This window comes from Rhinatrema bivittatum, chromosome 14 (genome assembly GCF_901001135.1).
Source record: "Rhinatrema bivittatum chromosome 14, aRhiBiv1.1, whole genome shotgun sequence".
Taxonomy (NCBI): domain Eukaryota; kingdom Metazoa; phylum Chordata; class Amphibia; order Gymnophiona; family Rhinatrematidae; genus Rhinatrema; species Rhinatrema bivittatum.
The window spans coordinates 16445511-16649591 of NC_042628.1; the positions used below are offsets into that span (position 1 = coordinate 16445511).

General features: G+C 43.0%; 4 protein-coding genes across 8 annotated transcripts; 1 reads left to right on the forward strand and 3 right to left on the reverse strand.

Moving 5' to 3' along the window:
• Positions 1-3637: 3637 nt before the first annotated feature.
• Positions 3638-23023, reverse strand: BRI3 (brain protein I3). Of its 3 annotated transcripts, none has more exons than XM_029576982.1 (3): positions 22654-23015; positions 18863-18986; positions 3638-4292 (listed from the first exon to the last, which is right to left on the reverse strand). In XM_029576982.1, exons 1-3 carry the CDS (start codon positions 22808-22810, stop codon positions 4160-4162), a joined length of 414 nt encoding a protein of 137 aa, XP_029432842.1. In that variant the 5' UTR covers positions 22811-23015; the 3' UTR covers positions 3638-4159. The 3 variants fall into 3 exon arrangements, with proteins under 3 accessions (XP_029432842.1, XP_029432843.1, XP_029432844.1); XM_029576983.1 differs by lacking the exons at positions 3638-4292; positions 22654-23015 and adding exons at positions 12994-13385; positions 21902-22634; XM_029576984.1 differs by lacking the exon at positions 3638-4292 and adding an exon at positions 13276-13385 and having other exon boundaries at positions 22654-23023.
• A 10253-nt stretch (positions 23024-33276) lies between these two features.
• On the forward strand, positions 33277-90587 carry TECPR1 (tectonin beta-propeller repeat containing 1). 3 transcript variants are annotated; one of them, XM_029577233.1, is made up of 25 exons: positions 33279-33599; positions 37027-37293; positions 39707-39889; positions 42507-42629; positions 43860-43985; positions 46737-46911; positions 47027-47127; positions 51482-51583; positions 52674-52819; positions 53509-54032; positions 54682-54827; positions 56233-56388; positions 56836-56985; positions 58183-58340; positions 68445-68572; positions 71636-71738; positions 72929-73025; positions 74917-74996; positions 75845-75901; positions 77667-77841; positions 80367-80502; positions 81358-81450; positions 82734-82840; positions 83901-84020; positions 84823-90587. In XM_029577233.1, exons 2-25 carry the CDS (start codon positions 37063-37065, stop codon positions 85018-85020), a joined length of 3615 nt encoding a protein of 1204 aa, XP_029433093.1. In that variant the 5' UTR covers positions 33279-33599; positions 37027-37062; the 3' UTR covers positions 85021-90587. The 3 variants fall into 3 exon arrangements, with proteins under 3 accessions (XP_029433094.1, XP_029433093.1, XP_029433095.1); XM_029577234.1 differs by lacking the exon at positions 83901-84020 and having other exon boundaries at positions 33277-33599; XM_029577235.1 differs by lacking the exon at positions 33279-33599 and having other exon boundaries at positions 37032-37259.
• Positions 90588-97032: 6445 nt separating this feature from the next.
• On the reverse strand, positions 97033-103237 carry BHLHA15 (basic helix-loop-helix family member a15). The gene is made up of 2 exons (XM_029577236.1): positions 102879-103237; positions 97033-99698 (listed from the first exon to the last, which is right to left on the reverse strand). Exon 2 carries the CDS (start codon positions 99621-99623, stop codon positions 99087-99089), a length of 537 nt encoding a protein of 178 aa, XP_029433096.1. The 5' UTR covers positions 99624-99698; positions 102879-103237; the 3' UTR covers positions 97033-99086.
• Positions 103238-107522: 4285 nt separating this feature from the next.
• LMTK2 (lemur tyrosine kinase 2) lies at positions 107523-202674 on the reverse strand. The gene is made up of 14 exons (XM_029576435.1): positions 202426-202674; positions 184145-184269; positions 181621-181765; positions 177366-177439; positions 172862-172980; positions 172037-172124; positions 142575-142708; positions 135216-135300; positions 133977-134098; positions 128045-128194; positions 123239-126311; positions 116934-117078; positions 115811-116056; positions 107523-110002 (listed from the first exon to the last, which is right to left on the reverse strand). The coding sequence occupies exons 1-14, from the start codon at positions 202535-202537 to the stop codon at positions 109974-109976; spliced, it is 4647 nt and encodes a 1548-aa protein (XP_029432295.1). The 5' UTR covers positions 202538-202674; the 3' UTR covers positions 107523-109973.
• Between the last annotated feature and the right edge of the window lie 1407 nt (positions 202675-204081).

Below are 204081 nucleotides of genomic sequence, written 5' to 3' on the forward strand. Positions count from 1 at the left end.
CAATTTTACAGGTTTATTTAATTGATTTATGTTAACTGATTGATTTGACTTTTTAGCTTAGAAATCAAACCAAGACATGGATAGCTAAGTAGTAATATAGGCAATGCATACAGTTAACAGAAAATGTCTTGTTTGAGCAGTTTTCTGTCCTAGCTGCATTGAACAATGAGATGAAGCTACTCATCAAATGACAGACTGTACAGTAGTCACCACTGCGAAGTACACTACTTACGGCAGTTTATAGATGTGGCACATTGAACAGTCTGCTCTTCATAGTAACTAAATATTAATGCTTTGAATCAGTTACATTTTGGAGTTTAAGAGTAGTATTAGTTGTGTTTACTTTAATTACATTTTTGGTTGGCTGCCCCAGAAGCTTAGTACCATTGCCATTTGCAGCCATGCAGCTGGAGATCTGGGTTTCATTCCTGAGAGCCTCCTGCAGGTTTAGGGAGCCCCAGACATGCGACTGTGGCGATCCCTAGTGATCAGACATAGAATGCACCCAGGCTAGATGCCAGAGGACACCAGTTTTTGGCCATTAGATGAGGACTGGGGCTGGATGGTAGAAGCAAGTATGACAAAAACGGGGTTAAAATACAGGCGGTTGCAAATAAAGCACATGACTGTTCTCAAATAGGTCCTACTGCTCTCGTAGCCCATAGTATTTTCAGAATATCCGTCAAACCAATTTTTAGGAACTATTACTGACAGGAGGCTGAATTGATGTGGTGATATATATCGTTTTCCTGTGTATGGTAGTTTCTCCCAAAGAAATAATGCCAAACTGGACATTGTCCCTATTTGTAACAGACACTCATTGACAAGAGGCACTGCAATTTTATGTGATAGTTTAATGGGAGGCAGGGGTGTAGCCACAACCACTAATTTGTAGGACCGCTTCTTCTAGAGGAGTATTCTAAAATAACACAAGCTGTAAAGAGCATGCAGCATCAAACATGTGAGACTGTATTAACAGTTCTTGTCAATTTACTCATGGATCATTGAAGAGGACACCAATGTTAAGCCTGTTCTGTAAAAAAACAAAACAAAACCTAGCTCAGGGGGGGTGAGGCCTACATCTCACCATCTCATCCTCCTTGGAAGGAGAGAGTTGGTGCATATGGTGGCATGAGGGGCAAGGACCACTTCATGTCTTAGTCACTAACTGGCTAGGGAGGCGCTAGGGACACTAGCGCCTCCCTAGCGCCTCCTTTTTGACAGGGGCGGCGGCTGTCAGCGAGTTTGACAGCCAGCGCTCAATTTTACCGGCATCGGTTCTCGAACCCGCTGACAGCCACTGGTTGGGGAAAATGGACACCGGCAAAATTGAGCGTCCGTCTTCCAACCCGTGGGCTGCTGGCAGATTTTTAATTTTCTTTTATTTTTGGGGCCTCCGACTTAATATCGCTATGATATTAAGTCGGAGGGTGTACAGAAAAGCAGTTTTTTCTGTACCCTTTCCCAGTGCCAGCACATTTTGCTTTCTGTATCGGGCGGGAATGACTAATAGGCCATTAGCATGCATTTGCATGTTGTGGGTGCTATTACCCCTTACTGTATAAGGGGTAAAAATAGCGCAAACGTGGGTTAACAGTTTGCTCCGCTGGAGCGCACTTTACTGTATCGGCCCGATATGTAGGAAGCTGGCAGACAATAGGCAAAAATCAAGAAAAACACACTGAGCAGCTGGCAGGGAGTATCAGCCCGAGATGCTCCTGCTTGCCTGCAGGATACATTTTTAAACTGATCATCAGCTGCAAGACAGCTTCCTGTGCTATCTCACACTCCCCTCAGTGTAAAAGGGTATGTTTCAGCCTTGCTGCATGCATCCCCCCCTACAGGTAATGCTGAGGTGCAAAAAAAAAAAAATGGTGAAGTCCTTAAAATCAACCAGCACAGCACCTATTTTAAAAATTAAGTAAGTCTGGAAAGAACATTGCAGTGGCTATAGGCCCTAACTATCAGGTTTGACACTTCCCTTTTCACATGAGCGAGGGAGAAGACGAGACATTTTAGAAATACAGTCTTGACCAAAAGCTGTTTTGCAGTACATTTTATACTGTTCTTTTCAAGCATTTTTCTTGACTACAGAACTTGGGGCATAAATTTACCTGCTGTATTTACACTAAACTTAGAAGCATGTTTATTCCCTGAGATGTTGACAGTTAAGGGGCAATACTTATTTTAATGAAGAACTTAGGTGAATTACAGTAATCTAATTTGTAGTTTATTTTAACTTTTATAAAAAAAAAAAAAAAAAAGGATCCATAGAAAGTTTAAAGTTGCTGTGCTGATGAAATATATATGAACTCCTCCTTCTTAATAGCTGATGGTGAAATTAAATATTTTGCAAACTCTTAGGGGGTGCATTAATCCCATCTGAACCGAGAGGAAAGTTTCCTTAGAAGTGCATCTGCCAGATTTTCATGTTGATAGACTTTCCAAATCAGAACAAGGGTGGCCAGATTAGATAAATAGCAAAATACATATTTCTATATATTCAATATTCTGGCAACTGGAGCCAAAAGCAAAGTTCTGACACTACACGGTCAGTTCTTTTAGATGTAGGACTAGATCTTTGCTTTTGGCTTCAGTTGCCTGAATATTGAAGTTGAGAGACAATAAGTTAGTTTAAAATAGATACATTTCCTTGATTAAGTGTCCAACAGTAAGGTTTAAAAATGAAGGTAGAGCCTTTAAATAATTTTAAATTCCTTCAAGTCCTCAGTGTTCCTCCCTATTTTAGCTGTATAAAAGAACTTGAACCAAATTTTCTATAGGTGAAAAAAAAACCTGAATAGTCACTGCAGTAGGAGCTCCTTTCACCTTCTAATTTTTATTGACAAGTAAAAACTGTGGCTGAGGGTTAAATTGCATTGCTGTTGTACATAATTGTGATGTAAAGCAAAGACTGGGGGCTACTAGTTCGAGTCCAGCCCCATTAGTGTTTAGCTAGAGAATGTTAAAATCTCATTTTTCAATGTTGCTCTACAGTTCTGAAGAGGAAGTTGAGTTGAGATCCAAATCAGATTCTAAAAAACTGAAAAAGCAGCTACCATCTTGAACTAATCACTCTAGGTTTTAGAAGTAGTTTATTTAAAATAATAAATGCTTCTGTTTTCCAAATTTATAATATGAAGGTAGCTACATGGATGCAGAGAAAAGCAGAACAAGTCACAAGTGTAACTGTACCTTTTTTTAGAAGGCTGTATAGAGAGGTGGGGAAACTGCCTTCCTCTAAACAGTGATTTTGCTTCCAAGTTACTCCTCTACAAACACTGCACCTATTTTCATAAATTAGGTCATGAGCTTGTAAAGTGATCCATCCACATTCTTGCCTTTAGGAACCAAGGTCATGAAACTTCAAGTTTAACATCCCATTTCAGTACCAGCACAACCTCTAACCCCCCACCCTTTTTTTTTTTTTTTTTAAACTGATTGCTGAGGAACTGGTCACAGTGCTTGGTAGCCAGTGTATGAATACTACAGTGTTTCACCCTGCATAAGGTATGCACGCAACCAGGCAATTGCTTGCTTTTTGCAGTTTGTTACAGGTCCAAGGTCAGGGCACATAACACTGCTAGTGTACACAGTGCGCACACACAAGCACAGGCCATTGACCATACAGAGCTAGTCTTATAAATAAATGCCATTTTTATTTGTGCAGGTGAGTAAAATATCATGAAGTCTGTACACATGTATGAACTGAGTAATCAAGTTTTAATAATACAATCACTTAATGCACCTTTGCACTTAAAAAAAAATATTCAGGTTCATAAAAGTTGAAGTGGTAGAATAAACGCTACAGTAGTAATAAATCAGAACAATTGTTTAAATGCATCCTTTTAAAAACATGATTGCTTACAATTCTCAAACTGTAAAGATTTGGGGAGGGGGGGGGAAGCAGTTTTATTCCTCAATTCCAAAAGGCACGATTAGCCACAGAAGCCAGTCTGCTGCTCGGGTGGTTTCGGAAATTGTATGTCCAACATCAAATGCTCTCATGCAAAAATCAATCATTCATCACACTTTCCAACAGCAATCTGACATTTAATCAGATTTTTTTTTTTAAAGTTATAGACCAGACATGCCATTTACATTAGAAGTGAGTACTAGTGTGTTTATGGCCATAGCCAGCCTGGTCTTATTGATCCCTTTAACCAAATGTTGCTCCACAGTTAGGGCACAGACGTTGTTTTAGTGCACAGCACAAGAGGATTCCAATAGGAAAGAACACAATGGCACAGCAGACTCCAAGGCAGGTGAAGGAATCCTCCAACACACCAACTCTGAAACAGAGACAAAAAAAACCATGAATAGGTTAGGCTCCTTACAGCTTCCCCAACAGCAGCTGAGAACTTAAACATTCTTCACACTAGAGTTAAAGTGAAGTTGTGGCACTGCAGATGCAGTTGCCATTAAATTTTACAAGAAATAAGACTTAAACGATGCTGCATCAAAAACTTCAAAATTAACAGAGATAAGAGTATTCTTACATGTCCATTACAAAGCTATAATCCCAGCTAGGATGGCCATTGTTCCCACTCACTCTGCTGCCAATAAAAGCATTTACCCCTTAAACAGACTACTGCATGTGTCCTGTACCCCCTTCCAATCGAAGGGTAAAGTAGATGTTTTTCCGAGCATGCCTGCTTTTACCTGCACAAAAAAAAAGGGGGAGGGAAAGTATAGGTAGAGATTGCATGTTTAAATCTCCATGCAAACTTTGTATTCATGTTGCATGTGCCAGTGGAATTTTTAAAAGGGAAAGTCTGAGGAGTTTCCCTTTGAAAATAAAGATGGGAGCCTCAATATTTCCCTTTGACTTATGCAAGTCATTTCAAGAGCTTAAAAATTGAAATGACAGGTTATAGTACTACATATTAGAGATGTGAATCGTGTCCTCTATCGTCTTAACGATCGATTTCGGCTGGGAGGGGGAGGGAATCGTATTGTTGCCTTAAATTACCTGGGGGTCCAGCGGCGGTCCGGAACGGGCTCCTGCAATTGAATTGTGTTGTCTTCAGCCGGCGCCATTTTGCAAAATGGTGGCTGCAAAATGGCGGCGGCCATAAACCAACACGATTCGACTGCAGGAGGTCGTTCCGGACCCCCGCTGGACTTTTGGCAAGTCTTGTGGGGGTCAGGAGGCCCCCCCCAAGCTGCCATTGGTTTAGGGCAAGTAAGTAAGTTCCTGCCCTCCCCCTTCCCCCGATTTACGATTTTTTAACGATAAATCGGGGGAATTGGTATTGTATCGTGGCCCTAACGATTTTTGACGATTTAAAATATATCGGACGATATTTTAAATCGTCAAAAAACGATTCACATCCCTACTACATATGTACAGATTAAGATCAGGATTATTTAATCTTCTCTCAATCTGAAACCAGTCTGATCTGTGCCTGACCTCCAGCATATGCTATGGGAGAATGAGAAACTTTGTACTATTCATTCACTACTTCGGCAGAAAAACCTTGGGGCAGGGGGTGGGAAAAGCCTGCAAGGGCTTTGCACAGCTTCTGTGGGCTGCAAGGTTTAGACAAGGATTGAGTTTTCCATAGCATCAGGAACAATCTCAAAAAGTACAATGGGAACTATGCCAGATAAGTTTATTTCAAGTGAAAGTGAGAGGGGTGCTTTTTGCAAAAGTGTTAAGCTTGCTCAGTTTTGGTGCATTAGAGTCCCCTCCTTAAAGCTGCAAATCATTGGGCAAAAAAATGCATCGGTTTTGAATTGTACAAGTCAACTGCCTTTTAGGCTTTTGTAGAGTGTTGCTCTACCTTAAAACTAAGGGCTAGGTTAAGGTGAGGGTGGTTTTGGTAATCCCTTCACGTTCTTAGGTGCTAGGGTCACTTTTCTTAAGCTACTCGATTTATGTTTCAGAAATTGTTTTTTTCTGCTGCATTTAGCTTGATTACATAAGTGCTGGGATGCTGGCTCTTGAGCCTTCACTTACAATGAACTAGACCCCACTCCCATTCTGCTTATTGCAGCTGGGCTCTAACGCTAGCCAGATAGCACCTCACCCTTGTTGATAACTATGGTCCTATGCATGGTGGCATCACAGCTTCCCCGTCTCGTGGAAGCCCTAATCTGGCCCATCCCAGGAGAGGGCACTGGGCTGGTTTAAGATACAAATCATTAAATGAAGGGCAAGTTTTTGTCCTTGCCTCAAGAAACAAGCAAGCATACATTTTCCTCTTTTTAAAAAAATCCTAAGTGTAAGCACAGGTACAAGCAAAGAAGAGAACCATCAACACCCTAGAAGAGATTTTGGCATAAAGAAAAGGTTTGTATGAGTGAAATGCTCCAGGGGGAACAACCATGTGTTGTATTTTTATTTTCCTTTAATTTTTTCTGAACTCTCAAAAGTTGGACTAAGCAATTCAAAGCTATTGCTACTTTAACAGGCTTACAAAGCACCAAGGTACTTAATGAGAATATAAGGATAGACAAATATAGATAAAATCACACAGATGCTTTAAAATCCTGGAACTGAAGAATAGTGCCCCTTAGAGTTTTCTACCTCCACCACCATCCTGGCTTTTGGTATCCTTGTAATGAACAGGACTAGTCCCCACCGTCAGCCAAACATAAGGAAAGAAACTTCTGTAAGACAGTGAGAAGACACAGAAGAGGGAAGTGTACTTGTGAAACGTCTGCCTGCCATCGCTGTCACAACCAAAGTGAACAGTCACATGATCATACTAGGCATATGACTTTCATTTTCCAAAACAGGCTGAAATCATCATCTAAACTGCAAGCTGCTCATGTGATCTTCCACCCTTCCCATGCAGGGAGAACAGTACTATACATACACTCACACTGCAGTTGGGTTGCTTTCTATCATACTAAATCAGATTTAATTCTGAAGTGAATGATAATCATGGCACCTGTTTGATTTATGGAAGCATAACTATTTACTAAATTCAAACAGTAGCCCAAATCCTGAAAATGTAAGATGCATAGCATTTGTAGAGACTTTCGGTCCGGGGTAGCAAGAAGTAGGTCTCAGGCTAGTTATAGGTTGGACTTAATTTTGAGGGAAAATGTCTACACTGTATTTCCCCCTCCCACACAATGGTTCTTCTAAAGCCTCCAACTCAAATCAAGATTAAGAACATTAAAGGAAATAAGTCATGCAAGGAACAGAATCAGCTTTTGAAAGAGACCTTGCTGCAGAAGGCTTGCACACAAGTTACTGGTGTCACTAGTGATCATAAGATACTTTTAAAAAGAAAGGGAAACATCTGTCAGATTTTGACAGTATTGCCCATGTCTCCAGCCATTTACAAACATCAAGGCCTCCACTAAATCTTCACTCTTGGGGGTATGGTCACACGTGCTTTCCTTTCATATAAAAACAAATCTCTCAGCTTCATGCCTCCCACCTTTAAAGAGAACCGAATCATTCTTACACATATACAGAGGTTCTCAGACACCCCCCCCCCCCCTTTAGCATAGTAACGATTTAGGGTTGAAGAGTAGCTAATGACAGGCTGTACCTTAGCATATCAGGCTACAACCAAGATAGTCCTCCTTTCAGAGGCAGAAACCAACAGAATTACAAGAAGGCCAGCAAATACGAGGCCAGAGCAGGGGCTAATGAGTGGCCAGATGGACAATGTGTACATAACGAAGCATTGCAGGCCTATCCTCCAAGCCCCCTTTCCTTATGCACGAGCCCCATACTCCCCCCCTTCTGTGACAGATAGCCTTGCTTGGGTGCTGTCGGACCCCGCAGGGTCCCCCTCAGGCCATTCCTGGCGTACGCCCCTGGACAGTCTGGTGTTCAGAATATCCACAATGAATGCAGGATACACAAAAAAGTCAGACTGGCTTGAGAAAGAAGCGTAGGAAAAGGCAGGGAGAGAGAGAGTACAGCGTATGCACAGGCCATGCTGTCCCACATGGCCGAAGGGCAAGAAGCTAAAAATGTCTACTCACACTTAGTCGTCACCACCTCATTTTCATATTTTCTGAAATTTATTTACAAATTCTTAAGTGCTGCATAAGATTATGTGCTTAATGGTTCAGCTGATTTAAAAAAAAAAAAAAAAAAATCCATACTATCACTTCCACAAACAAAACAAGCAGCAATGGCTTTCCCACAGGAGCCAGTCCATTTAGCAACTTAGCTTAGTACTTAATAAAAGTGTGACCCACCGAGCCTCGCTCACCAGCTAGACAGAGAGGCTGTACAGACTCATAATGCTGGATCAGGGGGCGAAGTTGGAAGTTACCCAAAGGCTTTGCTCACATGGATGCTTTTAGTTTTGGTTTTTTTTTTTAATGTCTTCGAGCTGCCTTCCTTTCTGAAGGATTCTGGTGCAGCATTCCCTATCATCAGGCCATCCACTGCAAATATTCTTGCCCAGTTTGGCTGTAATTTTAGCACCTGAACGGAGGGAACGTTGCGTCGACGTTATCCAGCCTACCATAGGTCTCCCTGTTTTAGGGATTTTCAATCAAGAACTGATGCATAGCGGCGTATCATTACTCGGAGCCTTGAACACAGAGGTCAAAAAGTGTGTTTTATACCCCCTTGTACTGGCAGTCACATGCTCAGCGTTCTGATAATTAAACGAGCTGCAGCATTCTGAATCATTGGCAGAGAGATTTTCCATGTATGAAGCAGATAATCCCAGACATATGAACAATCTGCCTCTACTCCATAAGGATGAATGGGGAAACCCACGGTACTCTAGCTTGTTAAAAAAAAAATCTGTATATAACCACAGCATTGTTTCCCCTCTATCCATTTTTTTATTCTACATCCTTTGCTCACAGCTATCCTCTCTATGAAGGGACAGCATTCACGGGACACGAGCCACACATCATGCAATCCTCACCCCCTGCACTGCTCTCATGACCTCTTTCTGCACTGGCCAGCAAGGCCCTAGATAGAAGGTGTGGACTATTAATGCTGTGTGCGTTAAAAACGGTTAAAATGCCCCCACAAAAATCCAACATAAAATTCTGAACATTATCAGTCTGCAGTGGTGGGGGGGAGGACTGGATTTGCTCCAAATTTTACATGAGGCCACAGGATTTTTCTCCACAAGCGAAAGCAGAAAAAAAAAAATTCACTGTAGGCGATGGAGTTTTGGTCAGAAATGAGAAAACAAAGAGGCTCCACAGTGAACAAATGGAATCAATGTTTACGCATCTATCTATATATGTGCACACACTGCTCAAAAGCCCCTGTCAAGCTCCCCCGGAACCCACTGCCATCCTGAAAAATCTGGTGTGGACAACACCCAACACAAGCTAGTGGGGGGAGGAGATGCACCCAGGCAGTCCCATAAGAGAATGCACCCTCCCCCTCCTTCAGTATGGCTTGCCCCAGGTTGTTCTGTGCGCATGCTGCCTCACAAGATGAGGTGAAAGCTATCACCTGCAGCAAGCCAAAAATGGGGGGGTGCTTCATTTTACTATTTCCCAGTGGATGTGTTAAACGAGGTATACCACCTAGCTAAAAAAAAAAAAAAAACAAACAAAAACAGATGGATCCTGAACGCGGAGGAACATTTGTGTTACCAGGATCTGCTCTTTTTGTACAAACCAGCATCTCACATGATATGGAGCGATTCAATAGTCTCACGCACGTCAGGAAATCAGACTCCAGCCTCAATAAATCTATTCATAGTCTCTCTGGGCAGGAATTCCAACTGTAGTCTGGGATGAGGCAGCCAAAACAGGCAGTGACCACACCTCTGGCTTCCAGGCAGACCATCTGTCCTCACACACATGCTGTTGAGCTACCAACTACTAGGCAGGTAAACTGCTACACAATCCCGTTTTCTATACTAAAAACAGAGGGCGCCTACTAGCTGGTAGTCAGCTGACCCTACCAATTTAGAATGGGATAAGCTGGCAGGACTCTTAAATCAGCAATTTATTCATAATATACTGCTACACAGAAACCTCTTGCACAGTATGCTTTCAACACAAGAGTGACAACTTACAAAATGGACAGTCACCACCAACTGCAGTAACCAGTTACCATCCCATAAATCATGAAATAATGGCAGATATGAATTCTAATAACATTTTTCTTTGCTTGAGCATCTATATATATATATATATATATATATATATATATATATATAGGGAAAAATAGATACACATCCACACACACTATACCGATTGTCCACTGAAAAAGTTGTCACTCATATTAAGGGTCAGCAGTACTAAGGGATTTCTACTACACTATGCAGATGTCTAATCTCTGCCCTGGAGTAACCTGGAGTGTTAGTAGGATGTGATATCTTCTAAAGCAGTGGAGGTAGTGCATGCAAATAACACTCATGCATATTCATGTGCCACAGCCTGAAAACCAAGCTAGTCCCAAAGACCAGGTTGAGAGCCACTAATAAGTGATGTGCATAAGAGCTGAGACCATACAAAACTCCATCTCCAGATGAAAAATGTCTCATCTCTTCTGTTGTGACACTGGGAGAATACACATCTGTCCTAAAAAAGTTATTCTTACAGAATAAACATTCCTTCCAAATTCCATGTGACAAAGGCTGCGTAATGACCAAGTCACCTCCGATTTTAAAATTAGACACTAGCATTGTGAAGACAGCAGCTCCCTCTCTCCCCTTCAGTGCTACAAGATGATTGGTCCTGTGACCCAGATTCTCACCAGCAGCAAAGGCAGCCAATCAGCATGACCGGGGGAAGGAATTTGAAAGTGAGGAAGCATCAAATCCAGTCGAAATGAAGGGGCTCTAGGTACAGCGCCCATCTTGCTGCTGACAGCTAGTGGCCAGAAGGGAGAACTGCAGCCTTTCATGGATGCCGAAGCAGGTTCACCCAGGCCAAATAGGTATGTGGGGGGCTGTCCGGGCCCCCACCCAAGACTGGAGGATACCTCTCACAGAGGTTGAAGCACAGAGCCCAAGGCAGTCAGCCCAATCCAAGGGTTGTTACACCAATTCGCCGTTGGTATGTTACTTTTGCTGCATATTGTTTTTCCAATGATATTATAGATTTCTAATATTTATAGAAGATAAACAATACACTTAGAACAAAGCATAACCTAAAAAGAAATTGTATATACACACCTTATTTTATAAAAGAATATTTTTGCATAGGCAAAATGCAAATCATATTTCCCCCAATAACTAGACCAAAAGAAGTGCTATACCCCCATGGTTCAGAGTATAAAAAAAAACAAAAAACCTAAAAATGCAATGCAATACATTTTGCAGAACCATTCACAAAATACGTATTCTGATGAAACATTCTCTGCCTCTGAACAGAGATCCATCTTATGGGACTCTTATAAAGCTTAAGTTGCTCTGTATTAATAAAACTTACAATTTTATACAACCCTCTGCATTTAGCGGAGTGAATAAATGAGATGGAAGCTCCCAGCCTCAATACTTTATCATTTGTGTATAAATCCTGCTTCCTGTGTGTCTACAGAGTAGCACAGGCCAGATTTCAGAAAAGTTTTGCCCCAAGAGATTTAAAAAAAAGTTACTTTTCTGCTGAATATAAGATGTGAAAATAAACTCATCTTTTTAAAAAGTCATAACCAAAGTATAGCCTTATAACTAGCATAAAAAAAAAGGCTATCAAGCAAAACAGATTCCTTAGGAGCAGGAAGTACAGTTTCCCTTGGCAGTTAAGTAGAGAAGAAAGTTATTCACCCCATAATCTTCCCTACCTTGCCAGGAAGAGGGAAGGGATAGAGTGAGCGGGAGAGACAGGACTGGGATGCAGTAATACAATACAGGATAAATCCAAAGATTAAAAAAAAAAAAAATGAACGAGATGTACAAGAATAAGCTGAGACACGCTAATAATACTTGGGAGAAAGACAGGAAGAACAGAAAAACAGCTGCAGGTGGGAGAGAGAGAGACTTGGAAGAATAAAGTCAGAATGGGAAGAAGGGACGGAAAGCAAGAAGATGAAAGAAAGAGGCAAAAGTTACATTTTTATTTTCAATTTAATTATCTGATAATGGGACTTTGCACATCAGATGTGTGCATTTTTCTAAATTCCAGCAGTTTGAAGGTGCATCAACATCACCCTCTGCTGCCCCTGCCCCGGATCAGGCTGTGGCCCATTTCCAGAGGGCAAGGAAGAGGTGGTGCCATTGTACGTTTGAGAAGCAGATGTTAGCTGTGACGGAAGAGGAAAGGGACGCGAGAAAAAAAAAAAAAAAAATCAATAATGGAGTTGGTTAGGGCACAACATTTTGAAGTTGCCCAGGACAGCCAAAAACCTTATTCTACTCCTGGCTGACTGGTTATGCCAAAATGTCATGTGCAAACAGACGGGATTACTCACTAACCATCTACCATAAAGAGAGCAAAAGCTCCCCCTCAGATCAAACCAACTCTAAGCAAAGTCTTCCCCATCTGTTTGCACTCTGCCAGCATTTGAGGTTTAAGAAAACGTACTATGCTGTGTAAAAAAAATAAAATAAAATCTGCACGAACACAGTTCCTATTCAACGCACACCAAAGCACACAGGAGCCCTCAGATTTGACAAGACTTGAGAAAACAAAGGTCGGGTGACTCAACATCTATATAACTCATGAAAATTACTGTGGTGGGAATGTCAGCTTGCATCCAGGCCTGCTCTTATTCTCATGTTATATTTCCTAGTTAAAATAACTCTCTCCACTATGGTTTGCCATCATCCACCTTTGCCCGACTTGCTCACTATAAATCCTCAGGACAGTCACCGGCCTAAGAGGCGCCTTAGACAGGCCATGGGGTACTGAAGGCTTCGACGACAGCCACATGGAGCTTGCTTCTGCTGCTCTAGCGACAGCGATAAGTGCTGTGTGCTGGCACGCCTCTCGCTCACCTCTTCCAAGGGCCCTGCCCACATATTATCTGCTGGCTGCTGTCCGATGAAAAAAAGAAAAAAAAAGACAGAACCCAGCAGGAACAAACATGGTTTATTTGCTGGAGCAGTCACTAAAGACTGCAAGATGATGTTTAATTAGCAACCTAGCCCTATACGGCCTAGATGCCAGACAACAGGTGAGCACACGCCGTTCCCAGGTTCTGCACAGCTGCTGAAGTCCTACCTCCCACATTCATCCCGAAAAGAAAGGTGGGCCCAGGAAAACTTTTAAGGTGTTTGAAATTCATTAAAATGGCCAAAATTACTAAGATCCAACAAGTGGTCCCCATGCTCGCGTCAGTGGCTCTGATTTTGTTTCGCTAGCTATGGCGACAGCTGCAGCCGAATCAGCTCTGAGGGGCACACGGGGCGGTGTTGTAAGGGAGTCGCTCCTTAACCACGCCCGGACATCACCATCTGACAGACGTAAACAGCTCCACACCTGGGGAGGAGTGGGGGGCGCACACAGGTCCCGTCCCAGCGAAGCCGCTAGTATCGCAGGATCTAGAAGAGCAGAAGGGATCAGGGGAGGAGGGGGTAAGTCTGAGGCATAAAACTCCGCCCAAACCACCCCTGCAGGGTAAGGGGCCAGGGAGTCCACCGCCCTGATCTGCAGACGGCAGCAGCACCGTCGCAAAGAAAACAAAAACCCCAAAAAATCATCAATACGGTGCCTGTAAGCCCGCACACAAATATTGATTTTATTTATGAAATTGTAACCGAACTTTATTGGCACCTGTTATAATGTGCGATAGACTAAGGTATGTAATGTAGCTTTATGTGCCTATTTGTAAACCGTTGCGATGGTATATAAAAGTGTTTAAATAAAAAACAAACAAACACTCTCACAGGGCTTTCTGCGGCAGCAGGAAACCCGTGCGAGAAAGGGGGCGGGGCCCACGAGCTCACCATACCCATCTGTGCCGACATTACAGCTGCTGCTGCTGCTTTACAGCTCCTCCCATAGCTTCCTCCACGGCGGCAGGGCGAGGAGCCCGGGAATAGGTTTTAAGAGATCCCCCACGCAGCCATGGGCCGTGGTGTAAGTTCTGCCCAGTTGCCGCTGTATCCTCGAGAGAATGGGACTTTCCTGTTCCCCCCCCCCCCCAACCTCCGCACTCATTCTGCGCCAGAGGCCTGGAATTTGAACTCGTGCCACTGGGCAAGCAGTTCTTCTACAAAGATTTGGCTCCATTAAAAGCCTGGTGGGTCCCTTTCTCCTCCCTCGTGTTACAGGATTTGAAGGAGGGAGCTACTGGGGGATGAAACCTTCAGGTTATCTCCACGCGCCTCTCTCCACTGGAGCTGGTTTCTGCTGCTTTGGGCTCCAAACAGAGCCCGCCTCAGGTCGGGTCTGCAGCACAGGAGCCTCCAATTCAAAGCTACGCCGGACCTTTTGCCCGTTATTCCCTCTGCCAACTCTCAGCCCAGCTAGAGCAGCAGCAGCAGCCGCCCATGGCTCTCTATGGCTGGGGTTCACAATCTTTCAGCCGTCAGGACACACCGACTACACGACTGTCAGGGGGCTAAATGTAAACCTATGCTCTGCGTCCACAGGAACCCCGCCTTGTCCACTCCTAAGGAGAGTGCAGGGCAGAACCAGGACATTTCCCCGTACGACTCGCCCTACCAAAAACGATATTCGGATTCTGGCGTCATCTCTGTAAACAGCAACACAAACTCCCTCTACTACCAAGCACATTGTAAAATAATGCAAAGCCTGAGAGAAAAAACAAACACAAAAAACAACTCCGCATAGGAGTAGCAAACCTGCCATACCGTAGCAGCACTAACTGCAAGAATTCAAAACAGCAACAGCCTTACCTATGAAAAGGCAGCAGTGCACCAATGCACGACCTACTGAAGAAATATAAATGAGACTGCCTGCTAGTAAAATACCCTCACCTCGGTCAACACACCCACACCCCACAGACATGCACCAAAATCAGAATAAGAGACCACAAATTATGAATGTGAAGTCAAAAACGGGAATGAAAACCTCAGGAAGCCAATCTGCATGCAGTGCAAAATTGGAGAACTAAAAAAAAAAAAACAGAAGAACATTTCCTTTTACACTAAGCAAAGTACAAAGATAAAGAAATGCACATTCCCAAAACTGACCTATTATAGCTTTTGCACCCTATTACTCTCCCTCTTCTTCCAACTACTCCCTTTCAATGCTCCTCTCTCATCCCTGCCCAGCAGTCCCAGACCCCTGCAGCTGGTTTCCCATGCTCCCTGCCCTCTTCCTATCCAGTAGCTCTCATAACTCCTCCTGTCCCCCATGCCCAGTAGCATCCAGACTCAGTCTGCCTCCCCCCACCCATACTTCCCTGCCCAGCAGGCTGCTCACACCCTCTTCCCCACTCCTCCCTGTCTAGTAAAACCCACATTCCCCCCCCCCACCCAGCAAGCAGAAAATCTTCCAGTCTAGCCCAGAATCTCCCTCCTTCCTTCCTTACTTATGAGGGCAAATAGCAGAAGTCAGCAGTGGCTCGATGCACGCAGAGCCCACACCTCTCTCTCCCCCTTGTGCTCCTGCTGCCTCGGTCCCTTTTAGGTCCAACAGGGTGAAAACAGCATCAGCAGCATCACTTCCAGGCCCGATGGAGGACGATAAAGTTGGTGTCCCAGCAGGCCCAGAAGAGTGAGAGTTGGTAGTGACTTGCTCTGATCTGGATGAAGGATGAGGGAATGACCTCCCACTGGGCCAGGAGGAGAAGGACGTGAGACCAGCCTCCTCTTAGGCCTGATAAAAGGAGAAGTCTGTGCACTGCCACCCAGGCTGATGAAGAGAGCACAGCCTCCTGGGACCTCATAACATAGCTGCTCTATGGAACCTGACATGTACGTTGAGTCGGCCAGTAGGTGTCACTCAAGTGATGGCCAAGACTCTCTCCAAAGGGCTGCAGACACAGTACTCCAGATTATCTCCAGCCTCTGCTAGTCCAAGGAGCATAAGCCATATCATAGGAATAAAACTGGATTTCCAACATAGAATCAAGTAGCACTGCCATTGAACCATCAAACCAGCTCTATAGTTGCTCAATTTAAGAGTCACTACAGCTTGGCCAACAAAATGAAGTTTCCCAAAGTCTCCTCATCAAATTATCTTACAGTTCCTCCTCCCCTCCCCCGAAGAGCAGGCCAGAAGTGGTATAGTGAAGTTGAAAGGTGACAGAGTAATGTGTGGAGAGAGATGAAGAAATGGCATAAATATTAAATACTTCAGTTCGGTGTTCACTAAAGACAATCTGGAGAAGGACCTTCATTAGTTGACAAGACTCTGGATGGGGGTGGAGTAGCTGAAACTCCAGTTACAGAAGAGAATGGATGGGAAAGGCTAAGAAAAATGAAAATGAACAAGGCCATGGGGCCCGATGAGATACATCCTAGGATGCTTAGAGAGCTCAGAGATGTGCTGGCGGGTCCGCTGCATGACCTGTTCAACAGATCCCTGGGAATGGTTGAGTGATTGGAGAAGAGCAGTGGTGATCCTTCTTCACAAGAGTGGGAGGGGAGAGGAGGCTAGAAACTCCAGGCCGGTTAGCCTCACCTCTGTGGTGGGAAAAATTAATGGAGACTCTGCTGAAGGAAAGGATAGTGAACTAGCTACAGAGGTGGAGGATTGCTGGACCAGAGGCCACGTCGATTCGCCAGGGAAAGGTCCTGCAGACAAATCTGATTAGGTTTTTTTGATTGGGAGACTAGAGAATTGGGTCGAGGAAGAGCACTCAATGTGATCTACTTGGATTTCAGCCAAGCTTTTGATACAGTCCCGCATAGGAGGCTGGTGAATAAAATGAGAAGCTTGGGAGTGAGCACCAAGGTGGTGGCATGGATTACAAACCAGTTGATTAATAGGAGACAGCATGTAATGGTAAATGGAACCTACTCTGAAGACAGAACGGTCTTAAGTAGAGGGCCATAATAATCAGTTTTGGGACTGATTCTGTTCAATATCTTTGTGAGCAACATTGAGGAAGTAATAGAAGGTAAAGTATGTCTATTTGCGGGTGATATTAAGATGTGAACAGAGTGGACATGCCTGAAGGAGTAAAGAGAATGAAAAGTGATTTAAGGAAGCTTGAACAGTGATCGCAGATATGACAGATGGGATTCATTGCCAAGAAGTGCAGAGTCATGCATCTGAGGCATGGCAATCCAAAAAAGAGCTGTATGTGATTTTGGGAGGGGGGGGGGGGGGTGAAGGGCTGTTGTGCACAGAGCAAGAGAGGGACCTTGAGGCGAGAGTGTCTGAAGATGGTGAAGCAATGTGACAAGGCGTTAGCTAACGCCAGAAGAATGCTGGGCTGCATAGAGAGAGGAATAACCAGTAAGAAAGGAGGCGATAATCCCCTTGTACAGGTCCTTGGTGAGGCCTCACCTGGAGTATTGGGTTCAATTCTGGAAACTGTATCTCAAAGGAGACAGAGACAGGATGGAGGCGGTCCAGAGAAGAGTGACCAAAATGGTGTGGGGTCAGTATCAGAAAAGCTATGAGGAGAGACTGAAGGATCTGAATACGTATACCCTGGAAGAGAGGAGATGCAGGGGTGATATGATACAAACCTTCAGATATCTTCGAGAATTTAATGGTTGCATGAACTTCGAACCTTTTCCATTGGAAAGAGAATAATAAAACTAAGAGTCACAAAGTGAAACTACAGGGAAGATGACTCAGAACCAATGTCAGGAAATATTTCTTCACAGAAAGGGTGGTGGATGCCTGGAATGCCCTTCCAGAGGAGGAGGAGATGAAGACAAAAAACAGTGAAAGAATTCAAAGGGGCATGAGATAAACACCATGGATTTCTAAAGGCTAGGACGGAAGCAAAAGAAAAGCATGCGGGAGGGGCAACTTGCTGATGCGGCAATTACTACCCTTAAACCAATAAGCCTTGATGCTTTTAATGCAAGTGCAACATTGCTCCCCACTTCAACAGCAGGGGAAAAGGGGAATTGGATTCAGGCAACATCCAAGAGGGCCCAGACTTGTTTGATCTGGGACACAGAGTAAAACTGGATTTCCAACATAGAATCAAGTGGCACCGCCACTGGGTCATCAAACCAGCCCTACAATTGCTCAATTTAAGAGTCACTACGGCCAGGTCTATAAGCAAAGCCCGTCAAGCAGCACTGGCTGAATTTTCAAGGAAGCTCGGCACCCAGTAAAAAAAAAAAAAAAAAAAAAAAGGTTGCCAGCTGAGGGCCTGACACAGACACAGAATGGGAGAAATGCTTTTGTGAATCTCGCCCTGAAACTTTTATGGGTTTTCATAGAGCTTGGGATAACTGCATGGAGCGGCCGTTACTACCCTTACAAGAAACAGAGGTGAAGTTTCTACCTAGGGAAGCTTGCTGGGCAGACTGGACGGACCATTCTGGTCTTTTGCTGCTGTCATTACTACGAAAACTGTGCATTTATTTATTTAAAACGTTTATATACCGACATTCATATACATATCGCATCGGTTTACAATTAACAAGGGGAGTAATAAATACCTTTAAATGAGAAAGGGAAAACTAAAAAGTTACATTTAACAGGGATACCAAAGGAACAAGGGGAGAGTGAGAAAAAAAAAAAAGAATACATACCGCATGCTGCTATGTTCTCCTATTCCACCCTAAAATGGCTTTTAAATCTTCCATGCTTCTAATTTCCTCCAGAAACAGGAGGCAGAATTTGATTGTGGAAGCAGGAAGGTTACTTCAATCTGCTGCAGATTTTTTTTTTTTTTTGCTGGGGGGGGGGGGAGGAAACCACCCTTTAACCCACAGCTTCCCACTGATGGGAGTCACAGAGAATCTGCTTACTGGCTTTGCTAATATCTTTTTGAGACCTGTCTACACTTAACCTACCTACACAAAATATCACTCACTTCTGAATTAAGGTCAGACTTTGTACAAAACCTCACACACAGACGACACGGTCTCCCCCCTTTTGTAGAGAAAAGCTTCAGAGGAAGGATCTAACGTACCTGCAGGCGGGACAACCTCCGACCACCACCACAGACGTGGTGGTGGTGACGGGCTGCTGGATGATGGTGTACGTGCTGGGGAAGCTCGGCTGCAGTGGGCCCTGTGGAGGAGGGGCAGGGTATCCTGCAACAAGAAAACAAACAAACAGAGGTGAGTCCCTGGCAACCTTTCAGCTTCCCAGGAGATTAATCCATGGGTGACAACCATTGGTCTTCCAGTTATTTCATGCACTGAGGTTCCTCTGCTTTGCCGAGGGCTCCTAGGCACATCTCCATTTTTAGTTTTCCCGGATTTGACCCTTTAGCTCACGATGCAGCTTTTCGTTTTGCTTTGGCGTTTTCCATTCATTTCTGGCATCAGAAATCAAGGTTAACAAATAAAACATTATCTACATATATGTAGCAGGTGATAGCTTTTCACTGGACTAATTTAATGCCTTGCTTGACTAGCTTCGGAGAGCTAAAAATCTCTTTGACTTATTAACCTTTATTTTACTGGCAGCTAGAGCTTTTAGAGGAAAAAGTCTATACATGACATTATATGTGCAGTTTATTTTTAAAATAAAAAGTCAACGCAATTGTTCCAACAGCGACATGGATAAAATGGAGTTTTCCCAGAAGCTTCCTGGCAGTCGGATCATTCTGAACCATTCTATTTCTCTAGTAATAATGAATGCTCCAGTATTAGTGCTAAGAACAAATTAAAAACTTTTTTTTTTTTTAACGATGGGTTGCTTTGTTTGCTATAGAGAGGGTTTGTCATAGCAGAATTTAAGTCCTGTGACAAACTCTGCACGAGCTTTACATCCTCTGCATTCCCGCTTTACAGCTGAAGCTTAGTTTTTCTTTGTGGTTCAGAGGCAAGGAGTTGCAAAAAACAAAAAAAAAACAAACATGCTCTTAGGGATGGATCTGGTGCTGGGCTGAAGTGTGGGTCCATCTTTCTGATAAAGCAGTGCAGCTGCCATGTGAGTCCGAATGAATGCTCATGTGGGTATTACTCGAGCAGCTAATGTGAAAGAAACTAAGCTGCCTTGGTGAGGCACCCATTTTAGGTGAGGAAGCTTTCCAATGCAACAAATATTCTGGAAACATTTTAATGTAATGTTTGCATTTTCCACTCTCGTAGAGCTAAACTGAAACCCAAATGTCCTTCCCATATGGCTCTGAAACCTTAATGAGGGTTGCCCAGCTATAATACTGTCAATAGGAGAACGTGCGTTCAATCTGCAGTTACAACTACACTGAAGCATACGCCAGGCCAGAGGCAGACTGCTCTGCAACTTCTCTGGGTGCGTACAGTGCACGGACAGTACTATTGGGCATGTTGCCAGGAATATAAAAGGATACCACATGAGTTAAGTAAACCGGACAGCTGCATAGCAGTAAGACAAACCAGAGGAAAACTGGACAGAGGTAAGTGAAGGAGTGGCAGATCTTTAACCAAGCTGGAAAAGTGAGAAGACCGTCAATCCTGAACATCCAGGCACGTTTATTTTACAGGAAGAGAGCTACCGAGGAGGGAGTGCGACAGAGGCCGAGGAGTCTCCTGCTGCAGTTAGCAAATGCATGAAAACATTTAAAAAAAAAAAAAGGCAAATATCAAAAGCTAGAGTTTTTATTTCAGGTGCTACATGTTCAGCTGCTCCACTCTGGCTGTCACTCAAAATGAATTAAAGTTATATCTCTAAATTAAAAGGCTTATCAATTACATTCATCCCATCTCAAAGTACATGTGGTGAGCCCAGCGGAACAGGCCCCATGGTAAAACTGTAGCAGAACTAATGAATAGCAGAAGCATGACCAGGCCTGTGGGTAGCCAGGGGGTGACCTGCGTGACGTGGCAGGTACAACCCTAAAAGCGGTGCTTTGACTGCACTGGGCTACCAAAAGGTACCAGGGTGACCCCATGGAGCAGCAGCTAAGACCCTAACAGCCCTGCTTCTGCAAAGACATTGGGGTAACCTTAAACTTAAAGCAACAGCAGTTGGAACCCAAACAGCAAAAGCCAGACTGCACTAGGCTTCCAAAGAGACAGAGTGATCCTGGGGGAGCCACATTCTTCAATAAACATAGAAAGGCCAAACATTCTGGACAACAGTTTTGCTAGTATTGGTAATTATGTGGATTAAAAATAAATAAAAAAAAAAAGAGAGGCTGGTCCTGTAAGAATCAGAAGACAAGACCTGAATTCAGTGGAAGTGTTAAAAGCAAGTACTTTAAAACCTTCTGAGCAAACGTGGGATGGATATGGAGGGCAGCGGTAGGAAAGGCATAGAGGGCTGGGCAGCTAATGTTACCATTATACCATTAAATCCAAACAGAAGTTTTACCATGCTTCCTGAACTAACTAGAAACCAGCAAGCAAATCCCATAAGCTTCAAATCTAAAAACTCAGTTAAGTGGTTTTTTTTTCAAGACTGAGATCAATGGGGCTATTGCATGCTCTGAACAGGGAGCCCTGCCACACTGCAAGCCGAGAAAGACACGGGTGAAGGGAAGGCTTTGAATATAGCCCACATACTAGGCCTTCATCAACTCAAAGATACTGTTACAAAAAAAAAAAAAAAATGTCTACTAGCCACGGTTAAAAAGATCCTTCGCTGCCACAGGTGCATCCCAAGCCTTAGGCCGACCTATTCTGCTCTAGAGCTCTGGAGAGCCCTCCTAGCACCGCAGCCCGTAGGCCACGATCCAGTAATGCAACAATCATTGCGCAGAGCAGCAGCAGCAGCCGCCAGTAAAACGTTCCCCCTCCCCACGTCTTGGGTTGTAATTGAGTTGCTGATTTTCTCTCCGTGGCAGACACATTCCTCTCCGTGCCTACCGAGAAGGCTGTGAGCCACACGGGCACTGCAGGCTCAGGTGAGCATTGCTGCTGCTGCCTAATACGGGTTTGTTGAACCAATTGGAAAGCAGCGGTGCCACCGAAAAGAGATTTTCAGAAAATGCATTTGGATCAAAGCTGAAGATGAACTCCTAACCTTGCTATTTCTCTCCGGAATAAGTGAGCAGCGGCTTAGAGTTTAGAAGCCTCACCTTACACGACCTCTGGCCTGCGTCGAAGCACATCTGGGCTGCTGTGCTAATGGCAGAGCCCTCTCTGCACCTCGCCTGCGACCAGGAGTGGGAAGTCGCGAGCCAAGCAAATGACCCCCCCCCCCCCCCAGCAAGGGCCCAGAGAAAGAGGCCGGAGATGTGCTAGTAAAATCGAGGCAAACTATCCGAAAGGACAGGATGCCCCGGCGAGGCCCGGTCCAGGCCACATGACACTGGATTTAACCCCAGCCTGCACCCGAAGTCTAATTATTCCCCTACTTGGCGACCAAAACGTGATTTTCCCGCTCACGAAATAAAGTTTCGGGGGCAGGCGGAGCTCCTGCAGTCCGGGGGCCAGGCCTCCTCCGTCCCCGACCTGTTGCCAGGAGCGGCGGCGGCGGCTCGGAGTCACAAGTCCAGCGGCTCCCACGTTGTTCCCTCGGGGGGGGGGGGGGGGGGGGGGTCGACGCCGAGACGTAGCCTCGGGCTACTGAAACGACTCCGATCGTCCAACTGGCAAGTGGCCACCGCAGCAGCAGGGCTGCGAGGGGGTGGGGGGGACGACGACACCCGAAAAAGCCCAGTTTCGTTTTAGGGTTTCGTACCCCCGCCCGCAAGGCTTCCGGCGCACTTTGCACCGCGGCTCGTGCCCGAGTTTCGTTTTCAAATGCAGGCAGGCGCCGGAGGGGGGAGGAGGAGAGCCCCGCACCCGCCACCCCCACCACTTCAAAGCTCCCCGAGGCGATACCCACCTGAGGCACCGGGGTAGGCGTAGGGAGGAGGGGGCTGGAAGCCCGGCTGGGGGGGAGCAATAGCCCCGTAGCTCCCCGGCTGCCCGTACTCGTAGCCCCCCGGCAGCACGGGGCTGTAAGCCGGGGGCCTTTCCTGCAGCAGGGGCTTCCCGTCCATGCTGGAGAAGGACTGCCGAGCCCAGGGCGGGGGAATGGAGAGGAAGAGGAAGGAGACTCAGAAAGCCAAAAAGAGCAACGTGCAGGAAGCAGCTCCCGGGATCAGCAGCCGCACAAGTTCCAGCGAGCGCCTCATTCAGCGGCGGCGATCGGGGAGCCCCGGATTCCCCCCCACAACAACGCAATTGGGAAGAAGGAAAAAAAAAAAAAAAAAGGAAATGTGCCTCCCTGCTGTGGGGCCCGTCACGAGACTCGAGTCACGTGACGGGGCTGGGCCACTCGGCCAAAGGAAGCCCTTCTTAAAGGCACAGCACAGCCAAGCGCCCCCGGGGGGGCGGGGGGCTGAGGAACTGCCGAGCCGGCGCCCCCGGGGGGCGGGGGGCTGAGGAACTGCCGAGCCGGCGCCCACCCTTCCAAAGGCCCCTGCTGGGATCCGGAGCCCCCATCCATCCTGGCCGCCCCTGCGCCTCTCCCTCGGGAGATTCCCCGCGCCTCTCGCCACCTTCCGGGGGACGCCATCCTTTCTGTGCAGCAATATTGCCTTAGATCACCCCGGGGTCCGCTCCCTCTGGCCCTTACCGCACGGCTCCCTGTGCATTTAGACCTTGCAGCTATTTAAATGCTTCTATCGTGTAATCCCTTTTCCTCCACAGGAACATACGTTTGAATCTTTAACTCTGTCCCCCCCCCCCCCTGTGCTTTATGTTGAAAGACGGCTGACAATTTTAGTACCTGCCCTCTTTTTCAGTTTATATCCTTTTCAGGGCTGGATTTAAGGCACAGGACAGGGGGGGGATCACCACCAGAAATCCAGGGAGTCCCAGCTTTTGGGCACCTGCAGAGTTTTGGCGCCCTAGGCATTTCTGCACCAATCCGGGCCTTTTGAAGGTGCAGCTTTCAGAATTGTACTCAATACTCCATTGTCTCACCAGATACAATGGTGCCGTCCTTTTTACTGCCCATTCCTCTCCCTGTGCATAGAGGTCAGTTTTCCCAACCTCTTTACACTCAAGGTACGCTTATATTAACAAAAAAAGTGCTGCACACCCAACCTCCAAAAAGCAGGCAGAGGGGTCAGCGAGGACTCGTGGCCAAAAGAAGAGCTAGGAAAGCCTCGCCAAGCTATCTTCCAAATTTTAAAATAAATGGTGAGAGGCTGTCAGGCTGGACCAGCTCCCTCCGTATACAGGTGCAATGAGAAGGAGGAAGGCTGTGTGCTGCAGGCAGCCAAGCTCAGTCAGTTACCTTGAGTGTTGCCAGAAGTCCTTCCTTGTTGCTGCTCCCAGCACTGAAAATGAGTCACATCCAGTGCTCAGTCCATGCCCTCTTTCCCCCCCCCTCCCTCCATCTCATTCAGCCTGGGGATAAGAGAGGATGGAAGGGCTCAATGAGGGCAAAGACGAGGAGGTGCCGAGTGCCACGTGTGTGATGCACAAAGTGGGTCCCAGCTATCAGTGCCCTGCATGCTGCCCATTAATTACCACGCTCGGGGGCTCATGCTATAGCTAAGAAGAAGCAGCATACTTGATTGCAGATGATCTCAGAAAGCGGTTCCCACAAGCTTTAGAGCCACTGCTGGTGTCTCTTCTTGCTGCAAGGTGGTGATGGTGAGAGCAGAGCCCTGAGCCTTTTCCATGGCGCACGCCTGATCGGGTCTGAAGGACCACAGTATAACATGGCACACTGGTTGGGGAACTCTGATCCAAGCATCCTTTATTTATTTAATGCAATTTATGAACTGCCTTACAGATTCAGAAGAATCACCCAAAACAATGTGCAAAGCTTGACATATAAAAATCATACAATTAAAAACAATACAAACAAAACTAAAACTAATAAATATCCACTTTCTGCCTTGTAATTTCTGCCATCTCTTGCAATTTAGGAACAATAACTTTTCCTCCCTTACTTTTATAAGGCACTTCTTTAGAAAACTAGTGGTCTCTTTTTCCTCTAATCTTTATCTACTTTCCTAACAAAAATGTTTGTGGCCCTTACAATATTTCCTTTCAGTTTTGGCCACTGCTTTTCTACTTCCCCTAGCTTATCCCATCCAGTTAATGACTCCTTAAGGTATTCCGCCATCTTACAAAAGTTAGTTTTCCTGCGGTCCAGGACTCTCATCTTTGAATGAACCACAACTGCCTATTTTCTAATACCGAACCACACCATCTGGGGATCACCGCAGGCCTGGTGATCCCTTTCTCTGACATCAGAAACATTCTTCCCATCTGTAAGCACCATGTCCAGTATCGCCCCCTCTTGGGTCAGCCCCATTACCAGTTGCCAGAACAGTTATTCCTGCAAACAATCCAGGATCTTCCTGCTTGCATTTGATAACATAAACATGCATGACACTTACATCAGACTAGATCTATACTGAATGCTAAGGGGCCAAAGCAATAAAGTGTGCACAGATTAACGTGCAGCTGGATGTGTGTTTTGGATGCGCTAGACTAGCACCTGATGCAATAAGGTGATTAGCACACCCAAACAACTCCTTAGCCGATAGTGCTCATCACATGTAAATTCCATGTAGATGAGGCTATTAATCCCCCCGGTGCAGAAAATCCCTGGCGCCCACCGCACACTTGTTAACATGGCAAACTTAACTCCAGCCCCAGAGCCGGCGTTAAATCATTCCGTGAGTCAAGGGCCATGGCAACAGGCAGCCAAACTTCACCAAGGTTATTGCAAAAGTGAAAGGAAAACAAGAAAGTCCAGAGCAAGTTTATGGATGGGAGCTCCAAAAGTCGGAAAAAAAAAATGAAACCACGCGTCGATTCAGTTTTATTGGGAGCAGCATGGCGAGCTAACTGGCTCACAAGGCAGGTGGCCGAGGAAGCAGAAGACATGGCTTTGGTGAAGCACAGCAGTCCACTGCCAGGATAACCTACTGACCCTGAAGAGATAGACAGACAATCCACACACCACACTGATGCAGCTGTGGCCACACCACTACTTCTTCTGGATGCCCGATGCATTTGAGTAGTAGGGACACACAATTTTCTCTAGCGCGTCTTTTTTAACACAGCAGCTCATTTTAATTCAGCTTCGGGTGATCAGGTAATGTGCATGTGATAGGTAAATGGCACTCAATACAAGCATCCATTTTAACACGCATCTTATTACATCAGCCCCTAAGAGTGAATGGCAAAATTTATATGATATTTTCAAAGAGGGGCAGGTGGGAATTGGTTATTTACTCTTTCAGATAATAGAAGGTCTAGGGAGCACTCCATGATGTTACCAAGTAGCACATTTAAAACAAATTGGAGAAAATACTTTTTCATTCAATGCATAATTAAGATCTGGAATTCATTGCCAGAGGTTGTGGTTAAGGCAGTTGGCTTAGCAGGGATTAAAAAAGGTTTGGTCAAGTTTCTGGAGAAGTCTATAAATTGCTATTAGTCAAGTTGAATTAAGGAATGGCCACTGCTTATTACTGGCATTAGGAGCATGGGATCTATTTAATGTATTAGACTAAGGAATTTTACTTCCTGCTCATTCTGTTTCATTGTAAACCGGTTTGATATGCATTTTATGCAGGAAAATCGGTATAAAAAAACTTTAAATAAATAAATAAATAAATAAATAAATAATGTTTGGGCCAATCCAGATACTTGTATCCTGGATTGGCCATGGTTGGAAACAGGATGCCAGTCTTGATGGACCCTCGGTCTGACCTTATGAGGGGCAAATCCTCAGATAGTTGAGAATGAAGGATCATGGTGCAGGATCCCAGTCCTGGTTCTGATTGAGCTCATAAGAGGAGGAAGAAATTGCTAAGCAAAACAAAAAATAGTTTGGAGAACACAGAGGCCACTGTATTCCTCTCATTTTATGTTAAACTAGCCGTTGAGCCCGTAACAACTGGTTACATTTAAAAAAAATTTAGGTCCATTTCCTTCCCACTCATTCTCCTTCCCACTCCCTCCCCCTCATTCTCCTTCCCCCTCATTCTCCCTTCCACCTCCCCTCCCCATTCTCCCTCCCACTCCCTCTCACCTCCCTCCTCTAGTCTCCCTCCCTCCCCCCTCCCCTCAGTCACTCCCCTGCCCTCACTCTCTCCTCCCCCCCCCAGTCACTCCCCCTCTCTCAATCCCCTCCCCTTTCAGCTCATCCACAACCCCTTCCCTCGGACGGCGCAGACGGAAGATCTCCGGGGGGGGGGTCCCTCCCTCGTGCACGCCGCCGCTACTGCTCCTCCCAGCGCCATTTTTTTTCAGGCACACTCCGCTGACCGACGTGCTCGCCCGCCCATGCGCGGTAGAGCTGCTCTCTACTGCGCATTTGCGGCACGTCGGTCTGGGCTCCTTCATCTAGTAGATGCATCTCATAATCATTCTAATAGTTACGCAACATATTTCAACTGCAGTTAATGCTTGGGTTGACTATGCTGAAGTGCACCAAAGGTTCGCATAGCTCAGTATCTTGTTGCATTCATTCACTCAGGCAAAAGGAAATAATATGTACTAAACGGTGTCAGTCTGTTATAGGATATAATAGACATATCCCAGAAATGTGACAGCCTGAAAAGCTACAGTACAGTGGCTGGAGTTCCTTTGTTACTGAAAGATCGATGCTAGCCTTTTCAGTTTGCTTGATCCTCCTCTCCCTGCTGAGAAAGTTTAATGCTTGCAGCATCTCCAGATAATTTTCATGATAACTGAGCAGAAATAAAGATCAAACAAACAAGTTGTAGGTGCCACCTTTTTATTGGACTACAAATGCAGCTATTAATATCTTTCAAGAGCTAAGCTTTTCATCAGGTCAGTGCACAATAAGAGCTTTATTTCTGTGTACCCAAGTGCAAACAACCTCCTATCACATCAGCTGCCACAGTTCTATTTATTTAAGTGACATCACTATCACGGACATGGTCTGGAAGTCCAACGGTCTCTCAAGCACAACTAGCACCCGTTCCTGCATGATTCCCAAGATAACCACATTGTACACAAGACTGTGAGGACCATCTAGTCTTCCTGACTAGAAAAAGGGGAATCGATTTTGACGACAGACAATACTGGGCCCTGATTTTTATGGTCCACGGTACTGGTACGCAGACATTAGGGGAAAAAACGTAGGACTGCCTCTACAGCCAAGTCCAAAAGCAAAGCACGTTCAAGTAGCACTGTCTGAGTTATCATGAAGCTGCTCACCCTGTAAAAACATTCCTAACAATAATTTTGTAATGGGTTTGACAGTTGCTTGGTATGGATTGTAAATGTTGCTACTCTTAACATAAGTCTTGGGGGTAGCCTGCACGGACCAAATGTTACCACCCTAAGAAGCTTGCTGGGCAAACTGGATGGACCATTTGGTCTTTTTCTGCTATTGTTACTATGTTACCTATACACTCCTAGAAAATAATTTTATTTCAGAGAAAAAAAAATGTTTGCCTCTGTTTTTAAAGACATTTTTTAAGATGTGGGCAAGAGCATATTTTACTGGTATTTGACATTCTGCTTGGTTTCCAAGAGACTAATTTTCCACAAGTGTATAATTTTACCTGAGAAGTGTTTTGTTCCTTGATCAAACCTGAATTTCTGCTGATTTACCCTTTTTGAACACTGAGGCAAAAAAATGTCCATCCCATGCACTAAAACAGCAATTATTCTTTATATTATTATTTGTCTAAACCCCTAAGGAGATTTATATTGATGTTGGGTTTGCCCTGTCGTGGTGGGTAGCTATTAAGAACATAAGAACGTAAGAAATTGCCATGCTGGGTCAGACCAAGGGTCCATCAAGCCCAGCATCCTATTTCCAACAGAGGCCAAACCAGGCCACAAGAACCTGGCAATTACCCAAACAGTAAGAAGATTCCATGCTAATGATGCAATTAATAGCAGTGGCTATTCCCTAAGTAAACTTGATTAATAGCAGTTAATGGACTTCTCCTCCAAGAACTTATCCAAACCTTTTTTGAACCAAGCTACACTAACTGCACTAACCACATCCTTTGGCAACAAATTCCAGAGCTTAATTGTGCGTTGAGTGAAAAAGAACTTTTTTCCCCTATATGCAATACCTTACACGTCCACATTAAATTTCATCTGCCATTTGGATGCCCAATCTTCCAGTCTTGCAAGGTCCTCCTGTAATGTATCTGAATCTGCTTGTGATTCAGAGTAGTTAAATCACAAGCAGATTGTGATACATTTCAGGAGGACCTTGCAAGACTGGAGGAAGGGCATCCAAATGGCAGATGAAATTTAATGTGGACAAGTGCAAGGTGTTGCACATAGGGAAAAATAACCCTTGCTGTAGTTACATGATGTTAGGTTCCATATTAGGAACTACCACCCAGGAAAAAGATCTAGGCATCATAGTGGATAATACATTAAAATCGTCGGCTAAGTGTGCTGTAGCAGTCAAAAAAGCAAACAGAATGTTAGGAATTATTAGGAAGGGAATGGTTAATAAAACGGAAAATGTCATAATGCCTCTGTATCGCTCCATGGTGAGACCACACCTTGAATATTGTGTACAATTCTGGTTGCCGCATCTCAAAAAAGATATAGTTGCGATGGGGAAGGTACAGAGAAGGGCAACCAAAATGATAAAGGGGATGGAACAGCTCCCCTATGAGGAAAGGCTGAAGAGGTTAGGGCTGTTCAGCTTGGAGAAGAGACGGCTGAGGGGGGATATGATAGAGGTCTTTAAGATCATGAGAGGTCTCAAACAAGTAGATGTGAATTGGTTATTTACATTTTCGGATAATAGAAGGACTAGGGGGCATTCCATGAAGTTAGCAAGTAGCACATTTAAGACTAATCAGAGAAAGTTATTTTTCACTCAATGCACAATTAAGTTCTGGAATTTGTTGCCAGAGAATGTGGTTAGTGCAGTTAGTGTAGCTGGGTTCAAAAAAAAGTATAGTCCGCAAATTTAATAACCTCACTCTCTGTATTCCCTTCCAGATCCTTTAAGTGGCCAATATACCTCTACCTAAGAAGTACTGCCACTAGTGCTATTAAACATGTATATAGCGCTACAAAGTGTACACAATGCCGAAGAGATGGTCCCTTCTCCTTGGAGCTTACAGTCTACTCGACGGACACTGAGGAGCAAGAATGTTAGGCCAGCTTTTTCCCTCGTTTTCTCTTCTTCTGCCCTTTCACCCCTGAACACATGGCTAGGTTGCAGTGGAATCTGTACACAGAAAGGGGAAGGGGCCCAACCACAGGATCCTAGCCCCTCAACTCTTGCTTCCTGGCTGTTAGGGCGATACAGAATGGTGCGCTCAGCAGAGCGCACCATTTAGCCCCCGTTTGGCCGCGCATTTTAGACACACTATTATTACCCCTTATACTGTAAGGGGAAATAGCGTGTGGAAAACGCGCAGCCAACCCTCCCCCCCGAAACTAATAGCGCTTATCTCATGCAAATGCATGTTGATGAGCCTATTAGTTATTACCCTGGAATACTGAAAGTAAAATGTGCGGCCAAGCGACCCTGAAAAGTGTACAGAAAAATAGAAAATTCAGCTTTTCTGTACACCCTCTGACTTAATATCCCAGCGATATTAAGTCGGAGGAACCAAAAATTTAAAAAATAAAAAATAAATCTGCCCACCAGTCAGCAGGTTCGAAAATGGACGCTCAATTTTGCCGGCATCCGTTTTCCGAACCCGTGGCTGTCAGCGTGTTCGAAAACCAATGCCGGTAAAATTAAGGGTCTGTTGTCGGACCCGATGACAGCCACCTCTTCCACTACTAAGGAGGTGCTAGGGACGCACTATTGTTCCTAGCGCCTTATTAGCGCTGGGCCTCATTTAAATACAGAATCGTGCGACCAGGAGAGGTGCCTGGGCACGCAAGGGGAGAGCAGGCACTCAACTCGGAGCGTCGGCTCTCCCATATCTTTTACTGAATTGGCCTGTGTGTATTTAATAATGACATTTGTCTGTTTACCTTTGTTAACAAGAGCATGATCCAATATGGCAGTAGAAAGTGTTCTTTGTTTAAAATGTTTCCTATAATTCTTACAGATATAAGCCGTATTTGGGAATTCTCCATTGAACCAGATATAACCTGGTACATGCCGAGACCATATTGTTAGGTTGAACAGCATGCACTGAAGTATGAGTTCCCGCAACAATTCCGAGACCATGAAGCACTTAGCTGATCTGTTGTTTACTACTTCCACAACTCCCAGATTGTCACACCAACAGACTACTCTCTTGTTTCTTAGATGCTTCCCCCAAACATAAACTTTCGAATAATAGAAGGACTAGGGGGCATTCCATGAAGTTAGCAAGTAGCACATTTAAAACTAATCGGAGAAAATTCTTTTTCACTCAATGCACAATAAAGCTCTGGAATTTGTTGCCAGAGGTGGTTAGTGCAGTTAGTGTAGCTGGGTTCAAAAAAGGTTTGGATAAGTTCTTGGAGGAGAAGTCCATTAATGGCTATTAATCAATTTTACTTAGGGAATAGCCACTGCTATTAATTGCATCAGTAGACTGGGATCTTCTTAGTGTTTGGGTAATTGCCAGGTTCTTGTGGCCTGGTTTTGGCCTCTGTTGGAAACAGAATGCTGGGCTTGTTGGACTCTTGGTCTGACCCAGCATGGCAATTTCTTATGTTCTTATGTAAAGAGCCACCACAATAGGAAACAACTCCAAGAAGGTAACTTTCCTTGTGGTCCCTTACGATACCCAGTCCTCTGGCCACCACTCCGTACACCAAGACCCTTGAAATAAGCCCCGAAACCTATAGAACCTGCAGCATCCGTGAACAACTCCAGCTCATGGTTTGATAACACGTCCTCCTACCAAAATGACGTACCATTGAAACTGGATAAAAATTTTTTCCAGATCCTCAAATAAACCTGAATCTTTGCAGTGTCTCGAATACGGTGATTCCGTTTGACCACTCCAGACATGGCATTCGATAATCTGCGCAAGAACACCCGCCCCATAGGAATCACCCTACACGCAAAGTTGAGGCTACCAACCAGGGACTGAAACTGCTGAAGAGACAGCTTCTTTTGACACAACCCCTCATCAAACAGACCCCTCATACGCTCAGCTTTATCAACCGGTAAACGAGACATCATACTAACAGAATCTACCTCAATACCCAAAAACACTAACCTTGTACAAGGACCTTCCGTTTTCCCAGGAGACAATGGAATACCAAACTCAGCCGTTGCTCCCTGAAAATCCCACAACAACCTGCCACACTCGCCAGTCTGTGCTTTACCCACCAACAAAAAGTCATCAAGGTAATGAACTATATTGCCAGAAGCACATAACTGCTCCATCACCCAGTGGATCCCGGAGTCCTATAACACTTGCAAGACGCAGGAAGGCCCGAATCCAATTGTGGGTATTTCTCGTGATTGGTTCTGCCTTTCTTCTTCTCCTTCCTTTTGCCTCGGCGTCCTTCCAGTAATTTAAAGATGTCAATAAATTTGCGACGCCGTATCTTCTCTCTCAAATATCTCGGCACTTCTTCCCAAAGTTCTGTCAAATTCACCAGAGCCGGAGGACCTCTCGAAGAGCCCCCCTCCTTTGACCTACTCGCCGACGGAGTCACTGATGAGGTCGAAGAAGAGGAAGAGGACGTATCGGTCGAGCTTGACCCACTGCGTTTCCTTGAACGCTTAGCTTTTCCTTTTTTCTTGGATCCGATAGTCTCCCGGCTGCACGATTCCGACTGAGAAGGCTCTTTTGCACCAGGTCCCGTCCCCCCACTCATAGCTACCGCCACCCCATCTGATACCCCACTACTGGGTCTGTGATCCCCCTCAGTAAACTCACCCGGAGTATTAGGCACCCCCATTGCCGGACCCGCTGTCCCATCCCGGGCTGCAGAAGTCTGCTGCTCAGCTAAAGCTGTGGCACTCCGCTATTCTTCATGCCGTGAAGTGCCGGGGCCCATCAGAAAACCCGGATCTGGAACCTCCTGGGAAGGAATAAAAGAAACCACAGCAGAAGGCACCGCACCATCAGCCAATCCTGCCTCTCGGCCCCTCCCTTGGGACGTCCCCGCACCCCCGATCCATTCCCTCCTGTGCCATACGGCCCACCTTGCACTAAAACCCGCAGAGAAAAATCCATCTCCTCCCATTCCCTGAAACCATCCTGCTGGAGGTCACCCCACACTGCCTCCCCTACTGCCGCTGTACCCAGACCCTCTGGGAAGGGCGGACACTGAGGTCGTGTCCAAGCCATACCCCCACACGCCCCCCGCACCGGACCCCACTCAAATGCATCCCTGAAATCACCGAACGGTGCAAACCGATTGTCACCCGCCCAGAAGGAGGGGGTGAGGCTGGGCCCTCCCTCCCAGTCCATTCCCCTGGCCGAGCCCTGCTCCCCTTCCTTGCTCAGCCAGGAGCACAGATGCAGCAGCTCCTGCACTTAAGCCCTGAGGCAGGCAGCACGGAGCTTCCCTCCCCGCAGAAGCCCCTCCCCATCCGAGTCACTCCAGAGGACCACGCCCCCTCCCCGAGCCCGCCCCGCCCCCTTCCTAGCGCTAGAACGGCCGCGTGGGCCTCGGGCCGCCCCTCCCCTCCCCGCAGACCGAGCCGACGGGATAAACTCAGCGACGGCAGCCGCGGGGCGAGGCGCAGGCACGGAAATATCAAAGGAGGGGGGGCGGGCGAAACGGCGCCCCCCCCCCCCCCCCCCACGTCCCCAGGAGGACGCAGGGGAGTCCCAGCACTCACCGAGGCCACAGGAAGGACGACGCGGCCGGGAGACAGCGCGGCTCCTCCCTCCTCCCTGACACAATCCCCAGCCATGGCCGCTTCCTCGGACTCCAGAGCAAGAACGGGTAAGAGAGAAGGGGGGGAGCAATCAGGCAGAGGAGGAAAGAAAGCAGACATTACAGGAGGAGAAAGAGAGATGAGAAGGCAAATTAAACTCTGCACAAGAGCTGCCAGCATCTCCCAGCTCCGCTCCTTAGGTGGCAAACCATGGGGCCAGTAGCCCCCAGCCAGCACCTTGACTTACTGCATCCTCCCCCTCCCTTCTCCTTAGCCCTTGCCTAACCAATTATCTATTTCGCTCACCGTCCTCCTTCTCCACCAACCCCCCCCCCCCCTTTACTACCAAAAGGGTCCTGCTCCCGTTGTGAGCCTGGCACCTTATTATCTTGGCCGACCTCCCAGTGGCTGCATTGGTGCTGGGGTCCTTGTAGATGTCGCTAACCTTCAAAGCACCAACAGACAATGTAGGTAGGGCTTGACACTTTGAGATGACAAAGGCGTTCGCTATACCCCGTCAGTACCCGAAGTAAAGGGAGTGCAAGGTGCTTAGTTGTAGGATGGCCTCAGATTGGGACTCGAGCTTCCATGCCTGTTCCCAGCCCTGTGAATAATACGCTCTCTTATGCTGTGCTGGTAACCCCTCTGAAAGCCCACATAACAAAATGAGCAAACTAAACTTGGTAGATAGAATATGAAGATCAAATCCAATACAGAAATCTGGAGTAAGGGTCGATCTTCACCAGGAACTTTAAGAAGATAAATCTGCATCCTGCACTGTCTTTTACATGGTTTATGACCCGGCTGTTGGTGACAAAGTAGGTGATCTGTCACTGTATTCAAGGACCAGCCCTTGCTTTCTTTAAGAATGGAAAGAAATGTGGGGATTATTCTTCCATGAAACGGGTTTTCGGTAGAGGTGGCTTCTGGGACCCATGCTCCGTTATTTTCTGAAAACAAACAATCTTGCAGTTTGGAACAGAGTTGGCGAGAGTCCTTGGATAAAGACTGACAACGTGTCACTGCCTTTTAGTCCCATGTATGCTCAGTTGTTGTACCAAGGGCAGCAAAAGTAAGCTTTCTCGTAAACTATTGACTTGAGCTTCCTGGGCTCACGGATAAGATGTGAAACGAAACTAAATTGGCGTTTTTCATGTTTTCTCGGTAGTGCCGATAGAACCTTGTAGCCTCTGTGAGATGGGTGGGTGGCTGTATCTCTCTTAACTGAACACCAGAGGGCAGCTTTGATGTTTGTTTTTATTTTTCTAACCCTTTTAAACTCCAGTCAGAAAAGCACTTGGGCAGTAATTGAATCTGTCCCCCCTGTCTGTCTGTCTGTCTGAAGCACAATAACTTTCCTCAGAGCAGACGGATCAGGAGGACATTTGGGGGCCAGGGCCAAACAGGCCTGAAATCCACCTTATTGAAAATGGCCTCGGCCTGTTGAGGATGAGGTCACGTTCTCAAGCATTGGGCCTTTGGAAAGTTCTTCCTGGGCATCAGGGCTGGCAGCACCAGCGCATGGCTCTTCCTTCCTGGACTCCTGTCCCGGACCTGTTGGGCAGTGCCCCAGATCTCCTGCTCCCTACTCCGGCCCTGCCCTCTTGTCTCCACGGCAACCAGACAGCACCACAAAAGGCTGGAGAGGAGAGACGGAAGCAGGAAGCCCGCACGGCAGCGGTGAACAACAGAGAAGTGCCCAGGGCTCCGTTCCATCCCCTCCTCTCTCCTAACTCCCACCTGCTTCCTGGATTACAGGGCTCTTGTCTGGAGAGTGTGTGGTGCAGGGGCTCAGGATGCAGCTAACAGCAGAGGAGAAGGGGGAGGGCACTGCTCAGAGCCCCGGTCAGGCAAGAATGATTTGTGGAGAAAGGTTGGGGGGGGGTGTGAATGTTGGGAGAGGTGAGGCGTGTGAATGCTTGTGGAAGGATGGGCACAGGACACTGACATGACTTCTCTTGCCGGTCAAGGCTGTCCTTATTGCAGCTAGAACACGTGCCACGTATCGTGGGGGAGATGTGGGAGGAGAAGGCCAAACCTAGGATAGGGGACAGGGAGAAAGAGAGAGAGAGGAGGGGGTGGGGAGAAGCAGAACTGGGGTCTGAGGGAGAAAGGGCCCTGGGTAAGGGTGATGGAGAGGACCCGGTATTGGGAAGAGGAAGTTGGAGAATTGCCCCGCACGTAGAAAGTACATGTTGAGAAGAGTTGAATTTTGTTGGCTGATTTGCCTTTTTCTGGTGTATAATTAATTCTCTTGTATACAGGACATACCCACTTGCATGGAGGTTGATCTATTGGGCCCAAAAATATCTTATCCTAACAAAAGTTTAAATAATGAGCTTTTAGGTATGTTTTGAGAATAGATTACTACAATTTTCCATGGGTTCCACCAAACTTCCCCTGCCGCCCTCCCCCACATACATTGCAGGGAACAAGTGGCCTAGATTCGCCCGCCAGAGCCTGTATTTATTTATTGCATGGCACACGTTCAAGTTTTGCTCGATCCTTGTGGCGCACCACATTTTGCATGGAAGAAGTGTAGCCCTTTTTGCCCGGGTCTGCTTATTCTGCCAGCTTCCGTCTGAAGGTGCGAGACTGCAGGGCCCCGCACATTCAGACGTCGGATTGAAGCTGGGTGAGAAGTGCTGCTGCTGCTGCTGCTGCTCCCACCAGTGGGGGGTGGGTGAGGCGGCAGGGTAAGGTCAACCAGATTTGAGAAGCGCAAGCCCGATTTTCTTGGGGATAGACTGCAGGTTCTGTGAAAGCAGGCAAACCAATGCTTTGGCTCCTGTGCAGAAACCAGGATTTGTGTGCACAGAAGTTGTGCTCAGGTTAGGAGCATACTTTTTATGCTCTAAAATTGTACGCACAGAACACAAGTTATGCTCCTAAAAGTTTTGTGCATAAAACAGAGCATACGATTTGTGCTTATACGTTGTGTGTGGGGAAAACCCGTATATACCATATTTTGTGCACATAAATGCAGAGTTTGCAGGAAACCTGCAGCACCACGAACATCAGGTTCAACTCCAGAAACTTTTCTCCACCTCTGAGCAGGATTTACATTTCCAGCATTAAGAAAACAGCTGTATATAAATGTACATTTCCATATTGTACAATAAACGCTGCTGAATTCTATTACCAAAATTACTCAAGACGTGGGCACAGAAGCTCCTTGCTATATCAGGAGTAAAGTTCTGTGCACAGAACTGGTGTTGACAGGTGCACACAGCCTAGTGCATCCTATTTTATCAGGGTCTCATTATCTGCTGTCATTTACTGTGTTAAAGACCAAAACAGCTCCTTCGGTGACTTGCCCAAGACTGCCCATGAGGTCCTCCTAAGAGACCACGCACTTTCCCAGGCTATCCTGTGCGGGAGATCTGCTAGCTGCTGCTAGCCATTGGGAGAACATGTAGAAATCCTGCGCAGTGCTGCCCTTTCCTCGCTCCTCAGACGCTGAACTTGTTTTGTTTTTTTTGGTTTTGTTTTCAGGAGCTGCCATGTCTCATTCTCTGCTGTGGGCTGTTGATGTTTTGGGGAGAGTGTACACTCTCTCCACAGCGGGCCCACACTGGGAGCTATGCAGAGATCCTCAGCTGGAGTTCAAACGCGTGGCCGCCGTCAAGCAGTGCTGTTGGGGGCTGGCCTGTGACCACCACATATACCTTTACGTGCACGCCAGCGATCTGCCGATCAGATACCAGGAAGAAACCTATGAGAACCAGGTATGCGGAACCCTGCAGAACTCGGCGTAAGTCGGTAGGTGCAGATGGCAGCTTTCTCAGGAAATTAGGTTGAATATGTAGCACGATGGATACGAAAAGCACTACGGGCAGCTCAGAGACATGAAAATTAGTTTACGATATGAAACCCACTGGCGGTACCTTATAACTAAGTAAGGCATACTTAAAGGGAACCTAAACTTTTTGTGATGAAGTTAAGAGATTTAAAAAGTGTTGAGAGCCGATGTAATAAGCTGCACTGACCCTAGCGTGCTTTTTAACTTTTTTATTTTTTCTTTTCGTGTGGATTTTGTGGCATGAACACAACTCCCTGATACTTAATAAGGGTTTTGGTGCCGAAAAAATCACGCGGTAAAATAGGAGTTAAAACCCGAGCTAGGATTAGTGCAGGTACATGCTAATCCCATGCAAACGACTCTATTACCAGGCATTGCAGGGAGGCGCATTAGAGAGGAGACAGCGCAACGTTTTCTACCAGGGGAAATCTAACTCCTGGATCAGAGGAGTAAAACTTAATTCCTGTTTCTTGTGGCCATTGGAGTCTTGTTTGTGCTTCTCTTTGTGCCAGCATGGTATACCTGCAAATTTTCCCTTCGCTTTGCAGGTCAGCACGAGAATTAGCATGGCAGAACTTGAGGATGAGAGAGAGAGAAGAAGCCTTTTTTTATTGATGTAAAAGGAGCAAGCTGCCATGGCTTGATCCATTAGCAGAAGGGCACACAGGCAGCGTATTATTTCCCTTCAGGACAACGGTGGTGCGGTTACCAGAGACAGAGGTGATCCAAAGTTAGACTTGAGATCCAGGGCAGTTCTTTCTCTCTACGAAAAAATGTTAGAAATAATATTGATCCTCTAACTGATCATGGACATGCCGTATCAGGCTTGATCAAGCTTCTCTGTGCCACTGGCTCATTCCAAAAATTCAGTGGCTGTAATGGGTGGAAGGGACCCAGTCATCGTTTTAAGGCATTTTAGTCTGGTACTGTGGGCCGTGATGAAATGGGTAGAGGCCTACATGAAGTATCCACAGCGGTGTACTGAGTGGCAGGAGAAGAATCGTGATGAACAGTTTGGGTGTAATCCATCGTTCTCCAGTTGCTCTCGTATCCTTTCTTCCCTTTCCAAATTGGAGAGAAATGAGATACAGTAACGGGAAGCATTTCCACTCCATAAATGTTCAAGTTGTGTGCATGCTTCGGCAGATCCACAGTTCTGGTGGCCTCTGCCAGGATACTTCTGTCCCAGAGCTTCCTCTTGTTCCACGATGATGGCTTGGACTCATAGGGTGCACCATGGTAGAGTGGCAAACCCATCGCCCAAGAAAGTCCTTCTCCTCGGAGAAACATCCACAGCATGGGGGCCATTTCTCTTCCTGCTGTTAGCTGCTGGTCAAGGACTCCTGGATGGCTGGTGTAGGTCCCTAACTTATTTGAGCACTACTCCCACTCCCATCCACCTTCCTTCTGCCGTCTTTTCCTCCCCTCCCTCCTTCAACTGTCCCCTTAAGCCTTCTCCCCTCCACTCTGGCCCTCGCTTCCTGCCTGCTGCTCACAGGTGCCCTCATTTTCCCAGCTACGGCCCATAGCCTCGCGCATCACATGCCTCCTATATCCTCTGTCACCTCACTCGCCTGCCTTACACCTTCACTCACATCCCCTCTGTGGCGGGAGGAGAAGTGGGCGCCTATGCTGCGTATGTTTCTCCGTGGCGCACCCTACGGGTCCAAGACAACTTCGCATAACGAGGGAGATCCGGGTCAGCATTACCGAGGATGTCAGTAGGCCGGCAGTGGCAACCAGAACTGTGGATTGGCCGAAGCATTGCTGGTGGGACACTGATGCCCTGATGCCATGAAGTTGACAATACAAAGGATTTTCACAATTTTTTTTACCACTTAATTTTGTTTATAATCTCATATTCTGCTGCATCCAGCTACCGTTGTTCAGAGCAGATTACGCATTTACGTACATAGTTTACATATATTGACATACTATACAACCAAATGCAACACAATGACAACAAAAACACTTGAAATACTTAGTTGATTACTGGTAATTAAATCAAAGTTTGCTAACATTGGTCACACAAATCTGTTTGGATTATTAGGACAAGGAGTTGTGAATCCATCTAAAATCTGTGATTGGAAAAATGAGCAGTGGCAGTGTAGGGCAGAGCGGCTAGAATCCGTGCGATGGGTTGGAAATTCCCACATTAGTTTTAAGCTATCAGCTGAGAGTTCTCTTAGGAGCGAATCAGGCGTCATCCAAAGAGAATGTGTGACAGTAGCTCTCATCTCTGATCCACATCTCTCATGCAGCCTGTGGCAAGCGTACCTGTAGCCAAAGATTTCTCCGGGATCTCGTAATGTCACGTGGTAGAAAGGTACGGTGTTAGGACTGTGGTTTTTTTTTTGTTTGTTTTTTTGGCAGCGTTGGAATCCTGTCGATGGTTTCTGTGACAGACTGTTACCCAGCGATCGCTGGCAATGGAGTGATGTCAGTGGCTTAAAACAGCAGCAACTGGACAGTTTCCAGCTGCCGTCGTCCTGCTGGGAATGGGAGTCTGACTGGTACGTGGATGAAAATATTGGAGGACAGCCAACAGAGAAAGGTGTAAGTGATGCAAACATAAGTAAAATACAGCCGCTTATGTCGAAAGTACAGCTTGGACTGTTTGCTCTCCAGTGGGTGCATAATGTTAAAGTATAAAAAATGCCTTTTATAGCTTAACTTCCCGAAGTGAAGAAGGCCTGTGAGATCACTATGTACGCATGTCTTCCCCTAATAACTCTTTGAGGTATTTATCTGGATAACTTTTTGAGGTATTCAGATAAATGTTGAGTTTTGAATATCGTTGGCACATCCGGGTGAATTCTATCCAGATAAGTCATTATCTAGAAAAAAAATTACGAGGATAAGCGAGAGATGTTTTGAAGGCGTTCTGGGATGAAGCGGTGTTATCTGAATAACTTATTTGGCTAACTCCGATCTTTGGGATTTGCCAAATAAATTGACTGACTCAGGACATGACAAGCAGCAGGGTTAAAGCTTACCTAGAAAAGCGTTTCCAGAGAACTTTTTTAACCTTAATTGGCTATGTTTGGAGAATACGTAGCCAGCTAAGTAGCCCTCCCGACAGAGCCTCCCAAAAGTAGTTAAAAAAAAAAAAAAAAAATTCATCGCAGGCCTGTAGGCCCAAATAGCCTTCCAAGCTTTCTCCTCCTCCTCATCCTCCCCAACCTGTGCTCTCCCACCTTTCCTGGAACCACCAAACTGCATCCGGGAGCTGGGAGGTATCGTCCAGGTTCTGGCAGCAGTGTCGGTTCCGCATCCCTGGACATGGGAGAAGGTTTAGGAGGGTCTGGGTGGTGCAGGAAGGTTCGGGATTCGGTTAACGGCCGGGGGGGGAGGGGGGGTTTGGAGAGGAAAGAGGGATTGGTCTTCTGGCAGGGGCCCTTTCCAGTCACTGTCATTTCAGGAAGGGGGAGGAAGGCTCTTCTGGCCTATAGGCCTGCAACGATGTCTAACTGTTTTGGGGGGATTGGCCGACCTTTATTTCACTGTGGTGGGAATCGCTTCTTAACCAGCTGTGTTTTTTGAATGTGGCCAGGTAGGGCTACCCGGATAACTTTGAAGCAAAACTGGCGATATTCAAACACAGCTGATTAGGTTTCAGAGTTTATTCAAAGATATCCGCTGAATATTCCTGATGATTTATCAGTTCTACAGCTTTTTGGTAATTTACCTCTTTTTTTTGTGTTCAGGCCTTGCTCTTGTGTTTTTTCTTGTGGGGGAAATCTATAGGATTGAAACACTAGGAGCGCACCACCCTCTAGGCCAGTGGTTCCCAACCCTGTCCCGGGGACCCCCCCCCCCCCCCCCCAGCCAGTCGGGTTTTCAGGATATCCACAATGAATAGGCACGTTATAGAGGCAGTGCATGCAAAATTCTCTCATGCTTATTCATTGTGGATATCCTGAAAACCCAACTGACTGGGGGGGGGGGGAGGGGGTGTCTCCAGGACAGGGTTGGGAACCACTGCCCTAGCCTTTGTTCCCATAGGTCAGGGGTGGCCAACTCCAGCCCTCAAGAGCCACAGAGGGCTGGCTTTCAGGATATCCCTAACAAGTATGCGTGAGAGATCCTGAAAACCAGGCCTGTTTGTGGCTCTTGGCCACCCACTGCCTTAGATAAAGCAGAGTTAAAAATAAGCCTTAGGAAATCGGCAGTTCGGCACACGAGTTTCAAGCTTCCCTTTCCGTGTGCTGATTCCCAAATTTCAAACTTAATGACACTTAAGGTGGTTAAGCTTCACAAAGCCTCTGTTTAAAAATAAATAAATAATAATAATAATTTTCACGTGTAGTGGTGGTTCCCTCATCTGAAATGCCTTCTAATGGTGGTGAGATCACTTTTTATGAAGACTTAAAATGAAGAATATTCTGAAGTCGACTAGATATCAGCAACTAATTTTTCATGGGCTGAGCAGGAGGTGTCGAAATGTTCTCGTGAAAACTTAAAACGCTCGGGCACAATGTTTTCTCGTCCCTTCAGCGGCTCCTGATGAAGCAACGTTTGTTGCGAAACACCGGCCGCTGTCGAGCCATCTATGGGAACAGACACACTTTTTTGCCTTAAAATATTGGCTACATAACTTTATAAATATTGGAAGCACTGTTGTAATCCACTGAAGCGCAGATGATTGATTAGACCGAACGGCTTTGGTTTCCACAAAGCACGTTGTCAGGCTTGCTGATGCGGTTTGAAAAATTAAACATTTTAATAAAGAAATCAAAGAAACGCACAACAATATTTTTCACCGAGTGGTGGTGGTTGAACTATTGGATTTGATCCCTTTTGTATGTTTTTTGGCTATATTTCAGTCATGGGACTCTTAACCACCTTTTTATAACAGCAGCAGTATCTAATTTTGCCTCTGCCATTAGGGCTTGTAGGTCTAGGATTTTATTACCTATTGCTACTTCAGTAATACTAAGAATGCACTTTGTCTCCTGGCTGGATAAGTATCCCAGTATGGAATTGACCATCTTGTCTCCCTCCAGTCATGTCCCCAAATCTATTCCTGTTAAGACAGATTCTCCAAGTAGCCAGAAATACAAAGAAGCCCTGAATCGCAGTCAGGGAAAATCCCCCCTCTCAGTTTCTAGGTAAAAGCAGTAAAATCTGAGTTTCTACCCAAGTTCATATATGACAATGCACCGATTTCCAGGGCTGGACCTACGCGGTCGATTTCCCGGCCACCTATCTGAAGGACAAGAAGTGGAACTCGTGCGTCCGTCGTAGGAGGTGGATCAGATACCGACGATACAGAGCCCGGGATACGTGGGCAGAGGTATTTTATTTATTTAAAAAAAAAATCTTTATTTAAAATATTTTCTGTACCATCACAATGGTTTACAACAAGGCACAAATATTAATGTTGGTAGATGTCTTGGTTTTTATCCACTCAACGGGTGCCATCAGGTTACGATAACGTAGTTTCATCATAAATACTAAGTGGCGGGTGTGATACATTATGTCCAATTCTTATCTGTGACTGCTTTAAAATAGATTAATCATAATATCTTATCCTTTGGGGAACGAAAGTAAAAAATAAATAAATACACACACGTGTATAGATTAGGGTAATGTGCGTGGGTGTTCTGCAGACCGCATCCTATACTCTTCAGATTTTATTCTCCATTCTCTCTGTGATACGCTGGTTTAAATAGCCATGTTTTTAAATTTTTTTCTGAATGTTTTGATGTCCCTTTGTAAGCGGATTTCTACCGGCATGGTGTTCCATAGTATAGGTCCTGCTAAGGACAGCGCCCTTTCCCTCACCTGGGTTAGTCTTGCTGTTTTTACCGAGAGAATAGTTAGTAATGCTTTATTTGCTGATCTCTGGTTTCTGTGAGGGACGTGTACGCGAAGGGCTGTGTTCAGCCATTCAGCTTTTTCGTTATGTATTCATTTATGTATGGTATATAACAGTTTTGTACTGTATTCTTTGCTCAATGGGTAACCAGTGTAGTTCAGCTAGGGTTTCAGTGATATGGTCTCTGTGTTCTGTAGTACAGTGTCTGTAGTACTTGGAGTGGTCTTATGGAGTGGTATTATATCTGCGTGCAGGGCCATGGCGCAGGGCGCGCCTGAGCTGGCCGGGATGGTACGCCGCGGAAGTCCTACTATTGCCGTTCGCCTGCTGGAAGAATAGTGAGCCGTGGGGGGGGCCCGTCATGCAGCTCGGCCCGTGTCTGTAGCGACTACGAAAGAATTACTTTGCTCAGTATTCCAGCGGTATCGCGCTTACGTTTAATAACATTATTTCATGACTCGCCACCAAAGGCGACTCTGAATCGCCATGCGGACGACTCGGCGGCAGCTTTGGGCACAACCCTGTGGAGGGACGGGGTTTTATTCCCAGGATCCTGGATCCTGTTTCTCGGGCCGACAGCGCGGAGACTGTCCAGCTGCGACCCGGCAAAGAGAATAACATGTAGGATTTGATATACTGCCCTGCAGCAGCTTGAGGAAAGGTCACGCCCTCTGAATGTGGTTTTGTTTTTTTTCCCTTCCGCAGATTGCATCACGTGAAGACGGTAAGCAGTCGCTGGATCCCTTTAACGATATCGCAGTGGGTGGCTGGGAGATCACCGATGAGCCCGTGGGTCATTTGTCTGTGTGGGCCGTTTCTCTGCAAGGAAAGGTACAAACCGCCCTGCCACGCTGTCAGACGAGACAGACGATGCATGCTGACAAGGAACAGAAGAATTCACTGGGGTGAATTCTGGGAACCTTTATTTTTTCTCCAATAGTAATATTTTATAAAAACAAGAGATTCTGCCCGAGTGGAGCAGAGCCAGTAAGAGCTCCTTGATGATAAGTGTGCTGGTTTATTTTGATTTTTAATATGTTGCCTTACAAATAGCAAGGCACGGAAAAAGTTACTCTCTGCCATTTTGTTACTCTGTGTAATGTGAGCTGCTACAGTTCGCAAGCCAGAGCAGAGAAATTGTATGCATCAGGACAACGCAGGCTTAAAGAAGTGTTTGGCCAAGACGAGAAAGAGGGTAAGAGCGGGGGCAGAGAAGGTAGTTTATTCCAATGATCGGGAGAGAGGGCGAAAGTGAGAAGGGTGCACGGAGAGTGGGAGCGAAGCAGAATAGTGAGAGAGAGGAAGGAGGCAAGCCTATGACCAGATCGGAAAGCAAAAACCAGGAGCGCAATATTCGATGCTGCTCAGCTGGGTGCGTTAGTACATTAGACTGAATATCCAGCCCCGCTGAGCAGCCGCCACTGAGCCGTATAAGTAGCTAGGACGCGGGCAGGACGAGGGCGTTCCAGGGAGGAGATGATGACTTAAGCTGGGTTAAAGTTATCTGGCTCAGTCTGGTTGGCTTAGTTATTTATTTATTTAAAATCTTTTCTATACCGGTATTTGGTGGGGACCATCATATCGATTTTACATTAATTAACATTAGCTAAAATTGTATAACATAACATTAAAACAAAAAAAACATATACCGAATAATATACATCAAATGAATGTATACTAATTAGTACACCATTAACAGTATAACAGATAAGCTCTCGAACAGACATCCGAACATTATTATTTATTTATTTCTATACAGACGTTCGTGTAATATCACATCGGTTTACATAGAATTCGGGTTACTTAACACAGAAGCAGAAAGTACAGTCACAATAAAAGTAGGGGGTAGAAGGAAGAAGAGAGAGGTAGAGATAAGAGGGGTACCAGAAAGGGGTAGAGGGTGAAAGGGTCAGGTGGTTTCTTAGTACATCTGTTTCATAATACAGAAGCATTTATACAGTTTATAGTACATAGGTTTCTCCCCTGCTTCAACGGCAGGGGAGAAAGTCTGATAATTCACTTTCAATGCACATCCAGCATAACTCTCTGCTTCAACGGCAGGAGGGAATGAAGAAAAGTGGATCTATATACAGACAACAACCAACAAGGACTGAATTACATAGTCTGGGTAAACAAATAAGCATGGGTGTAGCTTGCATATTGCGGCGGTTACTACCCCTAACTAATTAAGCTAGATATTTCACTTAGATGCAGTTCCAACACTGCTCTCTACATTAATCGCGGGGGTGGAAGGGAAATAGAATAAAAAAGATTACTAAGAGCCAAGAGTAACAGATAAGTATGAGAGGGAAAAAAAAGTGCGAAAGTTTGCTGGGCAGACTGGATGGGCCGTTTGGTCTTCTTCTGCCGTCATTTCTATGTTTCTATAAAGTTGAAACACCAGGCTAATATGCCAAGGGTTATTTACCAGGGAAACATTATATATGTAACCAGAGGTTGTGTAGCAGAGGGTGCTAACAAACAGCGTCATCTGCATTATTAACCACATAATTACAATTTATCTTATACAGCTGTCGTAAAGTTGGCCGGATGAACTTGTCCAGCAAACATTAAGACAGATGTATTCAGTGGCCTGGTAAGTTAAGCCTGATATATTTATCCGGTTAACTAGCTGAGCCTCACAGCGGCTGAATGTGGATCTCCAGCTTAAAGCGAGCACAGTCCCTGACAGAGTTGGTGGAGGGGTGCGTGAGCAGTAAAGTAACCTGACAGGGAGACCAGCGAGGAGACCTGGTTCCAGTCGTGAAGGGAGATGCCAGGCATCAAAGCTCAGACGGGACGGGCCTGGCTGCATGTCGCTGCGTGTTGGAGCTCAGCTGCAGCGGCATGAAATAGTTTGGCTTTTCACCCCTCTTGGTTCCTGATCTTATCTATTATTATGCCTTTTGTTAAATAAAATAAATGTTTGTATACGCCATAATCTAGAACGAAGAGTACAGTGCAGTGTAATACTGGAAAAGTGAAAAATTAGATCAAAGTCGTTTCATGCAGCACAAAGAGGAATCCGACCGTAGTAGAGACATCCAGAGGTGAAAACGGCTTTCCGACAAAAAAAAAAAATTAGTGAGAGATTTGCACAGATTGGGCTTGAGTGAAGCAGTGGAGGGCAGGAAAGTGACTGAACAAAAGGTGGCCCCCGTTTGTGAGTGTGGGACTTACGTTTTACCCCATTGCCTCAGGTACAAAAACTTAGATTGTAAGCCCTCTGGGGATAGGGAAATACCTTCAGTACCAGAATGTAAACCAGTGTGATATCTCGATTGAATGTCGGTATATAAATAAATGAGGCCCTAGGTTTGTATCCTAAATAACCCCACAGAGTCCCTCCAGATTCTTTGCTTTCCCCCTTAATAGATAGCCCCCCCTTAACCCTTTTTGTATAATAATAATGTAATATAAAAAAACCAAAATGTGATGCTTGGTGCCTTGCCCAGGGCGGCTTACAGCCAACCCAGAATATCCTGGCAGGAGAGTAACTGGGGCAGTGAAGGGCTGATTAATGTTACTGGTTTTACGGGTTATAACTGTACTTGGACAAACAGCCTTGTGTGTTTACCATAGGTGTGGTACAGGGAAGAGGTTTGTCACGATAATCCCGAGGGCGTCTCGTGGTCGGAGCTTGCCACCCCCGGCGAGGCGGTGCAGATCAGCTGCGGCCCTAATGACCTCTTGTGGGCGACTCTGTGGGAAGGGCAGGCCGTGGTGCGGGAGGGAATCCACAGAAATAACCCGAAAGGTAAACAAGTGCTGTGCAAAGCTTTTTTTTTTTTTTTTTTTTTTTGCTGGCAAACTGCAGCGTGCTTAACCGGCTTACGTTTTGCTCTCTTTTTTTTTTTTTTTTTATTTGCTAGGAAGTTCCTGGACAATCGTGGAGCCCCCCACGCCTGAGAATGGAATAATGCACGTCTCTGTCGGCACAAACGTGTCGTGGGCAGTTACAAAAGACAGAAAGGTAAGCGGTTTTGGCCTTCCCCCTCAATGCACCGCTTTATCGATTTTTGTTAAATGATGCTTTTATGTTAATTTGTCTGCATGGCACAGAGCTGAGTGCCCTGCACCGAGTGTTTTCCTTTCCCAGAATGAAAATAAATGTGGAAACACGATGGCAGAGAAGCCCACGTGGCACATCCCTCAGAGATCCCCCCCTCTATTTACCCTATGCTTTCTGGAATTCAGATACCGTTTTTGCCTCCATCAAAATATTTCCTAAGATTACTCCTGAATCTACCCCCTTTTGCTCTCATCCCATGATCCCTAGAGACTGTGCGTAGAAACCTTTGAGAGATTTGAATGTTTCTATCATATCTCCCCTCTCTCTGCTTTCCTCCATGTTTAGATCTGTCCCCATATGATTTAGAACGGAGACCACTGACCCTTTTAGTGCCACCCTCTGGACAGACTCCATTTTGTTTATATCCTTCTGAAGGTGCGGTCTCCAGAACTGTACACAGTATTCCAAGTGAGGTCTCACCAGGGACCTATGCAAGGGCAACATCATCTCCCATTTTCTGCTGACCATTCCGCTCCCTATGCAGCCAAGCATCTTTCTGGCTTTTACCATTGTTTCATCCCCCTGTTTGGCCACTCTGCAGAAGATCTTCAAGTATTTGGCTGGTTCCTTTGCAGAGTTGATACTTTTAGACTTTGCAGAGGTGCCCTGTTCTCTTACGTACAAATAAACTGCGTGGGTTCCGATGCCTAATCCTGATTATTAAAATCAAGCCCTCTGCTGTACTTCTATTAGGAAATGCTGTTTTGTTAGCTTTTGTTTTTTGTTCTTGTTTGCTAACTTTTGACAGTGTTTGTCTTGGTCTGTAATTTTTCAATAAACTTTACATTCTAAAAAAAAGAAAATGCTGTTGCATTGCATTTTCTTTTTTTTTGTTAAAGTATAAAATAAACAAAAACCTGCATCTGTGTTATTTTGTAGGTGACTCTTAGATGCTTAAATATTGAATTGAAATAAATGCATTGAGTTTAGGAGACACATGAAGTATTGAAGGGCTTGTAATAGTTGCATCAGTACCGTTGATGCAGAGAGTAATGTTTGGGTTGCATCAGTACATTCTCATGATAGAATACAAAATACTCTCCATAGTACACAAAATAATATACGAAAAACAAACAAACTGGCTAAGTACATCCATAAAACTGCACTCTCCAAACAGAAACCTATGCTCAGCGAACAAAGGTCTATTAAAGACCCCGCCTGCTCAAGAGCCATATCCCTAGGAAGTCCCAAACTCCAGAACTCCTCCCAATTGAACTTAGAACACAAGATTTAAAAACATTCAGAAAAGAACTAAAAACCTGGATGTTTACCAAAGCCTACCAAAATACCCAATGACTCTTAGCTATTACTTCACTCTACTAGCCCTATGCAAACACATAATACAACACACAACTGAATCCATTTAGTTTAACAGCCAAACCACATTTATAAAGCCTACTATATCTGTTAACAATCACAGGATTCTTTTGGAAACTGTTAAACATCGAAACTTTATAAACCGTTGTGATGGCGAAACCGAACGACGGTATATAAAACTCGATAAATTAATAATAGTTGTAAATGATAAATTTTGATTTCCTTCGTCTTTGCATCCTAAATGTCTGAATATTTGAAGCTACGTCATCGCATGCTCGCAATTTTACATTGGTTTCATGCAACAAAAGAAGCGATGATGTCGTCAGCATGCATCACTTTGTTCTTTCTTGTAGGGGACTCTGATTTGGTGGTATTGTTTCATTTTATTTATTACTAGAGGAGAGGGACTGGCATTGCTCAGGTAGTAGGTGTGTGATGGGCTGGTGCCTGTGGATGCCTGGGTGCTGTGTTTGTGTGTATGTATGTGTCTGCCTGTGTGTGTGTGTTTGCGTATGCAAGCCAGTGTATCTGCATGTGGGAGCTTGTGTGCGCTTGCATGGCTTCTGTGAGCTTGTGCGTACTTTTGTGCATTCACTTGTGTGTGTGCCTATGCCTGCCTGTCCCTGTGTGTGGGAGTGTGAGAAGGAGGACTTTGCAGACAGCATATTGGCGAACGTTATCCGATGTTACTCAGGTTATCTGGTCAGTAACAGCCTGTGTGTGGGGGGGAGTCTGGGTGGGCCTGTGTGAGTGCATGTGTTTGTGTGCCTTTGTTTGCGACCATGCTTTGTAGAAAGAGCATATTGTCTTTGTATATTGCACCTTCCATTGTTCCAGGTGCCACCTGGTGGCCACAGACAGATATGACAGTGTGACCAACATGATTGACTGATACCTGCCTTTTATATATATTTTTTCCCAGATAAAAATACAGATTCTAGTAGCCATATGGTAGATTGAAAATTTACCTAAAACATTTTTCAAGACAAGCAGTAATAGAAATCTTTTAACTCATATTAAAAGCAGGGAGGATAACTTTCAAACTAATGTGCATGGCGGTATATTCGTGTATATGGCTACAAGCAGATCTCTGCAAGTGTTTTATAACCCAAGCATATGATATTCATCCTTTCTGTCTCTAGAGCTAAATTTTCAAAGGCTTGTGCATTAATCAGAGATGCAGACATCCAGATGGAATAGGTGGTTACCTAAGGAATTTCCAAAGACACAAGTGTCTAAATAGCCAATCAGCAGCCCTTTGATTCCTCAAGGGCTGCTGATTGGTTGGGTTTTCGAATATCCTTAATGAATATGCATATTCATCTGTATGCAAATCTCTCATGCATATTTCTTAGGGATATCCTGGAAACACACTGAGTCTGTGGCCTTTCAAGAGCAGAGGGTCCCCATGCCTGGTTTAATTAGTCTTGCAAATGGACACCCTCTGTTCAGTTTTCCATATTAGACTATAAATCAACAATAAGTTACTGTAGGGGAGCCCCTCAGACAGTAAGATTGGGGATATTCTGAAAACCGGGGTGGCCTGAGGACTGGCATGAGCACCCCTGCATTACTGCATCGGATATTTGGGGGCCTCCCATCAGGCACCCCATTTGGGTGTCCGATCCAGGCTTTGAGCCTTAAGGAGGTAATTTTGTACGTTAGCTGGCAAATGCGCACACAAGTTACTCATTAAGACGGTAACTTTCAAACCAGCACGCCAAGCGCATGTTTGCACGCATACGTCGTCCCACGGCCATTTTATAACGTGTGCATGTTAGAAAATAACCTGGCCGCCTGCAAATTTTAAATGGGAATTTAAAAGGGGCACACGCCCACGTCATTCCCAGTTTACCAGTTCACCCAGTTAACAAATAGATCCTTCAACCCTCCCTAATTTGATAACCTGCACTCCCCCCCCCAGTTACCCCAGATCCTGTAAACCCCTCAGAAATGGCCCAATCCTTTTTTATTTTTTAACTTACACTTCATCCATAGCAGAAGTAAAGTTACACAGCAGGGGATGTCTCTTTGCACGCTGGGGCGCATAAAAGTACACAAGGATTTTCACGTCCTCGTGCATGTATACACGTGAAGAAAAGGGGTGCTCTGGAGAGGGGCCGACCGTTACGTGCATGAATTGCTCTTTTAAAAGGCAGTCACGCATGTAGATTTGCCAGCTTGCTTGCGTGTTTTTGCACCTGCAAATTATCTGGCGTAAATGATCAGAAATGTTTGAGGTCTGGGTGAACGGGGGAGGGAATTCACGCTGAAGAGCCAGGAGGGTCTTGATGACCTGGAAAAACTTCCTCAACGTGTGCACGACGCTGATTTACGCAAGTCCTATTTTACTTTTCATGTGCAAAATATGGGGCAGGTTTTATAAAACTACGCGCACGCGTACTTTTGTTCGCGTACCAGGCGCAAACAAAAGTACGCCAGATTTCAATAGATACGTGCGTAGCAGCGCGTATCTGTTAAAATCCGGGGTCGGCGCGCGCAAGGCTGCCCAAAATTGGAGCGGCTTCGGAGGGAACTTTCCTTACACCCCCCACACCTCCCCCCCCCCCCCCAGCCCTATCTAAACCCCCCCTACTCTTCTGCAATTGGAGATCCTCTCACCTGTGCTGGCTGCTCCTTGTCAAGATAACACGTGTAGCCAGTTTTTTGGCGGATGACCCAGACTTGCATGGCGGCTAGGATGCTATCTAGTTGGGCTTTTCAGTGAAATAAACTGGCTCATGACACTTGTGGACCCCAGTGACTGTCCCATGGGAAACGCTGTACACTATTTCCAGCTCGCTAAACAGACTGTGATACATTAATAGTCTGGAGTGGAGTTTACCCTTAAGCGAATGAAGGTGGTTCTCCTCTGAGATGTTTAGTGTTTTGTTGGGGAAGAGTATGGATTTGCTTTCTTTCTGTCCTTTTCTGACAGGTGTGGTTTAGAAGAGGGGTGAATTCACACAACCCTTGCGGTACCAGCTGGATTGAGATGGTAGGAGAAATGATGATGATTAATGTTGGCTTAAACGACCAGGTAAGATAATGCAACAAATTTTTTTTTTTTTAACGGAGCAAAGATTCCTGCTGCTTTGCTCAGCGGAGCCCAATTTTAGAATCTAGCACTTAGGGCTGAGGTCCACGCGGACTGTAGCCATGGTTTTTCACAGCAGACTTTACGTTTGAAAAATTGGCGGGCAGATGTGCACCTTCATGCCTGCAAGGGAGCGGGTGTCTATTTTGCTTGTACATTTCCCTTGCATTCTGTTTGAAAGTGCACACGCGCCCCCCTGGGAACACCCCTTTCAAATATGTGTAACAATAGACGCAGTGCATGCAAATATATGTAACGATGGAGGCAGTGCATGCAAATTTTCTCTCATGCATATTCATTGTGGATATCTTGAAAACCTGACTGGCTGGTGGGACCACTGCTTTAATGGAAGAAAGTTTATTGGAGCTAATGGTCCATCCCCAGTAGCTTCCTTCCACTGCTCTCAAGGCCATTATAATTGAAACATGCACAGTCTTACAGTGGCCCTTTTAAGAGAGGCTAAAACAGAGCCTTGGCAGTTTTAGGACCAAAAGCAAACCAGTTTTGGCTCCTGGCCACACTCGGCACAGTCCAGTTCCAAACTGTATGCAAGCAGCAGGTCTGCGTCATCCTTTCCTCGCAGAAACGTTCCGAAAATTGGCCCTGAAAGTCAGCAGTAAGCCAACCTCTGCTTCTGGCCTTTCCAGCAGTCTTTCCCTCTGAGACGGGATCCGCAGCGGAGTTGCCTGTTCACTCCTGACCCTCCCTGCTCGCCGTGTGATTTTTATGACGCCGGCGCCACCAACGGCTTGACACCGTGCGCCCACTCGCTTCCCAGAGCTCCAGCCCAGGTTTCTAGTCCTGCAAATTTAACATGCGCCTCCCTGGGGATTGGTTGTATCGTGCTCCCCATGGCATCACCAGGCTTGACCGTTTTTAAAGACACGCGCGCCCTTCTGATTTTCTTCAGTTTTCCTGATATCAGGAGCAGTTGCGATTTAAAGCGCAGCGAGGCTCTTAAAACGCAGCAGATGTGTGTTCCAGGTTTCATGCACCACGGAAGATCTCCTCCTCTGCTTTGCCTCCTTTTCAGGTCTGGGGAATTGGCTGTGGCGATCGAGCCGTGTACTTCCGGCAAGGCGTAACACCGAGCGAACTCAGCGGGAAGACCTGGAAGGCGATAGCTGTAAGCCGAGAGAACGACAGGTCCCACACAGGGAGTTCCTGCAGCCTCCTCAGGTAACAGGGGACAGGGGGAGAGCGCACCTTCCGTTTGGATGGAGAGCTTGTTGATTGACAACAGCAAAAGGGGCCGCCGGCAGGTAGCAAATGTCATTAAAAGGGCAAATTTATCAAGGCTCGAGCTCTGTGTTTTCCATAGGAGAGGGGAGCGGTGCTTTCGTGCCTTCATTTATTTGCTCACCAATCCTGCTGGAGAGCACCTCGGTTTCTTTCTTTTTTCCTGAGGATCACGTCCGGTCCAATACCTTTTTTTTTTTCCCCCACAGCTCTTTAGCGCCCGTCCTGCTCTCTCTTTGTCTTGGGCAGGCAAGCAGGCTGTCTGTTTAAGGATCCTCATCCTCTTGCATTCTCGGTGGGCCTCGGGGATTGAGTAATAAACCTTGCTGAGGTTGACTAAGGAGTTTCTTGGATAAGCAAGCGTCGCCTTACTTATTGTGAGGCTGGGAGATTGCGCTGTTGGCTTCCCTTATAGGGTTGACAGACTTGTAAGCTGTTTTCTGTCTTTGAGTGTAATGTGCCCTGTACTATTTTAGTTCTCTGAACCAGCAAACCTACCAGCCACGGAAGTCGGGTAAACAAAGTTTTTAAATACGCTTTGGCAGCTGGACCACCCGATACTGAGGATATGAGTTGCCTATGTTAGGATGATGCTGTGATGAGATGTGTAAATGTGCATCTGTTTGTAGTGCTGGCTGCTTCTTTGGTGACGAAGTCATGGAGCAACAGGACTCGTCCATCCTGACTGACACAGACAGCTTGCCCGATGCCGGAAGACCGCACACACCCCAGAGAGCGCAATCTGCCCGTCCGCCAGAAGACGATGGCCTCTGTAACAGCGAAAGCGCGATGGGCAGTCAAATCGCGGCGTCGGGTCCAGGTTGGAGTCAAAATTCTTTTCCAGAAGGAACCGATCCAGCTCCAGACCGCGATGGAGAGGCCTCTGCTGAAAGGTCAGGGGGCTCTCGAGGCCCGGGGTCTGCTTCTGCTGTACTCCAGTGGACGAGCGTGGACTTGGCGGAAGCCCGTCCCGGCGCGGCTGCCTCGTCCCATCCTTTCGACGAGACGTCCAGCCTGTCTTCCCTGGGGATGTATTCGGCCGGTGCCGACGAGCCGTGCGGAGCTGACGGAGGGCCGCTGTGGGTCTGGGTAGCTGGAGGAGGCTGCCATGTGGAGCCTTACAGCCCATTGAAGTGGTTCACTGTGAATTCAGGTATTCAAAAAAAAAAAATAAAAAAAACTCTGTTAAAAGACACGAAAGAAAGCAGAAAAAAAATGACTATATTGAAAGTAGTAAGAGGTTGACCGTTTAAAAAAAACCCCTGTTTTCAGCTGAACGCAGGAACCTAAGATTTTCAGCTGAAAATTCAGCTAAGGTTAGACCCTGCTATTCATTTAAATGTAAATAAACCTGGATGAAGACCTAAAGGCCCATCCGGTCTGCCCAGCAGCGATGACAAAAAGCAGAATATAAGTCAAATAAAAAGTGTTCCCAAAGAACATCAAATTCCCACAAGGAACCCAAGCCCCCACTGTGCTAGATTTAAGATAAGCGCAGCGATCCGGGCCGAGCACCGAACGGCAGCCGCGTTTAGGCTCTCACGTGACCCAGGCATTAGTTGTAGTCTCCTCACTGTTTGATTTCGTGTACAGGAATTGCAGACAAAATGAAGATTTTTTTTTTTTTTTTTTTTAACCTTGCTGCTGCCTTCACTCCCCTCCACCTTCCCTCTCCCGCCGTCATTGCTTCCAGCCTCTGTGTTTATAGATTGTCACAGGCTCCCTTGAAAGCCGGTGCCCGTCGCATGAGATCCCGCCTAGCGCCTGATCTAATTGCCTTACCCGTTTTGTTCCCCCCGCAGGCCTCGTCTCCTCCGTGCAAGCGCTGTCTCTTTCCATCACGCCGGCTCAGACGGCAGCCTGGCGCAAACAGATTTTCCAGCAACTCTGTGAACGCTCCAGGAGAGAGCTGGAGAGCTTTAAGCACTATGAGCAAGCTGTCGAGCAGGTACTGTAAGCAAGGGGGGGGCGGTCTGGGCACCACTCCCAGCCCCGGGGAAACTGCTCAGGAAGCAGTAAACCTGTCCCTTTAAAAAGACCTCTGGGAGAGAGGACGTGGCAGCGCTTCCATCGTGGGCAAGGCAAATCCACGAAGAGGTGCACCCACCCCCCCCGGGACTATTCCCGTACCCTCGGAGGGATCCACGTCGTTCCTCCTGCCACCCCCCTCCCGCCCAGGCCACTGTTATCGTACGGCCTACCCCGTGTCAGTTTTAATCTTAAATTATCCAGCGTTTTTTACATTTTCAGCTAGGTGGTGATCGTGTAGGTATAGCGGTCTTCAAAACTGCAATCTGATGGCTCTGCCTGTGTCTGCAGAGCATTTATCAGTGAGAAGGCTCACTGTTTCTTTTAGACCCACGTTTGTATCCCAAAAGTGAAGTCCTAATTGGCCTGCAGGATCCAACACTTTTTTTTTTTTTGCTTTGCTTTCTCCAATCTGCAAAAAAAATGCAGAAACCGTCATTGCTAAGCCACTTCCTCTGGCCCGTGGTAGAACTGCAACAACCACGGCAGATTTACCCCTGGGCTGTTCCTGGAATCGGTTGTCTAAGCTCAGAGAAAGGCACACAGAAACAAGGCATCGGGGGGAAACCCCTGTGGCCTATCTCGTCTGCCCATCCACACCAAGTGCTCAGCTCTGCAATCCCTCTTAAGTTCTTTGTAGCTTTTCGCCGATATTTTGTCTTTTGAAGATGGACTTGGTTTCATTTAATGATATTTCACTTTTTTTTTTTTTAATATTATTGTTTCTGGCTTTTTCCACTCACATCAATATTTTTCCTCATTTATGTTTGTTTTGTGTTTTTTTTGTTTTTTTTAATGGAAATGTAACAGACATGTTTGGAATGGTTAAAAGCACAGTGGGGGGGAGGGGCAGTGCTGTGCATTGGCAGGCGGAAGAGAAGATCCTGTTCTTTGATTTCTCCCCCCGGTCGGCTGGGGATGCTGCGGGGGGGGGGGGGGGGGGGGTCAGCATTCATGGCCTCGGGGGAGGGGGGGGAGGAAGGCTTCCTGGCTCCGCTGGACCTGAAGCCACTGATAAGAGGATTCTGGAGGGAACAGCGAGAGGCTGAGGATCCCTGGGTAGTTGGGAACCAGGGTTAATGGCAGCGCTCTTGGTTCTGTTTTTGAAGGAGAAAAGAGGACATAACGGGCCGATACTCCCCCCCCCCCCCCTCCCCCAGCATGCAGCTCCTCTCTACCCTCATGGTGTTGCCTCCGCATAAAAGCGCGTACCTGCACTCGTTTCTCTGGATGTGTCTGTGGGCAGGCGGAGCTTGTACTGATGGGGGCTGTATGTTTTGTTTTTTGTTTGTTTTTTTTTTCTTTTTTTCCCTGCCGTCTTGCAGTCTGTCTGGGTAAAGACGGGGACCTTGCAGTGGTGGCGACACTGGAAACCCTGCAAATGGGTCGACGTGCGGGTGACGCTGGAGCAGTTTACGGGCAGCGACGGCACGCGGGACAGCATTCTCTTCATTTATTACACCTACTACGAAGAAAAGAAGGTAACTTCCTAGTGACGGGGGGGGTGGCAGCCCAGGCGTTCTCGGGATTGCTCGCCTGACTTGCGTTACGTGCCTTGGGTTTCCACCAGGAAGCTGTACTTTTTTATTATTTGGCTTCATCTGTTAGAAATCGGTTTTCGTGGAAGCAGAGCGATTCCTGATGCACTCGGCTTTTTGTTTCCCCAAAACACCGAATGGGAATGCAATCTTAGCGAATCGGGCCTGATTTTGGATTGGTGCAGACTGTAAAAGCTTGCTTTGCGCAAGGGAAGCGTGCGAGCAGAACGTGAACCCAGCAGCTCCCCAGGGCCCGTTTTCTGTGCATTTCTCCCCATGCCTCACCCTAGCCTCCAGCTCTTGCAGAATTCATTTCAGTATTTTTTTTTTTTTTTTTGTTATAAGCATTGGGGATGTGTGGTTCAGTCCGACTTTCCTTCTTTTTGGCAGTATATACACGTGTTTCTTAACGAAGTGACGGTGCTGGTGGAAATCCTGAATGATGAGAAGCACTCGTTTGCTATTTACACTCCTGAGAAGACGAAGCAGAGGTGGCCGATCCGACTTGCTTCTGGCACGGAACAGGAAATGCACGACTGGGTGAGTGTGCGCCAGGCCTTGACTGATTCCATATGGATCTGGGAGCCACGGTCGAGAGCTCTGTCCCTTCCCCACTGTCCCGCCACTGAAGAGCAGGGTGGGGGAGACATCGAGTTCCCCCTCCAGAGTCTGCTGTTACTCCTGTAGGGCCTGAGTTACTAAGGCTGTTTTCCCATCTTCTATCTATGGGGAGAATAAAAGCTTAGTATATCAGGCCAACCTTCCCCCCCGCAAGCTTATTGTGTGCAGCTTGCCAGTGTCCCGTCCAGTCTCCCTCTTTGTGTCCCCTTTTTATTTCAGTCTCCCAACTCTGCCTCACCTAGTCTCTCTCCATGGTGCGGCCTCTTCTTCAGTACTGCGTGCCGTTCTGGTCGCCACATCTCAAGAAAGATATAGCGGAATTAGAAAAGGTACAGAGAAGGGCGGCCAAGATGATAAAGGGGATGGAACAATTCCCCTATGAAGAAAGGCTAAAGAGGTTAGGGCTGTTCAGCTTGGAGAAGAGACGGCTGAGGGGGGAGATATGATAGAGGTCTATAAAAGAATGAGTGAAACGGAAGGAGTAAACAGTTTACTCTTTTTCAAAAAGTACAAAGACTGGAGACACACAATGAAGTTACTGGGTAATACATTTAAACTAATAAGAAAAAATAGTTTTTCTATTCACTGCATAATTAAGCTCTTGGAATTCATTGCCAGAAGATGTGGTGAACTGCATTTAAAAAAGGTTTGGCCAAGTTCCTGGAGGAAAAATCCATTAACCACAATTAAGGTGCAGTTGCAGAAATCCAATGCTTATCCTTGGGATAAGCAGCTTGGAATCTCTCTACACCTTGGCATTGTTAATAATATTCATATATTGGTACTATTTTTTTAGAACATTGATGGTGTTAGTCATTTTCATAATTGTATTTATACATCTTGAGTACTTCCAATCTGTTTAGTGGTGGTAGCCAACATTTCTATATCTATATACATAGATATCTGGTCACTTTGGTACTTTATCATAGATCAAAGACATCATATTAGTTTGCTTTTTTTTTTTTGCAAAATACTATTTAACCCTTTGAAACTAAAGCATCAATAAAAGTTCTGCAGTATCTTCTGTGGATCAGAGGCAGGTTTATCAACTAAGGGTTAAATGCATGTAATCATTGCTCACGTCTTGGCGCTCTTGGTGCTCATCTTTATTCGCAGCTTGCTTTGTTGAGTGCATCCTGTTGTGAAAGCAGAAGGATTCAAGGTCCTCCGTCGCACCAAGCAATCTGGTCAGTTACCTGCAAGGGAGACGTCTTTGTTAGCGAACCGGTTTCAGATCTGGAAGCTGCGGCGAACCCCACGCCCTGTGACCAGCTGTAAGTAATCCTACAAAAATGGTGCACTTTACCCCCGAACAATGGAAGAAAACAATCCCTGTGTGTTTTGTGGGGATGGGAGGTGAAGACACTGGCGGCTTTCTGCTGCCTCTTTGGGTGCCAAGCTCAGTGGGACCCAGGGTGGGGGGGATCTGGTGCCTCGCGCCTTCCTGTGCAACTACCCGGGGAGTCCTTCCTCTTTTTAGTTCGGTCATTGCAGCCTCTGTCTTCGGTCAAGAGGTCATGCACCAGGGCTCCAGCCAGTTGCTTGCATAATGACTCCTCTCCATCCCCCCCCCTTCGCCCTCTCTCTCTCTCTCTCCCCTCCACCCAAGATGCTGTGAATGCTGGTTCCCCAGTCCCGGGCAACCCAGAGAGCAGAAGACCTGAAATAGGAATAAAGGTTTAAATGAGCCATAGACATTGGAACACGGGATCTAAATTGGTCTGAATCCTGTTTTAACATCGCTGCCTGTTTTCCTCATTCATGGACACCATTCACTTGTCTAAAGCGCAATGCTGCAAGTGTTTATTTGGCAATAGTGAACTTTTGTCCAGCAGCAGATATTACTGAGATTTATTGTGCTACAAGCACTATCCACACCGCTCTGACATGAGAGTAGAGTTTCACAGCTCAGACGTTTACCTGTTCTGTAGTTTAGCTCTTCTCCTCCCTCCTGAGCAGTGTTGACAAAAATCTGTTATTCCACGGACCCTTTGTGATATAAATTCTGTCTGTGTATGTGAGTGATAACACAACAGGTTGTGCACGGGGAGGGCAATTTTGAAACTCTGCATCCTGCAAGTCACTTTGCAATGGGAAACTCCCGGCGGAGTTTCCCTTTGAAAATTTCACACAGGCCGATACAGAAAGAAACGCGGGCGAGCGCCTGCTCTCCCGGGGCGCGCACAGGCCAGTGTCCTGTGCGCGCGATCCAGTAAATAAAAATATGCTAATTAGGGCCCGCGGTAAAAGGAGGCGCTAGGGACACTAGCCCGTCCCTAGCGCCTCCTTTTTGACGGGAGCAACGGCTGTCAGCGGGTTTGACAGCCGACGCTCAATTTTGCCGGCGTCAGTTCTCGGACCTGCTGACAGCCACGGGTTCGGAAACCGGACGCCGGCAAAATTGAGCGTCCGGTTTTCAAGCCGCGGGCTGATTTTACGTTTTTTTTATTTTTTTTTATTTTAAATTATTTTTTACTTTTGGGACCTCAGACTTAATATCGCCATGATATTTAAGTCGGAGGGTGTTCAGAAAAGCAGGTTTTACTGCTTTTCTGTACACTTTCCCGATGCTGAGATAAATTAACACCTACCTTTGGGTAGGTGCTAATTTCTGAAAGTAAAATGTGTTGCTTGGCTACACATTTTACTTTCTGAATCGCGCAGGAATCAACATGCATTTGCATGCTGCGGGTGCTATTAGTTTCGGGGGGGGTTGGACGTGCATTTTTTATGCACTATTACCCCTTACTGAGTAAGGGGTAAAGCTAGCGCGTCAAACGTGCGTCCAACCACGGGTACTGTATCGGCCTGTTAGTGAGGGATTCTCTACTCAAAGTACATGGAATAAAGAATCAGTGGAGATTTCGAAATGAAATCTTTGATTTTGTAGTCAGTCTTGCCAAACGTTTATAAGGATTTCCTGGGAAACTATTATTTGATTTCCTATTTCTAGTCCTAGAAATGTATCTATTTGCTCTCTTTCAGTTTGAATCGACTTGTAATTAAGATAGCTTCCTATAGTACGGGCTTGTCTGTGTGAACAGCAAGTAAATCATTGACACCAATACCGAGAGAACATAACCCCCTTTCTTGTAGTATATTTGAAAACGCAGAGATCATTTCTGAGCTTCTTGAATCCGCTCTCGGTAAAGTGTTTGGTTTTTTCCTTCACTCTTCCATGAAGATATGCAGTGATAACATCCTACATTTTCATGCTCCATCCTGTGCTAGAGCTCTCTGGCTTCACAACAGGTGAATCGGCCTCATTGAGGTCTTTCCCACTTAGTCGTAGGCTGTGCTGAAACAAATTGCGCCTGCCACTTTTTTTCCTAATGGAATTGTCGGGATGCAATCGTAATTTGTATTACCCATTTTGAATAGATGATACTCATGTCTGGAGCTTTCTCAACCAATTTGCATACATTAGGATGCTATGGAGACTTAATTTCTTCTTGCATGGATTTTTGTCACTGCATTGCATGTTAACCCCGTACAGCCTCTTGATAGGTGTGTGGTGCGACAGGTTACTTGTGCTTGTTCATCATGGCTCTGTTCACCTCAGTCTCTTTCCTCAGTTTTACTGTCGGATGATTTTCATTCATTGTAATTTGGTATCCATTTGTTTGATCCTTCTCAGTTGTCATGGTTACTGTAGTGTCGGTCAAGGTTCTTCTTCTCCCTTCTGGTTGTCGGCTAATTGACAGGTATCCCTATTGTCAGCCTGTTCTACATTGCTGTCATTTTGCTCTTCGTGATGCATATTATTTTAAAACGTCCATGAAAAAAATTCTCTTTCATTTTTTGTGATGAGTTTGTATCCTTGTTTGTCTTCATTTAAATATTCAGTCTCTTACGCGTTTTATGATATTTGTAGTGGCATCATAATGTTCTGAAGGCCTTGCATTCATACTCTTGAATAGCCAATAAAAATTCCATTCTTTCTTGTTGGATTGAGCTTCTTTTTTTGTTTAGGGATCCTGTAGGAAGCACGCTAATTGAACATTTTAAGATACCTGCAGCTGGGCTGTTAACTTTTCTTGGGGGTATTGTCACATCTGGGTTGTGAATCCTTTTTTCGGGTGCTATTGGCATGTCCATCTTTAATGGTGTGCAGTTCTGAGTTTTGTTTTTTTTTGTATAGTTAACTTTAGCTGCATCTTCTTGCCAAAAAATTAGGGCCGGTTTTGAATCAATAAATAGGGTTCTTATGCCTTCTGTTATTTTATGATTTGCTCTCTCAGCAGTGCTGTTGCTTTGTAGAGTATACTCAGTTGTAAGTTGATGTTCAAAGGAATGTGCTTTGAATTCTTTGAAATCTTCCTTTAGAAATTTTGCCCATTATCACTTCATATGACCTTTTTATATATTTTTTTCCATTTTAAATATGATTGCTCCAAATAAAAATGAAAAGTTGTCACAAGACTATCTGGCACCATAAACGAATAATATATGGATGACATGAAGGCTAACATGAGGTATCTTGAGTACAATCATGTGAGGATGTTACTATGTGAAGGCTGAATAAAAGGAAAATTACAAAAAAAAAAATGTTGAGGTAAAGCGCAACCAGTCAAAAATCACTTTGATCTTATACCCGCTGACTTCATCAGACCAATGCCTCTAATGTTTTTAAATGAGGCACATTATATTTTAACCATAGTTGATGACTTTAGTTGCAAAATGTTCTCTTATTTCCTCAAAACAAAAGATGAGGCAACCCAAGAACTTTATTGAAAGAATGTAAATTAGTGCTGTTGCAGTTTTCAGAAGTCAATACTTCTGCTAGCGTCTCGAGTAGTAAGAGTCCTGCTTGTCATTTAGCTCTGCCAATCTCTTGCCAGTTTTTGTCAAGGATATTTGCTCAGAGTATATTCAGCGGCAGGCTTGTGTGCAGAAGACCTGTCTGAATATCCAGATTACACATGTGACGTTCCCCTGATACTTTTACCACTCGCTGGTTTACTGAGCATTACCTTCTTAAAGGGGTCATTTTTCAAAGTCTCGTTATAAAATTGCACGGGGGTTGTGTGACTATAAAAATGTGTAGCCGGATTGTGTGCATACTTTTAAGCACACCCAAAAACCAGATGTTTCGGGGGCAGAGCTGGAATTTACACACACAAAGGCTTCATTTTAACAAGTGTGTATGTTAACACAAGTTGCTTGCTACAAAGAGAAGGTGTAATATTATGCAGGTAGTTTGCACACATTATTCTATGTAACGCTCACAGGCGAAGTTATGTTTTATTGTAAACCGGTGTGATTTGTATTTTTTTTATAATTAACATTTTTATTGAAATGTAAAACAACAAGCAACATGAACATAGACTTAGAAGTAGTCAAGTAATAACAAAATTCATGTACAAGCCAATGATCTATCAGTCAAATAATGTCATTAAATGCACCGTCATACAATATCCTGTGTTTCCCTCCCCCCCCCCCCCCCCCATGTTGAAGATAAGGAAGTAAGTAAGAGTGGGAGATTCTCTAGGCAGTGTTAAAGCACTCTATACGGCCAACCCTTCTGCTCGTTTCCGGATCTGCCAGGTTCGAAATGGGAGCCAAACCTTCTGATTGGATCCCCCCGATACAGGTCGGCATGGGTTCTGATGAACATGTGTAAGACTCAGCGTACTGAGCCTGGGATATATTTTCTCAAGTAGCAGGGGACCAGCCATCTTCCAATCCCGGGCAACCACACACTTTGCGGCCGCCAAGATATAGGTAATAAGTTTACCCTGAGCTTGAGAGACATCTAGGGGTAAATTCAGCAAAACATGATCCGGAGAGAGGATTACCTCTATCCCCAAAATGTCTCGTATTAGATTCGTTATGGAACCCCAGAAGCTGGTCAGGTATGGACACGTCCACCACATGTGGTAAAAAGTACCTAACTCCCCGCACCCCTTCCAACACCGCGGGTCGTAGGTGCTCCTGTACTTGTGGATCTTGGAGGGCGTGCAATACCAGCGCAAGAGAATCTTATAGCGATTTTCAGTTAATTGGGATTGTGGAACTCCCTTCTTAGTGTACAAGAAAACCTGATCCCAAGTCTCATCCGCAAAAGTACGGTCGAGATCTCGTTCCCAGGCCAACATGAAAGCGGGTTTGCTCTCGGGATCTCTATTGAGATAATTGTACATCTGAGACATGGCTCTCCTCAGGGTGTCTGCTTGCTCACACCAAACCTCCATCTGTGTCTTCCCCTTAGCTAAATCCCTTCCCACCTGCTCCGATTGGAAGAAATGCCGTACTTGTAAGTACTGATATACATGCAATGGCGATAAATCATAAGATGACAGCAAAGAAGGGAACGCAACCATACCCTCCAACCCCCAAAGCTGCCCACAGCTATGAATCCCTTTCTCGTCCCATATCCGGAAAGCCTTAGCGGAGCCCCCTAGGGGAAACAGACTATTGTGATATAAATTCGTGCTATAAAAATATCGTCTGTCCCCCGTTAAGCGATTTTTCCATTTCTCCCATAACGATAAGGTGTGCTGAGTTGTGGGTGAGAAAAGGCGTGGAGACTGTCGTGTGTGTCTGGGTTGCCAAATAAGGGAGCCCAAGGGAATTGTACCCGCTTGTAATTGCTCAATCACGGCCCACGGTTTTAGCTCGCCCTTCCTATGCCAATCAAAAATAGCTCTAAGTTGGGCAGCTACATAATACCACTTCAAGTGCGGTACGCCGAGCCCACCCCTCAGCTTGGGTCGGTACATAACACTTCTAGCAATCCGTGGGGGTCTCCTTTTCCAAATATAGGAAAAAATCCGCCTTTGCCAACTGTTAATCAAGGCGTCCGAGAGGTGTATGGGGAGTGCCTGAAATAAATATCCAAGCCGGGGGAGAATATTCATTTTGACCGATGCTATCCGGCCGAACCAAGAGAGGTACAGCTCCGACCATCGATCCAGATCTTGGAAAATTTTGTGAATAAGTGGGGGATAATTCAACTGATAAAGATCTTTGGGATCTTTGCTAATATCTACCCCCAAATATTTAATTTTTGTGGCCGCCCATCGGAACTGGAATCGAGCTTGCAATGCCAAAAGGGCATCTGCCGGTAATGTAATATTCAGAATTTCAGATTTCTCAACATTAAGCTTGAAACCCGATACATCCCCAAAGGTGTGTAGAGCTGCCAATGTGCCCTGGAGGGAATTGGCCGGGTCCGTCAGAGAAAACAATATGTCGTCCGCGAACATCGACATTTTGAAGGTCTGGTCCCTGATCTGCACCCCCTTGATAGAGGTGCTAGCCCGCACCGTGATGGCCAGAGGCTCAAGAAACAAGGCAAAGAGCAGGGGGGACAAGGGGCACCCCTGCCTCGTGCCTCTCTGAATGGCAAAGGCCTCGGAGTACATGCCATTAACCTTCACCCTGGCAGTAGGCTTAGTATAAAGTTGCCGAAGCCAAGACAGGAATGCATCCCTGAAATTCATAGCTTGTAGGGTTTGAAATAAGTAAGGCCACCGCACCATGTCGAAAGCTTTTTCGGCGTCAACCGACAGCAAAACCATGGGTTGCGAGGTACTTCTAGCCCAACTAATAAGATCAACGATTTTGCGAATATTATCCGCCACCATCCGGCCCGGGATGAACCCCGCCTGGTCGGTATGTACCAACTTTCCCATAACCCCATTCATGCGATTCGCCAGAATTTTGGCAAGCAATTTAAGATCGATATTCAGTAGGGAGATGGGCCGATAGGACCCGCAGCAGGTGTGATCCCTCCCCGGTTTCCCGATAATGGTAATCCCAGCTTCGTTGGATCCTGGTCTTAGGGATTCTCCATTCCTCAGGGAGTTAAACAGTGTTTGCAGTGGGGCAATGAGTGACTCAGAGAACGTTTTATAGAATTGTGGAGTGAATCCATCAAGTCCCGGTGCCTTATTGGCTTTGAGGTCCCGAATCGCCCATTGAATCTCTAGGGCAGTAATTTCACTATCAAGTCTATCCTTTTCCTCCTGCGTTAAGGCTGGCAATGGAATATTGGCTAAGTAGCTCTGGATCTGATCAGAGGGTATTTGGGAGCTATCATCATATAGAGCCCCATAAAATTCTTGGAACCGGGCTCGAATGGCTGGGGGCGACGTTACGAGCTCCCCAGTGCCAGATTTAATTTGTAAAATTTGGTTTTGGGTTTGACGTCGGTTTAAAAATCTGGCCAACAGTTTCCCTGGTCGGTTACCCCACTCAAACTGCTCCAGATTCAGCATCCTCAATTTATCCGCTAACTCCTCGGAGGTGATCACCCTCAAGGCCTCTCTGGCTTGTTGCAGTTGTATGTATGTAGTAACAGATAGCGTGCGTTTGTGCTCTTGAGCTAGCAAGTCAATCTTTCCCTGTATCTGTCGTGTGACCTCCAGCTTTGCTCTTTTCACATGAGTGCCCCTGGATATGAATTTCCCCCTTAATACTGCTTTCAAGCAGTCCCAGATTAAAGTAGCTGCACCTTCATTTACTGCTAAATATTCGCTGATGTCCTTGGTAATGGTGCTACAAAACTGTACATCCCTCAATAGGGTATCATTAAGTTTCCAAGATTTGTAACCCGTTCTGTCTGGGCGTATGCTTATGTCTAAAAGGACAGAAGCGTGATCTGACCACACGACAGACTGACAGTCCGTTTTTACAACCCGAGTCATAAGAGCCCTGTCCACCAAAAAAAAATCGATTCGGGAATATGAAGTGTGGGGAGCAGAAAAAAACGTATAATTACGCTCAGTGGGATGCTGTTGTCTCCATGCATCCACTAAGTTCCATTTGTCCATTAAAGATTTCAAGCTCCGTCTATGGGGGCGCGAGCCCTCGGCTGCCCCTTTGGAGTTATCTACTGTGGGGTCTAGAGTCATATTGAAATCCCCAACCAGTATAAGCACCCCCTCCCCCTCCTTACACAGAAGCGCATCTAGTTGCGCATAGAATTCCTTCTGGCCAGTATTTGGGGCATAGACATTCAAGATAGTGTACAAAATCTCCTGTAATTCAAAGCAGACAAGTAAATATCGACCCTCAGGGTCCCCCACTTGCTTGCGAATGATGTAGTCTTGCCCTTGACAAAATAAGGTACATACTCCTGTGTATTTAGAGGATGGACGAGCTGCCGAGTACGCTCTATGCGCAAACATTGGCCAATTGAGTAGATGTTCATAGCGTGTTTTGAGGTGGGTTTCCTGCAGGCATATTATCTGTGCCCGCGCTGCTAATATATCTTGTCTGAGTTGATGCCTTTTACGTGGGGTATGTATCCCCTTCACGTTAAGGGAAAATATTTGTAACGCCATCATGGCTGCATACTGATAAGAAATAGCGCATAAGTGCCACTCTTAGCCCCCTCGCCCTCCTCTAGCCATTGATAACACTGGGCCGTCAGTCCCCACCTCATACAGGATCCCCGCAGTGCCAGAAACCAAACATACACATGTACCATACAAAGAATCATCCCCCACTCTCGGTGCATACAACCCCATCCCCATCCCCCCCCCCTCCCCTCCCCCACCCCCCCTTTCCCTCTCCTTCTGGGAACGCCATGTCACCATGCCGTTACCAATCTGGTAGGTGAGACTAGTGAAGTCCCCAACGCAGCATTCCCCCCCCCAGTAAACGCCTCCTCCATCAAAGTGAGAATCGTACAGTGTCCTCAAGATGAAACATAACTAAACTGCTCAAATTAGTAACAAACAACAATGTCCATCGAAGTTAAGTGCGCCATCCGTGCTCCAAAATCAGGCTTTCAAGTGCTCCCCGGGTCCACCAGGACTATGCAACGAAACATCAATTCCTGCCGAGCTTACTTCAGGTGCCCTCGCTGGCCTCTTGTGCAGACTTTAAGATGGTGCTGGCATTCCTCCGCAACCGCTTCCCGCCAGTATCCACCCGTTGCCATCGCCTCCCTTCCGATTTCTCCCGTGGTTTCAATGGCGCCGGCAGAGAGATCTGAAAGCCAGCGGCCCTAACAATGGTCACCGCTTCTGCTACGCTTTGCGCCTTAGAGGTAGCTCCCTGAATGGTGATAGCTATGCCTTGGGGAAATAACCAGCGGTATCTAATATCCTCGCGACGCAGCACTGATGTTACCGGTTGATATTCTTGGCGGCGCTTAAGGGTGGCTGAGGAAATGTCTGAGAAGACTGCTACTTGGTGGGATTCCCACTCCCAGCTTTGTTTCTTCCGCGCCGCGGCCAGAATTTTTTCCTTAATTGGAAAACGTATAAAGCATGCCACTATGTCCCGGGGTTGGTTCCCTATGCGGGAACCCAGCGTGCGGTGGGCCCGTTCAACCTCAATATTAATTGGAGCTGCCGAGGAGTCCTCCTGCGATAGGAAAAAGTTACCCAGGGAGCGGACCACCTCACCGCAATCAGTGTACTGTGCTGTCTCTGGAACGCCACGGAAACGCAAATTACACCGGCGGGTCCGGTTCTCCAGATCTTCCAGTTTTGCTGAAATTTCGGTCTGGTCCTGTTTAATACTCTCCTCCTGTTCTTGCATTTTATCCAGTCGCACTTCTTGAGCATCTAAGCGGCAGTCGCACTCGGCGACCCGGCGCCCGATGTCCGCCATGTCTTCCCGCATTTCCGCCATCTTGTCTAACATCTCCCTTTTATTATTTTTCATATCTCGTCTCAGGTCTTGAAACCACTGTCGGAATTCATCCCGCGTGGGCATCGTAGAGCCTGGAGTTATTTGCTCGGCCCCGGAATCCTCTCCCTCCTCGGGGTCCGGCGATGGCGGCTCGATCGCAGTTTTCTCGGCAGGCAGGGCCGCGTCATCTGTGCCCTTCGTATACGAAAACTGCCGTAAATCCGTGCCTTTTCGCTTAGCCATCATGTCGAGAACCCTCTGAGACGACTGGTGAGATGTTTTCTTGGGTTACAGGGGCAGATGTTGGGCGATTCTCCTCGCTAATAGCTTTAGGCGAACTGGAGCTGTGGGATCAAGCTGCCATTCGGGCTCGTGACGTCACCGTCCCCCGTGATTTGTATTTTATACAGGAATGTCTGTTTATAAAAGTTAAAAATAATTTCAGATAATTTTCAAAGCCAACTTGAGCGCATAAGTTTATTTTGAAAATTGGTGAATCTTATGTCTGTAGCTGCTGCGCAAATTACCTGCAGTGTTACAAAATTACTCTCCCTATATATATACAAAATTGTAGTTTGTTTTTTTTTTCTTTTTGGAGGAGTGCATTGCTTTTGTAAATAACTTTACATTACCACAAAAACAGGGTACATGCTATAAAAAAAAATACACATGGAGAAATACGATGATGTACTTCCTGGTTTGTTTTTTTTGTTTTTTTACTTGAGCTGTGAACTGGTGAAAGTTGAATTAAAACCTAACATTTCGGAGTGTGTGCTCATCCTGTGTAGGTTTTGGCGTCAGATAGGCGGACACCTGCGAGTGGTGGAATGCAGCAGCCAAGGAGTAGTGTGGGGCATAGGGTACGATCACACTGCCTGGATCTACACTGGTGGATATGGAGGCGGCTTCATTCAAGGTAAGAAAGGTTAGAACATGTTTGATTGCAACATGAAGATCACTGGGGGGACTTATCCCTGGAAATAGAAAAGGAATGTAAAAATGCAAAAAGGAAACGGGAGACCAGACACAGATGCTCTTGCAGCAAAAGACTGTGGTAACAGTAAATGGTAAAGTTTAGTTTGGTGGGCCAATTTCCAATTAATACATTTCAAAATAGTTTACAAAAATGCTAACAATTTTATATATAGATAGAGAGAGAAAATTACAAAGTACAAAATCAAAAATAAAAGTAAACATATAATAATAAACTGTGGAATAAAATCAAAGGTAAATAGGTAAATTAAACTAATATATAAAATGAACTGTCACAAATCAGTATTATTTAAGCCATAAAGTTAGTGTCCATGAGTTTTGATCATTTTCCTAAATTTCATATAGTCCTTTTCCAAATGGTAAATTAAAGGTATTGTTTTCCAGATTAAAGGAACTTGATATCGAAAGGTACAATCTCTGGTCCCTTCAGGTAGTATTTCTTTAGGGGATGATAGTCTCAGAAGCTTTCTGTGATGATTATAACACTCTAGATGGCTTATACAGCATAAGAAGATTTAAAAGGATAATCAGGTTTACCCCAGTAAGTACCTTAAATGTCAGACATAAAATGTTTAAATAGAGTATGACAGCAATGTGGTAACCAGTGGAGTTCTTGGAGCAGAGAGGAAACATGATCAAACGTAGGTGCTCCATACACCACTCTTGCTGCAATATTTTGCAGAAGTTGAATTCGTTTCGTATTGGCTTCTGTAATGCCCAGGCACAACAAATTACAGTAATCATTCCTGTTCATACCCCAGATCAGTCCTGACAAGTGGGTTTGTGCTTCCCTACCAGCAGATGGAGGCAGAGAACAACAAACCTTTGAGGCACTGCTACATAACCCAGAGTGCCACCTGCAGCCCCTCAATATTTCTCTGTCTCCAGCAGGTGGTAGAGGTGCAAAAACCTGCAGTCTGGTTAGAGTAGTTTAAACTTTTTTTTTTTTTTTGAGACACAATCTGGAGCTCCCTAAGGTGTTAGGTACCTTCGTGGACCATCCCTCAGGTGGAGTCGGGGGAGGGAGAGGGGGGGTTGGTGATCTCTGGACTGCTCTGGCCCGCATCATCCCAGGGGTCCTGGCTCCCCCTCTTTGGTGGCCAGCCATAGAAACATATTTGCTTTAACTTTTCCTTTCATTGACTGTGGCTCCTTTTAAAAAAAAAAACAAACGCCATTGCGAACAGGGTAGCTGCGGGGCTCCTATCGTGTGGGGGAAGAGTTGCGCTGCTTGCCAGATGTCGCCAGTGGTTCCGGGGTGCCTATTTTGTCATCTTGGATTGGCATCTCTCTCAGGGGAGAGAGAGAGAGGATGGAGAGGACAATGACACATTTGGTCAAGATCCAGATGACCCGTTTGTGGTTAGAGATGATCAGACGGATAATCTGGAAGATGACCTCGCAGCAGGCAGCCCGGCTAATGACCCAGGGGCATTTAAGGATGGGGGTCAACCCAGATGAAGCACCAGTGACAGAAGGGGGACGGCTGTTTTTGGAACGAGGATTTAAGACCCCCTCATTCCCCAGGTTTTGGGGGAGCTGGGTATCAAAGGTTACCCAGGAAGATTCGGATAATGAGGGAGTGGATGTGGTTGGTACTGGATCACCAAAAGCATTTCCTTTTGCCCAAGAAAGTGAAGAAGCTCGCAAACCGGGAATGGGATATTCCAGGGTCTGGCTTGCAGGTCAGCAGAGCAATGGCTAACGGAAGAGACCTTGGAGTTCCGGAAGCTTCCTAAGGTGGATTACTAGAAAGACCCCTATTCCAGTGGCATGGTCTGCTGCAGGACCGATAATTGGGGATCCAGTTGAAGTTTCGGTGTTGTGCCAGCCTGATGCAGAGGGCCTGTTTGCATTGGGTGCAGAAGGGGCCTGCTTCTGGGGACTCCAGTCAGGCAGCATGGCTGGCGGACGGGGGTGGGCCTATATGGCAGATGTGCTTTATGGCTTGGTCTGGACATCGGCCAGAAATGCGGCATCTGTGGTAGCAGCGAGGGCGCTTTAGTGGTTACAAAATCGATAGGCGGATGCATGGTCCAGATCGCAACTTCGTAATCTCCCTTCTAAGGGAGAGTTGCTCTTCAGCGAAGACCTGGGGCAATTGATGAAAGTTCTGGGCGAGTCCAAGGACAACAAGCTGCCGGAGGATGAGAAATTCTCCATGGCAGGTACTGAATCTGAATGTCCTCAGCGTACATATAACTGTAACCCAAGCCCTGAATCAGCCCAGGTAATGGTGATAAGAACAAACTAAAAAGTAACTGAGAGAAAATGGAGCATTGTGGTAACCCCAGTCATATGTTTCGGGGATGAGTAAAGACTGGCATAGGATGAAACCATTTTGTTCTACAACAGGTGATTCCTTTTTATTAGAATAGAGGAGCCACAGGTCTTCTGTTGAACAAAACAGCAGCAGTCAATCTGCAGAATAATACTGGACACACTTATAAGCTTATTAGGAAAATTTGGATAATTTAATGCCTTTTTTTTTTTTCTTCTCTCACACCACAATCCAGTACTGCGGAAACCTGAACTGTTTCCTTTGTCTGTGGAGAAGAGCTCTGCCTAATATTTAATTCTGTCACTGGAGCAACACTGTTGGTGGAATTGGGTTGCTGAGATAGGACGCGTCCTTGTAATGATGTGCGCTATCTGTGCTACAGCAGCAGTGTAAGAAGAAGTGAACCTGAGAGAAGCATTGGCCTGGTGGCCTTCAGTCCAGCAGAGAGCGACATGCACCTAATCATAGACAAAGGAGCAGCTCTAATGCTCCTGCCGTTCCCCACACAATACGCTGTTATTTGACTGTAAGCTGTTCTGTTATTGCCTGGGTTCATTTACATTTATGGTAGTCTGCCTTGAGACCCAGATGTTTGTTTTATGATTTGTGATTTGATAGGATATTTCTGAACTGTTATAGCTTTGTTCCACGGTTAAACTATGTGCTTTGTCCATGTTGCAAATCATAGTGACTTGTTTCCTGCAGGCTTAGCCAGTAGCGTGGACAATATTTACTCGCAGACAGATGTGAAGTGCGTTTATATCTATGAAAATCAACGGTGGAATCCAGTCACAGGGTATAGTAGCAGGTGAGTGGAAGGTGACATACAGTGTATAAACCTCTTGAATTGTTTTCTTTTTACCTGTGAAATCCAACGTATAATGCGCCATTCTGTTCTGCATATACAATAGTAATATCGCTGAAAGCTTAACTGATAAAAGAATTCGGAACGATGCCAGGGCCGTTCCTAAGGCAAATCTAAGGGGCTGTTCTCTGAGGGGAGACACCAAATGCCTTCCATAATTAAATCAAACTTTTGGTATCTTACAAACTCAGCTTATTTGTAATGAGTGATTTAGCTGGAGAGCGCTCAATAGGGCGCTGTCCGGCTGACTATGTTGGCCTGCTCTCGCCACGCCTCCAGGCCCCCACTCCCTTTTTCTCTGGGTAACTTTATCTGTACACAATAACCCAGCCAAAGGGGGGATATTTTTATTTATGTGTGGGGAAAAAAAACATTTTTTACGCACCTAAATCTTTTGAATATGGATCTTTATCTGTTAGAAGTAACAGAAAACAAGTTTCAGGTGACAGCTTGTTTATTGAGATAATCCAACATGTTTGAGTACTGTTCATAAGTTGTTTGACTTGGGTCAGTAAGACAGAGAGACAGCTGATGTCGGCAGAACAGTATACTTGGGCCCACCCAGTTTGTGCATTTGTACCTGCTTAGAGACTGCAATAGATTTATCGCTAGAACATGGCAAGGTTTATGTTTTTTTAGTTTTACAAGAAGTTGTCATAAACATAACATGGGAGCAAATCTTCCCTGAACTAAGGACAATTTTATTTTAGATTTATCCCTCGCCTTTTCGTTGGTAGCTCCAGACATGTTACATTCAGGTCCCGTAGATATTTCACTGTCCCCAGAGGACTTGCTGTCTGAGGGCCTGATTTACTCCCATTCTGTGTCTATTGGAAAATGCCCTAGTAATTGAGGTACTACGTTTACCCAAGGTCACAAGAAACCTGTGTGCAATTTGAACCCTGGCTTCTCTGATTTCACCCACTGCTCTTAACTACTGGACAACTACTCCACTCCAGTACAGTATAGCAATTTTCTTTTAGCGTTTACTGTATCATTTATCTGTAACTGTTATTTGGAAGATTAATTCATTTAATTTAGTGCACAGTTTGTGTGACCTGCTGGTAGCGAGTGAGTTATTGGCTTTCACTAAGGTTTTCATCTTGGTCCTGACTGTACACGTCACCTCTTAGGGGCCTGCCCACAGACAGGTACATGTGGAGTGATGCGTCTGGCTTACAAGAATGCACAAAAGCCAACACGAAGCCTCCGTCTCCGCAGTGGTCCTGGGTAAGTTAGGGTATATTGAAAATTAACTCTCTCTTAATCCCAAAACCCTGAACCGGAACGTTTTAACCACGTTTAAACAGTTCCTATCTCTGGAAACTGGTGAGCTGAGTGCAATATTCAAGGAATTAAGGGCCTTGCGTTTGTCCTTAAGTTTGGGAAGGCAAAAAAACTGGTAATGTGTACGGTGTGTTGCCTACCTGTTTTACTGGAGGATACGTGGTCTTCTCCTGATCCTTGTTCTTGGAGAACTTCATGTACATGCAGACTTTCCAGTGGTTGGCAGGGCTTGGGTTTTGCTTTCTGCTCTTTGTTAATTAAATTTCAGACAGCCATATCTAAGGCCACACATGATGCTGACCATGTTAGACTTGGTGAGATTTTTACCCTTTTAAACTGTGAAATCTGTATATACTTGGAGGACTAGCAATTTACTCTTGTTTGTGGTCAGATCATTTTATTACCACTCTTAGCTTGAAGGGTATATCATTTTTTATTGATGGGTCCACTAATTCTCATTGTTTAAATTTAGGAAGAAAATCAATATATATATATATATATATATATATATATATATATATATATATATATATATATATATATATATATATATATATATATTTGTTTTTGGTTTTTTTTAAGATAGCATTGATGCGTTAGTGATTTGACCTTGAATGATCAAGATCCTGGAATAGCCCAAGGTCCTTGGATGACCAAATTGGAAACTAGAATATGTCTTTATCCTAGGTATATGAGGCGCTTGCATCCGAGAAATCATACAAAATTGCTAACGCTTATTCTGCCCTATGGTTCAGTAGTGAGTTGAGAGCATTAAAACAAGAAAATTGCCATCTAGAACAATGCTGGCATAAAGATGCCAAGATGAGTCATGAACACTGTTTACACTAAGGGATTTAGCTCAGCTTTCTAACCAAAAGAATTGTATCTAGAAAGTACATTTGTTTCAGCTGGTCTATTCTTAGTTTACTTTTTTGGAGAATCTCCGTAACATAGGGGAACTGAATGCTGCTAGAGGTTGATAGAGAGGGCAATTTTCAACCAGCCCATGCAGAGGTAAAGTCCACATGTACTTATTTACATAAATTCCCTTTGAAAATCTGTGCAGTTGGCCAGGAACAGAGAAGGTTTACACCTGCCCCGAGCAGTGCGTGCACTCTGTGGGTAAACTTATGGGCTTATATTTGATAATACAAAAGTATACGCGTAAGTCTGTTCCCTGCCCCAGCTCCACCCTGGAACTCCTACCGCTAAGTCGCATAAAATTAGCCGTGCGGGGTTATGCGCGTCCTATGCGCCTGATCTGGCTGCCGGGGTGTCTTCAGGCAGTCACTTACACCTATAAAACTGGATTCTGTACATGAGTTGTTCAGAAAATTACCCCCTAAAGGTCTTGGTTTTTGGGGGGGTTTTGTTTGTTTAATTCATGTTGCTGATTTATTATTTTGTTTTTGTTTTATATGTAAGATTCTTAGCTTGGCACTTATGTGAGGGTGATTTTAGAGTGTATAGATTATTTAGAGTGTATAGATTATTTAGAGTGTATAGATTATGTGGCATGTCGTTCATCGACTGGAGTACGAGGCAGGCAGTTAAACTCAAACATTTGCCCCACCAATGTTTTACCATTGGAAGACTGAATATTTTCACCTTCTGGTGGTAAGTGACACTTGCTGGGTACTCAATAATTCTAGAGATGATATTATTTTAAGTTATCATTAAGAAAACTTGTGGCCGAACACTAGCAGTGAAAAGATGAAGTAAAGGAAACCTGTGAGGATGTATTTACAGCTGGGCAGAAAGCTGTCCACCATGCCTTTCTTTGAATTATGCATTTATGTTGTGTTGCTAGTAGACCCGTGTATTTTGATTCCAGGTTTCAGACTGGTGCATAGATTTTAACGCTCCTGGTGGAGCTGACCGAGAAGGGTGGCAGTATGCAGCCGATTTTCCTGCGTGAGTAATGGAATTTTGGAATTGATAGCGCAGATCTCCCCCTCAGTAGAATGCACGTGATTAATCCCAGATATATGAAACGTAGGCCGATTATAGTTCCATTAACTATAAAGGAAAAGTACAGTTAGGGCTAAAAGTCACTGCGAAATGTAAAACTTTCAGATAGCCTGTGGTTTACTAATCCGCTTTCTGCCTCACTTTACTGCTTAATATCAAGAAAACTAACTTTAAGATGGAGTCCTCAAAGAATCATTACCTGGTTGGGTTAAGCAGTGGGCAAAACTAAAAGGAGATATTGCAAGGGCAACAAGCATTTTTGTTAGGAAAGCAAATATAAAGGTAAGAGAAAAAATGCGGCTTTCTAAAGAAGAGGTCGAAAAGGTTAGGGGAAAAAAATGACAAAAGATCACAGAAAGAGGAAGACAATATCTAGAGATGCTGGGAAAATAGCCAGGAGAGGAAAACACTTAACATGTCCAGCATTTTCATAAATAATTTTGCAGAAGGGCTATTGGGGGAAAGGTTTGCCTGTTGCAGATGGGTGTGTGGGAAAACATGAGGGGGGTCTAGTGAAGCTTGAGGAATGCTCTACAGTAGGGGATCCACGACCTCTGGCCTCCGTGGCCACAACCCATCGGGCACGAGATCTGTTTGCAGGCATTGGCCTTCATTGTATGCAAATCGTAAAGTACAGGGTGGGCCGGCACAATGATAGAAGAGGCAGCCTGGTAAGGAGAAGATAAACCAGCTTGGGAAGGAATACAGGCAAGTAAATGCAATGCTAGAACAGCGCTGGATTGTACATATTGATAATTTATATCAGAAAGACCTAAATATGTGTGTTTCAGATCCTACCACGGACATAAAACCATGAAAGACTTTGTAAGGAGAAGACGCTGGGCAAGGTAGGATAGATACCCTTAGGCGCAATATAAATTAAAATCTATAGCGTTTTGGAAGCAGATATCGTGACAGAGTATTTTAATAAAAAATGATACCTTAAAGTTCTTTGTGTATATTTTTAAAATTCTTTAAGCCGTTTCCCTGTGGCATATTCCTGAAACGTAGTATTAAAGGGGAGAGCTGCTAGCCCCAGGGCTGTTTGTGTGTCTGTACAGCATCACATGCGTCTGGTAGAGCTGTGGTAGTGGTGGTAGCTTTTTTTTCATCAAAATCCGTTTTTCTGTTTCACCCTTCCTGGCGGTTGTACTGTAAAGATATGTCATTTGCTTTGGATAATGAGTGAACCCCCCAAAACCTCACGGAAGAAAGTGCCGGGTGCTCCCGCTGTTTGGAGGTAATCCTGGGTTCTGTCTGTTCAGCGCGTTGCCAGGCTCCGTATTCACAGCGCTTTCCTCAGATCAGAAGTGGGGCCCTTGAGTGCTGCCCGGCCCGTCTGGGGAAAGGGGGGGGGGGGGGGAGAGGTGCATGCACTGTTCTGCAGCGCTCTTGCTGTTACCTGTGGAGGGCAGAGGTGGGGGAGAGGAACCACGCGTGTGGGTTTGATTCGCCAGTTTCTAATCCTCTATGGGAAAAATGACACCCAGGGAAAGTGGGCACAGTCTGCAGATAACATTTTTTTTCACTGTGGTCGGTAATCCAAAGCAGAAGCCTGCATGGACTTTTTTGCTCCGATTTGTTGGTGGAAACCCCTTGGGTGTGGGGAGAAAAAAAAAAAAAAAAGGTCCCCGAGGAATGATTATTGCCCCCTGCGCGGTAGCTGCTGATTGTGCGGGTGCTGGAAGGGAAGGTTGCACACGTGCTTCCCTTTGAAAATTGCCAGGGGCACTGACCCGGCGGAGCCTTGCGCCCGCTTTCTCTGCAGATGCGGTTTCCCTGAAAAACAACGCAGGTGGTTTTGAAAACGCAAAAAAAACCGCAGAGCGGTCACCTCCCTCCTCCCCCCCCCCCCCCCCCCCCCCCCCCCGACTGAATGGCACCTCGAGTCCGTTCAGTTTCCCTGGGAGTGAAAGTATGCGCCTCAGTCCCTATGGGTCTTTGCATCTGAGGAAAGGGCGGGCATTTATTTACCCAGGTGAAAAGCACAGAGCCTGCGGGTACTTTTTACCCATGGACTTGGCGTCTGTGGATTTTGAAACGACATGCGCACATTTTGCACTCGCTGAGCTCCACAGCTAGATTTTCCAAGAAAAATCACGCCTATGTCTTTTGGATTTCCGAAAAGCGTGCAGGGAAGTGCAACCCCCCCCTCCCTAGCCCCGCCCCCCTGGGAACACCCCCTTCTCAGTGCAGGCAGTGGTACCACAAGCATAACTTTACCCACACACGAAAAAAGGTCCAGGGTAAAGCAGCACATTTTGAAAATGACCCTCCCTCTGTATAACAGGCCAGAAATTTGGACTGGATGGGCTCCTGGTCTTCTTTCAGCCTAACCAGCTTTTTAATTATGGAGTCCATTTTCTAAGGCTGCATTCTCCTAGCTGTTCAGGCTCATTCATTCTACATGTGATGGGGCTCTGACGAGTGCCAGCGCAGCTGCGCCCTGCTGTACCTAGACCCAGAGAGCTGCAAAGGGAGAAGGGCTTTCAAAACCGTTAAACACTAATATTGAGACAAACCAAGGGGTCTCTCTCTTGCTTTTTTTTTTTTTGTACAAATTCTTTTGCTGGTGCTTGAAGTTTTAGGGGCTCTGTGTGAATTTCTCTGCAGAAAATGTAAGATTGTTACCAGCGGGCCATGGCTGGAGGTTCCTCCTATATCCCTGCGGGACGTCTCTCTAACTCCTAGCGCTGCTGAGAACTGCGACTCCTCGCTCGCGCTCTGGGCAATCAGCAGCAAGGGTGATGTCCTCTGCAGACTTGATGTGACGAAACAGACTCCTGCGGTAAGGCTTTTCTTTGTGCTCGTCTCTTTATCCGTTGTGCGTTCTTCCTCTGCTTTCACACCACCCCCCCCGACCGTCACGGTGACGGGAGCCGAAGGCCACGGCGAGTGCGCGCGCCGGAGCTTGACCAGTAGGCGTCGCGGCTAAACGATGCCTGGCATTCCCTCCCCCCGTCGCTCCCAAGGGAACAGGAGCCAGGTCCAGAAATGGATGCAAGCCACAGTCCCAATGGGCCAGCCGGCCTTGCCATATATAAGACCTGCTTTTTTTTTTTTATCTTGTTCGTACTTGTGGAAATAAAAAAAAAACAGAAGGGTGAATAATCAAACGATAGCGTAATTCAGAATTCACCTGCTCTTCCTAGACACGCGGTTACGAAAGAAACCTTGCGTGACCGTCACGGCTTTTTCCAGTCAGCGACGCTGTCATTTCAGTGAGCGACGCAGCTCAGCTGGCAGGTTAAAAGCTTAACCTCCACACCGGCCCTCGCAGACTTCTCAAGCCGGTTTTCGTCCAACGTCTCTACGAGTGAAACACTACTGTGAGATGATAAATAAGATAGTCGCACTACCGTGCTATGAAACCGAAACACTGACACAGTGCTGGCAGTGTCGGGTGGCTCTCCTATAAGAACAAGAGGAGTTTTCAAGTCGAGTTCTTTGTATTTTTTTTTTTTCCCCAAAAAAATTGCATATTGAAAAATTCTTCAAAAAACCATTTGTATGACCAATGATTATAACTTAAGACGAGGTCTGGATAAGACCAGCTTGATTTTCTGCTATCGAGCAGAAATTTCCGTCTTTTAAATGATGGTCATAGATGTTTCTTTTCACTCTTAAAATTCACTGTAATGTACATTGTGGAGGAAAAAGCTGTTAACTGTATAACTGATTTTCAGGCCTGAAGGGGTGCAGAGTAAACCCACCTTCTGGCTTTTTTCAGTTTGTCATGACTTTGTGAATATTTAATAAAAAGATTAAAACGTAAAATTGACTGTAAATTCCATAACCCTGCCTCCCACCAGCAAACATGCTCTGAAAATGTAAAATGAGATGATAACATAAGGTATGCCATACTGGATCAGACCAAGCAACCTGGGTCCAACAGTGGCCAAGTCCCAAGTACCTGGCATGCACCCGAACATTAAATAGATCCCAAGCTGCTATTCCTTATTGATTCATAGCAGATTTCAAAAGCTAATCTTAAAAACGAGATTACTGGCCATATAGATAGAGATGGCTTAATGGGAAAGAGATAATATGGTTGAATCTAAGGGAATTCTTGTCTTACAAATGTATTAGGTTTATTTTGAAAGTTTAAATAAACACATAGAGAAAAGTGGACCAGTGGATAGTGGTATTAGAGACTGCTCAGACAATTTCAAAGTCATGGGATCGGAGGGTGGTGCTCTATTGTGGATTGGTAAAAAGGCCAGAAACAGAGGGTTAGGACTGAATGGGCAGTTTTCCAAAGGTCATTAATGGAGTGCAGCAGGGATCAGTACTGTTTAACCTACTCATAAATGATCTAGAAAAGGGAACAGTGAATGAGGTGATCAAATCTGCAGATAATATAAAATGATTCAAAGTTCCAAATCAGCAGCAGATTGCAAGGAACTGCAGAAGGACCTTGTGAGACTGCGGGACTAGGCATCTGAATGGCAGATGAAATTTAATGCAGAAAAATGCAAAGTGATGCACACAGGGGAAAAATAATCCAACTACAGGAACACAATGCTGGGTTCCCTATTGGGAGTCACCACACTGGAAAAGGACCTTTAGGGTCCTTGTGGAGAATATGTTGAACTCCTCCACTCAGTTTTGTGGCACTGCTCAAAAAAAGCAAATAAAATGTTAGGAACGGAGACTAAAACAGAAAATACCGTAATGCCTCTGTATGGATACACAGAACGACTGCCCCTTGAGTACTGTGTGCAGGTCTGGTCACCCCATCCCAAGATAGATATCGTGGGACTATAAATGTTGACTAGGAAGGGAATAAAAATGATAAAGGGGGCGGAGCTAGGAAAAGAGACAGCTGAGAGGGGACATGATAGAACTGGGGTGGAACGGGTAAATAAAAGACAGTTATTTACCCTTTCAAATAATATTAAAACGAGGGGACAGTCCATGAATCTAACAGATTTAAAACAAATTGTAGGTATTACTTTTTAACTCTGCACATAAGCAAGTTGTGGAATCTGTTGCCAGAGGTCATGGTCAAGGCGAGTAGCATAGTGGGGATTTAATAGAGGTTTGGACAAATTCCTGGAGGAAATGTCCATAAACATTATTAGCCAGGTAGACTAGAGGAAGCCATTGCTATCTGTTTGAATGAGTAACCAGAAATGTGTTCTTCTTTTTGGGATCGGCTGAGTACTTGTGACCTGGGCTTACCACCGTCTGAGACAGAATTGCTGGACTCATTGGACCTTGGTCTGACCCGGCATGGCATTTCTTATGTTCTTATGTCAACGGAGGGCTATCTGGCTAAAGCAAACTTTCCGATGTATAATTTCTTATTAGGGCTCATCCTGGCTTCATGTCGGCACAGACCAGCCATTCATTTCAGTGTCCGTGGGCGCAGATCTGCAGGTGTGGGCCATTGCTAGAGACGGCTCTGCCTTCTACCGTGGCTCGGTATCTCCACAGCAGCCAGCGGGTAAGTGCGGAATGACTGGAAATGGTGTCTACGTTAAAAACACAATCCAAGAGATGAAACAATTTTTTTGCATCACATCTTTTGATATTCTATAGACAGAATGGGAGGGTTCACCTCTAGGTTCAGCGCAATTGGAAAATGCGAAGAACAGCTATCTGTCTGAATGCCCTCGTGTGTCCTGTGGGCTCGATCGCATTTATTTGTGATCAAGACGCGGTGGGCACAGCAGCACAGTGTGTAAATAGCTGCCTTCTGTCAGAGGTGACCTTCCATCAGGATTCTGTAGGAAGGTGAGAAGGTACACGCTGAAAGTAAACAGGCTTAATGGAAAACACCGATAAGGCAAAAAAAAAAAAAGTCTGAAAGCTGGCTAGGTGCACGTTAAGTAATATTGTAGAAGATAGATGGACACTGTGTTACATAATGGTAGTAATTAATGTTTATTTAGCAGCTTTCATTCTAAACTGGATCTCAGTGCACTCTGCAATTGAAAAGTTTTGCAGCATGAGGTGGCAAGTCTGCCTTATCAGTTGTGGTGCCTGATCCGTGGTGAAGGGAACACAACAGTAGGGGTAATAGCAGCAGCGCTACTCTGCCACCGCCACCACCACGAGTACCCAACTTGTAGCTGGGTAAGCTGATGACTTTGCCAAGCTCACGGAGAGTCGGTGGGAGAGTAAGGTTTGAACTAAGACATCACATGCGCTCCTCCTGCCTCGCACGCCAGACACGTCCTCCATATAACAGCACAGCTGTACGGTACTGGAAGCTCCGTCGCGACGGGTTCTGGAATAGGTGCTGGCTTATGTTAATGTTCCTCCCAGTTTATCAATTAAGCATTCGTTGTCGTTCTAGGTGACTGCTGGTACCACGTTCCCTCCCCTCAAAAGCAGAAACTAAAACAAATATCTGTCGGACAAACCTCTGTCTTCGCTGTGGATGAGAATGGTAAGAAGCTGCTCGTTAACGCAAACGTGAGAGCTAAATTTTCAAAAACCCAGACGGATGAGCGTCACCTTACAAAGCGTGTTAAGAAAATAAATTTACGCAAGTCCACCGGAGCAGGTGGTTTTTTGTTCTGTTGACAGAAACAGGGTCTGAGATCAGATGTAGAGAAAGTGGAGAATTCCTCCAAAATTGTATTTATTTATTGTAACTCTTTAGGGAGCAATTTTTAAACAGCCCACGGAGCTTGCAGGCCATGGGTAGATTGTACTCCTTGAATAGCAAGTTCATAGTCTTTAAAAATGCGAGCCGGCATGGGGAAGCGAGTGCGTTAGTACTCAGCGCACTTTACACCTGCTTCTCCCACCCTGATCCTGCTGACAATTCTCAGTAGGTGAAACCTTGCACACTGTGAATCTGCATATGGGGGGGGAGGGTTAAAAACACTGTTTGACACACGAAAAATGTGTTTACCTTTGTGCAATCTTTGGGAACTGCACTCCTGTTTGCAGAGACCCCCAAAGCCAAGCAAAAACAGATTACTTTGCCTTTCAACTTGGACTTGCAATTCTAAATAAAATCAAGACGTTAATCGACAGCACCAACTCTTAGAACCATCCCCAGGTGGCATTTATTTCATATTATTAACACGCTAAGTCCAGCATCTCCCCCCGGACAGGGGCAGACATTTTCAGATCCCCCCCTTAAGCTGGAAGATGAGCGTCACGATGGAAGCAGTCTCTGCAGCGCGCCCTTTCCGGGAGTCCTCCAAAAAAAGTAGGCGATGGTGTGAACCAGGTTGTGGCAGCAGCTTTGGGAAGGCAAATTCAAGGTGACCCGGTACACCTTAGTAAGCGAAACACGAGGGACAGAGAAGTATCACTCCCAGGAGCAGGTTCCAAAAATGCTGGATAATTTTACATTCCCACCACTTATGACACCCCACAATATCGCCAACAAGAGGAAGATCTGAACCTACCCAAAAAAATCTCCCAATGGATATACAAATGTGTTTTTGATTTGTGTTTTTTTGTTTTTTGTTTTTCATTTAAGTCCTCACTACCCCTTCATGGAGGTTTTTCTTTCTTGGTAGCCAGTAGGCACGAGCTGTGTGGATTGCCCCTTCTTGTACGCTGGACAGAGCGTGCAGCTCGTTGGGGGTCGATCCCTGTCCGCTCCCACAGCTCCTTGCCACGTTCAGACTGCAGGGAGGCACTGGAAACGCTGGCTGGCAATGTACGAGTAACCCTCTCTTATCGCGTGCTAAATGCTGCTCCTTTCCACAGGTAACTTATGGTTTCGCCAAGGAATTACCCCGAGTTATCCCCAGGGATCCAGTTGGGAGCACGTCTCAAATAACATCCGTAAAGTGTCTGTAGGGCCACTCGACCAGGTCAGTGCAAACCACATCTGAGCATAAAAGTTTTTGATGATTTTTACTGTGATTGTCGCTTTGATTGCTATTCATTAAGGACCTAATGCAGGGAGAATATTGGGAGCTGCAAGTTCCCAGTTGGCCGGTTGAATGAAACGACTCGTTAGGCACAGGGCAGGCTCGTTGTTTCGTTGCGGGCGGTCTGCAGGAGGCCAAATCTAAAATGGCAAATTATGACAGAAAAAAAGCAACTTTAAATCGAAATTCTCACTCTTATTTCATTTTCCTGTGGTTGATTTGTGTGTTTGTTTTGTTTTTGGGTTTTTTTGTTTGTTTTTTTTTCCAAGAGGGCTCTGTATATTAAGCTGTGCTGAAACCGCTTTATAACTGCCGGTTTTGATGTGCCCGACTATTTAGATGCAGAGCTCAGCAGAGTTACCCTGACTGCATTCGGCATGTCGGGTTTTCCCACCCTTAAGCAGCCCGATGGATGCGCAGGGACTGATTGGCAGGGGCAACCTCTTCTCACCTCCGCCACGGGAAAACAAACGTGGCCTTAGGAGGCCTATGAACCTCCAGGCCCTCAATTGCACCCCCACCCCCATTCCTTGTCTCCAAGCAGTAGTCTACCCTCCCCCTTAATCTGGCAGGAAGAGCCCCTCCCATCAGCTGCCTCTCCCGCCTCCGAATGAGTGGCGCGTGCTGAACCCGTGAATCACTCGGCCTTAAGTTTGATGTGGCACCAGCAGGGCCAGGGGGTGCTGGGCTGCTGCCTTCAGGGTGGGGGGGGGGGGGGGTTGGTTCAGGAGATCAGAGTCCACGTATTAATTTGTGTGGGTAAGAGGGGAGGGGGATTTCAGACAGCGCCTGAATTTTCCTGCCTTACCAGTCACAGCCCTGGACAGCTAGAGGCGCAGGCACCGGGCTTTGCACGCAGCGAAGGTAAAAAGCAATCCTGGAGCCGCACAGATTCTAGAGCCGTGTCTGACATTTTGTTACGGTCACAGTGCATTGCGTAACACGGCGGTTTCTCTTTCCATGCCTTGAACGTGGCTGTGACGCCTGTGTTCTCTCTTAGGTCTGGGTAATAGCCGACAAAGTCCAGGGTAGCCTCAGTCTCAGTTGTGGAACTGTCTGTCACCGAACGGGAGTCCAGGCGCAAGAACCCAGGGGCCGCTCGTGGGACTACGGAATTGGGGTAAAATTTGATTAATGTGGCACTAACCATGTGGAGGGGGCTATGAGATGCAAGCAAGGTGGGGGGAGAGAGCAGTCTGTGAGTGACGCGATCGGAGTGGGGTGTGGTGGTGGTGGGGGAGGGGGGAGAGAGAGAGGCCGGGCTCTGGCCATTTTCTCCAAATTAGGACGCCTTTGAAGGGCGGCTTTCGAGTCCGCGGGACCAGTGCTGAAGCCAAAGTAGCCTTCTGGCTGCTAGGGTGGATGCCACCCCCTACCCTGTCACGGCTACGCCGACCCCGGCCCCAGCTGGAGAGAGTCTCCTCTTCCAATTCTTGCGCATGCAAGAATTTAATATCCAGCAACTAAAGGAAGAGGAGAAAAAAAAAAACTCCACTTAAAAAAAAAAAAACTCCATGGAGGCAGAAAGCGCTGTGGGACTGTTCCCTGATTTTTCAAAGTTATCAGTGCCACAGTGTTTTATTGACGCTTTTACTGTGGAAATTGTTTTTCCCTGTGAGAAGCTGCAAGAAATCAAATCCTGGGGCAAAAGAACTGGACCTGCATCCCTTTGCCCGAAATCTAAATGTGGCAGATTGGCAGGTCCTTGTTCTTGTCTGTAAACCTGTTTCATTTGATTGCGAGAGGATTGATTTTATTGCAGAGTATAAGCCAACTGGGCCGGCTCCTGGTCTTCAGGGGAGCGTTAGGGATTTAAACTCTGGCAGAATCACAGTAACTGAGGTTATGTTGTTTTTATTACTGATAGTGTTTAAGAAATCTGCCTCCTTTTTAATTCTCCCTTCCTATGGGACTTTCTATAGGGAGGATGGGAGCATATTACAGTTAGAGGCAATGCAACTGTACCAGCTAAGCTGGCATTACAAAAGGCCTCCGATGAGCAGCCAGGCCACTCCTCGGGTCCTGACGGCGGAGAAGATGCAGGGAAAAGGCCTCCGTTTAAAAGCACCTTGGTCATCGCTGAGGATGGGGACTTCGATGGGAATGCAGTGACCTGCTAGCGCTGGGCCCATGCTTGCTCTCAGCCACTGTAATTCTGAAAAAATTGCACTGTAGTAGCATGGGCTGCCGTCTTAAAGCAGATGTGAACCAAACTCAATGCATTTTTGTTTCTAAAGGCATCCTGTTGAGCTGTACGTTAATGCAGTCTGGGCCTCCTGGACGCATGACATTGAATTTGTTATTCAGCATATTAATAGAATGCACTGCTCGGTGGCTATTGTAATCTGAGTTCTCGTAGAAGCAGATATTGTAAACTCGCAAGAGCAGGTTAGCAAACTAGAACGGATGCATTAAGGAAACCGTTAACTTTCTGAATAGGTGAATATTTTTGCAGACTTGTACATGTATTTATTCTTGCTCTGGGGAATGATTTGCTCTAATATTCCTTGAGATACTCTAGGATTTATGGCCCAGTATTAGCCAGGGCGTTTCACCCCCGATGTAGGAAGTCCTTCTGGCCCCTCCTTTTCCGATGTAGTGGATAAGCTGCTTCCCATTGTTAAATACTTGGGCTTTAAGAGGATGTTGATTTAGGTCCTCCTGTAGAGATCTGTGAACTGTAAAGTTTACCAAGCTAACGCTTAACCTCTCTGGCCATATTAAGTATATGGCCGGTTAAGGTAAGGCAGGAAATGAAAAAGATTGGTGGGCCAGCAGCTCCCTGATCCCAGCAAAGAAAGAAAAAAATGTATCGGGGCCAGAATGGCTCGATTTCCCCCTCTCTTTCTATTTTCCCTGATACTTGTATCTACTCCTAAGGCGTAAATGTGCTGTGGGAGAGGGCTAACCTCCCCCACATCTGCTTTCTGCATAGTAATACTTTTAGAAAATATAGGCCTGTCATCTCGGTGTCTGACATTGCTCTGAGACCATTCACTAATAGCAACGCAGGTCACTTCAGCAGGAAGATGCAAGCCTGTGTCCTCTCCGCTGGACTCTCCCTTCTTTCAGGATGTGAACTTTTGGGGAGGGGGGGGGACGCTTGCATATTAATTTTCATGATTGGCAGATGGGAGGGGGATGTCAATTTGATTAGGTATGCCAAGCATACCCTATACCACAGGTCCACATGGGGTCCCTCTCCAATCTTTCTCTGCGGAGCTGTAAGCCTTTTGGAAAACTTTCCTCTCTTCTCGGGTTTTTTCTCATTATTCCATCGCCAGGTCCCTCTCGGTGCCTCCCGTACTGTTCCTAATCAGGGTTTTCGGCGATTGGCTGCCGGCCATTGCCACCTGCCACCATTGGTTTTGATTTTTGGGCCCCTTTGTTTCATCCCAACATGGCCACGTCTGCTTTTTGGCAATGCCCCAGTGCCCAAGGACCATGTCCTTGGGCACTGGGGCATGTCCTCATGAGATTATGTGCCTCTGCCTGGGGGGTATCGCTTCATGTCCGGTGTTGCCGCTCGTGCGCCCAAATGATGCCGAACGCACATCTACTTCGACTTGACAAGATGGAACAGCTCTTTGGGTCTAAGAAGTCTGAGCCATCGGCATGTGTGGAGCTGGGAGCCACACCAATGGATGCTGTGCCATCGACATTGGCGGGACCATCTGTTACGTCAGTGCCATTGGCAGATTGGGGTGCTGCAGACCAACCTTCGTCTATCTCCTCCAGGCCAAGAGTTTTTTGGGTTCCTTGTCATTGGCCTCAGCACCAGGAAAAGACTAGGCTGAGCATCGAGGGAAGCCTGAAGAAGCATTGGCACTGGTCCTGTCATTGCACGGTACCAGGCATGGGGATGCACCGGCTCATGCCATGATGCCCCCCCCAAAGCAACCCTGCAGCAAGGAGTGCCAGTCCTCCATCGGGGCTGAGGGTCAGTGACTGTCTTCACTGGTGCCAGTCACCAATCTGCCTCATGGGTCCGAAGATCTGGCCACCCTCCCTTCCTTCCCAGTCAGTGATGGTATTGTCAACGTTTAAAGAGGAGCTGGAGCATCGAGTCCAGCTGGCAGTGGATCAGGCACTGCAGGGCTTCAGTCCTGTGGCACAGATGGCATCATAGCCAGTGTCGCTCTTCCTTGTACCACTGCTGGTGAAGCTTAATGTGCTCATCGGTGCATTCCAGACCCAACTGGCATTGATTTCCAGGACTGCATTGGTGCACCAATACCTCCCCTACCGATATGGTGGTCCTTGCTGGTTCCTCTGAGGAGAAAGCTCCACCTGGGCTGGCAGAGACACAAAGGCCTGTTGTCCCCCCTATCCAGTTTTACTGGTGCCTGTACCCCTCTGGATGAAGGCCGAGCACCTAGGGTCCTATCCCCTGTAACTTACAGTAAGGATGAGGATCCCTGGGGGATGATGCCTCATAGTCCTTCTCGGAGAGCTCTGAGGGTCTCCCATCAGACTCTTCTCCACCAGAGGAGTAATGTAAGTCTCCGCCTGAGGATTTGACCTTCACAGGGTTGGTAAGGGTAATGGCAGAAGCCATCCCGTTTCAGAAATGAATGGAAGAAGATGCCAGGCACAAAATGCTTGAGATCCTCCAGTTTGTGGAGCCTCCTAAGGAGATGGTGGGGGTCCCAGTAGATGAGATCTTTGAAGAGCTGCTGCTAAGGATATGGGAACTACCCCCTCACAGTGCTTCCTCTTAATAAGAAGGTGGACGGGGTTTACTTCCTCCAGAAGGCTGCTGGATTCGATAAGCATCAGCTGCCACACCAGTCGGTGATGGTCAAATGTGCTCTCAAGATTATTATTGTTTGTTTGTTTGATTAAACAAACCCATCAGAGCTGTTTACGTTGATAATGGATGGAGACAAAAATTGCAACAGAGAGTCAGGTCATGCCACAGACTCGGATCTGTTTTGAAACTGCTTTCTTTTCTCCAGAGGGGAAAAAATGGAAGGTGGAGTCTGCTGCTGGTCCTGACCAGGTTTTTTGGGTTTGGGGAATAGAAGTAAGAGTGTTTTAACTACTTTGAATATTGTGTGATCATTTCAATCAGACCATGAGGAACTGCCGAAGGCCCTTGTAAGACTGGGGAACCAGGGCATCTAAATGGCAGATGAAATTTTAGTGATGCGTAAAAACGAGAGGGAATAATAATCCAAACTAGAAGTGCAGAATGCTGGGTTCTGTACTAAGAATCCTCAGCCAGGAAAAGTACCTCGCAGTCCTCGTAGACAACGCGTCAAAAAAAAACAAAAACCAGACAGCACATTAGGAATTCAGAAAGGAATAGAGAATAAAACTGTGAAAATAATACCTCTGGGTAGATGAAGGGTGCGATGATTCCCGAGTGTTGTGTGCAGGTCACCCCATCTCAAGGCAAATTTCTTGCATGCAATATAAGAAAAGCTTTGCAGCACCAAATTGCTCCAGATTTGTACAGAATTGAGGACATTCTGCGTATTCATTTTCCTTGTGCCTAACGTGGCACACTCCTTCCTTGGCCGATATGTTGCATGCCTGAGTGGGGACAGCGGGTTACTGTCCTGTGCACCCTCCTGGTAGGTGCCCTAGAGGGGCTGTGACTGACTGACTACCACTACCAGCTTCTAGCTGAAATCTTCTCAGGGCTGGATTCAGACATTTACGTGGCTGATTATGGAGCTGCAGTTTGGGAGTAATCTGCAGAAAACCCTGCTTGGATAATCCTACTGATTTAAGCTGTTGCATTGAATAACGTTTCAATACGCAGCCACAGATCAGACACTGAATATCTTCTATGTCAACCATGTTTTTCTTCAGGCTGCATGGCTACTCATTTAAATTCTGGGTCACATTGCTGCCACTTATTTTCCATTGCTCCTCAATCTTCAGTCTTATATTTGTACAATATAACCTTACGGTAGGACATATGTGATACTTTGCTTACATCCTATTAACGTTTTACAAATTTGACATTTAAATACCAGCATGTGTCCTTGCAGTGTTTCAGTATTACACATGAGACGTGGTAACACTCACTAATGCAATTAAATCATTCCTTAGAAAAGTCTTTAATGAGCTGCTTTGTAATACTGCAAGAAATCGGAGAACAGCTGTGCTTGGAAGAGTTACAAATGACCTCTCACACACTCTGGATACAGATGCTCTACCCTGGCTATGTTGATGTCAGACATGACATCACAAACACTGCATGATACTACTGTGTGATGTCACTCTGACGCTTCCAAACATCTAGCGGATTTCAGAAAAGTTGCTTAAAGTATATTTTAATAACTGTAACAAAATACTTGAAATGTGTATTTTTAAAATGTTTTAGTGTATATCAGGTACAATTTTTTCTTAAGATTCCAATTGTGATAAATTCAGTCGAAATGCTTTATAATGGTGTCTGACGAGATTTAAATGCATTATAAGAGTAAGTTTCAGTGTAGTCTGCATTGTTTATTATTGACATTGTTTTGTGCATAAAGCTACAGAAAACATCTTTGTAGACTCCTCAAAATGTTAACTTTCAAACTAGCACAAGGGGTGCATATTTGCATGCATACGTCGGCCTGTGCGCATGTTATAAAAATCGGCTGTACGCACGTGTACTGAGTTTTAAGTGGGTGTGCACAAATCTCGCTTCTAGTGCATAAATCGAGGGATTTTAAAAGGGGGAGGAGCTGATGCCATTCCCAATTTTATCAATTTGTCAGCATTTTGGCCAGTTAAGAGAGAGGTCCTCCACCCCCCTCCAATTAGCCCTGACCCTTAAACCCCCCACAGATGGGCCTAGTTTTCTTTAATTTTTAACTCACGTGACAACCATAGCAGGGGCCCTCGGCGTGTGCTGGGATGTGTAAGTATTTATGCGCACAGCTCCGATTCATTCCTTGGCATGCCCATACTTCGACCCTTTCTGAAATCTTTGGAGATGTGCACGTGGTGGGAGATGTGTGTAGCCAGACTGCTTTTGAAGTCCACTTGGTGCATGCGTCAGGCTTAAAATTCACCTCCGTATGTGCAAATGAAGGTAACACAAAGCATTAACTATATGGCACAATAATGTATGAAGGAAGAATTTCTCTCCACGCTGTAGAGTATCAGTATTTTCATTTTAAATAGCAAATGTTTGTGTGTAGGCACACAGAGCAGGTGTGGTGTGTAACTATTACATATTTAAATAAAATATGTACAGTACATTTTGACATGTGAAGAGAAGCTTGTTAAGGAATATCTTATTCTGCTGCTCATGGCCCACTCGCAGAGGTATTTTTAAATGTTTGTGCTTAAGAAATACTGTGGTGGCATTAGATCATGTCCACAGAAAGCCAGGTTAGGTGTAATCCCCTGAACCAGCATCACAGCCATAGCATTCTCTATGCGCATTGCTCTTGCGCCCTCAGAGAAAAGCAGGATCCCATTCTATAAAAGGTTCTAATTTTATATTTAGAGTCAGTGGGGATGAGAAACGTGGCAGGGTAAATTTTAGTGGACTGGTCATTCATCTCTAGGCTTTTATATTAAATGTGGTTTATAATGTATGTACAGGGTATTGGCTTAATGTTGACTGCCAGGACCCAAATGCCAGCTGATACTCATATGCCTGATCTGTTTACTGTAAACCGACATGATGTTCAAAACTAATGCCGGTATATCAAATGTTTTAAATAAATAAATAAATGTGCTGAACACATGAACAAGGGGTGCATAGCAGAACTAGGATCTTATGATTGTGGTGTCATCGCAGTAATCTCAACACAAATGACCTCTACTCCCGCGCTAAAACAATGCACAACTTAGGAAAAAAACAAAACCCCTCAGCACAAGGCACACCATAGCAGCCCTAATGCCAAGGACTCAAGCAGCACTAGCCCCACTTATGTAAAGGCAGCAGTGCACCTCTTATTTATTTAGCTTATATATATTTTAAGTTTAAATCATTTTTATTGCTTTTCAACCTATGGAACACAAAGAACAGCATTCATTGAACAGGCTGAGAACACTGGGGGATTCTTCCTCGTGTCCCTATTAATCCAGGAGTCCTGGCTTATATACTTCTTCATATACCACCCACTCCAAAAGTACAAGGTGGTTTACATAATTACACACACACTTAAAAATATAAAATTAAAAATAAAACAAAAAAAAAAGTGTGTTGTGTCTTATTGAGAAAACACAATAGAGACAGATACAAGAAGCCTACATCCTGGTCAATTATCTCACCTCGGTCACAGATAAACAGACCTTCACCAAATACAGAATGAAAGACCAAAATCCACACCCTCTCGAACCCTACCTGCCTAGTAGCACACACATTTCCCCCTCCTCCTGCCTCCCAGCCAGCAGAAAAGCCTCCAGTCCAGTCTCTCCCTCCCTCCTTACCAGCAGCAGCTGAGAGCAAGAAGCTTTGGGGAGAGGAAAAGGAGGTGACTGGCGGCAGCAGAAGTCTGCAGTGGATCTATGTGTATAGAGCATGCACTGCTCTCCTGTTATCTGTCCCTTCCGGGCCCAGCGAGAGAAGATAAAGTTGGTGTCCCACTGGGCCCGGAAGAGCAGGAGTTGGTGATGTTTTGCTCTTGATCTGGGTGAAGGATGAGGGAACAGCCTCCCAGTGGGCCTGGAAGGCTGGAGAAACAAACCAGACCAACCTCCTGTTGGGCCGACGACTCCTTCAGCTGATGTGAGAGAAGCCTCCCGTTTGCCTGTGATCCTCCTCCTGGGACTTCCTGAGGCATCTGCTGGCTGAGCCATTCCTTACCTCTATGTCCTTGTACTCCTGCCTTTCACTGGGTGATCAGAACTCCAAGTCCATGCAAACAAGAGTAAATCCAGGCACAGCAGTCTGTTCCCAGTGCCCGGAGCCACCTACTAAACCTGTCTGAACCTAAAACAATGGCTTAGCTTTAGGCCACAAGGTACAGAAAGTTTCCTGGCCTCACTCTATGCACAAATTGAACATTTGGCTACATTTGAATTTTTGTCACTAAGTGGGATGATGGGTAGTCTCTGCTCTGGAGAAGTAATTTTTTTTTTCCGGTTACAAGATTTGTGTGACTTTTGACAGTGGCTGCTCTGTTCTAAGAGCTCAGTCAAGCTATTGGGAGGGATTTTGCTAATATTGGCATTGTTAAACCCACAAGGGATCTCCTATGACCTGCAGAGAATTTAGCGAAAGGACACTAATTTTTGCTTGATTCACGCATTTTCCAGAACTTCATCTCTAGATAAAGAAGATGTAACCTACTGGAAAAAAACGATCTGCCAACTGCCTGATCTGAGTCTTAAGAACCCGTAAGTGTCCTTAAGCAGCCAAGCGTTGACTGCTGAATATCTCTCTTTATGCTTTCCTCCAAGAAGGAAAAGTGACACCGTAATGTAAATAATTTTCCTAAGATAGCATGTTATTCTGTGCTCTTTCAGTAAAGGCAATTGACCTTTTTGTCCAAATGTATTAAACATGAAAAAAATATTTCTAGCAGTCAGAGCCGGTACTCTGTGTGTTTTAGAATCAAATCTTCTGTACCAGATACTGGATAGGATTCAGAACTGCAAACAAGATTGTCTGCCAAATGCTTTATTAACTTTTAATAATGCTGCTATTTGCTCGATTAGTTTAGGTAAACCAGTGGCAAACAAATGACCCATGCACCCCGGGGAAGAGAAACTTTGCATATATCCACAGAACAAAAACTAGAACAGAACAGACAATGCAACTTTACTTACAATATGGAGCAAGGTTATAAATCTTTTTATGATGATGTGGACCTCCGAAGCTAAACTGAAACCAAGCCAGGAAAACATAATGAACAAAAAAAGAAAACAAAACAAAAAAAAAAGTTGTTTTGTAGTCAAAAGTACAAAAAAAATATACATATAAAAAGTTAAGAAACTCTCCGCAAAAGTACCTGTAATGATGGGAAAACTGTTACCGAGCCTACTCTAGAGGCAATAATCAACGATTTTAATATGGGTAAACGTGCTTACTTGTGGAAAAATGCACTTTGCTTATTCCCCCCGTCCTCCCCCAACAGCAAGGAGGCATTTGTGGAGTCACATTTAGGTCAGAGAAGGAAAAGTATGCACATAGATTTTTATTTGGTTCTACCTGTGCACTTTTCCAGCAAAGTCCTACGGTGCAAACGTCTGCGACGACCTCATGTACGTTCGCTTTGAAAACTGGTGCAAAGTTTGTGGGCCAGACATGGCCACTGCCTTTATCCCAACGCTGACAATGTGGAAACTGTCCCCACCATTTACCCCCATACAACTGTGATGATGACCTAAAAAGAATTTAACCTGATCTCAAATAAATGGGCTTTTATGTTTATGTAGGCTAAACTATCTTCTGTCATAGCTCTTCGGTTTTTGTACCTCAAATTCTACAAGACAATATTTATTAATGTCCTTTATTATTTTTTTTTTTTTTAAAACAAGATTTTGGAAACTTTTCACACACATAATTGGTCACAGTTATAACCTTGCTGGAAAAAGGCACAAACCACTGATTAACTTCTGTAACTGGATTTCCCCAAAGGCACAAAATGGTAGAGAGTGTACAGGGTTTGGTTTGGTTTTTTTTTTCACTTTATTCATAGGAGAGAGTTGAGGTTTAGTCATCTTTTTTAATGTGATTTGTTTTACGACGGTGTGCACTAAAATCTGGCTTGCCAGCCCCTCTCCTGCCAATTAAAAAAAAAAATTTGGCTTATTTAACACCACTCCCCTCACCACCACCTCCTTTCCTGGGCTTCTCGCCATCTTCTGTTCCCTCCTCCAGATCCCACCGCATCCTCATGCACATCCCCTGGCGTTCTTCACGGTGCCGGCTGACCTGAGGCCAGCGCCATTTTGGAAGAGCCCTGCAATCCACTATGGCGCCTAAACTTGACTACTGTAATTTTGAATAACTGCACTGGCAGGGAGGGGAATGGAGGTAAAATGCAAGCGAATGCCTGGCAGGAAGAAGTAAGGCCTGAGTGGTTTGTTTTTTTTTTTGGGGGGGGGGGGATTTAATGGTGTTTGGTGCATTTAGTTGGAATGGGAGGGGATATATTTTGTAAATTTTGTGTTTTTTTTGTTTTATTTGAAACTGAAGTATGTCCCTACAAAATGGGGAGAACCCCTACTCAGTCTACCCCTATGTTTTTAAAAATCTAAATCTTCTTCAGAGCGTTAAAACAAACTTTGAGAAGCAAAGAATCTTCCACAAACCGTTTGTTTTATTTTATTCCATCATCTAATATCCAGTTTATTTTTATACAGTAAGCTTCTAGCAATTAGCAAGCCTTGGCCATACTGAAGAACAATCATTTTAACCCCCATGAAGCTGCTGAAAGGACCTCTTTTTAACTGTTAGGAATTTAATAAACTGAATATAATGATTTTTTTTTTTTAAATCAGGAATCTGAAAGCAGCAGAACTGAAAATAATAAAGAATTTTAAAAATCCTTACATTCTCAAGAGGAAAAAGGTTGCATTGTTGTCCCTGTGTGGGTTCCACAACAGAACTGTTTTAGGAGTCTAACTGAAATGGACTCTGGTCTCTACTAGAAGATGCTTTAAAATACCTCCTGGTTTAACTCCTACACTAATAGTTGTAGAGTTGGTAACTAGAGTCATATTCAGCTAAAACACAGCTGGGCAGAGTTTCAAAGGGTTACGCGCATAATCCCGAAAACTGCTCCTGTGCGCGCCGAGCCTATTTTGCATAGGCTCAGCGACACGCGCGTATGTCCCGGGAATTTGAAAAAGGGGCGGGAAGGGGGCGGGGCCGTGGTGCCTGTCTGTGGACACCGACACAGGCCTCCGGCACAGCGGCTGTGCTGGAGGATGGCGCGCCAGCAGCTGTGCTTAAGTTACGCCTGCCAGAGGCAGGCGTAAATTCTGCAATAAAGGTAGGGGGGGTGATTTAGGTAGGGCTAAGAGGTGGGTTAGATAGGGGAAGGTGGGGGGGGGGAGCAGAAGGAAAGTTCCCTCCGAGGCCGCTCTTGGAGTGGCCTCGGAGGGAATGGAGAAAGCCATCGGGGCTCCCCTAGGGCTCGGCATGCACAAATGTGCTGACCCTGGATTTTATAACAGGCGCGCGGCAGCGCGCGCCTGTTATAAAATTGGGTGTACATTTGTTCGTGCCAGGTAATGTGTACAAATATACCCCACGTGCGCAGATTATAAAATCTGCCCCAGTCTGCTTTCATGAAAACCACTGACCTGTTTGTCCACATGGACAGTTTCTCTATTCCTTTTTACACTTTGTGGACCATTTCCTATTCACAAGCAAAAGGCTGCTACAATCCCATTAGGAAGAACAGAGGCAGGGCAGAAAGTCTTGCATCCGAGCCTGCTAGAGGCAAAAAACAAATGTCAGCAACAGATGAAGCAGGATGCATCACCCTTCTCTCCCTGCTTCTGAGTTACTTATACTTATATTAGGGGAGGTAGGATACATGCACGTAACTTTACTTCTGATCTAATAAGGATTTTAGCATACACAAAATGTATGCATGAACTGGTGCACTTCTGGGAAAATCCTATGTTAACAAAGGCAGTCACTATTACTTCTGGGTCACAGGTGGAATAAAAGTTAAAAATTTAACATTTGCCCCAGAAATGTGAATTATGGTGCTGGACCAGTTCCTGGTGTGGGGGGTCCTGAACTTGGGGTCTCCTCTGTCCAGGGTGGAACCCCCAGCTCCAGGACCACACTGACACAGCACCATATGCTAACACCTAGCACCAGAAAGCTTGAGTTAAATTTGTATTCCATCTCGGACTCAGGCCTTACATTGTCAATCCTAAAAAAATACAGGCTAAGCCAGAGACCTTCAGCCGTAGGATCCCTGGGACAAGAAGCCAGAGGCACTCTGCTCTGCCCCAAGTCAGAGATGCAGCACTGTAGGTGCTCTTTGGGGAAGGCACTTTTTGCAGAGCTTGTATATGTTCAGTTGTCTGTGGGGAAGGTGTTACCATTATGTAGTGCTCACTGTACGTACAATTGTCTATTGCTGTCACCTCATGCTTCTCTAGCTTCATCTCATGTCAGTCCATGAGGTCCGCCATCCCTCTGTCACACTGTCATGTAATTCCTGCCTGGCCGACATTTCAGCAGCCAAATCGAAAACAGCACAAGGTAAAAGCCATGCAAGGTTGTACAAAAAAAGCAAGTGCTGCACAATGATTTTTCATTGTTTTATTTTACCAATATTTGATTTTCTTGGATTTTTTTTTAATGCTATTATACATTGCTTTGATTTTTAAGAAAGAATTGTGATTAATCAAACCCAATAAACTACTAAGTGCCTTCCCCAAAGTGCTTATGCAATGATGGACTGCTGCACATACAATTGGCGTGCCGCAGATTGGTGATATTGGTGCTAAGAAATGCCTCTCCCAAAACAAAGCATTTCACTTTACACCTAACTAGGGTGCCTTTTTTTCACTTGTTTTATGTGCACAGCTCATTTCACAAGCATCTCGTGTTTTGTGTAACATGGCACAGGTGTTATGGTGAGTGCACATGCTTGTTATTTTGTTTTTTGTTGGGTTTTTTTTTAATTCCCAATACATTTGCATACAATTAGCTTCCTGCATTGGGAGTTAACTCATTTTTTTTATCACATGAGCAAAGAAAACATGTGCTAGAAAATCAGCTCACATTTTTTTCCTCACGTTGTATTGCGTCCTTTTATAACAGCATGCCTGGTGTTAAATCAGTCCCAGGGGCTGCGATGGATAATCTGTCTCTGTGCAGTGTCGGTGCCCTATACAAAAATCCAACCAGTACTTCCAGCTTCTTGCTCCATCTTAAGAAAGTTATTCTCTTACCCACTGCAATGCCACCAAGGATCGAATCATTTAAAGGCCTGATCAGTGCCACGCAACAGTCTTTGGACAGAGTTAACCCTTCTGTTTTGAGAGCATCTGAACGTGCAAGTCCCCGTGGCCAGAAGCAGCAGGCTCGGATCCAAATGCTCTCGTGGCTGGACTGGCCATTTCAGATCCAGGAATGTGTCCTTTGGAAGGCCTGTAGCATCCTGTCCTAGGGTTGTTGCGACCTTTCCCCACAAACGTCAAGGCTGAGCTGCAAGGGTCCTTTCCAGTCTTTTTTTTCTCTTCTTTTATTCCTTTTACTGCAGCGTAGTGTGAAAGCTCCTCCGCGTTTTTGGTTTTTTTTTTTCCAGGAATGGCCCTTCTTTGAAAAAAAATTGGCTTCAGGTGTTGGAGGTGGATTTCGGAGATGCCTCCTCCAGAAATGAGTTGAGCCGGGCAGGGCTCCCCTGCAGGACTCTCGGGGGGGAAGGACAGAAATAACGCCCCCCCCCCCTTCCCGGGTACAGGATGAGCACAGCGTGACAGCCCTGAAACGCGAGAAATCTGGGGAAACTTTCCAAGCAAGTTTAAATTCTATTCCCCCGCCTCTGGCCCACACCCGCTCTTCACCTGTCCCGGCACAGCAGTGCTTTTGGCTTTCTTTCTGTGAACGAACGCTGTAGCTCAGCACATCTCCAAAAAAGCTACCCCTGTCTGAGCTTTGCCTGCAGAGAGGGAGATCTTATTGGTAATAAAAGAACAGGAGGAAAATATCTGGAATTTGTCTTTCCCCTTTGCTGTTCGTTAAAGATCATCTTAACCTTTCCTTCTGTGCTTTTTCCCCTATCAGCACTGACTCCGTGTTAACAGTGTTCAGCTCCGATAAGAATATGACCTTCATTTTTAAATTAACAATGTAGTTTATGAATTTACAGACCAAAATGTTTCCTCTGGTCAGAATATATGCATAATTATGACTGCCTGAAAGAGAGGGGGAGGGGAGTGGGGGGGCCAGGTTTCCCCACAGGTGGGGCAAGGACCAGTAATGTTGTTCCCAGATTTCTTGTGTGTGGGCAGCCATGCAGGCTGGGGGCAGGGTGGCGAGTGGCGCATTCCCTCTCCCCTCATCTTCCTCCTGTTCTCCCACCCACTCCTCTCTTTCCTCTGGTCTCACACCCCCCCCCCCCTGCTTTCGAGAGGAAACCCTTGCCTTAAGTCCTCCGCATAGGGGGGGTGCCCAGCACCTCACCAACTGCTGCTGCCATGGGATTAGCAGGCCCTGCGCCACAGGACTTTTTTTCTGGGCCACCACCACCAATGGGAGGGCTCCTGCAGATGACACAGATGCCGTGGCAGTCCCCCCTCTGATGATGCTCACTGAGCAGACTCACCTCCTGCACCACAGGTGACATCATAAGATTCTTTTCCACGTGACACCAGATGCGCTTTTTTTTAAATGAAGGTAGGTAGGCTGCTGCTACCAACCCCTGCTATAAACTGTATGTACATATAAATTTATATATATACACATTATATATATATATATATATATAGATTATATAGACACACTTTTCTGAGATTGAAAATGAAAAGCGATGAAATAAAAAGGATCCTTTAAAAGTGCACGTTCCAGGCCGAAATAAGCCCAAAATCAAAACACATGCAAGCAGCGTTGAATTACCAAGGAGGCTGCTCACCCTGTAAAACTTTTGCTAGCAGTAACTTTGTTATGGGTTTGATAGTTGCTTGGTTTTGATTGTAAATATCACTACCCTTATCATAAGTCTTGGGGGTAACCTGCACGGAGCGGCAGATACTGCCATTAAGAAACGTACTGGGCAGACTGGATGGACCATTTGGTCTTTCTCTGCCCTCGCTACTATATTAGTTACTTGTGTTTTTAAGCTGAAGGTTTTGAAGCAATTTTAAAATACAATATAATTATTGCTTTGCACGTAATTTAGCATTTCTAACTTCCTAGCTTTATATTTTACCATAGTTTGCTTAAAACAGCATTTCTTGTTAAAGCGCAGAGTTGCTATTTTTTTTTTTTTTTTTTTTGCTAGTGCAGAGAATATCTACATCGGATTAGAGAAGGCATCATGCATTAATCAAATCTACTATCCTCAAATCAATCCAAGGCAACGGTGATAACGCTCTCTTTATCTGCACTGATTTCTCTTTAAAAAAAAAAATCACCGTGTCTAGAAAAATAAAACGTTAAAAATACATTTCTACTTAAAATCAGGAATCTACATTAATATTCCAAGGCATTCAATGTGAGTCTCGAAGAACAAAAACCTTGTCCCCATCCTGCCCTAGGAAAGGCGAAACGGCGAGGCAGTTGCTAAAAGTAATTCCGCTGCGGCCGGCATTAACTTCCTTGCCGGAAGCTGTGGATCTGCGTGGAATATTTCTGCAAATGCTGGCCCCCTTCCTCGTCCTCTGCACGCTGCTGGTAGTGCTGGTAGAAGCTGCAGCCCTTGGACGCTCGGGCTTCCTCCAAGGCAGCGAGGGGGCCGCTGGACATGCTGAGGACGGTGGCCGTCAGCGTGTTAATATAGTTTTTGGCCAAGGTGAGGGTCTCGATCTTGGACAGCTTCTTCTCCGCCCGCACGTGGGGGATGACCTCCCTCAGGGCCTGGAAGGCGTTGTTGAGCTTGTGCATCCTCTGCCTCTCGCGCTCGTTGCTCTCCAGCCTCCTGGCGCTGTGCTGCTTAACGCCCCACGCCGGCGGTTTCCTTCCTCTCGGGGCAGTTTCAGAGCGCCCTTTGCTTCCTTCTTGGGTTTTCCTGCGGTGTCGTCGTGAGCGAGTGCCCGCTTCGAGCTGGCCCGTCTCGAGCTCACCGTTAAGGACCTGTGAGGTACGAGGGGGAAGTTTTCTGTGTATTGCTTTGGCTTTTGTCTTCATCGTGCAAGCAAATAAGTGAAGGTGCAGTCCAAAGAAAGGCCACCAAGCTGTCTTCTGGCTGTGACCATGAATCAGCTGCAAAAGACAGAATTACAAGTAAGAAAGGGCATGAGAAAAACACTGCAGATCACCTGCATACAATAGCTGTGCCCTGCAGAAGGCACAGGGGTAACATGTATGGAGCAACAGTTACTACTCCTAACAGAAGGTACGGGGGTAACCTGCACAGAGTAGATGTGTCCTGCAGAAGGCACAGGGGTAACATGTACAGAGCATCAGTTACTACTCCTAACAGAAGGTACGGGGGTAACCTGCACAGAGCAGCAGTTACTACTCCTAACAGAAGGTACGGGGGTAACCTGCACAGAGTAGATGTGTCCTGCAGAAGGCACAGGGGTAACCTGTATGGAGCAGCAGTTACTACTCCTAACAGAAGGTACGGGGGTAACCTGCACAGAGCAGCAGTTACTACTCCTAACAGAAGGTACGGGGGTAACCTGCACAGAGTAGTTGTGTCCTGCAGAAGGCACGGGGTAACCTGCACAGAGTAGATGTGTCCTGCAGAAGGCACGCGGTAACCTGCACAGAGCAGTTGTGTCCTGCAGAAGGCACGGGGTAACCTGCACAGAGTAGATGTGTCCTGCAGAAGGCACGGGGTAACCTGCACAGAGTAGTTGTGTCCTGCAGAAGGCACGGGCTAACCTGCACAGAGTAGATGTGTCCTGCAGAAGGTACGGGGTAACCTGCACAGAGTAGTTGTGTCCTGCAGAAGGCACGGGGTAACCTGCACAGAGTAGATGTGTCCTGCAGAAGGCACGGGCTAACCTGCACAGAGTAGATGTGTCCTGCAGAAGGTACAGGGGTAACCTGCACAGAGTAGATGTGTCCTGCAGAAGGCACGGGGTAACCTGCACAGAGTAGATGTGTCCTGCAGAAGGCACGGGGTAACCTGCACAGAGTAGTTGTGTCCTGCAGAAGGCACGGGGTAACCTGCACAGAGTAGATGTGTCCTGCAGAAGGTACGGGGGTAACCTGCACAGAGTAGATGTGTCCTGCAGAAGGCACGGGGGTAACCTGCACAGAGTAGATGTGTCCTGCAGAAGGTACAGGGGTAACCTGCACAGAGTAGATGTGTCCTGCAGAAGGCACGGGGGTAACCTGCACAGAGTAGATGTGTCCTGCAGAAGGCACGGGGTAACCTGCACAGAGTAGATGTGTCCTGCAGAAGGTACAGGGGTAACCTGCACAGAGTAGTTGTGTCCTGCAGAAGGCACAGGGGTAACCTGCACAGAGTAGATGAGTCCTGCAGAAGGCACGGGCTAACCTGCACAGAGTAGATGTGTCCTGCAGAAGGCACGGGGTAACCTGCACAGAGTAGTTGTGTCCTGCAGAAGGCACAGGGGTAACCTGCACAGAGTAGATGTGTCCTGCAGAAGGTACAGGGGTAACCTGCACAGAGTAGATGTGTCCTGCAGAAGGCACGGGGTAACCTGCACAGAGTAGTTGTGTCCTGCAGAAGGCACGGGGTAACCTGCACAGAGTAGTTGTGTCCTGCAGAAGGCACGGGGTAACCTGCACAGAGTAGATGTGTCCTGCAGAAGGTACAGGGGTAACCTGCACAGAGTAGATGTGTCCTGCAGAAGGTACAGGGGTAACCTGCACAGAGTAGTTGTGTCCTGCAGAAGGCACGGGGTAACCTGCACAGAGTAGATGTGTCCTGCAGAAGGTACAGGGGTAACCTGCACAGAGTAGTTGTGTCCTGCAGAAGGCACGGGGTAACCTGCACAGAGTAGATGTGTCCTGCAGAAGGTACAGGGGTAACCTGCACAGAGTAGTTGTGTCCTGCAGAAGGCACGGGGTAACCTGCACAGAGTAGATGTGTCCTGCAGAAGGTACAGGGGTAACCTGCACAGAGTAGATGTGTCCTGCAGAAGGTACAGGGGTAACCTGCACAGAGCAGTTGTGTCCTGCAGAAGGCACGGGGTAACCTGCACAGAGTAGATGTGTCCTGCAGAAGGTACAGGGGTAACCTGCACAGAGTAGATGTGTCCTGCAGAAGGCACGGGGTAACCTGCACAGAGTAGTTGTGTCCTGCAGAAGGCACAGGGGTAACCTGCACAGAGTAGATGTGTCCTGCAGAAGGTACAGGGGTAACCTGCACAGAGTAGTTGTGTCCTGCAGAAGGCACGGGGTAACCTGCACAGAGTAGATGTGTCCTGCAGAAGGTACAGGGGTAACCTGCACAGAGTAGTTGTGTCCTGCAGAAGGCACGGGGTAACCTGCACAGAGTAGATGTGTCCTGCAGAAGGCACGCGGTAACCTGCACAGAGTAGATGTGTCCTGCAGAAGGTACAGGGGTAACCTGCACAGAGCAGTTGTGTCCTGCAGAAGGCACGGGGTAACCTGCACAGAGTAGATGTGTCCTGCAGAAGGTACAGGGGTAACCTGCACAGAGTAGTTGTGTCCTGCAGAAGGTACAGGGGTAACCTGCACAGAGTAGTTGTGTCCTGCAGAAGGTACAGGGGTAACCTGCACAGAGTAGATGTGTCCTGCAGAAGGCACGGGGTAACCTGCACAGAGTAGTTGTGTCCTGCAGAAGGCACGGGGTAACCTGCACAGAGTAGTTGTGTCCTGCAGAAGGTACAGGGGTAACCTGCACAGAGTAGATGTGTCCTGCAGAAGGCACGGGGTAACCTGCACAGAGTAGTTGTGTCCTGCAGAAGGCACGGGGTAACCTGGAGGGAGCAGCAGTTAAGTTACAACCATAGGTAACTTGAGGGCCGTTATCTGCCGTCACTGTCATATTACTATGTGAAAGGGCTTACAGTGCGCTTTCTCCCCTCTCAGTTTCATACAAAAATGGCTGTTTGGTTATGGGCTAAATCCATAAATTGTCTGGGAAAACGTTAGCTCTAGCTTGTAGTTTCTACCTCTGCCTAAGTTCAACTTTTAACAAGCATTTTTCGTTTTTAAAGAAAAGCAAAGCACCAAACATGGAAACTGAAAGTCCGGGTTTGCACCTGCTGGGGGGGGGTTGCACGTTTTGCCGCCAGGCAGCGAGGCCAGCGGTTCGCCCTCAGAGGAGGGAGCGGCAGCGCCTTGGGGTGAGAGCCCCGCAGGTCGGCGAAAGGAGCTGAACTCGTGGGGGGGGGGGGGAATCTCCGAGGGGGCCCCCCCTCCCTCAATCAGGGCAAGCTTGGCGCCTCTTTGCTGTTTCACGGCGGAGACCCGAAGCCCCCCCCCCTCCCCGCTTACCTGCCGGGCACGAGGCACGTGCAGCCGCTTGCAGAAGGTGCGGGGGTGGGGGGAGGCTTGCAAGACGTTGGTGGAATCCTCGCGCGCCCACCCCCCTCGGCGGGCTCGCGCTCCCCGGGCCCAGCTGCTCCTCCAGCTCGTGCGCGGGGACTGCTTGGTACACGTCGCTTTACTGCCCAGCCGGAGGGAGGGAGGCGGGCGGGGGCGGGGCCGGGGCTGAATATGCAAAGAAGCCTGGCGGGAGCCGCACGCGGCTCGGGGCACCGCAGCCTCTCCCCTCCAGAGAAAGCGGGTTTCTGCTCTCTGCTTCTCCTGTCAAAAGGCAGCAGGTGGAAGGAGGGGCAGATTAGGGGCTTCCCAACTGGCTCCAGCTTCACCCCCACGAGCCTTGATCCAGCCCAGGCTTTACCACACTGTATGCAGGCACGTGTAGTCGGAGTTGCCGATTGCAGCCGCCCCCCCCCCAGAAAGGTAAAATCCCTCCTGCACTGAAGTAAGCGCTGGCCTGGCTCAACCGGATCTAGCAAATGTGGAGGCAGCTGGCAACGCTGGAGCAGCCACAGCTGTAAGCCCAAGACCGGGGAACTCAAGCCCACGTAACTGGGAACGCTGAAGTCGATCCAGAGGCTCCGGAATCCAACCTGAATGGCCGAGGCTCCAGGTGGTGGTGGTGCTGCTGCTGCGGTAGTGGGCACAAGAAGCTTGGGGGGGGGGGGGGGGGCAGCAGCGGACCGTGCAGGCCAAAGGAGGCTGCTGCCTGAAGGGGTCGGGCCAGGCCTGGTGTGAGTGAGCGCGTGCCAGCAGCGCGGTGCGACCATTTGCGCGGACGAGGGAGAGAAGTAATTGCGCGAGTGAGTGTGGGAGAATGAGAGGCGAGGGAGGGGGTGGGAAGGAATGGAAATGAGCATATGGGAGTGGGAGTGAACATGTGGGTGTGCGAGTGTGAATATGAAGAGGTTAGGGGGAGGGTAGCACAAAAAGAAGAGTGAATGCTACGGGGAGCACAAGGAAGACAATGCTGGAGGGAGGGGTAAGTGTGATCTGTCTTAAATCGGCAATGCAAACTGAGGGGGAGAGAATGGGGGGGGGGGGAATATATAAAAACCTTCAGGCCAATACAGAAAGAAACGCGGGAGAGTGGGCGATTGCCCGCTGTCCTGGGCGTGCGATCCAGTAAAGAACAATATGCTAATTAGGGCCTGCAATAAAAGGAGGCGCTAGGGACACTAGTGTCCCTAGCGCTAGTGTCTCTAGCAATCGATTAACAGATACCAAAAATCATATCACAGCGTAATGCCTTTGTAGTAAGTAATTTAAAATGCGAGATAATTCTACATGCCACTTTCTTATTGATTTTACTGTTGCTTACTATTTAATATGTATTAGTTTGGTATTGTATAACAGTGTCCTTTCTGCATTCAGGTATGAACAAATGCATGGGCAGGGTAATTTTCAAATTCTACCCAGTGTGCACACTGTGGGAACTTTGGAACTCATACTGTGCTGGAAAGTACAGGCACAGATTTGAAAATTAAATCTCCATGTGTACATTCACTCCTCTGACCTAACTCTAAATGCTCTCTCCTTACCCTCCAGTCTGCCTTAATTTTCCTTTTAACCTTAAATGCCTTCGGCTCTTTTATTTATATAATCACCCTCGCTTTTACAGTTTTATTATTCGATAACATTGTTTTAATATTTACAAAATAACAGTTTTTGTCTGTTAGTATTTTTATCTAATTGTAATGTACTCTTGGTTTTATTCTTGTTTTACAAATTTACGTAAGCTGCTGTGATGAATGACAGTATATAAAAGTGATTAATAAATGACTGGTGGTAAGAGTGAGTCAAAGAGGGTGATCATGGGCAGTGAGGGTGTTAGATTGGAGGGGAAGGGAGAATGCGCGGGGAGGCAAGTAAAATGAAATGGATGAGAGGGGAAGAGTTGATGTAAGGGTGATGAGGAGTGGAGAGAGAGAGGGAAAGAGAGCCTGATGGGTGCAACAACTCATTGACAGGGAAATGGAGGGCTAGAAAGGGCATAGTTGGCAAGGTGACATGATGAGACAGGAAGGTGAGAAATGTGGAAGAAAAGAAGAATGAGGAAGGAGGAGGGATGAGATCTAGATGAGAGTGGTTAGAAAGTGTGAAATTATATTTAGAGGCAGAGAAGAGTGAAATGGAGGAAAAGGAAAGATCTGTTAGGGGAGAGGAGGACGTGATAAAGACAGAAGAAAAGTAAAATGGAAAGGAGAGCCTGGAAAAGGAGTTAGGAGAAGCCAGATAAAATCTCTCCTCTGTCACCTCTTCTTCCTGTCCATATCTTGATTAGACCAAACTCCAAGAAGCAGGAGCCATTTTTTATATATCTGTACAGCGCTGTGTACAACTAGTATTTGCTATACAAATTGTGACAATTATATTAGGAGGAAAAAAAAATGTTTCCTTACAGCTGCCTCATTAATGTCCATCACACCCACTCTGGAGAGATCATCAGGGAGCCTGAGTATTTAACTTTTTATACTCCTTTAATCTTATGAACTGCATGCAGACACTGCCAAAGAGATTGAGAATTGACAATGTGTATGTGTACTGGACACCTTTCTAGTAGAAACAGGAGACTGGATAGCAATTAATTTACAATACTTGAAATCACTCCTGACCTGAGCCTCATTTGAACCAGACAGGTAAAAGACTGTGTGTTTATGATAATTGAAGAGCTCCCGTCTGCAAACAAAAACTATATCCTTAATCTCAGAACTCATTGCAAAACCTCACTGCAGGGAATTTAAAGGCGCACAGGAAGAGGTGTCAGAGGAAGAGGTTTTGAGCCAAAAGCAAGACAAAGAAGAATTAAATGAGGTGGTTATAAGGTGGGATAAACTGAGGAAAGGGTAAGTCGGATTGAGCAGAGCTGCAACAGAAACAGCCAGTGGATAAAATTGAGAAAGTTAACAGGTGGCGAGATTAAAGACCAGGACAAATGAAACTTAATTTGTGAGTCAATGAGAAATTAACATTTTTGCTCTGAAACTAATCTATGTAAGATAAGCAGACATAGGAGTTTCGGGAGGGGGGGGGGGGGCGGCAAGAAAGCTTGAAGGTCTACACACGAAATAAGTACAAGGGAGTCGCACGATGCCCATTCATGTAAGAAGCATGCCACTGTCCCCATGCTCATGTGCAGAAGGGGAGGTGACAATTGTGAAGAGAAAGATCAAGGCACCTGTGGCTCAGTTAATGGAATTGAAATATAGAGGGGGATGAATTTTAGGCCCCACGAGTTTTACAAAGCGTATCACTACCTTCATTAAAAAGAGTCCCACCAGCAATTCCAAGGTTACCCCGCTTGGCCCATCTAGGATACAGACCAACAGACTGGCGCACAAACCATGAGCACCTACGTTTTACTGCTCCGAGCCGGGACATAAGCCAAAAACAACATTGCTTAAACTTCAGGAATTATTTCCACATCGGTAAGAATTTCCTGCTCTCCCAGTTTGTTTGTTTGTTGTGCTCTTCTGTTTGGACAGCCTCCCTGTGTTTAAAGGTCAGTGTTACACACATTTTGTGTTGAGAAACGAGCCCAGTACCAGAAGCAAGCAAGGCAGGCAAAACACCCGATTAAACAGAGCAGATCACCAAGATCTGGATTAGGGAGGACATGGGAGCCTGTTTTTGAAACTAATTATTTTCCTGTGCATTTATACAACATTGTATGTGCTTCCTCATCCTTTCGATATACTCAAGTAAACTCCCTTATATTAGTAAGGGGGGGAAAAAAGGTTTTGTTTTTATTGATGTGTATTGTCTGGCATAAGATGTAAATGTTTAGATTGTATTATTTTGTGAATGCTTTATTGCAAATCCGTGCCGAATTAATCTCTGGAGGCAGCGGAATATAAGAAATTTTAAATAAATAAGTAGATTTGGATGAGGATGCTTGTGCTGCTTTTTTGGGTTATAATCCAATTTTGGTCCACCAAGTTGTTGTACTGACTATTAAAGTGATTACACTATGAGGGTGAAAACAACAAGAGGTTAAGAAATCAACACACACCAACACAGAGGTTATAAATATATAATTGTATTTTTATTTTGAATATTAAATAAAGTTTTAAATTACAAGCATTTCTTTGAATCACTATGTATGATCAATATACAGTAAAAATATTACAATTTAAAATGTACACCATTTAAAGACAGATTGACCTGAAATTTCATTATGCTGTATTGCCATTTAACTCATATACCTGTTTTAAAGTAGAACAGGAAAGCCTCATACCTATGATTTTGTTACAGTTCCTCATTTACAGTTAAACATTGTATGTACATCTGCACTATTTACCACTTACATCTATAGGACTGTGCAATCTATTAAACAAAAAAACCATATAATTGCAAATCATATTCAAGTTTATCTGATTAGCAGGCTGCTGGTATCATAAATACTTATTTTAACCATTTTTATTAGCACTAAATTGTATTTTTGTAAGTCTAAAACTTGAATCAAAATCCCATTTCTACTTCAGAATAACATCTTCCTAATTTGTAAAGCTGAAGTTATTTTGTATACACAAGTCTGGGATCCTGAAACGGCCACTGCTGGAAACAGGACACTGGGCTTGACGGACTCTTGGCCTGACCCAGTGTGGCAGTTCTTATGTTCTTAGTCTTATTTTAAGGCTTTTTTTTTTTTTGTTTAGAAAGGCTATTGCACTACACTTTTCAGCTTTCTCAAACCCCCACAGAAACACCAGAATTATTACACTCAAAATGCTTGGCTGTACACTGAAGTTTCAGTCCAGCGTAGTGCTTCATAGTTCTGATGTGTCATTGCATCTCTAGTCCAGCATGCCCTCACCCGAGGAAGGAAAACTCCAGCTTAGGTTATTAATACATACTAATGTATTTCTTGAAATACTGACAATAAAGAGGTTTGAATGGGTTTAATTCATGCATCTTCAAAGAGTCAGAGATTTTAAAATGATTCACAGAAATTTGTGTACACATTAAAGTGTCAATTTTCATGCAGCCCACATAGTTGCAAAGCACACAAGCACTTTTCCCACGTGTATTTTGTAGTTAATCTTCAAAGAGAAATTTCCCAGGTAGTTTTGTCTTTGAAAATCAGCTAGCATAAAATGACACCTGCTAAAAGTGCCTGTGTATTTGTGCTGGGGGGTTGCACTAAACTAGCGTGCACGCTTTTGAAAGTTCCAAGTACATGCACAGTTTTCCCCTGCCCCAGGAATGTCTATTCCTGAACCCAGCACACCATACACATGCTACAGAAATCCACAAGTACTCTTGACTGGGCAGGAGAGGGCAATTTTTTTTTTGGACAGGCCTATTTTTCCTTGGCTAAATGGCTTTGAAAAATCTTCTGAAAGGGAAGGAATGAGAGTGTCTACGTTTTAAATCAGTATTATAGAGGAAGGCTGATCAACAGCTTAGCCATTCCAAGCATCCAAATGACTGCACTTCTCAACAACAATCCACAAACATCAAAAGCCAAGCAGAGTCATCTTACTTGCGAGTAAGTTTCAATGTGGCCCACAAAACGTAATCTAGCAGCCAAACAAAGTTGTGTATTATATTTAATGCAGTCTTAAACAGACTGTAGTTGTAGCATAAAAGGTTGCTAAAGGAAAACAGTACTTTTAAAATAGATCACTAAAAATTATATTCACATACTTTACTGCATTAAAAGCTGGCACGTAGCGTGCATAAGTAACCGAGGTAAAGGGTCACAGAAAAGTATTTCTATGTCCTAGATAAATAAATTCCCTCCACTAACTTGCTTTTGCTACACCGTCTTCATCACTTCTGATGAAAACACCTCGTTAGCTTCCAGCAGCTATAAATGAAATGGTGTGTTACAAAACACTGCCAAAAAGATTTGTATGACCTTTACCAATCATAGCTGAAAATCACAGTCCATTTTGATTTGCTGTCAACTCACAGCTATACAAATACATTTTTCTTCATCACACTTTCCAGAATGTTTCTACAAATTTCTTTCATTTTTATATAAAAATAACCAAACACTTTTGGCAGCTAATTTGACTATTTAAGATTAAAATCTGTGAACAAAACTTTGAATTCTATTTCTAGTTATAAGCACTGGACCATGGAATCTGACTCAAGATTAATAGTCATGTAATCAAAAGCTAGTAGCGAGGATAAATAAGAAGTAGTCATCCATTCAAAGTGCTCAGCAAAGTCTTTCAAAACTCCCCAAAATAACACTGCTGCATCATAGAAAGTCGCAGTAGTGTATGCAAGAAATCCCCAACTCGCACTGCACGCAGAGTCTGAAATAAACTAGTACCGAAGACCGCAAACCAAGAGTACAAAACCCCCACACAGAGAGCCCACAAAAATTAGACGCTCCCACCACCCATGGGTCCCAAAACGGCTGAATCGGTCACAGCGGCCTTTTTCACAAATACACCCAATGGGCTCGGCCCTTATATCATCCACGCACACAGTTTGCATTGGCCTTTAAATGGTTAAATTTAATACATTTTTCTGTACAACTGTAAGAAATCTAAGAACCATAATCCATAGTGCAATGCCAGTAAGCAAACTAATATGCAGTAATTAGAGTGAAACTTTCTTTTTTACACTAAATATTTTCTACTACTGATTAACTGTCATTCCTATAGTTTCAGCAACACGTCACCTGTCGCACAGACACATATACAATCCCAAGACAGGCTTAAATTCATTAAATTATGTGCTATACAGAAATATTAAAAAAAAAAGAAATATTATACAACCCCAAACCAGAAGGTAATAGAACTGCTTTGCAGGCATCTGACAAAACCCACAAATATCTGAAGAATACTTCAAGTATTTGAGAACATAGCTGCAAAACCATCTTTCATATGGAAAGCTAATTGCACTGATTTAAAACAAAATACATTATTACAATGATAAAGCATATTTTCAACTGAACATCTCATTCATAAACTATCATTTTCCTGTGGCAGAGTCAGACATTTTTGTACATTAATTCCTGCTCATCTGACACTTGCCGCTACATATTGTAGTCCTTCTCACATGAGCAAGTCCAGACTAAGTAAAACTTCAATCTTTTTCTCCATCTTCACTGCTTCCTACAAGAAAAGAGCAAAAACAAGTAAGTGAGAGAGTGGTTTTCACTTGACAGCAGCAGCCAGCTGAATAAGTGGATTTGTTATAAAACTAAAACCATTTGCAAAGATGAAAAGTACTTTACTCTTGAAGTGGACATTCCAGTACTGCGCAATTATTTACACTCCAGATGCTGGATCACATTACCTTCCTCCCTTAAACCGGTTTGCTGCATATCAGCAGCTGCAATATTCGGCACCTGTTTCAATCTCATAGATGCGCACATCTGTGCAAAGTCACACATTAGTTCAATGTCACTCCGTGAGAATCGTGCAAAACTGATGTATGATCTCTGTCTTCAATAGCATTCTAAGCAATAGAAACTTATCACAAGACAGAATGCAACACATGAAGCTCGCTTTTCCCCAGGTTTTCAAACTTCAGCTGCCAGAAAACCTCAGAAGTAACTTGCACATTTTTAGTAAGGTGGGAGCTAAATCGCTCACTTTCAAGCCTGTCTTCCAAGTTTTCGGCAGAGCCTTTCTGTAAGGCATTACAAACAATGTGCTCCAAAAGTAATGGGGCTCAGCATTACAGCAGGCACATTCCTTCAAACCAACGGAATCAAAGAAAACTAAAGGATATTGAAATGTATTATAATTCTTTGACACTGATATTGACAAAAAGAAAAAAAAGTACAGAATATACCTGCTATGATTATGCCAGAGTGATGAACACTAAGTATACAATTCCTGTATGCTACTTTATGGGATCTGTTGGAGACAGGAAGCTGGGCTCGATGGACCTTGGTCTGATCCAGCATGGCAATTCTGTTCTTATGCTTCGGATGATAAGGGACACTAATATGTCCACTCACTACTTGTTATCAACCATTTCTGAGAATGGGCTCAGAAAAGTATCCATAAGAACATAAGGCTTGCCATATTGGGTCAAAAAGGATCCATCAAGCCCAGTATCCTGTCTCCAACAGTAGATTCCAAGCTACTTATCCCAAGAATAAGCAGATTTCTGCAACTCTCTCTTAATTGTTAATGGACTTCCTCCAGGAACTTGTCCAAACCTTTTTTTAAACACAGCTATACTAATAGCTTTCACCAAATCCTCTGGCAACGAATTCCAGAGCTTAATCATGTGTTGAGTAAAAAAATATTTTCTTTATTAGTTTTAAATGTATTACCCAGTAACTTCATTGTATGTCCCCAGTCTTTGTACTTTTCGAAAGAGTAAACTGATTGTTTATTTTATTTATTTAAAGTCTTTTCTATACCGTTGCTAAGTTATATACCATTGCAACGGTTTACATGTAGGCACATAAGTACATTTGGAGTAAGCGTACTATAGTACATTCTAACAGGTGCCATTACGTTTCGGTTACATTAAATCATAAAAATACGTACAAATGTTTAGTGATGTAGGTTCTGGCCAGGTGTACCTAGAAGGTACTTTTACAGGTCAAAAAAAAAAGACATTTACTGTGTTATATTATTACATTCATTGTGTACTCAATTTGTTAAAATATTGTAATGCACATTTATGAGAATAGTGCTGGTGCCGTGCTCTTCTGTTTGTTCCAGTGTATTTTCTATTCTCCGGTCTCTTTATAAAAGGCTTGTTTAAACAGCCATGTCTTTAGACTTCTCTTGAATGTTTTGGGGGGTCTCTGTAATCTGGTCTCCAGAGTTCCATTCCACTCATTTTAAAGACCTCTATCATATCTCTCCTTAGCCGTCCCTTCTCCAAGCTGGAGTCCTAACCTCTTTAGTCTTTCATAGGGGAATTGTTCCATCCCCTTTATCATCTTGGTCACCCTTCTCTGTACCTTTTATAATTCTACCATATCTTTCTTGAGATGTGAACAGAACTGAACACAATACTCAAGATGAGGACACACCATGGAGCGATACAGAAGCATTATGATATTCTGTTTTATTCTCCATTCCTTTACTAATAATCACTAGCATTCTATTTGCGTTCTTAGCTGCTGCTGACATCTAGATCCTTTTCCCAAGTGGTGACTCCTAATGTGGAACCTTGCATTTTGGAGCTATAATTTGGGTTACTCTTCCCTAAGTACATCACTTTGCACTTATCTACATTAAATTTAATTTGCCATTTGATTGCCCAGTCTCTTAAGAACATGAGATATGCCATACTGGGTCAGACTAAGGGTCCATCAAGCCCAGCATCCTGTTTCCAACAGTGGCCAATCTAAGTCTCAAGTACCTGGCAAGTACCCAGTTTTGCAATGCCCTCTTGCAATTTCTCACAATCCCCTAGAGATTTGACAACTTTGAATAATTTTGTGTCATCGGCAAATCTGATCATCTCACTTGTTCCCATTTCCAGGTCATTTATAAATATATTAAAAAGCATCGGTCCCAGAACAGATCCCTGGGGCACTGCACTATTCACCTTTATCCATTGAGAACATTTACTATTTAGCCCTACTCTGTTTTCTCTCTTTTAACCGGTTGACGATCCACAATAGGATACTGCCACCTATCCCAAGACTTTCTAATTTCCTAAGAAGTCTCTCATGAGGGACTTTGTCAAATGCTTTCTGGAAATCCACACACACAATATCAGCTGGCTCACCTTTATCCACATGTTTATTTATTTAAAAATGTTTGTATACCGCTTTTACAATCGGGAGATTAATCAAAACGGTTAACAGAAATAAAACATACATAATCTAGAGATAAAAACTTAAAAATTTAACAGTAAAAACAAATACGGTAATATAAAACATAGTTCAAAAAACATAAAATAAACAAAGATACAAGAATGCTAAACATAGTGCCTTCTATAAAATGTAATATGAGAGGGGAGTAAAGATGGCTGGGTGTCAGTTGATTAATAGGGAAGAGAAAAACTTTGTTATGGTTGAGTGCTGATCAAGGAGTTAAATGCTTTCTGGAATAGGAGAGTTTTTAATGCTTTCTTAAATTGTTGAGATGAAGGTAGGAGACGTAAAGAACCAGGCAAAGAGTTCCACAGGATAGGCCCAGCTACCGAAAAAGATCTTCTATGAGTTATTTCCAGTCTCGCAAGTTTGACTGAGGGTACATCTAAAATGTTTTTTGATAATGATCTTAATTGTCTGGTAGGCTTATATATATGGAGATTAGAGCAGAGCCATGTGGAAGAAGATTTGTAAATAAGTGTATGAATAATAATAATTCAAAAACAATGTAGCAGATTTGGCTAAATTCATGTTGACTTTGGCCCATTAAATTGTGCTTATCTATATGTTCAGAAATTTTGATCTTTATGATAGTTTCTACCATTATGCCTGGCACAGACATCAGACTCACTGGTTTGTAATTTCCTGGATCACCTCTTGATCCCTTTTTTAAAAACTGGCATTACATTGGCAACTTTCCAGTCTTCAGGTACCGTACATGTTATTGATAGTATAGAAATTTCCAATAGCAGGTGCGTAATTTCATTTCTCAGTTCTTTCAGCACTCTGGGACGTATACCATCTGGTCCAGGTGATTTGCTAATCTTTAGTTTGTCAATTTGCCCTAGTAGATCTTAAAGGTTCACAGAGATTTGTTTCATTTCCTCTAAATCATCACCTTTGAATATCATTTCTAGAATGGGTCTCTCTCTTACATCTTCCTCTGTGAATATTGAAGCAAAGAATTCATTTATCCTCTCTGCTATGGCTTCGTCATCCCTAAGTGCTCCTTTACCCCTTTATCATCTAATGGTCCAACTGACTCTCGCAGGCTTTTTTTTTTTTTTTTACTTCAAATGTACCTGAAAAAGTTCTTATTGTGAGTTTTTGCTTCCACGGCAAGCTTTTTTTTTCAAATTCTCTCTTTGCCTTCCCTCTCAATGCTTTGCATCTGACTTGCCAGTGCTTATGCTACTTCCTGTTTTCTTCATTCGGATCCCTTTTCCATTTCTTGAAAGATGTTCTTTTAGATATTACAGCCTCTCTCACCTCACTTTTCAACCATGCCGGTAGTCATTTAGCCTTCTTTCCAACTTTTCTAATGCGTGGAATACATCTCTTCTGGGCTTCCAAGATGATATTTTTAAAAAACATCCATGCCTGAACTAAAAACTCTTAACCTTTGCAGTTGCTTCTTTCAGTTTTTTCCTAACCATTTTCCTCATTTTATCTTAGTCACCTTTTTGAAAGTTAAATGCTGTCATAATAGATTTCTTTTTTGCATTCCCTCCAGTTAAGTCAAATTTAATAATGTTGTGATCACTATTGCCAAGTAACTCCACCATCATTACCTCTCGCACCAAATCCTGTGTTCCACTAAGGACTAGGTCTAAAATAGTTTCCCCTCTTGTTGGTTCTAGTACCAGCTGCTCCATGAAGCAGTTATTTATTTCATCTAGGAACTTTACTTCTCTAGAATGTCCTAATGTAACATTTACCCAGACAATACTGGGTAATTGAAGTCACCCATTATTACTATGCTGATTTTGTCAGCTTCCCTAATTTCTTTTAGCATTTCATTGTCTGTTAGTTCATTCTGGCCAGGTGGAGGGTAAAACACCCCCTTTAATATTTTATTCCCTTTTTCACCTGGAATTTCTATCCATAAAGTTTCAACATTGCATTTTGTTTCCTGCAGAACTTTTATCCTGTTTGACTCAATGCTTTCTTTAACATATAATGCTGTCCCTCCACCAATTTGATCCATCCTATCATTTTGATATAATTTGTAGCCTGATATCACAATGTCCCATTGGTTATCCTCCTTCCACCAGATCTCTGAGACGCCAATTATATCTACCTCTTCATCCAGTGCTATATACACTAACTCTCCCATCTTCTTTTTTAGACTTCTAGCATTTGTATATAAACATTTCAAAGTAGGTTTCTTGTTTGTATTAACAACCTGCTCATCAGTTGACAGGGATGATTTGAAGTCTTTCCGCACTTTACTTAAAGGTATCTGATCCCCTTTGACATTTATTGTAACCTCTCTACTGGGATCCTCTATTTTCCCTGTTCTCTTAGTATCCTTCAAAGATACATCATTCCGAACCATGCACTTTTGAGCAACTGTCAGCTTTCCCCTATCATCTAGTTTAAAAGCTGCACTCTCTCCTTTTTAAAGGTTAATGCCAGCAGCCTGGTTCCACTGTGGTTAAGGTGGAGCCCACATCCATGAAATGATTAGTGTGTGGGTATGAGTAGAGAGGGAGGTATAGTCCAGTAGTTTAGTGACAGCATTGCAAGCTGCCATGCAAAGGACCTGGATTTGATTCCCAAGTTAGAACTCTGCTTCCCAAGCTGAGGGTGCCACAGCTCCTGGGAGGGATGGAGGGAGTCATCATTATGCAAGTGTGACACCTACTGGCTGAATCTAGGGCCCATCATTGCAGGGCTATGGCCCCTGGCAGAGGACTGTCACTGCAATGATGAGACTGAAGCAAATTGGGAAGAGTTATATAGGGGGGAGGCGGGGGGGGGGGGGGGGGAACGACCCCATCTACTTGCAAATAAGGGCCCCTATCGCCAGGTTCTGACTGAACTGGAGGGTTCAAAGCAGCAGGAGGAAACTGCTGGGCCATAAACCAAAGAAGAGGAGTATGGAGGAGGGGTCCACAGGTTCTAGCATGTACTGGGTCAGTATCCGTCACAAAGATGCAGACTGGTTAACACACCAAGCCTCAGTTGCACAGAGATACCATCCATAACATCTGACTTCTTGCTAGTACCCTGCAGCAATTAGCACATTTTATATTCTGCTTTTTTAACAATGTTAAAAAAAAAAAAGGTATCTGTGTATACATTTTATCAAACTATAATGGAAAGAAAGCATATAGGGACTTACCTCCTTGCTCAATATCGGAGTCTGTAAGATGCGTGAGAGAAAAACTTGCAATGCTGGCAGGAGAGATGGAAAACCTACTATATGGGGAGGATTCTGTCCAGTTTTGCTCGGGACTCCTGGAAGGTGGCGGAGGGGAAAAGTAACGCAAGGTCGGAACAGAGGATTTAGAACTGATGAGACTGTTTGCTGTTTTTGACAAAAAGGAGTCTGGAGACGAAAAGTCATCATCCCATTCAAAACCACCACCTACAAGAAAACAAAAGCACATGGTACACTTCATACAGACCAAAAGAAAAAAAGAAAAAAAAAGCATCCTCTCCAGTAAAGCACCCCACTGGTTTATATACACTCCAAAACAGGGAGGTATACAAGCCATAGTCACTGTGGCGGGTGCTACCACATCCTTGGAATGGGTGGGCTCAACCAAACCTCTCCTCCCCCCCACCCTTTTTGTGTTTAAAACAAAAATTGCAAAAGAAAAAAAAAACAACATTTGGGGCGTTATCTAGGAAAGAGAAAGAAAAGGGTATGTTGCAGGTAGGCTTCCTATTTTTTTGCTAAATGCAAAAAAAAAGTTTTACACATGGCAAAATCAATTCCAAAGGAAGCGACGGGTGATGAATCACTGTGGCAACATTGCAGCCTGAATTTACATAAATCTGAAGGTTATCGAAGGCAAATTTCAGGCCCTCTGTATGTGGGCCAAGTTTACAGAGGCGGGAGCGGGGGACATAGAGAATCTTTGGCAGCGACACCTTTTTCAGGCTGAATTACCTCTGAACTACTGCATTTTATGACCGTTGCTATTTGATTTTTTTTCCCAGAATGCAGTCTTCAGAGGCCTAAATGAGTTTGGATGATCCCAGCCCACAATCTCATATGAACGCAAAGACTAACTGCATTCAATATACTCCTTATATAATAAGCAGATCATCTCAAAGAATCAGTGCAGTTTAGAGCTCCCAAAATAATGATTAGAATCACAAATAAATATCACAATTGAATAAAATTCTGCCAATTAAGACTGAGGGTATAAAATTTCAGAAGCTTTTTTTTTTTTTTTTTAAAATATAGTAGCTACAATGTGAATATAAGACTGCATGGCTCGGATGTGTTCCTCTACCTTCTTCATCCGTTGAACTTTCAGAATTGGTATATCTGCTTAAGTAACCCGGACCCGCAGGCGAAACGGGACTGCTGCTGCCGCCATGGGAAACCTGACTGTTTGCTTCTGCTGAACGAAGGCCCAGCTCTTTGGTTGGTGTTTCCTTTAGAGGACAAAGAAATTAACATTACCATATCTGATGATGTCAATTTTGTAGCAAATCTTCCTTTTTCATTTCGTGTTTAACCCAACAGGCCCTGATGCATTTCGATCATCCGCATTGTTCACCATATTCAAGTAATACCTTGTCTTCATTAAGAATAACTTTTAAAATATATTTAAATGAAAGATTACACTGCTAGAAGGGGAGAAGGATGGAGAAGCGAGTGCAAATACACATAGGACAGGCAGGCACATAAAGCAGTGGGTCCATAAGCAAAACATGAATGTTGTGGTCCATGAAGAAAGAGGATAGGATGGGGACAGAAAAAGGGTGATTTGTAAGTCTGGCGGCAGAGTAGGATGGCAAGGATCTACACGAGCTTCTAATGGGAGCAGATACATTTCTACTACATTCCAAGTAATAACCGCTGGAAAAAAATGCAATATTTTCAAAAGCTATTACGTATTCTGTGACAGATTTTCCAGAAATATAACAAACAAAAGGTTTTATATACCTAGTTATCACATCTAGCATATTTTAATCCTTTATTTAATTAAATGACAAAAGTGTCTCCAGTCCCTGAGAAAAGCTCTCTGTATTCTGTTAAATCCACCACACTAAATCAGGACAGCTTTATACAATGTTTAGAAGGTATTCAGTTTCAAAGGTCAAAAACTAATAACCATGAAAAAAAATGACAGAACCAACTTTGGATTTTTTTTATTTATTTTTTTTTTTAAAGGAGGTCAGTGTCAGGCTGATGCAGAAAGGTGCATTCATCCTAAAGCACAGCTTTACCCACAGTTGTGCGTGCATTTTCTGCAAGTAAACCTTACTGTTGATGCAGCAAGAAGTCTTAGCTGCATAAAATGTGGGTAAAACTGAATCCTGCTTAGTGCCCTCGTGAAAACTCCATGCAAATGAGAGCATTAAGCAGAACTCCCCGCTGCAGAGAAGTGCGCTTGGCCATCCAGATGCTCTTAAGCGCTAGAAACTTAACTTCAGATTTGAGACGAAGTTCAATTTCCAGTGCTGCTGACAGGAAGTCAATGTCAGCAACCTGCCAGCATTATTAGCAGCAAATATTAACAGAGGAATGAGACTTAATCCCGAGGACTGGAAAGAGTAATGAGAAGAAAAGCCCACCACTGATCTTCAAAATTAAAAAAAAAAACCTAAAGCCACCCCCTTACTAGACATCCTCCTTTTGATGTACGGCAGGCAGGATCCCAAAGAGGAGAGGGTGTGTGTTGGATAAAACCTGAAAATCAATCAGGGCAAACGGGGGGCAGCAAGGCAGCGACAGGCACTGTACAACAGCCCCTCCCCCCCACCTGAGTTAAAATGTGTGTTCGGCCTGTGCAAAACACACATTTTAATTCCCAGAGCATTAGTATGGCATTAGCTTATTGTACTGGGAATTACAAAAATAAAGTTGCTTGTGCGTAAGGAAACACGCACTGGATCTCGGCACAGTTTCAACAGACAGCTTTCTGCATCGGCCTGGGTACAAAGTTATCTATGGCTCATCTCAGACAGGTTTTAACAAACAAAAATATTGCCACAGGATTGGGAAGCACTGCCTACTGATCCCACAAGCTGATCGGGCCCTTTCAGGATAACTACAATGAACACACACGTGAGATGTGTTTCCATACAGTGGAGACTCAGTATATTCAAATTTATTTCATATGTGCACCAAGAATACCCTGAAAATCCAATTGACTGCAGGATCCCAACAATAGCTATAGGCACTACAGCAAGTGAGAATTGTGAATTAGATCTTTTTAAATTTGAGAATGCTGACATGAAACTTACATAGATTTGAAAATGTAATCTCCGTGCATTATTTTCCTTCCTCACGCATCCCCGCAAACACTGCCTGCTCATGCCTCATGTACATACTGTGGAACCACGTGCATACTTTTAGCTGGGTTGGGGGAGGGGGGGGGTTGTTATTATTTAGAAATTGCAGTCTAACTACAACAGCCATGACCAGACTGAAAGAAACATGTCCATCTACCTACAGCTCCAGAGAAACCGTGCATCCATCTGCAGAAACATCATGTTTGTCAGATATTTTGGAAAAGGAAGTCCTCAAAATGTTAAACCAAATACTTTCATAATGGTTTCTTACATTTTAAGTATAAAGCTTGTCAGCTGTATAATGGTCATGTCCCACCTACATACTCAGCTTGATGGGTAGTGCTGTGAACCAAAAAATAAAATAAAAGAGCCGTGGAGGATAGCCTTACGAGTCGGCTTTAAGGTTGAAAATCTATTGGTCGGAAAAAAAAGATATATCTGTTGAAGGCGTCTGATATATAGATGTGTATTGGAAAGACACCATAGATATAAATCTTGTGAAGAGTCATACAGACTTTGAGGAATCAGTTATATTTATATTTTTAAGATAGATGCATGCATAGTGAAGAGTGATTTTACGGGGATGTACTCGGGTGTGAACAGGTCAGTCTGAATGGTGTATGAATGTTTTTCAATAGTGGGTTTATCATTTGTTTCATTGTATGGTAACACTTATGATTCAAGTATATAGAAATATGAGATTGTATAATTAAGGTATTACGATAGATGTTCGCAATTGAATTTAGGTAAATTTGTATAGAAATTCATTTTCTTATAAATTTGTATTTGAGCTTTGAGGAAGCAATAACATTTATATATTTGTTAATTTTATATATATATATTTATATATATTTATTTATTTTATTTATTTAACATTTTTATATACCGGGATTCATGCAAATTTGCATATCGTCTCGGTTTACATTGTAACTGAAAACAAGCATGAGAGAATGCTAATTACATAGAACAGGGCATAGAACTTGGTACAGTATACGTGGGGAAAGAAAAATGGAACATAATAGAAAAGGGAAAGAAAAACGGAACTTTATCTTATTATAAAATGTGATATTATAAGCTTGGTTTAAGAGTCTTTATTTAGCCTGTTGGCTAGTGTGGTGGTGTTGAGGTATGTTGTAATATATATATTTATATATATATTTATTTATATATAAATAATTATGACATTTCTTTTTTTTTTATAATTAAACACTGAGGGTACTGAAATACATCATCAGCTACAATAATATACCTATTAGTGCTATGCACCACCATGCAGAAGACCCAGGTTTGGTTCTGGGGCGTAACCGCTACTCTCTGGATTGCCGTGACTAGGGAGGCCATGACAGCAGTGTTCACAGCCCCATGGAGAATTCAGTCTCAGTCACCGGTGACATCTACTGGCCAAACGTGGGAGGCCACCGTCTGCAACCCTGCCTGATGACTCTCACTGCAGTGGTTGCAGAAGAGGGGGAAGTAAAAAATCCTAGGTAACTGAAAATGAAGGCTCATAGTCCGAACCCAGATACAGGACTCTCTTGGTTGAGCTGGAAGCCCAAAGGAGCAGGAGAAAATTGCTGGGACAGGAAAAAAAACAAAGAGACAAAGAAAAAAAGCAAACATTCTTCCTAGGGAAAAGGTCCTGAGCAGATAACATGGGAGGGTGGGGAGGGAAGTGTGTTCAGACTGATTCTATAAACTATTTTGTGCCTGGAATCAGGACTCCAAAACTAACAAACTCCTGGGGGAATTCTGCACACAAAAATTTAAAATTCTGCAATCTTTATATTGGTCAAAATAACACAATTTACATGACAGTCTAAGTAATTACATTTTAAATTAAGAAAGGAAAAAGATGCAGAATTTTAAATATTTTGAGCAGAATTCCCCTAGAAATTCACTGTAAGAGTGTCCCTTCCCCTCGCTCTCCCTACTTCCCTGGCCACTTTGCCCTCAGGCCCCAACTCCTCCACCTGCCAGTATCTCTCCCCTCTACCTCTAGGCTCAACGCCTTTCACTCTATCGCCAGTCCCAGAGTTTGACCCTATTCTCAGTACTGCCCCTCACACAGGCTCCCTCTGTCCCTCCTCCTCTCACACACATGCTCCCTCTCTCTAATACACACACACCCCTTCATACAGGCTCCCTCACTCTCTCACACAGGGCCCTCTTTCTTGCATACACACCCACACAAGCTCCCTCTCTCTCTCTCAAGGCTACCTTTTCTCTCTCATGCACTCCTTCACACAGGCTCTGTCTCACCCATACACAATCCCTTCACACAGGCTAGCACCATCACATACACACGATCCCTTTTTCATACACACGAGTTCCCAGTCTCTCTCACACATACACACTCCTTCACAATCTCCTCTCTGTCTCTCTCTGGCACCCACATTCAAGCATGCTCCCTCGCCCCCGCTCTCACACCCTCCTGCTCACCCCACTGCTTTCTCTCACACCCCCTCCCCTCTCATACCCCTCTCCCTCTCTCCTCTTACACACACCCATTCACTCTCACCGGGGCCTTCATCTTCACTGCAAGCGGAGCACACTCCATTTCGTGGCACACAGGGGCCTTTCATCTTCACCATGAATGGCGCGCCAGGGCCTTCATCTTCCTGTGAGTGGCGCGCACCCCGCGGCACAAGAGGATCTAAAAATGGCGCGCAGAGGCCTTCATCGCACTCTCCGTTCGCGGCATGCCAGGGTCTCCTCTGCATTTTGGCAATTCTGCGCTAGGGGGGAATTCCACGCAAATTCTGCGCTCTGCAGTTGCGCAGAATTCCCCCAGGACTAGAACCTACAGGCACCCAGAGGTTAAAGCTGATAGTCTGCAGTGTGGCATGTGAAGATTTGTTCCGGTACAGAAAGCACTTTTCCTGCTGCCAACAAGATAACTTGACTGCACCTTGGTACAGATGATATTTTGTTTTAAAATAGACAGATTTGTTGTCTATCTCTGGAGATCTTTGGATGTGTTTAGTTCCTGGACTCATCTCCAGGTAAATGGCTCCAACCCTTTTTCAGTTTCTGGCTCCTTGCCCACAGTTTCAACTGGTTTACAATATGATGGCAGATAAGGACTGAAAGGCCCATCTAGCCTGCCTATTCTTGATGCAACAACAGCTTCATTCATTAGGACAATTACAACAAAAAATGAGCTTTTAAACCTCTGCAGTTTCCTGCCAAAAAAAAAATCAGTCATGTGATGGGCTGTGAGATGAAGATGCTTACCTTTAACATTTACAGCCGCTCTCTGAAAGCCCATAGAACGTACCTGATCACCCAAAGCTCTAGGAAGTTGATTTGACAACAGCTTTCCTGAGCAGACCAGAGACCCTGGGTGCTGAGCCCAGGATAGACATACCTGTTACATCTGTGTGTGTGTGTATATATATATACTTGTAAAGTACACAGAGTCAAAGTAATAACACTATATACAGTGGCTATAAAAAGTCTACACCCCTTTCCAAAATATTTGACTTATAGCCTAGAGTTAAAATGCATTAAACTAGTGATATTCCTACCTACAACTGATAAGTGAAAAATATATTCCAGAATTACTTAAAAAATAAAAACATGGAAGACCTTGGTTGGAATAAGTGTTCACCTCCCTTATAGTTCTGTGGTAATTCTAAATACCTAAACCTGTGCTGTAACCATTGCCTTCAAAAGCACATACCAAGTGAACTGGCCCCACCTGTGACAAAAAATGACTGTTAGTTGACAAGACTGAGTTCTTGCCTTTGATATATATAATCAAAAAATCAAAACTGAAATCCAGTTGGATAAGTTGATTTTTTTTGTTGGCTTTTTTTTTTTTTATATCTTTTGTCGCTGCTTAATTTTTTGTGGTGTCCACAACGAAAGAAATAAAAAAAAAAAAAAAAAATCTATATATTTTTTAAAAAGCATTGTTTTTCGAAGCACGGAGGTTTTTAATGACTAATGATTTTGCACCCTGAACTATTTCAAAAATGTTATCACTTGCGATTGGGCATCTGAAGTCTTTTTCCCTCAATTTAAAAACATAGGCAACAAACACCAATAAAAGATTTTTTTTGCCCTGAAAGGTGTGGAGTTCACGTCATTTAAATGTATGCAAATCTGATGCACTTACACAATGTGTGAAAAATGTTTAGTGTGTAGAATTTTTTTTTTTTTTATAGCCACTGTAGCTATGGCTAATTAGACAGTCAAGATTTGGACTAGCTAAGTTGAAATGCTGCTTCACAATTCACATTATAAAAAAAAAAAAAGAATATTTATAAAAATATTAAGAATTCAAGAATACCTGATCAAACAGATAAACTGTGACATCATCAAAGAAGGTTACTGTCCTTTTGTTTTTCCTCTGACTGCCAGCCCGTCTATCCAATGCAACAGATTTTTGAACTTTCAGCAAACTTTTTAAATCTTTTCCATCATCTTTTTCTGTAACTACAACTGGGACTGGGTGAACTATGTCATCCTCACTGTCAGAGCTAAAGCTGTGCATATGAAATGCTCTGTCATCATCAGAATCATCGCTATTCTCATCTTCTTCATCTGCCTCTATGCCATCTATTCCATCCTCTGATAAATCAAGCAATCTTGAAGCATCAAGTTTACCAAGGTATTTCCCCTCAATGTCTGGTTCCTTTAGCTTGTGTCCTTCTGTGTGGTAGGAATCAGACAAAGGTTTTTCAATGACTACCTCTGGTGTATATGAGGCATCAGAAGGATCTATTAGAATAGACGGGTGCGTGCTGGATGTTAGACCTTTATGAGAAGTGAATTCTGGCATATTAATGCTAACAACAGAGATGTCACTGGAAGAATCTTCTCCACTACAGCTATCTAGAAAATTTGTTGCTAATGTCAAATGCATTTTTTTCTCTCCTTCCATAGGATGCAGCTCCATAGGGCGATCATTAATGTCTGATGGCTGTACCTCTAAATTTTCACTCTTCTCCAGTGTTTGTAGTTTAATAAATAAATCCAAGTCACATTCAAGAGACTGCTTTGGTTCTTCAATGCTGCTACCAAAATAACTGTTTTCTTCCCTACTTGTTTCTATGTTCACAGACTCACTGTAAGACTTACTGGATGCCAGGGGAAATGTAGGTACTACTGATGAATTTATAATATACTCTGGTTTCTTATCTGGTTCAGAATCATTATCTGAAAAATAGGCAGAATCTCTGTATGAATTCTGACTTCCTACTGTAAACACATTTACTTCATGATTATCTTTCTCATCTGCTTTAACTGGACAAACTTCTGGTTCAGAAACTATAACAACAGGAGTGGGAGGTAATGAACTAATAGACTGGTCTGTACTACCATGAAGTGCATTTTCAGTGCCTGAAGTGCCACCAACACTAGCATGAGATGTCCATTCAGGAGACTCAAGGTTCTCAGTTTCATAGCCACTGTCAGCAGGTTTCTCTGGTGGCAACAGTTTCTGAGGCTTGTGGGCCTCTAATGATTCCAATACCTCATGCACATCTAATGAATCTAAAGAATCCGGTGTTTCGGCTGGCTGTTCCAAAGTCTGTACAGGAATAGATGGACTGTCATCCAAGAGACTGTCTTGACTTATGGAGTCTGAAGAAAAAACAGACAATGTTACTTCACTTGAAGCATCTTTATGATTCTGAAACAGATTTAAATGTTCCTTACTTTCCTTGTTTTTCTCCAGTAAATATCCACTGCTTAGGTCTAACACAGCAGATTTATTCTGGAAATTATCTGCACTTATTTCCTGCAGGTTCATGATATGTTCTTTATTAAGATTATCACTCTGAGTGATTTTACTAGAAAGAACAATTTGTCCATGACTACTCTGCGCTATATACTCTTCAACTTCACCGTCAAGGAGACTGTTCTGATTTTTGGCATCACTACACAACACTCCAAGTGGGGCATCAATGCATGGATCAACACTTTGGCAGAGGTTAACATTTTTAATACTGCAGGCTGAGATTTCAGGAGCCCCAACACAGAAGAAATTATTTTCATCAAGATCACTGCTAAGTCGAGTCAAATTCTGGGGAGAATCATGCACCTTCTCATGCATATCAGTGTCATCTAAGGGTATTTGAGGTTTTGTATGTAATAATGCATAAGACTCTACAGGAACACTCAAGTCTTTTTCCGCAAAGATACAGTTCACTTGCTTGTCGACACTGCTAAAATCCTCATGCAACAATGAGAAATCTGGTTTGTTTTCAGCTAATTTAAGCTCCGTGTCTAAAGGGTTCTGATTTGATATTTCAAATATATTCTTTGTGAAAATTTGGTTTCCAATTTCTGATGAAAAATTGCTATAGTCTTTGTTAGCCAGTGGATCTGTCAATAAATTCTTCTCTTGAAGAAAAAAGAAGTTACTGGACAGTTCTTCATCGCTGAGTGGCCCAACGTTAGAAGGCAGTGGCATATTTTCTAAGGAAAAGGTGTCATTCTTAAAAAGCTGGCTTGAACCTCCCTTCTGTGTGACAGATTTCTTAAATACTCCTAGACCTGAACTTAAAGAAACCGGCTCAAATTCTGTATGCACACCATTTAGCTCGTGTAGATCAAGTACACATTTGTTAGCTGGCAATTGTTTTGATTGTTTTTCATCATTAAAAATATTATGAAAAGGGCTGCTAGGATCATGAGTCAAATGCATATACTCCGATATATTAGATTCCTTTGAATGTGTTCTCCAGGGAGAACTATCTACATCTGTGCTGGATTCTTCCGTATTAAGCTCCCTGAGAACAAAGAACTGTGAGTTCTTGCCTTGTAGATCCCCTTGATTATCAAGTTTTGAGTTTTGAACAGATGACTGGTTCTCAAAATGCAGGCTGCTTCCACCTTGTTCTTCTAACTGGATGTAATATTCATTACCAACAGAAAGATTGTGAGCATCAAAAACAGGAACTTCCCCAGGAACCTCAGGCAGCATTTCTTGACAATTTCCATGCCCCTGTTCTAAAATTGCCTTTTCAAAAATATCTACGGGTACAGGGAAGAAGATGCTTTTATAATTCACGTCTGTGTCAGGATCAGCATGGTTGTGCTCCTCAAAATGGTCCTGTTTAGCTGCTTCCCATACATACTCAAAGCTGAGTCCCTGACTCGTTTCAGTTACTGTAAGGACCTCATCCATTTCACGGTTTAGCCTATCCCCGGTGAAGTGGTCCAGGATAGGAAATGCAGAGTTATTTACTGAAGACTGACGGCTGTTGGTGTTTGGCTTAAGAGCATTCCATCGCTGCTCAAAGTCAGCTTCTGAATCCTTTTGGCTTTGCATGCGAAGGTATGTTAATAATCTATGGACTTCCTCTGCTATCAGCCTTTTGTCATATGGTAACCAGCAAAACTGTAAAACTTCGTACCTGCAGAAAGAACAAAAGAATACTTATTCTATAGTTTAGCAGTACCAGCTACATTTCCTTCACTAGCTAATTCTTATTTATCTGACTGATCACAATATCTTACAAATGTAAATCAATGCAATATCCATAAAAAGCATATATAAAATAATAGATCATAGAAATACAGAAATGGGCATGCGATCGATTAACAGATACCAAAAATCATATCACAGCGTAATGCCTTTGTAGTAAGTAATTTAAAATGCGAGATAATTCTACATGCCACTTTCTTATTGATTTTACTGTTGCTTACTATTTAATATGTATTAGTTTGGTATTGTATAACAGTGTAATTTCTGCATTCAGGTATTAACAAATGCATGGGCAGGGTAATTTTCAAATTCTACCCAGTGTGCACACTGTGGGAACTTTGGAACTCATACTGTGCTGGAAAGTACAGGCACAGATTTGAAAATTAAATCTCCATGTGTACATTCACTCCTCTGACCTAACTTCACCACTTTTTAATGCGGTTAATAGTATGTGTACTGTAAAATAATGCACATATAGGCATATAAGGATAGCACCAATGCATATTTCATTTTTAAAAAACTACAAATCAGTTCTCCATACAGAAGTGATATGCATACAAACAATCCCATTAATCACACCAACAAAAATGCTCAAAAAACATTAAAAGGTCTGCATTACTCCAACATAAATTATTATGGGTAGAAGGTGGAAATTTCAACCCAAGTTCAGGTGCCAATTTTTAATCAGAACCACCTTACCCACTCTACAGTCCAATATTTTAATCTCCAAGTTTTTTAATATATATGTTTTAGAAGAAAATATTTTTCAAAAAAAAATTAACTAAACATATACTAAATAAACTTAACTGGGTCATTCATCATGGCTGGTTCAGTTAAGTTTATTTAATATATAGATAAAACTTTTTTAAATAAATGTTTTCTTCAAAAAATATATATAAAAAATATTTGGTGATTAAAAGTTTGGACTGCAGAGTGGTTAGGTGGTTTTGATGATTAAAAATCGGCACCTGAACTCAGGTTGAGTCAAGGGCTGCCTTGTATGAAACTTCCACTTTCCACCCATAATAATTTGTTGGAGAAATGCAGATCTTTTAAAGTTTTTTGAACAGTTCAGTTGGAGTAATTAGTGGGATTCACTTTTAAGGCAGAGGAATTTATCACTTGCCTTAGTTTTGGCCACATGACACTTCTTTAAATGTAAGTAAAATGCAGTAACTGTAATCAAAATTAGTTATATTCTATACTAATGAAAAGTGCCCAGAGTTGCTTGGGTAGTCTGTTCTATAACAGCCTGTGTGCTTGGGGAAGCGAGCGAGCGAGAGACTGCGCCTGTGTTTGGGGGCCCTGTATGAGTGCCTATGCGTGCATGTTTGAACCTGTGTGCATGTGAGAACTAGTGTGTGCAAGCCTATGCCTGCCTGTCCCCTGTGTGTGAGAATGAGAGAGGGGGCTTAGCAGACAGCGTGTACAGGTGAACAGTAGCCGGAGTTGCACAGGTTGTCTGGTCAATAAGTGTGTCTGGGTGCCCGTCTGTGCATCTCTTCCTGCGTGAGTGTGTGTGTGGGAGCCTGACATACAGTATATTGTCTTTGCATCATGCACCTTCTACTGCTCCAGGTGCCACCTGGTGGCCAAACACAGACACAAGCCTTTCATATCTATATCTAGAGAGATACTGTAGATAGTCAAATAAAAAATTACCATCTGTCAGAATATGGCTGCTCCAGCTGCGGTTTAGGAAGTTTGACTTGGTTTTCTTTTATAACATGGGCTAGGACTTCTCTATCAGACAAGTGTGAATAAGGTTGGGCACCTTTGTCAAAAAGTTCCCATAATGTCACACCAAGAGACCTAGTAAAAGGAAAAAGAAAAAAGTTAGAATATTTACTGGATCCTTATAAATCATGCAATAATGAAAACATTTTAAAATAGTCTCAACTGTAGTTTAAAATGCAGTCTATGCTCTCTCACCTTTTGGTCTAAATGGTGAAATTTATTCTTACCTGATAATTTTCTCTCCTTGATTCCTGCTAGACCAGTCCTTACATATGGAATGTCCCCTTCCAGAGCTGACAGAGGTCCTAAAACAGGAATTGTTTTAGGACCTCACTCTGGGCTATAAGGAAGGAGTGGTCCTAGCCTGCTGCCAAAGCACAAATTTGTCAATAGGGTCCATAAAACCATTGCAAGTGATGCCAGAAGAAAGGAAAAAAAGGTTGAAGTATGAGAATGCGCCTTAAAACAGTGATATTGTCTCCCACTAACCCGTATGCCCAGGTGGGTTTCTAGACTGGTCTAGCTGGAATCAAGGAAAGAAAGAAAATTTCCAGGTAAGAATAAAATTCACCTTCCTTTTCTTCCTGCTTGACCCAATCCTTCCATATAGGAATTACCAAATCTCCTTACTGGGGAAGAAGGAAGACAGGGCCTTCTTAAGGAATACCATTAAAAAGGCTAAGTCTGCCTTGGCCTGCACATCCAATTTATAGTATTTTCTAATGGAAATGTGACTGCCTTACACATTTCTTCCAGGGAGGCTGAAGATGCCTCTGCCTACGATGATGCTTGAGCCCTTATAAAGTGGATCCAGAGCACCACTAGCACCTGCTTGCCTAATAGCAGAGAAGCTAAAACTATCACATCTTTTATCCATCTAGCTATAGTGGCTTTGGAGGCCAACACCACCACAAACAATTTGTTTTTCTAAAGGATTTTGTCACCTTTAGGTACTTCAGAAGTAAATGCCACATCCAGCAGATGCAGGCTCCAATTTTTCCCTTGACAGTCACTGCTACGAAGGCAGGAAGTGAAACCAACTGGTTTACATGAAGAGGGTAAGGAGGAAGGTATTGGATAAAAGGTGACCTCGTCTGGAGAAATAACCAAATAAGGGTCCCTATATAAAGGAGCCTGTAGCTCAGAAATACACCTAGCAGAGCAGATAGCTACTAAAAAGGTGGCCTTTACAGATAGATCCTTTATATGGATGCTTGCTTTATTGGCTTAAAGGGAGACCTAACCGAGGCCCTTAAGAGCATGTTATGATCCAATTGCAGGATTATAGGTCTGAAGGATGGCTGAATATGTTTCATTCCTTTTAGAAACCATATTATACCCAGGTGCACTGCTAATGGGGTGCCTTTAGATCAACACCTGAAGTGTGCTATAGCTGCAACCTGCACCTTCAGGGAATTGAGGGCGATGCCCTTGTCCAGACCTGCCTGCAGGAAGTTTAATATTTGCAGATTGCCCGACTTTCATGAGGAAGCAGCATGGTCCCCGAACTCCTCAAATACTTGCCAAATCCTGATGTAAGCTAAGGAAGTAGAAGTCTTACGTGCTTTTCAGCATGGTCGAGATTACTACCAAGGAATACCCTCTTCCTTACACATTCTGGCCCTCGAAAGGGCACACTTGTAAGACAGCATGGAGACGGGTCATTCATTGCGACTGGCCCTTGCCAGAGCAGTGTTCTGCTCGGTAAGCTTATGAAGTCTGTGTAGCAAGGCTTCATTGGCCAGTCTGCAGCTACCAGGATCACTAGGGACGGATAGTCTTATCTTTTCTTTTTAAATCACCCCTGAGTATCAGAGACCATAGTGGAAAGACGTGCTGGAGGCTGAGCCTTGGCCATGGATACAGGAGTGCATCTATCCTGTCTCCATTTGTTGACTGAAGAATATATTGGCCTTGGCATTTGTCCAGGTCTGCAGCCAGGTGCCCTCACTGATCCGCTACCTTATGGAAGGGCTCAACTTCCCCTCTCCCAGATCCAGTCTATTTTGGCTTTGGATATTATGAGCAATGCTGAGAGGAAGAGGAAATTCTCTTCCACCCATTCGAACTGGGTCATGTTCTCATGCTAACATGAAGCTTCAAGGGCCTCCTTGCTTTAAAGTCTAGCCCTTAGCCCCTTGACGCAGCCCATGCTATCTGATGCAGCGCGTGTACTGCCATGGGCCCCGCAGCGGCAGTCTTTAAATAGACATCGCAGGCTGAAATGATCTATACTCACTTTAAGATTAAAGCTCCTCCGAGACTGCAGCAAAATTTAAAAAATTCTTATTCGAAGAATTAAAGCTTTTGTGGACTCTTACCTTACCAGAGGTTTGTCTAAGGCAATTTTATTTCATTTTGGATATTTTTTTTTTTTTTTTTTTTTTATAGTTAATACAGATCTTCCTTCAGAGTCAAATGAAGGGAAAGCCTCTGGAGAGACTGAGCTGCAGAAAGACTAAGGAAAGCCAACAGATTTTTCTTCTTAATATAGGCTTGTAAAAATATCAATATGCTCAACCGAAACCTCTGCTATGAGGAAAGTCTGCTCATCAACTGGAAGCATATCAAGTTCGTGCATAGTATTAGTAGAAGTGATGTCATATTGAAAGGGAAACCAATACTCTGCCTCCATCAGCAGAGGGTGGGAACAAACTCATTCTGAACTGCTGTAGCAGTAGCAGAAAGACGAGAAAAGAAATATTTAAAAGTTAAAAAGCTTCACCTGCATAAGGCACAAGGGCTCACCAAGAACTGCAGTGTGACCAACCTTACAGATTATGCTGGCAATGGGATGAGCTAAAAATACACAACCACTGACCACAATCCAAACCTCCTCTCCTAATCTGTGGATTTTCCCATGCAGAGCCTTCATTGGATCACAATAATCCAATCTACCAAAACTGAACAAAGATGTCTAAATAAATCCCCAATATAAACAAGGTTTTTAACTCAATCTATGGTTTGAATTTTTTTTTTTTTGCCCTTCTCTGTTGCTCATTCGCTCCAAAATACTATGGCTTTCTGCTGGGTGCTGTACACTCTGCTACCACTTAGCCCCATGCTCGATTTTACTGAAAATTGGCTATAGGAGTGTACAACTATTTAAGAATGATAACACAGCTAGACATAGAATACAAAAATGTTCTTTTGATCTGTACCAGTATTCAAATTTCACAGAAAATAAATCACCAACTTAAAAATCATTTATGTCTCCCAAGAGTTTACAGCGCCATATTTTAATGGTATATTTTAATTCAATACAAACACACGTAGCATTTGAACCTGGCCAGCAAAGTGCTCCTATAAGCAATCAAATGGTTCTCATTACTAGTCAGTGATCCAACTCAACAAGACAAGCGCCTTAGCATTATCTTAAGTCCTTACCATGTTCCTGATATGAAATGCAAGCTTACATCCTACCCTGAGACTTTAAACAGGTTTGCGATCTCTTTTTTTTTTTTTTAGAAACTACCTGTATGTAAGTTTCTAAATTAAGTAACTAATAAAAGCTCAGGATCCTGTTTGGATGGAAGATAGCATACATTATACAAACAAACAAGTTTCCACTTTAAAGATATTTTTGAGCAGTAAATATTTACAGACTGTGTAAAATTAAAACACCAACTAACAATTACCACCGGATTAATTTCATTCATCACAGCTGAAATTAACCCACCGGCAGAGCTCTGTGCAGCCTCCTCCACCCCCAAATCTCCCCTCCAAACCCCTCCTGGATTCTAACGGAACCATTAATGGACTTCACTTTTTTCCTAACAATAACTTTGAATATCTGTTCATCATTTACAGGTGCAGTGAGATTACAGCAAGGCAACCAAATTTCTGTGGGAAAATTGGGAACATTTCTTCACCGCAGTGCCAACAATGGACCAGAGGTTCAATTTGTGGGGAGGAGGAGTGGTTACCTGCTGGATTGTTCCCATGAAAAATTGAAGTAATCTACTCCCAAAATATACTTAAAAGCATATTCTTTGAATTTTGAAACCATTAAATAGTTCAACCCCAATACAAAGATTCTTGTCCATGGGTGAATGTCCTCCTGTGAATTTACAATCCTACACAGGCATTACACTTGTAAGAGAGGACTGAAGGAAATTCCAATTTGTCAGGCTCGGCTGACCGAGACAAGAGAACATGCATTCTCGATTGCTGCTCCGGCATTCTGGAACTCGCTCCCTTATGAATTGCGAGTAATGAGCGAAGACATTTAAAGCAAAGTTAAAAACTCATCTACTTCACCTGGCTTGTTCATTGTGAGTGGAATTACCTGTGTTATGAAGCTCTGAAGTTTTGTTTGTTGTTTGAAGCAGCTACATGATGTCTTTTGTCTTATTTGGGTTTGTTTTTTTTATTATGTATATTCAGCTTGTTCACCACCTTTGTTGGCAGTATGTAAATATTAATAAAATGAAATGAAAGCCTCAAAGCTGGTGGGTATAACTATGGGGAATTAACTATGCACCAGAAAAATTCAAATCAGCCAACAAAATTCTGCTGTTGACATGCAAATTTTAAAAGAAAAATCAATAAAGAATAAGTGACAAGAAAATACAAACAATGTAAACTCTGTGGGGGAGACAAGTCCCGGTCAGAGACTTTGAACTGATCACCAGGATATTTTACACAGAGGCTGGTACTAGGGTATTAGGCACCCCTAATAGGTGAACCTTACAGCCTTGCGCCCCTGCTCTCTATCCTCCCCCATACCTCTCTCTATTATAAAAATATTAGGTGCTCTGAGTAAGCATTGTGTCACATCTGAGCATGTGCGACATAATGACCTCACCCGGAGGAGAGGGAGGGAGGAACGTCAACTTCCAAATTGCAGGGCAGCTGCAACCAAAAGGCTGGGGGTGGGGGGAGGGGGTATTCCCAGGCCCCACCAAAACAAAAAGCAAAAAAAAAAAAAAAAAAAGCATCAGGAACAAAACAGCTGGTGGGGATTCCCAGGCGCCACCTGCACAAGAGAAAGTACATTGGAGGCACAGAAACAACAAACGGTGGATACTGGCAGAAGAACTGGCAGATGACCTCAGAGCCAGAGGTAGGAGGGGAGGAGTCTGAAGAGGAGAGGGCGGGACTGAAAAGTTGCTATGTTTCCTGATGCAGCTAATTTACCCAACTTAGGAGGAAGAGTTTTCTCCTAAGATCAGGTTACAACAATCAGGGGGCTTTTTTGGTTAATTTTCCCCTGTAAATGTATTAAGTTAGCTGGAGTGAAGCATTTTTATTTTTTTATGATCCAGCTCCACTGACTCAGCTTAATAGTGAAAGACAAGCCTTGTCTTGACAGAACTAGTACCTTTGCCAGTGGACAATAAGCTCCTTTATTCTCGTATTTAGGAATAGGTGTCTACAGCAGCCTTTGTCTAAATTCTTCATATTTACTTCTTTGGGTTTTTCTTCTACCCCTTACCATTGTGGACTGGAGTTTGAATTGAGAATTCTTCTGGAGTAATTATTTTTTGTTAATATTGTTTCTATACTTGAACTTCCTCTTTTATATGTTTGCATTAAAAAATGCTTCTAAATAAAAAGTGAAAAAAAATACAGAATAAAAAGACTATATAGTATAAATAGAAATGTGCAGACAACAACTGAACTGGAAACTGGAACAAGTCAGACTCTGCAGGGATCGCCAACTCCTCTGTCCTTGAGAGCCACAAACGGGCCTGGTTTTCAGGATATCCACTGTTTGTCAATCATGCATATTTCACTGTGAATATCCTGAAAACCAGGTCTGTTTGTGGTTCTCAAGGACAGGACTTGGCAAAGCCTGCAATAAGCATTAAAAAGCATCCCATCACGCATTCACATTTTGTAATTTGTTACTCACCAAATATTGCTAGGCTTTGTCTGGACTGCTACCACCAATTTGTCTTGAAAGCTTGTCACCAGTTCGGGTGCAGTCCATCGAAGTGGAATTAATTTCTTCTCATCTGTCTCCACGTAGTCCTCCTGTAGTTTGATGGAAAAGCATTACTATTTTACACATCAAACAATACAAGCCAAAAATATATTTTGCTTTTTGGTAGTTTCCAAATGTAAGTTTTTCCTGGCAGTTTTACACTGCAAAGTATTAGGTCTACAACATGTACATGGATTCCTATTTTTAAAAGAACTTTTGTTTTAGGCCTGTAATGAAAAACCCTTTACTTCTAAGTACAATAGTACACTGAGTTTTGTCCATCCATTCTTTTGGGATTCCAACTTGTTTGCTTACAAAATCCAAATTTAAAGTTATCTGATCTGATAATGTTATCTGTAAAGTCAGGTATGGGATTGATGTTGTAATTTTAACAATCAGGCTTGAGATTTTTAAAACCCAATCTAGTTACAAGTCTGTTAAGAATCCCTTAAGCTATACCATAAACCTCATGGTACGGAGTCAAGTCTAAACCAAGCAATACTGTACACCAGTTTTCACATCTTAATTCAAAGATCCAATAAGAACTATCGGAGCCTACTTTCCAGGACATGTCTGCAGGTACGCATAGGACCCCCCTCTTAGAGGCACTTATTACACATTTTGTATTCCATGAATCCATAATGTTCAGCATGGACCACATCAAAAATACATAAAAATAGTAAGCATTTTGCATTACCGCTCAGTAGGGAGCAGCATATAAGTCAAAACAGTACAAGGCTAACTAATTAAATCAACCTGTTCTGCAGTGGTAATTTTCTTAAATGGCAGCCTCCACCTTCAGCTACAATGGGAGAAAAGAAAGCAAGTCCCAAAAGGCTCTAGGTCAGCAACCTAGTATGATCTGGCAGAAAACCACCACTGCTGTTCTCAGAATATATTACAAATGTATTTTAGAAATGAGAATATGTAAGAAATTCTATGGCAAGCTCAATTTTTAGATTTTTTTTTCTTATTTTTTCAGAAAAGGCTTTAAACATTACCAGATTAATACATGTGAGCTAACAATTCAATTTACAGGATACAGAAATGAAAAGAAATAAAGAGTCCTATAATGGATGATCACAGGCAAGCACTGGAATAGTCCCATCTTTGTTAGTGTCTAGTCATAATATATACGTGAAGCATGCATATAACACAGCAACTTACCTTACACCTACTGACTCCTATTCCGTAATCTCCGATTTTTACAGTTAAATCAGATGTAAGAAAACAATTCCGTAAGGCTAAGTCACTGGAAAACAAAGAGGGTACAGTATTGAGAGCAGAAGCAAGGAGGAAAAAGATGGTTCAGAGCAAGCGCTCAGACAAATCAATCGATGGTTTGGCTAATGCAAGAGTATCCCCAGAATGGAATTCGATTCTGGCAGCACTGCCCCTCACTGCAGCTCCTTGCAACAACAACAACTCAAGAGGGAAAATACTTGCACCATGAAGATGGCACAGGAAACCTTCGCTAAACCAGTTACAGTAAAAATGACGTTAGTTCTGCTTGAAGTGTTCAAGTCGCTCCATGAACCCCTCTCCCCCAGACCTCTTGGGAGGGCCCCCGCAGCATTTTACGAATGGAGCGCCACGACATTCCATGTGGGATTCAGTGAGCAGCAACAACAAATTCACAGCAAACGTTTTACCACTGCACATTTAAAATATATTCACACAAACACTGCAGCCTCACTGTCCCCCCCCCCCACCCCCCCTTGCGATTTCTGACTTTCCTGTTTGAAGGACCATAACACTCTTTTCTATTTCGCAAAGCACCAGTAACAGGTCCCGTAGAGTCTGGGAACCTGTAGCTTTACATCGGGAGGGCAGTTTTCAAAGCAATCAATCCAGACAAACTAGCCTGTCTGAAAATTGCTCCCCTCTGCCCGAGTAAGGGTACGCATGGGCTTCCATAACATGTGCACTTTCAGCCGGGTGAAAGAGAGAGACTCCTATGGACAGGCTCAGGTCACGGGAGTAAGAGTATGCACACATACATTTGTCTTCCAGAAGTGCGCACAATATAGCTACAAACAAGCATGCTGCAGAAGCCGGTGCGTACTTTTAACTGGGCAGAGGGTGCAAACTCAGCTGGGTAAATAGTTTTGACAATTACCCCCTGCATACTCAACTTCCTTTTTGCCTCTGTGCTGTAAAATATCCAAGACAAGCAAATGGTAACTTTCAATCTGGCGAGCAGGCGCATATGTGTGGGTGTGCTTTGGCCTGCACCTAGGAATGTGGCTATTTTATAACTTGCACACGTATATGTGTGCAAGTTATAAAATAGTCTGCCCACATGCTCATGTGCACAAAAATGCCACTTCCATTGCATACATTGGGGAATTTTAAAAGTGGTGTGTGCCGATGTTATTCCCAGTTTTACTAGCTTGTCCTCAATTCGCCCAATTAAGAGATAGGTCCTCCAAACTCCCTAGTTTAATAGCCTTCACGCCCCCCCCCCCCCCAGTTATTCCCAACCTTCAAAATCTATCATCTGCCTTTTTTCTTTATTTTAACTTACACGTCCTCCATAGCAGAAATAAAGTTACACGGCAGGGGGCCTCTTTGCGTGCCGGGTTGCATCAGTATTTACATGCACATCTCGTTCACACCTCAAAATGCCCATGCCCCGTCCTTTTTGAAAACTGTGTAGGTGTGCGCACAGTGGGTGATATGCGTGCATCTTGCCAGCTTTTAATATCTGCTCAATGTGTGCAAGTCCAACTTGTTCATGCATCCCCAGCAGGCTTTTAAAATTTGTTTAAGTGTCTAGTTTTCATTTGTTTTATTATGGATTTTTATTTACATTTATTTTGTTTTTATTATTTTTATTTGGATTTTTGAAATGTGAATTTTGTAATTATGTTTTTATTGTATCTCTGTATGGCACTTTGGCTTTGGACACCCTAGAAAACCTGAGAAGGCTGTCTAGAAATTTCTAACATTTACAGAAAACCCCCCACTGCAATCCCTCTCATGCAGCATAAAAGTTACTCAGGAGATGCTTAGTTTTGCTCAATGGAAATTTAATCATGTGAATAATATTTTGCATACCAATTCATAGCATTGAAGCCTATGACAGTAACTTTTGAACGTGCACCCGTACGCTTGTTTATCGGCCTGCGCCCAGGGACACGGCCATGTTATAACATATGCGCACGTTATAAAATAGCCTGAATGCGCACACATGTGCAAGCAATTTTAAATGGATGTGTGCCTATGTACGCAAATGCTGCTTCTACCGTGTTGAAGTGGGGGGATTTTAAAAGACAGGCATTCTGACACCGTTACCAGTTTTACTAGTTCGTTCCTAGCTCAGGAATAGGACTTCCAAACACCCCTGGTTTAATAGCTTCCCTTCTCCCCTGTTAGCCTCGATCTTTTAAACACCCCACTTATGTGTTTACTTCTGCTATGGATGGCATGTAAGTCATAAAACAAAAAAACACTTAAGTTATTCAGCAGGGGCCCCAGCACATGCATGTATTTAAGTGCAAACCAGGAACCCCCAGGCCTCGCCCCCTTTTCAGAACTCATGTGTGAGCCTAGTGGGAGATACACGAGTACACAGGCAGCTTTTAAAATCTGCTCGATGCACACCAGCCCGACTTGAGTTTGTTGATGCACGCCAGGCTTTTAAAATTAACCTGTAAGTGGTTAAAATACTCTTCTGTTGATATAAAACTAGCTATTTCACCCTTCTGCTTTAAGGTGGAAGTAAACCACAAATGGCTGACTTTGAACACACGAATGTAGGCCAATTTCATAGCTCTTACAGAAGAAAAAAAATGGCAAGAGACAACTGAAAATTAATTGTGAAGCATCAGAACTGATGACCACCTGCCTATTTGCTATCAAGCGGGACCATTATACTGAAAGAATAGACCAAACTATACATTTTTTATACTTCAACATAGAAGAATTAAATATCAAATCCTATGGCATTCAGAGTACTGAAAGTGGAAGATTTGCAATGTACTGTTTTAGAGAATTACCAGCAATTCTGTTGTCCCTGCTTTCAAAGATATTTTCCACAGATAACAAGCAGGAGAAACGTTTGTGCACTCCTACTGCTTTGGTGGATACAGTTCTAATTCTAAAAATCCCTGCCAGGCTCATCCCAACTCTTACTGTACGCCAGCACATTTTCAAACTTGGAGATCAGGCTGATATGTTTTTAAATCCACACCAGTAAGAAAAGAGTTCAAGGGCTTATGGATCCAGCAAGCGGTTTATTTTTATTCTGCTTATTTCAGTTAGAAGGGCTTCGATCTACCTCTAGTGAAGAAGCGATATACAAAAAATTTCAAATAAATAAGGGAGGAATTACCAAAAGCTGTGCTTGCTTTCCTGTCTAAGGGCAATTAGAGGTTTTTAAAATTGAATCTGTCTGGCTGAATAATCATTAAAACAGAAATGCCTCCTATTCTAGAAAAATTCCAAATTTGCCTCCAAATAACTCCTACTCAGTCATATTTGATATTCTGCTTCACATAGGCATCATGAAGTAAGGAGACTTCAGGGAAAAACAAAACAAAACACATATTCCCTCTTAATTTAACAAAAAAAAAAAAAAAATGAATACAGCACAGCATATATTTTCCTTTCCCATACCTTTTTTGTCATGAACTGGATCTCAAAAAAAAAAAAAAAAAAAAGGTGGCTACCAATTCATATTTGGGGATCAAGACAAGGAGAGGCTGACTACAGGCTCCCCCTCAAATCCAAAATGTTTAAGCCTGAAGTTTTTTTTTGTCCAAATGGGTAGAACTAACACCCTGTGGTCTTCATTCTTATTACAGGAAATATATGAAAAATACCACGCTCTCCGTTTCTTTTTCCATGGCACACAGGACACCATTCAAATAATACTCAGAAATGTAAACATGTCATGTATTTTGCAAAAATAAAAATCCCCAACTCTACTTTTAATCAGCTGACTAAAAGTCAACCTATAGGCCTATGTCCAAAACTGTGATGCCAACTGAGGCACTCAGGCTGGATCCATGATCCACATGCTTACCTTTTGTTGGACTAGTCAAAGATCTAAGGTAAATGGAAGTCAAGAATTGCTTCTGTATAATTAGCCAACATGGTCACAACCAGTACAGTTTCACAACGCTAGTCATGAACTAAAAGTACTCAAATAAGGGGGTGAAAAAAAAAAAAAAAAAAAAAGCATGGCAGGCTCTACATCGCATTTCCTTCATAGAAGTTTCTATCAGAACACAGTTTTAGGCTGCTTGAATTTACCACCAACAACAAAATCACTGATGCTGGAGCTTTATCACATACTCGGACAGCATCAGGATATTGTTACCAGAGATAAACAATTGCACTATGCGTTCCGCAGATCCGGCTACCATGTTTCGCAGTGGTTTCATAGGACCTATAGAACCATTACCTCAACACCTTTTTATTTTCTGTTTTGTAAAGCAGATATTCACCACAACTGATAGCTCGCATACTGAGATCAATTTCAACCACAAACAGCTTCCATACCACACCATAAGTTATCTATATAAATCACTAAGGCCTGGATTCACTATTCTCGCAGAAAATAGTGAATCACGCGGTACCGGGGGGAGAGGCGAAGCGGGGGGGGCGGGCCTCGAAAGCCGGCAGCCAGCGCACCACTGCGGTGCGCTGGCTGCCGGCTTTCGCACTGAATAACTACACCATAAAAGGTGTAGTTATTTGGAGCAAAACTGGCGGCGATAAGGGTCCTTTCCTTTCGCCGCCAGCGATGTCTCCGCGGCGTAGGCCCCGGTGCAGCCCCGACTCCTCCTCTTCCGGGGCCAACTCCGCCCCGATCACCCTATCGCACGTGAAAAGTCCCTTTTCGCGTGCGAAAGCTATTGAAAATGACCCCCTAAGTCTACAGAAAAATATACCTGAACTTAAGAACACCAAACAGCACACAATGAAGAGTTTCAAAATTAAAACAAGATGGTTTACAAATGTATGCTAAGATTGTAGTTTTGTATATTTCTTATAAGCTATTGCAAATAACTTCCCCACTTATCTGTTCACAAATACATTTTTCAAAACATTAGAGAAGTTTGCATTCACTTAAAAAAACAAAACAAAACACAATGTGTTAAACATCTGATTACAAAAACACAATGCATCTTCCCCCTTCAACTTCCTCAGCAAAAGACATTCCCTTAGACAATGTTGGCAAAACACGGAGAAACATCTGCACAAGAAAGATTCTATGCAACGTGGAATTTAGAAACATTTCACTTCCAAGTTCCACCTTCAGGAAGGTGGAAGGATAATAGGAATGGGAACGTGCTCCAGACAAAGCTGACATTTTCCTGACTTTGTAGACTTCCATAAATCATGTCAGCAGTTCCTATGGCCTTACTGTGCAATAGCACCAGTGCATGAATGGGCTTAAAAATCCTCTGCCTTACCAATTCTGACACTGACTATTAGAGCCCACAGCAAAGTCCAATGTAAAATGAGCCTCAACAGTAAAGTGCGGAATCATCATGTTCGCTAACAGATGGCACCCAACAATTTATGAGAGTTGTGTAATTCAATAGTGCCTATCTTCCTCAGCATGTAGAATAGATGAGGTAAGCTGAGGAACAGATTCTTTTACACTCATGGCCCACTTTACATCACTTGCTAAGTGAATAAAGCTAACCGTCCATATTTGGGTTTTAAGCCACACACTGAAGATTACTAGCCCGGAGGTGCTGCAGGTGGACATGGGCAGAGAAGGTATGAAAGCCTACAGAGTACACCAGGCAGCCCGAGACTCCTAAATGTTCTGGAGGAGATTCCCAGTCTATTTGGTCTCCCTTCCATCTGGGAAACAGGCAGGGAGCACACAGCACTGAGAGTGAAAAAGAGCAATATTCACTCTCTGTTCCCAAAGGCAGCCCCTCCCTCCTGCACCTCCTTTCCTCATTCCCCTTTTAGGTTCAGACAGGAAGCCTTAACAAACTGAATACATTGCGATCACTGTGTTAATCCTGTGCAGATATTATGTGAATATACAGTAAGTAATATGAAAATAGCACAAACAATTGAAGATCACATTCAGGTAAGGACATTTTAAAATAAAATTATGGTCACACCCATTGTATTATAGAAATCTGAAGATCTAATAAAATATTTTGAGATTAAATACAAAGGTGAGACTTAGCTAGACCGGATTCAGTTGAGGTATTGGGAGGGGGAGGTCTCTGGAACTGAGGGGGAGTTTACTACAGGCAAAAACTATGATTTGTTTAAATGGTTGGAAGACTTTTTAATTACTGCTGCTGTACAAGACATTTTGTGATCAGTTTTATTAAGTTTTATTAAGCAAACACAAAAACAACTGAAAAAAAAAAGATAATCATAACGCTGCCAAAATCATTTCCCCCTCACCCCACCCCCTGAAAAAAAAAAAAATTAGATGGACTAGCCAGTCCACTTTTCATGTCCTGTCACATTCCTTCCACACAGCTATGCTCTGAAACAAAAATCACACGTCAACTAGATTTACGGACATACAGTATCTTTTCAGTAAAGAGATGCAAAATGTATCATGCTCAAAGCAATACTTTTTTTGTATATTTAACTGATTTGATCGCAGAAGATGTAGAAAGTGATTGTTTAGTCATGTGGAATTCAGGGACCTTCCATATACAGTGAAATATCAAGCTGACAGATCTTATCTCAAAGCACTCAGAGTCCTCCAAACCCTAGAGGTCGAGTCCTGAAACTATCAGGACTAAGTTTCATATTAATATAGAAGACTGTTTCAGCAGTTTTAGCAGCCCTATAAACCTCTTGAGGTGAAAATCTGGAAGATGTTTGAAGGGACAGATCTCCCATTTATGACCTCAAGATTCCTTAAAACTGCTCTAAGGACCAAGACTGTCAAAGAACACTCAGTCTTCTACTAGCACTAGAAACACATGTTACGCCTATCAAGCCACCAAACGCAATGTTTTTCCATTTTCAAAGATTTGGCAGGCATAATATTTGCATGCTACTACTCAACTGTTACTCAGACATTATTAAAATAAAGAGTTTGAAGCCAGCCTAGTGGGCTCAATGACAGTGCTGTGCTGAGGGACCTAGGTTTGGTTTCCGGCTCAGGTCTTCCACTTCCCTTGTTGGCCAGGGCTGGGAATATCGCCGAGCCAATGAGCACAGCCCCTAGTGGGGAGGGAGTTGTAATTATTGTGTAATGGCAAAACTTAGTGGTCACATTTAGGGTCCATGATTGCTGGACTGTGGAAGGAGCCCTGATGCATAGTCCCTGACCAAGGACGCACTGCAGTGATAGGACTAAAGCAAAAGAAAAAACAATCTGTGGATAGTTGCAAATGAAGAATCATGGTGGCAGTTCCCGATCCTGGTTCCAACTGAGCTGGAAACTCAAAGGGTACATAATTACCAAGTGCAGAATATTCACCCACAAAAAATTAATTATCTATTTTGTTAAACAATCTAGAAGTCTACACAATATCGAAAAAAGATAAGATATGTAATGCCCAAATTTGGTGAACAAACCTGTGCACAAAATTATGCTTATGCATCACAGCAAGTCCTGCAGCGATCTCACAGGCCATCCTCTGCAACAACAGGACTTCAGAATCACCATTAATCTGCTCTTCATCGTTACACAAATAAGCTTTTAGGTCACCCTATAAAACAAAATATAAAACTCATCACTTTCATGTGTTGAGTGCAACCTAGAGTCACTTGAAAAGAAGCAGCAACTACATGCATTACTTAGTTCAAATTAGTCAACAAGGTTATTATTAGTAGAGTTCTAGAGCTTAATACAGAGTCTTCAACTCATCAAGTTTCATGTCTCAAATAAGGATTCTTAGAGGGCATCTAATGCTTTCCTTCTAAGGGTATTTTCTTTTGTAATTAGTTCGTAGACGACACTGTAGGTCAGTTCTGCATGATTATATTAACAGTGTGCATCAACATGAATAGTGAGTGGCAGAGGAGCAGAAAAGTTGTGTTAACTAAAAACTTTGCACAGGAAGATGTGACGAGACAGTAATGATGTAAAACAAACGTCTAACCCCTCTGCAGGGAACTCATGAGAAAATATTGGTATGAAACAATACAGCTATTTTACCTGCGAGATGGAATTTATAACACTGAGGCAGACTTGTGTTAACCAGCAAACCAAGAAACCACCAAATAATTTTACATACAAAAGGGTATTTATCACCATGATTTTCCAACACACATCCAGTGGGCAGGCTTCCTAGCATAGCAGCATGAGCTACCCAACTCTCGCAAAACCTCCAAATGCTGTGCCCCTTTAACACACAATCATGTATAACTGTGCACATCAAGGAAGAGAGAACCAAGTCCTAACTCAGGTTCCACTCCTCAGCCTGGCATAGGCTGTGGGGGGAACAGCATTTCTTCATTATTACTTATACGTTTTTAACAACTCCAAGATATACTTCTTGCTAAACGCACAGCAATGAAAATGAAATCATTCAACGATAATAACTCAGTGCATATCAGTCAACAGAGAAAAGCAGGAAGATCTAAGTTTAAAATCCAAGAAATACAAAAGAAATAGCACTGCATAGCTGTCATATTATTTTAGAGAGGATTTCAAACTCAAACTTCCCTAGAGGCAGATGCAGAAGGAAGAAAGTGAGGAAGCAAGAGCAGAAGCATTGACAGACCTAGTGCTGAAAACCAAGATCAACAGTGCAGATTGATAAAATCTCTTACATTTTGCTACTTAATTTTCCATGTAAATGTATGGTTAAGCCAAAACTGGCCTAGGCCCTATAACAAGAAAACAGTTTCCTCTTCTTCTGAGTCATTTCAGCAACATAAGGATAAACTTTCTCTCTTAACTTTTGCTCTATCATCTGTGGAACAAATCTGAATGAAACTGGATGGATAAATGGGTCAACACTATTAGGGGGTGAAGAACAGCTAACGCTAGAATCTTATAAAGCTAGTTTCCTTGTAAGAAATTCAGCTAAGAATGGGAGCATGACCTAAGTTAATCATGAACCTTTGGACCGAGATTAATCGGAGAACAAGTTCAGTTTAACTTTGTGCAAGGCAGAAGATGTGCGTGTTATATGGACTATGAGATACCTTCAACTCTACAGATGATAGATAAATCCTCTGAACATTGCAGCAGGTACAAAATTACAGAAGGTAGCTTTTACTACTACCTATGTTGCTGCTCTAAGCTTTCCATATTCCAAACTCAGGTAATACAGGAAATTGGGAATATAGAACGGCACCTTTTATCCAGAACGGTGGAGATAAGGCCACGCCAGATAATAGGTGTTCCCCCATATGCTAAAAAAGAAACTGAGAAACAATTGTTCAAAGAAAGTGTGTGAGTACAAAAACAAAGATGGTGCCTAAAAGCGAGGTTGCATGCGTAGAGTTCCTAATAGTTTGTACTGGTTTGAAACTAAGGTAGGATGAGGCTTAGACAATGGGTTAGGATGTCTACAGGGTGCACAAACTCCAGATAATAAGTTTTACTGAATGAGCCACAGCTAGTAAATCTGGATTTTTTTTCTGAATATTGGAAGTTCTCTCTTCTATCCAAATTTCCTACCTAAGGCAGGTGTTTTCCACACACAGCAGGACAAAGCCACACAAGGGGGTGATGTCGTTTGACAGCACAGAGATGGAAAAGCTCTCTCAAAGCTCAGAAAAATCAAGGTTGTTTTGAGTATGTAAGAGCTTCCCCATGCAGTAGTCACCACATGAGTCTCCTCAGTTCTTATATCAAGCTAATCTTCAACTCTTTGGGTGAGGAGAACAAGATTGCATGGCTGATTTGTCCTGCTGCCTACAGAGAACACTTATTACAGATAAGAAACTATGCTTTATCTGTGGACAAGCATGTCAGTAATCAGTCAGACACACACAAGTAGGGACTCCCAAGCTGGGAGTCGCATGCAAGTATGTATTATATTTTTATATCAGCAGTGGAGCATTCATCCCGTACTACGATAGATACTAATGGGAGAGATGAAGGAATTGGAGAAATTACTTACCTGATAATTTCATTTTCCTTAGTGTAGACAGATGGACTCAGGACCAATGGGTATAGTGTGCTCCTGATAGCAGTTGGAGACGGAGTCAGATTTCAATCTGACGTCAGCACTACATCTACCCGTGCACGAAGCTCTGTTCCTCAGTTTTCTCCTCAAAGCAATTATGGATATATGTGTGTTTGGATAATTTTGATTAATTTGGTTAACTTGATTAACTTGAAACTTGATTACTTGGATTGGATGACGAGGTTTCTAGCTGGAGACCGCTAAGGCATTCAACTGAGAAGCGTAGACACCTGGTAATATGGGTGTCAACTAGAAATAAGGGTTGGCTTACCCGTGCTTGTGTTGCACTCGGGGGGAGGTTCCCACGGGGCTTCTTGATTGCGAGGCAGCCATGGGCGGGGTGCTGAGTCCATCTGTCTACACTAAGGAAAATGAAATTATCAGGTAAGTAATTTCTCCATTTCCTAGCGTGTAGCAGATGGACTCAGGACCAATGGGATGTACAAAAGCTACTCCCGAACCAGGCGGGAAGCTGCCCGTGGCCCATTTAGTACTGCCTTTGCGAATGCTGTGTCCTCCTTGGCCTGAACATCCAGGAGATAGAATCTCGAGAAAGTGTGGATGGAGGACCACGTTGCCGCCCAAAGCTCTGCGGGTGACAGCATTTTGATTTCTGCCCAGGACACTGCCTGGGTCCTTGTAGAATGGGCCTTGCCTGCCTCTATGTAGGCTGCCTTGATTACTTCTTTGATCCAGCGGGCAATGGTTGCCCGCGAGGCTGCTTCCCCTTGCTTCTTCCCACTGTGAAGAACGAACAGATGATCCGTCTTTCGTACAGGTTCCGATCTTTCCAGGTATCGGACTAGGAGTCTGCCGACATTCAGGTGGCGAAGGCGGCGTGAGTCTCCCAAGTCCTTATGCTTATCTGGAGATGGTAGCGAGATGGTTTGGTTTACATGGAAGTGAGAAACCATCTTTGGCAGGAAGGAGGGTACAGTGTGCAGCAGTACAGATCCCGGCATGAATCTAAGGAACGGCTCCCGGCATGATAGTGCTTGAAGTTCGGAGATTCGACAGGCTGAGCAGATTGCCACGAGGAACGCCGTCTTCAACGTCAGGAGCCGTAGGGACAGACCGTGAGTTGGTCTGAACAAGGCTCCCGCTAGGAAGTCTAACACTAGATTGAGATTCCATAGGGGTATCAGCCACTTTAGAGGTGGTCAAATGTGCTTGACCCCTTTTAAGAAGCGGGAGACATCTGGGTGGGCCGTTAGGCTGCTGCCATCCACCCTGGGTCTGAAGCAGCCAGGGCTTGATAGAGTTGAGAGGCAACCCTTTGCTCACACCGTCCTGCAGAAATTCCAGGATCATGGGGATTTTGACTGTCCGTGGAAGGATGTTGCGGTCCTCACACCAGGCTTCAAATATTCTCCATACTCTAATATATGCCAAGGAGGTGGAGAACTTGCGCACTTGGAGCAGTGTGTCTATCACAGGCCCTGAGTATCCACTCTTTCAGGCGAGACCTCTCAATGGCCAGACCGTAAGCGAGAATCTCGTTGGGTCTTTGCTGGAGTAGATCCCTATGTGGAGGTAGGCATAGAGGGTTCCCTGCCAGAAGTCTTCACATGTCCACGTACCATGGCCTTCTTGGCCAGACCGGGGCCACTAGAAGTACCAGCCCTCTGTGGTGTTTTATCTTGCTGATGATTCCGCCCAGTAGTGGCTATGGAGGGAAGGCATACAGTAGGTCCTCCTGAGGCCAGGTCTGGACGAGGGCGTTGATTCCCTGGGACAGCAGTTCCCGTCTTCGGCTGAAGAACTTGGGAATCCGGGTGTTGGACCCGGTTGCCAGAAGGTCCATGGTTGGTGTTCCCCAGTGGTTTACTATCCGCTGGAAGGCTGTTGTCGACAGTGTCCATTTTCTTGGATCCAGACTCTCTCTGCTGAGGTAGTCTGCAGTAACGTTTGTCTTTTCCCGCAATTTGGGCAGCTGATATCCCTTGTAGGTTTGATTCTGCCCACATTAGGGGTTCTATTTCCAGGGACACCTGCTGGCTCCTGGTTGCCCCCTGGCAGTTGATGTAGGCCACTGTTGTGGCATTGTCCGACATGACTGACTGATTTGCTCCGGAGTCTGTGGCTGAACCGTAGGCAGGCTAGTCTGACTGCTCGGGCTTCCAGTCGGTTTATGTTCCATGCCGACTCTTCTTCGTCCCATTGCCCTTGAGCCGTTAGCTCCTGGCAGTGGGCTCCCCATCCCCGCAGGCTTGCGTCTGTGGTGAGCAAAGTCCACTCCGGTGAGGATAGGCTTGTTCCCTTGCTCAGGTGGCCTTCTTGTAGCCACCATTGTAGTTGGTTCCGAACCTTCGCCGGTAGCCGGAGGGGGGCAGAGTAGTTTTGAGACATCGGGTTCCATCAAGACAGTAGGGAATGTTGTAGGAGGACCACGTTGCCGCCCAAAGCTCTGCGGGTGACAGCATTTTGATTTCTGCCCAGGACACTGCCTGGGTCCTTGTAGAATGGGCCTTGCCTGCCTCTATGTAGGCTGCCTTGATTACTTCTTTGATCCAGCGGGCAATGGTTGCCCGCGAGGCTGCTTCCCCTTGCTTCTTCCCACTGTGAAGAACGAACAGATGATCCGTCTTTCGTACAGGTTCCGATCTTTCCAGGTATCGGACTAGGGACGACTTCTATGGTTGATGCCATGAGTCAGAAGACTTGGAGATAATCCCATGCCGTGGGGAGAGTGGAATTCAATAATGCTCATAGTTGTTCCTTCAATCTCCTTCTCCTTGTAGGGGGAAAGGTGACTTTGTTCCCTTTGGTGTCAAACCGGCCTCCCAGGTATTCCAGGCATTGGGAGGGCTGCAGGTGGCTCTTGGGTGTGTTGACGACTCACCCAAGATTCTGCAGTAGTTCCTTGACTCTGGTGGTTGCTTGCTGGCTTTCCTCTGGCGATTTCACTCTGATCAACCAATCGTCCAGGTATGGATGCACGAGGATTCCCTCTTTCCTCAGTGCTGCCGCTACTACCACCATGATCTTGGTGAACGTTCGGGGAGCCGTAGCCAGCCCAAGTGGTAGAACCTGGAACTGGTAGTGATGGCCCAATATCGCAAAGCGTAGGAAATGCTGGTGGATGCGATGGATTGGTATGTGGAGATAGGCTTCTGACAGATCCAGGGAGGTCAGGAATTCTCCTGGTTGTACCGCCCTTATGACCGCACGCAGGGTTTCCATGCAGAAGCGGGTACCTTCAGGTAGCGATTGACGGTCTTGAGGTCCAGTATGGACCGGAATGTTCCCTCTTTCTTGGGCTCGATGAAGTAGATGGAATAGTGCCCCAAATTCTGTTGGTGCGGATGCACCAGTGTTATTGCCTTTAGGGAAGCATACAATATATACATAATATAAAAACATAACTACATTATAAAAGATGTAATGACAATCTACACAAATAGTTTGCAAATTAATCAAAGTTATGTTAATGCATGCAATGCTATCTCTAATTCCCTCAAGGCTCCAAGTCTCTCTCCAATATTCCATTACACCATATTACAATGGATACACCGGCCCAATATCAAGGAATTAAACTCCTGATTCATGAGTTTGTACATCTCCTGCTCCAAATGCATGTCTGAAAAATAAAGTAAACTTTTCCCTAAAGGTCCTGGTGCATATTTCTGCCTTCAGACCCTCTGAGGGAGAGTTCCAGAGCCATGACACAATCACCGCAAAAGTTCTTGCATGTGTCTCAGCTAGGCGCACTTGTCATGGTGAAGATACATCTAAGAGATTATGTTCTGAAGACCTTAACACCTGTGAAGGTTTACAGATGTCCAAAATTGTGCCGACAGAATATCATCACTTAATGCTTTGTGGATTACTATAAAGATCTTTAATTTGTCACTATAATGGAGAGACTGTAAAACTAGGCAATATGATCCATGAGTCTGGCTTCCATTAACACAGTCTTGCAGCCATGTTCTGTACAGCTTGTAATGCCTTCAGTACAACTGCCAGTACCCCAATATAAACCAAGCTTGTAGGACAGTACAGAAATCACTAAAATATGGCTTTAATTTTCACTAAATGTGCAATTTAAAAATGCACTTCTCGCCATTATTTTTACTTGCAGGCATGGGGAGTGACCAGGTTCCAGCATGCCTCCCAAATTTCTTACTTGTGATAAAGGACTTGCCATTCCTCAGACTGAAACATGTGGGGGAATATTATCAGAGGCAAATATATTCAGGACAATTAATTCAGTTTTTCCTATATTTAAGAGCCAACCTGTTAAAAACATCCACTGTTTTATTACAACTAAATATACTGAATCTACATCCAGGGCAGAAGTCAAAATGGTAGTCAATGGAACAAAAAATTGAATATCATTTGTGTACAATCAGTAGCCCACTTTCAAATCTGTAAATTGCATATTGGACAAAGATAGAGATTTAATAGAGTTTCCGATAAGGTGGAGCCTTGAGAAATACCTGCCTTTACAGGATAACCAAAAAATGCTTCAGGTACAATCTTACCTGCAGTCTACAATTCACCAATTAGGAAGTAAACCATTTCAATATCATAGCTATCATACCTAAAATCACTCAGGTGTGATAATAGTATTTAAAGATTTATTGTATCCAAAGCTTCTGGTATATTTAAAAGCACCATTATGTATTTAGTACCTACATCAAAGCCTCATCCAAACTTGCAATGGTTTCAAGTAATGAGGAGAGTGGTCATGGAGATCTTGTAGGAATATCGGGGACATCTTTTGAAGCCCACCATTATAAGCGCTGATGCCAATTCAATTTTTACAATTTTATTTTTTTGAGTCTCACATATTAGCTTGTGAAAACACCGTGAGCAAAAGTTTCAATGAAGGCTGAAGCAAAGAAAGCAGAACCATGTCCTTTTGCAAGAGCAGAAGAAAAAAAGACCAAGGAGACTCCAAAGTGGCAGCTGCATGGGTATTTTTTGAGCTCAGAGAGCTTTTTCATCTCAGTATCATAGGATGACATCACCCACTTGATTGGCTGTCCTGTCCTGCTTGCCCACTGAGCAAAGATGCTCTACTAAGCAAACAGAAAAAGACCAGAAACAAACAGCTCAAGATTGTCTTTTTGAATATGGTCTACGATAATATCCAGCACATGAAAAAAAACGATGCTGTGAACTGCATTGGTACGAGCAACTAAATGTATTGAGTAACATGAAAAGATGAATCTGACTCTGCATTTGCAAGATGGATTGATGTGTTAAAAAGTGGGAAAAAAAAAGTGTCTACAAACACAGGAAATAGATTAAGAAGTTTTACAGAATGAAGACTGCTTAAATTAAGATGTTATAGAACATGTTAACATTTCAGGAAGACTGATACAGATCCGCTATTCCAGTCTATCATGGGATAGGAGGCGGTTTCCTTTTGTGGATTACAAGCTGGTTAAAGACAGGAATCAGAATAGGATTAATTGGCCAATTTTCTCAGTGGAAAAGGGTAAACAGTGGAGTGCCTCAGGGATCTGTGTACTTGGACCGGTGCTTTTCAATATATTTATAAATGATCTGGAAAGGAATACGATGAGTGAGATTATTACATTTGCAGATGATACAAAATTATTCAGAATAGTTAAATCACAAGCAGATTATAATAAATTGCAGGAGAAATTTGCGAGACTGGAAGATTGGGCATCCAAATGACAGACGAAGTTTAATGTGGACAAGTGCTAGGTGATGCATATAGGGGAAAATAATCTATGCTGTAGTTACACAATGTTAGGTTCCATATTAGGAGTTACCATCCAGGAAAAAGATCTAGGCATCATAGTGGATAATACATTGAAATTGTCAGCTCAGTGTGCTGCAGCAATCAAAAAAGCAAACAATGTTAGGAATTATTAGGAAGAGAAATGTCAATGGCTCTGTATTGCTCCATGGTGAGACCACACCTTGAGTACTGTGTACAATTCTGGTCACGGCATCTAAAAAAAGATATAGTTGCGATGGAGAAGGTACAGAGAAGGGCAACCAAAATGATAAAGGGGATGGAACAGCTCCCCTATGAGGAAAGACTAAAAAGGTTAGGGCTGTTCAGCTTGGAGAAGAGATGGTTGAGGGGGGATATGACAGAGGTCTTTAAAATCATGAGAGGTCTAGAAGGGGTAAATGTGAATCAGTTATTTACTCTTTCAGATAATAGAAGGAGGTATTCCATGAAGTTAGCAAGTAGCACATTTAAAACTAATCAGAGAAAATTCTCTCTTACTCGACGTACAATTAAGCTCTGGAATTTGTTGCCAGGGGATGTGGTTAGTGCAGTTAGTGTAGCTGGGTTCAAAAAAGGTTTATATAAGTTCATGGAGAAGAAGTCCATTAACTGCTATTAATCAAGATGTCTTAGAGAATAGCCACTGCTATTACTGGCATCAGAAGCATGGGATCTGCTTAGTGTTTGGATAATTGCCAGGTTCTTGTGGCCTGGTTTGGCCTCTGTTGGAAACAGGATGCTGGGCTTGATGGACCCTTGGTCTGACCCAGCATGGCAGTTTCTTATGTTCTTAAGTATTAAAAGGGATGCTCTTATGACTGTTTAAAGCCACTGTGGGTACAGAAAAAACTATGTTAACAGAGCCTAAGTTTGTAATACCATTTGTAGGTGTTTTATCTAGAGCTAACTAAGCACTACCTATCACTGGCCTTCACTGCTTAGTATGATAGTCCATTAATGGTGTTTCAAAGGCTAAATCATTTTGTTTGTGTATCAAGATCTAACACATCCATAAACAAGAAAGATTTTTTAAATTATACAATAAAAGTTTGGAAACATTTTCTTCAGCATGGATCCATATCTTCATACACAAGTTAATATTAAGTTATGAGAGGAACTCCTCAATGCAACTGTTAATTTGAGCTCTAAGAACTTTACTCTGGAATGCATAAAAACCCTGACACAAACAAATCCTACATTTCTAACAGCTGCTGCAGTTTACAGTTAATCAAAATACATCTGGCACAGCAATTTGCCTTGCAAATTCTCACCTTGCTGGCCTCTGACTGTTGAACACTAGGTGGCAGCATGCAGCTAATCTTCTGATGTTGCTCAGGGAAGTCAGATCTTCTGGAGGGTGGGAAGGAGCAGTTTTCAGACTGTCTGCTTTGGGGCATAGACTTTGCATCAAGTTCCAAGGAGAAAGCATGCACGTGTACCTTCCCTCTCACATCTGCCATAGGTACACAGTACCCACAGACCTCTGCACCTGTTTTTATTTTCTATGGAAAGTAACACGCATAGACTTGAAAATGCATGCAATCTATGCTCATTATCTCCTGATCACACTCAAAATACGCCCCCAGGAATGCCACCTCTAAATGCAGCTAAAAGCATGCCTGCTGGGGAACAACGTGCAGACTTTTAGCCACCGTGAGGGAGGGCAGTTTACATAGGTAAATTATTTGCCTATGCAATTGTCCTCCCAGTAAAACAGCAACTTCTGACTTGCAAGTCATCCTAGTCGTTTTCAGATGCAGCCGTTTCTTTAAAATGCACCAAGAAAGGGTTACTCATTGTCATACAAAGCTGACTGTACAAGGCATGTAACACTTTCAAGATAGACCTGACAGTGGGAAACAGTAGGCGTCCTAGTGCTTAGGCTAATGGACAGGAACTAGAAGATGCTGTTTCATATGTTGCTTCTGCCACTCACGGTGACCTTGGACAAGTCACTTTAAAATCCTTTGCCTCAGGTACCCACATATTGTGAGCTTTTTAGTGCAGGGACTCATTTGTCCCTGTATATATTTTATTGTAAAGTGCCCCAATCTAAGGCACTATATTACATGCTAAAGTATGTGTTGCTGTTAATGGTGCTCTGCTACAGAGTAATGAGGTGCTTATATTGGATATCCATCTGAATAAGTTCAGGAGTGGCACTCAAACTCAAATTTTCCATGAATCTGAAATACTTGGCATGGTGAATCCTTTTGTGAATGTGAGATGAACAAAGTTGATTGATATGCATCCATCACGGACTTGTCTAATGAGAACAAAAAACATTTTCCCTTTTTAAAAGTTAGTTGTGATCAAATTGCAGCTCTGTCTTTTGAATTGTTTAGTAAATTAGATGAGATTTTTTACTGGTATACAGTCCATATACAATCCCAGTGTGACCTTTTACAGAAGGAGAGACAGCCTACATTTTCTCTCTCACCAAAAGCTTATTGGGGACCTAATATAAGCATGGTTCTCACACTGCATGACTCCAAACCCTAGCAAAATGTTATCAGAAACTGTTAGAAAATACGGGAAAAAGCCAGGATACTATTCATACTGCACCCCACCATTTTTCAATGCAAAGCTTGGAAGCCCCAGTATGACTCTTCAATTTGGCTCTTTCACATAGCTGAAATTTTCAAACTGCAGAGAGTTAAGAGGAAACTGAATGCAACTAAGTCTTGATATACTGTTACCATAACTCACTGAATGACGACGGTGACATAACATTACTTTATCCATTCCAGAGACCCTCAGTCTATCAAAGGGAGGAATGTCTGACGACGTGATGGACTTTGCAGCAAGTTGGAACATGCTACTTGGATCATACATGCAGCATAGGGATAGTAGCTATTATTTCAACACTTACATCAGCAGGAACCTCTCACTGTTCCGTTTCCAAATCAAGTTTACCTTTCTTTACATAACTATTTCTTTGGTATGATTAATGAAAGCTTTTCTTTCACCTCAGAGGGGAGGGGGAGGAATGATGATGGAAGAAATGTCTTGTGCTATTTTCTGTGTCAATGGGAAAGTTGGTACACCTGGTATACACGGTCCAAACCATGTAAAATCTACTTGAACACTTGCAAATACATTGCAACAAATGGAATCCGGTAGGTATTTACATGACACCATTGTAGCATAAGATATTAGGAACGTTACTAAGCCTCCATCTAAGACTGACAACAATCAAGTTTGCTTTAAAAAATATTCTGGGTCAAATGTGAAATCAGTTTACTAGAGAACAAGATGGGTAAACATGAGTTGCAGCTGTTAAACAATGCCCAGCGATGTTAATAACAATTTAACCCCATGAAAACAGAGAAACACAATGCCAGAAAAAGACCATTCGGCCTATCTAGTCTTCCCAACCACACCAAATGCTCAGCTCTGCAATCCCCAACACTCCTTCAGAGATCCCCTGTGCTTCCCCCAGCTTTCTTGAAGTCTGATTCTGCCCTCGTCTCCACCCCCTCCACCAACCCCTCTCTGTAAAGAAATATTTCCTTAGATTACCCTCTCCCATCCCCTCCACTTGGTTCCAGAGCCTCCATTCGGTTGAAGGAGGTCCACCTCCTGTTCATTGTTACTTCTGAATAAAACTATTTCAGTTTTTCATTTTTCTTAGCAGTTTACCTTCCCAAAGTGAAATATATATATTTTTTAATATTTTCCATTCAAATTAATTTGCACTAGCTTCCTTCTAATTTTTACTTTTCCAGGACAAATTGCCATTCTGCTCTCTCACCCTTATATTTGTGAGGGCTCTCTCTTCAGGAACACAAACACTCAGGTTCTTACTTTAAAAAAAAAAATTCTATCACGGAAAATGGTCCTCAGAATTTGTTTCACTTCACTCAGTCAAAAAATTGACTCCAATTCATCTCTAGTCATTTCAGTTACTCATCTTTTAAAAAGAACCTTCAAGCAATAAGTTTATAAAAATGAGACTATAAGATATGCCATTCTGGGTCAGACCAAGGGTCCATCAAGCACAGTATCCTGCTTCCAACAGTGGTCAATCCAGGTCACAAGTACCTGGCAGGATCCCAAACAGTAAATAGATCCCATGCTAACAATAAGTAGTAGCTTTTCCCAAGTCTATCTGCTTAACAGTTTATGGACTTCTCCTCCAATAACTTGTCCAAATCTTTTTTAATCCCAGCTATGCTAGCTGCCTTTACCACATCCTCCAGCAATGAATTCCAGAGCTTAACTGTGAGTTGAGTGAAAGAATTTTCTCCAATTTGTTTTAAATGTACTATCTGCTAACTTTATGGAGTATACCCTAGTTTTGTATTTTTTGAAAGAGTAAATAACCAATTCATATTTAACCATTCTATTCTACTCATGGATTTATAAACCTCTATCATATCCCACCTCAGCCATTTCTTCTCCAAGCTGAACAGCCCTAACCTCTTTATCCTTTCCTTAAAAGGAATGAAATGGCTCCCCTATATCATTTTAGTCACTCGTTTCTGTCACTTTTCCAGTTCAGCTATTACAGGTAATGTTTGGTAAGATATTATTGCATATTAACAGTTACATTTTATACAAAATAATTTGTTTTAATAAGTGACATTATTGCTGCTGTAATCTCACATGGACCAGCTTGGTGGTGTACAGGCTATAAATGTAAATAATGCTGATTTGTGCTAATTCAATCCCCTCTGTGTGTGAGAATGGTCACTGCCCCAAGAATATCAAGATTCACACTAGGACCGGATCACTCTTTTTCAAGAGGCTTTTAAACAAACCACCAGGAAAAAAAAAAAAAAAAAAGAGGAAGAGATGCAGAGCTTGCCAAAAATTACAGAAATCATTCACATACACACATGAACAGTATCTTATAACACATTTTTGTTAAGCTTTGGGTAAATTCAGAGTTTTAGAAATCATGCTAGTCCTAAAGAAAACAGTTTTGTTTGCAAGTAGGAAGACCTGTTATAGACCCACATAGTGCTCAAAAACCAACCACTAATTTCCCAATCATCAGATCAATATATTGACGCTTACAAATTGACCATCATAATAGGCATCATTGTGTAATGCTGTGCAGCTTTTTTTCTCACTCTGCCTTACATTTAATCATCGGTCAGTCCAGAATATGAACAAAACTTTTTAAAAATATTTTTTAGTGGGCTCCGTGAATACTTCATCCGTGAAGTTAAAATAATCATCGATTTTCCTTTTCATTACAGTTCATGAATTAAATAGTAACTTATCTGGAAAGTTGTTCATGTATTATTTCACATGAAGCTGTCAGCCACTTCTGGTTCAATCACAAACAAAAGGGATCGGCTTCTACTAACGCTACATCTAAGTCTTTCACCATCCTCCAGAATATAGAATTTTAAGATGAAAAGAGATAGCAAATGTTGCTTACCTGATGTAACAGGTGTTCTCACAGGACAGCAGGATGTTAGACGAAAGTTGTTTCAACGTCTCGTGGTGATCCTTCAACTCCGCCACAATCTGCTGAATTTGCTCTCCAAACAAATTATCGCCTAAGCAGGGTAAATCAGCAAGACGATCCTGAACCTCTGGGCGAAGGTTGGATGATTTTAACCAAGCCCAACGTCTGGCTGAGATGGCTGTGGCTGAAACTTTTGTGGAAGCATCGAATATGTCGTAGGCAGTCCTAATCTCGTGCTTCCCTGCCTCAAATCCCTTGTGAAGAAGGGCTTGAAGCTGCGGTTGGTATTGGTCTGGTAACGTGTCAGCATAGTCTTGCATCTGCTTAAGGATGGCTCTGTTGTACTGAGTCATATAAAGTTGATATGAAGCTATGCGTGAAATCAACATAGCTCCATGATAGACTTTCCGTCCAACACTATCTAGGAACTTGTTGTCCCTGGTAGGCGGGGTAGTAGAGTGTGGCTTAAGACGCTTGGCCTTCTTCTGCGCGGACTCAACCACAACAGAGCGATGATCCAGTTGAGGTTTTTGGAAACCTGGTGCTGACTGGACAAGGTAGGTGGAGTCAGCTTTTTTGTTAACTGGGGACACTGATGAAGGAGATTCCCAGTTTTTCTTGAGCAGATCCAAAAACACCTGGTGTATAGGGATGGAAGCGATGATTTTTGGAGCATCCAGAAATTGAAGGAGTTCCATCATCTGGTGTCTGTCATCAGCTTCAGATTGTAGTTGAAAAGGTACAACTTCTGACATCTCTTTCACAAAATTAATGAAAGAGAGATCCTCAGGAGGAGATCTTTTTCTACTCTCTGTAGGAGATGGAGGCGAAGGCAAATCCGTGTCAGAAGATGTATCATCATCATCACCCCAGGTATCGTAGGGATCAAGTGGGGTTTGTAACCCTGATGGACCTGGCTGAGGCTCTAAAGGCATCGATGGAAACCGAGGTGGAATCGGTGCCGTAGGTGGAACCAGAAATGGCATCGATGGCTTCGGTGCTGTCGATGGAATCGGTGCTTGGCGTGGAATGGATGGAACCAAAGGATATATCGGTGGAGATATACCAGAAGGCACCGATGGAACCACCCCGGAAGGAGGAATCCGGAACGGTGTTTCTCCTGCCGATGAAAATCCAGTCGGAGACGGTGGTGTTGTCGAAGGCACTGGAATCACCGATGGAAGGGCCGTCATGAGCGCCTCCATGCGGCTCAGTAGCGGTGCTAGCGCTTGTATCAACGGCTCGGTGGTCGGTTCCCTCCTCGGTGGCGAAGCCGGTGCCGGTGTCGGTGCCGGGGGCGGCACTGGAACCGGTGCCGGAGACGGTGCCGATGGAGGTTGCAATTTCTTCATCGCTTTCTCGATGGCCTCCTGGACCAGCCGGTCCAGTTCTGCCCGGAGACCAGGGGTAACCATACCCGGCTCGACGGGAGAGGGAGGCTGAGGCAGGGCCGGAGGGACCACCGTAACCGGTGGGATCACGGCCCCCGCACCCCGGGAGGGTGAGGGTTTCCTCGATGCCTGCGAACGAGACGTGGAGGGTGTCCGGTCTGTTCGCGGCTTCTTTGTCGGTGGCTCGGCTTGAGCAGAGGTCGATGGCTGTGGATCCTCGACAGGCCGAGATTTGTGCAGTCGATAGCGGTGCTTTTCCTTCCGATCCCCTCGCCCATCCGGGGAAGGGACGGGAGTCGACGGCCGAGAAGCGATCGATGGCGGACGGTCACCGGAGGGTTGACGATGATGGTACAACTTCGACGGTGCCGGTTCCGATGACGTCGATGCTATCGATGGCGTTGGGGTGGGTGCATGGAAGAGGAGCCCCATTTTCTCCATCCTGGCTTTGCGACCCTTGGGTGTCATTAAGGCACATGTGGTGCAAGTCAGGACATCATGCTCACTACCCAAACACATCACAAAACCCTGTGGGGGTCTGTGATGGACATAGTCCGGGTACAATCCGGACAACGGCGGAACCCCGTTGCCATGGCCTGAAGCCAAAATTTAGGCTGGGGATCGGTAAGTGCCAACAGGCCTCAAGGGCCAAATTCGACGGTAGTCGATGGAAAAAGGCAAAAAACTTACCGGGTTCCGTAAGATGACTAAAAATTTGTCGAAGGGAGACCCCTGAGGGGCAAATTTTCTTAGGAAATTAATTTCCAAATTCCTGTCAGGAACGTGGTTAGAGAGCTCCTTTCACCGCGTGGCAACTGCTGCGCGGAAAAAAGAAGACTGAAGGGAGACCCCTGCTGGCTGCAGGGTCAGTGCCTTGCTGGGCATGCCCAGTAGGGGCCAGTCAAAGTTCTGTTTAAACTTTGACAGAAGTTTTCCGTGGTGGGCTCCATCCTCGATGTCACCCATTTGTGAGGACAACCATCCTGCTTGTCCTGTGAGAAATAGAATTTTAAGATGAAAACGGGATCGCATCAGCAAGCCTTTTGACAACGTGCTTGGTGCTACCAAGCCGTCCGGTCTTATCTATCATTTGCGACCCGATATAATTCTATATCTCTTTTCATCTTAAAATTCTATATTCTGGAGGATGGTGAAAGACTTAGATGTAGCGTTAGTAGAAGCCGATCCCTTTTGTTTGTGATTGATTGTTTCATAATTAGGATCGTTGTTTGCTCCTTGTGAGTTTTTGGTTTAGCCACTTATGGTTTCCATGCCCAAATTTATCATGCTGTTAGCCAATTGCAGTCTCTCTGCCCGACACAGTACTGTGTTTCGGACTCTATGCACATCCTTTATCAAGGGCTCCTTTATAACGACGACATGGCGTATCTCGGCGTTTTTTCCGCCTGTTATAGACCCACATAGGCCATATCTTACATTATCTGTCTGCTGTCAAAAGCTCATTCAAATCATTGTCTTTAGATAGTCTTATTTTGATCCAATTAAAAGAAAAAAAAAAAAGGTATGACAACCAGAAAAGAAACCATATATCTATATCACTTTTTTAACCCTTTCTAGATACTGTCTTTTCTCTTAAAAGGCAAAGAAAATCTATGAAGAGTGATGTATTGTAGCTTTTAAATTCACATCTAATGCAAGTCTGTGCTGATAAAAATAGACAGGCACACTGAAAAAAAGAGGCAAACATACCACTGAACTATACCAAACACTCTAACACATGAAAAATATTAACACTTTCACAATAAACATGGTTAATGGAAGGTTACATAGAAACATAACAGCAGAAAAAGACTGTATGGCCCAGCAGAATAGCAATGTGCACAGGAAAAATTTTCATTTGTTTTCAATTCAAGTAAAAAAGGTTTCCCATATTCATTCCAAAATACACATCCCTTCTACTTATTTTCAGAAGTTTAAGCATATAAATGCCATTTTACATGAATAAAACAATTTTATGCTTGTGAGTTGTTACTTTATATGTCTATTTGTACTTACATGCAAAAAAATCAAATTTTATATGCATAAAAAAAAACTTTACATGCATAACCACCAAAAACAAAAAGAACAAATGAAAAACAGATAGGGAAAATTCAGCAACAAAGAAAGAGAAAGCAGAAAAATAACATGCACATTAAATTCTTCATCCAAAAATCAATGATGTGGGAAGTGCAAGTCTCCAATTTGCTCACCAGCTCCAAAAACTGAGAACTTCAAACAAAATATTTGTTCCAAAGGCCTCGTATCTATTGTGTTCCCCCATTATCTTAGCTGACATACTATAATTAACAGCACTCATCTGAAAACTACTAGGGCCAAATGCCTCTTCATCAGCTATTTTCCAGATCAGTTGAAATAGCTAACAAAAGAGAATGCCTATCCCTTCAATGTACTTGAGAACAGGCAAAGTTATATAATGATGATCCTGGAATGCTGGGTATAGTTCTGGAGCCCATACCTTCAGAAGAATTAAGACAGGGTGGAGGCAATTCAGAGGAGGACTATTTATTTATTTATTTATTTCGGATTTTTATATACCGACATTCTCAATACAAGTATCGAATCAGGTCGGTTTACATAGAACATTAACTGTCGCAATAAAGGCGTTACATTAAACAGCGTTTCTTAACATATATTTTCTTAACATATCACATATATGAAATGGTCTGGGTTCTGCACCAGACATATCACATATATCACATATATGAAACATATCACATATATGAAATGGTCTGGGTTCTGCACCAGAAGCCCTAAGAGATAAGACCTAGGGATCTAAATATGTATATACTTCTACATATTTTTCTTTGGACCCAATGGAAGGAAACACACGATTCCTCATAACCCAAACAATATCGTCTATCTTGAGTTTTCATAAAATAAAGATGAAAGGCATGGTTAATATGTCACTATATCCAAGTTAAATAGTTAAATTATACAGATTATATTACATAATTTTATTAATTACAATGTTAACTATACTATATTATTTATTATCATTATGTTAAATTGTCATCCAGTTATATTGTTCCATATGTGCCACTGTTCTATGTAAAGCCCCTTATCTCTGTTGGGCAGTTTATCGTTATATGTAAACCGGAGTGATTTGTAGTCTCTATAAGAACCTCGGTATATAAAAATTAAAAATAAATAAATAAATAAACTGCTACTTCATGTCAAGTAATAATTAACAGGGTCATTTATCAAATCGCGTTACGGCCCTAACGCCCGTGAACGTCATAAAGCATGTGTTATTTTTAGTCAAAGGGGAGGGTTTTGAGCAGAGTTTATGAAAATGAGAGGTGTTTAACATTGCTCACGATAGCATTATGCATGCTATCGCATGTTTTAACACCGGAAATAACTACACCTTTTTTCCTGGCATTATGCTATGCGATATGCCCGACCAGGATTTGCGATAAATATGTGCCCTCATACCTCTGATTGTGCATAGAAAACTGCCCACAAACCCTAGACCACCACCAAAAGCTCACTTCGAGTTACTAGTTGACCCTCCTACATTGGTATAAATAGTTTACTAATATGAGAGCCTTATAAGGGTCTCTCTCTCTCTCTCTCCCCAGGAGCAGCCTAAAACATGGAAATGTCTGTCTGGGCACTTTGCAGCTTATGAAGGGAAAATATTGCTGGTACAATAAATTTAACGTGCGTTCTGGTAAAATAGTGTGCGTTGTGGTAACTCAAAAATTACCCTAACCGCGTGCCTTTTTTTGTTTTGTTTTGTTTTTATCTCGGGCGTCGTTCATACGAAGTTTATAGCAAAATGATGAATCTAGGCCTAAATTAGAAACTGTTACTTGTAAATCATTTTAAAGCTGTTGACAGACTAAAGTTCACCACCAAATCTTCAAGTACTAGCAATAGCTAAATTAGCTCTCTTTAAAATACATCACTGCCATCCCTTCTTCAACAGCCCCATCTTTGTCACAGTCATCTAGGCCTGCATGATTTTCCACCTGGATTCCTGTAATCCACTCTACACTGGGATTCTAAAACTCAACTGGGACCTGGCAACTCAAAGAGAATGTTATGGTTGGAATGTTACATGCAAGCAAATTCGAAGGGATTACAGTAATTTATTTATTTATGCAATTCTTATATACCGTGATTCAGAACACATGGTTCTATCTTTACGGTTTACAATATAACTAAAATACCAGTAAGAAGCAGAAAATACAATAAAAAGATAAAATAAGGGGTAATTAAATATTTCAAGATAAACTAAAAAGCTAAAAGCTAAAATAGAATTAAAATAGTTAAGAAAATAAATAGATAAAATAGAGGAAGACATGTGGATTCCAACTTTCAATAGAATTTTAAGTCTCGGATCCTTAGGCTTGTTGAAAGCACCATGTTTTCAAATCTTTCTTAAATCGTTTAGGATTTTAAAACCTCTACAATGGCTTCTGACACTATCATGCCAAGTTTAAAATATTGGTCTTGGCGCATAAGACCCACAATGGCTGCATTCAATTCTCTCAGTTATCTTCTCATCCTGTGAAGTACATTTCTTGCCTTTTGCGTTTGCTGCCACAAGACTGCCTAGTTGTGCTGGCCACCTAAGGAACCATATCTCACAAGCACCAGAAATAGACCCAATCCATTGATACCCTCTGCCAAACACTGTAAATAAACTCATTTTACTTCAGTTCCAACAACTAGCTCAAAACCTTTAAAAAGATCTTGAAAACTTTATTTGAGAAAGCCTTCCAAGGCTGAATTTTATGATGACAGCATTCTATGGTGTACCAAGTAGATTTTATCTGTTTTGTTTTTATTTATGATTGTTTAAATACTTTTGTCTGCTTTATTGTTTTGATGTATTTATGATTGTTTTTGTAAACAATCTTTTGAATTTTAAGATATATTGCAGCATATAAATGATTTTAAATAAATAATAAATATGTCTCCTAGTCTTCAGGAAATTCCTAAGAACATGGTCCACAGCCATAACTTGAGTTTCCTTGTTCTGAGCAACCTTGGTTCATAGAACACTGCTAGACAGAATTGGTTACAAACTTTGATTTAATTAAAATTGCCCTGTGCATACCAAATATTGCCCTGTGTTTCCTCTCTCGTGTTACACATCATTGTGATTTCCATCTTTTGATTTACTCATTGTATTCATTTACCTCATTGTGATTTTCCTTTTGATGTATTTCTTAACTGTGATTATTATCCATGTAATGTATTTATTTTGCTATACTTTACTTCCATTGTAGTTTCTAAATTGTTGTAAAATGTTTTAGAAGTGTGAAATAAAACAAAGAAAGAGTATAAAAAACATGTAATCTTTCCTTCACCAATTTCTTAGAAAACCAAAGTATTTTTAGATTTAAGTCGGGCAATCATGTCTGTTCCTGTTACTTTCTCTCTTCTCTCAGACCCCCTTCCAAAACACCCACTACTTAAACTCACACCCCCTTCCCCTATTACTCACTCAAGCATCTCCTCAACCCCCACAACTACTCACCAACATTCCTGCATGTTCCTGGCTCCATACAGCTGTGTCACGGTGCCTGTACTCCCTTCTCCTTTAGGCAATTATCACAACAATAGTATGGGCGTATAGGTATAGCACAGCTCAAATTTTCTGAGCATCATGCAGGGCCATGAGTCAGCAGCAAGTTACTACTGCATATCCAGTAATTCTTCCAAACCTCACAGAACAGCCAAAAGAGACAGTGATTAGGCACTGAAATGCCAAAATACTGCCAGTCAAATACCTGAAAATAATCAATATTGCACAAAAAAAGAAACATTTTTTCAGTGCAAAAGAAATTCTAGAACAAGGGGTCATAACATGAGGGAGGTACATGGTTTTTATTTATTCTTTTTTATATTGCTGTGCACCGCTTTAATTGGTCTTGTGAAAGGCTGGGAAAGTAGTTTAAAAGATTTTTAAAACAAAAAAAAAAAAAAACACTTCAGGAGTAATATCATGAAACACTTTCACAGAATGCCCTCCTGGAGTAGGTGGTAGAGGCAAACAAAGCAAACAGACTTCAAGAAGCCATGAGATAAGCAGAAAAAAAAGTGAAGCGATAGCAGAAGAATCAACTGGCAGCACAGCCTGCCAGCAGGTTGCTAGTACAATGATAAAGTTCTAGTAAAAATGCAGGCTTCTTACAATGCCAAGTCTGTCTGGCAGGCTATAGGCTCCTCATGTTGACAAGATCAAAGCAGTGCATTGATGGTGGCAGACCACCATCCAAAAAGGCCAGAGACACCTAAGATGACGGATGTTTGCTTGCACTGGTGATTTTGGGACTTTGTAGTTGGAAATGGGAGGTGAGGGGAAGGGGTGCTAGGTGTAAACTAAAAATGGATCTTGTATGCTCAGCTATTCAGAATAGTAAAACACAATGGAAGATAATGATAAGAGAGGAAATGTGGAAAAAAGGATTTGCATTCACAAAAAAGCGGGGAGTAGTTTGCTTGTTACGGCGGTTACTACCCCAAACCAAATAAGCCTGATACTTCACTTTCAATGCATATCCAGCATAGCTCTCTGCTTCAACGGCAGGGGGAATGAAGAAAAGTGGATCTATATACAGTCAACAACCAACAAGGACTGAATTACATAGTCTGGGTAAACAAATAAGCATGGGTGTAGCTTGCTTATTGTGGCAGTTACTACCCCTAACTAATTAAGCTAGATATTTCACTTAGATGCAGTTCCAACACTGCTCTCTACATTAATGGTGGGGGTGGAAGGGAAATAGAACCAAAAGGTTACTAAGAGCCAAGAGAAACAGATAAGTATGAAAAAAAAAATGCGAAGCTTGCTGGACAGACTGGATGGGCCATTTGGTCTTCTTCTGCCGTCATTTCTATGTAAAACTGTTTTTTGATAATGAGTGAGATCCTAAAGGCCACTATGGTCTATGGGTGACAGCTTGGCTAAATCCTTGGCAGTATGGATACAGATAACTGAACGACTGAATGGAGCAATAGGTCTTTTTCTACTGTCATCTACTGGGTTACAATGAGATAAAAGTAATGGGCAACATGCAGGCTTATTGTTTGCATATCATTTGCTGGCCGTGCTTCAGATGTTCCCATTCATTCTAATATGCCTTCCATATTAGTTTATGTACCTGACATAGTCCAGTCCTTACCACACGTCCTATTATGGCCCTAATAAAAAATAAATTTCACATTGGTATGCAGGTTCTGCAGCCATATGCTTTAGCCTGTAGAGTAGGGAATGATACTGTCAGAAAAGACTGTACTCCTATTTTGCTGAAAGATAATGTGCCGTTTTTAAGATAAGTTTTTGGGATGGACAGGAAACTAGTCATATGGCAAACTGCAAACAAGATGGCCGGGGATCCAACCTGCAATGAGAGAAAATGCAAAGAGCTTCCTACAACTGCTTGTGTTGATGTGAAGCCTCTTTTGCCAAAAAGGAGCTGTGTGCAGAATTAATTTCTGTATAAAGATATTCTGTAGGAGGAAGTCAACATTATTCAAATGTAAACACCTTTTCTATAATAGCTCTCTTTCTTCATAACAATTTGTCATTCTATCAGCAGAGGATTTGCTGTGCTGACAAACTGGCTACACATGGCAATTGAATATATAAAAGGTTAATAAGCATACCACCTCACTATTTTTAAACCAGGCAAAGTGCTATGACAGTAAGAGTTACACCATTAGGTAATATAAATTAACAGTACCAGAAATACCATGTAAACTACTACAGGATTATTTCAATCCAAATTAAAAGGGGTTAACCAAAAAGAAAACACATTTTATAATGTAACAAAGCTACAGTACACTAACTCCAGATACAAAGTAACCAGGTTTTTTTAAAAATTTTGCTTCTACTGTCTGCCTAGTCTACCAAGAAATAATTCCGCCTCCTTGCTAATCCCAGAAGCTGTGTGTGTTTTATGCATCAGTATTTAGAGACTGAGTGAATTAAACTTCTTCTTAGATAGATATAAGGTTAGTCAATTCTGTAACAAGAGATAAATATCCCCCAGTCCCCCCCCCCAAAAAATAATAATTTGGAATATACTTGGCATTGGGTTCTGCAATTTTAACCATAATTTTCCTGAATCTTTATTTATTTTTAATGATCTTGGTCCATGATTACCAAGACATTGCCCACAGTTGGAAAATGGGTGTGATCATGAATTTTTGACCCATTTTTAGCTATCAGGTGATTGGGGGAAGAGAGAAATTCTTAGTTTTGTATTTAAAAGTCTCTTTGATCCTGAGAATAAGAATTTATGAGCTTCTCTAGTACAGAAGTTCCCGAACACTGCCCATCAAGTTTTACAGGACACCCTTAATGAGCAGGCATGAAATCTATTTGCATACACTGAAAAATCTACATATGCAAATTTATTTCATGCATATTCATTGTGGATTTCATGAAAACCCAACTGTTTGTGGAGTCTGTATCCAACCATAAAAGTGTGCCATTTATGTACAATTTATGAAAACTATTTCAACAAAAATTTACAGCATCACTATCAAAAAGACAATATGTAGCATTATAGTGATGGACTGACAATATTTCCACTTATTTTCGATCCACTCCTTACTCCATATTCTCTGTGAATATTCAAATAAGACTCTAATCCAGATGTTATCTATATTCCCCATAAGAAATATATGAAATTACATTTTTAAAGAGTTAAGATGACCACCTTTAATCTCATAGCCAATGACATTATGAACAGGTCCCAGCAGCACGGCACCTCAACGGGTACAACAATGGCCCCAGGTATCGCGAATCTGTAAGTGGCACAATTTGAAGAGCGCTTTCTGTATCCAACTGAACATTTTAAATACATTAAGACATGGTACAGATATATTGACAATATTTTTCTGATACGAGTATCGGAGAACCATCTTCAGTGGTTCATTATGTGACTCAATTCACAAGATTTGAATCTACAGTTCACTATGAGGTGCGGTACTGAAAAAATATCTTTCTGGACATCTGGATATCTAAACAAGGAAATAAGTTGGAAACATCCTTATATTGAAAACCATCCGAGAGGAATAATCTGTTACACTACTCTAGTTTTCACCGAGTGGTATAAAAAATAATTTGCCAATAGGACAAATTTTGAAAATAACAGCGCATCTGTTCAAAGAAGCTGACTTCCTAACACAGGAACTGGAACTGAGTGTACGATTGTTGGAACAGGATTATCCTTTTCATATAATTAGAAAGGCTTATAAAAAAAAGAGCTATGCATGCAGAGCGCACTTGGCTTTTACTTGATAGAGTCACCTCTGGCGTGTGTACTTCAGCATTCACATTTAGCAGGAATGATTGCTCACATCATCTGTAAACATTGGGAAGTGTTAGCATTGCATTCTATACTCAAGTCACCCCCCCCTTTGTTTGCATACAAAAGAGGCAGAAACATTAGGGATTTAGTTGTACACTCTTTCTTCCTTGGAAATTGCCACTTCAATAGTCCCTATTAGTGGACACAACCCTTGTGGTAAATGTAACTTTTGTATTCAATCTGTCCTAGGCACACAATGGACTGGACCCGTCTCAGGAAAAACTATCCAGTTCCACAGTAATACTGTCTGTCCATTCATGTTGTGTATTTTCTCGTGTGCTTGTGATAAGATTTACACTGGCCGAACCAAACGCAGTACAAGAACACAACTGACAGCATAAAAGCTGCATGAATATGTACAAGACTCAGGCTCCTATTGAGAGCAGTCATTTTACTTTAAGAAAATATTTAACGGCAAATAAGAAATCACAGTTTACTGAATAACAAAATGGGTGCATATGCATTGTAATTGTTAAACAATTCCTAGAAATGTGTTAGCAACATTCAACCCGATGAAAAGTGTTTCACAAGTATATCATGCTGTCAACTATATTGCATCTGGTAAAATTATGCATGTCTGAGAGTTGATGAATTTAATGCATTTATTTTCTTTATGGAAAATTGAAGTTATATAAATTATGAGAATGTGGATTATGGATATCGCAGGTAACTAAATGAAAGGGGAATTATTTGTTTTAAACATGATATAGATATTTGTACAATTTATTTGTTTAAATAAAACACAAACAAATAAATGTTTGATATAATGTAGAGCAGGGGTCAGCAACTTTGTTCCTGAAATGCAACAATCAGGCCTGGCTTTCAGGACATCCATAATGAATATGCATGAGATAAATTTGCATACTACTGAGACAATGCAAGCAAATATACCTAATACATATTAATGTGAATATCCTGAAAAACAGACCTATTTGTGGCAATCCAGGACTGGAGTTGCCTACCTTTGACATAAAATTAAGCATCTATATAATTTGTACTATTAAAAAAACCCAAAAAATTACTTATTTTGATCTGACAATTTCCTTCTGCTCATTTGGTCCTACAGTTTAATCGGACCCAGGACTGGGATCTGACACCATAAAATGTTTTGGGGAAGAGAAAGGGGGGGAACGGTGCTCTCTGCCTATTTCTTTGGCCTTCCAGCTCAATCAGAAACTACTGAAGTTACGGCCTAGGAGCTAGCCCTAGCCCCCACCTGCTCCATTTTTAAATTCCTTCAATGCAGAGTAATCAGTGTCACAGCAGTCCTTTGGCTAAGCAGCACGTCATCATGGATCCCCTCCAGAGCACCTCTGAGCCAATCATCAAGTGTAGCTGCTGCACAAAGTCTGTAGCTCCCTTCCCGTAGGGCTGTGAATAAGGTTCCTGCAGCATTTCTAGCAACATATGGTGACCATTTTAAGCTCTTGGATTTTTGCAAGCACCCTCTCTTTAGAAGACTATTTTTTAATGAGATGTTCTTTTCACCAACTTTACATTTTCACAATTGTTTATTAATGGGGCAGCACTGGACTGTCTCAATAACAACTTACAAATGCAGCTAAAAAACTTATTTTTAAGTTAAATAGAGTAGCTCAAAGAGATACAGAATACTAACATAAGAACATAAGAACATAAGAAAATGCCATACTGGGTCAGACCAAGGGTCCATCAAGCCCAGCATCCTGTTTCCAACAGTGGCCAATCCAGGCCATAAGAACCTGGCAAGTACCCAAAAACTAAGTCTATTCCATGTAACCATTGCTAATGGCAGTGGCTATTCTCTAAGTGAACTTAATAGCAGGTAATGGACTTCTCCTCCAAGAACTTATCCAATCCTTTTTTAAACACAGCTATACTTACTGCACGAACCACATTCTCTGGCAACAAATTCCAGAGTTTAATTGTGCGTTGAGTAAAAAAGAACTTTCTCCGATTAGTTTTAAATGTGCCCCATGCTAACTTCATGGAGTGTCCCCTAGTCTTTCTACTATCTGAAAGAGTAAATAACCGATTCACATCTACCCGTTCTAGACCTCTCATGATTTTAAACACCTCTATCATATCCCCCCTCAGTCGTCTCTTCTCCAAGCTGAAAAGTCCTAACCTCTTTAGTCTTTCCTCATAGGGGAGTTGTTCCATTCCCCTTATTTTGGTAGCCCTTCTCTGTACCTTCTCCATCGCAATTATATCTTTTTTGAGATGTGGCGACCAGAATTGTACACAGTATTCAAGGTGCGGTCTCACCATAGAGCGATACAGAGGCATTATGACATTTTCCGTTTTATTCATCATTCCTTTTCTAATAATTCCCAACATTCTGTTTGCTTTTTTGACTGCCGCAGCACACTGAACCGACGATTTCAATGTGTTATCCACTATGACACCTAGATCTCTTTCTTGGGTTGTAGCACCTAATATGGAACCCAACATCGTGTAATTATAGCATGGGTTATTTTTCCCTATATGCATCACCTTGCACTTATCCACATTAAATTTCATCTGCCATTTGGATGCCCAATTTTCCAGTCTCACAAGGTCTTCCTGCAATTTATCACAATCTGCTTGTGATTTAACTACTCTGAACAATTTTGTGTCATCTGCAAATTTGATTATCTCACTCGTCGTATTTCTTTCCAGATCATTTATAAATATATTGAACAGTAAGGGTCCCAATACATGGCTTTCATTTACAGCCCCAGCTGCCAACACTGTCGACTAGTTCTGCCTTTTTCCTGTTGTAAACAGGAGGGCAACTCTTGAAAAGTAACATTAGATGAGACCAGCCTTAGTTCTGATTAACCAGTCAGGCCCTATAAAGCCTTAAGCTGCCATAGATTAGTTTTCTTATAAATCTTTTTTTTATTACCTGAAATTCTTACTGGACGGCTAACTGCCTAGTAATAACCTTAAACGGTTGTCAACATGCAATGCTGGTGATGAGAAACACTTCAGCATGAAGTGCTCTATTAAACACTTTGGAACTTTTCCAAAAAATACCTCCCCCACAACTGGTATAGTGCATTCAAGCTTTAGCTGGAATTAGTGCTCCTGAAATTGCACACTCAAACCATCAATACTGTAAAATGATCTACATATGCAACTGCATTTACCAGATGGCTCAGCGAGGGGGCCCAAAACTGCCAACCAACTACAGTTGGTCTCTAGAAACCTAACGAGAATTGTGTCTCGCCTAAGTAAGGAACATGTCCAAAACTACTTGCCACAATATGTATTTACCAGTGATGTCCTCATTTTGACTACAGGATAAGACGATGAAATTAAACTGCTACATTAAAATTCTCATGTGATCTTATATAATTATTGTAATACTGTCCATGAAAACAAATTCATAATGGGGTAGATTTTTTAAAAGTACGCGCATGCGCATACTTTTGTTCGCGCAACTGGCGCGAATAAAAATCTGGAGTCGGCGCGTGCAAGACTGAACAAAATCGGCAGCCTGCCTGCGGCCTCGGAGGGGACTTTTTTTTGTTCCCCCCCCCCCACCTTTCCCTCCCTGCCCCTATCTAACCCACCCCCAGCCCTAACTAAATCCCCCTCCCCTACCTTATTCCGTTGAGTTACGCCTGCCTCTGGAGCACTCGGCCCCGCCCCCGGACCTCTGCCACGCCTCTGGCCCCGCCCACGGACCACCACCACGACCCGGACACACCCCTGAACGCCATGCCGCCCCCAACACGCCCCCCAAGCAAAGCCCTGGTACTTACGCGCGTCCCGGGGCTTTGCGTGTGCAGCAGCCTATGCAAAATAGGCGCGCAAGTGCCCTGCCCGTGTAAATCCGGCAGGATTTACGTGCACAGGGCTTTTAAAATCTACCCCAATATATTTTTAGAAATTTGCAATCTCAGACTCCAAACAACTAAAACCCCATAAAGTTGAAAAGAGGGGGAAGGTAACTGTTAAGCAGCCGTGCAGGTGCACATGTATGCCAGCTCACACCAATAGATGCCACCATTTTATACCATACACATGTAGGTTATAAAATCGGCAGTACGTGCGTACATATGCGGGGGTATTTTGCCAGGCACGTACGCCCAGTCCGTTCTGGTAAAGGACAGGACTTTCTAACCCTGCTAGCTAGATAGCCTCCCCTTTTACCCTATTAGTCCCAAACCTTCAAACCCCACTGACTAGCCCTGATTTTTTTTTTTTTTATTTTAAAAGTTACACACCATCCATAGCAAAAGTAAAGTTACAGGACAGGGGATCCCGGCACACGCAGACTTCATGTTATAGACCCAGACCGCCCATGTCTCACCCCTTTTTTTTTTTTTTGCCTTTTCAATCTGTGCATACACCAGAGGATACGTGCATACTTGGGCGCTTCTTAAAATCCACGCAGAGAGCACCGGCTCGAGACACGCCCATATCTCCCGGCTTTGGCGCACGTAGAGCTTTTAAAATTCACCTTTAAGAGTATAACAGAACAAAGTGCACATGTTCGAACTGCCAAAACAAGCCATTTAAATTCAAAAATATTTTCCCATCAATTTAGTGGTTGGCACAAACACAAAAGTCTTAATTTAACCTCAGTGAAGCAAAAAGTCCCTGCAAAGCCCACTGGAGCTTCGCATGCTCACACTATGGATTCCTGATAGACTCTGGAGGATAGAGGCCAGGCATAAGCCTTCAGTTGCAAAAAGTCGTAACCATAACAGAACGCTAGAATTTACTTTCAGTATAATTACTGTGTATGTTCCGCAAGAAAGCATTCAAGGAACTAGATGTACAAACTGCTATTAAAAAGATGAAGTTAACATGCACAACAGATATAACCGTCCTGACCTAAAAATTGACACTTGCCTATATTTATTATGAGTATTCCTGGAAATGGCTGGAATTATGTTTCCAAATTAAGCTGGGAAAGCTTCAGCTATGAAATACATAGTGCACAAGTACAGTCCTACAATGTTCTTGACCAGTAAGATCATTCAATTGGTAAATAATAAATCAGTAAACATTGAAAAGTAGAAACCTCAGACTTACCAAGTCACAAAATTCAAACACCAAAAGGTAAGGGATGGATTCCACACACTGCCCCACACATTGTATGATATTTGGATGCTGAAGGATGCTACAAATAAAGTTTAAACAAGGAACTTTAAAAACTCACCACAATATGCTTAGAAATATGTACAAGAATAAAAAAAGGGCTTCATTTCTCTAGTGGAAATGACTTAAATAAACTTAAGCAGCGCATGACAGAACAAAACATAGCACATGACCACAATATCATGCACCACAAAACATAGATCAATATTAAATGGTAAACAATACGTAGAGCTAAAAATAAATCCACTGACTCACAATGTAAAGACTACAGCAGCTAATACTTTTACATCTTACAAAATATTACTTCTGCTGATTTTTTTTGTACATAACTTTCACTACTAAATATATTGTAAATTCATCATAAGAGCACTAACACTATGAAGTTGTTTCCTTCAGCCTAATAGCCCTGTGGCTGAGGGGAAGAAAACCGGGTTCGGTTCTCGAACCTGCTGCTTGGGCCCAGATGAGAACACGGCAGCATGGAAAGGTACATCATCCAGTGGCCAGATTCGGGCTGCGAGCGCACCCCAGTCAGCCACGGTTTTAGAACCCTGGCTGAGAAGCGTCACAGCAAATGAAGCTCCTGGCACCAGCGTTCCAGCGAGTTGGGAGTCCAAAGAATCGGAAGAAACTGCCAGAACAGGGGGACCCCCCACTCCCTCACTGCTTACAATAAGGAAGGAAGGAAGGAAATCTGCTTTGAAAATGTATAAACCCATTCCATCTTTAAACAAGTCAGCTTATTTCGATTGAACTTACCAGTATGGCTCTCCATTTTTTAAAAACTGTTCTTGTTCTTTGGTGCCGGCACTTGCTTTTAACTCCTGTACTATTGCTCTTGCTACACTGGTATCCGTGTAGACCTCCCCAAGCAGAACCTAAGTGAAAACAATGGATTCATTCAGCTTTATATAGGTTCAGTCACACTTAAACAGGAAGTTTCATAGTTCCTTTAAAACCAGAATTACAGCAACAAACAAAAACATGGAAGAAACCAAGGCCAGTGCAAACAGGTGCGGAAAGGATGTTTTCTGGACTGTGCGCCAGAACTTAATCAAAAGCTGTGATAAATCTAGCCTCGGTCCTTAAAGTTATTCCAGCCATCGTGATGATGTCTTGACTAATTTCTCAGAGGCACTCTTTTTTTCTGGAAATGTATATAAGAATGGATTAGATAATTTTTATTTTTTTTTAAATGTGCTGCTTTTTGGGAAACAAAGCTAAAAATTTTAGCAAAATTAACCTGTCAAAAAAAAAAAAAAAGGAAGATATACTCAGGGGCTCATTTAAAACTTGATCTGGCCATCTATCAAGTGCTTTATTGATTAAAAAAAACAAAGAGGGCTATGTCAGCCCATCTGATTAGCTAATGCAGCCTTTTTATCCAATAACTAACATGCAGCCATACAGCTGCAGAAAAGGTTAAATGTATACCAATTTTATAATGTAATTAACTAGGATTCAGCGGGGATTCAAAAATTCCTCTGGGATTTACTGATCAGGAAAGAAATCCATTCACCAATTTCCCTGCCCCCCCCCCCCCCATGTGTTTGGAGGATGAGTGGAGTACATGGCAAGGGTACACCATCCACCCCACCCCCCCCCCTCACCTCCTCCAGTACCGTCCCTACCTTTGATCCCCACCCAAGGTACAGCCCCCTTCTTTCCTCCTCCACACCTCTCACCTCTCTTTTCTCAGTTATTCACTGCACCATTCTCCCTCACCTCTACCTCTTTTCTCTGTTGCTGCTTTCCAGGCCTGGATCAGGGTTTAAAAAGACACACCCACTCCCAACAGGGACCAGATCAGGACTGATTGTTGCTGGTTCCTGAGCCCATTCTGCTCCTGGGCAATGGGCAGCAGCCACAAATATCCACTCACTCTGGGTAAGCTGGCAAGTGATTTTTTTGGAAACTCTTGTAATTAATGTGCCTAACTGTGCTCCAAATCATTTAATTGATATTAATGAACCATATTTCACAATAAAGTGGGAGCAATTTTCAATAGCCCGTTTAGACAAAGTACACGTACTTTTACAGCTAATTTTGAAAAGGAAAACCACCCAGATAGATTCTCTTTGAAAATTAATTAGCATAAAGTATGAGCACTAAAAATGTCAGTGTATTCCGCACCTATTTATGGAGGCAGCTGAGAGGGAGTAAAAGAGGTCAATATTCAAAAGCCATTAGAGCAGCATTGGAGGTGCCAGGAGCAGTGAAGTGAATCCCTCGCTCTCGGCAGGGAAATTGAAGGTATCCGGTAAGGGGGGGGGGGGGTGATCATGAGGAATGGAGGCCACTACATTTCATTACTGTGGGTGGATGGGGGCAGGCCAATTTTCTGTGGCATAAGAAACCCAGCTATAAAACACAGGTACTTTTACAGATTTATGACAGGTTTGCGAGGTTGTAGGAATCACGGCCTGACAGGGCCATGTGTGACTTTTTGAGGGAGAGAGAGGGGGATTAGGCTGCTTCTCCTTGTATTTATTTTTATCTTATTTATTTTTAAAGAGTTCAACAGCGCTACTTAGCCAGATATATTTTAAAGATATCTGGTTAAGTAGCAAGTTACCCAGCCGCACAAGTCCAGACCGGAATGTAATTGAAAAAATTGTGTATTTTTACCTTAGTTATTGGTAATGTTGTCATGGAAATCCAGACCAGTGAGAAACTGTCTATTTATATTTATGATCAGTTCTTTTTATTTATTTATCTGTCGTGTTTTGTTTACCGTCATTCAGTTTCTCCATCAGAACGGTTTACATCGTTTAATGTTAGTTACATAATATAACAGCATATTTTTATTACATCGGTTTGCAACTTCATGATAATTAGTGTATAAAATTTGAGTATAAAGGGTTGATAAATTGCCGATTTATAAAAGATACTTTGAAGTAAGAACTGTAAAAAATGAAATCAAATAAATAAAGGGAAACCATGGACATTCAAACAATAAACCAGTTTAAAAAAAAAGGGGGAATTATAAAACTATAAAATTAATGTGCAAAAAATAGACTAAGGTAAAAATACACAATTTTTTCAATTACACTCCGACCCCCCTCTATCTGTTTTAGTTTTTTACGTCTTTCATCTCTCTCTTGATAGGCACAGATGCTCAGTATACATACTGATAATTAATACAATTTTTGCTTGAACAGGTTATTTAATTATAATACTAAGGTGTTACCCATGGTCCTTGTTCATATGTTTCTGTTTTAAATCGACCTTGCAAATTTTTGTCTGTTCAATTTATTTATAATTCATATTCATAAATGTCTGTTTTGTTTTAATTATTCTTTTCTTGTTTTACATTATATTTTTTAAAAATTTGTGTGATGTGGGATTTTTAATGTTATATGTGTTTTTATATATGTATTTATTTGTGAGTTTTGTATTGGTTTTAATAATTGTTCCTTTGACTGCTTTTATTCTGTAGCCCCTGAAGCAGCCCCTGTATGGGTGAAACTCAGGCCTAGAGTCGAGCACCAACTGGACAATCCATTCATCAATAAATATTTTCCAATGACTTTCGGATCTACTTTTGGTTGTTGGGCATTCACGTGAAGAAATTGACAAGGCCTCAAAGTTTAGACAAAAGATCAGGCTCCTCGTCTGACACTTTTTTTTAGGTCCCTGTCCATACTTGCTTGCCAAGGTCCTGGCCAGCACACTTTCTGAGGTCCCTGTCTGTTTCAGCTGGCTCCATTAGGACCTAATTGTTGAGAGTTATCTGCAACCTCTGTCTCTCAGAGCTATCTGCTGTCTCTGGACTACATGGAAGTCATGGACCAGTCTCCTGCCTAAGCTGTGGATGTAGCTGAGACTCTTCAAGGAGAGACTGCCAAATGCCTGCACACACCTGCCCATCAAAATTTAAGGCCTAGCTAGCTTACTCTCTTATGCTATGAATTTAGACTGCAGTCATTGGAAAAGGCAAGTTGAAATTAATTTGGCATAAAGTGATTTAAGGCACTTTTGAATCAAAAATGATTTATAGGTGTTAAACAACAAATCAAAGCAAGTTCTAATCAAAATGTAATCCATTGCAAACTATTGTATGTCATCATAAAACTCCCAAAAGAAACCATAAGAATTGTAAAGCAGTCTCTCTCTCTCAGAGCTTGGATTGTATTTTCTGAAATCTAAACATAAGAAACGCCGTACTAGGTTAGACCAAGGGTCCATCAAGCCCCTCATCCTGTTTCCAACAGTGGCCAATCCAAGTCACAAGCACCTAGCATGTACCTAAACATTAAATAGATCTCAGGCATTCCTTACTGATTAATAGCAGTTTATGGATTTTTCCTCTAGGAACTTATCCAAACCTTTTTTAAACCCAGTTATATTAACTGCCGTAACCACATCCTCTGGCAATGAATTCCAGAGCTTAACTATGTGCTGAGTGAAAAAGAATTTTCTTCAATTTGTTTTAAATGCCTACTTGCTAACTTCATGGAGTGTCCCCTAATCCTATTATCTGAGTAAATAAAAAATTTACATTAACCCGTTCAAGTCCTTTCATGATTTTTTAGACCTTTATCATATCATCCCCTCAGACTCTTCTCCAAACTGAACAGCCCTAACCTCTTTAGCCTTTTCTCATAGGGAAACCATTCCATGCCCCTTATTTTGGTCGCCCTTCTCTGCACTTTTACACAGTGTAACAATTTCAGATATGATCTCTGCCCTAGAACCCAGTTCTAAGTATATACACAGTGGAAGCTCATGGATATAATTAATCAGGCAGAATAGGGGGCGATCCAATTTTCAGCCAAGGCATTTTACACAAGTAAATGTCTGAAAATTGTCCTCCATTTAAAAAAAACAAAAACAAAACAAAACAAAAAAAAAACCACACCACACATTTTTAAGAAAGCAAAGCTGCTGAAAGAAATTGCCACAGTTGTCACATTCTGGTACAACAAATTCTTTTATATCCAACTTGTTGGCTCCCAAACCATTTGCTATAAAAAGCAATCACTGTGATATTTTTAAACTGATGTTGTCTGTTGTAAAATCCATCCAATTATTTAGGAGTCCTTCATGTAAGCACTACAATCTGCTTTTTTTTCCCAAATGGAAAAACTTAGCAAGAACAACATAAAACTGCACTTGTAATCAGTGACAGAAGAAATCCAGGAAAAACGGTTTTATCCTGTTATTTTGTTGGAAAAAAAAATAGTAGTATTTTAAAAGAAATATCTAATTGAGGAAGAGGAGGGAAACAATGGCAAAACTAGATTTAGGAAGGAAATTTTACCTTTCCAAACCAGCCGTGTCCGATTTCCTGGATGTAGCTCAGACTATGACGTGCAACTTGAGACTTTAACCCACCTATTTTAAAAAACACAAAAATGCAGAGAACATGTCCATTCAACATCTCATTTCTTAAGAAAATTAAAATGGATTTGTAAAAACAAATCTGGGTCTTGATAGGGCTCAAAGCAACAGAACAGATTTACATTTCAAATGTATCAAGGATACTCATCTCCCAACAGTACAGTGAACAGTCTTAAAAAGATAACCTAGTTCCCTGTATGTACCCAGATCAGTCCAGACCGTGGGTTGAGCCTCCTGTCCAGCAGATGGAGCCAGACCAAAACTGAAAGGGTATCCTATATCTGGACAGAGCCTACCCTGCAGCCCTTCTGTATTTGATGGATCAGATGGATCAGCTCAACCTGCGGTTCCCTGATCTCGGCTAGTCAGCCCTTTTCCCTGTTGGGTACTTTTATCTCTAAAGATCAAGCAAGTAGTAATTTATTTCAAGTGTTTACAAAAAAAAAAATATATATTAGTGTCGTGGACTCTGTCTTTTTCTATCAGGAGACAGTTCTGTCTCCTGGCTCTTGTGGGGCTTAGCCCCTTTTGTGTTGCATAGCCTAAGCCCTGTTTTTTCTTTCCCGGTGATCCTTGGAGGGTGAAACTGGTGGTCCAATCACTCCCCGCCCCTTACCCTGGCTGCCTTGGGGCTCGGAGCTTTTTTCTTCCCCTGCACTGGGAAGGCTTTTTCACTGTCTCTCTCAGTTTAAAAAATAAATAAATAAATAAATCCACAAGCCAGCAGCCAGGGTATTGTGTGCAGAAGAGCGTGCAGGGTTCATTCATCTGCCTCTGCTCCTGCCGGCAGCTAACTTTTTGAAATCAGCTGGTTTTTGCTGAGGATCGCGGCTCCTCTTCACCGAGTATGCTGTGATCACATTGCTGCATAGCTTGTGATGAGCCCTCGACGCGCCTATCGCGCGAGGGGCTCTGCTCGTTTGCCGGGTGAGGAGGGCTCCTCTTCGGCAGCGCTCCTCACCGCATGGCAAGGCAGTTTCTGGGTCGGCAAACCGCAGGAACGGCGGCCATTTTGGGAGTTTCAGCAGCTCCCGATTTGGGGCTGCTCGGCGCTGAGGAATCAAATTTTGCGGAGTTTCCCTCCGATTTGAGCCCCGTGCGGCCAAAGGACGTGGTCCCCGACCCCCCCTCTCCCCCTTCGGCAAGGCGAGGCCCCGTTTTTCATCAGAATTTGTGCTTCTTTTGCACAAATCTTACCTGGCCAGCTTGCAGGAAGAGGAGGACCCTTCCCCAGGTCCCCTACCGGCAAAACTCCTACGGACAGCCCCTCCGCCCGCTCCTACGACTCCGGAGGCACAGGGGTCGGTCCGGGTGGTCCCAGGGGTCCCTCTCCTTCCCTGATCCTCCGACTCCCCTGGTCACTCCGGATCCAAGTATGGATTTAGCGGGGATGCTCCCCCCCTCGGAAGAGGATGATCCCTGGGTTCTCCGTATGTTTCAGAGGGAGAAATTGGAACCCCTCATTCCCTTTGTTTTTCAGGAGCTAGGGATTGAGGGGCCCCTGGCGGATACTCTTGACTGCTTCGCTGCCAAAGCATATGGACCCGGTCCTGGCGGGACTCAGGGCTCCAGCTTGTGCCTTTCCCTTCCATCCAATGCATAAATTGCTGCTACTTCGGGAATGGGAAGTAGCAGCAATCTCTTAAAACAGTTCCTTCCTTCTTGCCGAAGGTCGTTTCCGCTTTTCATGTCAACCAGTCGGTGGAACTTCCCGCGTTCTTTCATGAGGAGGTCGCGGGTCCCGCTGGTGGCGATCTTCGCAGGGTGGATGTGAAGCGTGTTTTACTTCGGTACCTCCAGGTCACCAATGACTTTCGGGTCTCCGATCATCTTTTTGTCCTCTGGAGTGATCCAAATTGGGGCAAACCGGCTTCTAAGACTACTATTGCCCGGTGGTTGAAGGAGGCAATTTCCTTGGCCTATCTTTGCCAAGGCTGGGATGTTCCTGATGGCCTGAAGGCTCATTCGTTGCGTTCTCAAGCTACTTCCTGGGCGGAGAGTCAATCGGGTTTCTCTGCAAGAAATCTGCAGGGTCGCTACATGGACATCCCTGCATACTTTTGCTCGACACTACCGGCTGGATGTGCAAGCACCGGTTTTTGGTTGGCAGGTACTTCGAGCGGGACTGTCTCGGTCCCACCCGGTTTAGGGAAGCTTTGGTACATCCCATGGTCTGGACTGATCCGGGTATGTACAGGGAAAGGAAAATTAGTCCAGACTCCCTTCCCTGTTTCTTTCATGTCGTCCACTCAAAGCTTTCCTACAGGTCTCTGGATGCAAGTTATCTATCTTTATCTTCAGGACACTGGAAGCATCTGTGTTGATGACCAAGGATATGCAAGAGTGTTCTTATACAGAGTTCCTTCAATGGTTGTATGGTTACTCAGTTGAGTTTTCTGGTTACTTGCTTGATCTTCCTCTTCGGGGGAGGGGGTTCTTTTTTTTTTATCTGCTTTGGCAATGGTTATACTTAGGGGCTGCAGAGTAGGCTCTGTCCTGATATAGGATACCCTTTCAGTTTTAGTCTGTCTCCATCTGCTGGACAGGAGGCTCAACCCTCGGTCTGGACTGATCCGTGGTACTACAGGAACAAAAATTAACAGGTAAGAACTAATTTTCCTGTACCTCATATAACACTTATAATGGGAAAAGCATAAACTTCACATTTTTCAAAGGGCCATTTGAATTAGTTCTTTGAAGAAATCTGAAGCAAATCTGAAAAATGTACTTTGAATTTTTAAAAAAATGTAAAAGGTAAATTCAGCCCAATTATGCATCTGCTTTAGACTTTTAATTTTCCCCAAATCCACCAGTAAACACCTGACAGATTTCTTCAATAGCTCTGAAGAAAATCCAGAGTCCCATTTAACTCCAAACCAGCCTGAAATATATCCAGTTCTAATTTGAAATGTAACTTTTTGCACATCTCTGATTACCACATCTGCCTAAACCTTCCCTGTGAGGGGAGACAATAGAAAAATCCTTTCTGTATCTATTTCACCAGATACTGTGAAAGTAATTTGCTGGCAGCAACGTGACCAGTCCATTTTTATGAAGGTCCCTTTATCACATATTCAGTTTTGGATTACGGTGTGCGACTGACAATTTTTTAAGTTATAGTGTCTACTATGGATATTAAAATTGTGGCATTATAAGGTTTTTTTTGTTTTTCTGATTAACTAATTTTTATAAGAATCTGTAGAAACTTCAGATATGAAGGCTTAGGTAGGCACCTCAGTCCTCAAATTAACACAAATGTCTTGATTTTTTAAAAGCACAGGGCCAAATAAATTTTTTATACAATGTGTTTGTAATGTATTTGTTAAAACAGGCCAAAGATATATCCCTCAGATTTGAAAATGCTTGGTCCAGTTCTACCACAATTCCAATTGCCATGCACTTCTCTATTTCCTGAGCAGGAAACCCAAAAATGACAGAGGCATAAGGCAGGATGTTTTCAGCATGGTAGGGGCTGACAAAGTTCACATCCCAGACAGGAAGTTTATGGACATGAAAGGGATTTTACAAAAAGAAAAAACAGCTGTCCAAACTCACTCCGTCCTATTTTACTTTTGTTTGAAGACTAATTGCACAAGACATTTTAAAAGTATACATTCATTAGAAATAGGTAACCTGTAAAATGTTAGAAAAAAAAATGAATGTCTAAAACAAGAATATTTTCGCCTTGCTGTTTATTCCCAAGATTAATGGGGCAAATCTGTGTAGCCCATATAATCGCAAAGCGTGTTCAGTTTTAAAGGGAAATCAAAATACGGGTGGTAGGTGTCTGTGTGCTCTGCATCTTCTATCTGCACGATGGCCAAGTTGGGATAAAACAGAGTGCCTACTTCTGAAAACGCCAAGTACTCTTGTTTTACTTCTCAAACCTAAAACACGCCAAAAATAACCCCTGAGAATCTCAATGTATTTTTTAAGCCACTCAGAGGGGCAATTTTCAGAAAGGCCAGTTTACCAAGGTAACTCAGCATTTACCAGCATAAATGTCTTTGAAATTATTCTCAAATACTTTGATTTGTAGCCTATCACCGGCTTTCCTCAATTCGTTGTATTTCCTATTCATGGATAAAAGAGGGTAAAAGGAGAAGAATATACATAGGAAACATTATATCAATTTTTATATTAAGGGCTATATTTAAAAATGCAAAACAGAATACCTTCAGGTGGCTGAAGCTGGGATGGAACTGGCAAAGAAACATTTGGGACAGAAAGAGTGAAAACTTCTGCAGGCGACTGAATTGATGGAGTATCTTCTGCCGGTGGCGTAAAATCAATTTCATCAGTAAAATTGTCTTCAAATTCCTGGAAGAGCAGAAACAGCACTTTGCTACTTAGACAGTAATAGCAGCTAAGGTAGTAAAAACGAACATACCTGAAATATAACCATTTCTTTTTTCAACATAGAAAAAGGATAATGAACCAAAAGGGCAATCACTTATCACTCAGTTGGATGACATGGTCACCAAATGATTATTTGACAGGAGTGTTGAATGTGTCATAGGCATTTTATAAAAAATTATTCTGCTCTGAGCCAAGAATCTCTTATGCAGGAAGATCTCTTCCCCAAGCTACTTTGGGTAGATAGGGCACCCAACTGTTTGCATAGTAACTCTCATGCCAAAAGAGTTAACTCTCTTAAGCTGAAAATTAAGGACTCTATGCACTAAGCATTTTCCATACATAAACAAAATGGAAGAAAGCTTTTAGTACATAGACCTCAAGCTACAAACTGGCTTTTGAACTGGATATCGGACATATTACCAAATAAAACCATGAACTACTTTAAGACAAAAATAACCAATAATGCATTTTTCTAGTTTATTAGTATAAAGTATGACTACCTAGGCACCAAGCCAAGGTAGGAGAAAGGCACATCACCAAATTTGAGTAAGTTTAAGCCTGTGAGTTAAACGGAAATCAATCCTTGCTCATGATACAGTTTTGTCCAGCAATTGCCTTGAATATACGTGTACAAACATACATACACATACTAAACTAGACATCTAACATATATATTCAGGTTGTCACTACAAAATCTATTTACCCCTTTCAGTACACATGAAGTCTGGGGCAGAGCTTCAACTTGACTCACCTCAAAGTTGACCAAGCTTGAATGCTTTAGAGTAATTTTAATTTAATGTAAAATTAAATAAATTGTACATAGTGCTAAATGACAATCCTACATGCTCAATGGAGGCCAATATAAACAAATATTTTCTACTACTGAGAGGGTCAAAGCGCACCATAAATTTCAAACTCCCTCCCCACTTCCTACTCAGGGAGCAATGCACCACAAACGACTTCTTTAAAGGGCTCAGCAAAACTCATAGGGGTAGATTTTCAAAGGGTTATGCTCGTAACCCCGAAAATCTGCCCCTGCGCACACCGAGTCTATTTTGCATAGGCTCGGTGGCGCGCACAAGCCCCAGGACGCACGTTTGTCCTGGGGCTTTGAAAAAGAGGCAGGAAGGGGGCGGGGTCGTGGCACCGATCCGGGGCGGTTTGGGGGCAGGACCGAGGCCTCCGGCACAGCGGCCGCACCGGCAGCTGGCCGGCGCGCGCAAGTTACACCTGCCAGAGGCAGGCATAACTCTTTGAAATAAGGTAGGGGGGATTTAGGTAGGGCTGGGGGGTGGGTTAGATAGGGGAAGGGACTGCACTGACCCTGGATTTTATAACATGCGTGCGGCAGCACACACATGTTATAAAATTGGGTGTACGTTGTGCACGCCGGGTAGCGCGAACAAACGTACCCTGCGCGCCCTCGTTTAAAAATTTGCCCCATAATGCAAAAGGTGTGCTAGCCTCAGAAATATCTGTGAAATATGTACCTATGATCACTATCAATATTTTTGCACTAAAAGATTCATTGCTGACTGGCCCAGTAGCTCAGTGGCAGTGTAGCAAGTTGCCAACGGAGGTCCCCTGCTTGAATTCCCAGATCAGGCCTTTGGCAACTTGGGTCAGCTGGGGATACTGTGGTGGCAGCGTTCCCAGTCACCAGGGAGAGGGGATCTGTGGTCATTAAGGGTAATACAATGTGGCTGTATTTAAGGCCCTGGACACAAAATAAGCCTTGATGTAGTTTCCAGCCTCAGGACCATTGCTACAATGACCAGACTTGGAACAGTGGGAGGAAGGGTCTATTAAAATACAGGGGGGGGGGGAGGGGGGACACACACACACCTCATTGCTAATCCATACTTTCTATGTACACTTCACAGGATAGTTTGAAAAGAATATCTAAATATATCTATATCACCAGAATCTGCCCACATTACAGGCCACATTCTATAAATATGAAGTAAAAAAAAAAAATTTGCATGAAAGGCATTCCAGAACATGTGTGTGTGTTGTCAATGCAACAACTGGGCTAGGTGAGGTGAGAGGGGATATAAAATAGGGAGGGGGAAAAAACCCTGGGCAGTTGCAAATGAAGGCTGGTTCCGATAGAACTAGGAGGAGGAGGAGCAAACTGCCAGGCCAAAAAGAGAAAGAAAAAATAGATCATGAGGCTTAAGCTTCCACCCACATGACAAAACCTGAAATAAACATAACTAAGGGGACAGACAAAGTACAGGATTTCACCAGCCAGGATAAAATCAGGTAAAATATTAATTGATTTAGTTTTGCTGTAACTGCAGAATGTCCCTTTCTGCCAATGTTAATTTAAATACACACCTTGAAGTTTATTTCTGGCTCCTTACAGCAGGAAATGCAGTTCACAAGCAGGATTATCAGCACAACTAAACTACATGTTGCCAGCATCACATAAGAGAATGAAATTTCATTAGCAGCTGCTTCCCCTGGAATCAAAGCAAAAATAAATGCAGCGTTAAATATAACACATTAATAATGAATTTTTAACACTAGCATTTTCAAATGGAGTAGATTTAACCTTTCCCTGCACTGAACATAGAAATAGTTAGATTATACCTTCAGCTGACTTCTGTCAGGTAAAACATCTATTTCAAAGGCCAGCATTTCAACAATGCGATAACAGTTTATTTTTGTGACAAACTTCATTTAGTATATTTCTCATGGTGCTTTCATTCAGTCATCTAAAACCAAGTTCCTTACCTGTAATAAATGCTCCCTAAAGATAAAGGAATCACCAATCACAATAAGAGGTGACGTCATCAGAAAGCACCACCACCAAACTTGTTTCCAAAGGCTCTGAAAGTCCCTTTGACCATGACCTGTTTAATGCACTACACAAGTAGCAGTCTCATTAAGGTTGGAATAATTCTGCCCACTCGCCTTATCATCTGAAGGAGATTCTAGCTGACCTTGCTGCAGAGAGGAAAAATGCTGCCAGCTAAAATACACCTTACGGTCTATTCCTGAGCCTTAGGGGAAGAGCTCGGCACCTAGCTTGCTGATGCCGCACCTGTCCAATAGCTCCCTGTGACGTCACCTGGGGGAGACTGTTTTAACTGACCCCACTGCAGGGGCTGAGAGTACTGGAATATGGTTGGGTGGGCTATTCTAGTATTAAACAGATATTTTGTTAGCTGGTTTATGGCTTAGCCTTTGTTTCCAGCTTGATATATTGATATGTATTTTATCTATTGTTTTATATTAATGTATTTTTTAACTGTATTAGTTTCTTGATGTATGTTGTACTATTTCCTTCTTTGTAACCTGCTTTGGGTTGTATTTTGGTACAAGAAAAGTGGTCTAAAAATGAAAATTAACATAATATGCACAGCAATTCCAGAGTCTCTGCTTTCAAGCATGTCACATACTGTAAAATTCCCCTTTCCCCAGAGGGCTCACAATCTAAATTTGTATCTGAGGCAATGGAGGGTAAAGTGACTTGCCTAAGGTCACAAGTGGCAGCCGAGGGATTTGAACTCTGGTTTCCCTGGTTCACTGCACACTACTCTAACCACTAGGTTACTCCTGCACTCCAAGTTCCATTATTAAGCTAACAAGCCAAACTCCAGTAGCAAAGGAAGCTGGGTATGCGGGACTGAAAATTCTTCCATCTTCATATAACAAATGAACACAGATTAGCAGTTTAATTTTCTCTGAGCACAAAGTTAATCACCTAATCACACTGATGGGACTCCCTCGTAAAAGGATGTCCAATAGAACTTTGTAAAAGTTTTCTCTGGGATAAAAATTGCTTCCTAGGCTCCTGCCTCATAACTCTTGAGGTGGAAGCTGACAAAGGCAATACTGGAGAGAGCATGAAGCACTGCATGGTGGTCTTTAAGGAATTTCAGAGCCTCCTTGTAATCTCTGAAGAGATTTCCTCCAGTGCAAGACCTTTATTTATTTAAAATAATGTATAAACTGAATCAACATTTCTAGATAGGGAACAGATATACATTTATAAAAATAATATACCAACAACCAAATAAACAAAAAGCAGCACCTCATGTCAAGACATAAGGCCTTAGAACAGCAGCTAAAAGCCCCACACATTTAAAACAAATAATTGAGCTCCTCAAAAGTCTCCCAAACAAGTGAGTCTTCAATAATTTACAAAACCTTATAATCTCAATTCTGCTTTTAATTCATCTGGCAAAGAATTTCATTAGCATGGTCCAGCCACACTGAATAACTGCTCTAAATTCAACAAGGCAGATCTACTTAATGGATACTGCATCTAACAGATTCTGAAATGAGCAATGAAGTATATGTACAGGCTGATAGATCTTCAATATAGAACTAAAATATTTGGGGGCAAATCCATATATAGCTTTAAAGACAAGTAGTATGATTTTGAACTTAACCCTCCAGAAAATCAGCAATTATCTGCAAGTTGTTTCTGCATGTCTTCATGTAGGCTAGGCAACCAGCATCACGAATGCCTATGCTCATCTAAAGTGACTGCCGAGGCTCAATGTCATCGCAAAATAATTAAATGCTGAACATATAAGATTCTTCTTACGCTCCTTGCATTGAGTCAACACCCTGATCCTCGTAAGAGAGGCAGTCAGTGAATTCCTTTGCCCTTTCCAGAATGCTATATAAAAATGCTATACCATGTAGACCTGGTAGGAAGCTATATGGGACTAAAATGTAGCATTAGTTAATGCCTTTTTCCAAAATGATCCATGATCTGACACTCATCCCCAACACACACCAAGATATGATTTGTACACTTTCTGGTGTATTTTAGAATGCATTCAACCATCACTGACTGGTATAGCAGTTGGAACCTATCAAATCTCATGGCTGTCTGGACATAGTATGTTGTGTACCAGGACAACAGAATGTAGGTTTTCCTACATTCTCTTGCAAACCTCCTGATAAAAAGGGGTGAAAAGCCACTATCAATGACTCCTCGAAGTCCAAATAATAGGGTACTGTGCTTTTCTTCAACCTACAACTGAAAGGAAATTATGTTATAGTCTAAACAAATCTGAGAAGGCATTTAAGCGATCTATTCCTTGACTAGAGTAAGAGTCTTATAAACATTCACGTGTAAATTCTACCTTAGAATCGCTTTCCTTCGACTCATGAGGGAACAAACATGAATGTTCAGAGTCATTCTCTATATAAACTATGGATGACTTCTGAGGGCATGCCAATTCTAGAGAGTCAACTGCCTTTCAGCACTGATTGACAACTTTTGAGATACTGAAACTGATCATCAATGAAGGTCTGGAGAAGCTTCTCTTGGAAACAGTTCAACTTTAGCTTACCAAACCTCGAGACTCGAAGCTTGATGATAGCCTGAAAATGCTTGGTTGCACAACGGAGGCAGCAGTGGGTGTGGTCATTCAATACTCCAACTGGAGTTGAGACAGTTGACATATGCCACCCAACACTTTTCATGTGCTGAACAAACACTTCTGCTATCTCTGAAGTTCTTCTTCAAAAATATCAGTTCAAATGGTTGATGGAGGTCAGTTAGAGGTCTAAACTCCTTCACTTTCTTGGGGTAACCTGAAAGATGGACTAATGGAGACTGATGTGGTAAGCAGACTGGATAAAACTTCACTCCATTTGACACTGCTTTGAGGGCAGGATATCCCAGTATTCCTTCCTTCAAGTTGTGTGAAGGAAATCAACACTGACGGATCTTCTCCTTCAATGTCCTCTCTTCTTCAGCTCTGTGTTCAAGTGCTCAGAGCCTGATTGATTCTCAGCAAAAGCTGGGAGAATGAGATCTGGCTCCTTCCTAAGGATTTGGCCTAAAACAATCAATATGAGATCAATTGGAAAATAAATTTTGAAGGAAAGATTGAATACAAAAAGAAGCATTCCCCATCTGGAAAGCTGATTAGAGATTGCAGCAAAAGTGAGATCTACTGACAGAATATGAAAAAACTGAAGCTTGACGATATCAAAATGCCGAATTAAGATACTTAGAGGGATTAAAAATACACTAAGGAAGAATTTTACTCAAAAAAAGATTTGCTCTGGAAAGCTAACTTCAGTCTTCCATTAAAAATAAATCAGTTTCTAGCAGCAGAAATGATGAAGTGAGACATGCCATGAAGCTGCAGAGACTTGACAACTTCAAGCATGCCCAGAGAAACCTTCAGATTTTATCCTGCAAAGTTCTAGGGAAAAAAAAAAAAATAGAATCACTGAGTAGTATAAGGACAGACTAAGAGTGGATATGTTCTGTCCAATACTTTATAAACGTCGGTTTGACTTATAATTGAAAATTTTAAAATTTTAAAGAATTAAAAAAACCAAACAAAAAACGAGTGGATACGTGGTGGCAATTTTCTCCTGAAATTAGGGGAAGGGATGGAAAATCACATTGTTATACAGGTGGATGAAATTACAGAAGATATGAAGGAGTGTATATAGAATCTGATGACCTTTGCAACGAGCACCTGAATATACTGCATTTTTTAATTATTTTTGATTACCACTTACCACTAACATATGAACCATTTTTTTAAGTCACCAGATTGATAAGTTACAACAAATATAAAACCAGCAACAGAAGACATTTAGATGTTTTTCACTCAGTTTGGCATGCAAAACAACTACATTAGACCTTAATACAAATAAACATCTAAAAGAACAAGAACAACATTAAAGGTTTCTGAAGGTTTTTGCAACTTAAGTGCAAAACACTCACAAAATAAGATCTAACGCCAAGTGGTAATTTAGGTTGCATTAGAAAAATGTTGATTTCATAGACAAATTTCATCATAGAGAGAAATCTCAGCAAGCCAGACTATACTGTGTTTAAAAAAAAAAAAGCTTAGAAAACGTTAACCTTTTTCTATGGTAGGTTTTGAGGCCATATATTGACCTAGCTTTTAATGTACAAGTTTAAATATATGCTTTCCATTTTTTTTTGCTTTAAATATTTATCCTAATCAAAATCTCACTTGTTTGAATCAATAGATCAAAATAAGAAATATGCCTGAGTCAAGGTTGTAAACAACTATTATAAAATAGATGGGAATCTTACATTATGAAAGCTCACACTTCCATTTTAGTGCAGTATGTAACAGTTAAGTTTATAATCAACAAAGCAATATATAAAAATGAAAAACTGCAAGTAATGGGAAGAGAATTATGAATTTATAGCACATGAAAATTTAATTAACGGCCTAATAGCATGATTAATTTATCAAAACGTACACCACAAGCCAGAAAAAAAAAAAACAAAACCCAAAATCAGCCAGAATGTTAATTTTGAAAACAATATCAATATAGGGAAGTCTATTATTATTATTCTGTTCTATACTTACCAATGAATAAGATATGAATGACTTTTTGTATTACCAATACTTGTACTTATCAAGACAACCAAAAATCATCTAGATTTTAACTCTCCTTGAGGGTATACCAGTATGCAAACTGGCAGGAAGACACTTTAAAAAGATAAGAGGGGATGGGGGAGTGGAGTCAAGATGGCGCCCTGAACGGATGCACTGAATACTGCTCTGGCGTTATTTTTTCCCTCCTAAGCGCAAAGGAAGGCTGAGAACTTACCCTTCTGTCTCAGCGGTTCCAGCAGGGCAGAAGACGATCGATCAATGCGTTCAAAAATTGGAAGAGAAAGAGCTGAGAGGTCCGGCTGTCGGGTCACAGAGGGGAGAATGTGACTCCGACCTCGGAAGAGGTTTCCCTCAGCCCACCGGACGACAGACTACCACTGGCTGCGCGTACCACTTCCACACCACAGCTCTCCGAGAACCCCGAAGTGGATAATCTTGTGCAGCAGCTTGAAGGGGGCGATGTCGTTAGAAGGACTACCGCAGACCTCCATGGTATATGGAGAGAACTCCCTCGGTGAGCGTGAACATGGAAGAAGAGAGGAACAACAGAGCCCAGGAGGTGGAAGTCGGGGGCAGAAGCCTCTTCCCTTCACCGAAGGTGAGATAACTTTTAAAAAGTCAGAAGTAGTCACTTTGGACTGCCTATGGAAAATGTCATCGGCAATGGCAAAATTAATAGCTGATTGTTCGACAAAGATAAATACTGTTTCCTGCCAATTGGATACACTGAATAAGAATTTTGAGGGATACAAGTTGGAGATGACTGAGAAATTTACAAGTTTGGGAAATGATATATAAAACATGTAAAAGAAGTTCAATCTACATTGATTCAAGATTGTGGAGCAGCGAAAAGAAAAACTGAAAATATAGAAAATATGCCGAGGCATCTAAATTTCATCCAGTTCATGTGCCCGTTTTATTGTAACTTTTGTTCACTTGTTCTCTCTTTGCCTATTGTTCATGTTGATGTTAATGTTTTTGCACCATTGTTTCTTGTAAACCGATATGATATGATTGGTATCATGAATGTCGGTATAAAAAAGCCCTAAATAAATAAATAAATTTGAGAATAATAAACTTTCCAAGGGTTGTTGGAGAATTCCCTAGAATGACCATGAAGCGCTATTTTCAAGAGGATTTGGAGATTCCCCCTGAAAAGACTCCACCCCTAGAAAAGGTTTATTTTCTACCAACGAAGAGAAATCAGCAAATACAATCAGCTCCCAATGTGTTAGAAAATCTAACAGACATCTTAGAATCTTCAACGTATGAGATTGCTGTGAAAGCTACATTATTAATATCTTTCCTTAATGAAAATGATATGGGAGAAATAATCCGTGCTTACTTTAAAAAAAAAAATCAACGTTCCCTTTATGGGATTTGGTATTAGAATCTTTCCAGATTATAACTAAAGAGAGGCAGCAAAAAAGGAAACATTTTTTGGCTTTAAAGCAGGATGTTCTAGCAGTGGGTACCTCTTTCATACTGAGGTTCCCGTGTAAATGTCTTCTTAAGTATGGGAGAGACAATTATATTTTTTTTCATCCGGACCAGCTAAAATGTTTTGTTGAGGCCAAAAAAGTGGAAAAACAAATGGGTGGTAGTTAAAGAAGTCTACATAGTAAGAATCCGATATATATAGGACACCTAATTTCCTAGTATATTTTGTTTTCTTAGATTCTCCCTTGGTATTACAGTTATACCACTCCCCACACCAAGTTTGAGGTCTAATGGGTGTAGTAAATTTCAAATTGTGATATGCTGAAAATATTATTTCTATTTATGTATTTAAAACTTTTCTATACCATCATATAGTAGAGCACCATCACAACGGTTTACAGTTGGGCATAAATATGTGGTTTCTCAATTATCCATAGGGTGCCATTATTATACGGTTAAACAGTTCAATAATATACTCTAAATGGGGAATGGGCGTGGTTACCATTTACAATTAAATGTCTTTCTAATTTAATACTTAATTGTGAGAAAATAATAAAAAAATAAGCAATTCTGCTTTTTCTTGGTGACTTCCTGCTTTGTGTATGTGTTATTCCGCTACCTCACTGTGAAATGCTTTTTTGAAGAGCCATGTTTTTAAGCCTTTTTTGAAGTGTTTTAATTCCTTCATTATTGATTGCTATTGATGTAACACACCATTTTTCTTTAACAACGTTATGCTTTGTATATTATTATGAAAAATTTAATAAAGAGAAAATTAAAAGAAATTAAAAAAAAAGATAAATTTCTCATAATTTTGTGGCTTTCATTGCGGTGCCATGCCCCAGCAGCTCTCTTTCCCTCTGCAGGGTGAGGTGCCATACAGGAAGTTTCTCAGATTTGTAACAATGTTATTTTTACCTTCCAGTCATGAATGGTGCTTCATTTTTTGAAACAAACTCATTTCCCTTCTATGGTTTCCTCATTATGATAGATGGTATTAACTCTTCACTGTAATGACTGGACTAAAGTAAATTTGGAGGAGATATAAAATAGGTGAATAAAAATCCCCAAGTAGTTGTGAATAAAAGCGAAAAGTTCCGGTTCCCAAGGAGCTGGAGGAAACAGCAGAGTACAAAAAATGAAATTAAAAATTTACATCTAAAATCTGTACTGTGTTCATAAAACTAGGTCTGCAGACACCATCAGTGTTAGATACAGAAATATTTTGAAGATAAATCACAAATAAGGTTTGCACAACAGCCAAATTGTCATTTGTTTGCATTATCCAAATTATTTTACATTCAAAGTAACAAATGAATGCCAGTGATCACACTGCAGTAAGGATTCACTGCATTATTTTAACTTGTTTTCATCTGTGTGGATGTCTTCAAAGCTTCCTTATAGCTGTACTGTCATTCTCAACATTTAGGTCAAGAGCTTCTGAGTTATACAATTGACAGCTGTGACATACATTTAATAATGAATTGTCATATTTAACTGCACTCTAATTGCAAGGTAACTAACTAGTAGGACTATGCCATTTAGGTGTTTTACTGCTTTGTTTATCAGATGTATGAAGATATTTGGAAAGGTAATCAAGATGAATGTGAAATGAATAGATTGCTATAATATTAATGCAGTCTAAGTGAGGAACTGCATTTGAATTGTCCCCAAATTACTTTTAGTTTTTTGAAAAATCATGCTTGCGATACAGCATTACTTTCTTTGTAATTCTGTTCCAATGTATTCCTCTGCTGAGTTACTGCTTGAGATTTGTGCCGCTGAGGTTTGATATTTGAGGGCAATGTCAAAACAGTAAAGCATGTTTTGGCCCCTGGTAGAAGCCTATTCCAGGAGCCACTAATTGCCTTCTCAGTTAAATTTGCTTTTTGCTTGGTTTTAATATTCCTTTTGCACCTCCCTCCATTTAAACTTGATATCATGACTCCTTGTTCTCAAGCTTTTCATTTTAAGAAAAGTGCTGCCTTCTGGCACTTGAAGACTTCTAAATATCTGACTGTCTGTATTATATCTCCCCTTTCCCATTCGTTCTTCAAAAGCATACATATTTAGCTCGTTCAGTGGCTTACTCTTCTGCTTCTTGAAAAGGAGGCCTGAGATCCAAGTCTTCAGATTACATTTTATTGAAATTTCTCTTGCTGGTGTTGCAGAGTGGGTTGAACTATATTTTTTTTCCCTTTTCCTTTGTTTAAATTGTTGTGTGTAGTTGCCTTGATGATATAAATGGAATAGGAAATATATTTTTGAATCATTTCCCATACTTTTCTCCTAGGTTTCCTGATTTTAATGTCCTTGACAAAGCTCTTATTAAAGTGTCTTTCCTCAGATTCTCTCCTGGCCTGCTTTTTATTAATGTTTTACATATAACTTACCAGTGCTTACGCACCTTTGTATTTTTCTTAGGACTTCCTTTCTGTTTAAGAAAGCAAGAAGAAAACATGCACTGATATGATTTTATGCCAATGAGAAACCTTGCAGAAAAGGAAAGCCCATCCACCACAATAATTTTGTAAACCATTGTGATCTTGATATGGAAAGACAGTATTTAAAATATCTAAATAAGTTTTAAAAAATTATATATATATAACATGAAGAAAAGGCAATGGGGTGTTTAAGGTGGGTTGGAATAAAAGACTAAATTTCAAATTTCCACTGGCAGCTTCTATCTGGCTGCAAACGATTAACCTAACAAAAAGAGAAAAAATGTTTTATGGAAATCTGATTCTTTTTTTGTTCTCTCGGTCCATGGAAGACATGTGCTTAATATTTTGTTATCTATTGCCTGCCAAAATATTGTGTCTTCTTGGAAAGACTGTTCCCTGCTAAGTGATATATTCTGGTGGGACTCTGTATGGTGCATAAATAAGAAGTGATAGCAGCCACAAAATATAGTCAGAGCTCTGAATTTTATCAGATTTGGAAGCCCATTCAAAAGCATACTAATGGATTTAAGAATTGCATGATGTGTATTTGTATTTACCCAATCTGCATGTTATATTCTTTTTTTAAGTTATTGTATACAAAAGTGTTGCTGTTTTACTATTTTTATTCATTTTTATTGATTTTAACAGTTCAAGAAATCTACAAGGGAATCAGTTGAACTGTTAGATAACTAGGGGCACTGAGGGAGGACAAGGCCATAGCAGAAAAGGTAAAATAAATCTTTCCTTTGGTCTTTACTGTGGAGGCTGTTGGGGACGTACCTACGCTGGAGGCATTCTTGGTAGGTGATGATTTGGAGGAACTGAACTAAAAGCAATGCAAGTCCTGAACATGTTCTAGAGCAAATTGACCAATTAGGTAGTAGCAAATCACCAAGACCTAATGGTATTCACCCCAGGGTTCTAAAGGAAGTCAAATGCAAAATCACATACCTGCTACTGTAATATGTAACTTATTATTCTAATTGCTTGGGTACCTGAGGACTGAAGAATAGCCAAAGTAATGCCAATTTTCATAAAGTGTTCTAGGAGTGACCCAAGTTACTACAGACCAGTGAGCCTGACATTGGTGCTAGGTACAACGGTGGAAATTGTTAAGAACAAAATCACTAAACATATAGATTAACATGATTTAATGGGGAACAACCAGCATGGATTAAGCAAAGGGAGATCATGTTTACCAATCTAGTATAATTCTTTGAAGGTGCGAACAAGCACAAGAGAGACCTGGTGACATTATCAAATGCCAGCTAAAAATCCAAATATATTAAGTCCCTCACAATAGGCTTCTACGGAAATTAAAAAGTCATGGGATAAGAGACAACGTCTTACTGTGACTAGGTAACAAATAAATATTAACAAGGTAGAAGCATTTTGAAGAAGACTACTAAAATGATTCATGGCCTGCTCAATAAGATCATTTTTCATGGGTGGTAACTAATACAGAACCCAGCATTGTGTATCTGTAGTTGGAATTATTTTTCCCTATATACATCATTTTGCACTTGTCCACTTCAGATTTAACCTGCTACCTTGCTGCCCATTTTCCTAGTCTGGTAAGGTCCCTCTCAGTTTGCTTGGGTTTTAAATAATTTGAATATTTGTGTCATCTGCATGTTTGATCACCTTGCTCACTGCTTCCTTTTCCAGCTCATTAATGAATAAGATTGGGAAAACTGACCATTCAGAAGTGAACCCAATAAAGCATTGGGTAAATAAAAATAAAAAAAAATAAAATAAAAATTAATATGCCAATTTATTTTCCACACACTGTATCAAATGTACTCAGGAAATAGATAATATTAACACCAATTAAACTTTATTGGTGCCCTATTTTCCAGCAAGACAACTACATAAGTACCAGGTTGCCCTTCTTTCAATGCCTTCTCTTAGGAGTTGTCAATTGATATGGTCTGGACTGCAAGCATTTTTGTGCTATCTGCCAAAACTTTGGAATTCATCCCCAGTAGAAGCTAGACTTTCAAGAGAGATTACCTAATTTTTTAAAACATGGCTGTTTGAACAAGCCTTTGGTGTTTAACTTGGATGTCTAATATCATAGCTTGACCTTTGTTAGATTATCAATATCTTATTTTTTAGCTGCTTTAAAAAGAACTAAAATTGATTAAATACTGTAATGTTTAATGACCTTGTACTATTTTGATTGAAAGGATTTCCTTTTCATCCCTCCATGTTTTGATTGTTGGTTTGTATATTTGATTATAGCTAATTTTGTATCACACTTATTTTAAGCATATAATAAATGTACTGGTTACAACCCATGTAACTGAAGATCAAACCAATATAGGCGTAATTATGGAGAATGCTAAGAATTACAAACCAATATAATAAAGCAGGGGGAATCCTCAAAACAACTTCAAGCAGACAAATAAGCAACTGTCTCACAGGCTAAAAATATAACTTACTATGCATTCTTTTGTAGTCCTACTGTCCATCACATGCCTATGTATGTTTACCGATCAGGTTTGTTATTAGACAGTGCGTGTCTAGTAAAACAAACTGACTACATATGCACAGACTCTACTGCATAAACTAACAAGGGAAAGAAACTCTGGGTAACAGGCCATGTGTATGAAGCTCAGAACTTACAAATTAAGAAATATTCAAATGCACTGTCTGTTGCCAATGAGGCCTATGATTCAGCCAGGTCACATAGCCTGTACCAAGGGAACAAATCTGAACAGCCCCTAAACTCTTCAGCCTCTGCTGTGAACTTTTGCCCGAATTTTAAGAGGCCCACGCTCATAAAATCCAGGGGTTATGTGCATGGCTGGGCTGAGCGCATTTTAAAAATGGCCCGGCCACGCACATAACCCCCAATACACGCAGAGGTGCTGGGTCAACGAAAAGGGGCAGGCCGGAGTGGGACAGCGGCCATTAGGCTCCGAAGGAGCTGTAAGTATTCCTTTACTCCTTAATTGGAACAGACTAGGAGGGAACTGGGAAAACCCTACTCCCATCGCCGTGAGTTGCTTTTGAAAAACCCCCCCCCCTCCCCGTTGTGCACATGGAAGAGGCCACCTGCCCGCACATTAAAATCTGGCGCACATATGCACGCAGGAATCATATTTAATAACATGCAAGCATCAACTCGCACATGTTATAAATTAGCCGCATCCATGTCCACGTCAGGAACTGCGTGTACATGGACGCACGCGCGGGCTTTTATGAGCAGCAGTGAACATGGCCATCTTAATCACCCTAATTAACTAAAAATGTATTTCTACAGTTAAAGTTGTATATCAACTGTTTTAGTCCAAGAGAAACAAAAGTACACTTATAGCAACAGTTATAAAAGTGAAACTGAAATGGATATCTGGAGAACCTCACTTCTTAGTTTATATATTCAGTTTTTCTCCTGTCTTATAGTTTTGCATTCAACATAGGGAACGTCCTAAGAATAAGATTATGTCTTTGAGGTCTACTTTCAAATTCTGTTTGAATTTCAGGTGGTCAATAACTTAACGGAAAACATATCACATGATAGTACTATAAAAAAAAAGTGTTAATTTCTCGATTAAATGTGCAGAGCTGATACATGCCCAGTAACTAAAGAAGAAACTTCACCCCTGTTTAATGTTCTGCATGAACATGAAAGTTACAGCCCCATGCTTCTAATCCTTGGACGAGCTACCTGTACAATTAAATCATATATTTATTACTTATATCCCACCTACTGCAAAACAATCATGCTAAGCAGCAACCCCTATGTTTCCTGCAAAGAAACAAGCGGAAACAACAGAAACTGGGTCTTGAATGACCATTAGCTAAAATTAGTTTTCATTTTAAAAAGGATGTGTTTTAATCTGCAAAGAGTATAGACATATCCTGTCTTTTCCATTCAACCAAGTTTAACCTGCTGCAACTTTACATAGAATTGGTGAGATAATGATCTATTGAAAATGCAGGCTTCTTCTAGCCTGCCTCACACGAGCTAATGTTCCCCACGGCAAAATTCCTAGCGACAATAAGTGCTGTAAAATTCATAATGCATAATCATATCTAAATGACAATAATGAAGTCTTTCAGAGTCTAAACAAAGTCATCACAGCTAAAAACCACCACAAATATGTTTTAACTGGTAAACAGCTATAAAACTTGTTTTAAGCTAAGTAGATGGAATAAAACTAATAAGATAGCTTGCTCTGAACAATCTCTAAACCAGTGTTTCTCTAGCTGGTCCTGGAGTACCCCTTAGCCACTCTCACTCCATTGCATGCAAATATTTTATGCATACTCATTTTTGATATCCTGAAAACAAGACTGGCAAAAAAAAAAAAAAAGTACTCTGGTTTGAGAAAGGTTGTTGTAAATTGTGCAGTTTAATTAAAACTATCTGTAGATTTCAATGGTATGAATGATTTTGACATCCTTTTCTCAATGTCATTCAAAGCAAGACATATAGTTTTTTTTGTTCCATAATGCACCATCCAGCACTTTTGAGAAAATAATCTACTACTGATGATGGTTTAGACTAGAGATTGTTCATATTGATATAGGCTTTGCAGTTTTGCAGCCTCTCCCATAGACTTCCATTGTAAAGATCTCAGCATGTGTACACAAAGCTGAGAAGGTGTGTTTGGTAGGAAAGAGATGTAAATATTTGAGATATTTAATAACTTTCTACATTTTTTATTTTTATTTTTAACAAATATAAAATTACATTTATATTTGCAGAAAATAGGTACAAAAACAAAGTAATTTTTATATGGAAATCATATTTAAGGAAAAACAATCAAAAGGATTATAACCTTACAAGCCCACCATATATAAGGGGGGAGAAGAAATAATGAGAAACACAAATAACTCTTGTAAGCATATGTAAGTAAAGATGAAACCTAGAGGCATCAACTAAAGCGATCTTATACATAGATCTAGGTGGGTTCAGCGACAGTACTAATGGCAATCTTAATATCAAGAAATATTAACTGTAAAGGGTCCAAAAATATATAATGATCATCTTTATATTTTACAAGACATTTGCATGGAAAACGAAGGAAAAAAATCACCAAGAATATCCAGCACATCCTGCCTCATCTGCAGGAAACTGCTTGCATCTAGCTTGAGTTTCCATTGATACATCAGGAAACACCAAATTTTTGTCCCTTAAAAAAAAAATTCTTTAGCTTTCATTTATGGTGTTCATATTAAGATTTTCTTCCCTGCTTTTCAATGTTTATGCATTTTAAGCTAAAACTGATAGGAGTTGTTGAAAAATGTGAAGTGGCTTTGCTAATCAATGCAAATCAAACCTAGTCACACTAACTATAAAAAGAAAACTTCTAGACCACAAAGTAGAGTAGAAGGAATAGGAAATATGTATCAGCTTGCCATGAGCTACATATAAAAAGCACATCACCTGCATGCAAAACTTAACTTTCTTTCACCAAGTCACTTTATAATAGCTATAGTGTGCAAACTCACCGGTAAAGCATATGCAACTAATTACATACATAGAAATTATAAATAACAAATTCACTGTGAACTAATTTTTTATGGCCTCTGCTTTTCAGTGTTTTATTTAATAACTAAGTAAATCAGATTTGGGAAGGTTTTTAAAACATGCAAATATTTGTTGAGCTTTAGATTACAAAAATAAATACTAAATTTTACTCACCCTAACTTAAGGTTTTCTTTATTCAAAGCCACATAAACAAGCACTAAGGAGCCAATTTAAACTGTGTGTAGTTAGTAAAGAGACATCAATCTCAGTGGGGTTATTTACCAACAATGCATATTAACACATTTTTGTAATCAGATCCCTAAATTTTGTTCTAACCTTCAGACTAAAGCCTTACATAATTATTTTTTTTTTTATAACAAGAATCATGATCATGCTGAGGATTATCCCACCTACTACACTGTAAAACCCTTCCATATTGATCCTTGATTCCTGAGAATTACTAATGCCATGGGAAACCTCTTAGCTCGTGGCTCTTAGTAAAACACTACAACAAAAGCACTTGTAAAATGTATGTCAGGAACATGGGTTTAACTAAAAAGGACCCCAGCAGACTTCTGAAATATGATGCCATGAGTAAAAGCTGCCAGCAGTTAGCAGCACTGTTACAAGGCCAGCTCGGCAAGTAACAGTGAAAAAATGCATATTCCTTTTTAAATTACCAAGTCACTATAAAAATGACTCCTCACATGTTCATGCATTTCATTTTAAGTGGGGAGGGAGTGCCAATGAATGTTGGCCAAGGGAAGAAGATATGCTGGCATATCTAGCAACATTGTGCTTGAGTTATCAGCGTCTCCATCAAATGACTTATGAGAAGAGGTTGAAGAACCTAAATATGTATACTCTGGAGGAGAGGAGGAACAGAGGAGATATGACACAGACCTTCAGATACTTGAAAGGTTTTAATGATGCACAATCAACAATAAGCCTTTTCCACTGGAAAGAATCCAATAGAACTAGGGGGTCATGAAATGAAACTCCGGGGAGGACGACTCAGAATCAATGTCAGGAAATATTCTCCACGGAGAGGGTGGTGGACACCTGGAATGCCTTGCCGGAGGAGGGTGATGAAAGCAAAAACTGTACAAGATTTCAAAAGGGCATGGGATAAACACTGTGGATCCCTAAAGGCAAGGGGGAGGAGAATGAAGTAAAGGGGCTTGGGGGAAACTTGCTGGTGTGGCAGATTCTACCCTTAACAAATAAGCCTTCATACTGTGATGCAAACTCTATCATTGCTCGCTGCTTCAACAGCAGGGGGAAAAAAGAGTAAGAGGGGAATTAGATTCAGTCAACAAACAAGGACATTAAACTGTACATTCTGGGAAAATAAACAAACTTGGGGGTAACTTGCTTGATGCAGCAGTTACTACCCTTAACAAAAAGCCTGATACTTCACTTCTGATGCAACTCCAATATTGCTCTCTGCTTCAACTGCAGGGGGGTAAGGTAATTGAACCCAAACAGTAACCAACAAGAGCATGGGGGTAAACTTGCTTGTTGCGGCGGTTACTACACTTAGCCAAAAAGCCAATACTACACTTTCTGATGCAATGCCAACATTGCTCTCTGCTTCAACGGCAAGGGAAAAGGAGATTGGACTCAAACGGTAACCAATAAGAGTCCTGACCTTGGCGGACTGAGTAACTGATAAGTATGGGAAACTGATAAGTAATGGAGCTTGCTGGGCAGACTGGATGGACTATAAGGTCCTTTTCTGCCATCACTTCTATGTTTCTATGTTTCAGTGACGCTCTGAACTCTTCTGCCTTAATTCAATTATGTTACAAAGGATGCTGTCTATCATTTTAAAAACACACAGCAGAGCATAAAATGTTACTATGTCCTCCCTATAAGCTGACTGACACTAGCCAACTCTTGTGCACTTTTGTTAAAGTAGCCTATGCACACAAAAGATTTTCATAGATCATTATGGCTTCCTACCACAAACTAATTCATTAATAAAGAAGAAAATGTTGATCATGCTCATTTAAAAGAAATATCAAGAGTTTATTTACTCTCATCACCCTGACTTACAACTGGGATGGGGTTAAATTAATCTCAGTTTAAGGTTCAAGTTATTTCTGAGGTGTAAGCTGCGCCATCACTACTTTTAATCACCCTCACCTGTGGCCGGTGCCAAATCTTTATTGGATTGGATTTGAGCCTTTTTATATTCTGCCCTGAAGTAAAGAGTTAACTACTGAGTTCTATTAAATACATAGATACAGACTCCACTGGTCAGGTCATATGATGTCCTCGTCAATCCTTCAGCTCTTACTATAATACTATTTCCTGCTTTCTAATCTGCATGATCAAGAATCATAAAAATGTTTGGCTAAACTAGTCTAGCTATTTCACTGGAGCACATTATCTTCTGAGTTACATAGTTCACTGCTTGGGCAAAGGGCAAGAAGAAAGCTTCTAACTTGTTTTAGGTTGCATTTTTTTATACTTCCGTACGTCCTTTTTTCAAAACAGTAGTTTGTATTACTTCTCAGTTTACTTAATTACTAAAGAATAAGATTTGGGGACACTAAAGATTATTTAATGTTTAGGAGAAAGATGCTATAAAAATTATAATATTGGATCTGGGGAGACAAATGGGATACATCTTAATAAGGATACCACTCTTGTAATGACCATTAGGATCCACTTGCATTAGTTTCTATTCTGCAGACAGAATAGGAGAGAATCTAGACAACTGAAGGTCACCAATAAACCCAACACCTGAAAGTAGCATTGAACAGATTGTAACTGTTTCCTAACCTGGTCATGACATCTCATCTAGCTATTTGTTTTTCAGGATATCTTCAAAGAATATGCATCAGATACATTTACATATAATGGGTTGTCCAAAGTAAGCCAACATAACTCATACATGTATATTGTCAATAGATAAGGCTCTTGGACCACTTTGGGAAACATTGGGTTACAGCATACTCTCTCTCTGGCTTTGTAAGATGCTTAATATGGCAATGGAGCCGTGACCTTAAAATCATCACACAGATGCTATTAGGACAGAATTAAAATCAAATATCCAGTTTAGAAAAAATAACCTTACATTCAAATCACAGCAGGAAACAAAGATTTAAGAGTATTAAATATACAAACATGGACTTACTAAAATGAAACTATACATTTGATAATTTATAATGGTTTAAGGATTTGTCTCATAAAAATGGGGGAAATATCGTCAGAAGTGGATTATAACACAATATGCCCAGTTCTGCAAAACCAATGGACAAAATTTGCAAAAGATTTTGCTTCTAACATAGAATCTCTGGTGAACGTGATTCTTTACAGAATAAAGATATACAAGTTGGAAAGCATACAACTGATTTAAAACGTCGGCAAGCAGAAGTCCAGACTCATTGTTGCTGACCCAAACGCAGGCGCTCTCAGAACATTATAATGACATTTGTAATGAAGCTTAATCACCCAAATTCTCATCAGGCTCAGCAAAGCAGGAATTTAAAAATCATTTAGTAACTGAACAAGGGCATCTGTAAGGCCATTTGTGCAAACAGAACTTCAGAATTAGATACGGGAACACCTCCAGTTCCAAGAGAAAGAAAGGACCTGTCGTTTTTGTTTCTACCTAATCGTTAATGACGGGGTTTTTATATCCGGACTCGTAAACAAGGAAACGATTCCTTCCACATCCGAGTACACAGATGCCAGAACTAAACAGCACCTGAACCCCTGAACTGCACAAAAGGATGCAAGGCTGAGGAAGGGCGCAAGATCAGCGTGCGGGGGAGGGCAGGGGACTGTCCTCTCTCTCGACCGAAACTCGGTGCTTATTTCACATACAATCCGCTCCCAATCGAAAGAGCGCCCTTCCTGAATCCCAGCCCGGCTCACCTGCACCTGTTTCCGGAAGTGGAGCTCCCTGGGCGGCCGGTGCCAACGCCAGGAGCAGCAGCAGCAGCAGCAGCCGGGCGTCGCACCAGCGGCAGCCGCTCGGGTCCCTCATTCTTGCCGCAAGTCTCCGGCCGCTGGCTCCGCCACCCCAGGGTCCCGTTAAGCGCGGCCCCCGCTCTCGCTGGACGGCGCAGACACGGAGATGGGAGGTCTCCGGGGGGGGGGGGGGGTGGTGGTCTCTCGCGCGCCGCGCGCGGCCTCACCCACCGGGCTCGGTGCTGGCCCGCCCGACGCTCGGATACCGCCGCCGCCGCTGCTTCCTCCCCGCCGCTTCGCTACGCGCATATTGTCCGCCTCGGCCCGGCTCCACATCACTCGGAGCCCGCAAAACGCCGCGTCCGCCGTACAGAACGCCAACAGTTTCCAAGGCAAGCCCTCACACGCTCCATTTCCTCCCGGCGCCATGTTGTCTTACGTCACGCTCCAGGGAGGCGGGGGGGGGGGAGTAGGGGGGAGGGGGTTAACAGCCGAGTCCTAGAGGAGGGTGAGTGACAGCGGAAAGAGCCAATTGGAAGGAGACGAAGGAGGCGCTCGCTGAAAGGTGAGTTGGTGACCTCACCAGCGAGCTGTGCAGGTGAGCCTGGAGCCTCAGTTGCTCGGAGTGCCGGTTTAAAAACAGCACGGGAGGCAAGGGGAGAGCGGGTCCGACCCCCTGTCACTCTTGCTTTGTTTGTATTCTTCTAGATTCCTGCAGCAGCACCTACAAATCTATGTAGTCTAATGCATGAACCTTCTCTTTCAAAAAAAAAATTCCGAAATCTCCATTAGACCCTTGAAAGTCTTGCGAATCAAGTGTGTGTCAAACGAGGACGTTCTGAGCTGTCCAGAATATTTTAGCATTACTTTCTCTTTTTTTTGCCAACGAGATCTATAAATAATTAAAGGATTGCATGTATGCAGCAGTTATTTTTCCAGGGCACACTGAAAAATAAGACTAGGAACAGACTACATAGAAACATATATTATGGCAACCGATAAGGAACACCAGGCTCATCTAATTTTCCAATTCCTTCCTATTGCAATACAGTAGCACCAATTTGATATCTGGCTCTACCTTCAATTCTTCCTAACTAGGAACCTCTGTACTTATCCAATGCTTTCTTCTTTTTTTATAATGGTATTGTTTTGGTTTTTTTGCATCATTTCAGTTTATATGGAAAGAAAACCCCATGCAATAGAAATCAATCACTACATAAAGAAATAATAAATTAAGTACAAAAACAATTAAATTACACAAGTGAACCTAAGTCCACTATAGACGAGACCCAATTTGGAAAATTACTCAGAAAATAATGGGAAGAAATGCATCAATTTAAAATTACAATTAAGGTGACCCATCCCCCCAGCAATAACATTGATAACAGATTAAGATGAAGCATGAGTGTCAGCACTGGTTCGTAGGGGCTGGTGCAGTCTTTGGGGGTTTGCTCCTAAGGAACGTAATTAGATGATCAGGATCAACAATATAAATCTATTCCCTTGATACCCCATAATGTACTTGCAGGGCAACTGAGGAAAACAAAGCCCCACATCCAGCATGCGCTGATACAGAGCAAGAAGCTTTCCCATGAGTGCATTTGGATAATTCTGGAAACA

Bases quoted from the DNA above. Each gene is read 5' to 3' on its own strand.
- LMTK2 (XM_029576435.1), bottom strand. From the start codon at position 202,537: ATGAGGGACCCGAGCGGCTGCCGCTGGTGCGACGCCCGGCTGCTGCTG. The intron at 177,440-181,620 runs GTATTCTGTTTT...TTTTTAAAATAG, and splicing joins CCAGCTTCAGCCACCTGAAG to GTGGGTTAAAGTCTCAAGTT. The intron at 172,981-177,365 runs GTAAAATTTCCT...GTTTTCACTTAG, and splicing joins GACACGGCTGGTTTGGAAAG to GTTCTGCTTGGGGAGGTCTA.
- BHLHA15 (XM_029577236.1), bottom strand. From the start codon at position 99,623: ATGAAGACAAAAGCCAAAGCAATACACAGAAAACTTCCCCCTCGTACC.
- BRI3 (XM_029576982.1), bottom strand. From the start codon at position 22,810: ATGGACGGGAAGCCCCTGCTGCAGGAAAGGCCCCCGGCTTACAGCCCC. The intron at 18,987-22,653 runs GTGGGTATCGCC...TTCTTGTTGCAG, and splicing joins CGCCTACCCCGGTGCCTCAG to GATACCCTGCCCCTCCTCCA. The intron at 4,293-18,862 runs GTACGTTAGATC...TCTCTGTTTCAG, and splicing joins GGAGGTTGTCCCGCCTGCAG to AGTTGGTGTGTTGGAGGATT.
- TECPR1 (XM_029577233.1), top strand. From the start codon at position 37,063: ATGTTTTGGGGAGAGTGTACACTCTCTCCACAGCGGGCCCACACTGGG. The intron at 43,986-46,736 runs GTACAAACCGCC...TGTTTACCATAG, and splicing joins CCGTTTCTCTGCAAGGAAAG to GTGTGGTACAGGGAAGAGGT. The intron at 68,573-71,635 runs GTAAGAAAGGTT...TGTTTCCTGCAG, and splicing joins TGGAGGCGGCTTCATTCAAG to GCTTAGCCAGTAGCGTGGAC.